Here is a 288,358-nt window from a genome sequence, read left to right as displayed (position 1 = left end):
ACACAAGTGTGAAAAGTGGTTTTTCAACACTAACACAAGTGCGAAAAGTGGTTTTTCAACACTAACACAAGTGCGAAAAGTGGTTTTTCCACACTAATACAAGTGCAAAAGTGGTTTCCTGCACCAACACAAGTGCGAAAAGTGGTTTTTCAACACTAACACAAGTGCGAAAAGTGGTTTTTCAACACTAACACAAGTGCGAAAAGTGTTTTTTCCACACTAATACAAGTGCAAAAGTGGTTTCCTGCACCAACACAAGTGCGAAAAGTGGTTTTTCAACACTAACACAAGTGCGAAAAGTGGTTTTTCAACACTAACACAAGTGCGAAAAGTGGTTTTTCCACACTAATACAAGTGCAAAAGTGGTTTCCTGCACCAAAACAAGTGCGAAAAGTGGTTTTTCAACACTAACACAAGTGCGAAAAGTCGTTTTTCAACAATAACACAAGTGCGAAAGTGGTTTTTCAACACTATCACAAGTGCAAAAAGTGTTTTTTCCACACTAATACAAGTGCAAAAGTGGTGTCCTGCACAAACACAAGTGCGAAAAGTGGTTTTTCAACACTAACACAAGTGCGAAAAGTGGTTTTTCAACACTAACACAAGTGCGAAAAGTGGTTTTTCCACACTAATACAAGTGCAAAAGTGGTTTCCTGCACCAACACAAGTGCAAAAAGTGGTTTTTCAACACTAACACAAGTGCGAAAAGTGGTTTTTCAACACTAACACAAGTGCGAAAAGTGGTTTTTCAACACTATCACTAATGCAAAAAGTGGTTTTTCCACACTAATACAAGTGCAAAAAGTATTTTTTCCACACTAATACAAGTGCAAAAATTGTTTTTTCCACACTAATACAAGTGCGAAAAGTGGTTTTTCAACACTAACACAAGTGCGAAAAGTGGTTTCCTGCACCAACACAAGTGCGAAAAGTGGTTTTTCAACACTAACACAAGTGCGAAAAGTGGTTTTTCAACACTAACACAAGTGCGAAAAGTGTTTTTCCACACTAATACAACTGCAAAAGTGGTTTCCTGCACCAACACAAGTGCGAAAAGTGGTTTTTCAACACTAACACAAGTGCGAAAAGTGGTTTTTCAACACTATCACTGATGCAAAAAGTGGTTTTTCCACACTAATAGAAGTGCAAAAAGTGTTTTTTCCACACTAATACAAGTGCAATAGTGGTTTCCTGCACCAACACAAGTGCAAAAAGTGGTTTTTCAACACTAACACAAGTGCGAAAAGTGGTTTTTCAACACTATCACAAGTGCAAAAAGTGTTTTTTCCACACTACTACAGGTGCAAAAGTGGTTTCCTGCACCAACACAAGTGCGAAAAGTGGTTTTTCAACACTAACACAAGTGCGAAAAGTGGTTTTTCAACACTAACACAAGTGCGAAAAGTGGTTTTTCCACACTAATACAAGTGCAAAAGTGGTTTCCTGCACCAACACAAGTGTGAAAAGTGGTTTTTCAACACTAACACAAGTGCGAAAAGTTGTTTTTCAACACTAACACAAGTGCGAAAAGTGGTTTTTCAACACTATCACAAGTGCAAAAAGTGTTTTTTCCACACTAATACAAGTGCAAAAGTGATTTCCTGCACCAACACAAGTGCGAAAAGTGGTTTTTCAACACTAACACAAGTGCGAAAAGTGGTTTTTCAACACTAACACAAGTGCGAAAAGTGGTTTTTCAACACTAACACAAGTGCGAAAAGTGGTTTTTCAACACTATCACAAGTGCAAAAAGTGTTTTTTCCACACTAATACAAGTGCAAAAGTGGTTTCCTGCACCAACACAAGTGCGAAAAGTGGTTTTTCAACACTAACACGAGTGCGAAAAGTGGTTTTTCAACACTATCACAAGCGCAAAAATTGTTTTTTGCACACTAATACAAATGCAAAAGTGGTTTCCTGCACCAACACAAGTGCGAAAAGTGGTTTTTCAACACTAACACAAGTGCGAAAAGTGGTTTTTCAACACTAACACAAGTGCGAAAAGTGGTTTTTCAACACTAACACAAGTGCGAAAAGTGTTTTTTCCACACTAATACAAGTGCAAAAGTGGTTTCCTGCACCAACACAAGTGCGAAAAGTGTTTTTCCACACTAATACAAATGCAAAAGTGGTTTCCTGCACCAACACAAGTGCGAAAAGTGGTTTTTCAACACTAACACAAGTGCGAAAAGTGGTTTTTCAACACTAACACAAGTGCGAAAAGTGGTTTTTCAACACTATCACTGATGCAAACAGTGGTTTTTCCACACTAATAGAAGTGCAAAAAGTGTTTTTTCCACACTAATACAACTGCAATAGTGGTTTCCTGCACCAACACAAGTGCGAAAAGTGGTTTTTCAACACTAACACAAGTGCGAAAAGTGGTTTTTCAACACTATCACAAGTGCAAAAAGTGTTTTTTCCACACTAATACAAGTGCAAAAGTGGTTTCCTGCACCAACACAAGTGCGAAAAGTGGTTTTTCAACACTAACACAAGTGCGAAAAGTGGTTTTTCCACACTAATACAAGTGCAAAAGTGGTTTCCTGCACCAACACAAGTGCAAAAAGTGGTTTTTCAACACTAACACAAGTGTGAAAAGTGGTTTTTCAACACTATCACAAGTGCAAAAAGTGTTTTTTCCACACTAATACAAGTGCAAAAGTGGTTTCCTGCACCAACACAAGTGCGAAAAGTGGTTTTTCAACACTAACACAAGTGCGAAAAGTGGTTTTTCCACACTAATACAAGTGCAAAAGTGGTTTCCTGCACCAACACAAGTGCAAAAAGTGGTTTTTCAACACTATCAGAAGTGCAAAAAGTGTTTTTTCCACACTAATACAAGAGCAAAAGTGCTTTCCTGCACCAACACAAGTGCGAAAAGTGGTTTTTCAACACTAACACAAGTGCGAAAAGTGGTTTTTCAACACTAACACAAGTGCGGAAATTGTTTTTTCCACACTAATACAAGTGCAAAAGTGGTTTCCTGCACCATCACAAGTGCGAAAAGTGGTTTTTCAACACTAACACAAGTGTGAAAAGTAGTTTTTCAACACTAACACAAGTGCGAAAAGTGGTTTTTCAACACTATCACAAGTGCAAAAAGTGTTTTTTCCACACTAATACAAGTGCAAAAGTGGTTTCCCGCACCAACACAAGTGCGAAAAGTGGTTTTTCAACACTAACACAAGTGCAAAAAGTGTTTTTTCCACACTAATACAAGTGCAAAAGTGGTTTCCTGCACCAACACAAGTGCGAAAAGTGGTTTTTCAACACTAACACAAGTGCGAAAAGTGGTTTTTCAATACTAACACAAGTGCGAAAAGTGGTTTTTCCACACTAATACAAGTGCAAAAGTGGTTTCCTGCACCAACACAAGTGCGAAAAGTGGTTTTTCAACACTAACACAAGTGCGAAAAGTGGTTTTTCAACACTATCACAAGTGCGAAAAGTGGTTTTTCCACACTAATACAAGTGCAAAAGTGGTTTCCTGCACCAACACAAGTGCGAAAAGTGGTTTTTCAACACTATCAGAAGTGCAAAAAGTGTTTTTTCCACACTAATACAAGTGCAAAAGTGGTTTCCTGCACCAACACAAGTGCGAAAAGTGGTTTTTCAACACTAACACAAGTGCGAAAAGTGGTTTTTCAACACTAACACAAGTGCAAAAAGTGTTTTTTCCACACTAATACAAGTGCAAAAGTGGTTTCATGCACCAACACAAGTGCAAAAAGTGGTTTTTCAACACTAACACAAGTGCGAAAAGTGGTTTTTCAACACTATCACAAGCGCAAAAATTGTTTTTTGCACACTAATACAAATGCAAAAGTGGTTTCCTGCACCAACACAAGTGCGAAAAGTGGTTTTTCAACACTAACACAAGTGCGAAAAGTGGTTTTTCAACACTAACACAAGTGCGAAAAGTGGTTTTTCAACACTAACACAAGTGCGAAAAGTGTTTTTTCCACACTAATACAAGTGCAAAAGTGGTTTCCTGCACCAACACAAGTGCGAAAAGTGTTTTTCCACACTAATACAACTGCAAAAGTGGTTTCCTGCACCAACACAAGTGCGAAAAGTGGTTTTTCAACACTAACACAAGTGCGAAAAGTGGTTTTTCCACACTAATACAAGTGCAAGAGTGGTTTCCTGCACCAACACAAGTGCGAAAAGTGGTTTTTCAACACTAACACAAGTGCGAAAAGTGGTTTTTCAACACCAACACAAGTGCGAAAAGTGGTTTTTCAACACTATCACTAATGCAAAAAGTGGTTTTTCCACACTAATACAAGTGCAAAAAGTGTTTTTTCCACACTAATACAAGTGCAATAGTGGTTTCCTGCACCAACACAAGTGCGAAAAGTGGTTTTTCAACACTAACACAAGTGCGAAAAGTGGTTTTTCAACACTATCACAAGTGCAAAAAGTGTTTTTTCCACACTAATACAAGTGCAAAAGTGGTTTCCTGCACCAACACAAATGCGAAAAGTGGTTTTTCAACACTAACACAAGTGCGAAAAGTGGTTTTTCAACACTAACAAGTGCGAAAAGTGGTTTTTCCACACTAATACAAGTGCAAGTGCAAAAGTGGTTTCCTGCACCAACACAAGTGCAAAAAGTGTTTTTTTTCAACACTAACACAAGTGTGAAAAGTGGTTTTTCAACACTATCACAAGTGCAAAAAGTGTTTTTTCCACACTAATACAAGTGCAAAAGTGGTTTCCTGCACCAACACAAGTGCGAAAAGTGGTTTTTCAACACTAACACAAGTGTGAAAAGTGGTTTTTCAACACTAACACAAGTGCGAAAAGTGGTTTTTCAACACTAACACAAGTGCGAAAAGTGTTTTTCCACACTAATACAACTGCAAAAGTGGTTTCCTGCACCAACACAAGTGCGAAAAGTGGTTTTTCAACACTAACACAAGTGCGAAAAGTGGTTTTTCAACACTAACACAAGTGCGAAAAGTGGTTTTTCAACACTATCACTGATGCAAAAAGTGGTTTTTCCACACTAATAGAAGTGCAAAAAGTGTTTTTTCCACACTAATACAAGTGCAATAGTGGTTTCCTGCACCAACACAAGTGCGAAAAGTGGTTTTTCAACACTAACACAAGTGCGAAAAGTGGTTTTTCAACACTATCACAAGTGCAAAAAGTGTTTTTTCCACACTAATACAAGTGCAAAAGTGGTTTCCTGCACCAACACAAGTGCGAAAAGTGGTTTTTCAACACTAACACAAGTGCGAAAAGTGGTTTTTCAACACTAACACAAGTGCGAAAAGTGGTTTTTCCACACTAATACAAGTGCAAAAGTGGTTTCCTGCACCAACACAAGTGCAAAAAGTGGTTTTTCAACACTAACACAAGTGTGAAAAGTGGTTTTTCAACACTATCACAAGTGCAAAAAGTGTTTTTTCCACACTAATACAAGTGCAAAAGTGGTTTCCTGCACCAACACAAGTGCGAAAAGTGGTTTTTCAACATTAACACAAGTGCGAAAAGTGGTTTTTCAACACTAACACAAGTGCAAAAAGTGTTTTTTCCACACTAATACAAGTGCAAAAGTGGTTTCCTGCACCAACACAAGTGTGAAAAGTGGTTTTTCAACACTAACACAAGTGCGAAAAGTGGTTTTTCAACACTAACACAAGTGCGAAAAGTGGTTTTTCCACACTAATACAAGTGCAAAAGTGGTTTCCTGCACCAACACAAGTGCGAAAAGTGGTTTTTCAACACTAACACAAGTGCGAAAAGTGGTTTTTCAACACTAACACAAGTGCGAAAAGTGTTTTTTCCACACTAATACAAGTGCAAAAGTGGTTTCCTGCACCAACACAAGTGCGAAAAGTGGTTTTTCAACACTAACACAAGTGCGAAAAGTGGTTTTTCAACACTAACACAAGTGCGAAAAGTGGTTTTTCCACACTAATACAAGTGCAAAAGTGGTTTCCTGCACCAACACAAGTGCGAAAAGTGGTTTTTCAACACTAACACAAGTGCGAAAAGTCGTTTTTCAACAATAACACAAGTGCGAAAGTGGTTTTTCAACACTATCACAAGTGCAAAAAGTGTTTTTTCCACACTAATACAAGTGCAAAAGTGGTGTCCTGCACAAACACAAGTGCGAAAAGTGGTTTTTCAACACTAACACAAGTGCGAAAAGTGGTTTTTCAACACTAACACAAGTGCGAAAAGTGGTTTTTCCACACTAATACAAGTGCAAAAGTGGTTTCCTGCACCAACACAAGTGCAAAAAGTGGTTTTTCAACACTAACACAAGTGCGAAAAGTGGTTTTTCAACACTAACACAAGTGCGAAAAGTGGTTTTTCAACACTATCACTAATGCAAAAAGTGGTTTTTCCACACTAATACAAGTGCAAAAAGTATTTTTTCCACACTAATACAAGTGCAAAAATTGTTTTTTCCACACTAATACAAGTGCGAAAAGTGGTTTTTCAACACTAACACAAGTGCGAAAAGTGGTTTCCTGCACCAACACAAGTGCGAAAAGTGGTTTTTCAACACTAACACAAGTGCGAAAAGTGGTTTTTCAACACTAACACAAGTGCGAAAAGTGTTTTTCCACACTAATACAACTGCAAAAGTGGTTTCCTGCACCAACACAAGTGCGAAAAGTGGTTTTTCAACACTAACACAAGTGCGAAAAGTGGTTTTTCAACACTATCACTGATGCAAAAAGTGGTTTTTCCACACTAATAGAAGTGCAAAAAGTGTTTTTTCCACACTAATACAAGTGCAATAGTGGTTTCCTGCACCAACACAAGTGCAAAAAGTGGTTTTTCAACACTAACACAAGTGCGAAAAGTGGTTTTTCAACACTATCACAAGTGCAAAAAGTGTTTTTTCCACACTACTACAGGTGCAAAAGTGGTTTCCTGCACCAACACAAGTGCGAAAAGTGGTTTTTCAACACTAACACAAGTGCGAAAAGTGGTTTTTCAACACTAACACAAGTGCGAAAAGTGGTTTTTCCACACTAATACAAGTGCAAAAGTGGTTTCCTGCACCAACACAAGTGTGAAAAGTGGTTTTTCAACACTAACACAAGTGCGAAAAGTTGTTTTTCAACACTAACACAAGTGCGAAAAGTGGTTTTTCAACACTATCACAAGTGCAAAAAGTGTTTTTTCCACACTAATACAAGTGCAAAAGTGATTTCCTGCACCAACACAAGTGCGAAAAGTGGTTTTTCAACACTAACACAAGTGCGAAAAGTGGTTTTTCAACACTAACACAAGTGCGAAAAGTGGTTTTTCAACACTAACACAAGTGCGAAAAGTGGTTTTTCAACACTATCACAAGTGCAAAAAGTGTTTTTTCCACACTAATACAAGTGCAAAAGTGGTTTCCTGCACCAACACAAGTGCGAAAAGTGGTTTTTCAACACTAACACGAGTGCGAAAAGTGGTTTTTCAACACTATCACAAGCGCAAAAATTGTTTTTTGCACACTAATACAAATGCAAAAGTGGTTTCCTGCACCAACACAAGTGCGAAAAGTGGTTTTTCAACACTAACACAAGTGCGAAAAGTGGTTTTTCAACACTAACACAAGTGCGAAAAGTGGTTTTTCAACACTAACACAAGTGCGAAAAGTGTTTTTTCCACACTAATACAAGTGCAAAAGTGGTTTCCTGCACCAACACAAGTGCGAAAAGTGTTTTTCCACACTAATACAAATGCAAAAGTGGTTTCCTGCACCAACACAAGTGCGAAAAGTGGTTTTTCAACACTAACACAAGTGCGAAAAGTGGTTTTTCAACACTAACACAAGTGCGAAAAGTGGTTTTTCAACACTATCACTGATGCAAACAGTGGTTTTTCCACACTAATAGAAGTGCAAAAAGTGTTTTTTCCACACTAATACAACTGCAATAGTGGTTTCCTGCACCAACACAAGTGCGAAAAGTGGTTTTTCAACACTAACACAAGTGCGAAAAGTGGTTTTTCAACACTATCACAAGTGCAAAAAGTGTTTTTTCCACACTAATACAAGTGCAAAAGTGGTTTCCTGCACCAACACAAGTGCGAAAAGTGGTTTTTCAACACTAACACAAGTGCGAAAAGTGGTTTTTCCACACTAATACAAGTGCAAAAGTGGTTTCCTGCACCAACACAAGTGCAAAAAGTGGTTTTTCAACACTAACACAAGTGTGAAAAGTGGTTTTTCAACACTATCACAAGTGCAAAAAGTGTTTTTTCCACACTAATACAAGTGCAAAAGTGGTTTCCTGCACCAACACAAGTGCGAAAAGTGGTTTTTCAACACTAACACAAGTGCGAAAAGTGGTTTTTCCACACTAATACAAGTGCAAAAGTGGTTTCCTGCACCAACACAAGTGCAAAAAGTGGTTTTTCAACACTATCAGAAGTGCAAAAAGTGTTTTTTCCACACTAATACAAGAGCAAAAGTGCTTTCCTGCACCAACACAAGTGCGAAAAGTGGTTTTTCAACACTAACACAAGTGCGAAAAGTGGTTTTTCAACACTAACACAAGTGCGGAAATTGTTTTTTCCACACTAATACAAGTGCAAAAGTGGTTTCCTGCACCATCACAAGTGCGAAAAGTGGTTTTTCAACACTAACACAAGTGTGAAAAGTAGTTTTTCAACACTATCACAAGTGCAAAAAGTGTTTTTTCCACACTAATACAAGTGCAAAAGTGGTTTCCTGCACCAACACAAGTGTGAAAAGTGGTTTTTCAACACTAACACAAGTGCGAAAAGTGGTTTTTCAACACTAACACAAGTGCGAAAAGTGGTTTTTCAACACTATCACAAGTGCGAAAAGTGTTTTTTCCTCACTAATACAAGTGCAAAAGTGGTTTCCTGCACCAACATAAGTGCGAAAAGTGGTTTTTCAACACTAAAACAAGTGCGAAAAGTGGTTTTTCAACACTAACACAAGTGCGAAAAGTGGTTTTTCAACACTATCACAAGTGCAAAAAGTGTTTTTTCCAAACTAATACAAGTGCAAAAGTGGTTTCCTGCACCAACACAAGTGCGAAAAGTGGTTTTTCAACACTAACACAAGTGCGAAAAGTGGTTTTTCAACACTAACACAAGTGCAAAAAGTGTTTTTTCCACACTAATACAAGTGCAAAAGTGGTTTCCTGCACCAACACAAGTGCGAAAAGTGGTTTTTCAACACTAACACAAGTGCGAAAAGTGGTTTTTCAATACTAACACAAGTGCGAAAAGTGGTTTTTCCACACTAATACAAGTGCAAAAGTGGTTTCCTGCACCAACACAAGTGCGAAAAGTGGTTTTTCAACACTAACACAAGTGCGAAAAGTGGTTTTTCAACACTATCACAAGTGCGAAAAGTGGTTTTTCCACACTAATACAACTGCAAAAGTGGTTTCCTGCACCAACACAAGTGCGAAAAGTGGTTTTTCAACACTATCACAAGTGCAAAAAGTGTTTTTTCCACACTAATACAAGTGCAAAAGTGGTTTCCTGCACCAACACAAGTGCGAAAAGTGGTTTTTCAACACTAACACAAGTGCGAAAAGTGGTTTTTCAACACTAACACAAGTGCGAAAAGTGGGTTTTTCAACACTATCACAAGTGCAAAAAGTGTTTTTTCCACACTAATACAAATGCAAAAGTGGTTTCCTTCACCAACACAAGTGCGAAAAGTGGTTTTTCAACACTAACACAAGTGCGAAAAGTGGTTTTTCCACACTAATACAAGTGCAAGAGTGGTTTCCTGCACCAACACAAGTGCGAAAAGTGGTTTTTCAACACTAACACAAGTGCGAAAAGTGGTTTTTCAACACCAACACAAGTGCGAAAAGTGGTTTTTCAACACTATCACTAATGCAAAAAGTGGTTTTTCCACACTAATACAAGTGCAAAAAGTGTTTTTTCCACACTAATACAAGTGCAATAGTGGTTTCCTGCACCAACACAAGTGCGAAAAGTGGTTTTTCAACACTAACACAAGTGCGAAAAGTGGTTTTTCAACACTATCACAAGTGCAAAAAGTGTTTTTTCCACACTAATACAAGTGCAAAAGTGGTTTCCTGCACCAACACAAGTGCGAAAAGTGGTTTTTCAACACTAACACAAGTGCGAAAAGTGGTTTTTCAACACTAACAAGTGCGAAAAGTGGTTTTTCCACACTAATACAAGTGCAAGTGCAAAAGTGGTTTCCTGCACCAACACAAGTGCAAAAAGTGTTTTTTTTTCAACACTAACACAAGTGTGAAAAGTGGTTTTTCAACACTATCACAAGTGCAAAAAGTGTTTTTTCCACACTAATACAAGTGCAAAAGTGGTTTCCTGCACCAACACAAGTGCGAAAAGTGGTTTTTCAACACTAACACAAGTGTGAAAAGTGGTTTTTCAACACTAACACAAGTGCGAAAAGTGGTTTTTCAACACTAACACAAGTGCGAAAAGTGTTTTTCCACACTAATACAACTGCAAAAGTGGTTTCCTGCACCAACACAAGTGCGAAAAGTGGTTTTTCAACACTAACACAAGTGCGAAAAGTGGTTTTTCAACACTAACACAAGTGCGAAAAGTGGTTTTTCAACACTATCACTGATGCAAAAAGTGGTTTTTCCACACTAATAGAAGTGCAAAAAGTGTTTTTTCCACACTAATACAAGTGCAATAGTGGTTTCCTGCACCAACACAAGTGCGAAAAGTGGTTTTTCAACACTAACACAAGTGCGAAAAGTGGTTTTTCAACACTATCACAAGTGCAAAAAGTGTTTTTTCCACACTAATACAAGTGCAAAAGTGGTTTCCTGCACCAACACCACAAGTGCGAAAAGTGGTTTTTCAACACTAACACAAGTGCGAAAAGTGGTTTTTCAACACTAACACAAGTGCGAAAAGTGGTTTTTCCACACTAATACAAGTGCAAAAGTGGTTTCCTGCACCAACACAAGTGCGAAAAGTGGATTTTCAACACTAACACTGGTGCGAAAAGTGGTTTTTCAACACTATCACAAGTGCAAAAAGTGTTTTTTCCACACTAATACAAGTGCAAAAGTGGTGTCCTGCACAAACACAAGTGCGAAAAGTGGTTTTTTCAACACTAACACAAGTGCGAAAAGTGGTTTTTCAACACTAACACAAGTGCGAAAAGTGGTTTTTCCACACTAATACAAGATGCAAAAGTGGTTTCCTGCACCAACACAAGTGCAAAAAGTGGTTTTTCAACACTAACACAAGTGCGAAAAGTGTTTTTCAACACTAACACAAGTGCGAAAAGTGGTTTTTCAACACTAACACAAGTGCGAAAAGTGGTTTTTCAACACTATCACTAATGCAAAAAGTGGTTTTTCCACACTAATACAAGTGCAAAAAGTATTTTTTCCACACTAATACAAGTGCAAAAATTGTTTTTTCCACACTAATACAAGTGCGAAAAGTGGTTTTTCAACACTAACACAAGTGCGAAAAGTGGTTTCCTGCACCAACACAAGTGCGAAAAGTGGTTTTTCAACACTAACACAAGTGCGAAAAGTGGTTTTTCAACACTAACACAAGTGCGAAAAGTGTTTTTCCACACTAATACAACTGCAAAAGTGGTTTCCTGCACCAACACAAGTGCGAAAAGTGGTTTTTCAACACTAACACAAGTGCGGAAAGTGTTTTTTCAACACTAACACAAGTGCGAAAAGTGGTTTTTCAACACTATCACTGATGCAAAAAGTGGTTTTTCCACACTAATAGAAGTGCAAAAAGTGTTTTTTCCACACTAATACAAGTGCAATAGTGGTTTCCTGCACCAACACAAGTGCGAAAAGTGGTTTTTCAACACTAACACAAGTGCGAAAAGTGGTTTTTCAACACTATCACAAGTGCAAAAAGTGTTTTTTCCACACTACTACAGGTGCAAAAGTGGTTTCCTGCACCAACACAAGTGCGAAAAGTGGTTTTTCAACACTAACACAAGTGCGAAAAGTGGTTTTTCAACACTAACACAAGTGCGAAAAGTGGTTTTTCCACACTAATACAAGTGCAAAAGTGGTTTCCTGCACCAACACAAGTGTGAAAAGTGGTTTTTCAACACTAACACAAGTGCGAAAAGTTGTTTTTCAACACTAACACAAGTGCGAAAAGTGGTTTTTCAACACTATCACAAGTGCAAAAAGTGTTTTTTCCACACTAATACAAGTGCAAAATTGGTTTCCTGCACCAACACAAGTGCGAAAAGTGGTTTTTCAACACTAACACAAGTGCGAAAAGTGGTTTTTCAACACTAACACAAGTGCGAAAAGTGGTTTTTCAACACTAACACAAGTGCGAAAAGTGGTTTTTCAACACTATCACAAGTGCAAAAAGTGTTTTTTCCACACTAATACAAGTGCAAAAGTGGTTTCCTGCACCAACACAAGTGCGAAAAGTGGTTTTTCAACACTAACACGAGTGCGAAAAGTGGTTTTTCAACACTAACACAAGTGCGAAAAGTGGTTTTTCCACACTAATACAAGTGCAAAAGTGGTTTCCTGCACCAACACAAGTGCGAAAAGTGGTTTTTCAACACTAACACAAGTGCGAAAAGTGGTTTTTCAACAATAACACAAGTGCGAAAAGTGGTTTTTCAACACTATCACAAGTGCAAAAAGTGTTTTTTCCACACTAATACAAGTGCAAAAGTGGTGTCCTGCACCAACACAAGTGCGAAAAGTGGTTTTTCAACACTAACACAAGTGCGAAAAGTGTTTTTCCAACACTAACACAAGTGCGAAAAGTGGTTTTTCAACACTATCACTAATGCAAAAAGTGGTTTTTCCACACTAATACAAGTGCAAAAAGTGTTTTTTCCACACTAATACAAGTGCAAAAATTGTTTTTTCCACACTAATACAAGTGCAAAAGTGGTTTCCTGCACCAACACAAGTGCGAAAAGTGGTTTTTCAACACTAACACAAGTGCGAAAAGTGGTTTTTCAACACTAACACAAGTGCGAAAAGTGGTTTTTCAACACTAACACAAGTGCGAAAAGTGTTTTTTCCACACTAATACAAGTGCAAAAGTGGTTTCCTGCACCAACACAAGTGCGAAAAGTGGTTTTTCAACACTAACACAAGTGCGAAAAGTGGTTTCCTGCACCAACACAAGTGCGAAAAGTGGTTTTTCAACACTAACACAAGTGCGAAAAGTGGTTTTTCAACACTAACACAAGTGCGAAAAGTGTTTTTCCACACTAATACAACTGCAAAAGTGGTTTCCTGCACCAACACAAGTGCGAAAAGTGGTTTTTCAACACTAACACAAGTGCGGAAAGTGGTTTTTCAACACTAACACAAGTGCGAAAAGTGGTTTTTCAACACTATCACTGATGCAAAAAGTGGTTTTTCCACACTAATAGAAGTGCAAAAAGTGTTTTTTCCACACTAATACAAGTGCAATAGTGGTTTCCTGCACCAACACAAGTGCAAAAAGTGGTTTTTCAACACTAACACAAGTGCGAAAAGTGGTTTTTCAACACTATCACAAGTGCAAAAAGTGTTTTTTCCACACTACTACAGGTGCAAAAGTGGTTTCCTGCACCAACACAAGTGCGAAAAGTGGTTTTTCAACACTAACACAAGTGCGAAAAGTGGTTTTTCAACACTAACACAAGTGCGAAAAGTGGTTTTTCCACACTAATACAAGTGCAAAAGTGGTTTCCTGCACCAACACAAGTGTGAAAAGTGGTTTTTCAACACTAACACAAGTGCGAAAAGTTGTTTTTCAACACTAACACAAGTGCGAAAAGTGGTTTTTCAACACTATCACAAGTGCAAAAAGTGTTTTTTCCACACTAATACAAGTGCAAAAGTGGTTTCCTGCACCAACACAAGTGCGAAAAGTGGTTTTTCAACACTAACACAAGTGCAAAAAGTGGTTTTTCAACACTAACACAAGTGCGAAAAGTGGTTTTTCAACACTAACACAAGTGCGAAAAGTGGTTTTTCCACACTAATACAAGTGCAAAAATTGTTTTTTCCACACTAATACAAGTGCAAAAGTGGTTTCCTGCACCAACACAAGTGCGAAAAGTGGTTTTTCAACACTAACACAAGTGCGAAAAGTGGTTTTTCAACACTAACAGAAGTGCGAAAAGTGGTTTTTCAACACTAACACAAGTGCGAAAAGTGTTTTTTCCACACTAATACAAGTGCAAAAGTGGTTTCCTGCACCAACACAAGTGCGAAAAGTGGTTTTTCAACACTAACACAAGTGCGAAAAGTGGTTTCCTGCACCAACACAAGTGCGAAAAGTGGTTTTTCAACACTAACACAAGTGCGAAAAGTGGTTTTCAACACTATCACTGATGCAAAAAGTGGTTTTTCCACACTAATAGAAGTGCAAAAAGTGTTTTTTCCACACTAATACAAGTGCAATAGTGGTTTCCTGCACCAACACAAGTGCGAAAAGTGGTTTTTCAACACTAACACAAGTGCGAAAAGTGGTTTTTCAACACTATCACAAGTGCAAAAAGTGTTTTTTCCACACTAATACAAGTGCAAAAGTGGTTTCCTGCACCAACACAAGTGCGAAAAGTGGTTTTTCAACACTAACACAAGTGCGAAAAGTGGTTTTTCAACACTAACACAAGTGCGAAAAGTGGTTTTTCAACACTAACACAAGTGCGAAAAGTGGTTTTTCAACACTAACACAAGTGCGAAAAGTGGTTTTTCCACACTAATACAAGTGCAAAAGTGGTTTCCTGCACCAACACAAGTGCAAAAAGTGGTTTTTCAACACTAACACAAGTGCGAAAAGTGGTTTTTCAACACTATCACAAGTGCGAAAAGTGGTTTTTCAACACTAACACAAGTGCGAAAAGTGTTTTTTCGACACTAATACAAGTGCAAAGGTAGTTTCCTGCACCAACACAAGTGCGAAAAGAGGTATTTCAACACTTACACAAGTGTGAAAAGTGGTTTTGCAACACCAACACAAGTGAGACAAGTGGTTATTCAACACCAACACAAGTGTAAAACGTGGTTTTCAACACCAGCACGAGTGCGGAAAGTGGTTTTGCAACACAAACACAAACGCGGAAAATGGTTTTCAACGTTGGCACAAGTGTGGAAAGTGGTTTTGAAACACCAACACAAGTGAGACAAGTGGTTATTCAACACCAACACAAGTGTAAAACGTGGTTGTCAACACCAGCACGAGTGTGTACAGTGGCTATTCAACACTGGCACAAGTGAAACAAGTGGTTTTGCAACACAAACACAAGTGCGGAAAGTGGTTTAAAACACTAGCGCAAGTGCGAAAAGTTGATTTTGAACACTGGCACAACTTAGACAAGTGGTTTTGCAACACTAACACAAGTGCGGAAAGTGGTTTTCAACACTAACACGTGGTTTTGAAACACTAACACAAGTGCGGAAAGTGGTTTAAAACACTAGCGCAAGTGCGAAAAGTTGATTTTGAACACTGGCACAACTTAGACAAGTGGTTTTGCAACACTAACACAAGTGCGGAAAGTGGTTTTCAACACTAACACGTGGTTTTGAAACACTAACACAAGTGCGGAAAGTGGTTTTCAACACTGGTTTTGAAACACCAACACAAGTGCGAAAAGTGGTTTTGAATGCCAGCATAAGTGCGGACAATGGTTTTCAACGCCAGTACAAGTGTGGAAAGTGGTTTTGAAACACTAACACAAGTGTGGAAAGTGGTTTTGAAACACTAACACAAGTGTGAAAAGTGGTTTTCAACACTAACACAAGTGCAAAAAGTGGATTTTCAACACTGGCACAAGTTAGAGAAGTGGTTTTGCAACACTAACACAAGTGCGGAAAGTGGTTTTCAACACTAACACAAGGTTTTGCAACACTAACACAAGTGTGGAAAGTGGTTTTGAAACACTTAACACAAGTGCAAAAGTGGTTTCCTGCACCAACACAAGTGCAAAAAGTGGTTTTTCAACACTAACACAAGTGCGAAAAGTGGTTTTTCAACACTAACACAAGTGCGAAAAGTGGTTTTTCAACACTATCACTAATGCAAAAAGTGGTTTTTCCACACTAATACAAGTGCAAAAAGTGTTTTTTCCACACTAATACAAGTGCAAAAATTGTTTTTTCCACACTAATACAAGTGCAAAAGTGGTTTCCTGCACCAACACAAGTGCGAAAAGTGGTTTTTCAACACTAACACAAGTGCGAAAAGTGGTTTTTCAACACTAACACAAGTGCGAAAAGTGGTTTTTCAACACTAACACAAGTGCGAAAAGTGTTTTTTCCACACTAATACAAGTGCAAAAGTGGTTTCCTGCACCAACACAAGTGCGAAAAGTGGTTTTTCAACACTAACACAAGTGCGAAAAGTGGTTTCCTGCACCAACACAAGTGCAAAAAGTGGTTTTTCAACACTAACACAAGTGCGAAAAGTGGTTTTTCAACACTATCACAAGTGCAAAAAGTGTTTTTTCCACACTACTACAGGTGCAAAAGTGGTTTCCTGCACCAACACAAGTGCGAAAAGTGGTTTTTCAACACTAACACAAGTGCGAAAAGTGGTTTTTCAACACTAACACAAGTGCGAAAAGTGGTTTTTCCACACTAATACAAGTGCAAAAGTGGTTTCCTGCACCAACACAAGTGTGAAAAGTGGTTTTTCAACACTAACACAAGTGCGAAAAGTTGTTTTTCAACACTAACACAAGTGCGAAAAGTGGTTTTTCAACACTATCACAAGTGCAAAAAGTGTTTTTTCCACACTAATACAAGTGCAAAAGTGGTTTCCTGCACCAACACAAGTGCGAAAAGTGGTTTTTCAACACTAACACGAGTGCGAAAAGTGGTTTTTCAACACTAACACAAGTGCGAAAAGTGGTTTTTCCACACTAATACAAGTGCAAAAGTGGTTTCCTGCACCATCACAAGTGCGAAAAGTGGTTTTTCAACACTAACACAAGTGCGAAAAGTGGTTTTTCAACAATAACACAAGTGCGAAAAGTGGTTTTTCAACACTAACACAAGTGTGAAAAGTGGTTTTTCAACACTATCAGAAGTGCAAAAAGTGTTTTTTCCACACTAATACAAGAGCAAAAGTGCTTTCCTGCACCAACACAAGTGCGAAAAGTGGTTTTTCAACACTAACACAAGTGCGGAAAGTGGTTTTTCAACACTAACACAAGTGCGGAAAGTGTTTTTTCCACACTAATACAAGTGCAAAAGTGGTTTCCTGCACCATCACAAGTGCGAAAAGTGGTTTTTCAACACTAACACAAGTGTGAAAAGTAGTTTTTCAACACTATCACAAGTGCAAAAAGTGTTTTTTCCACACTAATACAAGTGCAAAAGTGGTTTCCTGCACCAACACAAGTGTGAAAAGTGGTTTTTCAACACTAACACAAGTGCGAAAAGTGGTTTTTCAACACTATCACAAGTGCGAAAAGTGTTTTTTCCACACTAATACAAGTGCAAAAGTGGTTTCCTGCACCAACATAAGTGCGAAAAGTGGTTTTTCAACACTAAAACAAGTGCGAAAAGTGGTTTTTCAACACTAACACAAGTGCGAAAAGTGGTTTTTCAACACTATCACAAGTGCAAAAAGTGTTTTTTCCACACTAATACAAGTGCAAAAGTGGTTTCCTGCACCAACACAAGTGCGAAAAGTGGTTTTTCAACACTAACACAAGTGCGAAAAGTGGTTTTTCAACACTAACACAAGTGCGAAAAGTGGTTTTTCCACACTAATACAAGTGCAAAAGTGTTTTCCTGCTCCAACACAAGTGCGAAAAGTGGTTTTTCAACACTAACACAAGTGCGAAAAGTGGTTTTTCAACACTATCACAAGTGCAAAAAGTGTTTTTCCACACTAATACAAGTGCAAAAGTGGTTTCCTGCACCAACACAAGTGCGAAAAGTGGTTTTTCAACACTAACACAAGTGCGAAAAGTGGTTTTTCAATACTAACACAAGTGCGAAAAGTGATTTTTCCACACTAATACAAGTGCAAAAGTGGTTTCCTGCACCAACACAAGTGCGAAAAGTGGTTTTTCAACACTAACACAAGTGCGAAAAGTGGTTTTTCAACACTATCACAAGTGCGAAAAGTGGTTTTTCCACACTAATACAAGTGCAAAAGTGGTTTCCTGCACCAACACAAGTGCGAAAAGTGGTTTTTCAACACTATCACAAGTGCAAAAAGTGTTTTTTCCACACTAATACAAGTGCAAAAGTGGTTTCCTGCACCAACACAAGTGCGAAAAGTGGTTTTTCAACACTAACACAAGTGCAAAAAGTGTTTTTTCCACACTAATACAAGTGCAAAAGTGGTTTCCTGCACCAACACAAGTGCGAAAAGTGGTTTTTCAACACTAACACAAGTGCGAAAAGTGGTTTCCTGCACCAACACAAGTGCAAAAAGTGGTTTTTCAACACTAACACAAGTGCGAAAAGTGGTTTTTCAACACTATCACAAGTGCAAAAAGTGTTTTTTCCACACTACTACAGGTGCAAAAGTGGTTTCCTGCACCAACACAAGTGCGAAAAGTGGTTTTTCAACACTAACACAAGTGCGAAAAGTGGTTTTTCAACACTAACACAAGTGCGAAAAGTGGTTTTTCCACACTAATACAAGTGCAAAAGTGGTTTCCTGCACCAACACAAGTGTGAAAAGTGGTTTTTCAACACTAACACAAGTGCGAAAAGTTGTTTTTCAACACTAACACAAGTGCGAAAAGTGGTTTTTCAACACTATCACAAGTGCAAAAAGTGTTTTTTCCACACTAATACAAGTGCAAAAGTGGTTTCCTGCACCAACACAAGTGCGAAAAGTGGTTTTTCAACACTAACACAAGTGCAAAAAGTGGTTTTTCAACACTAACACAAGTGCGAAAAGTGATTTTTCAACACTAACACAAGTGCGAAAAGTGGTTTTTCAACACTATCACAAGTGCAAAAAGTGTTTTTTCCACACTAATACAAGTGCAAAAGTGGTTTCCTGCACCAACACAAGTGCGAAAAGTGGTTTTTCAACACTAACACGAGTGCGAAAAGTGGTTTTTCAACACTAACACAAGTGCGAAAAGTGGTTTTTCCACACTAATACAAGTGCAAAAGTGGTTTTCTGCACCATCACAAGTGCGAAAAGTGGTTTTTCAACACTAACACAAGTGCGAAAAGTGGTTTTTCAACAATAACACAAGTGCGAAAAGTGGTTTTTCAACACTAACACAAGTGTGAAAAGTGGTTTTTCAACACTATCAGAAGTGCAAAAAGTGTTTTTTCCACACTAATACAAGAGCAAAAGTGCTTTCCTGCACCAACACAAGTGCGAAAAGTGGTTTTTCAACACTAACACAAGTGCGAAAAGTGGTTTTTCAACACTAACACAAGTGCGGAAAGTGTTTTTTCCACACTAATACAAGTGCAAAAGTGGTTTCCTGCACCATCACAAGTGCGAAAAGTGGCTTTTCACCACTAACACAAGTGTGAAAAGTAGTTTTTCAACACTATCACAAGCGCAAAAAGTGTTTTTTCCACACTAATACAAGTGCAAAAGTGGTTTCCTGCACCAACACAAGTGTGAAAAGTGGTTTTTCAACACTAACACAAGTGCGAAAAGTGGTTTTTCAACACTATCACAAGTGCGAAAAGTGTTTTTTCCACACTAATACAAGTGCAAAAGTGGTTTCCTGCACCAACATAAGTGCGAAAAGTGGTTTTTCAACACTAAAACAAGTGCGAAAAGTGGTTTTTCAACACTAACACAAGTGCGAAAAGTGGTTTTTCAACACTATCACAAGTGCAAAAAGTGTTTTTTCCACACTAATACAAGTGCAAAAGTGGTTTCCTGCACCAACACAAGTGCGAAAAGTGGTTTTTCAACACTAACACAAGTGCGAAAAGTGGTTTTTCAACACTAACACAAGTGCGAAACGTGGTTTTTCCACACTAATACAAGTGCAAAAGTGTTTTCCTGCTCCAACACAAGTGCGAAAAGTGGTTTTTCAACACTAACACAAGTGCGAAAAGTGGTTTTTCAACACTATCACAAGTGCAAAAAGGGTTTTGCCACACTAATACAAGTGCAAAAGTGGTTTCCTGCACCAACACAAGTGCGAAAAGTGGTTTTTCAACACTAACACAAGTGCGAAAAGTGGTTTTTCAATACTAACACAAGTGCGAAAAGTGATTTTTCCACACTAATACAAGTGCAAAAGTGGTTTCCTGCACCAACACAAGTGCGAAAAGTGGTTTTTCAACACTAACACAAGTGCGAAAAGTGGTTTTTCAACACTATCACAAGTGCGAAAAGTGGTTTTTCCACACTAATACAAGTGCAAAAGTGGTTTCCTGCACCAACACAAGTGCGAAAAGTGGTTTTTCAACACTATCACAAGTGCAAAAAGTGTTTTTTCCACACTAATACAAGTGCAAAAGTGGTTTCCTGCACCAACACAAGTGCGAAAAGTGGTTTTTCAACACTAACACAAGTGCAAAAAGTGGTTTTTCAACACTAACACAAGTGCGAAAAGTGGGTTTTTCAACACTATCACAAGTGCAAAAAGTGTTTTTTCCACACTAATACAAATGCAAAAGTGGTTTCCTGCACCAACACAAGTGCGAAAAGTGGTTTTTCAACACTAACACAAGTGCGAAAAGTGGTTTTTCCACACTAATACAAGTGCAAGAGTGGTTTCCTGCACCAACACAAGTGCGAAAAGTGGTTTTTCAACACTAACACAAGTGCAAAAAGTGGTTTTTCAACACCAACACAAGTGCGAAAAGTGGTTTTTCAACACTATCACTAATGCAAAAAGTGGTTTTTCCACACTAATACAAGTGCAAAAAGTGTTTTTTCCACACTAATACAAGTGCAATAGTGGTTTCCTGCACCAACACAAGTGCGAAAAGTGGTTTTTCAACACTAACACAAATGCGAAAAGTGGTTTTTCAACACTATCACAAGTGCAAAAAGTGTTTTTTCCACACTAATACAAGTGCAAAAGTGGTTTCCTGCACCAACACAAGTGCGAAAAGTGGTTTTTCAACATTAACACAAGTGCGAAAAGTGGTTTTTCAACACTAACAAGTGCGAAAAGTGGTTTTTCCACACTAATACAAGTGCAAGTGCAAAAGTGGTTTCCTGCACCAACACAAGTGCGAAAAGTGGTTTTTCAACACTAACACAAGTGCGAAAAGTGGTTTTTCAACACTAACACAAGTGCGAAAAGTGGTTTTTCAACACTATCACTGATGCAAAAAGTGGTTTTTCCACACTAATAGAAGTGCAAAAAGTGTTTTTTCCACACTAATACAAGTGCAATAGTGGTTTCCTGCACCAACACAAGTGCGAAAAGTGGTTTTTCAACACTAACACAAGTGCGAAAAGTGGTTTTTCAACACTATCACAAGTGCAAAAAGTGTTTTTCCCACACTAATACAAGTGCAAAAGTGGTTTCCTGCACCAACACAAGTGCGAAAAGTGGTTTTTCAACACTAACACAAGTGCGAAAAGTGGTTTTTCAACACTAACACAAGTGCGAAAAGTGGTTTTTCCACACTAATACAAGTGCAAAAGTGGTTTCCTGCACCAACACAAGTGCAAAAAGTGGTTTTTCAACACTAACACAAGTGTGAAAAGTGGTTTTTCAACACTATCACAAGTGCAAAAAGTGTTTTTTCCACACTAATACAAGTGCAAAAGTGGTTTCCTGCACCAACACAAGTGCGAAAAGTGGTTTTTCAACATTAACACAAGTGCGAAAAGTGGTTTTTCAACACTAACACAAGTGCAAAAAGTGTTTTTTCCACACTAATACAAGTGCAAAAGTGGTTTCCTGCACCAACACAAGTGTGAAAAGTGGTTTTTCAACACTAACACAAGTGCGAAAAGTGGTTTTTCAACACTAACACAAGTGCGAAAAGTGGTTTTTCCACACTAATACAAGTGCAAAAAGTGTTTTTTTCCATACTAATACAAGTGCAAAAGTGGTTTCCTGCACCAACACAAGTGCGAAAAGTGGATTTTCAACACTAACACTGGTGCGAAAAGTGGTTTTTCAACACTATCACAAGTGCAAAAAGTGTTTTTTTCCATACTAATACAAGTGCAAAAGTGGTTTCCTGCACCAACACAAGTGCGAAAAGTGGTTTTTCAACACTAATACAAGTGCGAAAAGTGGTTTTTCAACACTAACACAAGTGCGAAAAGTGTTTTTTCCACACTAATACAAGTGCAAAAGTGGTTTCCTGCACCAACACAAGTGCGAAAAGTGGTTTTTCAACACTAACACAAGTGCGAAAAGTGGTTTTTCAACACTAACACAAGTGCGAAAAGTGGTTTTTCCACACTAATACAAGTGCAAAAGTGGTTTCCTGCACCAACACAAGTGCGAAAAGTGGTTTTTCAACACTAACACAAGTGCGAAAAGTCGTTTTTCAACAATAACACAAGTGCGAAAGTGGTTTTTCAACACTATCACAAGTGCAAAAAGTGTTTTTTCCACACTAATACAAGTGCAAAAGTGGTGTCCTGCACAAACACAAGTGCGAAAAGTGGTTTTTCAACACTAACACAAGTGCGAAAAGTGGTTTTTCAACACTAACACAAGTGCGAAAAGTGGTTTTTCCACACTAATACAAGTGCAAAAGTGGTTTCCTGCACCAACACAAGTGCAAAAAGTGGTTTTTCAACACTAACACAAGTGCGAAAAGTGGTTTTTCAACACTAACACAAGTGCGAAAAGTGGTTTTTCAACACTATCACTAATGCAAAAAGTGGTTTTTCCACACTAATACAAGTGCAAAAAGTGTTTTTTCCACACTAATACAAGTGCAAAAATTGTTTTTTCCACACTAATACAAGTGCGAAAAGTGGTTTTTCAACACTAACACAAGTGCGAAAAGTGGTTTCCTGCACCAACACAAGTGCGAAAAGTGGTTTTTCAACACTAACACAAGTGCGAAAAGTGGTTTTTCAACACTAACACAAGTGCGAAAAGTGTTTTTCCACACTAATACAACTGCAAAAGTGGTTTCCTGCACCAACACAAGTGCGAAAAGTGGTTTTTCAACACTAACACAAGTGCGGAAAGTGGTTTTTCAACACTAACACAAGTGCGAAAAGTGGTTTTTCAACACTATCACTGATGCAAAAAGTGGTTTATCCACACTAATAGAAGTGCAAAAAGTGTTTTTTCCACACTAATACAAGTGCAATAGTGGTTTCCTGCACCAACACAAGTGCGAAAAGTGGTTTTTCAACACTAACACAAGTGCGAAAAGTGGTTTTTCAACACTATCACAAGTGCAAAAAGTGTTTTTTCCACACTACTACAGGTGCAAAAGTGGTTTCCTGCACCAACACAAGTGCGAAAAGTGGTTTTTCAACACTAACACAAGTGCGAAAAGTGGTTTTTCAACACTAACACAAGTGCGAAAAGTGGTTTTTCCACACTAATACAAGTGCAAAAGTGGTTTCCTGCACCAACACAAGTGTGAAAAGTGGTTTTTCAACACTAACACAAGTGCGAAAAGTTGTTTTTCAACACTAACACAAGTGCGAAAAGTGGTTTTTCAACACTATCACAAGTGCAAAAAGTGTTTTTTCCACACTAATACAAGTGCAAAAGTGGTTTCCTGCACCAACACAAGTGCGAAAAGTGGTTTTTCAACACTAACACAAGTGCGAAAAGTGGTTTTTCAACACTAACACAAGTGCGAAAAGTGGTTTTTCAACACTAACACAAGTGCGAAAAGTGGTTTTTCAACACTATCACAAGTGCAAAAAGTGTTTTTTCCACACTAATACAAGTGCAAAAGTGGTTTCCTGCACCAACACAAGTGCGAAAAGTGGTTTTTCAACACTAACACGAGTGCGAAAAGTGGTTTTTCAACACTAACACAAGTGCGAAAAGTGGTTTTTCCACACTAATACAAGTGCAAAAGTGGTTTCCTGCACCAACACAAGTGCGAAAAGTGGTTTTTCAACACTAACACAAGTGCGAAAAGTGGTTTTTCAACAATAACACAGGTGCGAAAAGTGGTTTTTCAACACTATCACAAGTGCAAAAAGTGTTTTTTCCACACTAATACAAGTGCAAAAGTGGTGTCCTGCACCAACACAAGTGCGAAAAGTGGTTTTTCAACACTAACACAAGTGCGAAAAGTGTTTTTTCAACACTAACACAAGTGCGAAAAGTGGTTTTTCCACACTAATACAAGTGCAAAAGTGGTTTCCTGCACCAACACAAGTGCAAAAAGTGGTTTTTCAACACTAAAACAAGTGCGAAAGTGGTTTTTCAACACTAACACGTGCGAAAAGTGGTTTTTCAACACTATCACGAATGCAAAAAGTGGTTTTTCCACACTAATACAAGTGCAAAAAGTGTTTTTTCCACACTAATACAAGTGCAAAAATTGTTTTTTCCACACTAATACAAGTGCAAAAGTGGTTTCCTGCACCAACACAAGTGCGAAAAGTGGTTTTTCAACACTAACACAAGTGTGAAAAGTGGTTTTTCAACACTATCACAAGTGCAAAAAGTGTTTTTTCCACACTAATACAAGTGCAAAAGTGGTTTCCTGCACCAACACAAGTGCGAAAAGTGGTTTTTCAACACTAACACAAGTGCGAAAAGTGTTTTTTCCACACTAATACAAGTGCAAAAGTGGTTTCCTGCACCAACACAAGTGCGAAAAGTGTTTTTCCACACTAATACAACTGCAAAAGTGGTTTCCTGCACCAACACAAGTGCGAAAAGTGGTTTTCAACACTAACACAAGTGCGAAAAGTGGTTTTTCAACACTAACACAAGTGCGAAAAGTGGTTTTTCAACACTATCACTGATGCAAAAAGTGGTTTTTCCACACTAATAGAAGCGCAAAAAGTGTTTTTGCCACACTAATACAACTGCAATAGTGGTTTCCTGCACCAACACAAGTGCGAAAAGTGGTTTTTCAACACTAACACAAGTGCGAAAAGTGGTTTTTCAACACTATCACAAGTGCAAAAAGTGTTTTTTCCACACTAATACAAGTGCAAAAGTGGTTTCCTGCACCAACACAAGTGCGAAAAGTGGTTTTTCAACACTAACGCAAGTGCGAAAAGTGGTTTTTCCACACGAATACAAGTGCAAAAGTGGTTTCCTGCACCAACACAAGTGCAAAAAGTGGTTTTTCAACACTAACACAAGTGTGAAAAGTGGTTTTTCAACACTATCACAAGTGCAAAAAGTGTTTTTTCCACACTAATACAAGTGCAAAAGTGGTTTCCTGCACCAACACAAGTGCGAAAAGTGGTTTTTCAACACTAACAAAAGTGCGAAAAGTGGTTTTTCCACACTAATACAAGTGCAAAAGTGGTTTCCTGCACCAACACAAGTGCAAAAAGTGGTTTTTCAACACTAACACAAGTGTGAAAAGTGGTTTTTCAACACTATCAGAAGTGCAAAAAGTGTTTTTTCCACACTAATACAAGAGCAAAAGTGCTTTCCTGCACCAACACAAGTGCGAAAAGTGGTTTTTCAACACTAACACAAGTGCGAAAAGTGGTTTTTCAACACTAACACAAGTGCGGAAAGTGGTTTTTCAACACTATCACAAGTGCGAAAAGTGTTTTTTCCACACTAATACAAGTGCAAAAGTGGTTTCCTGCACCAACATAAGTGCGATAAGTGGTTTTTCAACACTAAAACAAGTGCAAAAAGTGGTTTTTCAACACTAACACAAGTGCGAAAAGTGGTTTTTCAACACTATCACAAGTGCAAAAAGTGTTTTTTCCACACTAATACAAGTGCAAAAGTGGTTTCCTGCACCAACACAACTGCGAAAAGTGGTTTTTCAACACTAACACAAGTGCGAAAAGTGGTTTTTCAACACTAACACAAGTGCGAAAAGTGGTTTTTCCACACGAATACAAGTGCAAAAGTGTTTTCCTGCTCCAACACAAGTGCGAAAAGTGGTTTTTCAACACTAACACAAGTGCGAAAAGTGGTTTTTCAACACTATCACAAGTGCAAAAAGTGTTTTTTCCACACTAATACAAATGCAAAAGTGGTTTCCTGCACCAACACAAGTGCGAAAAGTGGTTTTTCAACACTAACACAAGTGCGAAAAGTGGTTTTTCAATACTAACACAAGTGCGAAAAGTGGTTTTTCCACACTAATACAAGTGCAAAAGTGGTTTCCTGCACCAACACAAGTGCGAAAAGTGGTTGTTCAACACTAACACAAGTGCGAAAAGTGGTTTTTCAACACTATCACAAGTGCGAAAAGTGGTTTTTCCACACTAATACAAGTGCAAAAGTGGTTTCCTGCACCAACACAAGTGCGAAAAGTGGTTTTTCAACACTAACACAAGTGCAAAAAGTGGTTTTTCAACACTATCACAAGTGCAAAAAGTGTTTTTTCCACACTAATACAAGTGCAAAAGTGGTTTCCTGCACCAACACAAGTGCGAAAAGTGGTTTTTCAACACTAACACAAGTGCGAAAAGTGGTTTTTCAACACTAACACAAGTGCGAAAAGTGGTTTTTCAACACTATCACAAGTGCAAAAAGTGTTTTTTCCACACTAATACAAATGCAAAAGTGGTTTCCTGCACCAACACAAGTGCGAAAAGTGGTTTTTCAACATTAACACAAGTGCGAAAAGTGGTTTTTCAACACTAACACAAGTGTAAAAAGTGTTTTTTCCACACTAATACAAGTGCAAAAGTGGTTTCCTGCACCAACACAAGTGTGAAAAGTGGTTTTTCAACACTAACACAACTGCGAAAAGTGGTTTTTCAACACTAACACAAGTGCAAAAAGTGTTTTTTTCCATACTAATACAAGTGCAAAAGTGGTTTCCTGCACCAACACAAGTGCGAAAAGTGGTTTTTCAACAATAACACAAGTGCGAAAAGTGGTTTTTCAACACTAACACAAGTGCTAAAAGTGGTTTTTCAACACTAACACAAGTGCGAAAAGTGTTTTTTCCACACTAATACAAGTGCAAAAGTGGTTTCTTGCACCAACACAAGTGCGAAAAGTGGTTTTTCAACACTAACACAAGTGCGAAAAGTGGTTTTTCAACACTAACACAAGTGCAAAAAGTGGTTTTTCCACACTAATACAAGTGCAAAAGTGGTTTCCTGCACCAACACAAGTGCGAAAAGTGGTTTTTCAACACTAACACAAGTGCGAAAAGTCGTTTTTCAACAATAACACAAGTGCGAAAGTGGTTTTTCAACACTATCACAAGTGCAAAAAGTGTTTTTTCCACACTAATACAAGTGCAAAAGTGGTGTCCTGCACAAACACAAGTGCGAAAAGTGGTTTTTCAACACTAACACAAGTGCGAAAAGTGGTTTTTCAACACTAACACAAGTGCGAAAAGTGGTTTTTCCACACTAATACAAGTGCAAAAGTGGTTTCCTGCACCAACACAAGTGCAAAAAGTGGTTTTTCAACACTAACACAAGTGCGAAAAGTGGTTTTTCAACACTAACACAAGTGCGAAAAGTGGTTTTTCAACACTATCACTAATGCAAAAAGTGGTTTTTCCACACTAATACAAGTGCAAAAAGTGTTTTTTCCACACTAATACAAGTGCAAAAATTGTTTTTTCCACACTAATACAAGTGCAAAAGTGGTTTCCTGCACCAACACAAGTGCGAAAAGTGGTTTTTCAACACTAACACAAGTGCGAAAAGTGGTTTTTCAACACTAACACAAGTGCGAAAAGTGGTTTTTCAACACTAACACAAGTGCGAAAAGTGTTTTTTTCCACACTAATACAAGTGCAAAAGTGGTTTCCTGCACCAACACAAGTGCGAAAAGTGGTTTTTCAACACTAACACAAGTGCGAAAAGTGGTTTCCTGCACCAACACAAGTGCGAAAAGTGGTTTTTCAACACTAACACAAGTGCGAAAAGTGGTTTTTCAACACTAACACAAGTGCGAAAAGTGTTTTTCCACACTAATACAACTGCAAAAGTGGTTTCCTGCACCAACACAAGTGCGAAAAGTGGTTTTTCAACACTAACACAAGTGCAGAAAGTGGTTTTTCAACACTAACACAAGTGCGAAAAGTGGTTTTTCAACACTATCACTGATGCAAAAAGTGGTTTTTCCACACTAATAGAAGTGCAAAAAGTGTTTTTTCCACACTAATACAAGTGCAATAGTGGTTTCCTGCACCAACACAAGTGCAAAAAGTGGTTTTTCAACACTAACACAAGTGCGAAAAGTGGTTTTTCAACACTATCACAAGTGCAAAAAGTGTTTTTTCCACACTACTACAGGTGCAAAAGTGGTTTCCTGCACCAACACAAGTGCGAAAAGTGGTTTTTCAACACTAACACAAGTGCGAAAAGTGGTTTTTCAACACTAACACAAGTGCGAAAAGTGGTTTTTCCACACTAATACAAGTGCAAAAGTGGTTTCCTGCACCAACACAAGTGTGAAAAGTGGTTTTTCAACACTAACACAAGTGCGAAAAGTGGTTTTTCAACACTATCACAAGTGCAAAAAGTGTTTTTTCCACACTAATACAAGTGCAAAAGTGGTTTCCTGCACCAACACAAGTGCGAAAAGTGGTTTTTCAACACTAACACAAGTGCAAAAAGTGGTTTTTCAACACTAACACAAGTGCGAAAAGTGGTTTTTCAACACTAACACAAGTGCGAAAAGTGGTTTTTCCACACTAATACAAGTGCAAAAATTGTTTTTTCCACACTAATACAAGTGCAAAAGTGGTTTCCTGCACCAACACAAGTGCGAAAAGTGGTTTTTCAACACTAACACAAGTGCGAAAAGTGGTTTTTCAACACTAACAGAAGTGCGAAAAGTGGTTTTTCAACACTAACACAAGTGCGAAAAGTGTTTTTTCCACACTAATACAAGTGCAAAAGTGGTTTCCTGCACCAACACAAGTGCGAAAAGTGGTTTTTCAACACTAACACAAGTGCGAAAAGTGGTTTCCTGCACCAACACAAGTGCGAAAAGTGGTTTTTCAACACTAACACAAGTGCGAAAAGTGGTTTTTCAACACTATCACTGATGCAAAAAGTGGTTTTCCACACTAATAGAAGTGCAAAAAGTGTTTTTTCCACACTAATACAAGCGCAATAGTGGTTTCCTGCACCAACACAAGTGCGAAAAGTGGTTTTTCAACACTAACACAAGTGCGAAAAGTGGTTTTTCAACACTATCACAAGTGCAAAAAGTGTTTTTCCACACTAATACAAGTGCAAAAGTGGTTTCCTGCACCAACACAAGTGCGAAAAGTGGTTTTTCAACACTAACACAAGTGCGAAAAGTGGTTTTTCAACACTAACACAAGTGCGAAAAGTGGTTTTTCAACACTAACACAAGTGCGAAAAGTGGTTTTTCCACACTAATACAAGTGCAAAAGTGGTTTCCTGCACCAACACAAGTGCAAAAAGTGGTTTTTCAACACAAACACAAGTGCGAAAAGTGGTTTTTCAACACTATCACAAGTGCGAAAAGTGGTTTTTCAACACTAACACAAGTGCGAAAAGTGTTTTTTCCACACTAATACAAGTGCAAAAGTGGTTTCCTGCACCAACACAAGTGCGAAAAGTGTTTTTCCACACTAATACAACTGCAAAAGTGGTTTCCTGCACCAACACAAGTGCGAAAAGTGGTTTTTCAACACTAACACAAGTGCGAAAAGTGGTTTTTCAACACTAACACAAGTGCGAAAAGTGGTTTTTCAACACTATCACTGATGCAAAAAGTGGTTTTTCCACACTAATAGAAGTGCAAAAAGTGTTTTTTCCACACTAATACAACTGCAATAGTGGTTTCCTGCACCAACACAAGTGCGAAAAGTGGTTTTTCAACACTAACACAAGTGCGAAAAGTGGTTTTTCAACACTATCACAAGTGCAAAAAGTGTTTTTTCCACACTAATACAAGTGCAAAAGTGGTTTCCTGCACCAACACAAGTGCGAAAAGTGGTTTTTCAACACTAACACAAGTGCGAAAAGTGGTTTTTCCACACGAATACAAGTGCAAAAGTGGTTTCCTGCACCAACACAAGTGCAAAAAGTGGTTTTTCAACACTAACACAAGTGTGAAAAGTGGTTTTTCAACACTATCACAAGTGCAAAAAGTGTTTTTTCCACACTAATACAAGTGCAAAAGTGGTTTCCTGCACCAACACAAGTGCGAAAAGTGGTTTTTCAACACTAACAAAAGTGCGAAAAGTGGTTTTTCCACACTAATACAAGTGCAAAAGTGGTTTCCTGCACCAACACAAGTGCAAAAAGTGGTTTTTCAACACTAACACAAGTGTGAAAAGTGGTTTTTCAACACTATCAGAAGTGCAAAAAGTGTTTTTTCCACACTAATACAAGAGCAAAAGTGCTTTCCTGCACCAACACAAGTGCGAAAAGTGGTTTTTCAACACTAACACAAGTGCGAAAAGTGGTTTTTCAACACTAACACAAGTGCGGAAAGTGGTTTTTCAACACTATCACAAGTGCGAAAAGTGTTTTTTCCACACTAATACAAGTGCAAAAGTGGTTTCCTGCACCAACATAAGTGCGATAAGTGGTTTTTCAACACTAAAACAAGTGCGAAAAGTGGTTTTTCAACACTAACACAAGTGCGAAAAGTGGTTTTTCAACACTATCACAAGTGCAAAAAGTGTTTTTTCCACACTAATACAAGTGCAAAAGTGGTTTCCTGCACCAACACAACTGCGAAAAGTGGTTTTTCAACACTAACACAAGTGCGAAAAGTGGTTTTTCAACACTAACACAAGTGCGAAAAGTGGTTTTTCCACACGAATACAAGTGCAAAAGTGTTTTCCTGCTCCAACACAAGTGCGAAAAGTGGTTTTTCAACACTAACACAAGTGCGAAAAGTGGTTTTTCAACACTATCACAAGTGCAAAAAGTGTTTTTTCCACACTAATACAAGTGCAAAAGTGGTTTCCTGCACCAACACAAGTGCGAAAAGTGGTTTTTCAACACTAACACAAGTGCGAAAAGTGGTTTTTCAATACTAACACAAGTGCGAAAAGTGGTTTTTCCACACTAATACAAGTGCAAAAGTGGTTTCCTGCACCAACACAAGTGCGAAAAGTGGTTTTTCAAAACTAACACAAGTGCGAAAAGTGGTTTTTCAACACTATCACAAGTGCGAAAAGTGGTTTTTCCACACTAATACAAGTGCAAAAGTGGTTTCCTGCACCAACACAAGTGCGAAAAGTGGTTTTTCAACACTAACACAAGTGCAAAAAGTGGTTTTTCAACACTATCACAAGTGCAAAAAGTGTTTTTTCCACACTAATACAAGTGCAAAAGTGGTTTCCTGCACCAACACAAGTGCGAAAAGTGGTTTTTCAACACTAACACAAGTGCGAAAAGTGGTTTTTCAACACTAACACAAGTGCGAAAAGTGGTTTTTCAACACTATCACAAGTGCAAAAAGTGTTTTTTCCACACTAATACAAATGCAAAAGTGGTTTCCTGCACCAACACAAGTGCGAAAAGTGGTTTTTCAACATTAACACAAGTGCGAAAAGTGGTTTTTCAACACTAACACAAGTGTAAAAAGTGTTTTTTCCACACTAATACAAGTGCAAAAGTGGTTTCCTGCACCAACACAAGTGTGAAAAGTGGTTTTTCAACACTAACACAAGTGCGAAAAGTGGTTTTTCAACACTAACACAAGTGCAAAAAGTGTTTTTTTCCATACTAATACAAGTGCAAAAGTGGTTTCCTGCACCAACACAAGTGCGAAAAGTGGTTTTTCAACAATAACCCAAGTGCGAAAAGTGGTTTTTCAACACTAACACAAGTGCGAAAAGTGGTTTTTCAACACTAACACAAGTGCGAAAAGTGGTTTTTCAACACTAACACAAGTGCGAAAAGTGTTTTTTCCACACTAATACAAGTACAAAAGTGGTTTCCTGCACCAACACAAGTGCGAAAAGTGGTTTTTCAACACTAACACAAGTGCGAAAAGTGGTTTCCTGCACCAACACAAGTGCGAAAAGTGGTTTTTCAACACTAACACAAGTGCGAAAAGTGTTTTTCCACACTAATACAACTGCAAAAGTGGTTTCCTGCACTAACACAAGTGCGAAAAGTGGTTTTTCAACACTATCACTGATGCAAAAAGTGGTTTTTCCACACTAATAGAAGTGCAAAAAGTGTTTTTTTCCACACTAATACAAGTGCAATAGTGGTTTCCTGCACCAACACAAGTGCAAAAAGTGGTTTTTCAACACTAACACAAGTGCGAAAAGTGGTTTTTCAACACTATCACAAGTGCAAAAAGTGTTTTTTCCACACTACTACAGGTGCAAAAGTGGTTTCCTGCACCAACACAAGTGCGAAAAGTGGTTTTTCAACACTAACACAAGTGCGAAAAGTGGTTTTTCAACACTAACACAAGTGCGAAAAGTGGTTTTTCCACACTAATACAAGTGCAAAAGTGGTTTCCTGCACCAACACAAGTGTGAAAAGTGGTTTTTCAACACTAACACAAGTGCGAAAAGTTGTTTTTCAACACTAACACAAGTGCGAAAAGTGGTTTTTCAACACTATCACAAGTGCAAAAAGTGTTTTTTCCACACTAATACAAGTGCAAAAGTGGTTTCCTGCACCAACACAAGTGCGAAAAGTGGTTTTTCACCACTAACACAAGTGCAAAAAGTGGTTTTTCAACACTAACACAAGTGCGAAAAGTGGTTTTTCAACACTAACACAAGTGCGAAAAGTGGTTTTTCCACACTAATACAAGTGCAAAAATTGTTTTTTCCACACTAATACAAGTGCAAAAGTGGTTTCCTGCACCAACACAAGTGCGAAAAGTGGTTTTTCAACACTAACACAAGTGCGAAAAGTGGTTTTTCAACACTAACAGAAGTGCGAAAAGTGGTTTTTCAACACTAACACAAGGGCGAAAAGTGTTTTTTCCACATAATACAAGTGCAAAAGTGGTTTCCTGCACCAACACAAGTGCGAAAAGTGGTTTTTTCAACACTAACACAAGTGCGAAAAGTGGTTTCCTGCACCAACACAAGTGCGAAAAGTGGTTTTTCAACACTAACACAAGTGCGAAAAGTGGTTTTTCAACACTATCACTGATGCAAAAAGTGGTTTTTCCACACTAATAGAAGTGCAAAAAGTGTTTTTTCCACACTAATACAAGTGCAATCGTGGTTTCCTGCACCAACACAAGTGTGAAAAGTGGTTTTCAACACTAACACAGTGCGAAAAGTGGTTTTTTCAACACTATCACAAGTGCAAAAAGTGTTTTTTCCACACTAATACAAGTGCAAAAGTGGTTTCCTGCACCAACACAAGTGCGAAAAGTGGTTTTTCAACACTAACACAAGTGCGAAAAGTGGTTTTCAACACTAACACAAGTGCGAAAAGTGGTTTTTCAACACTAACACAAGTGCGAAAAGTGGTTTTTCAACACTAACACAAGTGCGAAAAGTGGTTTTTTCCACACTAATACAAGTGCAAAAGTGGTTTCCTGCACCAACACAAGTGCAAAAAGTGGTTTTTCAACACTAACACAAGTGCGAAAAGTGGTTTTTCAACACTATCACAAGTGCGAAAAGTGGTTTTCAACACTAACACAAGTGCGAAAAGTGTTTTTTCGACACTAATACAAGTGCAAAGGTAGTTTCCTGCACCAACACAAGTGCGAAAAGAGGTATTTCAACACTTACACAAGTGCGAAAAGTGGTTTTGCAACACCAACACAAGTGAGACAAGTGGTTATTCAACACCAACACAAGTGTAAAACGTGGTTTTCAACACCAGCACGAGTGCGGAAAGTGGTTTTGCAACACAAACACAAACGCGGAAAATGGTTTTCAACGTTGGCACAAGTGTGGAAAGTGGTTTTGAAACACCAACACAAGTGAGACAAGTGGTTATTCAACACCAACACAAGTGTAAAACGTGGTTGTCAACACCAGCACGAGTGTGTACAGTGGCTATTCAACACTGGCACAAGTGAAACAAGTGGTTTTGCAACACAAACACAAGTGCGGAAAGTGGTTTAAAACACTAGCGCAAGTGCGAAAAGTTGATTTTGAACACTGGCACAACTTAGACAAGTGGTTTTGCAACACTAACACAAGTGCGGAAAGTGGTTTTCAACACTAACACGTGGTTTTGAAACACTAACACAAGTGCGGAAAGTGGTTTAAAACACTAGCGCAAGTGCGAAAAGTTGATTTTGAACACTGGCACAACTTAGACAAGTGGTTTTGCAACACTAACACAAGTGCGGAAAGTGGTTTTCAACACTAACACGTGGTTTTGAAACACTAACACAAGTGCGGAAAGTGGTTTTCAACACTGGTTTTGAAACACCAACACAAGTGCGAAAAGCGGTTTTGAATGCCAGCATAAGTGCGGACAATGGTTTTCAACGCCAGTACAAGTGTGGAAAGTGGTTTTGAAACACTAACACAAGTGTGGAAAGTGGTTTTGAAACACTAACACAAGTGTGAAAAGTGGTTTTCAACACTAACACAAGTGCAAAAAGTGGATTTTCAACACTGGCACAAGTTAGAGAAGTGGTTTTGCAACACTAACACAAGTGCGGAAAGTGGTTTTCAACACTAACACAAGGTTTTGCAACACTAACACAAGTGTGGAAAGTGGTTTTGAAACACTTAACACAAGTGCAAAAGTGGTTTCCTGCACCAACACAAGTGCAAAAAGTGGTTTTTCAACACTAACACAAGTGCGAAAAGTGGTTTTTCAACACTAACACAAGTGCGAAAAGTGGTTTTTCAACACTATCACTAATGCAAAAAGTGGTTTTTCCACACTAATACAAGTGCAAAAAGTGTTTTTTCCACACTAATACAAGTGCAAAAATTGTTTTTTCCACACTAATACAAGTGCAAAAGTGGTTTCCTGCACCAACACAAGTGCCAAAAGTGGTTTTTCAACACTAACACAAGTGCGAAAAGTGGTTTTTAAACACTAACACAAGTGCGAAAAGTGGTTTTTCAACACTAACACAAGTGCGAAAAGTGTTTTTTCCACACTAATACAAGTGCAAAAGTGGTTTCCTGCACCAACACAAGTGCGAAAAGTGGTTTTTCAACACTAACACAAGTGCGAAAAGTGGTTTCCTGCACCAACACAAGTGCGAAAAGTGGTTTTTCAACACTAACACAAGTGCGAAAAGTGGTTTTTCAACACTAACACAAGTGCGAAAAGTGTTTTTCCACACTAATACAACTGCAAAAGTGGTTTCCTGCACCAACACAAGTGCGAAAAGTGGTTTTTCAACACTAACACAAGTGCGGAAAGTGGTTTTTCAACACTAACACAAGTGCGAAAAGTGGTTTTTCAACACTATCACTGATGCAAAAAGTGGTTTTTCCACACTAATAGAAGTGCAAAAAGTGTTTTTTCCACACTAATACAAGTGCAATAGTGGTTTCCTGCACCAACACAAGTGCGAAAAGTGGTTTTTCAACACTAACACAAGTGCGGAAAGTGGTTTTTCAACACTAACACAAGTGCGAAAAGTGGTTTTTCAACACTATCACTGATGCAAAAAGTGGTTTTTCCACACTAATAGAAGTGCAAAAAGTGGTTTTTCCACACTAATACAAGTGCAAAAGTGTTTTCCTGCTCCAACACAAGTGCGAAAAGTGGTTTTTCAACACTAACACAAGTGCGAAAAGTGGTTTTTCAACACTATCACAAGTGCAAAAAGGGTTTTGCCACACTAATACAAGTGCAAAAGTGGTTTCCTGCACCAACACAAGTGCGAAAAGTGGTTTTTCAACACTAACACAAGTGCGAAAAGTGGTTTTTCAATACTAACACAAGTGCGAAAAGTGATTTTTCCACACTAATACAAGTGCAAAAGTGGTTTCCTGCACCAACACAAGTGCGAAAAGTGGTTTTTCAACACTAACACAAGTGCGAAAAGTGGTTTTTCAACACTATCACAAGTGCGAAAAGTGGTTTTTCCACACTAATACAAGTGCAAAAGTGGTTTCCTGCACCAACACAAGTGCGAAAAGTGGTTTTTCAACACTATCACAAGTGCAAAAAGTGTTTTTTCCACACTAATACAAGTGCAAAAGTGGTTTCCTGCACCAACACAAGTGCGAAAAGTGGTTTTTCAACACTAACACAAGTGCAAAAAGTGGTTTTTCAACACTAACACAAGTGCGAAAAGTGGGTTTTTCAACACTATCACAAGTGCAAAAAGTGTTTTTTCCACACTAATACAAATGCAAAAGTGGTTTCCTGCACCAACACAAGTGCGAAAAGTGGTTTTTCAACACTAACACAAGTGCGAAAAGTGGTTTTTCCACACTAATACAAGTGCAAGAGTGGTTTCCTGCACCAACACAAGTGCGAAAAGTGGTTTTTCAACACTAACACAAGTGCAAAAAGTGGTTTTTCAACACCAACACAAGTGCGAAAAGTGGTTTTTCAACACTATCACTAATGCAAAAAGTGGTTTTTCCACACTAATACAAGTGCAAAAAGTGTTTTTTCCACACTAATACAAGTGCAATAGTGGTTTCCTGCACCAACACAAGTGCGAAAAGTGGTTTTTCAACACTAACACAAATGCGAAAAGTGGTTTTTCAACACTATCACAAGTGCAAAAAGTGTTTTTTCCACACTAATACAAGTGCAAAAGTGGTTTCCTGCACCAACACAAGTGCGAAAAGTGGTTTTTCAACATTAACACAAGTGCGAAAAGTGGTTTTTCAACACTAACAAGTGCGAAAAGTGGTTTTTCCACACTAATACAAGTGCAAGTGCAAAAGTGGTTTCCTGCACCAACACAAGTGCGAAAAGTGGTTTTTCAACACTAACACAAGTGCGAAAAGTGGTTTTTCAACACTAACACAAGTGCGAAAAGTGGTTTTTCAACACTATCACTGATGCAAAAAGTGGTTTTTCCACACTAATAGAAGTGCAAAAAGTGTTTTTTCCACACTAATACAAGTGCAATAGTGGTTTCCTGCACCAACACAAGTGCGAAAAGTGGTTTTTCAACACTAACACAAGTGCGAAAAGTGGTTTTTCAACACTATCACAAGTGCAAAAAGTGTTTTTCCCACACTAATACAAGTGCAAAAGTGGTTTCCTGCACCAACACAAGTGCGAAAAGTGGTTTTTCAACACTAACACAAGTGCGAAAAGTGGTTTTTCAACACTAACACAAGTGCGAAAAGTGGTTTTTCCACACTAATACAAGTGCAAAAGTGGTTTCCTGCACCAACACAAGTGCAAAAAGTGGTTTTTCAACACTAACACAAGTGTGAAAAGTGGTTTTTCAACACTATCACAAGTGCAAAAAGTGTTTTTTCCACACTAATACAAGTGCAAAAGTGGTTTCCTGCACCAACACAAGTGCGAAAAGTGGTTTTTCAACATTAACACAAGTGCGAAAAGTGGTTTTTCAACACTAACACAAGTGCAAAAAGTGTTTTTTCCACACTAATACAAGTGCAAAAGTGGTTTCCTGCACCAACACAAGTGTGAAAAGTGGTTTTTCAACACTAACACAAGTGCGAAAAGTGGTTTTTCAACACTAACACAAGTGCGAAAAGTGGTTTTTCCACACTAATACAAGTGCAAAAAGTGTTTTTTTCCATACTAATACAAGTGCAAAAGTGGTTTCCTGCACCAACACAAGTGCGAAAAGTGGATTTTCAACACTAACACTGGTGCGAAAAGTGGTTTTTCAACACTATCACAAGTGCAAAAAGTGTTTTTTTCCATACTAATACAAGTGCAAAAGTGGTTTCCTGCACCAACACAAGTGCGAAAAGTGGTTTTTCAACACTAATACAAGTGCGAAAAGTGGTTTTTCAACACTAACACAAGTGCGAAAAGTGTTTTTTCCACACTAATACAAGTGCAAAAGTGGTTTCCTGCACCAACACAAGTGCGAAAAGTGGTTTTTCAACACTAACACAAGTGCGAAAAGTGGTTTTTCAACACTAACACAAGTGCGAAAAGTGGTTTTTCCACACTAATACAAGTGCAAAAGTGGTTTCCTGCACCAACACAAGTGCGAAAAGTGGTTTTTCAACACTAACACAAGTGCGAAAAGTCGTTTTTCAACAATAACACAAGTGCGAAAGTGGTTTTTCAACACTATCACAAGTGCAAAAAGTGTTTTTTCCACACTAATACAAGTGCAAAAGTGGTGTCCTGCACAAACACAAGTGCGAAAAGTGGTTTTTCAACACTAACACAAGTGCGAAAAGTGGTTTTTCAACACTAACACAAGTGCGAAAAGTGGTTTTTCCACACTAATACAAGTGCAAAAGTGGTTTCCTGCACCAACACAAGTGCAAAAAGTGGTTTTTCAACACTAACACAAGTGCGAAAAGTGGTTTTTCAACACTAACACAAGTGCGAAAAGTGGTTTTTCAACACTATCACTAATGCAAAAAGTGGTTTTTCCACACTAATACAAGTGCAAAAAGTGTTTTTTCCACACTAATACAAGTGCAAAAATTGTTTTTTCCACACTAATACAAGTGCGAAAAGTGGTTTTTCAACACTAACACAAGTGCGAAAAGTGGTTTCCTGCACCAACACAAGTGCGAAAAGTGGTTTTTCAACACTAACACAAGTGCGAAAAGTGGTTTTTCAACACTAACACAAGTGCGAAAAGTGTTTTTCCACACTAATACAACTGCAAAAGTGGTTTCCTGCACCAACACAAGTGCGAAAAGTGGTTTTTCAACACTAACACAAGTGCGGAAAGTGGTTTTTCAACACTAACACAAGTGCGAAAAGTGGTTTTTCAACACTATCACTGATGCAAAAAGTGGTTTATCCACACTAATAGAAGTGCAAAAAGTGTTTTTTCCACACTAATACAAGTGCAATAGTGGTTTCCTGCACCAACACAAGTGCGAAAAGTGGTTTTTCAACACTAACACAAGTGCGAAAAGTGGTTTTTCAACACTATCACAAGTGCAAAAAGTGTTTTTTCCACACTACTACAGGTGCAAAAGTGGTTTCCTGCACCAACACAAGTGCGAAAAGTGGTTTTTCAACACTAACACAAGTGCGAAAAGTGGTTTTTCAACACTAACACAAGTGCGAAAAGTGGTTTTTCCACACTAATACAAGTGCAAAAGTGGTTTCCTGCACCAACACAAGTGTGAAAAGTGGTTTTTCAACACTAACACAAGTGCGAAAAGTTGTTTTTCAACACTAACACAAGTGCGAAAAGTGGTTTTTCAACACTATCACAAGTGCAAAAAGTGTTTTTTCCACACTAATACAAGTGCAAAAGTGGTTTCCTGCACCAACACAAGTGCGAAAAGTGGTTTTTCAACACTAACACAAGTGCGAAAAGTGGTTTTTCAACACTAACACAAGTGCGAAAAGTGGTTTTTCAACACTAACACAAGTGCGAAAAGTGGTTTTTCAACACTATCACAAGTGCAAAAAGTGTTTTTTCCACACTAATACAAGTGCAAAAGTGGTTTCCTGCACCAACACAAGTGCGAAAAGTGGTTTTTCAACACTAACACGAGTGCGAAAAGTGGTTTTTCAACACTAACACAAGTGCGAAAAGTGGTTTTTCCACACTAATACAAGTGCAAAAGTGGTTTCCTGCACCAACACAAGTGCGAAAAGTGGTTTTTCAACACTAACACAAGTGCGAAAAGTGGTTTTTCAACAATAACACAGGTGCGAAAAGTGGTTTTTCAACACTATCACAAGTGCAAAAAGTGTTTTTTCCACACTAATACAAGTGCAAAAGTGGTGTCCTGCACCAACACAAGTGCGAAAAGTGGTTTTTCAACACTAACACAAGTGCGAAAAGTGTTTTTTCAACACTAACACAAGTGCGAAAAGTGGTTTTTCCACACTAATACAAGTGCAAAAGTGGTTTCCTGCACCAACACAAGTGCAAAAAGTGGTTTTTCAACACTAAAACAAGTGCGAAAGTGGTTTTTCAACACTAACACGTGCGAAAAGTGGTTTTTCAACACTATCACGAATGCAAAAAGTGGTTTTTCCACACTAATACAAGTGCAAAAAGTGTTTTTTCCACACTAATACAAGTGCAAAAATTGTTTTTTCCACACTAATACAAGTGCAAAAGTGGTTTCCTGCACCAACACAAGTGCGAAAAGTGGTTTTTCAACACTAACACAAGTGTGAAAAGTGGTTTTTCAACACTATCACAAGTGCAAAAAGTGTTTTTTCCACACTAATACAAGTGCAAAAGTGGTTTCCTGCACCAACACAAGTGCGAAAAGTGGTTTTTCAACACTAACACAAGTGCGAAAAGTGTTTTTTCCACACTAATACAAGTGCAAAAGTGGTTTCCTGCACCAACACAAGTGCGAAAAGTGTTTTTCCACACTAATACAACTGCAAAAGTGGTTTCCTGCACCAACACAAGTGCGAAAAGTGGTTTTCAACACTAACACAAGTGCGAAAAGTGGTTTTTCAACACTAACACAAGTGCGAAAAGTGGTTTTTCAACACTATCACTGATGCAAAAAGTGGTTTTTCCACACTAATAGAAGCGCAAAAAGTGTTTTTGCCACACTAATACAACTGCAATAGTGGTTTCCTGCACCAACACAAGTGCGAAAAGTGGTTTTTCAACACTAACACAAGTGCGAAAAGTGGTTTTTCAACACTATCACAAGTGCAAAAAGTGTTTTTTCCACACTAATACAAGTGCAAAAGTGGTTTCCTGCACCAACACAAGTGCGAAAAGTGGTTTTTCAACACTAACACAAGTGCGAAAAGTGGTTTTTCCACACGAATACAAGTGCAAAAGTGGTTTCCTGCACCAACACAAGTGCAAAAAGTGGTTTTTCAACACTAACACAAGTGTGAAAAGTGGTTTTTCAACACTATCACAAGTGCAAAAAGTGTTTTTTCCACACTAATACAAGTGCAAAAGTGGTTTCCTGCACCAACACAAGTGCGAAAAGTGGTTTTTCAACACTAACAAAAGTGCGAAAAGTGGTTTTTCCACACTAATACAAGTGCAAAAGTGGTTTCCTGCACCAACACAAGTGCAAAAAGTGGTTTTTCAACACTAACACAAGTGTGAAAAGTGGTTTTTCAACACTATCAGAAGTGCAAAAAGTGTTTTTTCCACACTAATACAAGAGCAAAAGTGCTTTCCTGCACCAACACAAGTGCGAAAAGTGGTTTTTCAACACTAACACAAGTGCGAAAAGTGGTTTTTCAACACTAACACAAGTGCGGAAAGTGGTTTTTCAACACTATCACAAGTGCGAAAAGTGTTTTTTCCACACTAATACAAGTGCAAAAGTGGTTTCCTGCACCAACATAAGTGCGATAAGTGGTTTTTCAACACTAAAACAAGTGCAAAAAGTGGTTTTTCAACACTAACACAAGTGCGAAAAGTGGTTTTTCAACACTATCACAAGTGCAAAAAGTGTTTTTTCCACACTAATACAAGTGCAAAAGTGGTTTCCTGCACCAACACAACTGCGAAAAGTGGTTTTTCAACACTAACACAAGTGCGAAAAGTGGTTTTTCAACACTAACACAAGTGCGAAAAGTGGTTTTTCCACACGAATACAAGTGCAAAAGTGTTTTCCTGCTCCAACACAAGTGCGAAAAGTGGTTTTTCAACACTAACACAAGTGCGAAAAGTGGTTTTTCAACACTATCACAAGTGCAAAAAGTGTTTTTTCCACACTAATACAAATGCAAAAGTGGTTTCCTGCACCAACACAAGTGCGAAAAGTGGTTTTTCAACACTAACACAAGTGCGAAAAGTGGTTTTTCAATACTAACACAAGTGCGAAAAGTGGTTTTTCCACACTAATACAAGTGCAAAAGTGGTTTCCTGCACCAACACAAGTGCGAAAAGTGGTTTTTCAACACTAACACAAGTGCGAAAAGTGGTTTTTCAACACTATCACAAGTGCGAAAAGTGGTTTTTCCACACTAATACAAGTGCAAAAGTGGTTTCCTGCACCAACACAAGTGCGAAAAGTGGTTTTTCAACACTAACACAAGTGCAAAAAGTGGTTTTTCAACACTATCACAAGTGCAAAAAGTGTTTTTTCCACACTAATACAAGTGCAAAAGTGGTTTCCTGCACCAACACAAGTGCGAAAAGTGGTTTTTCAACACTAACACAAGTGCGAAAAGTGGTTTTTCAACACTAACACAAGTGCGAAAAGTGGTTTTTCAACACTATCACAAGTGCAAAAAGTGTTTTTTCCACACTAATACAAATGCAAAAGTGGTTTCCTGCACCAACACAAGTGCGAAAAGTGGTTTTTCAACATTAACACAAGTGCGAAAAGTGGTTTTTCAACACTAACACAAGTGTAAAAAGTGTTTTTTCCACACTAATACAAGTGCAAAAGTGGTTTCCTGCACCAACACAAGTGTGAAAAGTGGTTTTTCAACACTAACACAACTGCGAAAAGTGGTTTTTCAACACTAACACAAGTGCAAAAAGTGTTTTTTTCCATACTAATACAAGTGCAAAAGTGGTTTCCTGCACCAACACAAGTGCGAAAAGTGGTTTTTCAACAATAACACAAGTGCTAAAAGTGGTTTTTCAACACTAACACAAGTGCGAAAAGTGTTTTTTCCACACTAATACAAGTGCAAAAGTGGTTTCTTGCACCAACACAAGTGCGAAAAGTGGTTTTTCAACACTAACACAAGTGCGAAAAGTGGTTTTTCAACACTAACACAAGTGCAAAAAGTGGTTTTTCCACACTAATACAAGTGCAAAAGTGGTTTCCTGCACCAACACAAGTGCGAAAAGTGGTTTTTCAACACTAACACAAGTGCGAAAAGTCGTTTTTCAACAATAACACAAGTGCGAAAGTGGTTTTTCAACACTATCACAAGTGCAAAAAGTGTTTTTTCCACACTAATACAAGTGCAAAAGTGGTGTCCTGCACAAACACAAGTGCGAAAAGTGGTTTTTCAACACTAACACAAGTGCGAAAAGTGGTTTTTCAACACTAACACAAGTGCGAAAAGTGGTTTTTCCACACTAATACAAGTGCAAAAGTGGTTTCCTGCACCAACACAAGTGCAAAAAGTGGTTTTTCAACACTAACACAAGTGCGAAAAGTGGTTTTTCAACACTAACACAAGTGCGAAAAGTGGTTTTTCAACACTATCACTAATGCAAAAAGTGGTTTTTCCACACTAATACAAGTGCAAAAAGTGTTTTTTCCACACTAATACAAGTGCAAAAATTGTTTTTTCCACACTAATACAAGTGCAAAAGTGGTTTCCTGCACCAACACAAGTGCGAAAAGTGGTTTTTCAACACTAACACAAGTGCGAAAAGTGGTTTTTCAACACTAACACAAGTGCGAAAAGTGGTTTTTCAACACTAACACAAGTGCGAAAAGTGTTTTTTCCACACTAATACAAGTGCAAAAGTGGTTTCCTGCACCAACACAAGTGCGAAAAGTGGTTTTTCAACACTAACACAAGTGCGAAAAGTGGTTTCCTGCACCAACACAAGTGCGAAAAGTGGTTTTTCAACACTAACACAAGTGCGAAAAGTGGTTTTTCAACACTAACACAAGTGCGAAAAGTGTTTTTCCACACTAATACAACTGCAAAAGTGGTTTCCTGCACCAACACAAGTGCGAAAAGTGGTTTTTCAACACTAACACAAGTGCAGAAAGTGGTTTTTCAACACTAACACAAGTGCGAAAAGTGGTTTTTCAACACTATCACTGATGCAAAAAGTGGTTTTTCCACACTAATAGAAGTGCAAAAAGTGTTTTTTCCACACTAATACAAGTGCAATAGTGGTTTCCTGCACCAACACAAGTGCAAAAAGTGGTTTTTCAACACTAACACAAGTGCGAAAAGTGGTTTTTCAACACTATCACAAGTGCAAAAAGTGTTTTTTCCACACTACTACAGGTGCAAAAGTGGTTTCCTGCACCAACACAAGTGCGAAAAGTGGTTTTTCAACACTAACACAAGTGCGAAAAGTGGTTTTTCAACACTAACACAAGTGCGAAAAGTGGTTTTTCCACACTAATACAAGTGCAAAAGTGGTTTCCTGCACCAACACAAGTGTGAAAAGTGGTTTTTCAACACTAACACAAGTGCGAAAAGTGGTTTTTCAACACTATCAAAAGTGCAAAAAGTGTTTTTTCCACACTAATACAAGTGCAAAAGTGGTTTCCTGCACCAACACAAGTGCGAAAAGTGGTTTTTCAACACTAACACAAGTGCAAAAAGTGGTTTTTCAACACTAACACAAGTGCGAAAAGTGGTTTTTCAACACTAACACAAGTGCGAAAAGTGGTTTTTCCACACTAATACAAGTGCAAAAATTGTTTTTTCCACACTAATACAAGTGCAAAAGTGGTTTCCTGCACCAACACAAGTGCGAAAAGTGGTTTTTCAACACTAACACAAGTGCGAAAAGTGGTTTTTCAACACTAACAGAAGTGCGAAAAGTGGTTTTTCAACACTAACACAAGTGCGAAAAGTGTTTTTTCCACACTAATACAAGTGCAAAAGTGGTTTCCTGCACCAACACAAGTGCGAAAAGTGGTTTTTCAACACTAACACAAGTGCGAAAAGTGGTTTCCTGCACCAACACAAGTGCGAAAAGTGGTTTTTCAACACTAACACAAGTGCGAAAAGTGGTTTTTCAACACTATCACTGATGCAAAAAGTGGGTTTCCACACTAATAGAAGTGCAAAAAGTGTTTTTTCCACACTAATACAAGCGCAATAGTGGTTTCCTGCACCAACACAAGTGCGAAAAGTGGTTTTTCAACACTAACACAAGTGCGAAAAGTGGTTTTTCAACACTATCACAAGTGCAAAAAGTGTTTTTTCCACACTAATACAAGTGCAAAAGTGGTTTCCTGCACCAACACAAGTGCGAAAAGTGGTTTTTCAACACTAACACAAGTGCGAAAAGTGGTTTTTCAACACTAACACAAGTGCGAAAAGTGGTTTTTCAACACTAACACAAGTGCGAAAAGTGGTTTTTCCACACTAATACAAGTGCAAAAGTGGTTTCCTGCACCAACACAAGTGCAAAAAGTGGTTTTTCAACACAAACACAAGTGCGAAAAGTGGTTTTTCAACACTATCACAAGTGCGAAAAGTGGTTTTTCAACACTAACACAAGTGCGAAAAGTGTTTTTTCCACACTAATACAAGTGCAAAAGTGGTTTCCTGCACCAACACAAGTGCGAAAAGTGTTTTTCCACACTAATACAACTGCAAAAGTGGTTTCCTGCACCAACACAAGTGCGAAAAGTGGTTTTTCAACACTAACACAAGTGCGAAAAGTGGTTTTTCAACACTAACACAAGTGCGAAAAGTGGTTTTTCAACACTATCACTGATGCAAAAAGTGGTTTTTCCACACTAATAGAAGTGCAAAAAGTGTTTTTTCCACACTAATACAACTGCAATAGTGGTTTCCTGCACCAACACAAGTGCGAAAAGTGGTTTTTCAACACTAACACAAGTGCGAAAAGTGGTTTTTCAACACTATCACAAGTGCAAAAAGTGTTTTTTCCACACTAATACAAGTGCAAAAGTGGTTTCCTGCACCAACACAAGTGCGAAAAGTGGTTTTTCAACACTAACACAAGTGCGAAAAGTGGTTTTTCCACACGAATACAAGTGCAAAAGTGGTTTCCTGCACCAACACAAGTGCAAAAAGTGGTTTTTCAACACTAACACAAGTGTGAAAAGTGGTTTTTCAACACTATCACAAGTGCAAAAAGTGTTTTTTCCACACTAATACAAGTGCAAAAGTGGTTTCCTGCACCAACACAAGTGCGAAAAGTGGTTTTTCAACACTAACAAAAGTGCGAAAAGTGGTTTTTCCACACTAATACAAGTGCAAAAGTGGTTTCCTGCACCAACACAAGTGCAAAAAGTGGTTTTTCAACACTAACACAAGTGTGAAAAGTGGTTTTTCAACACTATCAGAAGTGCAAAAAGTGTTTTTTCCACACTAATACAAGAGCAAAAGTGCTTTCCTGCACCAACACAAGTGCGAAAAGTGGTTTTTCAACACTAACACAAGTGCGAAAAGTGGTTTTTCAACACTAACACAAGTGCGGAAAGTGGTTTTTCAACACTATCACAAGTGCGAAAAGTGTTTTTTCCACACTAATACAAGTGCAAAAGTGGTTTCCTGCACCAACATAAGTGCGATAAGTGGTTTTTCAACACTAAAACAAGTGCGAAAAGTGGTTTTTCAACACTAACACAAGTGCGAAAAGTGGTTTTTCAACACTATCACAAGTGCAAAAAGTGTTTTTTCCACACTAATACAAGTGCAAAAGTGGTTTCCTGCACCAACACAACTGCGAAAAGTGGTTTTTCAACACTAACACAAGTGCGAAAAGTGGTTTTTCAACACTAACACAAGTGCGAAAAGTGGTTTTTCCACACGAATACAAGTGCAAAAGTGTTTTCCTGCTCCAACACAAGTGCGAAAAGTGGTTTTTCAACACTAACACAAGTGCGAAAAGTGGTTTTTCAACACTATCACAAGTGCAAAAAGTGTTTTTTCCACACTAATACAAGTGCAAAAGTGGTTTCCTGCACCAACACAAGTGCGAAAAGTGGTTTTTCAACACTAACACAAGTGCGAAAAGTGGTTTTTCAATACTAACACAAGTGCGAAAAGTGGTTTTTCCACACTAATACAAGTGCAAAAGTGGTTTCCTGCACCAACACAAGTGCGAAAAGTGGTTTTTCAAAACTAACACAAGTGCGAAAAGTGGTTTTTCAACACTATCACAAGTGCGAAAAGTGGTTTTTCCACACTAATACAAGTGCAAAAGTGGTTTCCTGCACCAACACAAGTGCGAAAAGTGGTTTTTCAACACTAACACAAGTGCAAAAAGTGGTTTTTCAACACTATCACAAGTGCAAAAAGTGTTTTTTCCACACTAATACAAGTGCAAAAGTGGTTTCCTGCACCAACACAAGTGCGAAAAGTGGTTTTTCAACACTAACACAAGTGCGAAAAGTGGTTTTTCAACACTAACACAAGTGCGAAAAGTGGTTTTTCAACACTATCACAAGTGCAAAAAGTGTTTTTTCCACACTAATACAAATGCAAAAGTGGTTTCCTGCACCAACACAAGTGCGAAAAGTGGTTTTTCAACATTAACACAAGTGCGAAAAGTGGTTTTTCAACACTAACACAAGTGTAAAAAGTGTTTTTTCCACACTAATACAAGTGCAAAAGTGGTTTCCTGCACCAACACAAGTGTGAAAAGTGGTTTTTCAACACTAACACAAGTGCGAAAAGTGGTTTTTCAACACTAACACAAGTGCAAAAAGTGTTTTTTTCCATACTAATACAAGTGCAAAAGTGGTTTCCTGCACCAACACAAGTGCGAAAAGTGGTTTTTCAACAATAACCCAAGTGCGAAAAGTGGTTTTTCAACACTAACACAAGTGCGAAAAGTGGTTTTTCAACACTAACACAAGTGCGAAAAGTGGTTTTTCAACACTAACACAAGTGCGAAAAGTGTTTTTTCCACACTAATACAAGTGCAAAAGTGGTTTCCTGCACCAACACAAGTGCGAAAAGTGGTTTTTCAACACTAACACAAGTGCGAAAAGTGGTTTCCTGCACCAACACAAGTGCGAAAAGTGGTTTTTCAACACTAACACAAGTGCGAAAAGTGTTTTTCCACACTAATACAACTGCAAAAGTGGTTTCCTGCACTAACACAAGTGCGAAAAGTGGTTTTTCAACACTATCACTGATGCAAAAAGTGGTTTTTCCACACTAATAGAAGTGCAAAAAGTGTTTTTTCCACACTAATACAAGTGCAATAGTGGTTTCCTGCACCAACACAAGTGCAAAAAGTGGTTTTTCAACACTAACACAAGTGCGAAAAGTGGTTTTTCAACACTATCACAAGTGCAAAAAGTGTTTTTTCCACACTACTACAGGTGCAAAAGTGGTTTCCTGCACCAACACAAGTGCGAAAAGTGGTTTTTCAACACTAACACAAGTGCGAAAAGTGGTTTTTCAACACTAACACAAGTGCGAAAAGTGGTTTTTCCACACTAATACAAGTGCAAAAGTGGTTTCCTGCACCAACACAAGTGTGAAAAGTGGTTTTTCAACACTAACACAAGTGCGAAAAGTTGTTTTTCAACACTAACACAAGTGCGAAAAGTGGTTTTTCAACACTATCACAAGTGCAAAAAGTGTTTTTTCCACACTAATACAAGTGCAAAAGTGGTTTCCTGCACCAACACAAGTGCGAAAAGTGGTTTTTCACCACTAACACAAGTGCAAAAAGTGGTTTTTCAACACTAACACAAGTGCGAAAAGTGGTTTTTCAACACTAACACAAGTGCGAAAAGTGGTTTTTCCACACTAATACAAGTGCAAAAATTGTTTTTTCCACACTAATACAAGTGCAAAAGTGGTTTCCTGCACCAACACAAGTGCGAAAAGTGGTTTTTCAACACTAACACAAGTGCGAAAAGTGGTTTTTCAACACTAACAGAAGTGCGAAAAGTGGTTTTTCAACACTAACACAAGGGCGAAAAGTGTTTTTTCCACACTAATACAAGTGCAAAAGTGGTTTCCTGCACCAACACAAGTGCGAAAAGTGGTTTTTCAACACTAACACAAGTGCGAAAAGTGGTTTCCTGCACCAACACAAGTGCGAAAAGTGGTTTTTCAACACTAACACAAGTGCGAAAAGTGGTTTTTCAACACTATCACTGATGCAAAAAGTGGTTTTTCCACACTAATAGAAGTGCAAAAAGTGTTTTTTCCACACTAATACAAGTGCAATCGTGGTTTCCTGCACCAACACAAGTGTGAAAAGTGGTTTTTCAACACTAACACAAGTGCGAAAAGTGGTTTTTCAACACTATCACAAGTGCAAAAAGTGTTTTTTCCACACTAATACAAGTGCAAAAGTGGTTTCCTGCACCAACACAAGTGCGAAAAGTGGTTTTTCAACACTAACACAAGTGCGAAAAGTGGTTTTTCAACACTAACACAAGTGCGAAAAGTGGTTTTTCAACACTAACACAAGTGCGAAAAGTGGTTTTTCAACACTAACACAAGTGCGAAAAGTGGTTTTTCCACACTAATACAAGTGCAAAAGTGGTTTCCTGCACCAACACAAGTGCAAAAAGTGGTTTTTCAACACTAACACAAGTGCGAAAAGTGGTTTTTCAACACTATCACAAGTGCGAAAAGTGGTTTTTCAACACTAACACAAGTGCGAAAAGTGTTTTTTCGACACTAATACAAGTGCAAAGGTAGTTTCCTGCACCAACACAAGTGCGAAAAGAGGTATTTCAACACTTACACAAGTGCGAAAAGTGGTTTTGCAACACCAACACAAGTGAGACAAGTGGTTATTCAACACCAACACAAGTGTAAAACGTGGTTTTCAACACCAGCACGAGTGCGGAAAGTGGTTTTGCAACACAAACACAAACGCGGAAAATGGTTTTCAACGTTGGCACAAGTGTGGAAAGTGGTTTTGAAACACCAACACAAGTGAGACAAGTGGTTATTCAACACCAACACAAGTGTAAAACGTGGTTGTCAACACCAGCACGAGTGTGTACAGTGGCTATTCAACACTGGCACAAGTGAAACAAGTGGTTTTGCAACACAAACACAAGTGCGGAAAGTGGTTTAAAACACTAGCGCAAGTGCGAAAAGTTGATTTTGAACACTGGCACAACTTAGACAAGTGGTTTTGCAACACTAACACAAGTGCGGAAAGTGGTTTTCAACACTAACACGTGGTTTTGAAACACTAACACAAGTGCGGAAAGTGGTTTAAAACACTAGCGCAAGTGCGAAAAGTTGATTTTGAACACTGGCACAACTTAGACAAGTGGTTTTGCAACACTAACACAAGTGCGGAAAGTGGTTTTCAACACTAACACGTGGTTTTGAAACACTAACACAAGTGCGGAAAGTGGTTTTCAACACTGGTTTTGAAACACCAACACAAGTGCGAAAAGCGGTTTTGAATGCCAGCATAAGTGCGGACAATGGTTTTCAACGCCAGTACAAGTGTGGAAAGTGGTTTTGAAACACTAACACAAGTGTGGAAAGTGGTTTTGAAACACTAACACAAGTGTGAAAAGTGGTTTTCAACACTAACACAAGTGCAAAAAGTGGATTTTCAACACTGGCACAAGTTAGAGAAGTGGTTTTGCAACACTAACACAAGTGCGGAAAGTGGTTTTCAACACTAACACAAGGTTTTGCAACACTAACACAAGTGTGGAAAGTGGTTTTGAAACACTTAACACAAGTGCAAAAGTGGTTTCCTGCACCAACACAAGTGCAAAAAGTGGTTTTTCAACACTAACACAAGTGCGAAAAGTGGTTTTTCAACACTAACACAAGTGCGAAAAGTGGTTTTTCAACACTATCACTAATGCAAAAAGTGGTTTTTCCACACTAATACAAGTGCAAAAAGTGTTTTTTCCACACTAATACAAGTGCAAAAATTGTTTTTTCCACACTAATACAAGTGCAAAAGTGGTTTCCTGCACCAACACAAGTGCCAAAAGTGGTTTTTCAACACTAACACAAGTGCGAAAAGTGGTTTTTAAACACTAACACAAGTGCGAAAAGTGGTTTTTCAACACTAACACAAGTGCGAAAAGTGTTTTTTCCACACTAATACAAGTGCAAAAGTGGTTTCCTGCACCAACACAAGTGCGAAAAGTGGTTTTTCAACACTAACACAAGTGCGAAAAGTGGTTTCCTGCACCAACACAAGTGCGAAAAGTGGTTTTTCAACACTAACACAAGTGCGAAAAGTGGTTTTTCAACACTAACACAAGTGCGAAAAGTGTTTTTCCACACTAATACAACTGCAAAAGTGGTTTCCTGCACCAACACAAGTGCGAAAAGTGGTTTTTCAACACTAACACAAGTGCGGAAAGTGGTTTTTCAACACTAACACAAGTGCGAAAAGTGGTTTTTCAACACTATCACTGATGCAAAAAGTGGTTTTTCCACACTAATAGAAGTGCAAAAAGTGTTTTTTCCACACTAATACAAGTGCAATAGTGGTTTCCTGCACCAACACAAGTGCAAAAAGTGGTTTTTCAACACTAACACAAGTGCGAAAAGTGGTTTTTCAACACTATCACAAGTGCAAAAAGTGTTTTTTCCACACTACTACAGGTGCAAAAGTGGTTTCCTGCACCAACACAAGTGCGAAAAGTGGTTTTTCAACACTAACACAAGTGCGAAAAGTGGTTTTTCAACACTAACACAAGTGCGAAAAGTGGTTTTTCCACACTAATACAAGTGCAAAAGTGGTTTCCTGCACCAACACAAGTGTGAAAAGTGGTTTTTCAACACTAACACAAGTGCGAAAGGTTGTTTTTCAACACTAACACAAGTGCGAAAAGTGGTTTTTCAACACTATCACAAGTGCAAAAAGTGTTTTTTCCACACTAATACAAGTGCAAAAGTGGTTTCCTGCACCAACACAAGTGCGAAAAGTGGTTTTTCAACACTAACACAAGTGCAAAAAGTGGTTTTTCAACACTAACACAAGTGCGAAAAGTGGTTTTTCAACACTAACACAAGTGCGAAAAGTGGTTTTTCAACACTATCACAAGTGCAAAAAGTGTTTTTTCCACACTAATACAAGTGCAAAAGTGGTTTCCTGCACCAACACAAGTGCGAAAAGTGGTTTTTCAACACTAACACGAGTGCGAAAAGTGGTTTTTCAACACTAACACAAGTGCGAAAAGTGGTTTTTCCACACTAATACAAGTGCAAAAGTGGTTTCCTGCACCAACACAAGTGCGAAAAGTGGTTTTTCAACACTAACACAAGTGCGAAAAGTGGTTTTTCAACAATAACACAAGTGCGAAAAGTGGTTTTTCAACACTATCACAAGTGCAAAAAGTGTTTTTTCCACACTAATACAAGTGCAAAAGTGGTGTCCTGCACCAACACAAGTGCGAAAAGTGTTTTTTCAACACTAACACAAGTGCAAAAAGTGCACTAACACAAGTGCGAAAAGTGGTTTTTCCACACTAATACAAGTGCAAAAGTGGTTTCCTGCACCAACACAAGTGCAAAAAGTGGTTTTTCAACACTAAAACAAGTGCGAAAAGTGGTTTTTCAACACTAACACAAGTGCGAAAAGTGGTTTTTCAACACTATCACTAATGCAAAAAGTGGTTTTTCCACACTAATACAAGTGCAAAAAGTGTTTTTTCCACACTAATACAAGTGCAAAAATTGTTTTTTCCACACTAATACAAGTGCAAAAGTGGTTTCCTGCACCAACACAAGTGCGAAAAGTGGTTTTTCAACACTAACACAAGTGCGAAAAGTGGTTTTTCAACACTAACAGAAGTGCGAAAAGTGGTTTTTCAACACTAACACAAGTGCGAAAAGTGTTTTTTCCACACTAATACAAGTGCAAAAGTGGTTTCCTGCACCAACACAAGTGCGAAAAGTGGTTTTTCAACACTAACACAAGTGCGAAAAGTGGTTTCCTGCACCAACACAAGTGCGAAAAGTGGTTTTTCAACACTAACACAAGTGCGAAAAGTGGTTTTTCAACACTATCACTGATGCAAAAAGTGGTTTTTCCACACTAATAGAAGTGCAAAAAGTGTTTTTTCCACACTAATACAAGTGCAATAGTGGTTTCCTGCACCAACACAAGTGCGAAAAGTGGTTTTTCAACACTAACACAAGTGCGAAAAGTGGTTTTTCAACACTATCACAAGTGCAAAAAGTGTTTTTTCCACACTACTACAAGTGCAAAAGTGGTTTCCTGCACCAACACAAGTGCGAAAAGTGGTTTTTCAACACTAACACAAGTGCGAAAAGTGGTTTTTCAACACTAACACAAGTGCGAAAAGTGGTTTTTCCACACTAATACAAGTGCAAAAGTGGTTTCCTGCACCAACACAAGTGCAAAAAGTGGTTTTTCAACACTAACACAAGTGTGAAAAGTGGTTTTTCAACACTAACACAAGTGCGGAAAGTGTTTTTTCCACACTAATACAAGTGCAAAAGTGGTTTCCTGCACCATCACAAGTGCGAAAAGTGGTTTTTCAACACTAACACAAGTGCGAAATGTGGTTTTTCAACACTATCACAAGTGCAAAAAGTGTTTTTTCCACACTAATACAAGTGCAAAAGTGGTTTCCTGCACCAACACAAGTGTGAAAAGTGGTTTTTCAACACTAACACAAGTGCGAAAAGTGGTTTTTCAACACTAACACAAGTGCGAAAAGTGGTTTTTCAACACTATCACAAGTGCAAAAAGTGTTTTTTCCACACTAATACAAGTGCAAAAGTGGTTTCCTGCACCAACACAAGTGCGAAAAGTGGTTTTTCAACACTAACACAAGTGCGAAAAGTGGTTTTTCAACACTATCACAAGTGCAAAAAGTGTTTTTTCCACACTAATACAAGTGCAAAAGTGGTTTCCTGCACCAACACAAGTGCGAAAAGTGGTTTTTCAACACTAACACAAGTGCGAAAAGTGGTTTTTCAACACTAACACAAGTGCGAAAAGTGGTTTTTCAACACTAACACAAGTGCGAAAAGTGGTTTTTCAACACTAACACAAGTGCGAAAAGTGGTTTTTCCACACTAATACAAGTGCAAAAGTGGTTTCCTGCACCAACACAAGTGCAAAAAGTGGTTTTTCAACACTAACACAAGTGCGAAAAGTGGTTTTTCAACACTATCACAAGTGCGAAAAGTGGTTTTTCAACACTAACACAAGTGCGAAAAGTGTTTTTTCGACACTAATACAAGTGCAAAGGTAGTTTCCTGCACCAACACAAGTGCGAAAAGTGGTATTTCAACACTTACACAAGTGCGAAAAGTGGTTTTGCAACACCAACACAAGTGAGACAAGTGGTTATTCAACACCAACACAAGTGTAAAACGTGGTTTTCAACACCAGCACGAGTGCGGAAAGTGGTTTTGCAACACAAACACAAACGCGGAAAATGGTTTTCAACGTTGGCACAAGTGTGGAAAGTGGTTTTGAAACACCAACACAAGTGAGACAAGTGGTTATTCAACACCAACACAAGTGTAAAACGTGGTTGTCAACACCAGCACGAGTGTGTACAGTGGCTATTCAACACTGGCACAAGTGAAACAAGTGGTTTTGCAACACAAACACAAGTGCGGAAAGTGGTTTAAAACACTAGCGCAAGTGCGAAAAGTTGATTTTGAACACTGGCACAACTTAGACAAGTGGTTTTGCAACACTAACACAAGTGCGGAAAGTGGTTTTCAACACTAACACGTGGTTTTGAAACACTAACACAAGTGCGGAAAGTGGTTTAAAACACTAGCGCAAGTGCGAAAAGTTGATTTTGAACACTGGCACAACTTAGACAAGTGGTTTTGCAACACTAACACAAGTGCGGAAAGTGGTTTTCAACACTAACACGTGGTTTTGAAACACTAACACAAGTGCGAAAAGTGGTTTTCAACACTGGTTTTGAAACACCAACACAAGTGCGAAAAGTGGTTTTGAATGCCAGCATAAGTGCGGACAATGGTTTTCAACGCCAGTACAAGTGTGGAAAGTGGTTTTGAAACACTAACACAAGTGTGGAAAGTGGTTTTGAAACACTAACATAAGTGTGAAAAGTGGTTTTCAACACTAACACAAGTGCAAAAAGTGGATTTTCAACACTGGCACAAGTTAGAGAAGTGGTTTTGCAACACTAACACAAGTGTGGAAAGTGGTTTTCAACACTAACACAAGGTTTTGCAACACTAACACAAGTGTGGAAAGTGGTTTTGAAACACTTAACACAAGTGCGAAAAGTGGTTTTCAACACTAACACAAGTGCAAAAAGTGGATTTTCAACACTGGCACAAGTTAGGCAAGTGGTTTTCAACACCTACACAAGTGCGAAAAGTGGTTTTTCAACACTAACACAAGTGCGAAAAGTGGTTTTTCCACACTAATACAAGTGCAAAAGTGGTTTCCTGCACCAACACAAGTGCAAAAAGTGGTTTTTCAACACTAACACAAGTGTGAAAAGTGGTTTTTCAACACTATCACAAGTGCAAAAAGTGTTTTTTCCACACTAATACAAGTGCAAAAGTGGTTTCCTGCACCAACACAAGTGCGAAAAGTGGTTTTTCAACATTAACACAAGTGCGAAAAGTGGTTTTTCAACACTAACACAAGTGCAAAAAGTGTTTTTTCCACACTAATACAAGTGCAAAAGTGGTTTCCTGCACCAACACAAGTGTGAAAAGTGGTTTTTCAACACTAACACAAGTGCGAAAAGTGGTTTTTCAACACTAACACAAGTGCGAAAAGTGGTTTTTCCACACTAATACAAGTGCAAAAGTGGTTTCCTGCACCAACACAAGTGCGAAAAGTGGATTTTCAACACTAACACTGGTGCGAAAAGTGGTTTTTCAACACTAACACAAGTGCGAAAAGTGGTTTTTCCACACTAATACAAGTGCAAAAGTGGTTTCCTGCACCAACACAAGTGTGAAAAGTGGTTTTTCAACACTAACACAAGTGCGAAAAGTTGTTTTTCAACACTAACACAAGTGCGAAAAGTGGTTTTTCAACACTATCACAAGTGCAAAAAGTGTTTTTTCCACACTAATACAAGTGCAAAAGTGGTTTCCTGCACCAACACAAGTGCGAAAAGTGGTTTTTCAACACTAACACAAGTGCAAAAAGTGGTTTTTCAACACTAACACAAGTGCGAAAAGTGGTTTTTCAACACTAACACAAGTGCGAAAAGTGGTTTTTCCACACTAATACAAGTGCAAAAATTGTTTTTTCCACACTAATACAAGTGCAAAAGTGGTTTCCTGCACCAACACAAGTGCGAAAAGTGGTTTTTCAACACTAACACAAGTGCGAAAAGTGGTTTTTCAACACTAACAGAAGTGCGAAAAGTGGTTTTTCACCACTAACACAAGTGCGAAAAGTGTTTTTTCCACACTAATACAAGTGCAAAAGTGGTTTCCTGCACCAACACAAGTGCGAAAAGTGGTTTTTCAACACTAACACAAGTGCGAAAAGTGGTTTCCTGCACCAACACAAGTGCGAAAAGTGGTTTTTCAACACTAACACAAGTGCGAAAAGTGGTTTTTCAACACTATCACTGATGCAAAAAGTGGTTTTTCCACACTAATAGAAGTGCAAAAAGTGTTTTTTCCACACTAATACAAGTGCAATCGTGGTTTCCTGCACCAACACAAGTGTGAAAAGTGGTTTTTCAACACTAACACAAGTGCGAAAAGTGGTTTTTCAACACTATCACAAGTGCAAAAAGTGTTTTTTCCACACTAATACAAGTGCAAAAGTGGTTTCCTGCACCAACACAAGTGCGAAAAGTGGTTTTTCAACACTAACACAAGTGCGAAAAGTGGTTTTTCAACACTAACACAAGTGCGAAAAGTGGTTTTTCAACACTAACACAAGTGCGAAAAGTGGTTTTTCAACACTAACACAAGTGCGAAAAGTGGTTTTTCCACACTAATACAAGTGCAAAAGTGGTTTCCTGCACCAACACAAGTGCAAAAAGTGGTTTTTCAACACTAACACAAGTGCGAAAAGTGGTTTTTCAACACTATCACAAGTGCGAAAAGTGGTTTTTCAACACTAACACAAGTGCGAAAAGTGTTTTTTCGACACTAATACAAGTGCAAAGGTAGTTTCCTGCACCAACACAAGTGCGAAAAGAGGTATTTCAACACTTACACAAGTGCGAAAAGTGGTTTTGCAACACCAACACAAGTGAGACAAGTGGTTATTCAACACCAACACAAGTGTAAAACGTGGTTTTCAACACCAGCACGAGTGCGGAAAGTGGTTTTGCAACACAAACACAAACGCGGAAAATGGTTTTCAACGTTGGCACAAGTGTGGAAAGTGGTTTTGAAACACCAACACAAGTGAGACAAGTGGTTATTCAACACCAACACAAGTGTAAAACGTGGTTGTCAACACCAGCACGAGTGTGTACAGTGGCTATTCAACACTGGCACAAGTGAAACAAGTGGTTTTGCAACACAAACACAAGTGCGGAAAGTGGTTTAAAACACTAGCGCAAGTGCGAAAAGTTGATTTTGAACACTGGCACAACTTAGACAAGTGGTTTTGCAACACTAACACAAGTGCGGAAAGTGGTTTTCAACACTAACACGTGGTTTTGAAACACTAACACAAGTGCGGAAAGTGGTTTAAAACACTAGCGCAAGTGCGAAAAGTTGATTTTGAACACTGGCACAACTTAGACAAGTGGTTTTGCAACACTAACACAAGTGCGGAAAGTGGTTTTCAACACTAACACGTGGTTTTGAAACACTAACACAAGTGCGGAAAGTGGTTTTCAACACTGGTTTTGAAACACCAACACAAGTGCGAAAAGTGGTTTTGAATGCCAGCATAAGTGCGGACAATGGTTTTCAACGCCAGTACAAGTGTGGAAAGTGGTTTTGAAACACTAACACAAGTGTGGAAAGTGGTTTTGAAACACTAACACAAGTGTGAAAAGTGGTTTTCAACACTAACACAAGTGCAAAAAGTGGATTTTCAACACTGGCACAAGTTAGAGAAGTGGTTTTGCAACACTAACACAAGTGCGGAAAGTGGTTTTCAACACTAACACAAGGTTTTGCAACACTAACACAAGTGTGGAAAGTGGTTTTGAAACACTTAACACAAGTGCAAAAGTGGTTTCCTGCACCAACACAAGTGCAAAAAGTGGTTTTTCAACACTAACACAAGTGCGAAAAGTGGTTTTTCAACACTAACACAAGTGCGAAAAGTGGTTTTTCAACACTATCACTAATGCAAAAAGTGGTTTTTCCACACTAATACAAGTGCAAAAAGTGTTTTTTCCACACTAATACAAGTGCAAAAATTGTTTTTTCCACACTAATACAAGTGCAAAAGTGGTTTCCTGCACCAACACAAGTGCCAAAAGTGGTTTTTCAACACTAACACAAGTGCGAAAAGTGGTTTTTAAACACTAACACAAGTGCGAAAAGTGGTTTTTCAACACTAACACAAGTGCGAAAAGTGTTTTTTCCACACTAGTACAAGTGCAAAAGTGGTTTCCTGCACCAACACAAGTGCGAAAAGTGGTTTTTCAACACTAACACAAGTGCGAAAAGTGGTTTCCTGCACCAACACAAGTGCGAAAAGTGGTTTTTCAACACTAACACAAGTGCGAAAAGTGGTTTTTCAACACTAACACAAGTGCGAAAAGTGTTTTTCCACACTAATACAACTGCAAAAGTGGTTTCCTGCACCAACACAAGTGCGAAAAGTGGTTTTTCAACACTAACACAAGTGCGGAAAGTGGTTTTTCAACACTAACACAAGTGCGAAAAGTGGTTTTTCAACACTATCACTGATGCAAAAAGTGGTTTTTCCACACTAATAGAAGTGCAAAAAGTGTTTTTTCCACACTAATACAAGTGCAATAGTGGTTTCCTGCACCAACACAAGTGCAAAAAGTGGTTTTTCAACACTAACACAAGTGCGAAAAGTGGTTTTTCAACACTATCACAAGTGCAAAAAGTGTTTTTTCCACACTACTACAGGTGCAAAAGTGGTTTCCTGCACCAACACAAGTGCGAAAAGTGGTTTTTCAACACTAACACAAGTGCGAAAAGTGGTTTTTCAACACTAACACAAGTGCGAAAAGTGGTTTTTCCACACTAATACAAGTGCAAAAGTGGTTTCCTGCACCAACACAAGTGTGAAAAGTGGTTTTTCAACACTAACACAAGTGCGAAAGGTTGTTTTTCAACACTAACACAAGTGCGAAAAGTGGTTTTTCAACACTATCACAAGTGCAAAAAGTGTTTTTTCCACACTAATACAAGTGCAAAAGTGGTTTCCTGCACCAACACAAGTGCGAAAAGTGGTTTTTCAACACTAACACAAGTGCAAAAAGTGGTTTTTCAACACTAACACAAGTGCGAAAAGTGGTTTTTCAACACTAACACAAGTGCGAAAAGTGGTTTTTCAACACTATCACAAGTGCAAAAAGTGTTTTTTCCACACTAATACAAGTGCAAAAGTGGTTTCCTGCACCAACACAAGTGCGAAAAGTGGTTTTTCAACACTAACACGAGTGCGAAAAGTGGTTTTTCAACACTAACACAAGTGCGAAAAGTGGTTTTTCCACACTAATACAAGTGCAAAAGTGGTTTCCTGCACCAACACAAGTGCGAAAAGTGGTTTTTCAACACTAACACAAGTGCGAAAAGTGGTTTTTCAACAATAACACAAGTGCGAAAAGTGGTTTTTCAACACTATCACAAGTGCAAAAAGTGTTTTTTCCACACTAATACAAGTGCAAAAGTGGTGTCCTGCACCAACACAAGTGCGAAAAGTGGTTTTTCAACACTAACACAAGTGCGAAAAGTGTTTTTTCAACACTAACACAAGTGCGAAAAGTGGTTTTTCCACACTAATACAAGTGCAAAAGTGGTTTCCTGCACCAACACAAGTGCAAAAAGTGGTTTTTCAACACTAAAACAAGTGCGAAAAGTGGTTTTTCAACACTAACACAAGTGCGAAAAGTGGTTTTTCAACACTATCACTAATGCAAAAAGTGGTTTTTCCACACTAATACAAGTGCAAAAAGTGTTTTTTCCACACTAATACAAGTGCAAAAATTGTTTTTTCCACACTAATACAAGTGCAAAAGTGGTTTCCTGCACCAACACAAGTGCGAAAAGTGGTTTTTCAACACTAACACAAGTGCGAAAAGTGGTTTTTCAACACTAACAGAAGTGCGAAAAGTGGTTTTTCAACACTAACACAAGTGCGAAAAGTGTTTTTTCCACACTAATACAAGTGCAAAAGTGGTTTCCTGCACCAACACAAGTGCGAAAAGTGGTTTTTCAACACTAACACAAGTGCGAAAAGTGGTTTCCTGCACCAACACAAGTGCGAAAAGTGGTTTTTCAACACTAACACAAGTGCGAAAAGTGGTTTTTCAACACTATCACTGATGCAAAAAGTGGTTTTTCCACACTAATAGAAGTGCAAAAAGTGTTTTTTCCACACTAATACAAGTGCAATAGTGGTTTCCTGCACCAACACAAGTGCGAAAAGTGGTTTTTCAACACTAACACAAGTGCGAAAAGTGGTTTTTCAACACTATCACAAGTGCAAAAAGTGTTTTTTCCACACTACTACAAGTGCAAAAGTGGTTTCCTGCACCAACACAAGTGCGAAAAGTGGTTTTTCAACACTAACACAAGTGCGAAAAGTGGTTTTTCAACACTAACACAAGTGCGAAAAGTGGTTTTTCCACACTAATACAAGTGCAAAAGTGGTTTCCTGCACCAACACAAGTGCAAAAAGTGGTTTTTCAACACTAACACAAGTGTGAAAAGTGGTTTTTCAACACTAACACAAGTGCGGAAAGTGTTTTTTCCACACTAATACAAGTGCAAAAGTGGTTTCCTGCACCATCACAAGTGCGAAAAGTGGTTTTTCAACACTAACACAAGTGCGAAATGTGGTTTTTCAACACTATCACAAGTGCAAAAAGTGTTTTTTCCACACTAATACAAGTGCAAAAGTGGTTTCCTGCACCAACACAAGTGTGAAAAGTGGTTTTTCAACACTAACACAAGTGCGAAAAGTGGTTTTTCAACACTAACACAAGTGCGAAAAGTGGTTTTTCAACACTATCACAAGTGCAAAAAGTGTTTTTTCCACACTAATACAAGTGCAAAAGTGGTTTCCTGCACCAACACAAGTGCGAAAAGTGGTTTTTCAACACTAACACAAGTGCGAAAAGTGGTTTTTCAACACTATCACAAGTGCAAAAAGTGTTTTTTCCACACTAATACAAGTGCAAAAGTGGTTTCCTGCACCAACACAAGTGCGAAAAGTGGTTTTTCAACACTAACACAAGTGCGAAAAGTGGTTTTTCAACACTAACACAAGTGCGAAAAGTGGTTTTTCCACACTAATACAAGTGCAAAAGTGGTTTCCTGCACCAACACAAGTGCAAAAAGTGGTTTTTCAACACTAACACAAGTGCGAAAAGTGGTTTTTCAACACTATCACAAGTGCGAAAAGTGGTTTTTCAACACTAACACAAGTGCGAAAAGTGTTTTTTCGACACTAATACAAGTGCAAAGGTAGTTTCCTGCACCAACACAAGTGCGAAAAGTGGTATTTCAACACTTACACAAGTGCGAAAAGTGGTTTTGCAACACCAACACAAGTGAGACAAGTGGTTATTCAACACCAACACAAGTGTAAAACGTGGTTTTCAACACCAGCACGAGTGCGGAAAGTGGTTTTGCAACACAAACACAAACGCGGAAAATGGTTTTCAACGTTGGCACAAGTGTGGAAAGTGGTTTTGAAACACCAACACAAGTGAGACAAGTGGTTATTCAACACCAACACAAGTGTAAAACGTGGTTGTCAACACCAGCACGAGTGTGTACAGTGGCTATTCAACACTGGCACAAGTGAAACAAGTGGTTTTGCAACACAAACACAAGTGCGGAAAGTGGTTTAAAACACTAGCGCAAGTGCGAAAAGTTGATTTTGAACACTGGCACAACTTAGACAAGTGGTTTTGCAACACTAACACAAGTGCGGAAAGTGGTTTTCAACACTAACACGTGGTTTTGAAACACTAACACAAGTGCGGAAAGTGGTTTAAAACACTAGCGCAAGTGCGAAAAGTTGATTTTGAACACTGGCACAACTTAGACAAGTGGTTTTGCAACACTAACACAAGTGCGGAAAGTGGTTTTCAACACTAACACGTGGTTTTGAAACACTAACACAAGTGCGGAAAGTGGTTTTCAACACTGGTTTTGAAACACCAACACAAGTGCGAAAAGTGGTTTTGAATGCCAGCATAAGTGCGGACAATGGTTTTCAACGCCAGTACAAGTGTGGAAAGTGGTTTTGAAACACTAACACAAGTGTGGAAAGTGGTTTTGAAACACTAACATAAGTGTGAAAAGTGGTTTTCAACACTAACACAAGTGCAAAAAGTGGATTTTCAACACTGGCACAAGTTAGAGAAGTGGTTTTGCAACACTAACACAAGTGTGGAAAGTGGTTTTCAACACTAACACAAGGTTTTGCAACACTAACACAAGTGTGGAAAGTGGTTTTGAAACACTTAACACAAGTGCGAAAAGTGGTTTTCAACACTAACACAAGTGCAAAAAGTGGATTTTCAACACTGGCACAAGTTAGGCAAGTGGTTTTCAACACCTACACAAGTGCGAAAAGTGGTTTTTCAACACTAACACAAGTGCGAAAAGTGGTTTTTCCACACTAATACAAGTGCAAAAGTGGTTTCCTGCACCAACACAAGTGCAAAAAGTGGTTTTTCAACACTAACACAAGTGTGAAAAGTGGTTTTTCAACACTATCACAAGTGCAAAAAGTGTTTTTTCCACACTAATACAAGTGCAAAAGTGGTTTCCTGCACCAACACAAGTGCGAAAAGTGGTTTTTCAACATTAACACAAGTGCGAAAAGTGGTTTTTCAACACTAACACAAGTGCAAAAAGTGTTTTTTCCACACTAATACAAGTGCAAAAGTGGTTTCCTGCACCAACACAAGTGTGAAAAGTGGTTTTTCAACACTAACACAAGTGCGAAAAGTGGTTTTTCAACACTAACACAAGTGCGAAAAGTGGTTTTTCCACACTAATACAAGTGCAAAAGTGGTTTCCTGCACCAACACAAGTGCGAAAAGTGGATTTTCAACACTAACACTGGTGCGAAAAGTGGTTTTTCAACACTATCACAAGTGCAAAAAGTGTTTTTTTCCATACTAATACAAGTGCAAAAGTGGTTTCCTGCACCAACACAAGTGCGAAAAGTGGTTTTTCAACACTAACACAAGTGCGAAAAGTGGTTTTTCAACACTAACACAAGTGCGAAAAGTGTTTTTTCCACACTAATACAAGTGCAAAAGTGGTTTCCTGCACCAACACAAGTGCGAAAAGTGGTTTTTCAACACTAACACAAGTGCGAAAAGTGGTTTTTCAACACTAACACAAGTGCGAAAAGTGGTTTTTCCACACTAATACAAGTGCAAAAGTGGTTTCCTGCACCAACACAAGTGCGAAAAGTGGTTTTTCAACACTAACACAAGTGCGAAAAGTCGTTTTTCAACAATAACACAAGTGCGAAAGTGGTTTTTCAACACTATCACAAGTGCAAAAAGTGTTTTTTCCACACTAATACAAGTGCAAAAGTGGTGTCCTGCACAAACACAAGTGCGAAAAGTGGTTTTTCAACACTAACACAAGTGCGAAAAGTGGTTTTTCAACACTAACACAAGTGCGAAAAGTGGTTTTTCCACACTAATACAAGTGCAAAAGTGGTTTCCTGCACCAACACAAGTGCAAAAAGTGGTTTTTCAACACTAACACAAGTGCGAAAAGTGGTTTTTCAACACTAACACAAGTGCGAAAAGTGGTTTTTCAACACTATCACTAATGCAAAAAGTGGTTTTTCCACACTAATACAAGTGCAAAAAGTGTTTTTTCCACACTAATACAAGTGCAAAAATTGTTTTTTCCACACTAATACAAGTGCGAAAAGTGGTTTTTCAACACTAACACAAGTGCGAAAAGTGGTTTCCTGCACCAACACAAGTGCGAAAAGTGGTTTTTCAACACTAACACAAGTGCGAAAAGTGGTTTTTCAACACTAACACAAGTGCGAAAAGTGTTTTTCCACACTAATACAACTGCAAAAGTGGTTTCCTGCACCAACACAAGTGCGAAAAGTGGTTTTTCAACACTAACACAAGTGCGGAAAGTGGTTTTTCAACACTAACACAAGTGCGAAAAGTGGTTTTTCAACACTATCACTGATGCAAAAAGTGGTTTATCCACACTAATAGAAGTGCAAAAAGTGTTTTTTCCACACTAATACAAGTGCAACAGTGGTTTCCTGCACCAACACAAGTGCGAAAAGTGGTTTTTCAACACTAACACAAGTGCGAAAAGTGGTTTTTCAACACTATCACAAGTGCAAAAAGTGTTTTTTCCACACTACTACAGGTGCAAAAGTGGTTTCCTGCACCAACACAAGTGCGAAAAGTGGTTTTTCAACACTAACACAAGTGCGAAAAGTGGTTTTTCAACACTAACACATGTGCGAAAAGTGGTTTTTCCACACTAATACAAGTGCAAAAGTGGTTTCCTGCACCAACACAAGTGTGAAAAGTGGTTTTTCAACACTAACACAAGTGCGAAAAGTTGTTTTTCAACACTAACACAAGTGCGAAAAGTGGTTTTTCAACACTATCACAAGTGCAAAAAGTGTTTTTTCCACACTAATACAAGTGCAAAAGTGGTTTCCTGCACCAACACAAGTGCGAAAAGTGGTTTTTCAACACTAACACAAGTGCGAAAAGTGGTTTTTCAACACTATCACAAGTGCAAAAAGTGTTTTTTCCACACTAATACAAGTGCAAAAGTGGTTTCCTGCACCAACACAAGTGCGAAAAGTGGTTTTTCAACACTAACACGAGTGCGAAAAGTGGTTTTTCAACACTAACACAAGTGCGAAAAGTGGTTTTTCCACACTAATACAAGTGCAAAAGTGGTTTCCTGCACCAACACAAGTGCGAAAAGTGGTTTTTCAACACTAACACAAGTGCGAAAAGTGGTTTTTCAACAATAACACAAGTGCGAAAAGTGGTTTTTCAACACTATCACAAGTGCAAAAAGTGTTTTTTCCACACTAATACAAGTGCAAAAGTGGTGTCCTGCACCAACACAAGTGCGAAAAGTGGTTTTTCAACACTAACACAAGTGTGAAAAGTGTTTTTTCAACACTAACACAAGTGCGAAAAGTGGTTTTTCCACACTAATACAAGTGCAAAAGTGGTTTCCTGCACCAACACAAGTGCAAAAAGTGGTTTTTCAACACTAAAACAAGTGCGAAAGTGGTTTTTCAACACTAACACGTGCGAAAAGTGGTTTTTCAACACTATCACGAATGCAAAAAGTGGTTTTTCCACACTAATACAAGTGCAAAAAGTGTTTTTTCCACACTAATACAAGTGCAAAAATTGTTTTTTCCACACTAATACAAGTGCAAAAGTGGTTTCCTGCACCAACACAAGTGCGAAAAGTGGTTTTTCAACACTAACACAAGTGTGAAAAGTGGTTTTTCAACACTATCACAAGTGCAAAAAGTGTTTTTTCCACACTAATACAAGTGCAAAAGTGGTTTCCTGCACCAACACAAGTGCGAAAAGTGGTTTTTCAACACTAACACAAGTGCGAAAAGTGTTTTTTCCACACTAATACAAGTGCAAAAGTGGTTTCCTGCACCAACACAAGTGCGAAAAGTGTTTTTCCACACTAATACAACTGCAAAAGTGGTTTCCTGCACCAACACAAGTGCGAAAAGTGGTTTTTCAACACTAACACAAGTGCGAAAAGTGGTTTTTCAACACTAACACAAGTGCGAAAAGTGGTTTTTCAACACTATCACTGATGCAAAAAGTGGTTTTTCCACACTAATAGAAGTGCAAAAAGTGTTTTTTCCACACTAATACAACTGCAATAGTGGTTTCCTGCACCAACACAAGCGCGAAAAGTGGTTTTTCAACACTAACACAAGTGCGAAAAGTGGTTTTTCAACACTATCACAAGTGCAAAAAGTGTTTTTTCCACACTAATACAAGTGCAAAAGTGGTTTCCTGCACCAACACAAGTGCGAAAAGTGGTTTTTCAACACTAACACAAGTGCGAAAAGTGGTTTTTCCACACGAATACAAGTGCAAAAGTGGTTTCCTGCACCAACACAAGTGCAAAAAGTGGTTTTTCAACACTAACACAAGTGTGAAAAGTGGTTTTTCAACCCTATCACAAGTGCAAAAAGTGTTTTTTCCACACTAATACAAGTGCAAAAGTGGTTTCCTGCACCAACACAAGTGCGAAAAGTGGTTTTTCAACACTAACAAAAGTGCGAAAAGTGGTTTTTCCACACTAATACAAGTGCAAAAGTGGTTTCCTGCACCAACACAAGTGCAAAAAGTGGTTTTTCAACACTAACACAAGTGTGAAAAGTGGTTTTTCAACACTATCAGAAGTGCAAAAAGTGTTTTTTCCACACTAATACAAGAGCAAAAGTGCTTTCCTGCACCAACACAAGTGCGAAAAGTGGTTTTTCAACACTAACACAAGTGCGAAAAGTGGTTTTTCAACACTAACACAAGTGCGGAAAGTGGTTTTTCAACACTATCACAAGTGCGAAAAGTGTTTTTTCCACACTAATACAAGTGCAAAAGTGGTTTCCTGCACCAACATAAGTGCGATAAGTGGTTTTTCAACACTAAAACAAGTGCGAAAAGTGGTTTTTCAACACTAACACAAGTGCGAAAAGTGGTTTTTCAACACTATCACAAGTGCAAAAAGTGTTTTTTCCACACTAATACAAGTGCAAAAGTGGTTTCCTGCACCAACACAACTGCGAAAAGTGGTTTTTCAACACTAACACAAGTGCGAAAAGTGGTTTTTCAACACTAACACAAGTGCGAAAAGTGGTTTTTCCACACGAATACAAGTGCAAAAGTGTTTTCCTGCTCCAACACAAGTGCGAAAAGTGGTTTTTCAACACTAACACAAGTGCGAAAAGTGGTTTTTCAACACTATCACAAGTGCAAAAAATGTTTTTTCCACACTAATACAAGTGCAAAAGTGGTTTCCTGCACCAACACAAGTGCGAAAAGTGGTTTTTCAACACTAACACAAGTGCGAAAAGTGGTTTTTCAATACCAACACAAGTGCGAAAAGTGGTTTTTCCACACTAATACAAGTGCAAAAGTGGTTTCCTGCACCAACACAAGTGCGAAAAGTGGTTTTTCAACACTAACACAAGTGCGAAAAGTGGTTTTTCAACACTATCACAAGTGCGAAAAGTGGTTTTTCCACACTAATACAAGTGCAAAAGTGGTTTCCTGCACCAACACAAGTGCGAAAAGTGGTTTTTCAACACTAACACAAGTGCGAAAAGTGGTTTTTCAACACTAACACAAGTGCGAAAAGTGGTTTTTCAACACTATCACAAGTGCAAAAAGTGTTTTTTCCACACTAATACAAATGCAAAAGTGGTTTCCTGCACCAACACAAGTGCGAAAAGTGGTTTTTCAACATTAACACAAGTGCGAAAAGTGGTTTTTCAACACTAACACAAGTGTAAAAAGTGTTTTTTCCACACTAATACAAGTGCAAAAGTGGTTTCCTGCACCAACACAAGTGCAAAAGTGGTTTCCTGCACCAACACAAGTGTGAAAAGTGGTTTTTCAACACTAACACAAGTGCGAAAAATGGTTTTTCAACACTAACACAAGTGCAAAAAGTGTTTTTTTCCATACTAATACAAGTGCAAAAGTGGTTTCCTGCACCAACACAAGTGCGAAAAGTGGTTTTTCAACAATAACACAAGTGCGAAAAGTGGTTTTTCAACACTAACACAAGTGCGAAAAGTGGTTTTTCAACACTAACACAAGTGCGAAAAGTGTTTTTTCCACACTAATACAAGTGCAAAAGTGGTTTCTTGCACCAACACAAGTGCGAAAAGTGGTTTTTCAACACTAACACAAGTGCGAAAAGTGGTTTTTCAACACTAACACAAGTGCAAAAAGTGGTTTTTCCACACTAATACAAGTGCAAAAGTGGTTTCCTGCACCAACACAAGTGCGAAAAGTGGTTTTTCAACACTAACACAAGTGCGAAAAGTGGTTTTTCAACACTAACACAAGTGCGAAAAGTGGTTTTTCCACACTAATACAAGTGCAAAAGTGGTTTCCTGCACCAACACAAGTGCAAAAAGTGGTTTTTCAACACTAACACAAGTGCGAAAAGTGGTTTTTCAACACTAACACAAGTGCGAAAAGTGGTTTTTCAACACTATCACCAATACAAAAAGTGGTTTTTCCACACTAATACAAGTGCAAAAAGTGTTTTTTCCACACTAATACAAGTGCAAAAATTGTTTTTTCCACACTAATACAAGTGCAAAAGTGGTTTCCTGCACCAACACAAGTGCGAAAAGTGGTTTTTCAACACTAACACAAGTGCGAAAAGTGGTTTTTCAACACTAACACAAGTGCGAAAAGTGGTTTTTCAACACTAACACAAGTGCGAAAAGTGTTTTTTCCACACTAATGCAAGTGCAAAAGTGGTTTCCTGCACCAACACAAGTGCGAAAAGTGGTTTTTCAACACTAACACAAGTGCGAAAAGTGGTTTCCTGCACCAACACAAGTGTGAAAAGTGGTTTTTCAACACTAACACAAGTGCGAAAAGTGGTTTTTCAACACTAACACAAGTGCGAAAAGTGTTTTTCCACACTAATACAACTGCAAAAGTGGTTTCCTGCACCAACACAAGTGCGAAAAGTGGTTTTTCAACACTAACACAAGTGCGGAAAGTGGTTTTTCAACACTAACACAAGTGCGAAAAGTGGTTTTTCAACCCTATCACTGATGCAAAAAGTGGTTTTTCCACACTAATAGAAGTGCAAAAAGTGTTTTTTCCACACTAATACAAGTGCAATAGTGGTTTCCTGCACCAACACAAGTGCAAAAAGTGGTTTTTCAACACTAACACAAGTGCGAAAAGTGGTTTTTCAACACTATCACAAGTGCAAAAAGTGTTTTTTCCACACTACTACAGGTGCAAAAGTGGTTTCCTGCACCAACACAAGTGCGAAAAGTGGTTTTTCAACACTAACACAAGTGCGAAAAGTGGTTTTTCAACACTAACACAAGTGCGAAAAGTGGTTTTTCCACACTAATACAAGTGCAAAAGTGGTTTCCTGCACCAACACAAGTGTGAAAAGTGGTTTTTCAACACTAACACAAGTGCGAAAAGTTGTTTTTCAACACTAACACAAGTGCGAAAAGTGGTTTTTCAACACTATCACAAGTGCAAAAAGTGTTTTTTCCACACTAATACAAGTGCAAAAGTGGTTTCCTGCACCAACACAAGTGCGAAAAGTGGTTTTTCAACACTAACACAAGTGCAAAAAGTGGTTTTTCAACACTAACACAAGTGCGAAAAGTGGTTTTTCAACACTAACACAAGTGCGAAAAGTGGTTTTTCCACACTAATACAAGTGCAAAAATTGTTTTTTCCACACTAATACAAGTGCAAAAGTGGTTTCCTGCACCAACACAAGTGCGAAAAGTGGTTTTTCAACACTAACACAAGTGCGAAAAGTGGTTTTTCAACACTAACAGAAGTGCGAAAAGTGGTTTTTCAACACTAACACAAGTGCGAAAAGTGGTTTCCTGCACCAACACAAGTGCGAAAAGTGGTTTTTCAACACTAACACAAGTGCGAAAAGTGGTTTTTCAACACTATCACTGATGCAAAAAGTGGTTTTTCCACACTAATAGAAGTGCAAAAAGTGTTTTTTCCACACTAATACAAGTGCAATAGTGGTTTCCTGCACCAACACAAGTGCGAAAAGTGGTTTTTCAACACTAACACAAGTGCGAAAAGTGGTTTTTCAGCACTATCACTGATGCAAAAAGTGGTTTTTCCACACTAATAGAAGTGCAAAAAGTGTTTTTTCCACACTAATACAAGTGCAATAGTGGTTTCCTGCACCAACACAAGTGCGAAAAGTGGTTTTTCAACACTAACACAAGTGCGAAAAGTGGTTTTTCAACACTATCACAAGTGCAAAAAGTGTTTTTTCCACACTAATACAAGTGCAAAAGTGGTTTCCTGCACCAACACAAGTGCGAAAAGTGGTTTTTCAACACTAACACAAGTGCGAAAAGTGGTTTTTCAACACTAACACGTGCGAAAAGTGGTTTTTCAACACTAACACAAGTGCGAAAAGTGGTTTTTCAACACTAACACAAGTGCGAAAAGTGGTTTTTCCACACTAATACAAGTGCAAAAGTGGTTTCCTGCACCAACACAAGTGCAAAAAGTGGTTTTTCAACACTAACACAAGTGCGAAAAGTGGTTTTTCAACACTATCACAAGTGCGAAAAGTGGTTTTTCAACACTAACACAAGTGCGAAAAGTGGTATTTCAACACTTACACAAGTGCGAAAAGTGGTTATTCAACACCAACACAAGTGAGACAAGTGGTTATTCAACACCAACACAAGTGTAAAACGTGGTTTTCAACACCAGCACGAGTGCGGAAAGTGGTTTTGCAACACAAACACAAACGCGGAAAATGGTTTTCAACGTTGGCACAAGTGTGGAAAGTGGTTTTGAAACACCAACACAAGTGAGACAAGTGGTTATTCAACACCAACACAAGTGTAAAACGTGGTTGTCAACACCAGCACGAGTGTGTACAGTGGCTATTCAACACTGGCACAAGTGAAACAAGTGGTTTTGCAACACAAACACAAGTGCGGAAAGTGGTTTAAAACACTAGCGCAAGTGCGAAAAGTTGATTTTGAACACTGGCACAACTTAGACAAGTGGTTTTGCAACACTAACACAAGTGCGGAAAGTGGTTTTCAACACTAACACGTGGTTTTGAAACACTAACACAAGTGCGGAAAGTGGTTTAAAACACTAGCGCAAGTGCGAAAAGTTGATTTTGAACACTGGCACAACTTAGACAAGTGGTTTTGCAACACTAACACAAGTGCGGAAAGTGGTTTTCAACAATAACACGTGGTTTTGAAACACTAACACAAGTGCGGAAAGTGGTTTTCAACACTGGTTTTGAAACACCAACACAAGTGCGAAAAGTGCTTTTGAATGCCAGCATAAGTGCGGACAATGGTTTTCAACGCCAGTACAAGTGTGGAAAGTGGTTTTGAAACACTAACACAAGTGTGGAAAGTGGTTTTGAAACACTAACACAAGTGTGAAAAGTGGTTTTCAACACTAACACAAGTGCAAAAAGTGGATTTTCAACACTGGCACAAGTTAGAGAAGTGGTTTTGCAACACTAACACAAGTGCGGAAAGTGGTTTTCAACACTAACACAAGGTTTTGCAACACTAACACAAGTGTGGAAAGTGGTTTTGAAACACTTAACACAAGTGCAAAAGTGGTTTCCTGCACCAACACAAGTGCAAAAAGTGGTTTTTCAACACTAACACAAGTGCGAAAAGTGGTTTTTCAACACTAACACAAGTGCGAAAAGTGGTTTTTCAACACTATCACTAATGCAAAAAGTGGTTTTTCCACACTAATACAAGTGCAAAAAGTGTTTTTTCCACACTAATACAAGTGCAAAAATTGTTTTTTCCACACTAATACAAGTGCAAAAGTGGTTTCCTGCACCAACACAAGTGCCAAAAGTGGTTTTTCAACACTAACACAAGTGCGAAAAGTGGTTTTTAAACACTAACACAAGTGCGAAAAGTGGTTTTTCAACACTAACACAAGTGCGAAAAGTGTTTTTTCCACACTAATACAAGTGCAAAAGTGGTTTCCTGCACCAACACAAGTGCGAAAAGTGGTTTTTCAACACTAACACAAGTGCGAAAAGTGGTTTCCTGCACCAACACAAGTGCGAAAAGTGGTTTTTCAACACTAACACAAGTGCGAAAAGTGGTTTTTCAACACTAACACAAGTGCGAAAAGTGTTTTTCCACACTAATACAACTGCAAAAGTGGTTTCCTGCACCAACACAAGTGCGAAAAGTGGTTTTTCAACACTAACACAAGTGCGGAAAGTGGTTTTTCAACACTAACACAAGTGCGAAAAGTGGTTTTTCAACACTATCACTGATGCAAAAAGTGGTTTTTCCACACTAATAGAAGTGCAAAAAGTGTTTTTTCCACACTAATACAAGTGCAATAGTGGTTTCCTGCACCAACACAAGTGCAAAAAGTGGTTTTTCAACACTAACACAAGTGCGAAAAGTGGTTTTTCAACACTATCACAAGTGCAAAAAGTGTTTTTTCCACACTACTACAGGTGCAAAAGTGGTTTCCTGCACCAACACAAGTGCGAAAAGTGGTTTTTCAACACTAACACAAGTGCGAAAAGTGGTTTTTCAACACTAACACAAGTGCGAAAAGTGGTTTTTCCACACTAATACAAGTGCAAAAGTGGTTTCCTGCACCAACACAAGTGTGAAAAGTGGTTTTTCAACACTAACACAAGTGCGAAAAGTTGTTTTTCAACACTAACACAAGTGCGAAAAGTGGTTTTTCAACACTATCACAAGTGCAAAAAGTGTTTTTTCCACACTAATACAAGTGCAAAAGTGGTTTCCTGCACCAACACAAGTGCGAAAAGTGGTTTTTCAACACTAACACAAGTGCAAAAAGTGGTTTTTCAACACTAACACAAGTGCGAAAAGTGGTTTTTCAACACTAACACAAGTGCGAAAAGTGGTTTTTCAACACTATCACAAGTGCAAAAAGTGTTTTTTCCACACTAATACAAGTGCAAAAGTGGTTTCCTGCACCAACACAAGTGCGAAAAGTGGTTTTTCAACACTAACACCAGTGCGAAAAGTGGTTTTTCAACACTAACACAAGTGCGAAAAGTGGTTTTTCCACACTAATACAAGTGCAAAAGTGGTTTCCTGCACCAACACAAGTGCGAAAAGTGGTTTTTCAACACTAACACAAGTGCGAAAAGTGGTTTTTCAACAATAACACAAGTGCGAAAAGTGGTTTTTCAACACTATCACAAGTGCAAAAAGTGTTTTTTCCACACTAATACAAGTGCAAAAGTGGTGTCCTGCACCAACACAAGTGCGAAAAGTGGTTTTTCAACACTAACACAAGTGCGAAAAGTGTTTTTTCAACACTAACACAAGTGCGAAAAGTGGTTTTTCCACACTAATACAAGTGCAAAAGTGGTTTCCTGCACCAACACAAGTGCAAAAAGTGGTTTTTCAACACTAAAACAAGTGCGAAAAGTGGTTTTTCAACACTAACACAAGTGCGAAAAGTGGTTTTTCAACACTATCACTAATGCAAAAAGTGGTTTTTCCACACTAATACAAGTGCAAAAAGTGTTTTTTCCACACTAATACAAGTGCAAAAATTGTTTTTTCCACACTAATACAAGTGCAAAAGTGGTTTCCTGCACCAACACAAGTGCGAAAAGTGGTTTTTCAACACTAACACAAGTGCGAAAAGTGGTTTTTCAACACTAACAGAAGTGCGAAAAGTGGTTTTTCAACACTAACACAAGTGCGAAAAGTGTTTTTTCCACACTAATACAAGTGCAAAAGTGGTTTCCTGCACCAACACAAGTGCGAAAAGTGGTTTTTCAACACTAACACAAGTGCGAAAAGTGGTTTCCTGCACCAACACAAGTGCGAAAAGTGGTTTTTCAACACTAACACAAGTGCGAAAAGTGGTTTTTCAACACTATCACTGATGCAAAAAGTGGTTTTTCCACACTAATAGAAGTGCAAAAAGTGTTTTTTCCACACTAATACAAGTGCAATAGTGGTTTCCTGCACCAACACAAGTGCGAAAAGTGGTTTTTCAACACTAACACAAGTGCGAAAAGTGGTTTTTCAACACTATCACAAGTGCAAAAAGTGTTTTTTCCACACTACTACAAGTGCAAAAGTGGTTTCCTGCACCAACACAAGTGCGAAAAGTGGTTTTTCAACACTAACACAAGTGCGAAAAGTGGTTTTTCAACACTAACACAAGTGCGAAAAGTGGTTTTTCCACACTAATACAAGTGCAAAAGTGGTTTCCTGCACCAACACAAGTGCAAAAAGTGGTTTTTCAACACTAACACAAGTGTGAAAAGTGGTTTTTCAACACTAACACAAGTGCGGAAAGTGTTTTTTCCACACTAATACAAGTGCAAAAGTGGTTTCCTGCACCATCACAAGTGCGAAAAGTGGTTTTTCAACACTAACACAAGTGCGAAATGTGGTTTTTCAACACTATCACAAGTGCAAAAAGTGTTTTTTCCACACTAATACAAGTGCAAAAGTGGTTTCCTGCACCAACACAAGTGTGAAAAGTGGTTTTTCAACACTAACACAAGTGCGAAAAGTGGTTTTTCAACACTAACACAAGTGCTAAAAGTGGTTTTTCAACACTATCACAAGTGCAAAAAGTGTTTTTTCCACACTAATACAAGTGCAAAAGTGGTTTCCTGCACCAACACAAGTGCGAAAAGTGGTTTTTCAACACTAACACAAGTGCGAAAAGTGGTTTTTCAACACTAACACAAGTGCGAAAAGTGGTTTTTCAACACTAACACAAGTGCGAAAAGTGGTTTTTCAACACTAACACAAGTGCGAAAAGTGGTTTTTCCACACTAATACAAGTGCAAAAGTGGTTTCCTGCACCAACACAAGTGCAAAAAGTGGTTTTTCAACACTAACACAAGTGCGAAAAGTGGTTTTTCAACACTATCACAAGTGCGAAAAGTGGTTTTTCAACACTAACACAAGTGCGAAAAGTGTTTTTTCGACACTAATACAAGTGCAAAGGTAGTTTCCTGCACCAACACAAGTGCGAAAAGTGGTATTTCAACACTTACACAAGTGCGAAAAGTGGTTTTGCAACACCAACACAAGTGAGACAAGTGGTTATTCAACACCAACACAAGTGTAAAACGTGGTTTTCAACACCAGCACGAGTGCGGCAAGTGGTTTTGCAACACAAACACAAACGCGGAAAATGGTTTTCAACGTTGGCACAAGTGTGGAAAGTGGTTTTGAAACACCAACACAAGTGAGACAAGTGGTTATTCAACACCAACACAAGTGTAAAACGTGGTTGTCAACACCAGCACGAGTGTGTACAGTGGCTATTCAACACTGGCACAAGTGAAACAAGTGGTTTTGCAACACAAACACAAGTGCGGAAAGTGGTTTAAAACACTAGCGCAAGTGCGAAAAGTTGATTTTGAACACTGGCACAACTTAGACAAGTGGTTTTGCAACACTAACACAAGTGCGGAAAGTGGTTTTCAACACTAACACGTGGTTTTGAAACACTAACACAAGTGCGGAAAGTGGTTTAAAACACTAGCGCAAGTGCGAAAAGTTGATTTTGAACACTGGCACAACTTAGACAAGTGGTTTTGCAACACTAACACAAGTGCGGAAAGTGGTTTTCAACACTCACACGTGGTTTTGAAACACTAACACAAGTGCGGAAAGTGGTTTTCAACACTGGTTTTGAAACACCAACACAAGTGCGAAAAGTGGTTTTGAATGCCAGCATAAGTGCGGACAATGGTTTTCAACGCCAGTACAAGTGTGGAAAGTGGTTTTGAAACACTAACACAAGTGTGGAAAGTGGTTTTGAAACACTAACATAAGTGTGAAAAGTGGTTTTCAACACTAACACAAGTGCAAAAAGTGGATTTTCAACACTGGCACAAGTTAGAGAAGTGGTTTTGCAACACTAACACAAGTGCGGAAAGTGGTTTTCAACACTAACACAAGGTTTTGCAACACTAACACAAGTGTGGAAAGTGGTTTTGAAACACTTAACACAAGTGCGAAAAGTGGTTTTCAACACTAACACAAGTGCAAAAAGTGGATTTTCAACACTGGCACAAGTTAGGCAAGTGGTTTTCAACACCTACACAAGTGCGAAAAGTGGTTTTGCAACACCAACACAAGTGAGACACGTGGTTATTCAAGACTAACACAAGTGCAAAAAGTGGTTTTCAACACCAGCACGGGTGTGGAAAATGGTTTTGAAACACTAACCCAAGTGTGCAAAGTGGTTTTCAACACCAGCACGAGTGTGTACAGTGGCTAATCAACACTGGCACAAGTGAAACAAGTGGTTTTGCAACACTAACACAAGTGTGGAAATTAGTTTTCAACACCAACACAAGGTTTTGCAACACTAACACAAGTGCGGGAAGTGGTTATACAACAATAACACATGTGTGAAAAGTGGTTTTCGACACTATCACGAGTGCGAAAAGTGGTTTGCAATGCTAGCACGAGTCCAAAAAGTGGTTTTGCAGCACTAACACAAGTGTGGAAAGTGGTTTTGAAACACTAACACAAGTGCGAAAAGTGGTTTTCACTGCCAGCACAAGTGCGGACAGTGGTTTTCAACGCCAGTACAAGTGTGGAAAGTGGTTTTGAAGCACTAACACAAGTGTGGAAAGTGGTTTTGAAACACTAACACAAGTGTGAAAAGTGGTTTTCAACACGAACACAAGTGCAAAAAGTGGATTTTCAACACTGGCACAAGTTAGACAAGTGGTTTTGCAACACTAACGCAAGTGCGCAAAGTGCTTTTCAACACTAACACAAGCGCAAAAAGTGTTTGCAATGCTGGCTAAAGTGTTTGCAAAGCTCACCAAAGTGTTTGCAATGCTGGCTAAAGTGTTTGCAATGCTGGCTAAAGTGTGTGCAATGCTGGCTAAAGTGTTTGCAATGCTGGCTAAAGTGTTTGCAATGCTGGCCAAAGTGTTTGCAATGCTGGCCAAAGTTTTTGCAAAGTTGGCCAAAGTGTTTGCAATGCTGGCTAAAGTGTTTGCAATGCTGGCTAAAGTGTTTGCAATGCTGGCTAAAGTGTTTGCAATGCTGGCTAAAGTGTTTGCAATGCTGGCTAAAGTGTTTGCAATGCTGGCTAAAGTGTTTGCAATGCTGGCTAAAGTGTTTGCAATGCTGGCTAAAGTGTTTGCAATACTGGCTAAAGTGTTTGAAATGCTGGCTAAAGTGTTTGCAATGCTGGCTAAAGTGTTTGTAAAGCTGGCCCAAGTGTTTGCAATGCTGGCCGAAGTGTTTGCAATGCTGGCCAAAGTGTTTGCAATGCTGGCCAAAGTGTTTGCAATGCTGGCCAAAGTGTTTGCAAAGCTGTCCAAAGTGTTTGCAATGCTAGCCAAAGTGTTTGCAATGCTGGCCAAAGTGTTCGCAATGCTGGCCAAAGTGTTTGCAAAGCTGGCCAAAGTGTTTGCAAAGCTGGCCAAAGTGTTTGCAATGCTGGCCAAAGTGTTTGCAATGCTGGCCAAAGTGTTTGCAATGCTGGCTAAAGTGTTTGCAATGCTGGCTAAAGTGTTTGCAATGCTCGCCAAAGTGTTTGCAATGCTGGCCAAAGTGTTTGCAATGCTGGCCAAAGTGTTTCCAATGCTGGCCAAAGTGTTAGCAGTGCTGGCCAAAGTGTTTGCAAAGCTCACCAACATGTTTGCAATGCTGGCTAAAGTGTTTGCAATGCTGGCCAAAGTGTTTGCAATGCTGGCTAAAGTGTTTGCAATGCTGGCTAACGTGTTTGCAATGCTGGACAAAGTGTTTGCAATGCTGGCTAAAGTGTTTGCAATGCTGGCTAAAGTGTCTGCAATGCTGGCCAAAGTGTTTGCAATGCTGGCCAAAGTGTTTGCAAAGCTGGCCAAAGTGTTTGCAATGCTGGCCAAAGTGTTTGCAATGCTGGCTAAAGTGTTTGCAATGCTGGCTAAAGTGTTTGCAATGCTCGCCAAAGTGTTTGCAATGCTGGCCAAAGTGTTTGCAATGCTGGCCAAAGTGTTTCCAATGCTGGCCAAAGTGTTTCCAATGCTGGCCAAAGTGTTAGCAGTGCTGGCCAAAGTGTTAGCAGTGCTGGCCAAAGTGTTTGCAAAGCTCACCAACGTGTTTGCAATGCTGGCTAAAGTGTTTGCAATGCTGGCCAAAGTGTTTGCAATGCTGGCTAAAGTGTTTGCAATGCTGGCTAACATGTTTGCAATGCTGGACAAAGTGTTTGCAATGCTGGCTAAAGTGTTTGCAATGCTGGCTAAAGTGTCTGCAATGCTGGCCAAAGTGTTTGCAATGCTGGCCAAAGTGTTTGCAAACACTTTGCTGGCTAAAGCCAATGCTGGCTAAAGCAATGCTGGCTAAAGTGTTTGAAATTCTGGCTAAAGTGTTTGCAATGCTGGCTAAAGTGTTTGCAAAGCTGGCGAAAGTGTTTGCAATGCTGGCTAAAGTGTTTGCAATTCTGGCCAAAGTGTTTGCAATTCTGGCCAAAGTGTTTGCAATTCTGGCCAAAGTGTTTGCAATTCTGGCCAAAGTGTTTGCAATTCTGGCCAAAGTGTTTGCAATGCTGGCCAAAGTGTTTGCAATGCTGGCCAAAGTGTTTGCAATGCTGGCCAAAGTGTTTGCAATGCTGGCTGAAGTGTTTGCAATGCTGGCTAAAGTGTTTGCAATGCTGGCTAAAGTGTTTGAAATGCTGGCTAAAGTGTTGGCAAAGCTGGCGAAAGTGTTTGCAATGCTGGCCAAAGTGTTTGCAATGCTGGCCAAAGTGTTTGCAATGCTGGCCAAAGTGTTTGCAATGCTGGCCAAAGTGTTTGCAATGCTGGCCAAAGTGTTTGCAAAGCTGGCCAAAGTGTTTGCAAAGCTGGCCAAAGTGTTTGCAATGCTGGCCAAAGTGTTTGCAATGCTGGCTAAAGTGTTTGCAAAGCTGGCCAAAGTGTTTGCTTTGCTGGCCAAAGTGTTTGCAATGCTGGCTAAAGTGTTTGCAATGCTGGCCAAAGTCTTTGCAATGCTGGCCAAAGTGTTTGCAATGCTGGCCAAAGTGTTTGCAATGCTGGCTAAAGTGTTTGCAATGCTGGCCAAAGTGTTTGCAATGCTGACGAAAGTGTTTGCAATGCTGGCCAAAGTGTTTGTAATGCTGTCGAAAGTGTTTGCAATGCTGGCCAAAGTGTTTGTAATGCTGGCTAAAGTGTTTGCAATGCACGCCAAAGTGTTTGCAATGCTGGCTAAAGTGTTTGCAATGCTGGCCAAAGTGTTTGCAATGCTCGCCAAAGTGTTTGCAATGCACGCCAAAGTGTTTGCAATGCTGGCCAAAGTGTTTGCAATGCACGCCAAAGTGTTTGCAATGCTGGCCAAAGTGTTTGCAATGCTGGCCAAAGTGTTTGCAATGCTGGCCAAAGTGTTTGCAATGCTGGCTAAAGTGTTTGCAAAGCTCACCAAAGTGTTTGCAATGCTGGCTAAAGTGTTTGCAATGCTGGCTAAAGTGTTTGCAATGCTGGCCAAAGTGTTTGCAATGCTGGCCAAAGTTTTTGCAAAGCTGGCCAAAGTGTTTGCAATGCTGGCTAAAGTGCTTGCAATGCTGGCTAAAGTGTTTGCAATGCTGGCTAAGGTGTTTGGAATGCTGGCTAAAGTGTTTGCAATGCTGGCTAAGGTGTTTGCAATGCTGGCTAAAGTGTTTGCAATGCTGGCTAAAGTGTTTGCAATGCTGGCCAAAGTGTTTGCAATGCTGGCCAAAGTTTTTGCAAAGCTGGCCAAAGTGTTTGCAATGCTGGCCAAAGTGTTTGCAATGCTGGCCAAAGTTTTTGCAAAGCTGGCCAAAGTGTTTGCAATGCTGGCTAAAGTGTCTGCAATGCTGGCGAAGGTGTTTGCAATGCTGGCTAAAGTGTTTGCAATGCTGGCCAAAGTGTTTGCAATGCTGGCCAAAGTTTTTGCAAAGCTGGCCAAAGTGTTTGCAATGCTGGCCAAAGTGTTTGCAATGCTGGCCAAAGTTTTTGCAAAGCTGGCCAAAGTGTTTGCAATGCTGGCTAAAGTGTCTGCAATGCTGGCGAAGGTGTTTGCAATGCTGGCCAAAGTGTTTGCAATGCTGGCCAAAGTTTTTGCAAAGCTGGCCAAAGTGTTTGCACTGCTGGCCAAAGTGTTTGCAATGCTGGCCAAAGTTTTTGCAAAGCTGGCCAAAGTGTTTGCAATGCTGGCTAAAGTGTCTGCAATGCTGGCGAAGGTGTTTGCAATGCTGGCCAAAATGTTTGCAATGCTGGCTAAAGTGTTTGCAATGCTGGCTAAAGTGTTTGCAATGCTGGCCAAAGAGTTTGCAATGCTGGCCAAAGTGGGATGCTTTGATGATAAGAGAGACGATGTCGGTCTGAAGCAGGAGGTTGAGTCGGTTGGAAAGATTCAAGGCTGTCAAGTTCAACTGACAATTCACCCTGAGGTGAATCCAGTTGCTCAGCCGATCATAAGGATGCAATTTGGGTTGTGGAGTAATGTTGAAGATCCAAGAGCTTCTTGAACAGGACATAATTACCTCCGGCACCAAAGGTGGATGGAGGTTATGTTTTCACCCCTGTCTGTTTGTCTGTCCGTTCGTTTGTGAACAAAATATCTCAAAAAGTCGCGGACGGATTCGGACGAAATTTGGCAGAGATGTAGCGTATGTGACAAGGACGAAATGATTAGATTTTGGTGAAAATTCGGATCCGGCTACTAAAATTTTAAAGTGATTCTTCACCATTGTAAAATCGGGCCAAAAACGATACATAGCGGGATATCTCAAAAGGTTGTGGATGGATTTGGTTTAAACTTGTTGGACAGGTTGGGTGTGTAACAAGGAAGAATCGATTCAATTTTGGTGAAGATCTGAATATGGATTCGGATATGAGAATTATTTAATTTCTAAGTGGTTCTTCACCATTGGGAGATCGGGATAAAAACGATACTTAGCAGGATATCTCAAAAAGATATAGATGGCTTTGGACGAAACTGGGTGGACAGGTTGGGTGTGTAACAAGGAAGAATCGATTCAATTTTGGTGAAGATCTGAATATGGATTCGGATATGGGAATTATTTAATTTTTAAGTGATTCTTCCCCTTTGGGAGAAAGGGCCAAAAACGATACATAGCAGGATATCTCAAAAAGATATAGATGGCTTTGGACGAAACTGGGTGGACAGGTTGGGTGTGTGACAAGGAAGAATCGATTCAATTTTGGTGAAGATCTGAATCCGAATATGAGAATTCGTATTCCATGAGATGGGGTCTGGAGGAGTGCAAAGGAGATGGGGTCTGGAGGAGTGCAAAAGAGATGGGGTCTGGAGGAGTGCAAAGGAGATGGGGTCTGGAGGAGTGCAAAGGAGATGGGGTATGGAGGAGTGCAAAGGAGATGGGGTCTGGAGGAGTGCAAAGAAGATGGGGTCGAGGGGAGTGTAAAGGAGATGGGGCCAGAGGAGTGCAAAGGAGATGGGGTCTGCAGGAGTGCAAAGGAGATGGGGCCTAAAGGAGTGCAAAGGAGATGGGGTATGGAGGGGTGCAAAGGAGATGGGGTCTGGAGGAGTGCAAAAGAGATGGGGTCTGGAGGAGTGCAAAGGAGATGGGGTCTAGAAAAGTGCAAAGGAGATGGGGTCTCGAGGAGTGCAAAGGAGATGGGGTCTAGAGGAGTGCAAAGGAAATGGAGTGTAGAGGAGTGCAAAGGAGATGGGGGTCCAGAGCAGTGCAAAGGAGATGGGGGTCCAGAGCAGTGCAAAGGAGATGGGGGTCCAGAGCAGTGCAAAGGAGATGGGGGTCCAGAGCAGTGCAAAGGAGATGGGGGTCCAGAGCAGTGCAAAGGAGATGGGGTCTCGAGGAGTGCAGAGGAGATGGGGTCTAGAGGAGTGCAAAGGAGATGGGGCCTGCAGGAGAGCAAAGGAGATGGGGTCTGCAGGAGTGCAAAAGAGATGGGGTCTGGAGGAGTGCAAAAGAGATGGGGTCTGGAGGAGTGCAAAGGAGATGTGGTCTGGAGGAGTGCAAAGGAGATGGGGCCTAGAGGGTGCAAAAGAGATGGGGTCTGCAGAAGTGCAAAGGAGATGGGGTCTGGAGAAGTGAAAAAGAGATGGGGTCTGGAGGAGTGCAAAGGAGATGGGGTCTGGAGGACTGCAAAGGAGATGGGGCCGAGGGAAGTGCAAAGGAGATGGGGCCTAGAGGAGTGAAAAGGAGATGGGGTCTGCAGGAGTGCAAAGGAGATGGGGTCTGGAGGAGTGCAAAGGAGATGGGGTCTGGAGGAGTGCAAAGGAGATGGGGTCTAGAGGAGTGCAAAAGAGATGGGGTCTGGAGGAGTGCAAAGGAGATGGGGTCTGGATGAGTGCAAAGGAGGTGGGGTCTGGAGGAGTGCCAAGGAGATCGGGTCTGGAGGAATGCAAAATAGATGGGGTCTGGAGGAGTGCAAAGGAGATGGGGTCTAGAGGCGTGCAAAGGAGATGGGGGTCTAGAGGAGTGCAAAGGAGATGGGGTCTGGAGGAGTGCAAAGGCGATGGGGTCTGGAGGAGTGCAAAGGAGATGGGGGTCCAGAGGAGTGCAAAGAAGATGGGGTCTGGAGGAGTGCAAAGGAGATGGGGTCTGGAGGAGTGCAAAGGAGATGGGGTCTGGAAGAGTGCAAAGGAGATGGGGGTCTGGAGGAGTGCAAAAGAGATGGGGTGTGGAGGAGTGCGAAGGAGATGGGGTCTGGAGGAGTGCAGAAACTGATGAGGCAGCTGGATTAGCCATCAGAATTCCCCAGGTGGGCACGGCAGGGAAGCCTCGAGATCGAGAGGTGTCACCACATCAACTGTCCCATGTAAAATCAGAAGGATGCATCCATCGTACCTCATGCTCCGGGAAGACCACATCCAGAGAAGGGAATGCCAGGAATACGAAGTCTTTGTCAGATGAGAATTTGTCGATAAAAAATTCTGAGGTATAAAGCGCGATATCCCAAACATGTGGACAGATAATGACAAAACTTATGGACAGATTATGACAAACCTTGTGGACAGATTATGACAAAACTTGTGGACAAATTATGGCAAAACTTGTGGACAAATTATGACAAAACTTGTGGACAGATTATGACAAAACTTGTGGACAGATTATGACAAAACTTGTGGACAAATTATGGCAAAACTTGTGGACAAATTATGGCAAAACTTGTGGACAAATTATGGCAAAACTTGTGGACAGATTACGACAAAACTTGTGGACAGATTATGACAAAACTTGTGGACAGATTATAACAAAACTTGTGGATAGATTATAACAAAACGTGGGGACAGATTATGACAAAACGTGTGGACAGATTATGACAAAACTTGTGGACAGATTATGACAAAACGTGTGGACAGATTATGACAAAACGTGTGGACAGATTGTGACAAAACGTGTGGACAGATTATGACAAAACTTGTGGACAGATTATGACAAAACGTGTGGACAGATTATGACAAAACTTGTGGACAGATTATGACAAAACGTCTGGACAGATTATGACAAAACTTGTGGACAGATTGTGACAAAACTTGTGGACAGATTATGACAAAACTTGTGGACAGATTATGACAAAACGTCTTGACAGATTATGACAAAACGTGTGGACAGATTATGACAAAACGTGTGGACAGATTATGACAAAACGTGTGGACATATTATGACAAAACGTGTTGACAGATTGGGACAAAACTTGTGGACAGATTATGACAAAACTTGTGGACAGATTATGACAAAACTTGTGGACAGATTATGACAAAACGTGTGGACAGATTATAACAAAACTTGTGGACAGATTGTGACAAAACGTGTGGACAGATTATGACAAAACGTGTGGACAAATTATGACAAAACTTGTGGACAGATTGTGACCAAACTTGTGGACAGATTATAACAAAACTTGAGGACAGATTATGAAAAAATTTGTGGACAGATTGTGACAAAACTTGTGGACAGATTATGACAAAACTTGTGGACAGATTATGACAAAACGTGTGGACAGATTATGACAAAACGTGTGGACAGATTATGACAAAACGTGTGGACATATTATGACAAAACGTGTTGACAGATTGGGACAAAACTTGTGGACAGATTATGCCAAAACTTGTGGACCGATTATGACAAAACTTGTGGACAGATTATGACAAAACGTGTGGACAGATTATAACAAAACTTGTGGACAGATTGTGACAAAATGTGTGGACAGATTATGACAAAACGTGTGGACAAATTATGACAAAACTTGTGGACAGATTGTGACCAAACTTGTGGACAGATTATAACAAAACTTGAGGACAGATTATGAAAAAAATTTGTGGACAGATTATGACAAAACTTGTGGACAGATTATGACAAAACTTGTGGATAGATTATGACAAAACTTGTGGACAGATTATGACAAAACTTGTGGACAGATTATGACAAAACTTGTGGACAGATTATGACAAAACGTGTGGACAGATTAAGACAAACGTGTGGACAAATTATGACAAAACTTGTGGACAGATTGTGACCAAACTTGTGGACAGATTATAACAAAACTTGAGGACAGATTATGACAAAACTTGTGGACAGATTATGACAAAACTTGTGGACAGATTATGACAAAACGTGTGGACAGATTATGACAAAACTTGTGGACAGATTATGACAAAACTTGTGGACAGATTATGACAAAACTTGTGGACAGATTATGACAAAAGTTGTGGACAGATTGTGACAAAACGTGTGGACAGATTATGACAAAACTTGTGGACAGATTATGACAAAAACTGGTGGACAGATTGTGACTAAACGTGTGGACAGATTATGACAAAACTTGGTGGACAGATTATGACAAAACTTGTGGACAGATTATGACAAAACTTGGTGGACAGATTATGACAAAACGTGTGGACAGATTATAACAAAACGTGTGGACAGATTATGACAAAACGTGTGGACAGATTATAACAAAACGTGTGGACAGATTATGACAAAACTTGTGGACAGATTATAACAAAACTTGAGGACAGATTATGACAAAACTTGTGGACAGATTATGACAAAACTTGTGGACAGATTATGACAAAACGTGTGGACAGATTATGACAAAACTTGTGGACAGATTATGACAAAACTTGTGGACAGATTATGCCAAAACTTGTGGACAGATTATGACAAAACTTGTGGACAGATTATGACAAAACTTGTGGACAGATTATGACAAAACTTGTGGACAGATTATGACAAAACTTGTGGACAGATTATGACAAAACTTGTGGACAGATTATGACAAAACGTGTGGACAGATTATGACAAAACGTGTGGACAGATTATGACAAAACGTGTGGACAGATTATGACAAAACGTGTGGACAGATTATGACAAAACTTGTGGACAGATTATGACAAAACTTGTGGACAGATTATGACAAAACTTGTGGACAGATTATGACAAAACTTGTGGACAGATTATGACAAAACTTGTGGACAGATTATGACAAAACTTGTGGACAGATTATGACAAAACTTGTGGACAGATTATGACAAAACGTGTGGACAGATTATGACGAAACTTGTGGACAGATTATGACAAAACTTGTGGACAGATTATGACAATACTTGTGGACAGATTATGACAAAACGTGTGGACAGATTATGACAAAACTTGTGGACAGATTATGACGAAACTTGTGGACAGATTATGACAAAACATGTGGACAGATTATGACAAAACGTGTGGATAGATTATGACAAAACGTGTGGATAGATTATGACAAAACGTGTGGACAGATTATGACAAAACTTGTGGACAGATTATGACAAAACTTGGTGGATGAGTTTCCTTGACCACAAGATCAAGTCGATTAGATTATGCTTCAGGCAGATTCGGCCTATCAGTGGATACAAAAGGTAAACTGTTTATCCTGGCTCTGGAAGTAATTTCGTCTGGCATACTGGTACTTCATTCTGGTATACTAGTACTTCATTCTGATATACTGGTACTTCATTCTGGTATACTGGTACTTCATTCTGGTATACTAGTACTTCATTCTGGTATACTGGTACTTCATTCTGGTATACTAGTACTTCATTCTGGTATACTGGTACTTCATTCTGGTATACTGGTACTTCATTCTGGTATACTGGTACTTCATTCTGGTATACTGGTACTTCATTCTGGCATACTGGTACATCATTCTGGTATACTAGTACTTCATTCTCGTATACTGGTACTTCATTCTGGTATACTGGTACTTCATTCTGGCATACTGGTACTTCATTCTGGTATACTGGTACTTCATTCTGGCATACTGTTACTTCATTCTGGCATACTGGTACTTCATTCTGGTATACTGGTACTTCATTCTGGCATACTGGTACTTCATTCTGGTATACTGGTACTTCATTCTGGTATACTGGTACTTCATTCTGGCATACTGGTACTTCATTCTGGCATACTGGTACTTCATTCTGGTATACTGGTACTTCATTCTGGCATACTGGTACTTCATTCTGGTATACAGGTACTTCATTCTGGCATACTGGTACTTCATTCTGGTATACTGGTACTTCATTCTGGTATACTGGTACTTCATTCTGGTATACTGGTACTTCATTCTGGTATACTGGTACTTCATTCTGGCATACTGGTACTTCATTCTGGTATACTGGTACTTCATTCTGGCATACTGGTACTTCATTCTGGCATACTGGTACTTCATTCTGGCATACTGGTACTTCATTCTGGCATACTGGTACTTCATTCTGGTATACTGGTACTTCATTCTGGTATACTGGTACTTCATTCTGGTATACTGGTACTTCACTCTGGCACTTCACTCTGGCATACTGGTACTTCATTCTGGCATACTGGTACTTCATTCTGGCACTTCACTCTGGCATACTGGTACTTCATTCTGGCATACTGGTACTTCATTCTGGTATACTGGTACTTCATTCTGGTATACTGGTACTTCATTCTGGTATACTGGTACTTCATTCTGGTATACTGGTACTTCATTCTGGTATACTGGTACTTCATTCTGGTATACGGGTACTTCACTCTGGCATACTGGTACTTCACTCTGGCATACAGGTACTTCACTCTGGCATACTGGTACTTCACTCTGGCATACTGGTACTTCACTCTGGCACTTCATTCTGGTATACTGGTACTTCATTCTGGTATACTGGTACTTCATTCTGGTATACTGGGACTTCATTCTGGTATACTGGTACTTCATTCTGGTATACTGGTACTTCATTCTGGTATACTGGTACTTCATTCTGGTATACTGGTACTGCATTCTGGTATACTCTCGACCGAGTACCGTTCCAGTTATATTCTGATCTCCTCCCCCTCCCCCCTCTCCCCACCACTCACCTTTTTCTTCCCCTCCTCCTTCCTCTCTCTCCCCCTCCCCCCTCTCTCCACCACTCACCTCTCTCTTCTCCTCCCCCCTCTCTCCTGACCTCTTAGTATTCCCATCAGCGAAGCAACGGGTGGTATTTGCTCGTACTGTATTCAACAAGGGAAACGACTATCGGGGACGCCTCTTCGTGGTGGTTGTACCTCCCAGCGCAAGTCGGGGGCTCAATCTTCCCCATTCTTCCCTGCTGCCCGGATTCGTCAGGGCAGCGTGGTCACTGTCAGAGTCCCGATTGGTCCCCATGGACCGGCCCTTTGTCTCTCGTCTCTGCCCCTCTCTCTAACTCTGTCGTGGCCCTGACTTCGTGAAGGTGGGGGTACACCATCCTGGACATGGAGGATATCTGGGCCACTCCTGGGACATCGATCAGCTGTCTCCGTGCCGCGGGCTTGTTCGAGAGAACTGTCCAGGGCTATACAACAACAACAATAACAATAACAACAACAGAGACAAATTGTGGATTTCTATGATTTTAAATTCCGTTTTTTGCTGGTTTAAGTGCGGTGGGAGCTTTGACAGGTGGTATTTGAGCACTAGTAAAAACCCCAATGAAAGGAAAGCTCAACAACAACCTCAAAACAAAGATTGCTGTAATCGTACATTGTGCCCACATGCTTGAAAGTTTGCCAGATAAAGGAAGATTGCTAATTGAAGATATACTTTCTTCTATTGCTGAGACCGGTGTTCAATGAACTATAAAAGGCAATAAAATATATCTTTTTCATTAATAAACGAGGACTAGTAATCAATGGCTTCAGTAATTTGGAAAGAATAATCATTTCCTCTCCCTGTATACACTGGAGTACCACAAGGAAGTGTTCTGGGCCAAGCTCTATTCCTGATCACCAATGATCTCTCTGACTCGATGGAAAACCCTCTTTATCTATTTGCTGATGACTCCACCCTCTGCTGTGACATCCCTCATCCTTCAGACAGCTAAGATGCAGCCTCTTCCCTCTCTTCAGACCCCTTCTGGTGAAACTCCCTAAATCCAGAATCACTACTCACCCCCACTCATTTGTTCCTCTTTTTCCCCCACCTGTGGAATCGACTTCGACATCCTCTTCAATCTCATTCTTTCCTCCAGATCTTCAAGACAGCACTCACTATCCAGCATCTTCCCAAATCCAAAACCATGATCATTTCCACCTTTGATAACACCACCCAAATCCCTCCTCCTTCCAACATTCCAGTTTTCCCTCCTCGGAGATTCCATTATCCATCCTGCGCACTCCATGCATGTGTGTTTTGCATCCTGTTTTTGTCACGTCGTTTGGTGCACTCGCTCTTCCACGAGCCTCGACAATATATATATATATACATTCAGTCACGTGAAAAAGTAAGTACACCCCATATAAAGTTTTGACTTTTTCAACATATTTCAACATACAGCTATTTGATCTTCATTTCAACAATATTGATAGATAAAGGTGATATAATATAACAAATATCATGAAACATTTACATTTTGTAGTCCATTGTATAATTTAAATAAACATAAATGCAAATTTTGCATGTGGAAAAAGTAAGTACACCCCTACATTTATCACTACTTCAAATATCTAAAATTAGAATCAGGTGCACCAGCTCAGGTGCAAATGATTAGAACATCGTCAGAGAGGATCTTGGAGGAACCTGTCTTATTTAAACCTCAGACATTTCGTTTGGTTTGCTCTTTGTTGTTGAAGTGAGCGGCATCACCATGCCTAGATCAAAAGAGCTCTCTGAGGCCTTCAGAAAGAAGGTTATAGATGCCTACGAGTCTGGGAAGGGATTTAAAAAGCTCTCCAAACAATTTGAAATCAATCATTCGACTGTCCGGAAGATCATCCACAAGTGGAGAAGATTCCAAACAACTGCCAACTTGTTCAGGCCAGGCCTCCCCAGCAAGTTCAGCCCGAGAGCAGACCGCAAGATGCTGAAAGAAGTCTCTAAGAACCCCAGAATGTCATCACGGGATCTGCAGGTAGCTCTTGCCACTGTTGATGTCAAAGTGCACGAGTCTACCATTAGAAAGAGGCTGCACGAATTTGATCTACATGGGAGGTGTGCCAGGAGGAAACCTTTGCTGTCCAGAAAGAACATCAGGGCAAGACTAAAGTTTGCCAATGAACACCTCGGCAAAGACCAGCACTTCTGGAACAATGTGCTCTGGACAGATGAGTCAAAGGTGGAGCTATTTGGCCACAGTACGAGAAGACATGTTTGGCGAAAACCAAAGACAGCATTTGACCACAAGAACCTGATACCAACTGTAAAGCATGGTGGTGGAAATATGATGGTTTGGGGCAGCTTTGCTGCATCAGGGCCTGGGCAGCTGACCATCATATAATCCACGATGAATTCTTCATTGTACCAGAGGGTGCTTGAGGATAATGTGAGGCCATCTGTCGGAAAGTTGAAGCTCAACCGAAGGTGGACCTTGCAACATGACAATGACCCTAAACATACCAGTAAATCCACCAAGGAATGGCTGAAAAGAAAGAAATGGAGGGTTCTGGAATGGCCAAGTCAAAGCCCGGATCTAAATCCCATCGAGATGTTGTGGGGGGATTTGAAACGAGCTGTGCATGCAAGAAACCCCTCAAACATCGCACAGCTGAAAGAATTCTGCATGGAGGAGTGGGCAAAAATTTCTCCCAGTCGATGTCAGAGACTGGTAGACAGTTATAAGAAACGCCGACTTGAGGTTTTCTGCCAAAGGGGGCAATACCACCTATTAGAGCCAAGGGTGTACTTACTTTTTCCACATGCGAAATTTGCATTTATGTTTATTTTAATTATACAATGGACTACAAAATGTAAATGTTTCATGATATTTGTTATATTATATCACCATTATCTATCAATATTGTTGTAATGAAGATGAAATAGCTGTATGGTGAAATATGTTGAAAAAAGTCAAAACTTTACATGGGGTGTACTTACTTTCTCACGTGACTGTATATGTATATATACACAACAAGAAATACATATGATAAAACTAGAACGGCACTCAGTAGAGAGCATACCGCTGCCTGTTTGGCCTCATCACTCAATGGTGAAGAATCACTTTTAAAAATTGTACTGGCCGGATCCGGATCTTCACCAAAATTGAATCGATTCTTCCTTGTCACACACACACCTTGTCCAACAAGTTTTGTCCATATCCATCCATAACTTTTTGAGATATCCTGCTATGTATCGTTTTTCGCCCTATCTCCCAATGGTGAAAAATGACAAGAATTAAATAACTCTCATATCCGAATCCATATTCAGATCTTGACCAAAATCGAATCGATTAGTCCTTGAGTGAAGATGATGGAAGAAACTGCGAAGTGAAAAGCAGGGTTAGGCATTCATTTACGTACGTATGGCATGTGTGCGTACACGTCTGCATTTTAAAAATTCATTTTATTGGCAACCATTGGTCCGATTGACACCAAATTTTACCATAGGAGCACCTACGCCTGTATAATTTTTGATCCATAATTATGACGTCATAGGTCATGTGGTATGGATGCCATCTTGGAAAAACGTTACACCTCTATATCTCCGAAACCGCTCAATGGGAAAACATTGAAACAAGGCTCATTGTCAAGTATTCACCATGGGGAATAAGATATGTTGATGATGATATCATCGGTGCCTTCATAAATTGAGAAGTACAACGCTTGATCTGATCAGTATGAAAAAAAAAAAATCTTTCTCCACAACTGTTAGTCCAACTGACACGAACTTTTGACCACAGGAGTTGGCTAGTTTGACCTTAGGAGACAACCCCCTCCGGTAGAATGTTTTAATGATAAATTATGACATCATAGGTGACGTGGTACAGGCGTATACTTCTCCCACCCCCCCCCCCCCCCCACCTCCCCCCAAGCCCTCTCACTCCCACACATCTCCCGATGTCCCTACTCTCAAATGTTGTGTTTATGTGCTTCCCTTCTCTCCCATCTTGTCGACCGCTCCCCTTTTTATATACTTTGTTTGTTTGTCTGTTTGATTTGTTTGTGTGATAAATGTTAGCTCTTTCACAAGCCTCGATTCTGTATACTACCACCTTTAGACTACCACCTTTAGAGGCCATTTTTCCCCGTAAGCGGGGGTTGGCCTTTTTCGGGGACCGTGGTTGTTGTTGTTTTTTGGTCCCCTTTTTGAAGCAATGTTTTACGGCCGGATGCCCTTCCTGCCGCCAACCCTTTTTGTCGCCTTTTTACGACAAACAGGGAATTCTGTATACTGTATACCTCGATTCTGTATACAATAAAAAAATAAAAAGCGCACAGCCAAGAGGAAACACGCACACAAGTGTTCATTATTCAGATAACTTTTATCATGCCCGTAACATGCAACACAAGTACATTTTATCAACACTTATAATTCGACACAAGAAGATGAAAAGTTCAGAAAGCCCCAGTGTGGCAAAGAATTCCAAGACATTTCCACATCAGTGTCAAATATGTTGCACACCCTGTTACGCACACTCGTACAAGCTTTACAACCTAGTCTGGTCCTTCTGAATAGTTGAGAGTAAATACAATTAACATGTCCATGGCCCGGCAGCGAAGCCCAAAACAAGATTGGTCAATACACTGAACAAACAAATTCGCCAAATTGGTTTTGACAAATGCATTTTGGGGGACACAATGTCTCCCTTTATCTAGATTCTAAAGCTCACTTAAGGACGAATGTTGAATACCAATTACGACGCTGCGGAGATGCAATTCAATGTTAACCAAATTGAATAATCTTTGAAAAAGCAAATTGCAAACAAACATTTTAAAGGTCAATTTATTTTCCTTAGCGTCCTGTACTAAGAAAATGAGGACTCCTTTTTTGTCGGACAAGCTTTTTTGCATTTCTCCCATGTATTTGACTTGACCGCGAGACAGATACAACTGAGGAAGCGGCATGCACATAATAACAATGAAGCAAGCACAGAGACAGGAAAATGTAAACCAATTCGTATTCGATAATTGTGCCGTTTGTACATGCAATACTAAATAAACATCCTAGAGGAGCTTGATGTCCAAAACTTACCCAGCGTCATAAAATAACTGAAAGTCCAAGGTTCAGAAAGTCAGTTGCGCTTCTAAAGCAACAACATCACAGCCGAACGTAGTCCGTCGAACCTTTGAATTGCCACAAGGCCGAATCAGGATATCTCGGTGTGATGCTCAAGACGGCTTAACCACCCTCTTCGTATGGAAAATAGAACAAGACAGTGGTAGTTGCAACAGCACATCACACGGAGGAATGATTTTGGCATTTGCATCCATTTTAAAGATGGGAATTCCTTTGGAAGCTTGCAATACCTGGACGATACTACGACACGACACTTGGAACACAACGGCTGTGGGATTGCACCCACCTCGAGGACAGTTCTACATATGGCGGCTTTCTTTACAATCCCATGAGGTGTCCTGCCCGAGTTTTACCTACGCTTGCGCCATTACAGAACGTAGCATGTGGGATCAACGCACCGCAGCTCCGGCATTACTCCGGCACAATGGAAACTTTACATCTGTCAAACCTGTTTGTGCTTCGAGTTCATTCTTTTGACCTTATGAACCGAAGCATTTGGTATTGGAAGTGTTTATGGAGTATACAGGTATAATATTAGTGAAGCGAGATCAGTTGCAAACCATAGGATAAAAACCTTTCTGCAGATGTACACAAGGAATGCATTTTCAATGGACATGATTTTAGAAATGGAGAGGACAGAATGTACCCTCACTACGGACAGTGCAAACATCTGCAAACCACAGGAGTTAAACCTCAGACAGTTAAACAGACAGTTCCTCAGAGAACTCAGAGATACCTCAGAGAGAAATGGATGTATCATGGAGCGCAAGGTTTGCTAAAAAGATATACAAGTGAGTATTTGACAAAAATATAAAACAAAATAAAAACTTTGGCTCATACCCAGAAGGATCTTTTTGTGAAATTGATGTCTCAAGGTGTAATGGTTAGAACGTCTGCTCTGAGTCCGGAGGTCGGCGGTTCAAGTTGAAACCCCGGCCGAGTCATACCAAAGATTTAAAAAATGGTACATTCTGCTTCATTGCTTGACATTCAGCATTTAAAAGGATAGAGCACGGACAATCCCCATCGGTTGGCATTCGTGGGGAGGAGGAAAGTCCTGAGGAAATGCCCCACTGATTACGGTGAGAAAAACGATGCCATCGTTATGACGTCGCTGGTACCCAGAGTATCCCAAGAAGTGACAGCACTCCCCCCAAGCTCAGTAGCTGTGTTAAGTGGTTGTCTCGTCAGTATGTCCGTATGTGTGTGTGTGGGTGTCCCATTATGAACCTTAAACTTTGTATTAAAATAACAGATTTTTTTTTCTTCCTCCAAACGGCAGTAATATTGAATCTGACCTTCCCAATGACCTCAGCACTATCGGTTTACAGACCAGGAGAGGGCAACAGATTTACAGACCGGGAGAGGAGAAAATGGAAAAAGCAGAGAAATTGTACGGACACATCGCAAACGGGTAGCGGACTGGGAGGAATGGAAGAGGAGCAAGAAGAAAGGAGAGGGTGGAGAGGGTCACAGGGCTGAAGAGATGTGGACATGGGAGAATGATAATTGAGACTATGGATGGCCCTCGTGGTTATAAGCAGTAAACTATGGAATTTTGCAGGCAGGGCGTTACATCCAAACATGGGCTATCGGATGGGACCAAATACACCGGCATTGGATGCTGGTGGATGTATTTGTAAAGAAATGGTGATCGTCACCGGTACCCTGAACAAGATCTCCAAATTTGTGCCTCAGCACCACCTCACGCTCTACAGACCAATGGTCCATAGCCAAGCCCGAAACATGGCTGGGATCAGACGGTGAACAACTGACCAACAATTGCAATTCAAATGTAAATATTTCAGTGTTCTATAGTTTGGCAGAATTTTATGAATGAACCTTCAAATTAGAAAGTGCCCGTCTGTCTAAAACACATCCGGATAGTTGAGATCCTGTAAAAAATAAACTGTACAAATATTCTTTATAATTGTTTGGTACAACCACAGGCCATGCAATTGCAGCTTCAGAAACACCCAAAAGCCAGCGGAGGGTTGGGTACACAGCAGCAACGAGACCTGCTCTGGAGTGCAAATACCAACTACCAGGAACACAAGTCAAAGGACTGCTGTAACTATGGCATCGATCAATCACACACCAGGCCAAGCAACAAAATCCCAGTTCGTTGGCGTGAAAGAGGATCGTTTACGTAGAATGGCCCGGAAATGAGCTCGGAATCGGTGACACCACCACATGGCCATGTTATGCTAAGAAATGATCTACAAATTCCTGGTCCCCCTATGTGGAGGTTGAATACTTGCAAATGCGTAAACAAATCCCTTTGGACAGATTACGGCAATCGACGTCGGTACAAAACAATATTGCACCTCCACGTGTGCTGTCACGTGAGCCACACTTGAGAAACCGCTTTGGCTGCAACTTCCGGTAAACCGATCAAAAACTGGCGCTCTGGCACGGCGGGATAACAGGTATGGAAACGTTAGCACGTGGATATATTAAAAATGATGCATACTTTGACGTGACAAACACCACCTGTTAAAAAAGTAAACATGAGCGCAGACAACGTTAGACGTGAATCCAAAATATAAGCAAGAATACATTCTTTTCCATAAAAAAAAAAATCCAAGTGGTCAATAACTACATAATGAGGAATACTTTGTTTTATCATCCAGTGAAAATATGTGGTTATGTCAGTCATCCAGAATGAAAAACCTGGATAAAAAGGGTTTTTTTTAACAACATCCCTCCATCCAAATACGTATCTCATGTACAATCAATCAAATACAAATAGCTTCCAATCTTGGTTTAAAAAAAAATCCTATTTAAACCAAAATTATGGACAAAAGGTTGAGTATTTTCCCCTCACTGCTCATCCCAGTGCCCCAGAGATCACTCTGCATGGAACCTCCGTTGTTTCGCATGGACTTCCACCAGACCGACCCGTTAACACAACGGGCTCTCGTCCTCTTCCTCTTCTTTCATTCCATGCAGACGATGCCGTGCAAAGTCTTCGAACACGATGTCATCGCTGCAAGGGCGAGATGGAGTTTGACCAAATGGCTTTGGGTTTGTGTGCTTCATTTATCTAGCCCAGGTGAAAGTGGGGATTTTTTGGGGGTTTTTTTTATACAAAATCGAGGCTCGTTTAAGAGCTAGTACCACTAGCTTGTTTAAGAGCAAGAGGGTGAAAGACCGCTAAGAAATTGCTCACCAGGCATCCAGTTGAATGAGGTTGGTGTCCAGTGGAGCATTCGTTTCCTCTTCTCCTGTAGAATCCAAGAAAGGTTCATGGTTAAACGACCATAACAGATCTATAATTGTAACCACCCTCCAACCACCCACCTATGCCAAACAGCACTTCCCATCCAGTCATGGTCCATTACCACTACCCAGCAATTTAAAACTATGCCAAATGTGATTCAATGTGGACAAAAGTTTCAAGGATGATTGACCTTATGACAGAGATTAAAATGGCCACTTAGGCCATTGTAGAACCACCTTTAGAGGCCATTTTCCCCCGCAGAGCAGGGGTTGGCCTTTTTCGGGCACCTTCGTCCCCTTTTTGAAGCAATGTTTTATGGCCGGATGCCCTTCCTGCCACCAACTTTGTTAGTCCCCTCCTATGACACAACACAGGGAATTACCAGTGAACTGATACTCAATTTGCCGACCTCGGAAGGATGACAGGCTGAGTCAACCCCCCTGGCGTTAATTCAGCGATCGACCGGGATTCGAACCCAGGATCCTAGGATCCCAAGCCGGCACCCTAACCGCTAAGCCAACACCAGGCTACTTAGGCCATTGTAGGAACACCACAATAGGGAATTTGAATACAAAAGTTTTCAGTGCACACTCACCTTTGAGCTGTCTCATCTGTGTTTGAATCTCGACCGAGCTATAAACTGTAATGCTGATGTTTCGGATGCAGAGTGTGACATCAGTGTGCGCGCTGTGTATCAGAAGGACATTCAATTGGTGGACAGTGAATATCCCACACTATCTTTTGCCAAGTGTCGGCAAGTTACCACCGGCATAGCCTGGTGTTGGCTTAACGGTTAGGGTGCCGGCTTGGGATCCGAGGATCCTGAGTTTGAATCCTGGTCGATCATTGAATTAACGCCAGGGGGGTTGACTCAGCCTGTCATCCTTCTGAGGTCGGCAAATTGAGTAGCAGCTCACTGGTAATTGGGGCACTGCATCAGCGGCACAAACGCGCTTCCAGAGAAATGATGCAACCTGCAGCCACAGGCTGCATACGAAACAACAACAACCACCGGCATTCTGAGCAAATTAGGAATTCCTGCGTTCTGACCGACAGGGGGCACCAAAGCAGTGGCACAACCACAATCTGAGCTATTATGCAAACCAGCAGTCCCGTGGTGGCCAATCTGAGCCTCACAATGTGTGACAATGAAAGAATGCAATCAAATGTTTAAAGCATATCAGCAACAAGAAGCTCAAAGGCTCAAGCAAAGCACTTTTAATGAAAGAAAAGAACCCCATGGACAACAACAACAACAACAACAACATGCATTTTAAGGCCATTTTCCCTGCTAGAGCAGGGGTTAGCCTTGCGGTCCCCATGACAATCTTCTCCATTTTGCCCTATTTTCTGCATCTCTCCTTGTTAACCCCCTTGCCCACATTTCTTCTTCCAACATCTTTAGCCAAGTCTTTCTCGGTCTTCCCCATCCTCTACTTCCTTCTACATTAATTTCCATCACTCTTCTCAACCAGTCACTTTCATCCTTCCTCAACACATGACCAAACCATCTCAACCTGTTCCTCTTCACAGCATCAATCACAGGCAATATTCCCATCATCTTTCGCAATTCATCATTTGTCTTCCTCTCTCTCAACGATACTCCGCAAATCCATCGAACCATTCGCATTTCCACTCTTTCCAGCCTTCGTTGCTGCTCTACGTTCATTACCCATGTCTCGCTCCCATAAATCATAACACTTCTCACACATGCAGCATACACCTTTCCCTTCAGCTTCAGCGACACTCTCCTCCTCATCAGCACGCCACTCAGTTCCCGAAACTTCTTCCATGCACATCTCACTCGAGCAACCGTTGCCGAGTCTGATCCACCTTCTCCATTCAGCATGTCTCCGAGGTAGCAAAATGTTTTCACACCTTCCAGCTTCATGCCGTCTCCAAGATCCAACTCAACATTTCCTCCATCTGCAGCTCCCTCTGTGCACACCTTACATTTGAATGTAGCTGCCACACTGGTAAATGACCCTCTCAGACCACTACATTTTTGATGAACCCACTCAGCGCACATTGTACATTGAATGGAGTTCACTCCGACACCCTTCCTGCACACAGCACACGGCCACTTCCCAGTTCTTTCCACCTCACCACATGCTTTACCACTTGCCATCACCTTTGTCTTTCCGATATTCACCTTCAGACCTTTTGTCTCCATACATTCCTTCCACTTGTTCATCTTTTCCTTCAGTCCATCCATACTTTCCACAATCAACACCAGATCATCTGCATACAACAACTCCCATGGCAAACCCTCCTTTACGTTCTGAGCCAGCACCTCCATCACAGCTACAAATAGTAGTGGACTTAGTACCGACCCCTGATGCACTCCCACCTTCACCTCAAACTCACCACTGTTCCCATCCTTCGTCCTTACAGCTGTGCGCGCTCTTTTGTACATTGCCATCACTACTCTGATCAACCATTCCTCCACTCCTAACTTCCTCAATGCCCATGTCAATACTTTGCGTGGAACCCTATCGAATGCTTTCTCCAGATCAACAAACCCAAAAAACAACTTCTTCCTCTTCTCCATGTACTTCTCCTGCAACTGCCTCACAATGACAAGCGCATCTGTTGTTCCTCTTCCTGGCATAAATCCAAACTGCATTTCGTCGATCTTCACTTTCTTCCTTATCCTCCTCTCCAACACCCTTTCCAATACCTTCATTCCATGCTCCAATAACTTTATCGCTCGGTACGAGCCACACTCCAGAGGGTCACCTTTCCCCTTGTATAGAGGGACGAGGGTACTCAGTTCCCAATCCACTGGAATGCGGCCTTCTTTCACCACCAGATTACAGATCTCTGTCATTCTCTTCACACCCCAACTTCCTGCTGCCTTCAACATATCTCCCACAACTCCCGTCGGCCCTCCCGCTTTTCCACTCTTCATTGCTTTTATCGCTTCCTCAACTTCCTTCTCAGTTATCTTCTCTGCCGGTCCTAAAACTGGGTTACTCTCTATGTTGCCATCCCATTCATTCTCTGTATTCAACAGCATTTCCATATATCTTTTCCATCTTCCTTTAATTCCATCTGGGTCGACAACGATTTGTCCCACTTCATCCTTCAAGCAACTCACCCCCATCACATCACACCTCTCTTTCGCTATGTGCTTTGCAATCCTGAATACTGCTTTCTGACCCTCTTCCGAATCCAAGCGTTCTCCGAACATTTTCCTACATGCCTCCTGCGCCTTTGCTACCTCTTTCTTTGCAGCCTTCCTGGCTGCCTTATAACTTTCATGCTCTGCTGTTTCTGCTCCCGTACCCTTAGCCTTCTGCCACTCCTTGAACTCTGCCTCTTCTCGTCAATCCTCTTTCCAACTTCATCATCCCACCACCATGTTTCCGAGTGCCTCGGTGGTCCTTTTGTCCATCCACATACCTCACCAACGGCTCCCAACAGACTAGCTTTCATTGACATCCAACCACTTTCAAGCTCAACCACATCATCCTCTACCCTACTCAGCCTCTCTTTTAATGCCTCCCTTACTGTCACCTCTTTCAACCTCCACACCTTCATTCTTGGTTGGTACTTCACCCGCCGAGCTCTCCTCGCACCTTTCACCCTTATGTCGCAGACAACCAAGTGGTGCTGTGAAACAACCTCCTCCCCCGGGATCACCTTTGTGTCCCGGAGGTGCCCCCTATCTCGCCTACGCACCATCAGGTAGTCAACGGTTGTCGTCGACCCACCTGACGTGTATGTTACAAGCTTATTATCCTCTTTCTGGAACTGAGTATTACAAATCAACAAATCAACAAATCAGCTCCATCAGCAAACTCCAAAATCCTTTCACCTTCTCCATTTCTCACACCATATCCGTAACCCCCATGAACTCCTTCAAAACCATCCATACTCCTTCCCACATGTCCATTCAGGTCTCCTCCCACCACAACAACTTCCTCATCTTTCACGTTTTCCATCAGCTTCTCTATCGCACAACAGAACTTGTCCTTCTTTTCAATGCTTCGACCAACCTGCGGAGCATATCCCGAGATGACGTTCACCAAGATCTTTCCAATCATCATTTTCACCATCATCAACCTATCACTCACTCTAGTCACACTCACCACACTGTCTACAAACTCCTCTGAAAACAGGACACCAACACCATTCACGCCCTCCGGGCACCCTTGCCACACAAACTTGTATTTCTGTCCCTGCCTACCCTTCACCATTCTCACACCACTTCCCTTCCATCTCGTCTCTTGCACACAACATATGTCCACTCGACTCTTCTTCTGACCAATACTTCCACCACTTCTCCTGATCTCCCTGTCATTGTCCCTACATTCCATGTCCCAAACCTCAGAAACCGATCTCCACTTCGGGCTGCACCCTGCCCATATGCACTTGTAATTGTCATGGTTTTCTTTTCGAGGCAATGTTTTTATGGCCGGATGCCCTTCCTGACGCCAACCCTATTTGAAGATATATTGTGGGAACAATTTGTCACCGATATGTACAGTTTTGAACTTTACATAAATACACAAAGGAGCTCCCCTTTTCAAGCCACGATACAGATTCTGATAAAAATGCTTCTGGATAAAGGAAAGGAATTCTCGAATCTGCACAATGCCAACTACAATGGAATAAGAGTGTCTTTGAAGGTGAGTATTGGTCTGCGCTGGCGAACAAGATAAACAGATTTTATCAACCAAGGATTATAAGAAAGCATCAACTGCCAAGGGAAACGAGGTGCGGATGATACAGGATTTAATTTTGAGCGTTAGCCTTTTAAATTTCTGTCCCTGCCTACCCTTCATGGATAATGGATAATTTCACTTGATTCAAAAACTGTACAGTACCAACCTACAGGTGCACAGGTGTGTCAAGGTTGATTAATCTGAGTCAGTGACGAAGGTGCCAGTTCACTGGAAATTCCCTGTGTGTCGCAAAAGGCGACTAACCGGGTTGGCGGCAGGAAGGGCATCCGGCCATAAAACATCACCAAAAAGGGGACCACGATGCCTGAAAAAGGCCAACCCCTGCTATGCGGGCAAAAATGGCCTCGAAAGGTGGTTCAGTGACGAAGGTGCAATTCAAAGTCTGCTGTGAAAACTATCACTAGTTAGCATGCATTACTGATGGAACAGAATAAAACGCGGAACGGTACTCTGTAGAGCGCATACCTCCGCCAGGCTGAACAGTTTATGTTTTGTATCCCAATGATAGGCCGGATCTGGATTCGGACCTGAAACAAAATCTAATTGGCTTGTTCTTGTCACATACCCAACACATCTACCAAATTTTGTCAAAACTCGTCCACAACCTTTTGAAATATCGTGCTTTATATCGGTTTTGGCCCTATCTTTCAATGGTGAACAATCACTTTAAGAAATTTTTTAATCCCGAATCTGGATTCGGATCAGTACTAAAATCGAATAAATTTGTCCTTGTCAGTCATGCAACCTGCCCACCAAATTTCAGCCGAATCCATTTACAACTTTTTGAGATATCCTGCACACAAACAAATAAACAGACAAACGAACAGACAATAATGCGCCAGGCGGTAGCATGACAGGTATGATGAAAATCTAGATATACAATTAATTGATTGATCAATTGTGTAATTTTAAAAAATGATAATAATCGTAAACTAATTAATTTCTTTTCTTTTTTTCTTTTTTTGGGGGGGGGGGCATTCCCATGCCCCCCCCCCTCCCAAAGCCCTCGCCCTCTCTCAGATCTCTCGATGTCTCCATGTCTCTCGGTCCCTGCTCTCAAATGTTGTGTTTGTGTCCTTCCCCCTCTCTCCCCATCTTGTCTACCGCTCCCGATGTTATATGTTTTATGTGTCGGTTTGTCTTTCTGTGTGATTAATGTTCGCTCTTTCACGAGCCTCGATCTTGTATACAAAAAAAATAAAATAAAAATAAAAAAAATGAAACAACTCTCCCCTCTCCCTTCTATTTTTTCCGTGACGAAGGACTAATGCTCGAAACGTCAGTGACACTGCATTTCACACGGCGATGAACATACTCGTATGAGCTTTTACAAGTACAGTAGTTGAGAAAGTCCATTGATACATAAATTGATCGAGATTGTATTTTCATCATTCTCTTTCAGAGTGTTTTGGAACTGTCCTTTCACAAAACAAAGCCAATTCCCCAACGAAGAAAATGTCATAATACTGTGCTCGAAACATTCTTGTCCTGGACCCGAACCGTAAGAGCAACTTTCCGTTTTATAAGTTTCTGCACAGTAAAAAATTGAATGACGATGCGTAGGATGTTAATTACACGGGATGAATTTAGCCATTTAAAAGGTTTCAAAATAAAGTAAGTATGAAGATATAATTTAGAAATAAAACAATGAAATGGATAATTTCACTTGATTCAAAAACTGTACAGTACCAACCTACAGGTGCACAGGTGTGTCAAGGTTGATTAATCTGAGTCAGTGACGAAGGTGCCAGTTCACTGGAAATTCCCTGTGTGTCGCAAAAGGCGACTAACCGGGTTGGCGGCAGGAAGGGCATCCGGCCATAAAACATCACTTCAAAAAGGGGACCACGTTGCCTGAAAAAGGCCAACCCCTGCTATGCGGGCAAAAATGGCCTCGAAAGGTGGTTCAGTGACGAAGGTGCAATTCAAAGTCTGCTGTGAAAACTATCACTAGTTAGCATGCATTACTGATGGAACAGAATAAAACGCGGAACGGTACTCTGTAGAGCGCATACCTCCGCCAGGCTGAACAGTTTATGTTTTGTATCCCAATGATAGGCCGGATCTGGATTCGGACCTGAAACAAAATCTAATTGGCTTGTTCTTGTCACATACCCAACACATCTACCAAGTTTTGTCAAAACTCGTCCACAACCTTTTGAAATATCGTGCTTTATATCGGTTTTGGCCCTATCTTTCAATGGTGAACAATCACTTTAAGAAATTTTTAAATCCCGAATCTGGATTCGGATCAGTACTAAAATCGAATAAATTTGTCCTTGTCAGTCATGCAACCTGCCCACCAAATTTCAGCTGAATCCATTTACAACTTTTTGAGATATCCTGCACACAAACAAATAAACAGACAAACGAACAGACAATAATGCGCCAGGCGGTAGCATGACAGGTATGATGAAAATCTAGATATACAATTAATTGATTGATCAATTGTGTAATTAAAATAAATGATAATAATCGTAAACTAATTAATTTCTTAATCAAATGGCGAAATAGCACACTCAAACCACCACTGCTTCATCTGAATCTGTAACTTTTTGAAAATTATCTATGTAATTGATCGAAAAATTAAATAATTAATCGATTAATTGATTAATCAATAAATCAAAAATATCCTTTATAGCCACATCACTTGGTCACTGTCATGTCCAAATATCAGCTTCCTAGCTTAAAAGGTGCCTGAGATATTGCCCAGATGAGAAAGAAAATAAATAAGTACTTAATTAATCAATAATTAATTCATTCATTAAGTAATCAAAAATATATAAAATACTGTGTTTGCCAAAGCATGTGCTCACTATTGTGCCAAAATTTCAGCTCCCTAGCTCAAAGGACTGCTGAGATATAGCCCGGACAAACAAACGAGAGAATCTTGACCTTTGGCCTATTTAGTCAAAAAAATATTGAAAGCCTCACTTTTGTCCTTTGGAATCATCTGGTAAAGTTTGACGAAGATAGCTGAAAGCGTTCGTGAGTTATCGCACTCACAGACAAAGCAACAAATGAGATAGACTGACATATGACAAAAAATTTCAATTTTCGTCACAACAAACAAACAGACATTCAAACAAACATCGGGGGGTGAAAACATAACCTCTGTTCATCACAGATGGTGGAGATAATTTTAAAAAACGAGATGAGAACACACACACACACACACACACACACACACACACACACACACACACACACACACACACACACACACACACACACACACACACACACACACACACACACACACACACACACACACACACACACACACACCATAATAACTCACCTATGCTTTGCTTAGCTGCTGCCTCTTCTGTTGGTTTTGGGTGCATCAGGGTGAATGGAAGCTCCACGGCGACATCCCTGACATGAAATTAACATGAGTGTTTAAATACAACAGCTCATTATCTGCCACCATGATACGATAGCTTCACGATAGCAGGAAGAAACAATCGATTTAATGTACTGTGCTGTATAGTGTATATGCAAACATGATGGACCTGCGTCTCCCCACCCCCAAAATAATTCTCTTTGAAATAAAGTATAGTGTATATGCAAACATGATGGACCTGCATCTCCCCACCCCCAAAATAATTATCTTTGAAATAAAGTTTTTTTTTTTAAAATAAGAAAGGCTTTCTTGAAACAAGAAAACAAAAATATTGAAAGCAAAAACACCCCATAGTGTATATGCAAACATGATGGACCTGCGTCTCCCCATCCCCAAAATAATTCTCTTTGAAATAAAGTATAGTGTATATGCAAACATGATGGACCTGCGTCTCCCCACCCCCAAAATAATTCTCTTTGAAATAAAGTATAGTGTATATGCAAACATGATGGACCTGCGTCTCCCCACCCCCAAAATAATTATCTTTGAAATAAAGTTTGTTTTTTTTTAAATAAGAAAGGCTTTCTTGAAACAAGAAAACAAAAATATTGAAAGCAAAAACACCCCATAGTGTATATGCAAACATGATGGACCTGCGTCTCCCACCCCCAAAATAATTCTCTTTGAAATAAAGTACAGTGTATATGCAAACATGATGGACCTGCGTCTCCCCACCCCCAAAATAATTCTCTTTGAAATAAAGTATTTTTTTTTTAAATAAGAAAGGCTTTCTTGAAACAAGAAAACCATAAGAATTTGTTTTCTTGCCGCAAGAAAACCTTATCATGGTTTTTTTGTTTCACAAAAATTTTATTTCAAGAAAATTATTTTTGGCAGTGCACCCTTCCATGCAACCATATGTATGCATGACGACCGTTGCATGGCTGTTACCAAAGATGACATCTAATTTATCATAGTACCGGCTCATTTGTAGCACTACCCAACTTTTCCTGTTGTGGTCGTTCACTTGCTTGTGCCTCGCACACTTTTCAGGCCCTTGGATCAAAGCTGTGCTGAAATCTTTTCATCCCCCGAGCTTTGAATACCAGTTCAACCTGCATGTTCTCTTCTCCCCAAAGTGAAAACGACTCTTCTATTTCAGAAGAACGCCAAGGCGGGGGATTCGCTAGCATCCCCAATCTTGTCTTCCTCATTGTGACGGGGCTGGGAGTGTGATATCATTATTATTATTTTTTTGCATACGAAGTCGAGGCTCGTGTTATTTATTTATTTTTATGGGATATTGCCCACCACAAAGCCTACAGGGTCACTGGAGGTGGGGGCTAAGAGCTTTTCTTTGGAAGAAGGTATTTTCTTAAAATAAGAAAGGTTTTCTTGAAACTGCACCTTCGCCGCTTTCTTGAAACAAGAAAACCATGAAATTTATTTAAATATATTATGTATTAAAAGGGGATTTGTAGACCAATAGTGGGGCATCTATTGAAGGCATTCAGACATTTCCAAGGTAAATATGCAAATATATCCATTCGGTTTCTGGCCCTCACCAAACAGGAAATTATCACCATTCTTGATGATGCTTGGGCATGAAGTTGGCCATCCTACTCCCAGTCTTGATGCTTGTTTACAACTAACAAGGGAGGTGAAGCTAAAATGACCACGTGAACTTTTCAAAGAGGATTTAAATGAGCGTAAACTTAGAGTAAGACGACCAAGTTGTCATTGCATCATTTGGGAAATTGTCTATCGGGGAGAACACAGCGGCTTAGGCTGGGGTTCCGGCTGTTTTTGTTGACAGCACGCTACAAAGATAAAACTTCGACGTGCTGCTTGTCTCTATCAGCCAATGAGAACTGTGCATATAGCCAAGCAATTATTGAGGCGTATCCAACAACAAACTCAGAACAGCCTAATAACCACCACAAGAAGCTGACAAAGCAGCAAATGGAACACTTGAAACAATCATTGTGCATGAACCGAATGTCGCGCCGCCTGTGGACTTGTGATAAGCCTTGCTGAACCAAACAGGAAATTATTTTCTTGTAGATATTTGCCAGGAGTGGAGCTGCAGCTTTAACAGGTTAGTAATGTCACTGAAAAGTGAACAAACAGAACAAATAGGTCGATCATAAAAACAATCAAAACCCAATGTTTTTGTTGAAATGTTTGTTTTTTTGCCAAATATGCAAAGTTTTAGATTTTTCCAATATACAAGTACGAGTAAAAAATGGTGTGAGAAATGGTGTGAGCTATGGTGTGAGAAATGAAGAAGGTGAAAGGATTTTGGAGTTTGCTGATGGAGCTGATTTGCTGATTTGTAATACTCAGTTCCAGAAAGAGGATAATAAGCTTGTTACATACACGTAACCCGGGTGGGTCGACGACAACCGTTGACTACCTGATGGTGCGTAGGCGAGACAGGGTTCACCTCCGGGACACAAAGGTGATCCCGGGGGAGGAGGCTGTTTCACAGCCCCACTTGGTTGTCTGCGACATAAGGGTGAAAGGTGCGAGGAGAGCTCGGCGGGTGAAGTACCAACCGAGAATGAAAGTGTGGAGGTTGAAAGAGGCGACAATAAGGGAGGCATTAAAAGAGAGGCTGAGTAGGGTAGAGGATGATGTGGTTGAGCTTGAAAGTGGTTGGATGTCAATGAAAGCTAGTCTGTTGGGAGTCGCTGGTGAGGTATGTGGATGGACAAAAGGACCACCGAGGCACTCGGAAACATGGTGGTGGGATGATGAAGTTGGAAAGAGGATGGACGAGAAGAGGAAGAAGTTCAAGGAGTGGCAGAAGGCGAAGGGTACGGGAGCAGAAACAGCAGAGCATGAAAGTTATAAGGCAGCCAAGAAGGCTGCAAAGAAAGAGGTAGCAAAGGCGCAGGAGGCATGTAGGAAAATGTTCGGAGAACGCTTGGATTCAGAAGAGGGTCAGAGAGCAGTATTCAGGATTGCAAAGCAGATAGCGAAAGAGAGGTCTGATGTGATGGGGGTGAGTTGCTTGAAGGATGAAGTGGGACAAATCGTTGTGGACCCAGATGGAATTAAAGGAAGATGGAAAAGATATATGGAAATGCTGTTGAATACAGAGAATGAATGGGATGGCAACATAGAGAGTAACCCAGTTTTAGGACCGGCAGAGAAGATAACTGAGAAGGAAGTTGAGGAAGCGATAAAAGCAATGAAGAGTAGAAAAGCGGGAGGGCCGACAGGAGTTGTGGGAGATATGTTGAAGGCAGCAGGAAGTTGGGGTGTGAAGAGAATGACAGAGATCTGTAATCTGGCGGTGAAAGAAGGCCGCATTCCAGTGAATTGGGAACTGAGTACCCTCGTCCCTCTATACAAGGGGAAAGGTGACCCTCTAGAGTGTGGCTCGTATCAAGCGATAAAGTTATTGGAGCATGGAATGAAGGTATTGGAAAGTGTGTTGGATCGGAGGATAAGGAAGAAAGTGAAGATCGACGAAATGCAGTTTGGATTTATGCCAGGAATAGGAATGACAGACGCGCTTTTTATTGTGAGGCAGTTGCAGAAGTACATGGAGAAGAGGAAGAAGTTGTTTCTTGGGTTTGTTGATCTGGAGAAAGCATTGGATAGGGTTCCACGCAAAGTATTGACATGGGCAATGAGGAAGTTAGGAGTGGAGGAATGGTTGATCAGAGTAGTGATGGCAATGTACAAAAGAGCACACACAGCTGTAAGGACGAAGGACGGGAACAGTGGTGAGTTTGAGGTGAAGGTGGGAGTGCATCAGGGGTCGGTACTAAGTCCACTACTATTTGTAGCTGTGATGGAGGTGCTGGCTCAGAACGTAAAGGAAGGTTTACCGTGGGAGTTGTTGTATGCAGATGATCTGGTGTTGATTGCGGTAAGTATGGATGGACTGAAGGAAAAGATGAACAAGTGGAAGGAATGTATGGAGACAAAAGGTCTGAAGGTGAATATCGGAAAGACGAAGGTGATGGCAAGTGGTAAAGCATGTGGTGAGGTGGAAAGAACTGCGAAGTGGCCCTGTGCTGTGTGCAGGAAGGGTGCCGGAGTGAACTCCATTCAATGTACAATGTGCGCTGAGTGGGTTCATCAAAAATGTAGTGGTCTGAGAGGGTCAGTAACCAGTGTGGCACCTACATTCAAATGTAAGGTGTGCACAGAGGGAGCTGCAGATGGAGGAAATGTTGAGTTGGATCTTGGAGACGGCGTGAAGCTGGAAGGTGTGAAAACATTTTGCTACCTCGGAGACATGCTGAATGGAGAAGGTGGATCAGACTCGGCAACGGTTGCTAGAGTGAGATGTGCATGGAAGAAGTTTCGGGAACTGAGTGGCGTGCTGATGAGGAGGGGAGTGTCGTTGAAGCTGAAGGGAAAGGTGTATGCTGCATGTGTGAGAAGTGTTATGATTTATGGGAGCGAGACATGGGTAATGAACGTAGAGCAGCAACAAAGGTTGGAAAGGGTGGAAATGCGAATGGTTCGATGGATGTGCGGAGTATCGTTGAGAGAGAGGAAGGCAAATGATGAATTGCGAAAAATGATGGGAATAGAGCCTGTGATTGATGCTGTGAAGAGGAACAGGTTGAGATGGTTTGGTCATGTGTTGAGGAAGGATGAAAGTGACTGGTTGAGAAGAGTGATGGAAATGAATGTAGAAGGAAGTAGAGGACGGGGAAGACCGAGAAAGACTTGGCTAAAGATGGTGGAAGAAGAAATGCGGGCAAGGGGGTTAACAAGGAGAGATGCACAAAATAGGGCAAGATGGAGAAGATTGTCATGGGGCCCGCAAGGCTAACCCCCGCTCTAGCAGGGAAAATGGCCTTAAAATGCCTGTTGTTGTTGTTTGAGTAAGAAAACACATGCCCGGCAGGATGGCGAAAAGGTGCCCAAGCATCACCAGGAACAGGATTCACTCGAGTTTGCTGATGTGCTGTGGTCAGTAACCTTTGAGCTGTCGAGTCTGGGTTTGATCCTCGGCATGACTACAAACTGCGGATTGGTCTTTCGCAGGCAGGATATTGCATCACAGAGGGTGATGTCCCTGGGTGGGTGTTAAGCTGGATGGACATTGAGCTGAGGACGTCCTGTCTGCCAGCGTTAGTAGAGGTTAAGGATCCCACGGTGTCTTTCACAAAGAGTAGGTGAGTATCGCCGGCACCATGGCACAAAATTACAAATTCCTGCCCGAAACAACTCCAGTGAAATGTCAGGCCAGTTCATGAAAGATTAGTGCAATCTACCTTCTACATCCAATCCCAAATGAAGATGAGATTAATTGGAACCAGTAAAGTAGAGCAGTAGTAACGAAAATATATTGTTATGTGAAATGGGTGTGGGGAAGCCATAGCTAGACTGTGGTAAATGTAACATGGTCTGTGTGTTTCGAGTAGGTTAGATAACCATGTAACAGGGACCTGTTAGGCTAGATTATATTTAATATGTGCACCGTGGTTTTGGTGAGTGTTGACCTTTAATATAGCCAGGGTAAGGTCGTATATCATAAAACCTCCTGTTTGGAAGGTGAGGCCAGGTGAAGGTTTTGTGAAATAACGGCACAAAGAAAGCGCTTAGGACAATTACGAACTGTTGGCGTGTGTGTGTGGGGCATGGCGGCGAGATGTGCTACAGAAGCCCAAAAGGGATGAGACTTTTTATGGGCATGCAACATCGGGCGTAATGGCGAGAGAAAGGTGCCACACACACAGGCTGTCAGTCAATGACGGGACAGGCGGCTTCAAGAGGCTGGCACAAATGCTGGGAGGACGACGCGGATGTGAAATACAGGACCGGGAGGCAGTTGGCGCTGTGCAGGAGAGGAGATGCACTAGCCCCGACCTCTGGGGATCATCACTTTGGATCGCTTGCATCGCCGCTCCTCGTTTGCATTACCCCTCACCCTTGCCGCTTCTCGCTTTCTTGGACCGAGTTGCTCCAGTCTCTTCGCCGCCGTGAGACCACAACCAGCTCGTACCAATACAAGCCCTCGCCTGCCCCATTGTCAGTAAGTGTATTGTGAGGCGCCACGTGGTCTCACCGAGATTCATTAAATGTAGCAACTTGGCACCGATTGGAAACTCCCACAACCCTCGAGTCTTGCTGCACATACTTATATAGCTGCCAGCTATCTATCTATCTCTTTGATACAAAAGCTCGGAGCATAACAAGTTGAGTGAGTGTGATGGCGGATCCAGTCACTACATATCAGCAAACTCAAGTGAATCTTGTTCCTGATGATGCTTGGACATCAAGTTGGTCACCCTACTCCCAATCTTGATATTCACGATTACGAATAAGGGAGACCAAACTAAATGACAACATGGGCTTTTCAAAAACAAGACCGATAGTCCAACAACGGCATAGATTTGCTGAGTGGAGGATCTGCTGTCCCCTGTCATGTGACCAGATCTTCAGCTCTGATTGGTGGACGTTTGTGAGGGACATACATACACCGGATGGACAAACGCTTTTCCAGACAGCATTTTCCTACGGGCTGGTGTAGCCTGGTGTTGCCTGGTGTTGCCTGGTGAATAGCCTGGTGTTGGGCTAGCGGCTAGGGTGCCAGCTTAGGATCCTAGGATCCTGGGTTCGAATCCTGGTCGATCGCTGAATTAACGCCAGGGGGGTTGACTCAGCCTGTCATCCTTCCGAGGTCGGCAAATTGAGTACCAGCTTGCTGGTAATTCCCTGTTTGTCGTAAAAGGCGACAAACAGGGTTGGCGGCAGGAAGGGCATCCGGCCGTAAAACATTGCTTCAAAAAGGGGACCAACAAAAACAACAACAACCACGGTGCCCGAAAAAGGCCAACCCCCGCTTTGCGGGGAAAAATGGCCTCTAAAGGTGGTTTTTTATTTTCCTATGGGCTACTATTTTGCCCTATTTTTGCCCTACACGTCGAAGTGTTATCTTTGGAGTGTGCTGTCAACAAAAACAGCCGGAACCCCAGCCTTAAAATAGGGCAAAATGGAGAAGATTGTCATGGGGACCGCAAGGCTCACCCCCACTCTAGCAGGGAAAATGGCCTTAAAATGCCTGTTGTGTTGTTGTATTTTCCTACGGGCTATGTCGTAATAAAAATTTAAAAAAAATAAAAAATAAAAAAAATAACAAATATCAAACAATCCAAAACAAAGTTCATAGTGGATTTTAAATAAAAAAAACACCTTTAGATGCCATTTTTCCCCGCAAAGCGGGGGTTGGCCTTTTTCGGGGACCGTGGTTGTTGTTTTTTTTTTTTTTTGGTCCCCTTTTTGAAGCAATGTTTTACGGCCGGATGCCCTTCCTGCCGCCAACCCTTTTTGTCGCCTTTTACGACAAGCAGGGAATTACCAGTGAACTGGTACTCAATTAGCCGACCTCGGAAGGATGACAGGCTGAGTCAACCCCCCTGGCGTTAATTCAGCGATCGACCGGGATTCGAACCCAGGATCCTAGGATCCTAGGATCCTAAGCTGGCACCCTAGCCGCTAGCCCAACACCAGGGTTCATAATGGATCATTCATGTAATTCAATACTGAGACACGAAATAGGTGCGCAAATCAATAATGTCGGTAAACAAATGGACATGAATGCATTTTATGTCAGGTTCATGTTTAGAGATGAGAACATTAAGGAACTTGCAAGGTGTGTTGGCAATAGGTTATTCAATAATTATTCCTGCACCTGTCCCCGTACCCACCTCCAACCCCCTTTCTCTATTTGCTTTTGCACTTAAAGAAGGAAAGTGGAGATTTGTGTGCGGTGGCATTAAAGGTGCCTTGTCATGCGAGTAAACATGTTTCGAGACACAATTAGCCTAAAACATGACATGGTGACATATCACAGGTAAAAGCAAACACGCAGCTGTATTCCACAAATATTGAGTTGATGGGAATTGTGAGATGTCAAAAAAGCAGGAATTTAATCCGATGAATCAGTTATAAAAGAGAGGAATTGTAAATTAGTCGTGTCAAACAACATGAGGGAGGGGAGGAACATCGAAAGGTCGTGATTTCTTACCCTCCACGTGTAACCACCAGCTTGACCTTGACCCGGTAAGACACGATGATTCCCAGGATGTCTGTGCTCACTCCATCCCGCACTCTGGCACCAACCACGAGCAAACACGTGTGTGAAGGTGGAATAACTTGAGGGGTTCGTTCAACAATGAAAGCTCACGTTGTACAATTACAACAGAATAAAAGGAAGCGATGTTAACATCATGAATTATTTAAATACTGCATTGCAAATAGGTCGGTGATGCATCACCACTCTGCTGCACTCACTATACAGTGTATTGGGGAGCGGTTCACAGGGAAACATGGGTAGGCTGAGTACAAGTAAGCTTGTTATAAAGAGCTTCTCCATTCCTTACTGTCGAACCTCACAGACTGGGATCTAACACAGGCCAAAATTCGCATTACTACTCGTACCAATTAACAGGGCAGCTCTTTTGGGTCAGACAGGATATTAAGGTGTCGGGTGCTCTAGACCAGGGGTAGGCAACCTACGACCCGAGGGCCGGATCCAGCCCACATAGATATTCCGTCCGGCCCGCATAGACGCATTCGGTTCGGACTTCAGACCAGAGAAACGCTCGGCTTTGTCTTCCTATGTATTGTGCTTGCCGCACAACACGGTAAAATGCAGGCACAGAGCTCGCACTGACAGAACAACACGAAAACCATACCATTCCATGTTTAAACCATATACAGACCTCACTTTTGGCAATTCATCTAAAATTAAAAATAAACTCTTCTAACCTCTGACTACTCGGTTATCGTTCCGGCCCATGCTCGGACGGCCATATGACGATCTGGCCCACCACTAAAAAAAGGTTGCCGACCACTGATCTAGACCACCGATTGAAACTCGTACATGTGATTTGCCAAACGGATTCTTAATTAATCACTCGGACTGCCTGGCCATGATTACAGGACTCAAATTTGCAACTTGAAATATGTTGTCACTTACTAACGTGAGCCACACTGCTCATCAGGGAGGATATGCTAGTCTCAGGTCATGATGGCAGTCTAGCAAGGAGTTAATAGAGATTGCTCTTCATAAAGCTTATGCCCACGCAATCATCTCATGGGATGTTGTGCGTTGCTCGCGAGCACGGATCAAAGTCAGTGGCCAACAACTGATCACTCCGAGCAAAGCAGCACACGCGGGAAAGAGAAGATACATTTAAGTGAAAAATGAAAAGCACATCACAAGGTGTATAAAATAAAATTGGGGTCGGATCGATATTATTGCAATGACGAAGAGTGGAGTAGGATTGTACTCGTGACACATTTCCACACATCCCAAGGAAAAGAAAACACCAAACACTTGATATGTGCAGCTTTAGGCAATGGCATCCGTTCTTACATGGTGCTGGAGGCCAGGTTCGTGTCCTCGTGTTTAAGTTTTCCATCCAGCGCCAGGCCTCGCTTATCCCTGTTCCCAGCAAGTACAGGTATCAGCGTGTACACCTTACACAGGGTTGAACTTGGCCCGACCGTTGTGCTGTTTGGGAACAGCAATGACAGATTAGCAGGAGCAAGGTCAAGTGCCAAGACAGGGAATACATCCATCAAGATGGGACATTGCACAAATAATTAATCAATATTTTGTGGAAAGGCAGAAACTGCTATGGCTATAACTTGACTATTTTTACCTCCGCCACCGAAGGTGGACAGAGGTTATGTTTTTCAGCCCTGTCTGTTTGCCTGTCTGTGAGCAGGATATCTTAAAAGGTTATGGACGGATTCGGACGAAACTTGGAGGAGACGTTGGTCGTGTGACGAGGACCAATTGATTCGATTTTGGTGAACATCTGGATCTGGTTGCTCGAATTTTTAAAGTGATTCTTCACTATTGAGTGATGGGGCTAAAAACGATATACAGTACTGTCGGACCCTGACATTCGTGGGGGATGCGTTCCTGAAAAATGCCGCGAATATCGAATCCGCGAATGTCGGGGCAACGTTTCAATGGGAAAAAGGGGGATCCGTTCCCGGCGGTTCGTGATTCATAAGGGAAAATGTACCCGTTTGTTTTGCTTCGATCTTGCGCAATTCCCAAAGCACATCTTGATCCCGGAAGTAGTTGCTGTTTTAACTGCTTGGAGTCTCAGCGTGAAGAAAGTACCGTATTCTTATCTTACGAAGATAGATATTGAATTAAATTGCATAATTTTAAACATCCTGGCATTACAGTTCTTGTGTTGAAATTTCATTTTATTTTAGATTCTAACTAAAAGTTCCTTTTTACTTACCATACCATGAACCAGCCTCGCTAATCGGCACGCGATTTACACCATATATTATACGTTAAATATGTGCGGACTAAAGGAATCACGAGACTTAAAACTAAACAATAGATATATAATTAAATAATCACTCGTGGTTCTCGATCAAAAATGGGTGATAAATTAATTATGCAAGAAACCAAACAACCCCACTCCCCACATCATAACCCATCTATAATCTTCTTCCCCCTTCCCTCTCCTCCCTGTGCAAAGAGTTTGCATCATCTCTGTGAACAAGGAATTTTCCTCAAACAGAAAATGTCAAAAATGTTAACCTGAGATCCCTACCCATAGGTGTAAAAGGATAATCGACAAAGTACCAAGTAAGTCCTTGGGTGGATGGGTAATGTTTTTTTGCGCCCGTGAAAAGCTGCGGATACACAAAGCACAGGACCAGGAATGTAGGAATCATGAATGTCACAGTCCAATTGTATAACACGATATCTCAAAAGTCAAGGATGGATTCGGACGAAACTTGGACACAAACTTGGCGGACGAAACTTGGTGGGTGTGTGACAACGGTCGAATCGATTCGATTGTAGTGAAGACCTGAATCCGGATATAAGAATTTAAGGGATTATTCACCATTGAGCAACAGGGCTAAAAACTATATATACCAGGATATCTCAAAACGTTGTGGACTGATTCAGCCGAAACTTGTTGGACAGGTTGGGTGTGCGACAAGGACGAAGTGATTTGATTAGTGTGAAGATCCAGATCCAGATACTAGAGTTTTTAAAGTGGTTCTTTACCATCGGGCAAAAAAACCCAATATATGGCACGATATTTCAAAAAGCTATTTATGGATTTGGATGAAACTTGGTGGATTAGTTGGGTAGGTGGCAACAACAAGCCGATTCGATTTTGGTTCAGGTTCGCATGCAGATCCGACTATCAATGGGATACAAAATTTAAACTGGTCAGCCTGGCGGAGGTATGCTCTCCACCGAGTACTAGTTTTTATGTATGAGGCTCGTGGAAGATATCATCACCAGTATAACCTTCACATGAATTATAAGGATACGAGTATAAAGCCCGTCAAAAATGACGGGTTGGAACAGTTTATTTGACAGTGCAGGTGGTGGACAGAGGTGGACAGAGGGTAGGTAAAGTCTGAAGTGCCAAAAGTGAGCGTGCCAAAAGTGAGCGTGCCAAAGTCTGAAGCATGGGCCTAGTGCATCCGATGTATGTGTTTATGTGCTTTTATCTGTGTTTTATGTGTGTTTTAGCATCCGATGTGCTTTTATCTTCTTTAATTATTAGATATCTTACACATGTAAATGGAGACTGTTTACACTGCGCACTTTGCACGTCACAGTCAGCGAATGTCACCTTCCTGTGCCTTGTATTTATTGTGATTTTTTTTTTTTAACTGCTTCGGTACACCGACCTTGAGGCTCGGTTTGCAAGCCACCGTCTACAATTCCAATGTAAAAGACATAATTACTCTTCTTTTGGGTCTTCGGAGTCCTCAGAATATTTTGGGTTCTCTGGTTCATTTGGGACTATTGGGTGTCCAAGCTCTTTTGCATCCTTGGGATATTTTGGGTCTTTTGTGTCCTCTGGGTCATTTGGGTCCTCGGGGTGTTTTGGGTCATTTGAGTTTTTTGGGTCCTCTGGATCTTTGGGGTCCTTGGATCTGTTCGGTCATCTGGGTCTTTGAGGTATTTTGGGTCTTCAGGGTCTTTTTGGTGTTTTGGATTGACATCCTACAGACATAAATTAACACTCGGGTTACTCTGCGCACTTTGCACATCACGTTCAGATAATTTCATCTCCCTACACCGTGTATTTTAAACAAAACCGCTTCCAACCTTGAGGCTCGGTTTGCAAGCCACCGTCTACAATTCCAATGTAAGAGACATAATTACTCTTCTTTTGGGTCTTCAGAGTCCGAAGGGTCTTTTGTCTTTTGGGTCCTCTGGTTTATTTAGGTATTTTGGGTGATCAAGCTCTTTTGCATCCTTGGGATCTTCTGGTTCATTTTTGTCTTCAGGGTCTTTTCGGTCATTTGAGTCTTTTGGGTCCTCTGCATCTTTGGGGTCCTCGGGTCTGGGATAATTTGGCTGTTTGGGTTCCACTGGGTCCTCAGGGTCTTTAAGGGTCTTTGAAGTCTTTTTGGTGTTTTGGATTGTTTGGTTATGTGAGGTCGTTAAGGGTCTTCGGGGTATTTTGGGTTTTCAGGAACTTTTTGGTCTTCTGTGTCTTTTCGATTTTTTTTTGGTCTTTGGAGTGTTTTGGGTCTTTAAGGGTCTTTGGGATATTTTGGGTCTCTGGGGTCTTCGTGGTCTTTTGGGTCTTTGATGTATTTTTGAGTCTTTGTGGTATTTTCGGTCTTCTTGATCTTTAAGGGTCTTTGGGCTATTTTGGGTCCTTGAGGTATTTAAGGGTCTTTTGGGTCTTTGGGGTCTTTTCAGTGTTTTGGGTCTTCGGGGTCTAAAGGGTCTTGGGGTCTTTTCAGTGTTTTGGGTGTTCGGGGAATTTTGGGTCCTCGGGGCCTTTGGGTTTTTGTTGTCTTTTGGATCTTTAAGGGTCTTGCAGTCTTTGGGGTATTTTGGATATTTAAGGGTCTTCATGGTCTTTTGGGTATTTAGGGTCTTTAAGGGTCTTGGGGTCTTCAGGGTCATTTGGGTTTTTGGGGTATTTTTGGTGTTTGGGGTCCATTGGATCTTCAAGGACTTTTCCGTATTTTGAGTCCTTGGAGACTTCATGGTCTTTTGTGTCTAACAGTCTACAGAGTATTTTGGGTCTTCTGGGTATTTTGGGTCTTCAGAGTCCTTGGAGTCTTCTGGGTCTTCATGATATTTTCTGTCTTTAACAGTCTAAAGGGTATTTTGACACACACACACACACACACACACACACACACACACACACACACACACACACACACACACACACACACACACACACACACACACACACACACACACACACACACACACACACACACACACACACACACACACACACACACAGTGTTTTATATGGTAGATCGTTTGGGATCTGGAATGGTATTATGAGATAAACGATCAGGTGTGAACATCAAATAAACAGAAGCAAAGAGCTGTGCACTGCTCAAGCTGCCAATTAAACAGAGAACTTTTAATGAGGCAGACGTTTGAATTATTAACTTTGCCTTACTATCGGAATACAATCAGTGACATCGCAGATAAATTGACAAGAATTCTCCAGAACAAAACTCTTCAGACAAGGCTTTCATCCGCAGCTCAATGGAATACTGCTCTCCCCTCTGGGCTGGTGCTCCTTCCGCACACCTAGCTCGGCTTCACGCTGTTGAAACCAAAGCTTTCAGAAGCATTGGAATCTCCGGTGATAAAGCCGATTGTGAGGGCCTTTCACTCACTCACCGCAGGCAGGTTGGTGGTCTTTCTGTCTTCTACCGACTCCTCTCTGGCCGAGCACCCCCAGCCCTGTCTGTGCTCTGCCCCCCAAATATTCCTACAGGTCGCACAAGATCTGCCTGCATCCCTCTTATGGTTAAACTGCCAAAATCAAGACTCTCTGCTCACATTCACTCCTTCATTCCTCTTTTCGCCCGCCTCTGGAACAAACTCCCTCAATCCCTTCAATCCCTCTCCTCCCTCCAGGTCTTTAAAACAGGTGTTCACCACCATCTCTTGTCTTCCCCCATCCAAAACCTTGATCTTTTCTACCCCAATTAATTCACCCCAGATCCACTTTTTTGAAATTCTGACTTCTTTCCTGGAAGTCCTTGCAGTGTCCATGTGTTTTATACCTCTCCCACACCCCCCCCCCCCCTCCCCTTCCCGTGCCTCCTCCCCCAAAGCCCTCTCCCTCCCACAGATCTCCCGACGTCCCTGCTCTCAAAGCTGGTACAATGATCCTTCTCCAGCAAGTCAGGTGTCATCAGCAAAGCTCAAAACCAACGCGTTATAGGTACTTCAAAATGCATGGAGAACTTCCTCAAAACAATCAGTTTGGAACTGACGGCCATATGACAATGAACAACTGATCTCGTTTCGGCAATGTGCAAGGTGGCTTGTCCTCAGAGAGCTAATGTTGCATCATGTTACTCTCAACTCGAATGGCTCTGCCTTCAGTAAATACAAGAGGAGAGGCCAGCTGCTGTAAAACACACTTTACTTATAAAGCTCAGCTTCCTGATAAATAATGACAGATGTTGCAACTGCTGCCCATGGAGGATGGGGTTTCACAACAATGTTTCCAGCCTCGACTCTTCCACTGCCACAAACTCACGTATCATTAATGCCATGATCCTGTAATAGAACGACTCAATTGATTTTGCCTTTAAGTTCTTTTCCAAACGCCCACCCCCCCTCCCCTGAGATATTTTCAACGAGGTCAAAAACCTATTGTATCTCTGCAGTAATAAAATTAATGAAATTAAAAATCCGGAAAAATTTCATCAGTATTTTTTTTTTTTTTTATCCAAGCCTCTTCCTTTCTACATACATAGTTATTTTTCTTTTCATCAAGTTCAGGTCTGAGGTAAGGGGTAACGGTGTTTTACACCAGACACCTCTCATACATTTGACAACACCAATGTATTTCCCACTCATCTGCCACTGATGCCCATCTGCCCCCCTTAATCCGTGTGCGTGTGTGAGAGTGTGTGTGCGTGCGTGCATGCGTCCATTCAGGGCCGTAACTTTTTTCCCACTTGAGCTTTTGTCATAAAATTTTAAACAAACCTTTATTTTGAGAATATGGAGAACACTAATGGATAATTGAGTAAAAGGGCAAAGTCACAGTGAGTACAAATCGGCCTTATCAGTCCGTCCACCACTCAGCACGAGACAGCTGGGTTTTGTGTTTCTTTATTTACAATTTGAGCTTTTGTCATCAAGTTTTCAACAAAGCTATATTTTGAGAACATGGAGAACACGAATGGATAATTGGGTCAAAGGGCAAAGTCACAGTGAGTACAAATAGGCCTCATCAGCCTGTCCGCAACGCCTCAAGCATGAGACGGCTGTTTTTTTTTCTTTTTTAGACCTTTTGGCATACCCCTTTTTTTTGCATAACCAGAGCATAACCTTTTTGCATTTGAGCTTTTGATACCAAATTTCCACCAAACTTTTATTATGAGAATATGGAGAACAGTAATTATCATTTTTAGCTGTTATTTTCGTCAAGTTTAGATCGAGTACAAAGCGGATACAGATGTGCTTTGCATTTTGAGATGTGGATCCGGATCCAGCTAGTATAATTTTTGAAGTGATTCTTCACCATTGAGTGATATGGCCAACCAGGTGGAGGTATGCTCTCGACTGAGTGCCGTTCTAGTTGTTTTTTGCATTTTGATGAGCTCAAATTTCCATAACGAAAAATAGCTTCTTTTTTTTTTTTTTACCAATCTGCCTACGATTCAAGTGAATCTGCATCAAGCCACTTTCATGGATAATTAGACTTAGGTCTCTGGTCACCCTGTGTGTTGGTGATTGGATACACATTCTGTTAACATTCAGACTCTGCTCGTGTGTCACGGCTGTATTCCGAAGTATTTCCGCTTCTCATTAAATATAGCCTCCACCAACTTCACTTGAATTCATCACATTTACTTGTTTTCAATTGTTTGCACTCTTTGTAGAACCACTATAAATAACCACCTTTAGAGGCCATTTTTCCCCGCAAGCGGGGGTTGGCCTTTTTCGGGGACCGTGGTTGTTGTTGTTTTTGGGTCCCCTTTTTGAAGCAATGTTTTACGGCCGGATGCCCTTCCTGCTGCCAACCCTTTTTGTCGCCTTTTTATGACAAACAGGGAATTACCAGTGAACTGGTACTCAATTTGCCGACCTCGGAAGGATGACAGGCTGAGTCAACCCCCCTGGCGCTAATTCAGCGATCGACCGGGATTCAAACCCAGGATCCTAGGATCCTAAGCTGGCACCCTAGCCACTAGCCCAACACCAGGGCTTTGTAGAACCACTGAGCAAGCCTATCTTAAAAACCACGTGTAAATTGTATTACCAAATATATTAAGAAAGTAAGAAATTGTTCATTTGATTTCCAAATGCTGGTAGGAGTTTAACAAAGGAATGGGTTCATGGAAGAATGCATGTGGCCTGAAGGAGATCGAGAGAGCAGATGGGGCTATACCGGTGGAGAGGTGATTGAAACAAACAGGCCACCAAACTGACAGCAATGTGAAAGAAATATTGGCCTTGTGCTTCACCCTAATCACGTGACATGGAAATACTATTGAGACCTTTAGATTCCACAAGTTCGAAGAGAAGCAGATGTGATGCTGGGGTAAATGTAACGTATTCTTCAATTCCATATCTAAAGTCCTGGTCATCTTTTTTGATGGCCACAAATGAATGATGAATAATATAAATAATGAAAGATAGTTTCCTTACAAGGAACTTTGATGTAGGATGAGAACATTAGGCCCATCAAACCTACACAATGGTTGCCACCCCTATGGTTGTTGTCCATAATCGATACTTTTAAATGCCGAATGCCAAGCAAGGAAGCAGCAAGTACCATTTTTCCCAAGTCATTTCAACCAAGTCATTCAAGTCAAAGTTAATTTCAACATTTCAACCATTGGTACGACTGAGCTGGGGTTCAAACCGCCGACCTCCCAGAATCCGAGCGGATGCTTTAACCATTATGCCACCAAGTCTGGTATTTATTGGAATATTAATCTGGCTTGTAGCAAGTTTTAATGGGTGATCAAGAGTAAAAAGGAAATGGAGGATACTCACTCTCCTTCCTCCACTGCTACCGGACACTTGTACTGTGCTGTGTTGAAAAGGCAGATATTTGCAAACTGGCGCACTGCAAGAACACATGAAAAGGAAACCACATGGATTGTGCAGTTGGTTTTTAACCACAATGTGAACTGAAAAATGTAATTGCCATTGAGTAAAGCAATACATTTATATTGTTCCTCAAAATATAACGATAATTTACCCATCTTATTATAATAGAGCAAACATATGATTATGTCGTTATGTATGCGACAAAAACGTCTTCTTCAAATAAAATTAACACCCTCTTAATTACGTTTACACTGCTGAGACCCCCTCAGACCTTTGACGACCCTTTAATTCCCCCAAGACCCTTAAGACCACCAACACCCCTGAAGACCCAAAATACCCTTAAAGACCCTGAAGACCCAAAAGACCCTGAAGACCCAAAATACCCCAAAGACCCAAAATACCCCAAAAACCCAAAATACCCATGAAGGCCCTGAAGCTCAAAAAGACGCTGAAGACCCAAATGGCCCCAAAGACCCCAAAAGAAATTCGATTTTTTTTCCACGATGGCGTTTGTAACACGTGACCTACGACGTTATAATTATCATAAAGAAATTCTACAGAAGGAGCCGCACATATTCTGAAAATTTAGTCTCCATCGGACTAACAGTTGGAGGAATTTTTGTTTTATTCATACTGATCAGATCAAGCGTTGTACTTGTCGAATTATGACGTCATAATTAAGGCACCGATGACATCACCATCAACATATTATATTCCCCATGGTGAGTACTTGACAATGAGACATGTTGAAATTTTTTCCATTGAGCAGTTTGGGAGATATAGAGGTGTAACGTTTTTCCAAGATGGCGTCCGTACCACGTGACCTATGACGTCATAATTATGAATAATAAATTCTACAGGCTGAGGCGCTTCTATGGTAAAATGTCGTGTCAATCAACCAACGGTTGCCGGGAAAATGAATTTTTAATATTCAGACACGTACGCACCTGAATGCTTAACCCCGCTTCTCGAGCGCAGGGTAACTAGAACGGCTCAGTAGAGAGCATACCTCCACCTGGTTGGCCATATCACTCAATGGTGAAGAATCACTTTTAAAATTCTACTCGCTGGATCCGGATCTTCACCAAAATTGAATCGGTTCTTCCTCGTCACACACACAACCTGTCCAACAAGTTTCGGCCAAATCCGTCCATAACTTTTTGAGATATCCTGCTATGTATCGTTTTTGACACTGTCTCCCAATGGTGAAGAATCACTTTAAAAATTCTACTCGCCGGATCCGGATCTTCACCAAAATTGAATCATTTCGTCCATGTCACATACGCTACATCTCTGCCAAATTTTGTCCGAATCCGTCCAGAACTTTTTGAGATATCTTGTTCACAAACGGACAGACAGACAAACAGACAGACAGACATGAGTGAAATAATGTATGCACACAAATAGACAATTTAATGGTGCAGTTTGAGAGTGGCGGGACTACAGGGATGCTAATTTCTGTGCAGATGCTAATCGTCCAGAACCCAATCTGTCCTTTAAGGGACAATTGAAAACTAAAGCCATTTTTTGATCAGGGCAACTCAAATCACTCAAAGACCAAGTGACTTCATGTGGGTATTTAACAAGTAAATGTGGAGGGAGAACAAAGGACACAGTTAATTCACAACTATACGCACCCCGGGTATGAGACGAACGGAATTACACTGAATTGAATTATATCGTGACATATCGCGATTTAATTAGGAGCCTGGTGTTGGGCTAGTGGCTAGGGTGCCAGCTTAGGCTAGGGGTTTTTTTTGTTTGTTTTTTATATCGCGATTTAATTGACTATTGTTTCGTAATGTTACGACGTTTAAGCTTTGACTTCAATCTCTCCCCACAAATTTCTAGCATGAATAATTATGTCAAGTATAAACAAAACACAGGAAACCTGGCTGCATGTGCCACAAGCATGCCCCCTTTTAGGTGCAAACAGCGGGTAAGTGCAGCACACGTCAGAGATTCACATCAACCAAATGTAGGGATGCAAAACCAGGAAAAAAGAAACCAAAAGAAAACAACGTTTCTGTAGAGCACACAAGGAAATTGATTTTACCAGAGGTCACAAAGGTTCATGCTGAAGGGTCAGGAAAAACAGACTATGAAGAACAATGGCAAAAGGCTCCTGCATTATTTACCCATTCGTATCACTACAGGCGAGGGGTAAAAACCCACCAGAAATCTTGATTTTCTTGACAATTTTCGAAGAGTTGTTGGTGACATGCACGTTGACATTGATTGGTTCACCGTGATAGTAGATCTGCGAGGCAGGAAGTGGGTATAACAAAATAATTTTACATCAGAATATAATACCTACTAAATCACAGCTGCGCTGTGGGACCCACCTTTCCCCACATCCTTTTCCGTTCCACACCCAGTTCTTTTTTTTGTTATTCCATCATTAAACTTATTTCCCTTTTTCCACAGTTCTTCACTGAGCATTTGCCTCTGCCCACGCTCCGTCAGCCCACAAGCTTCGAAAGTTGTGTAGGTGAAACGAAAACATCAGAACGACAAATTTAAGGGTTATCTGCCGTGAAGGATCTCAAGGTGTTGATGTCAAGGGCTTTATCTTTCTTCGGAGCAAAAAGGTTAGAGGGACACTGATTTTTGCTCCGATGAAGGGTAAAGCCTGAAACCTCAGCACGTTGTAATCCTGCATGACAGGAAACTCAAAAACCATGTGATGTTTACCCTCGCCAGAGGAGAGGTTATTGCATTTGGTTCCGTTTGTTTCTTTTCTTCTTCTATTGGTTGGTCTTGTGTGTTATTCTGTTTGTTTGTCCGTATGTCAATCACCTACAGGTCACAATTTTCAACCGATCTTCACGAAACTTCACCAAATTGTAGAGGCCGTCACAATTGAGAAGCCTATTGATTTTGAGGTTAAAGGTCATCCGGAGGTCCAATTTCTAAAATCGCCATTTTAAATCCGATTGACTTGAAAATTGAACAGCATTTGCACATCGAGTCACTAAATAGGGAAACCAACTATTTTTGAGGTCAAAAGGTCAAAGGTCAACTCTAAGTAAAACTTCCAAAATGATCAATTTTAATCTGAAATATCAATTTGCATCCGATTGACTTGAAAATTTAACAGCATTTGCACATCGAGTCAATAAATTGGGAAACCAACTATTTTTGAGGTCAAAAGGTCAAAGGTCAACTCTATGTCAAACTTCTAAAATCATCAATTCTCATCTGAAAAATCGTCACTTTTCATCCTATTGACCTGAGTTTTGATCAAGATCGTCAATTTTGATCTTGATGAAATGGACAATTTGCTGGATCAATTGCAACCTTTTTTCGGGAAAGGGGGTGGATTCTGCAAGTATCGTGCTCTGCATGACATCTTCTTGTTTGTCTCTGTCAGTCACCTACAGGTCACAACATTCAACCGATGTTCACAAAACCTCACCAAATGGTAGAGTTGGTCATAAGAAAGAAGCCTATTGTTTTTGGGGTCAAAATATCAATGGGTCAACATAGGCTAAAGGTTACTAACTCTATCAAATTTCTAAAAAACCCAATTTTCATCCGATCGACTTGAAATTTGAAGAGGCTTTGCATATCTGGACACTAAATTCAACCACCAAGTATTTTGGAGGACAACATAGGCCAAATGGTCAACATAGTCCAGATTTCTAAAATCCTCAATTTTCATGCGATTGACTTGAAGTTTTAAGAGGATTTGCATATCAGGTCAACGAATTCAAGCACTAATTATTTTTGAGGTTTTATTTTAATTTTAGGGATTTTGCAAGTATCGTGTTTCTCGTTTGTCTATCTGTTAGTTTGTCCGCACATAACGAGTATGCTTTTCTCTGCAACCGTTGGTCCGATTGCCAAGAAATTGTCACCATAGGAGCCCCGCCTCCTGTGAAAAATTTTAATGATAATTATGACGTCATAGGTCATGTGGTGCGGGCGCCAGCTTTGGAAAAACGTTGCTCCTCTATATCTCCGATACTGCTCCATGGAAAAAATTGAAACATGCCTCATTGTCAAGTACTCCCCATGAGAAACAACACCAATATATTCATGATGATGTCATTGGTCTTCATTATGACATCTAATTAGACAATTAGAACACTTGATCCGATCAGTTTGAAATTTCTTGAGCATGATCTACACAAAAATGATATGGGATAATTGAATTGATGATGTAATCAGTCATGTGGTTTGGCAGCCATGTTGGATTGAACATAAATCTACAACGTCAATAAACCACACAAACACAGCAGCTAATAAACTACACAAAATACACCACACAAACACGTCCTGGTGAGGGTCTGCAATCTCTGATTGATCTTTCTTGTTACTCTTTTTATTCTCTTCCCCCACCAATGCAGACCACTATTTTTGTGCTGGAATTAACACTGCAATGAAATTATGCAACGTTTGCAACTGTTTTGCCAATTACTTTCACAAGTGAGCATGCATGCAAGCACACCTCTTTATCAAGTGAAGCTTCCAGATGAAGTGGCTTGTCAGACATAAGAAACTGCCTTGTCGTTTCAGCCATGGGCTGAGGACCTGGAGAGATCGGTGCGTACTGAACCTTGCGAATTATCAGCCGCACAGAATTCCTGCATTCAATGATAGTCAATAGATAAGACAAAGGTAGTCAATGATTTAACAAATTCAATGACCAATGTGCCAAGAATATATAATTACAATATAAATTTATCCGAGGTGACACAACAAATATGTCACAAAAACAATCCTTCATGCACCTCCTCGCGTTTTTGTAATCCTGACACTAATCTGTCTGTAACGTATGCACCATAAACACGATCATGATGAAATTTTCCCAAGAGTATTTGGAAATAAAGCACAAGTTAGAAATAAAGAAGTTTTGAGATCATTCCCAGAGTAATTTGAAAACAAGAGGCCCCTTTTAGGAATCACGCAACTATATGCTGCGGGAATAAATGTTGGAATAAAAATCAGCATTCACATGTTTTATTCTTTGTTTCAGATCATACGCTTCAGATTTCACTTCCTACAAACACTTGCTCCCTACAGGAGTGGCAATTTTGTGTTGTACAACTTCCGGGAGTTTTATTGATACTTGTGATAACATCAATTTGTCAGGTTATTCTGTCCAGCAGTGCAATGGGAGCATTAGCAGGTATGATAATTCACCCACGTCTTAAGATAATTCCCCCACTTTAATATAAAAGTAAAAACCGAAGTGGGAGGGGGCGCACACGAGCACACACACACACACACACACACACACACACACACACACACACACACACACACACACACACACACACACACACACACACACACACACACACACTGGTGCAAATATGATATATAGCAATGTTTGAAGGCCCGAGATTGAAAAAGAGCAGTGAAAAGAGCCTCACCGAGGGATATCTCAGGGGTATTTGTTTGACATTCTGCTCTGTTAATTTTTTTTATTTTTTTTGGATACAAGATCGAGGCTCGTGTAAGAGCTAGCACATTAAACACACATTAGCATATAAAACACAAACAAAAAACAAACAGACACATAAAACAATAAAGGGAGAGGGAGACTATATGGGGAGAGAGAGGGAAGCACACAAGCACAACAGTAGAGAGCAGGGACATCGGGAGATCTGTGGAAGGGAGAGGGCTAGGGGGTGGCGAGGGAGAGGGAGGGGAAGGAGAGGAAGGGAAGGGGTACACGGTATAAAACAAAATGACACGACTAGGAATTTCAGGAATGAAGTCGGAGATTGAAAGAGGTGGATTTGGGGTGTATTAACGGGGGTAGAAAAGATCAAGGTTTTGGATGGGGGAAGGGAGGAGTGTGATCGAAGAGAGTGTGGGAGTTTGTCCCAGAGGCAGGAAAAAAAGAGGAATAAAAGAGTGAAGGTGAGCAGAGAGTCTTGATTTTGGCAGTTTCACTAATGATTCACCTTCTGTGAATCTTTTCTTCCGAGTTTTCAGCACAAAAGACTTTCAGTTCAAAATCGACCCCACAGGCCTGTGTGGAAAAGCACATTCCACAAGGTACACATGTGAGATATCATCAGCAGGATTATTAGCACATAATAGCTCACATACCAGTCAATATGAACTGCAAAGCACGATGTTGTGACTCCTACAAATGTTTGCAAGTCAAACAAGAAAATAAATTCTCAGTTTTTGTATGAATGCCAGAATGAAAGGGTGACCGCAGGGTGGGGGAAACATTCTGTGGATGTTGCCATGGAGGTAGCTCGGACAACAAAACAACATGGATGTAAATAAATACAAGGAGAGAGAAAGAATTAACATGAATGCATCAATGCTTCCACCCACGTTGGATGTCAACCCATTGTTACGCTTGATCTCAATTATAGGTCACGTGAAAAATTAAAGGGCACATGAGAGAGAGTGTACGAGAGAGAAAGGAGAGATAAGTAGAAGAGAGAAAACATCAGATGCTTCAAACTCGAGTTATGATCCGCAAACCGACTTTGAATGGGCACATGACCTTTGACCCAAAATTGAATCAGTTCATTCTTGTATCGCAGTCTATACCTAATGCTGGATTTGGTTAAAATCCCTTCTGTGGTTCACAAGTCATTTTCAATTAAAGGTCACATGTCCATAGACCTTTGGCCATTTGAACCTAAAATCGAATCACTTCATCTTTGTATTACACTTCACTAGCAACGCTACCCGCCCTATGGGCGGGGCTTCAATTGGGAGGCCCAAATGAAAAGGCTAAATATCAGAAATTGAAGGCTTTTTTATTTTAAACGATTTATATAAACATCCGTTAAATCATATCACACACAAATCATCAAAATCTAAACAGTATCTTACTATAATTCACCAAATGTCCCACAGTGATCGATACACTATGATCGTGATGATCGTGGTCGTGAATCGTGATCGATAATCGTGTTCACAATCGCTATGTCATATGTACTCCCAATACGCGTTTCCTTCAGTTGAAATGGGTTGGAATTCTCTCAAGTAGGTATTCAACCCGTGTCCTGATCGTGGCAGGTGCAGCTGTGCAGTGATTGGTGCAGCCGTTTGTGCGCACACCCAGGAAAACAACATCGTCACAATGACAACGATGAACGTCATGCGAACGCGAATGTTATGCGGGAGTCCAAACCTGAGAATGCTGGAGACCAAAAGCTGAAATTGGGAAAACTAAATAGCCTATTTTACTCCTGGAGATCCCAAGATTATCCACCCAAAATATCTTTGCGATCGGTTCAGCAGTTTTTACGGTACCTTCGAACAGACAGACAGACAGACAAACAGACAGACAGACAGACAGACGGACGGACATTTGGTGAATTATAGTAAGATACATATGCCAAGTTTGTTTGGAATCCCTTCGGAGAGAATAGTTCACAAGTTATTGCGGTGATGAAAATCTTCGATGCTCGCAGAGATGCACAGCCAGACACACAGCCTGATGGACATTCCAACTCAAAAACATAATGCCTCTGGCGCCTTCGCATGTGGAGGCACAAAAAAGCCTTCTTTTTTTGTATACAAGCTCGAGGCTCATGTAAAAGCTAACATTAATGACAAAAAACAAACGGACACATAAGACAAAATGAGGGGAGTGGGAGACAAGATGGGGAGAGAGGGGAAAACACACAAGTACAACATTTAAGAGCAGGGACATTGGGAGATCTGTGGGAGGGAGAGGGCTTGGGGGGAAGAGGCGTGGGAAGGGGGGTGGGGGTGGGAGAGGTAAAAAAAACAACACATGGACACAGCTAGAAATTCCAGGAAAGAAGTCAGTATTTCAGAAAAGTGGATCTGTGGTGAATTAACGGGGGTAGAAAAGATCAAGGTTTTGGATGGGGGAAGACAAGAGATGGTGTTGAACAGCCGTTTTAAAGACCTGGAGGGAGGAGTGGGATTGAAGCGAGTGAGGGAGTTTGATCCAGAGGCGGGAGAAAAGAGGAATTGAAAGAGTGAAGGTGAGCAGAGAGTCTTGATTTTGGCAGTTTCACCAGAAGAGGGTTGCTGGCAGATCTTGTATGAGTATTAGGGGGACAGAGCACAGACAGGGCTGGGGGTGGGGGGGCTAGGCCAGAGAGGAGTCGGTAGAAGACAGAAAGACCACCAACCTGCCTGTGGTGAGTGAGTGAAAAGCCCTCAGAGATTCATCAGAGCCCTTCATCGCGGGAGATTCCAATGATTCTGAAAGCTTTGGTTTCAACAGCGTGAAGCTGAGCTGGGTGTGAGGCAGGAGCACCAGCCCAGAGGGGAGAGCAGTATTGCATTGAGCTGTGGATGAAAGCCTTGTATGTGGTGAGGAGCTCAGGTGTGCCAAGGAAGGACTTCGCATGACGGAGGATGCCCAGTCGGCAACTGGCATTGGAGGCCAGCTTGTAAATGTGGTTTTCCCAGGAAAGATCATGGCAGATAGTGAGACCCAAAAGCTTGAGTGACAGAACTTCTTCAAGAGGATTGTTGAGAAAGTAGATGGGAGGGTTGTCCAGATGGTCTTTTCGGAGAGACATAGTAAGAGTGTGAGATTTGTCAGGATTGAAAGACATGTTCCACTTGTTTGACCAGTCTGTGATTTTGTCCAGGTCTGCAGAGAGTGAGGAGGCTGCAGAATGCCGATCTTAGGGATGAGGTATGGAGTGGCAGAGAGTGGAGTCATCAGCAAAGAGATAGACAGGATTTTCCAGAGAGTCGGAGAGATCATTGATGAAGACCAGAAAAAGCAAAGGGCCCCGAACACTGCCTTGGGGAACTCCACCCTGAACAGAAAGGGAAGATGAGAGAAATCCATTCAGAGCCACACGTTGACTACGACCAGAGAGGAAGTCCACAAACCATGCGTGGAGATTTCCATGGATACCATAGGAGGAGAGTTTGGTGAGCAGAGCTGGGTGCCAGACCGTATCGAAGGCACGTGATATGTCAAGGGAGACAGCTCTGATTTCCTGTTTGACATTGAGGACCTCGATCCATTGTTGAGACAGCAGAAGCAGCATGTCCAGAGTAGAGTGACCTGGTCTGAATCCAAATTGGTGATCAGAGATAAAGCCATTGGATAAGAGGAAGGATTTGATATCTGAAGCAATGATGTATTCCATGACTTTGCTGATAATTGGGAGCAGGCTGATTGGTCTGCAGTTGCAAGAATGTGTTTTGCACATTTTTTGTGTAAAGCAGTAATGTTGGCCGATTTCCAAGCTGATGGCAGATGACATTGAGCAAAGGAGAGGGTGAAGAGAACAGAGAGAGGGTGTGAAAGAGCAGCAGAACAGGATTTTAGGACCCGTGGGCTGATGCCGTCTGGTCCAGTTGCAGAATCAGAGTCGAGGATTGACAGAAACTTCTCCACCTTGTCAGGAGAGCAGGACACAGAGTCCGGGAGCAGCTGGGTACCACTGGGTACAGAGAATGACGGGTTTGGGACACAAGATTTTGAGGCAAACACAGGGTTGAGGCATTCAGCTTTTTCACGTGCGGAGTCAGCTGTGTAGCCGTTTGAGGTAAGGGAGGGGATGGAGGGGGAACAAACACCAGAAACAGATTTGACAAGACGCCACCAGGATTTGGAAGAGGGAGACAGGTTTGAGAGTTCAGTCATGGGAGTGGAGAGATATTGTTTCCTGACTCTCCTGAGGGTGGACACACACTTGTTCCGGGCTTTGTGAAAGGAAATGAGATTGCCTTCCATTGGATTTGCCTTCCAGGAGGCGAAGGAAAGTTGTTTCAGGGCAACTGCCTCACCACAAGATTCAGTGTACCATGGATGGGAGGAAGGGTATAACAACTGAAGACGTTATGGGATAAATCTGTGCATGAGAGGGAGCAGTTTATTTTGGAAGAATTCCCAGGATGAGTTGATGTCAGAGACAGTAGAGATGGGAGATCAGTCCAGATGATGTATGGCTGCCTGAAAACCGTGCCAGTTGGCCTGAGTGAAATGCCAGACTCGTTGACGCTGAGGAGGCTCTCTGAGAATGGTCAGAGAGATGGCCACTTTAACAAGCATATGGTCAGATGAACCGATTGGAGCAGAAGAAGAGCAGCAGACATTTGCAGGGAAGTTTGTAATAACCAAGTCTAGAAGAGAAGATGCTCCGTTGACCGAGATCCGGGTCGGGAAATTGACAGATTGTGTAAGTCCCAATGAGTCACAGAAGTCCTTTGCTGAGGTGCCATGGCTGGTGAGAGGTACCCACACCCAGCCAGCTGACATGATGACAGTTGAAATCGCCACATATGAGGAAGAGAGAGTTGGCATGAGTAGATAGAAATTGGTCCATGTTATCAGACAGCGAGATGTAGATGGAGTCATCACTGTTTGGTGGACGGTACAACACACATATGAACAAAAAGTGGGAGCGAAGGGGAAGCCATAGCCAGATGTACTCCTGGGGGTGAGGTGGAGAGAGGGCACTGCAGGGAGAGTGAGGAAGAGAGTTTTTAATAAAGATAGCAACCTCAACACCAGGACGAGGCTCAGGTCTATCATACCGGAGGAGGGAGTAACCTGGGAGAGATACCAAGGAATCAGAGACATCATGAAGGAGGAAAGTCTCTGTTTAGCAGATTAAGTCTTGTTTGTCAGAAGCAACCTGTATGGAGAGGTCAAAATAGGCATACTTGAAATAAATACTTGAAAATAGAGGCATACTTGAAATTGGAAAATACAAATGAGATAAGAAGGTGAACATCATGTTGGTGGCCCAATATAAATTTGATTTTCTTTTCTACAAAATGTGATTTTTACACAAAGTTCTTTTGCAGCAATTTGGACTGTTAAAGTGACGAATCTCCCCAATTATTTTTTTATCTTCTGGTCATATAACTAATGACTTTCTGATAAACATTGGAGTTAGTCATTCAACGGATGAGAAAACTGTAGGATAATTTCTTTTTTAAGGGAAGCCACAGCATGGCTGAGATGGTGAGCACGTAAAATGAGCTTGCTGTTAAGGTATTCGAGCCAGCCTGTGGCTTCTGGCCAAAATGCACTCATATTTTTACTACTTTTAAAATGCTATAAGTACTTTCAATAACAACAAATTCAGAGGAACCAAAACCATACAATTGGAAGAAATGCCACACACTGTAAGAATACAAATAAATGTTTCACAGTTCTGCAATACAAGAATGGTACTCAGTAGAGTGTATACATACACCAGGCTGAACAGTTTACATTTTGTATTCCACGTATGGGCCAGATCTGGCATCCGGATCTTCACCAAAATCGAATCAATTCGTCCTTGTCACACACACAACCTGTCCACCAAATTTCGTCCATAACTTTTTGAGATATCATGCTATACCTGAATATCATTTTTGGCCCTATCTCTCATTGGTGAAAAATCGCTTAAATTTTTTTTTTAATTCTAGTATCAGGATGTATCTGAAACGTCAACAATTTCATCAATTGGTCCTTGTCACACACCCAACCTGTCCACCAAATTTCGTCCAAATCCGTCCTTAACGTTTTGAGATATCGTGCTTTTCCTCTATATTGTTTTTGGTCTTATCTATCATTGGTAAAGAATCTCTTTAAAAAAAAAATTCTAGTATCAGGATCTGGAATTTCACCAAAATCTAATCAATTGATCCTTGTCACATACCAATTTATCAACAGGATGATCGACATTGCACGTGCAAACCAAATGCAGATGCTTGTGTAACTCGATAACATAGATGCTTACTCCAAAAATTGTGAATTTTTTTTTTTGCCATGTCAGCTACACCAAGTCCGATTTCTCACCAAAATTGGCCGCATCAGTCATTGGTGAATCATATCCATATTCGGCAAATTTTTCATTTTTGCTGCTTCATGACACATTTTACTATGGATAGAAAAGCATCCATCCAGTATGTGTGCACAATTTAATAGTTTGTGTTTGTTTGGAAAACTTCGGTAATCAGAGCGCCACGTCACGGGTAGAAAGTAGGGAACGAGGGGGTGGAGTCAATACCACACAGTAGAGATGTCCGCATCACACTTACGATGTGTTCTGGCTAAATATCTGCTGCGTAATCTCCTTTTGCAGACACTTACTGCACATTCAATATGCCACCCTTGTCTTATGGATCTCGTGCTCTCTCTCATGTGACCTTTACTTTTTCATGAAACCTTAAATTTGAGATCAAACGTATAAACCCAGGCAGTGTATAATCAGACAGTGTATGCATTGATCAATCAGTCACACCCCTCTCACCTTTCCTGTATCCTCAGGACCGGGCTGCAGTGTTACAGAACAGGGAAGATTTTGTGGGACCTGTTCAAAACATCAACACCATGATATTAAATCCTGTGAAAATCTCGATAAGTTAGATACAACTTTGTGAAAGCAGAAACTAAAGGTTCCTTGACAGCCACACCATTCAGGTGACTGTACGAGAGACAATTATATCGTATCTGCCATTTGGGGCATTACATAGATGCCTACTCCAAAATCTGTGAATTATTGAGGTATATATTTTTTGGCATGTCAGCACCAACAAGCCCTATTTCACACCGAAATTGGCTGCATTCATTTTGATTGTGATGTCATAACAAGGGGTGAATGGAATATCATATGACTCACACAATGTGGCCTTCAAAGCTTCAGATATGACCACATAGTACTTACTCTATTTTACATCATACCATCTTGAGTACCTGGTGTTTCCAAGGGAATTTCAATGAAATATGTATTTAAATATTTCCTACAAGACAAATTGGGGAATGTTGGCCTTATGGTTTCGTATGAATTACCAATCTTGGGCATTGTAAAGTGCAGTTAGACCGCTTTCCCTTCTTTTAACTTATTTTTATTAATTTTATTTTTAAAATATTGTTATTCAAGGCGTTGAAAAAAAAAATTCACTGCAAGCTACTGTCGTCAACGTGTGGCTCCAAATGGAATTATCTCACATCCCCTTCCTGTCCAGGCTTGAGTTCCCCAAGGAAGTGTTCTGGGCCCTGTGCTTTTTCTGGTCTGCATTAATGATTGATCTCTCCGACTCTCTGGAAAATCCTCTCTATCTCTTTCTCTCCTCTCTATCTCTTTGCTGAAAATCCTCTCTATCTCTTTGCTGACGACTCCACTCTCTGCCGCTCCATATCTCAACCCTCAGATCGGCAGACATCAGCCTCTTCACTCTCTGCAGACCTGGACAATATCACAAACTGGTCAAACAAGTGGAACATGTCTTTCAATCCTGACAAATCTCACACCCTCACTGGGTCTCTCCGAAAAGACCATCTGGACAACCCTCCCATCTACTTTATCAACAATCCTCTCAAAGAAGTTCTGTCACTCAAGCTTTTGGGTCTCACTGTCTGCCATGATCTTTCCTGGGAATACCACATTTCCAAGCTGGCCTAAAAAGCCAGTCGCTGACTGGGCATCCTCAGTCGTGCATAGTCCTTTCTTGGCACTACTGAGCTTCTCACCACCTACAAAGCTTTCATCCGCAGTTTGATGGAGTACTGCTCTCCCCTCTGGGTTGGTGATCCTGCCTCACACTTAGCTCAGATTCACGCTGCAGAAACTAAAGCTTTCAGAATCATTGGTATCTCCCACGATGAAGATGATTCCGAGTGCCTTTCACTCGCTCACCGCAGGCAGGTTGGTGGTCTTTCTGTCTTCTACTGACTCCTCTCCGACCTAGCTCCCCCTGTTCCCACTGTGCTTTGCCCCCCAAATATTCCTGCAGGACACACAAGATCTGCCAGCAACCCTCTTCTGGTGAAACTGCCAAAATCAAGACTCTCTCCTGACCTTCACCCATTCATTCCTCTTTTTTCCTGCATCTGGAACAAACTCCCACACTCCCTTCAATCCCACTCCTTCTCCAGGTCTTCAAAACAGCTGTTCACCACCATCTCTTATCTTCCTCCATCCAAAAGCTTGATCTTTTCTACCCCCGTTAATACACCCCAAATCCACCTCCTTCAAATTCTGTTTGCTTTCCTGAAAGTGCGAGTAGTGCCCATTTGTTTTATACCATGTACCCCACCCCAGCCAGCCCTCTCCCTTCCACATATCTGCCAATATCCCTGTTCTTGACTCGTGTTGTACTTCCCTCTCTCTCCCCCTCTTGTCTCCCGCTTCCCTTATTGTATGTTTAACGTGTGTTCCTGTTTATGTTTTTATGTGCTTTATCTGTTAGCTCTAACATGAGCCTCGACTTTGCATACAAAATAAATTTAAAAAAATAATAAAACTACAGTCACGTGAAAAAGTAAGTACACCCCATGTAAAGTTTTGACTTATTCAACATAATATTTCAACATACAGCTATTTGATCTTCATTTCAACAATATTGATAGATAAAGGTGATATAATGTAACAAATATCATGAAACATTTACATTTTGTAGTCCATTATATAATTTAAATAAACCCATATGCAAATTTCACATGTGGAAAAAGTAAGTACACCCCTACATTTATCACTACTTCAAGTACCTAGAATTAGAATCAGGTGCACCAGCTCAGGTGCAAATGATTAGAACATCATTAGAGAGGATCTTGGAGGAACCTGTCTTATTTAAACCTCAGACATTTCGTTTGGTTTGCTCTTTGCTGTTGAAGTGTGCGGCGTCACCATGCCTAGATCAAAAGAGCTCTCTGAGGCCTTCAGAAAGAAGGTTATAGATGCCTACGAGTCTGGGAAGGAATTTAAAAAGATCTCCAAACAATTTGAAATCAATCATTCGACTGTCCGGAAGATCATCTACAAGTGGAGAAGATTCCAAACAACTGCCAACTTGTTCAGGCCAGGCCGCCCCAGCAAGTTCAGCCTGAGAGCAGACCGCAAGATGCTGAAAGAAGTCTCTAAGAACCCCAGAATGTCATCACGGGACCTACAGGTAGCTCTTGCCACTGTTGATGTCAAAGTGCACGAGTCTAACATTAGAAAGAGGCTGCACAAATTTGATCTACATGGGAGGTGTGCCAGGAGGAAACCTTTGCTGTCCAGAAAGAACATCAGGGCAAGACTAAAGTTTGCCAATGAACACCTAGGCAAAGACCAGCACTTCTGGAGCAATGTGCTCTGGACAGATGAGTCAAAGGTAGAGCTATTTGGCCACATTACCAGAAGACATGTTTGGTGAAAACCAAAGACAACATTTGACCACAAGAACCTGATACCAACTGCAAAGCATGGTGGTCGAAATATTATGGTTTGGGGCAGCTTTGCTGCATCAGGGCCTGGGCAGCTCACCATCATATAATCCACTATGAATTCTTCATTGTACCAGAGGGTGCTTGAGGATAATGTGAGGCCATCTGTCGGAAAGCTACCCGGTGTGTACCCCGGTTTAGAATAGGTACACCGTATCCCTGCGTGTTGTAAGAGGCGACTAAAAGGGTTGGCGTCAGGAAGGGCATCCGGCCATAAAAACAATGCCTCAAAAAGAGAACCATGACAATTACGACAACATTTGGGCAGGGTACAGCCCCAAGTACCCCGTGGGGGACCCCACTCCCTCTCGTCAAAACTCGAGGTGGGGAACCCGATCGAAGCAAGGGTGGAAATCATTCCATTTATGACGACGAAACGTCTGATGCCCGACGTGGAGATAGGTTTCTGAGATTTGGGACATGGAATGTAGGGACAATGACAGGGAGATCAGGAGAAGTGATGGAAGTATTGGTCAGAAGAAGAGTGGACATATGTTGTGTGCAGGAGACGAGATGGAAGGGAAGTGGTGTGAGAATGGTGAAGGGTGGGCAGGGACAGAAATACAAGTTTGTGTGGCAAGGGTGCCCGGAGGGCGTGAATGGTGTTGGTGTCATGTTTTCTGAGGAGTTTGTTGACAGTGTGGTGAGTGTGACGAGAGTGAGTGAAAGGTTGATGATGGTGAAAATGATGATTGGAAAGCTCTTGGTGAACATCATCTCGGGATATGCTCCGCAGGTTGGTCGGAGCGATGAAGAGAAGGACAAGTTCTGGTGTGCTATAGAGAAGCTGGTGGAAAACGTGAAAGATGAGGAAGTTGTTGTGGGAGGAGGAGACCTAAATGGACGTGTGGGAAGGAGTATGGACGGTTTTGAGGGAGTTCATGGGGGTTACGGATATGGTGTGAGAAATGGAGAAGGTGAAAGGATTTTGGAGTTTGCTGATGGAGCTGATTTGTTGATTTGTAATACTCAGTTCCAGAAAGAGGATAATAAGCTTGTTACATACACGTCAGGTGGGTCGACGACAACCGTTTACTACCTGCTGGTGCGTAGGCGAGATAGGGGGCACCTCCAGGACACAAAGGTGATCCCGGGGGAGGAGGCTGTTTCACAGCACCACTTGGTTGTCTGCGACATAAGGGTGAAAGGTGCGAGGAGAGCTCGGCGGGTGAAGTACCAACCGAGAATGAAGGTGTCGAGGTTGAAAGAGGTGACAGTGAGGGAGGCATTAAAAGAGAGGCTGACTATGGTGGAGGATGATGTGGTTGAGCTTGAAAGTGGTTGGATGTCAATGAAAGATAGTCTGTTGGGAGCCGTTGGTGAGGTATGTGGATGGACAAAAGGCCACCGAGGCACTCGGAAACATGGTGGTGGGATGATGAAGTTGGAAAGAAGATTGACGAGAAGAGGAAGAAGTTCAAGGAGTGGCAGAAGGCGAAGGGTATGGGGGCAGAAAAGGCAGAGCATGAAAGTTATAAGGCAGCCAAGAAGGCTGCAAAGAAAGAGGTAGCAAAGGCACAGGAGGCATGTAGGAAAATGTTCGGAGAACGCTTGGATTCGGAAGAGGGTCAGAGAGTGGTATTCAGGATTGCAAAGCAGATAGCGAAAGAGAGGTGTGATGTGATGGGGGTGAGTTGCTTGAAGGATGAAGTGGGACAAATCGTTGTGGGCACAGATGGAATTAAAGGAAGATGGAAGAGATGTATGGAAATACTGTTGAATGCAGAGAATGAATGGGATGGCAACATAGAGAGTAACCCAGTTTTAGGACCGGCAGAGAAGATAACCGAAAAGGAAGTTGAGGAAGCGATAAAAGCAATGAAGAGCAGAAAAGCGGGAGGGCCGACGGGAGTTGTGGGAGATATGTTGAAGGCAGCGGAAAATTGGGGTGTGAAGAGAATGACAGAGATCTGTAATCTGGTGGTGAAAGAAGGCCACATTCCAGTGGATTGGGAACTGTGTACCCTCGTCCCTCTATACAAGGGGAAAGGTGACCCTCTGGACTGTGGCTCGTATTGAGCGATAAAGTTATTGGAGCATGGAATGAAGGTATTGGAAAGGGTGTTGTAGAGGAGGATAAGGAAGAAAGTGAAGATTGACAAAATGCAGTTTGGATTTATGCCAGGAAGAGGAACGACAGACGCGCTTTTTATTGTGAGGCAGTTGCAGGAGAAGTAAATGGAGAAGAGGAAGAAGTTGTTTCTTGGGTTTGTTGATCTGGAGAAAGCATCCAATAGGGTTCCACGTGAAGTAGTGACATGGGCATTGAGGAAGTTAGGAGTGGAGGAATGGTTGATCAGAGTAGTTATGGCAATGTACAAAAGAGCGTGCACAGCTATAAGGATGAAGGACGGGAACAGTGGTGAGTTTGAGGTGAAGGTGGGAGTGCATCAGGGGTCGGTACTAAGTCCACTACTATTTGTAGTTGTGATGGAGGTGCTGGCTCAGAACGTAAAGGAGGGTTTACCATGGGAGTTGTTGTATGCAGATGATCTGGTGTTGATTGCAGAAAGTATGGATGGACTGAAAGAGAAGATGCACAAGTGGAAGGAATGTATGGAGACAAAAAGTCTGAAGGTGAATATCGGAAAAACGAAGGTGATGGCAAGTGGTAAAGCATGTGGTGAGGTGGAAAGAACTGGGAAGTGGCCGTGTGCTGTGTGCAGGAAGGGTGTCGGAGTGAATTCCATTCAATATAGAATGTGCGCTGAGTGGGTTCATCAAAAATGTCGTGGATTGAGAGGGTCATTAACCAGTGTGGCAGCTACATTCAAGTGTAAGGTGTGCACAGAGGGAGCTGCAGATGGAGGAAATGTTGAGTTGGATCTTGGAGATGGCGTGAAGCTGGAAGGTGTGAAAACATTTTGTTGCCTTGGAGACATGCTGAATGGAGAAGGTGGATCAGACTCGGCAACAGTTGCTCGAGTGAGATGTGCATGGAAGAAGTTTCGGGAACTGAGTGGTGTGCTGACGAGGAGGGGAGTGTCATTGAAGCTGAAGGGAAAGGTGTATGCTGCATGTGTGAGAAGTGTTATGATTTATGGGAGTGAGACATGGGTAATGAACGTAGAGCAGCAACAAAGGCTGGAAAGGGTGGAAACGCGAATGGTTCGGTGGATGTGTGGAGTATCGTTGAGAGAGAGGAAGACAAATGATGAATTGCGAAAGATCATGGGAATAGAGCCTGTGATGGATGCTGTGAAGAGAAACAGGTTGAGATGGTTTGGTCATGTGTTGAGGAAGGCTAAAAGTGACTGGTTGAAAAGAGTGATGGGAATGAATGTAGAAGGAAGTAGAGGACGGGGAAGACCGAGAAAGACTTGGCTAAAGATGGTCGAAGAAGAAATGTGGGCAAGGGGGTTAACAAGGAGAGATGCAGAAAATAGGGCAAAATGGAGAAGATTGTCATGGGGACAGCAAGGCTAACCCCCGCTCTTGCAGGGAAAATGGCCTTAAAATGCCTGTTGTTGTTGTTGTTGTATCTGTCGGAAAGTTGAAGCTCAACCGAAGGTGGACCTTGCAACATGACAATGACCCTAAACATACCAGTAAATCCACCAAGGAATGGCTGAAAAGAAAGAAATGGAGGGTTCTGGAATGGCCAAGTCAAAGCCCGGATCTAAATCCCATCGAGATGTTGTGGGGGGATTTGAAACATGCTGTGCATGCAAGAAACCCCTCAAACATCGCACAGCTGAAAGAATTCTGCATGGAGGAGTGGGCAAAAATTTCTCCCAGTCGATGTCAGAGACTGGTAGACAGTTATAAGAAACACCTACTTGAGGTTGTTTCTGCCAAAGGGGGCTATACCACCTCTTAGAGCCAAGGGTGTACTTACTTTTTCCACATGCGAAATTTGCATTTATGTTTATTTAAATTATACAATGGACTACAACATGTAAATGTTTCATGATATTTGTTATATTATATCACATTTATCTATCAATATTGTTGAAATGAAGATCAAATAGCTGTATGTTGAAATATGTTGAAAAAGTCAAAACTTTACATGGGGTGTACTTACTTTTTCACGTGACTGTATGTCTTTTTAATAACAGGCACACGTGTAAACACCATAATAATTAAATTTGTGTTGTTGACAACAAATCACGACAACCACAACATGCTATCTTCACAATACATATTACACGACATCTTCACACACACAGCCTCTTCAAGTCATGCCACAGATTTTTGATTGGATTTATGTTGGGGCTCTGACTGGGCCACTCAAGGACATTTATCTTTTTGTTCATTAGCCACTCCAGTGTAGCTTTGCCTGTATGCTTTGGGTCGTTGTCATGCTGAAAGGTGAACTTCCGTCTTTCTTGCACAGGGCAGCAGATTTTACTCTAGGATTTTACTGTATTTTCCTTTCTATCCTGACAGCCCCAGTCCCTGCTGATGAGAAACATCTCCATAACATGCTTCTGCCACCACCATGCTTCACAGTAGGGATGGTATGCTTGGGTGATGTGCTGTGTTGTGTTTGCACCAAACATAACGTTTTGCATTTCGGCCAAAAAGTTCCATCTTGGTTTTGTCAGTCCACAAAACGATTTGCCACATGGCTTCAGAATCTCTGGAGTGGTTTTTTGCATACTGCAAACAGGACTCAAGGTGGACTTTTTTGAATAATGGCTTCCTTCTTGCCACCCTAACATACAGGCCAGACTTGTGGAGTGTTTTGTTTGGGATATTGTGGTCACATGCACACAATGACCAGTCTTCGCCATAAATAAAGGCCTGTAGCTCTTTCAAAGTTGCCATTGGCCTCTGGGTGGCCACTATGATCAGTCTTCTCCTTGCTTGGTCATATAGTTTGGAGGAACGGCCTGATCGAGGCAGATTCTTGGTGGTACCATACGCCTTCTACTTCTTAATGATTGTCTTGACTGTGCTCCAAGGGATATTCAAGGCCGTTGGAATATTTTTATATCCATCCCCTGATCTGTGCATTCCACAACTTTATCCCGGAGGTCTTTTGAAAGCTCCATGATGCTCATGGTTGAGTCTTTGCTGTGAATACACACACACACACACACACACACACACACACACACACACACACACACACACACACACACACACACACACACACACACACACACACACCAAGATGGCAGCGAGGGTGTGGTGGCGTGCCTCCCTCTCGCCTGGGATGGAAAGGACCGAAGCCCGTGTCAAATGCAATGGTTTTGAAGGCAGCGAAGACCGAGCTGAAAACGGCAGCTTTGATGGGAATGAGGACTGCTCCCGAGAGGCCCGTTATCACACCATTTGACAGGCATTTATGGCACAGCCTGGTCCTGAAGCTTGGCAGGACTTGTTGACCCCATGATGCCGGGAGCAAAGGCCTAGGTTTTCGCAACTACTTTTGCCAAGTTCCACCCACTGAGGACAAGAGACCGATTTTTGTGGGATCGAGGACTGTGCCAAATACGACTTCAATGGGAGTGAGACCCAAGCCGAGGACATTAGGTTTTGTGAGGCCCAGGGCCATGAAATGGCACCCGTAATTGTGCCAATCAACATGCGTTTGGGATGGGGCATGGCATCCGGGCCTTGCCTTGTGGCTTGTTGGGTTTTACTGACTCCATCCCGTCGAGGAAGGATGAGACCGAGAAGGAAGAGACCAAGAAGGAAGAGACTGAGACCAGAAGGGAGGTCACGCGGATCTACATCGTCGCCACTTTGGGGACAGAGGGGGAACCGGAGCACGGAGAAGGAGAGGGCTTGAGTCGTGGTTCCTTGCTGGAATGAAGAGGGATGCTTCAGGACCAGGAAAGGCTACGTTCAGTCTTAGAGACTCACGAGTGGAGATGACGACCGGTGGTGGTGACGTATACACATGCACACAAAAATCGTGATTATACATACACATGCACATGCACAGTTGTGATTGTAAGACATGCACATGAATCACGATTATGCACATTTTATATATACACATATTGATGTGTGATTACACAAATATTGCACGTGACATATTATATACATTACACACACACACACACACACACACACACACACAAACACACACACACACACACACACACACATACACACACACACACACACACACACACACACACACACACACACACACACAAAACCCTGTCTTCCACTGCACAGGCACAAGCTAATAATAATATCCCTCACGCCGACTGTGCCAACAACGGACTTATTTATTTATGCCTCACTCACTCAGGTGACAGGACAGATAGGAGAAAACACAAGACACAATAAACCTGCGGCTTGAGTGTCCCGGCTTGTGTCAGAACTTCCTGCCAAAATGCTCTGAGGGGTGCGCGACTTGAAGAGCTTCTCCGCTTGCTCGGCACCAGAGGGCACCACAAACAGCAGGAACGCAAGCCAAGAAAGCATCAGTAACAGAACGCTCGCTGGTGGAGCTGAACAAGGAACCGAGCCACAGGGTCCAAGGAGCCGAGAGCCGAATAGAGAGAAAGTTCAGGGTGCAGAGAGCGAGACCGAGTTCAGGGAGCAGAGAGCGAGACCGAGTCCAGGGTGCAGAAAGCGAGACCGAGTCCAGGGTGCAGAGAGCAAGACCACGTCCAGGGCACAGAGAACGAGAACGAGAACGAGTCCAGGGCGCAGAGAGCGAGACTGCGTCCAGGGTGCAGAGAGCGAGACCAAGTCCAGGACGCAGAGAGCGAGACCGAGTCCAGGGCACAGAGAGCGAGACTGAGTCCAGGGCACAGAGAGCGAGACCGAGTCCAGGGCACAGAGAGTGAGACCGAGTTCAGGGCACAGAGAGCGAGACCGAGTCCAGGGCACAGAGAGCGAGACCGAGTCCAGGGCACAGAGAGCGAGACCGAGTCCAGGGCACACAGAGCGAGACGAAGTCCAGGGCGCAGAGAGAGAGACCGAGTCCAGGGCGCACAGAGCGAGACCGAGTCCATGGCGCAGAGAGCGAGACCGAGTCCAGGGCGCAGAGAGCGATACCGAGTCCAGGGCGCAGACAGCGAGACCGAGTCCAGGCCGCAGAGACCGAGACCGAGTCCAGGGCGCAGAGAGCGAGACCGAGTCCAGGGCACACAGAGCGAGACGAAGTCCAGGGCGCAGAGAGAGAGACCGAGTCCAGGGCGCACAGAGCGAGACCGAGTCCATGGCGCAGAGAGCGAGACCGAGTCCAGGGCGCAGAGAGCGATACTGAGTCCAGGGCGCAGACAGCGAGACCGAGTCCAGGCCGCAGAGAGCGAGACCGAGTCCAGGGCACAGAGAACGAGACCCAAGTCCAGGGCGCAGAGAGCGAGACCGAGTCCAGGGTGCAGAGAGCGAGACCGAGTCCAGGGCACAGAGAGCGAGACCGAGTCCTGGGCGCAGAGAGCGAGACCGAGTCCTGGGTGCAGAGAGCGAGACCGGGGTGGCGCTACGTTCACACGGTGTGTGCTGATTGGCTGCTCGCCGGGGTACTGTCCTTCTCCCTTATGTGGGCGTACCTAGTTCTGGAGGCTTCCATCCCACATGACTGGCTGGCACCGCGAGTGCCCTCCAGCCATTCATGGTCTCGGGTCCACATGGGTGCCATTTATTATAAAAGGAAAAAACAAAATGACATATTACAATGGAGAAACCACATTGAACACCAAGGTGGGAATATGGGTGCATAGACACAAACAGGATGGGAGGGAAGAGGCAAGGGAGCTTCCCAGATCAACCTTAACACTGCCTCATTAATTACAGTAATTACACGTGAAATAAGAAGTAAAATATATACTATATTTGTGTGCCCACTCTTAAGTGTAACCATGCAACATGTCAAGTACAAATTGAAAAGATAAATCATAGTTGGTGCAGATGGCATAATCGGAAGCAAGCTCTTTCGTTATGGTCCTTATACACGTTTCAATAACCTGGTTACAAACATAGTGAAAGGCACAAACAGGTGTGTTGGGATGCCATTTCAAGACTCCAGATAGCAAACAAGATGAACACACCTCAAAAACGAATGGGTGAGCATGCTGACCAAGCTTTTTAATGAGGCGTTCCTGCAGTCGGCTGAGGCTGGGGTTGGAAACATATCGTTCGGGCTCGGAGAACACTTGCACAGTGTGCACGTACAAGTCCTTCCGGAACGTCAAACCCAGAACATCCAGATCCTCACGTCCATAACGAAATGCACATGTAAGCTTCACATACACTACCAAAGAGATGGAGAGAAGGCTGTCTCAGGCCAAATCCACGTTTAATTGATATACCCTTTAAAGACCCCAGCAAGTCATTCACAATATCATTTCAATCTATGTAGATGAGAACTTGGCCAAGACAGCAAAATGACAAGCAAGACAATCAGGTGATGAAGCCATAAAAGCAAACAACAAAGCTAAGCAGCAAACATGGAAAATATCTTGTTATAAATTTCAATCAGCACAACTGTTATCGGAACAAAAATCCTGTGAAGGACTCTTGACGACTTGACCAGCCTATTTAGTCTACCGCAGGATGAAGCCCTCCCGAATATGCTTCATTCTGTTCTATTCAATGCAACTTGAGGCCATTGTACTCCAGTAATTTTTTCAAATTTGTCTCTCCATTGGATCGTTGGCCTACATCTACTTCTACTTCTACTTCTTCCAGGGCTTTTTTCTAGGTTGCCAGTTTGCAATTATTGTCGTCCGTTGGTTTCCGTTAGTTTTGCTACATGTCCAGCTCATGTCAATTTCATTTTTACCTCTGCCACCGAGGGTGGACGGAGGTTGTGTTTTCGCCCCTGTTTGTCTGTGAGCAGGATATCTCAAAAACGTTTTGGAAGAAACATTCGGATGAAACTTGTTGTGCAGGGTGGGTGTGTGACAAGGACGAATTGATTAGAGTTTAGTGAAGATCCAGATTCACCATTGAGAGATGGGGCCAAAAACAATATAGGTGGGTAGGTGACAAGAAAAAGCAGACTCGATTTTAGTTCAGATCCAGATGCAGATCTGGCCCATCAGTAGGATACATAACGTGAACTGTTCAGCCTAGCGGAAGTTCAGCCTATGTGCTCTGCCGAGCTCCGTTCTAGTTTTCATTATCACCAAAATTGTAAGGTATCTCGACAGACTACGATCGATTGTTGCACATGTACGGTATATTGACTCTGCAGATACAGGCCCGATTCACCCCAGCGCCGTCTGAGCTGAGCCGTAACTCCCGGAAACGGAAATAAACACGCGGTCACGGTGTCCGGATAAAACGGGGAATATTTGCACCTTCATACAGGACATCCTCCCCTTTAAGTCCAAAATTACCAAGAGCAATACGTGCTAAATTTCCAAAATTGACATTCCAAAAGCAACATTTCCAAAAACATGTGAAAATATGTGTGCAAACGATTATGAAAATAATGAAAATACATGAAAATAGAACATGTGTCAACGTGAAAATAGAACATGTGTCACCGTGAAAAAACATCTTCAAAGATTCAAACTGTCGGATGCTTTTCTCTCGTGCATTGAGCATCGCGGTGGATCAGTGGATACAGAGTACGAGGTGATTCCTTTGGTCTCCACGAAGGGTGTAACGTTCGGAGAAATTTCCGAGGCCTCCGAGCCGGCTGGAGCGGCCACGCCAATCTCCGGCGGTGGCGGGTCGAACTGTTGTTCTGACTGTGACAATGCTGCAGGCTCTATCGACTGACGGTGACGGTAGGTTATGTGGTCCTGATGTCAACGAATTTCACGGCCGTCCTGCAGGCGAATCATGCAGGACAGTGGACCTGGCTCCTCGATGATGTCCCCCGGTAGCCACGTCGCACCTGCACCAAAATTTCGAGCAAACACTGGATCTCCGATGTTGATACAGCGGCTGTTGGACGACTTATCGTGGACCAACTTTTGATTAAGCTGGCTCTGATAAACATTTGATGATATGTCCTGTTTGAGATTGTCAAGTGTCGATCCCAGGTGTCGTTTCATCAATAACTCAGACGGAGCTGCACAGGTTGTTGATTGTGGTGTGATGTGATATTTGAACAGGAGACGAGACAGCTTTGTTTCCAGGTTTCCCTCCTGAAGTTTCTGCAATCCGGATTTGACGATTCCCACGGATCGTTCGGCCAAGCCATTTTAAGCCTGGTGATGTGGGCTGACAAACGTATGTTTGATGCCATTCCGACGTGTGAACTCGGCAAACTCGGAACTGGAAAAACACGAACCGTTATCACTCACGATCATCCTGGGCAGACCATGAGTGGCGAAACAGCGTCTGAGTTTTTCGATGACAATGGCTGACGTAGTACCACGCGTCACAGAGGCATAGATCCATTTTATGTGCGTGTCCGTGATGATTAGAATCATGCTGACGTTAATAGGCCCGGCATAATCGAGATGTAGGCGATGCCAATGTTCGCTGGGCCATTCCCAGGGATGCAGTGGCGCTTTCGCAGGTGTATTCCGGGTGCTCTGGCAGGGGTAACAATGTCGAACATGATGTTCGATATCAGCATCAAGATTCGGCCACCACACATAGTTTCTAGCGAGTAACTTCATCTTCACAATCCCGGGGTGACAGTCATGGATTTCATCCATGACCCTGGAACGCAGATTTTCCAGGATCACGACACGACATCCCCAGAGTAGGCAACCATTTTCCACGCTGAGTTCGTTTTTACGTGCTTTAAAAGCTGCAAAAGCTGGGTCACCCTCAGGTAGCAAATGCCATCTAAGCTGTACAGCCTGGACAGAATGGGATCTCGTCGAGAATGGGTGCGGATCTGGCTGGCGTCGACAGCACAATCTCCAGATGATCCATCAGTGCGATAATGGATCCCGGTGCAGGCGAATCATCAACGGATTCTGGAAGGGGTAACTGACTCATGGCATCTGCATTTGTGATAGACGAACCAGGCTTATAACACATGGTGTAGTCAGAAGCAGCGAGAAACAGGGACCATCGGATGATCCTGGGCGGTAGTGTGTCAGACGTCGCCTTATTTGGACCAACCAGACTGATCAGCGGTTTGTGATCAGTGCGAATCGTGAAATGATGTCCATGAAGGTACTGGCGAAATTTGCTGACGCTGAAAACGATTCCCAATCCTTCCCTGTCAAGTTGGGAATAGTTCTTCTCTGCTGGGGACAACGTTCGGCCTCCTCCCCCCAAGCCCTCTCCCTTCCACACATCTCCCTGCTCTCAAATGTTGTGTTTGTGTGCTTCCCCTTCTCTCCCCATCTTGTTTTCCACTCCCACTTTTTGTGTGTTTTGTTTGTCTGGTTGATTTGTTTGTGAAGTAAATGTTAGCTCTTTCACGAGCCTCGATTCAGTATACAAAAAAAAAAAAAAAAAAAAAAAAGGTCTTTCCATACCATCAGGCATCACGTGTGATAATACTGTTACAGACGCGGTTTTGGTTGTTAGTTTACCGAGCGGTTTGGTATGACCGCGTCTGCACAGTTTACCCGATTACACTCGAAAGTTGGCCAAATCGCGCTATGCTAAATCAATTAAGGAAAGGACACAACAGCTGGGTTAAATGACACGACACCAGGGGTACAGTTCTCAAGACCTCCGGAGGAGGTTATAATATGGGATATGCGGAACGTTTAGATTACAAGGACAAGAGGGACAGCATAGGAAGGTGGGCACTTAAATACGGTCTTATAGTAGCCCCGACAGACGACAGATAAACGGGACAAGACTGACTCACACCGGGATTGATGGCAAGGAAGGGCAGGTAGTCGAGGCTCAAGGTGCACCTTGGCTCAGGGGCAGAATCGACCCGGTCCGGTCCAGAGATGCGGGAGGTCTCTCAGCGCTCGGAGGTGGCGACTTCTCTTTTCAAGCTGGGGGCGCATCTGACGTCACGTCCGGTAAGTGGCTGCGTATATCCAGCGGGGAGTGACACACCCTCGGCTCGTTAGCTCCGCCCCAGATGGAATCGGCCCGTTGCTTCTTATTGGGTGCGGGGGGTTACCGGGCTCCGCCCTTGACGAGGGGCCGACAGCCAGCCCCTTCGTGGTAACCCCGTAACCTGGAGGTAACCTGGAGCACATGGGCAATGGCGGCTAACCGAGCCGGAGTGAGGACGCACACTCCCCGCGCGCTGTTGTTGTTGTTGTTGTTGTTGTTGTTGTTGTTGTTTCATGAGGAAGATGGGAGGAGGTATGGGGAGGTCCTAAACTCACTACTGGTGCCATACAATCACATTCTGGTGCAACGAAGAGTCAGAATTAATGGAAACGAGTCCTTAACTGACATAGACTAAGAATAACTAGCAAGATGTCCGAAAGTTGTCTACGTGAGATGCGGTGGACCTGGGCACGACATTTAATGGGGGAAAAAGGGGAAGGTCGGTTCTACAGAGTGTTGTTTACAGACAATGGGACTAGGGAATGGGGGATTGGGGATAGTTGGGGAGTGTTGGGGAAATAGGGGAATATTTACAAGCGGATATGGATGGAGGCCAAATCCCATATCCGCAACATTGCACCCTTCTCTACCCTCGGGGCGTCCCGACCCGATAAATTTTTACCTACTTTAGTGTGGCACTCAGATGTAGTTCCCTCTGCTATTAACTCTACCCTGAGTGCGACAGTTTTACAGATGTTCACAAATGAGTAAATATGTCCCCCTGCGACGTTGCACCCTTCTCCTCACAGAAACACACCCACAGGATAACCGAATCGCGGAAAGAATTCTCAAACTAAACATACAGCCGGTAGGGAGCATTATTTACATAAGACTACACTGATATTTACACTACGATCCAGGACCTGTTTTTGGAGGAACACATGCAGATGTTATGCATAGAGAGAGCACGCATGCCAGCATCGATACACCAACCCACGAGTGCTCTGTGGCCTTACGGCCTTTAATAATGTGCAGAGCACCCCTTCCAAGCACCAAAAGCACCACCCCATCATGTACAGTCAGCACCATCCGGTGCACCAATAAAGTGTTCAACAATCACCGGTGGTGTCGCAGCCGGCCGATGTTCTGCCGCTGGTCTTGCCTTCATGTGGTGCACTTGGCCTTCTTGCTTCTTTCAAAAATAAAGAAAGGCGCCAACCGCGTCCATTTCTGTATTGTGGCCGTCAGGGGGCCAACTAAAAGTGGTTCACCTGTATGGCATAGGTGCCACGTTGACCCATAGGTCCATCAACGGGTGGTGCTTGCCCGCTAAAGAACTGCGGTCCATGGTGGGCGGCCACAAACATTGCGGTCCATATGGTGTATCGATCCCGGCAGCAAGCAGCGAAAGTGCAGGCCCACAACTGCGGAGCCAGCACCTCTCTCTCCTCTCTCTCTGCCCCAAAGCCAGATCCTCGGAGGTGGGAGACAAAAGAAGAAAACAAGTGAGTAAGGTGGTAAGGGCGCAAAAGTGCACGCAATACAAGGTGATGCACACTGGGGGCACATGGGAACCAGGTGAGACAGGTACGTTCCTACCGTACGCCCCCCCCCCCCCCCACCCGGTAACCTACATTGCCCCTCCCTTACCCCTTACTGTATCCACAAAACACAACACTACCCATAAACATCTATTTTACAAATCAACAAACGTCCCTACTGTCTTCCCTGTTCCTCCCATAAACCAAATTCGTCTTCTCTCCCTCCTAACCAATCAAATTTGCCATTTTCAACTCTCATCAAAATTTGCCATCTCCAACTGAACATCAAAATTTGCCATTACCAATTCATCATCAGTCCCTCCTAAGGAGGGAGAGATGGAATCACCCCAATGTCTCATCCACGTCGTGATGCGTCTCACCAATCCACACAGCAATTCTCATTTCCTGCACACAGAACAAAGAAAACACAGGCGTGGAGTCATCATCATCACCACAGGTAAGTGGCTGCGTATGGTGCGACAGGTTCATCAATCCTAACTATTTCCTAAATGACTTTTACAACTTTACATTACCCGGGGTCTTTCCCTGCCAATCCATTGGCCAACTTACACTATGGGTTCTAAAAAACCAATTCCCATTGACCAAACTGTGGTGCTTTTCAATTTGGGGTCTCACTCCCCCGATTCATCTCCCGGTGCCCTCGCACAATTTCTGGGCTGTGGCGTGTACCTCTCCCAGCGGGTCTACCCACCTGCACACCTCCACCACTGCAGTTGCCTCCGAGCTTACCTGCTCCTTACCCTAACCTAACTACCTGGGGAAGGCCCTCTGGCGCTCTCCCCACTCGGTGCCCTCTCTGGCACTGGGCTACCCGGGTCCGTCCTCCGGATCCTCGGGCCCCACTGACACTAACTGCTCCCAGAGCCCACCTGCGGCCTCACCTGGCCGACATCCTCACAGTGGTGGAGTGCCCAACCAACTACACACACTAACAGGCTACACGCCCAGCCATTTCCACAACACTAATGCACCCATCCACAATACCATTCTGCAACCGCACCACAAATGCCAATATCCAACCACAATTTACCTATACCCTCTACCTAACACTTACACTACCCGCCCCGGGTATCCGTGATGGGGGTCCACTCTTCCCCCATTCACACCTTCGCACCATGCACACCACTCCGTACCACTTACTCCAACTCTCTCCACACCACTCATTCTCTGCTCCATATATTCCACACACCTGCACTTGCACACCTGTGCTCTCACACCTGGTGCCACCTGCACCCTTCTCTCCCCAAGCGCATTCGCGCTGATCCACACACTCACTACTCATCCACTGCTCCACACACCTGTCCAGTTCTCACACAGCATCATCTCATCTAACTACTCCCCTCTGAAACTTGCGCTTCCCAGTCGTCCCTTTAAACTATTGCGCTCCCTCGTCATTATAATCCACACTAATCTACCTGCGTCCCCACTACAGGTATCAGTCACTAACTAACCTTAACGTCACCTAATGTCATCTTCGCTAGATCCCTATCAATATAACCTAACCCACCCGGGCTAGTTTTCACTGCCATACACCCCATAAGCTATTGCTCCTTTGCCCCACCATAGGAAGGGTGGCAGGGATGCCACCCTTACCCACCGGGCCCATCACTCATCAATCCCCCAGTCCTCTGGCACTAATAAGCCCCCCTTATTCAGAGGTACTGGGTCCCGCCTCGGCATCTAAAGCCGAGGCAATCCACGGGGGCGCCTGCTCGCCGGTGTAAGGCCTTATCCGGTCGGCGTGGACGATCCGAGGGAGGGCTCGTGGCCCCATTTTGATCTTAATGACCACGTCACAGATTTGCGACAGGACGACTCCTGGGCCTTGCCAGGGGGAGGTGAGTTTTGGGCACCTTCCCTTCCGCCTCCGGGGATTAAAGAACCAAATCTTCATCCCCGGAGCGTATTGACTCCCCTGGCTCCGGTCGTCGTACCTGCGCTTCATCTTTTCCCCCGCCAGATGGAGTTGGCGGCGGGCGAAGGCATGGACTAGCTCCATGCCTTCCTCTAGGTGACGTGCGTACCCCTCCCTCGGCGGGTTAACCACTGTGTCTGGCACGGGACCGCATAGCAAGTCGGCGGGAGCCCGTAACTCCCGCCCATACATAAGCAACGCTGGACTGCATGCGGTGGCCCCCGTGCTGGCTGGTTCGGTAGGCCATGAGCAAATAAGGGAGATGTTCGTCCCAGTCATCCTGACGGGTGGCGGTGAACAGTGCCAGTTGTTGGATTAGAGTTCGGTTGAATCTTTCCACCATCCCGTCAGATTGAGGTCTTAAAGGCGTTGTTCTGGTTTTCCGAATTGACAGGAGACTGCACACATCTTTTAGCAATTTGCTCTCAAAATTTCGTCCCTGGTCGGTGTGCAACTCCTGTGGAATCCCATGCCGGCACACAAATCCTTCCACGAAGGCCTGCGCTACCACCCCTGCTTCTTGGTTGGGGAGGGCGTAGGCCTCCGGCCACTTGGTGAAGTAGTCCATCACAACGAGGATGTACTTATTACCTAGGCGGGTGCGGGGTAGTGGGCCTAGGATATCCATGGCCACCCGCTCTAGGGGGGCCCCCACCTGGTGTAATTGAAGGGGGGCCCTCATCCTCCGTGCTGGTCCCTTTTTGGCAGTACAGGCGTCGCATCTCCGACACCAGTCCTGTATGTCGCGCCCCATATTCACCCAATAAAACCTCCGGCGTACCTGCGATGTCGTCTTTGTCCTGCCCAAATGGCCGCCGGGGTGGGTACCATGCACCTGTTGCAATATATCGGTCTTAAATTTATTTGGGACTACCACCAGCCAGGAAGTTTTATCAGAGGGAACCTCCACCCACTTGCGATACAAGATGTTATCCTTCAATTCCAGGGTTTTCCACTGAGCCCAATACGCCTTGGTCTGTGCCCCGAGGGGGGTGACCTCTTCCCCATTAGGTCTTTGCCCCAATTTGACCCAATTGAACACTGGCCCCAGGACAGGATCCTCCTGCTGGGCCGTGCTCCATGCCAAAGTTCCGAATTCCTCATCTGCGGTTAGTGGCAAAATTGGCCCTCTCACCCGGGTTGCCCGGACAACGAGGGTCGGGTCCGAATCGCCCAATTGTTCCCTCTCCTCGTGTCTCGCACAAAATTTGCAGTTTTCCCCCAGACAAGGACGCCGAGAGAGTGCGTCCGCATTACCATGGGCCTTCCCGGCCCTATGGGCCACATCAAAATCGTACTGCTGCAACTTTTCCAACCACCTTGCAATTTGGCCCTCTGGTTCCTTGAACCGAAGGAGCCATTGCAAGGAGGAATGGTCAGTTCTAACCAAAAATTTCCGCCCATACAAGTACGTGTGGAAATTGTTCATGGCAGCCAGCATAGCCAATAACTCTTTGCGAGTGACGCAATAATTTCTCTCGGGCCTACTTAAGGCCCGACTATCATAACCAATCACTCTCTCCACGCCCTCCTGTGTCTGAGACAAAACTGCGCCCAATCCTTCCTGGCTCGCATCCGTGTCCAGGGTAAATGCCCCGTTGCTAGTGGGGTAAGCTAGAAGGGGTGCGGATGTTAGACACCCCTTCAATTTTTGGAAGGCCTCGTGGCACTCCCGTGTCCAATTAAATCGCGTCCCCTTCTCCGTAAGCCGGTGGAGGGGACGGGCCAACTCCGCAAATTTCGCCACAAAGCGCCGGTAGTAGGAGCAGAGTCCCAAAAATCCCCGCACCTCTTTGATGGTACGTGGTGCGGGCCACTCCTCTAACGCTTTAATTTTGTCTGGGTCCGTTTTTACCCCCTCGCAACCGATGACGTGGCCTAAATAGGCCACCTCCTTGGCAAACAAGGTGCACTTACTCGGGTTCAGCTTCAACCCTGCCTGTCTGAGGCACCCGAACACCTGGTCCAAATTAGCTACTGCCTGGGGGAACGTTTGGGCATGTACCAGGACGTCATCCAGGTACACCAGGCATGATTGCCATGGCATGCCGCCTAGTACATGCTCCATCAATCTTTCAAAGGTGGCGGGGGCGTTACACAAACCAAACGGCATCACAGTAAACTGATACAGTCCCTTACCTGTGGAAAATGCCGTTTTCTCCTTCCCTGCCCTATCCATCTCCACCTGCCAATACCCACTCTTGAGGTCCAAAGTCGAGAACCAATTTGAGCCCGCAACGGCATCGAGGGTGTCATCAATCCTTGGCAGGGGATACGAGTCCTTGAGTGTCACGTTGTTTAGCTGGCGATAGTCCACGCAGAACCGCGTGGTCCCATCCTTCTTTTTGACCAGCACAACAGGTGACATCCAAGGACTTCCCGAGGGCTCGATCACGCCTGCGTCGAGCATTTTTTCAACCTGCTCGTCAGCTTCCGCCCTCTTGCTCCAAGGGAGCCGTCGGGCGGCCTGACGAATAGGCCGGGCCTCACCGGTGTGGATCTGATGTTTCACCAGGCCCGTACGTCCAATATCCTCGGTGGACAGGGAGAAGAGGTCCAAATGGGACCCAACCAGTTTGTGTAAGGCCTCCCTCTGGGTACCTCCCAACTCTACGCTACTACGATTTACCATCTCGCAAATGGGATCGGGCCAATTCCTACTTCTTATTGAAGGCTCCCCCCGGGGTCGGCTCGGCTGGACGTTCTCGCCCCTCACTGTCGCGACTTCCTCAACTGGGGTGCAGCCAGCTACCCTCGTGCCCCTTACTATAGTGCGTGGTTCTGTACTCATATTTATTACTCGGACGGCCACTACCGGTCCGTCCGTTTTTACAAGGGTGCGGCCCACGATTAAACCCGGTATGGACTGCGCTGCCACCGGTTCGACCAGGCCGCAGGACTCCTGCCACGTTGGGCGAGCTGCCCACCGGGCCGGCACTATCGCCTCGGCCCTTGGGGGGATGGTCACGGCCTCGGAAGCCTCCAGCTCCGCTCTCTCGGCCGTGCTCACTCCCCCTAACGGCAGCTCTTCTACTCCCACCTGCAGGATCCCCCGGCACAAGTCGATTTTACAACCGCTGGCAGTCAACAAATCCAACCCTATTAAACATGGGTCGCACACCTCCGCCACCCAAACATCTATCTCCCTCCTTACCGACCCTAACTTGAGGGTCACAGAACCACGCCCTATGATCGGGGCCGTTACCCCGGTAGCAAGTTGCAAACTATAATTTTGCAGGCGCTGGATCTTATCCCAGCCACCTGCGCTCGAATCAAGGACCACAGGGCTGATGATCGTGGCGCTAGCTCCTGTGTCCACTACGGCGTCTACCCCCACGCCGGCAATTTTGCATCTAATTGTCAGGCTACCGGTTCCAATTTGGCCACAATAAATGACCTGTCGCGTCAATGAGGGCTCTCCTCCATCCTCTTCTGCCGAACACCGCCCTACGTGCCCGACACCTTCTAGTTTCCCGGGGTCTGGCGGGGGGGTGTCTGGGGTCGGCTAACCCGCTCCCCCCTGGGCGGAGTTGAGGACCTCAACCGCCGGGGATCATCCCGGCGCGTGGCTCGACAGTGCCGCGCCAGGTGACCCAGACGGTTGCAGGTATAGCACCTCACCTGATAAGGTGCTTGTCTCCGGAATTCCAAATTTCCCCCCCTGTAGGTCCGAATTGGATTACCCGCTCGTGGTCCACCGCGGGCCACCTCCGGGGCCGCCTGCCATGGTCCAGGTCCCGCCAGGCGCTGGTCCACCAGCCTCCGGACCATGCCCACCAGGTCAGGACTCACGTCGGGGGCGGGCCCCCTAGGGGGTCTGCCCTCCATCGGGGGTCCCACCTGGCGGACCGCCATTGCGAGACGCTCGCCCCCCCGGGCCAGGGGCCTCGCTGCTTCCCAACGGGCCGCAGCGTCAGCCGCCTGGCTCAGAGTCTGCGGGCGCCACATGGCGAGCTGTTGCCGGAGCTCAATATCCGGGAGGGCCTGGATAAAATGGTCCAGCGCCAGGCTTTCCCGGGAATCCGCTGCCATGCTAGCATGTGCGATCCCCACTGCGCGGCGAATGTCGTGGGCAAGTTCCCCGATGGCTTCCTGGGGCTTGCGTTTTCGCAGCGCGAGCTGAGCTTTAACAAGCTCGCTCTACTGTTCAATGCCGAATCGATTAATTAGGGCGTCGCGGAGGGCTGGCAGGGTGAGAGCACCCGCTGGTAATGCCGTCAGCACCTCCGCCGCCGCGCCACGCAATGCGGCCACCAGGTGTACTCCACCTTCGTCCTCACCCCAACCGTTGCCCTTACACACACAGTCAAACTGCGCCAGGTACGCGTGTAGATCACTCTTGCCGTCATACGGCGCGAGTGGGACCTTGTGGGACCACCTCGTATGCGAGTCGTTGCCCGCCTGCCGGACCCCGTGCGTCGCCCCTTGCGGGGTCAGCGCGGGGCCGAACCGGCCGGGCCCCCACAGTACATTACCCCCAAGGGGCTCTCGTGCCTCCCCGGTCCCTCCAACAACTACCCCTGTTGGTGTCGATGCATGGGTCACACCTCCGCAACCCGCTACCCATTCCATACCACCACAACCTTGCTCACCCACACCTCGCACCTCTCGTTCCATACCCTCCGGACCAGCCATACACCTCACTCTTGGCCTCTCACGAACATCCGGGTCTATCTCGACCCCCAAGCTTATTAAATCACCTGGTGCATCATACGCACGACCATATTGGTCACCACTTACACCGGGTCCTCTTTCTCTTCGCTTCTCCTCCATCACCTGCGAATCCCTCATCCGGTTAATGAGCACATCATCACGATCCGAACACAGAATTTGGACCAATTCTTTTACTTCCTCTTTTATCTCTTTCTTATCCTCTCTCCGTCGCTTCTTAATTTTGCTCACCCCTTCTTCCACTTCTTCTAATTTCTGTTTCACCTCCTTCATCTCCTCGTGCGCCCCTTTAAGTTCTTCCTCTAACTCCACTTTATTTTTTTCTATGTGCTCCCGCACCTCCCGCTCTTTAACCTCCATCACCTCTACCACTTTGTTCATTTTCCTCGTCAGGTCCTCATGTACCATCTGACACTCTTTTTTAATTACCCCTACGTCCTTTTTCATCTCCTTCTGTGTCGATTTTAAACCCTCTATTACCGCTGTGTTCTTCTTTACCTGGCCCCCAACTCCTTTTGTCCCACTGTCAGTTGTTCTACTCCCAGCGTCAACTCCTCTATACCCCCTTGCAATTTTACAGTCCCCTTTCTCACCTCCTTCTCCATGCGCTCCTTACAGTGCCTCACCTCCTCGCGCACTCCTCCGACCTCCTCACTCACCCCTCTTCTGATCTCCTCTCCCATCACTTGCATCTCCTGCCCAGATGCCACCCTCATCTGTTCCATTTCCTCCCTGTGAGCATCCAGTTTGGTTTCTACCCCCATTCTGACCCCCTCTATCTGCTGCCCCATTTGTTTAACTTCCCTTTCCGCTTGGTCCCTCATGTCCCTCAATTTGCCTTCCATCCTGTTTTCTAACCCCTCTAACCCCTTTTGCATCCCTTCCATTTGATTCTCCTGAACGGCCATTCTGTTTTCTACCCCCATTAACCCCTCCTGTATTTCCCCTAATCTATTGTCTAATTTCCCAAATTTCTTGTCTAATCCCTTAAAATTATTGTCTAACCCCTCACCGGTACCCCTCGCTTCGTCCCTCATTACCCCCATTTGGCCCTCCAATCGCTCACCCTGAGCATCCATCCGCTTCCCCATTACCCCCATTTGGTTTCCCAAGTCATTCCTCAGGTCTTCACTTGTCTGGACCATGAGCGCCTTTATTTGTTCCATAAATAGGCCCCAATCCATCGGCGGCGCTGCTACGGTCACGGGCGCGGCTAAATTTGGCGCCACAATAACCATGTGTGCGAGGCCGCCATTTTGTGCGTCTGCTACCCTCACTGCTTCGCTCTCCTCATGTCCCTCAATTTGGTCCTGGATCGACCCTGCCTCACTCTCTTCTACCGGAACCCAGCCGTCTTGGTCTGCCATAGCGCGACTTTCAAAATTCGGGTTTTTATTTTTTTTTGTAAAACACAATTAAATTTCGCTGTTATAATTTTGAGCGCGTGAAACGCGCTCCGGATCGAATCCCACTTCCCGACACCAAATGTTACAGACGCGGTTTTGGATGTTAGTTTACCGAGCGGTTTGGTATGAGCGCGTCTGCACAGTTTACCCGATTACACTCGAACGTTGGCCAAATCGCGCTATGCTAAATCAATTAAGGAAAGGACACAACAGCTGGGTTAAATGACACGACACCAGGGGTACAGTTCTCAAGACCTCCGGAGGAGGTTATAATATGGGATATGCGGAACGTTTAGATTACAAGGACAAGAGGGACAGCATAGGAAGGTGGGCACTTAAATACGGTCTTATAGTAGCCCCGACAGACGACAGATAAACGGGACAAGACTGACTCACACCGGGATTGATGGCAAGGAAGGGCAGGTAGTCGAGGCTCAAGGTGCACCTTGGCTCAGGGGCAGAATCGACCCGGTCCGGTCCAGAGATGCGGGAGGTCTCTCAGCGCTCGGAGGTGGCGACTTCTCTTTTCAAGCTGGGGGCGCATCTGACGTCACGTCCGGTAAGTGGCTGCGTATATCCAGCGGGGAGTGACACACCCTCGGCTCGTTAGCTCCGCCCCAGATGGAATCGGCCCGTTGCTTCTTATTGGGTGCGGGGGGTTACCGGGCTCCGCCCTTGACGAGGGGCCGACAGCCAGCCCCTTCGTGGTAACCCCGTAACCTGGAGGTAACCTGGAGCACATGGGCAATGGCGGCTAACCGAGCCGGAGTGAGGACGCACACTCCCCGCGCGCTGTTGTTGTAGTTGTTGTTGTTGTTGTTGTTTCATGAGGAAGATGGGAGGAGGTATGGGGAGGTCCTAAACTCACTACTGGTGCCATACAATCACATTCTGGTGCAACGAAGAGTCAGAATTAATGGAAACGAGTCCTTAACTGACATAGACTAAGAATAACTAGCAAGATGTCCGAAAGTTGTCTACGTGAGATGCGGTGGACCTGGGCACGACATTTAATGGGGGAAAAAGGGGAAGGTCGGTTCTACAGAGTGTTGTTTACAGACAATGGGACTAGGGAATGGGGGATTGGAGATAGTTGGGGAGTGTTGGGGAAATAGGGGAATATTTACAAGCGGATATGGATGGAGGCCAAATCCCATATCCGCAACATATCCCATATCCCATATCCGCAAAAAAAAAAAAAAAAAAAAAAAGGTCTTTCCATACCATCAGGCATCACGTGTGATAATACACTCCCCACTCCATACCGTTTGTTCTTTGACCACGTTGTTCATGATCACGTGTTCACGTCATTAAAAAATGTTTCATCTGTCCCCTGAAGAATGGTATTCTGTCATATACTATAACACCTTTTTCTTCTTGTTCTATAAAAGGATGCTTTCGACTTGCTCACCAAATCTATTCATTCCAAAAAAAAATTCCATCTCTTACAGCTACAGTGCCTCTTTCATTCATTCCCTAAACTCTCCAGAACTCCACCCATCCTTCAGCGTCCTCAAACGTATTTTTGACTCGAAGGTCGCAAGAAACTCATTTTGCAAGAAATGTTCGTTTCCCATTAATCGTACATTTTTCAAAATCCAATCTCACCCCTCCCCTCCAAATCTTCCCCATCACCCATCCCTTTCAAATCTTCCCCCTTGCCCCTCCGCTCCAAATCTTCCCCATCACCCATCCCTTTCAGATCTCCCCCCTTGCCCCTTCCCTCCTAAACTCCCCCCTACCCCTCCCCTCTGAGACCCTCCCTCACTCCTCCCCTCCTAGACTCCCCTCTCACCCCTCCTCCTCAAAGCGTCCTCCCTGCTTCTTCCCCCTTCCAACTCTCACCTTCATCTCCCTCAACCTTCTGCCTCACTCTTCCCCCTCCTCAAACAACACCTCACTGCGCCTCACCCAATCACCATCAAACCTTTTGTCCGCCCCATTCTTCCCTTTCTCCAAGCTGTTCTGAAATCTCTGACACACCTTCAACAGCTCTCCCTACCTCTTCCTCCTCTTCCACATCATACCCTACCGCTCCCCCCCCCCCCCCCCTGTTCTGTATCCGATGCTCCCCCTTCCTCTTCTTTAACAGTATGGACCTCAAACATCCGGAGCCTTCGCTCAAACTTGACTGATCTCTCCATACAGGTTGCTTCTGACAAACCAGACGTGATCTGCTTAACAGAAACTTTCCTCCTTCATGATGTCTCCGATTCCTTGGTATCTCTCCCAGGTTACTCCCTCCTCCGGTATGATAGACCTGAGCCTCGTCCTGGAGGGGGGGTTGCTATCTTTATAAAAAAACTCTTCCTCACTGGCCCTGCACTGCCCTCTCTCCACCTCACCCCCAGGAATACCTTTGGCTACGGCTTCCCCTTCGCTCCCACCTTTTGTTCATATGTGTGTTGTACCGTCCACCAAACAGTGATGACTCCATCTACATTTCGCTGTCTGATAACATGGACCAACTTCTATCTACCCATCCCAACTCTGTCTTCCTCATATGTGGTGATTTCAATTGTCACCATGCCAGTTGGCTGGGTGTGGGTACCTCTCTCACCAGCCATGGCTCTTCAGCAAAGGACTTTTGTGACTCACTGGGACTGACACAATCTGTCAATTTCCCGACCCGGATCTCAATCAACGGAGCATCTTCTCTTCTGGACTTGGTTATGACGAACTTCCCTGAAAATGTCTGCTGCTCTTCTTCTGCTCCAATCGGCTCATCTGATCATGTGCTTGTTAAAGTGGACATCTCTCTGAGCATTCTCAGAGAGCCTCCTCAACGTCGACGAGTCTGGCATTTCACTCAGGCCAACTGGCATGGTCTTCAAGCAGCCATCAATCATCTGGACTGGTCTCCCATCTCTACCGCCTCTGACATCAACTCATCCTGGGAATTCTTCCAAAGTAAACTGCTCTCTCTCTCTCATGCACAGATTTATCACATCTCGTCTTCAGTTGTCATACCCTTCCTCCCGTCCATGGTACATGGAATCTTGTGGTGAGGCTGTTGCCCAGAAACAACTTGCTTTCGTCTCCTGGAAAGCAAATCCAATGGAAGGAAATCTCATTTCCTTTCACAAAGCCCGAAACAAGTGTGTGTCCACCCTCAGGAGAGCCAGGAAACAATATCTCTCCGTTCTCAGGACAGAACTCTCTTATCTGTCTCCCTCTTCCAAATCCTGGTGGCGTCTGGTCAAATCTGTTTCTGGTGTTTGTTCCCCCTCCATCCCCTCCCTCACCTCAAACGGCCACACGGCTGACTCCGTGCGTGAAAAAGCTGAATGCCTCAACTCTGTGTTTGCCTCTAAATCTTGTGTCCCAAACCCATCCCTCTCTGTACCCACCATACCCAGTCGTACCCAGCTGCTCCTGGACTCTGTGTCCTTTCCTCCTGACAAGGTGGAAAAGTTTCTGTCAACCCTCGACTCTGATTCTGCAACTGGACCTGACAGCATCAGCCCACGGGTCCTAAAATCTTGTTCTTCCGCTCTTTCACTCCCTCTCTCTGTTCTCTTCACACTCTCTTTTGCTCAAGGTCATCTGCCATCTGCTTGGAAATCTGCCAACATCACCGCTTTGCACAAAAAGGTGCAAAAACAGATCCCAGCAACTACAGACCAATCAGCCTTCTCTCAATTATCAGTAAAGTCATGGAATCCATCATTGCTTCAGATATGAAATCTTTCCTCTTCTCCAATGGCTTGATCTCTGATCATCAATTTGGTTTCAGACCTGGTCACTCTACTCTGGACATGCTGCTACTGCTTTCTCAGCAATGGATGGAGGTCCTCAATGCCAAACAGGAAATTAGAGCTGTCTCCCTTGACATATCACGTGCCTTCGATACAGTCTGGCACCCCACTCTGCTCACCAAACTCTCCTCTGTTGGTATCCATGGAAATCTCCACGCATGGCTGGCGGACTTCCTCTCTAGTCGTAGTCAACGTGTGGCCCTGAATGGGTTTCTCTCATCTCCTCTTCCTGTTCAGGCTGGAGTTCCCCAAGGCAGTGTTCTGGGCCCTGTGCTTTTTCTGGTCTTCATCAATGATCACTCCGACTCTCTTGAAAATCCACTATCTCTTTGCTGATGACTCTACTCTCTGTCGCTCCATTCTTCATCCCTCAGATCGGCAGTCTGCAGCCTCCTCACTCTCTGCAGACCTGGACAAAATCACAGACTGGGCAAACAAGTGGAACATGTCTTTCAATCCTGACAAATCTCACACTCTTACGATGTCTCTCCGAAAAGACCGACTGGACAACCCTCCCATCTATTTTCTGAATAATCCTCTCCAAGAAGTTCTGTCACTCAAACTTTTGGGTCTCACTATCTGCCATGATCTTTCCTGGGAAAACCACATTTCAAATCTGGCCTCCAAAGCCAGTCGCCGACTGGGCATCCTCCGTCATGCGAAGTCCTTCCTTGGCACACCTGAACTCCTCACCACGTACAAGGCTTTCATCCGCAGCTCAATGGAATACTGCTCTCCCCTCTGGGCTGGTGCTCCTGCCTCACACCTAGCTCGTCTTCACGCTGTTGAAAGCAAAGCATTCAGAATCATTGGAATCTCCCACGATGAAGCTAACTCCAAGGGCCTCTCACTCACTCACCGCAGGCAGGTTGGTGGTCTTTCCGTCTTCTACCGACTCCTCTCTGGCCTTGCCCCCCCAGCTCTCTCTGGGCTCTGTCCCGCAAATATTCCTATAGGTCGCACAAGATCTGCCTGCAGCCCTCTTATGGTTAAACTGCCAAAATCAAGACTCTCTGCTCACCTTCACTCCTTCATTCCTCTTTTCTCCCGCCTCTGGAACAAACTCCCTCACTCTCTTCAATCCCACTCCACCCTCCAGGTCTTTAAAACAGCTGTTCACCACCATCTCTTATCTTCCCCCATCCAAAACCTTGATCTTTTCTATCCCCGATAATTTCACCCCAATTCCACTTTTTGAAATAACAACTTCTGTCCTGGAAGTCCTTGGTGTCCTTGTGTTTTATACTTCTCCCACCCCCCCACCCCCCTTCCCACACCCGCCCTCCCCAAGCCCTCTCCCCCCCACATGTCTCCCAATGTCCCTGCTCTCAAATGTTGTGTTTGTGTGCTTCCCCTTCTCTCCCCATCTTGCCTTCCGCTCCCTCTTTTTATATATTTTGTTTGTCTGGTTGATTTATGTGTGAAGTAAATGTCAGCTCTTTCACGAGCCTCGATTCAGTATACAAAAAAAACCAAAAAAAAAACCGACAGGCATCGCATGTCAGCACAAGATCCTTCTCTGGATCAAAATGAACGAGAACATTGGACGATTTGAGCAGATCCTTAGAGGTCTGGAATGCTGATTGTTCAGTGGACCCCCAGCTCCAGGAGACTCTTTTCCTCAAAAGACAATAAAGGGGACCCAAAACGTCGGTCACATTCGGGATGTAACGACCATAGAACTGAAGCAAACCGAGGTATGACTTCAATTCGGTTACGTCTCATGGAGCAGGAGCATCCTTGATAGCTCGGACTTTCTCATCTGTCGGGTGTAGACCCTCGGCATCAATCGTATGACCCAGGTATGTGACAGATGGCACCATAAACTTGCACTTGTCTCGACGCAAACGTAGGAAGGAGTCTGAAATCTTCTTCAAAACTCTATCCAGGTTTTGTAGATGTTCAGCATCCGTACGACCAGTAACCAGAATAGCATTCTGGTAATAAACGACGTTGCGTTCGGCGACAAACAAACTGTCCATGACACGTTGATGAATGCTAAGTGCAGATTTCACTCCAAAACTGAGTCGGTGGTACCTGTACAACCCACGATGTGTGTTGATGGTAAGATACTGTTTCGAATTCTCGTCCAAGCGGAGCTGGAGATAGGCGGATTTCAGATTGAGTTTAGTAAAAGTCTTGCCTCCCGTGAGATGAGCGTAGAGGTCTTCACTCCTCGGAATTGGATATTTATCCAATGAAGAACACTTGTTCACGGTCATTTTATAATCTCCACATATGCGGATGGACTGGTCCGATTTTATGACCGGAACGATGGGCGCCGCCCATTCGGCGTACTGAATTTGCTCGATGATCCCAAGATTTTCAAGATGATCCAGTTCCTTGTCAATCCGATCCCGCAGGGCAAAAGGGACTGGGCGAGCTCTGCAAAATATAGGATTGGCATCCTGGTCAACACTGAGTTTAGCCGTATGTCCTTTCAAGGTTCCAAGCTCATCCTTGAAGACATCCGGGTACGTATCCAGCACATTTTTGAGTGTGTATGCTGCGGTATCAGAAACGTTGGCTGCCTGGAGTTGATGAATGCTTTTCCACTTCAGTTGAATTATGCTCAACCAGTACCTGCCTAGTAAGGAAGGGCCCTTTCCAGGAATGACGATCAGGGGTAGGTGAAACTCACGGTTATCGTAGCCCACCATGACATCACATGTACCGCAAGGAACAATCTTCTTACCTGTATAGGTGGAGAGTCCATAGGTTGTCGGTTTCATGTGGGGTCGGCCAGCATCACTCAACAGGTTTGTGAAAACAGCATGGCTGATGAGCGAGACAGCCGCACCAGTGTCGACCTCCATTAGCAATGGTCGATTATTGACGACAAGAGTGGCAAGAAAAGGGTCCCGCTTATTGCGAGAATCAATATGAAACAGGTCATATGATTCTGAGTTGTCGGAAACAGAGCTCACCTGGTCAAGCTCAGGTTCCTCCGAACCGATAAATTGATGAATCTTCTTGTCAGCAGCTTTCTCTTTTCCTGATTTGCGAGTGATGCAAGCTGGAGGAATATGGCCAGTTTTCGAACAGAAATGGCAGGTCGCATCTTTGACCCGACACCTCTCCGGAGGGTGCTTTCCGTTGCACTGAAAACATTTGTTATGGGTTTGAGACTGCACTGGCTTCTGACGAGGAGCCTTGTTCCAACGTTTTGGCTGATCATGATCCCACCGATTCACAGCAGGGCTGGTACCAGATGAGCGAGTGGCACAAATGCTTGTAGCATTGCGTTCAGCGCTTTCCATGGAAATGGCGGTGTCTCTGGCATTTTGTAAAGTCAGTCCTCTCTAAGCACGCAGGTGTCTATGAGTGCGGTCATCGGACATGCCAACTACCAGCAAATCACGGAGCATGGCATCAATCGTGTCCCCAAACTCACACAGATGTGACAGTTTTTTGAGGTGTGCAATGAAGTCTGCGATCGACTGACCTTGCTGCTGTCTGCACATGTAAAAATTCAACCGACACAGGATGACTGAAGGAGATGGATTACAATGTTCCTTCAAAGCGGCCTTGAGCTCTGCATACGTGAGCTCCTGGATTGTCCGAGGACGAATCAGGTTTTTAACGAGTGTGAACGTCTCTCCCCCACAAACGGACAGGAAGACGGCCTTCATCCGGGCTTCCGTCGCGATGCCGTTCGCCTCAAAGTAGAAAGACAACCGCTCAGAGTACGTGTCAAAATCTCCCTCATGAGGGTCGAATTCATCTATATGGCCGAAAGAAGTCATGTTCTAGATGTTTATCCTCGTCGCCATGTAAGGTATCTCGACAGACTACGATCGATTGTTGCACACGTTTATTGACTGTAGATACAGGCCCGATTCACCCCAGCACCGTCTGAGCTGAGCCGTAACTCCCGGAAAAGGAAATAAACCCAGGGTCACGGTGTCCGGATAAAACGGGGAATATTTGCACCTTCATAAAGGACAAGAATGTTAAGGAATTTTATTTTCTGTCTGATCCAATTGCTCTGTAGATTCATCCATTTGATTTCAAAAGCTTCATGTTGTTTTATCTCCAGAGTATATTTTACTGGATATCGCTCATGGTAATTTTAAACATAGGTGAGAACACGTATCATTTGAATCACTAAGTCTGGTGTTTGCTTAATGGTTAAGGTAGCTGGCATAAGATGTTAGGTTCTTGGGTTTGAGCCGTTGTCGTGCCGTTAAATAATACCAGGTGGGTTGACTCAGCCTGTCATCCTTCCGAGGTTGGAAAATGAGTACCAGCTTACTGGAACTAGGGGCACTGCATCAGTGGCACTGTGCTCCCAGTAAAGACGCAACCAGCAGCCACAGACTGCATAGGAAATGGTGATGATTCAAATTACTCAACAGAGAAAGCAAAATTGAAAGGTTAGTTATGTTGCTGAAATCCCATAATCATCAATATCAGAGTTGAAAATCTGGGAAAATCCTAGTAAGTTCCGATTTGAATCATCAACGCTATCTTAGACGCTGACTTTCCTTACTTGTCCTTGCCAAACCATTTAATCCTGTGCAGGCCTGACTCAACAACATGATCCATTATTGTCTACAGTCTACACAATGCAAATTTAAAGCCGAAGTACTCTAGTAAAATATTCGACATCCTCTCTCCATCTTTGATCCACCTCTTATTCTTCCAGAGCATTCTCGAGGGCACCAGTTTGTAATTCTTGTTGTCCATCGGTTGACTGCTCTTGTTGCTGAAATATCCGGCCCAGGTCCATTTTGGTTCTTTCATTGTGACCAGAATGTCAAGGAATTTTGTTTACTATCTGATCCATTATTTTGTCTTCGTGTCCCTTTTGCTTATGCCAAGACAGAATATTTCCCTGGTTCTTTGCGTGGCGAGTAATGTTTGTGCCATCCTTTGTTAAAGATGGTATTTCACTGCCATATACCACTGCAGGAAGAACACACCGATTGTAAACTTTCATTTGACACAAAGCCAGTCTACTTTTCATGTCATTAAAAAAAATCCAAATGCTGCCAATATTGCTCTAGTATGCCTCTTCACTTCTTCAAAGTCATCCATATACATTTGTATGAATTGTCCCCAGTAAGTGTAATTGCTGGTTTCTCCAGTCTTGCATTGTTCAATTTGAATCTCTTCCACTTGGGTGGAAACAGATGGAGACACGTAAATCTCTTCCTGTGATGGACAACCCAACTTTTATTTTGGCAAAAATACACAAAAGGAGACATAAAACATTCGACATTATTGAACATTAAGTTTTAAACTAGAATGACACTCTTCGACGTCACGATGTGCCAAGTCATTATTATAATACTTGTACCAAGTTTTACCTAAATCGATTCAGCTTTTCTCAAGTTATCATATTTTTACCTGGCATGACCTCTGACCTTTGACCTCTTGACCCCAAAATGTTATCAGTTCATGTTTACGTCATTATACATACCTTTGTATACTGAATCGAGGCTCGTGAAAGAGCTAACATTTATTTCACAAACAAATCAACCAGACAAACAAAATATACAAAAAGAGGGAGCGGAAGACAAGATGGGGAGAGAAGGGGAAGCACACAACCACAACATTTGAGAGCAGGGAGAAGTGTGGGAGGGAGAGGGCTTGGGGGCAGGAGGCATGGGAAGGGGAGGGGGGAGGGTGGGGGGAGAGGTATAAAACACAAGGATACCTGGACCAAGTTTTAATTTAAATCCCTTCAGCTGTTCAGAAGTTATCACAGTTTTACCTGACATGACCTCTGACGTTTGGCCTTTGACCTCATGACCCCAAAATCTAATCAATTAATCGTCACTGGAAGCGAGTTGGGTCACCTACATTCAAAACCATTAACTTCAACGAAGCCACACCTGCAGTTACATTGAAATATCACTGCACCTCAAAAGTCGATTCTTAAAAACATACCTTTGCGTTCCTTCAGGTACTCTGGATTGACCAACACAATCCCATCTGCACAAAGGGAAATGCAGCAATCATATTGCATTTATCAGCTGCAGGGTGGCACTGCTAAATGACCAGAAATGCAGATGCAGCAAGTTTAAAACAGCAGAAACATCTTAGTCGAGATATTTTATAATAAGAATAAATTGGACACAACACGTCACTGTTTACTACCCAGTTTATGGCCCCGTGTTTTAGCTTACCTACTGGGTCAACACGATCGGAATGATCGACGAAATCTCGTTTGCCAAGATACACCGTCACCTGCGGCATGGCGGTTTCCTCAAAATTATAATTAACCTTTTCAACTTCGGCCATTCATTGCACAGCATGCCGTTTGCGAGATACAAAACCAATCATAAATTGTTATAACAAAAGTTATGAGGAACATAACAATGAAGATTAGAAAAGAAATATTTGAAATAAATGAGAGGGAGAAATCAAACAGAATACTAAAATCTTTTTTTTTTAAACAACTCGTGTTTACCTTGCTATTTGGGCTTGTTTTCTTGAAAACCCTAGTCATGACATGGGTAAAGAAATGGAGGAAAACACACAAAAGCAAATATTAACAACAATCGGCAAAGAATTACTGGCACTCATTTATTTCCTACAGTCCAACATCAAATATCAAAAATAAAGGTTGTTTTCATCTTACTAGTACACCAGCTCCCTATGGGAGCAGCAGGAAGCGTCATCTTATTATCCTCTCTGGGATATATAGATTACAGAAGATCGAGGCACGGGTCTGTGCGGGACACGATAAGCATATAATGCCTCAAGAACGTCAGGATTCCTCCATTTCAGTTTCATGTGATACAACAGTAGCGACTGTTTCAAAAGGTAATCACACGTGTTTGTGGTTCATCAAAAAAAATTATTACTCCCGTAGAGATTTTCTTCCTTCCTGGGAAGAGTTTGTCCAAAGAGGAAAAATCCCTTAGGGAGAAGGGATATTATTAGTATTAATATTTTTTTGAAATAAAATTAATATTATGTTATCATTAGTGTTGTTATTCTCATCTCTTGCAAGTTTCACCAGAGGGGAGTATAGGTTTGCTCTCCTTCTGTTTGCCCGTCCACCTGTCAGTCCGTCCGGCTCACCTGTGTGTTTTTCCACACCTTAAACATATTAAACTGAAACTTGGTGCAAGGCTTTATTATGATAAGATAGTTTACAAAACAAGTTTGACTTTCAGGGAGTCTCATCAATCTTTTGTTTCGACAAGTTATGCCCTTTTTGGAATAAGAAAATATCAAATCGGTAGGGGACAAGTATTGCAAAGCAATTCTCGCTCTTGTTACTTTTGTTATTAGAAGCAGCCTTGGAAAACACCATTATTAGCTATCTTAACATGGATATACACCCTAACACGGATCTCGCCCAAGGTGGAAGCCCCCTTGGGGAGGAGTGGGATGGGGGGTATTAAGTCACGAAAACATATATTGTGTGATCCTGAGTCCTCCTGTCAAGTTTGGTTGATATTGGATAAGTAACGACCGAATGTGATGCAGTCAGACACACACCAAATTGCATATTTCAGTAATATATATATATATATTGTTACGGATACGGAGTACGGCTCTTCCCTCTTAGCAAGGGGTGGTTAGTCCCTTGTCTTGTTAAGCTGACCGTCTCCGCTCCTGGCACTTGTAACGCTATCCCGCGGGATGGAACGGATCAGGGTTATGGGTCCAGGGTTTATCCCGAATACCTTTATCCGTCCCTCCGCGGACTAGGGAGACAAGTACCGCTCGAACCCCGGTTTGGATGGTCTAGTTAGTTGCCGAGCGGTTTTTAGCAACCCGAAGTTCGAGTCATTAGCCTTCACTAAACCCGATCCTGAACGTTGGCCGAATCGCGCCACGTACACTCAATATGGAAACCTCTAAAGCGACCGAAAGAGCATGAAGAAGTAAAGACAAAGTAGGGAATAACAAGATTTATTACTATTTATACACACTAAGCAGAAAGGAAAAGAAAGATGATTTATAAGGCAATGGAAGGAGCAGGAGACATAGTGCAATGATTAGCTTATATATATGGCAGTCTTAATTAATACCCCAAGACAACATGAAAGACGGACGAACAATCACACTTACACAGGGAAATGATGGCAGGAATCACTGGAGGGAGGAGAAGGTCCAAGCCGATGGCAGGGCAGGAAGGTCCGGGCAATTCCACACCGTCGAGGTCCACGTTCCGTGCTCGAAGCGAACAGCAGCTGGCAGCTCCGCGTCTCCACGACCGGCAATAGGGCCTAGAGGGTCTCGACGTATTGCTGCAGTATCAGCACCCCCTCACGTCTCGTTCTCTCTTGGCTGCTTTAGCTGGATCGCGCATCTGCCGCACCTCTCTCTCAATCTTCTCAGGACTCTGTGACTTCTCCAGGACCTCAATCTTCTCCAAAAGGCCCTATAGAAACCCGCGCGTGTCCTTTTATAACGTGCTTTTGGGTTTCTTACCCGCGTGCGTTGTAAACGCCCCTCGTTCAGCTCGCCTCGGCCTTGATTGGTTGCGAGGGCTACCGATCCCGCCCCTCTTGACGCGTTGGCAAAGCCACGCCTTGTTCCTAGCGCTTGGCTGACTCCTCCCCCCGATGATGAGGTGGAGACACGCCTTTCTTCTCCGTTGGTTACCTCGTGCGTAATGGAGTCAAATGCAGCAAACAGTGGACAGGGGATGAAATTGCAGCAAAGTGGCTAAAGAGTCAATTGCAGCAAAGTGGCTAAAGAGTCAATTGCAGCAAACCTGGCAAACCTGGCACTTGGAAGCTGCCATGGGGCGTCGGAGGGGCCTACTCTTATTTAATTCGGTGCAATGAAGAGTCAAACTATTGGGAAACACATCCTTAACCTACATAGAATAAGGGACTAACTATTTAAAAGGATATATGGTGTCCTGTGTGTAGGTTTATGGAATTAACTAAGAGGACGAGCTTCGACCTTTCTTTACATTACGGAGGGTGCCATTTACACACAACAAAACAATAATTCTCACATTCTTTACATTTTCTCAAATTCGTTACACTTCTCAAATTCGTTACAATATATACAGGGTGATTGAAAAGTAACTCCCTATTTTAAAATACTTATAATTTATTTCTTAACTATAATTTTTACAAGAAATGGATATAAGAAGAAAGCGTATAGCATGAAGTTTTATTTAAAATTCGATATGGGCACCAGAATTCGCCACCAGCTTCTCAAGCCGCCCAGGAACCGCGTCAACTGATTTCACCAGGAACTCTTGTGGGATGGAAGACATAACTTCTCGTATTCACCATTCAAGTTCTTCCAAAGTCGTTGGTTTGGTACAGTAGACTTGCTCTTTTACCCAACCCCAAAGAAAAAAGTCACATGGTGTTAAGTCAGGGCTCCTGGCTGGCCACTCATATGGACCACGACGACCCATCCATCTCCCAGGGAAGTGGGCATTCAGCCATTCACGAACAACAATAGCAAAATGTGGAGGAGCGCCATCTTGCATGAAAATCAAATCTTCAACATTCTCCGAAGCACTGATAATTGGCCAGATTTCGTCTTCAGCATGGTGAGGTACCTTTTGGCATTCATGGTATCTCGAAGAATGAAGGGACCTACAATCCTTTCCGAAGTCATTCCACACCACACCGCTACCTTGGGCCGATATTGCGTTTTTTCAGAAATAACACGAGGATCTTCTCCTGCCCAGTAATAGCAGTTGTGACGGTTCACAAACCCACCGATGTGAAATACCGCTTCATCAGACCAGAGGATATTTTTAAAGAGATCAGACCAATCTTCATACCAAGCCAGCATCCAAACTTCGTAACGTGCCGCTAGCTGGGCACGCTCCTGCAGGGTAAGACGTCCAGCCATGTTTGTAGGGCTTGGCATTTAATATGGAATATTTTTTTTTCTTGACTTGGGTTTACGCTCCTATGTAGTGGAGGGTATACTTTTGTATACGCCGTATACTTTTTTTTAAAAGGACATTTTTGCGTATACGCACGTATACCTAAAAAAAAAAAATTAGGCTATAAATAAAAAAAGAAAAGAAATGTAGTACGAATTGTATTATTATTAAAATCGTCTACATTCATACGCTGCGCGTCACACCAGTCACACCAATGGGTTGCCAGGAAGCTGACAGTGATGCCATGCCACCAGTCACACCAATGGGTTGCCAGGAAGCTGACAGTGATGCCATGCCACCAGTCACACCAATGGGTTGCCAGGAAGCTGACAGTGATGCCATGCCACCAGTCACACCAATGGGTTGCCAGGAAGCTGACAGTGATGCCATGCCACCAGTCACATCAATGGGTTGCCAGGAAGCTGACAGTGATGCCATGCCACCAGTCACACCAATGGGTTGCCAGGAAGCTGACAGTGATGCCATGACACCAGTCACACCAATGGGTTGCCAGGAAGCTGACAGTGATGCCATGACACCTGTAGATCACAAGGAGTTGGACACTACTCCAGAGCAACCGTCAGAATATCAAGAGTTGAATCCCAATTGTCACTTACCTGCATGCTGGAATGATGCGAAATATGAAGAATTTCGTGCCAAATATCCATGGTTGGTGGCACATAGTGTAGCAGCATAGCAAACCTGTTGTGCATTTTGTGATACAAGCACCAAATTTGGCACAAATGTACATTAATATGTTGCGAACATTTTCAGATATTGGGCCACTTGAAATTCCGTAATTTTTTTTTTCAAATTTTTTCAAATTTCGTAATTTCAAATTTTTCGGGTGACACCGTCACAATTTCGGTCTTCGAGGCCGGCCGATATAGTGGGGCGGCTTAGCCCAAATATTCAAAAGAATTGTGCATTTTGTGATACAAGCACCAAATTTGGCACAAATGTACATTAATATGTTGCGAACATTGTGTGGTCAGCAATGAAGACGAGAGTCTGAATTACATGTATGCAAAAGACCTTGTGAACCAGTGAAGCAAATACACGGGTAAGCATGAATTAAATCTAGGGCATGATATAATTTCCATGATGTTTACCTCTACACTCAATGGTGGAAGGAGGTAATGTTTTGATCCCAGCTTGTCTGTATGTCTGTTTGTCTGTTAGTTCACAAAATTCCAGACAAAGCTTGTAGTAGTTGTAGTGGTAGTGGTGATAACAGAAATTGTTATATAGAACTGAACTTATATTATTATTATATGCAGAAAATAACTTCATTTCTATATGCCCTGCAGTGGACAGGTTAATTGGTTTATGCACTGAAGGGGTCACCCTGGTGTGCACTGCTGTGTTCTGCCTCACTGAGTTGTTCAGGTATGATGTACTCAGCACAAGCTTCCGGTCGGCCCGGAGGTGGGGGTGCGGGGCCTGTCACGGAACGTCAAAACAAACGGCCTGCCGGGGCCGCCCAAAAGTCGGGCGTGAGGGGCGCGTCCACTAATGGAACGCCTCTCGCTTCCCAGATCGAGGGCCACGTGGTCAGGAGAACCTCGTCCCTTCCGGTCACACTTTGCCTATCGGCCGGCCTCGAAGACCGAAATTGTGACGGTGTCACCCGAAAAATTTGAAATTACGAAATTTGAAAAAATTTGAAAAAAAAAATTACGGAATTTCAAGTGGCCCAATATCTGAAAATGTTCGCAACATATTAATGTACATTTGTGCCAAATTTGGTGCTTGTATCACAAAATGCACAATTCTTTTGAATATTTGGGCTAAGCCGCCCCACTAACATGAAGGGGGGCTATTATGTAATATTTGCTCAAAGGTTAAAAAACTACATTGTGGAGTTGTCATGACCCAAGGTGTCTATCTTAGACCGGAATGGTTATCTGTAGCAGTGTTTCCCAATGGCGATACTAAAAAAGCACAGTTGGCTTCATTACGAAACAAAATAAAAAGACATAAGACGTCTGTAAGCCATCAAAAAGCAGAAACATGTCTGGAAAAAAACCAACAAACATGAAATAGCTTCTGCTTTCACGATAAGTGAATCGCACCATTCAAGTGTCACTGAAAAAGTTTTTAGAACTGTGTACTACTTAGTGAAACAAAATAGACCTTTTGCAGATCATGTCAACTTGTGTGAGTTACAAATGCTAAATGGTGTTGACTTAGGATTTGGACTACATTCACGATACTCAGCAACAGAGATCTTGTCTTCCATCGCGTCCAACATGCGGAGTGAACTGTGTTCAGCAATTATCAGTGATAATTGTAAGATTTCACTAATGATTTATGAATCAACCACAGTAAGCCACAAATCGGCATTAATATTATATATACGAACATTCATGTATTCAGAAACCAAATCTACTGATGCATTTGCATTTCCATTAGAATTAATTGAACTAGAGAGCTTATCAGCAGAATCCATAACCAACAATGTTCTCTCCACGTTAGATAAGCATACATTTACAGAAGCCTACTTGAAGAAAAACCTTGTTGGAGTTTGTGCAGATGGTGCCTCAACAATGGTGGGGAAAAAGTCTGGAGTGATGACCAGATTGCAAGAAAAGTTTCCAAATATTATTATATGGCACTGTATGTGTCACAGACTTGAGCTTGCTGTCGGAGATGCGGTGGATTCTGTTACTGCAGTGAACCATATAAAGATATTTAAAGACAAATTGTACAGCTTGTACAATACCTCGCCCAAAGCCCGGCGCAAATTAGAAGAGTGTGCGAAAGAACTTGAAACACAAGTTTTGCAGATGAAGCGGGTTCTTGACACAAGATGGACCCCTTCCAGTTTTCGTGCTCTCAGAGCCTTGTGGAACAATTACAAGGTTCTACACAAGCACTTTACTGATGAATCTAATACGGGAAAGTCTAATACTGAAACTGCTACATACAGTGGATTGAAGGCCACTCTTGAGACTGATGCATTCATTCATAGTTTGGCAGTTATGCTGGATGCCATATCAGAGATATCCGAACTGTCTTTGATCCTACAATCAGAGAGTACCACAATTGTAAAAGCTTACCAAGCTGTGAAAAGGACCATCAGGGCATTGGCTCAACAAAAGGACCAAGATAGAGAGAATGAGCTCAGTGAAAGAACAGATTATCCATATTACACACAGTATGTAAAGGCTATGCAGGAGGATAGTTTCAAAGGAGTAATGATTCAAGAGGGCAGGCGATGACAACCTAAGTTAAACAAAAATGCTTTCTTGCAATCATTGATAGACAATCTGTCAAGCCGTTTGGAGTGCAATGTAGCATCGCAGAGGAGCGGCATGGATAGTGGAGCATCATCTAGGGAATATAAATTGTTGATTCGGCAGATTGACACTATCAATCCTGCAAAATGGCCCTCAGATGTTGAAAGCCCATGGATTGCAGGAGAACAACTTAAACCACTGTGTGAACGTCTGCAAGTTCCCTTTGAGGACACCAAACGTGCTTTCAGAGATTACGTCGATGATCCATGTGTTGTTCCCCATCACATAAAAATGCTGAAAGGAACAATTGATACGCTTCCTGTCACGAGTGCTGATTGTGAGAGGGGATTCTCTCAAATGAATTTGATTGATTATAAACTGCGAAATAAGCTGACGGTGCAGCATGTTTCTGACTTAATTTTTGTTTCTCTTGTGGGACCACCATTAAGCAAGTTTAGGCCAGAAAAGTATGTTAAGAAATGGGTAAGAAACCATCGCAGTGCTCAAGATAACAGAACCCGTGTTGCCACCGTGAAAAATAACACCAGATACCAAGCCATTTGGAATTTGTTTTAGCCTTACAGCCCTTACTACACTTCCATCCGAAAGTATTTTGATACTTTATAATGGAGTCAAGTCATACTCATTACATTTTACCATCAACAGGTGATCAAATATCATCCCTATGCATATATTTTTGTTGCATAAGCACTTTGAATTGATACCTTAATGTCTGGAGACATATTTACCCATTTATTTAGAAGAACAATTCTCAACAAATATATTGTGTTCCTATGTTGTTTCTCTACAATTTTCCTCAGTAAAGTATCCAAATACTTTTGAATGTGCGTGTATAATCAGGGCAATGTGAATGTTACGTTGTATGAACTGCAAACTTACTACTTGTATTTTCACTTCTACAACTAATTCAGGCTTAAAAAAGCACAACTCAATCGTAGTTAATTGTTGAACAGTTTGTTGTGTTTAATAATCAAAATTACACGTACAAAAGTAAAAAGTGAATGTTATTAACACTGGGTATGTATCTTCATGAATATTTTGTTCAAGCTATACAACAAAATGTATGAAATGAGTAGGGATATGGTCTACTTGTACATTGCCTCTTTACCAAACAAGACATTTGGAGGTCTATGACAGTGTGTCTTGTAAAAATCTGTATAAACAATTAAATTACCTCAGACACTTTATGATATTACATGTGATGAGTATTGCAAACTAGAAAATCAATATTATGACAACGGCTTGATCATTTTTGGATTATTTTGTGTCTTGGTAATTTAGACATATAGTTAGGCCTTATGCAAGGATTGGTCTGAAGATATGACTCACCAATGCTTCAAATTTTGATGCCTTTTGCAAAACCTTACATTAAAATTTTGAGGTGATATTTATTGTGAAAGATGATTTGTTTGTGTTTGTTTCTTTGTAATTTTGATCTGGTCAGGGTCGGGTCACTTGGGGGGCACTGTGTTTGTGAATCACCACCACGGCGCAGCGCCTCGTCATTGGCTTCGTGATTTGAGGATTGAGTTATCAGTATAAGGGAGTATACCCAAAAAATAATTTACCACTACAAGACTGGGTTTACGTTCTTAACTCAGTATATCAATCTGGTGAGTTTCTTTTACACTTTGGTGATTTATTTGTGAAAAGAACCATGTCACTGATTGTCTGTCGCAGCAAGAAGTCAACAACAGGATTATATCACAGGTGGCGTGGCAAAATGTACGGACAGGTGCATTTGATGATTGGCTTCACAGTCGGGTATACAAGGGTTGTTGCGTTCTGTATTAGTGGAAAACAACTGCTGCACGTCTCCAAAAGTTATTGCCGCTTCCTCTGGAGATGGTCCGTCAACTCGACAATGCTGTTTGTCATGGAGTGGTGGCTTTACGAAATTACGGCATGAAACAGCGTGCTATTGCTCGGCAGTATGGCATCACTCAAGATCAGGTGTCAAAGATCCTGAAACGAAATACTCAGAGGGGTGTCCCTACTCCAATACCAAGGCCAGGACATCCCCGCAGAACCACAAGGAGGGATGATCGCCAGCTGCACCGGTTAGTCCGCAATGGCCATACCAAGTCAGCTAATCGGCTTAGGGCTGAGTGGCAGCAACTAACAAATGTGCCTGTATCCAGAAGGCTAGTCAAGCAACGACTGGTTCAAGCAGACTATCGTGCCAGGCATCCCCTGAGAAAGCCACGCCTGACCAGACAACACCGCCAGCGCCGATTGCAGTGGGCCAGAGAGCACCGTCAATGGCAGCCAGGACACTGGAATCACGTGATCTTCAGTGACGAGTCTAGATTTCTGGTCTATCGTCAAGATGGCCGCGTCCAAGTGCGCAGACAAGTGCATGAAGCCTACAACAAAGATTGTATAGTGCCAAGAGTCCAAGCTGGAGGTGGTGGGGTGACCGTTTGGGCTGCTTTTCATGCAGGCGGCAAAACTGACCTGGTTGTTCTGAATGGAAACCTGAACCAGTTCAAGTACAGGGCCATTCTGGAAGAAACATTGCTTCCATTTGCTCGTGCAGCCTTTCGAGGAAACTTTGTCTTCCAAGATGACAATGCACGGCCTCATCGTGCTCGCATGATCCAACACTTTCTTGCTGACCGTGGTGTAGAACATATGAAGTGGCCTGCCATGTCCCCGGATATTAATCCGATAGAGAACTTGTGGGCAGAATTAACACGTCAAATCGACCACTTAGACCAGCAGCCGACCTCTGTGCGTGAATTGCAGCAGGCTATTGTCACTGCATGGCAAGCGATTCCTGTCCAAACCTTGGCAAATCTCGTGAACAGCATGCCTCAACGTGTATGTGCTCTCCTGAATGCTCGTGGGGGTTACATGAAGTACTGAACTGTAATTTTACTGTCCGTAATCCCAGTCGTAATTTAACTTTTGTTTTTGTTTAAAAAAAAATTGGCTAATGTGCAAAATAAAGAGATACTTCTGGAAAATGTACAGAAGTTTAACACAGTACTGTCCATGAATTGAGTTCGATATCAGTTTACATCACTTTCAAGGATCAATTTATTTGTTTCGAAATGTCAAATGTGGTTTTTGTTTCTTTTAAAGGTCACATTAACAAAATCTAGAATAATTTCAACATAATTCCAATGAACTTTTGGTTCTAAGACATCTTGAAAAGTAAGTTCACCCCCACAAAAAACAATATTCCATATTAAATGCCAAGTCTGTGTGTGTGTGTATATATATATATATATATATATATATATATATATATATATATATATATATATATATATATATATATATATATATATATATATATATATATATATATATATATAGTGTGTGTGTGCGCGTGTGTGTGCGTGTGTGTGTCAAAATGAATTAAGTCTGCGATGCTCACTCAAGTCATAAATAAGGAAATAAATAAGAGTACCTTAATCTGAAAATGTGGGAACTCTCAAAATATTAATAAAAAACAATATTAAACATATAAAACACCATAATGGCCCCAATTTCCTGAATCAACCTGTTTTGGCTCGACATAACATCATCATCACCATCTACAAACATTATTCGCGTGAATGGGTTTCAACTTATTTCAGAACTAGAACAGAACTCTTCGATGTTGTGACGTCGACCGATATTCCTCCGAGTAGACCAGCTATTTATGAAAAAGTGCTCTAAAAAAAACTTTGGATGGCATTTTCTGTTAAAAGCAGGCATCCATGCTGGATCACTTGGTTGGGGTGTGTGGAAAATTATGTGGGTGGATGCCACCCTGGATTTTGACCTTGAAGGTCATTTTCAAGGTCAAATGGACCTAAAACATGCAAAAATGGGTATATCGTTAGCCTATTTTTCATAACAGTTTCTGTTGCACTTAGAAATTTATAACCTTATTAGATCAATTGCCCGTAGGATGTAGAAGAATATGTGAGTCGAATCCACCCTCAATGTTGACCTCGAAGGTACTTTTCAAGGTCAAATCGACCAAAAAGTGCTAAAAATGGGTATTTTCGAGCCTATATTTTATATTACAATAACTTTCTGTTGAATGTAGAAACAGGCATCTGCATTGCATCAATTGCCTGTAGGTTGGGAACAAATAAGTGGTTGGATGCAACCCTGGTTTTTGACCTTCAAGGTCAATTTCTAGGTCAATTGACCCCCTAAAATAGAAAAAAAATGGATATTTTCTCGCCTATGTTTTGACAGCATTTTCTGTTGTGTGTAGTAACAGGCATCCATGTTGAATGCTTGGGGTGTGGAAAGCTTGTGAAAAAGTGGTGTTCTTTGTCAGACCTGAAGATAAACACAGTGATATCATTATAAATAAATAATTATACATAAATAATCGTGAATTTATACTTTAATTGTACAAAGGTATCACATAATTTTGTATGAAAAAATGTGAAAGAAAATATTGTCTCAAAATGTTTGTCAAATGTGTTGTGTAAAGTAATTAATATTTGCTTTGCTTCCTTTTTTCAGCATCCTGCCTTTGCAGTTGAGCCCTGGTTGACGCGATGGAGCAAGTGGCCATACTCAAGTGGAAAAGTGGACAGAGAGTCACAGAATCTGCATCATGCTTTTTCCGTGAGAACACTACGCCAGTTGCTGACCTTCGCACAGGGTCATCTCAAGGGAAAAAGAGAGCCAAGGTGGTTGCAGCGGAGCGGAGAAAACTGTGTGATAGAAGCACCGTGGACATCATAGAAAGACTCGAGGCACTATCTGAATCAGACTTTGAAGGATTAGAAGTCAAGTGGCACAAGACATGCTACAGTGTATTTACATCGGACTCCAAGCTCTCCAGACTGAGAAAACAATGTCTGCCATCTAGAACCAGTACTGATGTTCAGGCAGGCCCTTCCAGCAGTACTGCATTACAAATGCCAACACGACGCAGCTCCTTACCTGCTGTTGACTGGAAGAAATGCATCTTTTGCCAGCAGCAAAGCAAGGTACCACTTCACAGAGTAACCACGCTGGGGAAGTCAACAGAAATAACTGAATATGCCAAATCGGATCTGGTAATGAGGACACGACTGGCAGGGGTTAGTGACTTGATTGCAGCCGAGGGATGCTACCTTCTACCTTGCTGGGTTGCTTTTGAGCAAAGATGCAAAAGGCAGAAAGCAACATCAACATCACAAAGAGCAGACAGAGACTGGTGCATGGGCAGGCTATGTATGGACTTAACCAGAGGATTGTCCCAGGGTCATGTATACGACATGGGGAAAGTATGGGTCCGGTATGAGAGCATCTGCAGGGAAGAGGGTGCACAGGTGCCTCTGAGGTACAAGAGACGATCAACGTTCTATGAAGAAGTCCAACAGTCAGTCGGATCGAAAGCCAGCTACGTCCGACCCCTCTCTCAAGGGCACTTGCTGATGTATCCTGGTGAGCAATCAGATGTCATCATTTCGAAACATCTCACAAAGTCATCTCAACATTCCATGTTCTTATCTGATTCGGAGTCTACAGGAGATGAAGGAGAATACAGCGAAAGAATAGGCTTCCAAGAGAACAACATCTTCCAAGACATGGTGCACGTTGCACTCCAAATAAAGCAAGACCTTCTTGACACCCCAGGACATCCCAGCATGTGGCGAGGAATTGATGAGGAGCATGTGGCACAGGTGATCCCAGATAGCCTCTACTTGTTCCTCCGGCTCCTGTTTGGAGGCACCGATGTCCTGAATGAGGGTCTGGTGGATGATGGCGACATCAGGCGGAAAGCCTGTAGCATAGCTCAGGACATTGTGTATGCAGTGTCCAACAGTCGGAAACTGACACCAAAGCACATTGGGCTGGGGATGGTGCCATCTGTTCTGCCATCTGTTCCAGGTGCCTGCATCCAACTTGTCACCTGTGGATGCAAATCAAAGTGCAGAACTGCTCGTTGCAGCTGTTACAGACAGGACCTCAAGTGCACCACTGCCTGTGGCTGTGACGCCATTGACTGCTGCAATCCTGCAGGCCAGTGAACACTTAAACATTTGCAGGATATCAAGCACATCAAATCATGCCCAAAGACACTTGTGTATTCACCTATTAGTATAGTTAGTGAGAAAATGCCTATTTTAAACATTATTCTTTGTTCAATTTGACCTTGAAAATGACCTTCAAGGTCAAAATCCAGGGCGACATCCACCCTCATATTTTTAGCCATCCCACAGGCAATTGATTTCGTATGGATGCTTGCTGTGATATGCAACAAAAAATGCTGGAAAAAAATAACAGCGAAAATACCTGTTTTTACCCTTTTTTGGTACATTTGACCTTGAAAATGACCTTCAAGGTCAAAATCCAGGGTGGCATCCACCCACATTTCTTTCCACATCCCCCAAGCAATTGATCCAGCATGGATGCCTGCTTTTAACAGGAAATGCCACCCAAAGATTTTTTGTGTGACTTGGCTGGTCCAATATACATCGTTATACATACCTGCACTAAGTTTGATTTAAATTCCTTCAGCTGTTCTCAAGTATAACATTTTTAGCTACCATGACCTCTCACCTGTGACCCTTGATGCTGAAATTGAATCAGTTCATCTTTGCATCATAATATATACTCATACCAAGTTTGGTCAAAACCCCATCACTGGTTCACAAGTTAGCGCAATAACAGAATTTTTACCTAACGGGACCTGTAACCTTTGACCTCTTGACCCCAAAATATAATCCGCTTATCTTTACATCATTATACATACCTGTACCAAGTTTGACTTGGATCCCTTTAGCCATTCCTAAGTTATAGCGGTAACAAAAACCTATCACGGCCGCATGGACAGATGGAAGTACCGATGCACACACAGACAGACGGAAGCACGGACAGATGGATGCACAGTTGGACAGACAATCAGAAAAAACATAATTTTGTCAGCAGAGGCATAAACATAGGGGCAATACCCCTGCCGCTCACCTGGTAGAATAAACAGTATACTGCACTGACTAAGGGTATTTTAAACCAATTTCAATGGTTGCTAGAAGACAGGGCAGCATGTAGAATCATACTAATATAATCATAAGACTTTAAACAAACAAAGAAAAAAAAAACTATTTTGGGGGGCAACCCCCCCCCAAAACCCCAAACCCCATTGACCCCCAAAGGGGCAGATTTTTTTAATGCAGTGAACAAACTTTGGTACAGCATGGGTGGTGAAGGTTGTGGTCAAGTTTCCTCAAAATTGTGTACATCACGGGTGATGAAGGTTGTGGTCAAGTTTCATCGAAATAGTGTGTGTAGTAGTTTCAGAGGAAAAAGTAAAATGCTATTTTGGAGAGTGGGGAGGGGGGTCAAACCTGGATCCACTTTGACCCCGGTACACCCACTTAGACCTCGATTTTTTTTTTTATGCCGTGAACAAACTTTAGTCACATCACAACAAATATCATCTTTGCTAAATTTGACGCAAAACCTTCAGCGGTTTCGGAGAAGAAGCTTCAAGTGTTTACGGACTGACGGACTGACAGTTTACGGACCGATGGCCTGACAAGGCACCAGCCAATAAGCTCCCCTGAACTTCGTTCCATGCGAGTTAAAATAAGGTCATTTTCTCTTTTGGAGAAGTGTATTTGAAAAGCTGAGTAGTCGTCTCACTTTGAATCGAAAATCAATGGAGCAATATTTTTTAATAAGGCTGAACTGTTCACGGGTTAGCAGAATGGCCTAGAGGTATGCACACTTGCCTTGAAGATGCCTAGCCTAGGTTTGAACCTCGACACAGTTATAAACGGCCATCCCAGTGTTTCACAGGCAAGGTCATTCATCATCGCGAGTGCCGTCACTCGGATGGACGTTAAACAGGCGTCCCTAGACATTAAAGACCACATGGTGTCCTTCACGATGAGTATCGGTGAGCCTTGACCTAAGCCTAAGTTCTTGCCCTACACTACTGCTGGGAAGGCAATGGCAAACCACCCAAGTACAACCTTTGCTCAGGAAGCTGCTTTGGCCACACAGACGCTCTGTGAAGAGTACGGTACATCAGAGAAAGAGAGAGAAACTGTTCACAAGAATCAGATGAAGTGGAAGAGTTGGGGAAGTTTGACATTGCTGTTCTCCAAGACGCTTCACAACGTATGGGGTGTGGCGATTATGCCACAGAAAGTGCCTGCGAATCAAGTGCAAAATCTTAGGTTGCAGGTAAAAGATTTAATCGTTCCAACAGAACTTCCTCTTAAACCACACAACGCAAACGGCTAGCGACGATAGAGCAACAAACTTATCACCACCAATGAGCTCAAAGATAAACGACCCCTTTACTTCTAACCACACCCGCTGATGTATACGCGATAGCGAAGGCAGCCGTTGAAAATGGGTATGACATTTAGCTGAAGTGCAGGAAGAAAAAAGACCAAATTTGACAACACAAAAAATCATCTGAAAAGTCCAACAAATGCCTTTCACTTGGACTGCAAAACTGACCAAAAACTTGAAAAGATGAACCTCGACTCACCTCGTTCCCGTCTTGTCCCCCATGGTAATGGAGCCGCAGAATACAACTCTGTGGGAAGAGCAAATATCAAACCGTTTAGTTATTGAAAAGGAAAGGATTCGGGATTAAAGACAACACAGCCAGTAGAAGAAGAAAAACAAGAGAAAGAGACCGAGGACCCAAGTGGGAGGGAAAGGGTGAAATACAGAAGCCAGACAGATCGGTTTTATTTCCACGCAAAGCATTTTTACATTTCACAACAATGGGCAGAATGACGCAGAGGGAAGAAAGCAACTGGAAATCCCACAAAGAAAAATTGTTGAAACGGCAACAGTAAAACCGGCGCTTATCAATGAGGACATTTTCTCCCGAGGGTCCACACAAACCCATTGGAACATTTCGCTTCGATAAAGGAAGCCCGAAAATAAAAGCGTTTCTAACGATGCACAACTCATACTTTTCATTAACAAACTTTTCACAAGTTCACAAGCACAAATTGAATTTTTACCGAAGGTGGATGGAGGTTATGTTTTCACCCTGTCGGTCTGTCTGTCTGTCTGTCTGTCTGTCTGTGAACAGGATATCTCAAACGATATGTGGCATGATATTTCAAAAAGTTGTGGACAGATTACGACAAAACTTGTTGGATGAGTTGGTATGGCGACAAGAACAAGCCGATTCGATTTTGGCTCAGGTCTGAATCCAGATCCGGCCTATCAATCAATGGGATACAAAACGTAAACTGTTCAGCCTGGCGGAGGTATGTGCTCCACAGAGTGCTGTTCTAGTTTTTAAATGTCATGTTTTTTTTATACGTCATGTTTTCATTTCATTTTTTTCCATTTTTTCAAATCTATGGAGATTGCATAGCTGTGTGCTTGATTATATATACCTGTCAGCAATAGGTGTGGTTGAAACAGCCAAATCCACTAATTAGAAGGGGTGTCCGCATACTTTTGGTCATGCAGTGTACATCAGAGAGAGAGAGAGAGAGAGAGAGAGAGAGATGCAGGTATGACAAGAAAACAGACTACTACAACTACTACTACTACTTCCTCTTTAACACCCCCAATTCTTCCCACCTTGTGGGATCGGCTGGAGAAGGTTTTTGGCCCAAGTCTTTCAAGAACTGGTTGGTCCAGACCGACATTTAACTTTGAGCAGAGATTTGTCGATTTGAGCAGGAATGTCATTTGTTCACAGTGCTGGTGACAACATGCCTACTCTTCGCAAAAGACACCGTGGGATCATCAACATCCACAAATGATACCTGTTGAGAGGTCTCCAGCTTGCCCATCCAAGTGACAGTGTAATTGGCATGTCTCATCTCCATTCCACATGTATGCTGTTTGTCAGCTTTAAAGAATTGGAGAGATCAGCCTGGTGTTGGCTTAGCGGTTAGGGTGCCGGTTTGGGATCCGAGGAGTTCTCAATGGTAAAGAACCACTTCAAAAAATAATAGTATCCAGATCTGGATCTTCACAATAATAATTGAATCCATTCTTCCTTATCGCACGCCCAACCTGTCCAACAACTTTTGTCTGAATCCTTCCACAACTTTTTTAACATATCCTGTTAACAGACAAACAGACAGACAGGGGTGAAAACATAAAACGTCCGCCTTCTTTCCGTGACAGAGGCAACAAAGTGAGAAAAACTATTTCTTTCCCCTTGGTTTGTTTGTCAGGCACATAAAGCACACAGATCGATTAACTTTTATTTTATTACAATCAATTAATCGGTCCCAAACAGCAGATGCTTGAACAATTTTTCGGAACCAGTTTGTACAACTCAGAAACATGTCAACATGTCTGCCAAGAACAACAAAAAAACATCAAAAAAACAACAAAAAACAAAACAACAACAACAACAAAAAAAACAGCTGCCAACTTTCAGGATTTCTATTTCATTTCTACTTTGTTTTAAAACTGCATTACGATTCCAAAGTTGTGTTCCTTTTGCTGCAAGAACCATCCAATCCCCTACGAGTATAAGTCAGTCGTTGTGGCCTACTTGTGCAAACGAAATTGCAGGAATGTCATTATTCTTACATAAATGGTGCGATTCGCCTTCCAGGGAGCTTGACACAGCGGACACAGCGAAACACAAGCAGATTTGTAAACGATTGACCGATTTTCCAGATCGTAAACGAGTTATTCCACACGATGTACATCGATGTGTGAGCTTGGGTTGGATTTGTCGGAACAGGAAACTGCATTTCGAATGAGCCCGACATTTGACCAGCATTTGGTCCGTTGGCTTTGAAAAGCACATTCTTCCCTCCATGCACATGCTTTATCGATTTTCTGACTCTCGTGTTCCTCTCGTACTTATTTCTGTCAGGACAACAAGCATCTGCAAGGTAAAACTAACCAATCTCACGACCGTCGAGCAAGCTTCCCGATTAAACATTCAACTCAAAGTGTTATATGCTTAACTTGGTTACCACTATTACTGAGACAGGCATGTGTAAGAGGGTTATCGTAAATAGTTGCATCATCCGTGGATGCAATGAGACCGGTGACTGAACTTTTGAGATTAGAAGTTTGTCAACTTCAGTTTGCTGACTTCCTCAATGTAAGAGTAAACAAATGTTTAAAAGAACATTATTTATGCTTTCTTTCTGGTTTAAAAGAACATTTTCGTACCGAGTGATAAAGTTATTGGAGCATGGAATGAAGGTATTGGAAAGGGTGTTGGAGAGGAGGATAAGGAAGAAAGTGAAGATCGACGAAATGCAGTTTGGATTCATGCCAGGAAGAGGAACGACAGACGCGCTTTTCATTGTGAGGCAGTTGCAGGAGAAGTACATGGAGAAGAGGAAGAAGTTGTTTCTTGGGTTTGTTGATCTGGAGAAAGCATTCGATCGGGTTCCACGCAAAGTATTGACATGGGCAATGAGGAAGTTATGAGTGGAGGAATGGTTGATCAGAGTAGTGATGGCAATGTACAAAAGAGCGCGCACAGCTGTAAGGACGAAGGACGGGAACAGTGGTGAGTTTGAGGTGAAGGTGGGAGTGCATCAGGGGTCGGTACTAAGTCCACTACTATTTGTAGCTGTGATGGAGGTGCTGGCTCAGAACGTAAAGGAGGGTTTACCGTGGGAGTTGTTGTATGCAGATGATCTGGTGTTGATTGCGGAAAGTATGGATGGACTGAAGGAAAAGATAAACACGTGGAAGGAATGTATGGAGACAAAAGGTCTGAAGGTGAATATTGGAACGACGAAGGTCATGGCAAGTGGTAAAGCATGTGGTGAGGTGGAAAGAACTGGGAAGTGGCCCTGTGCTGTGTGTAGGAAGGGTGTCGGAGTGAACTCCATTCAGTGTACAATGTGCGCTGAGTGGGTTCATCAAAAATGTAGTGGTCTGAGGGTCATTAACCAGTGTGGCAGCTACATTCAAATGTAAGGTGTGCACAGAGGGAGCTGCAGATGGAGGAAATGTTGAGTTGGATCTTGGAGACGGCGTGAAGCTGGAAGGTGTGAAAACATTTTGCTACCTCGGAGACATGCTGAATGGAGAAGGTGGATCAGACTCGGCAACGGTTGCTCGAGTGAGATGTGCATGGAAGAAGTTTCGGGAATTGAGTGGCATGCTGATGATGAGGGGAGTGTCGTTGAAGCTGAAGGGAAAGGTGTATGCTGCATGTGTGAGAAGTGTTATGATTTATGGGAGCGAGACATGGGTAATGAACGTAGAGCAGCAACGAAGGCTGGAAAGGGTGGAAATGCGAATGGTTCGACGGATGTGCAGAATATCGTTGAGAGAGAGGAAGACAAATGATGAATTGCGAAAGATGATGGGAATAGAGCCTGTGATTGATGCTGTGAAGAGGAACAGGTTGAGATGGTTTGGTCATGTGTTGAGGAAGGATGAAAGTGACTGGTTGAGAAGAGTGACGGAAATGAATGTAGAAGGAAGTAGAAGACGGGGAAGACCGAGAAAGACTTGGCTAAAGATGGTGGAAGAAGAAATGCGGGCAAGGGGGTTAACAAGGAGAGATGCAGAAAATAGGGCAAAATGGAGAAGATTGTCATGGGGACCGCAAGGCTAACCCCCGCTCTATCAGGGAAAATGGCCTTTAAAATGCATGTTGTTGTTGTTGTTTCTGGGCTAAATTTCAACTTTTGAGCAAAATCAGTCATTTTTAGTGTGTGTTCTTTCCTCTGGTTGACAGAGACCTTTTATTGTAGAACGAGTAAAAACTAGAACAGGTACTTCGTAGAGCACATACTTCAGCCAGGCTGAACAGTTTACGTTTTGTGTCCTACTGATAGGCTGTAACTGGATCCGGACACTATCCAGATCGAATCGGCTTGTTCTTGTCACCTAATCAACTCATTCACCAAGTTTTGTCCATAAAACATCCACAACTTCTATGAGATATCGTACTATATATCATGTTTGGCCCCATCGCTCATCAGTGAAGAATCACTTTAAAATTCTCGTATCCGTGTCTGGATCTTCACCAACATCTAATCAATTCGGCCTTGGCAAACACCCAAACGGTCAACCAAATTTTGTCCAAATCCAGACAGACAGACAGACAGGGGTGAAAATTTAACCTATGCCCACCTTCGGTGGCATAGGTAATGAGAACAGTCCTCAATCCTGAAATTCTGTGAAATGATATTCTATCCGGAGCAAGTTAAACAATCAATGTTGGTCAAAGGATTCTGGGTAAAACCAGGATGATGGCCCACATAGTGCAGGTGCTGTGCATCAGAGTTATATCCTCAAGTTACTTGTGAAGAAGAATATCAATACGAGCTGAAATTAACAGGAGACTGTCTGCACAATTTAGTGATGTATGTGTTGCATATAGTTGGGTTCAAATGGTGAAGCAAGTTCAAGAATAGGCACATCTGGTAAGTCATCTTGAGCATTCTCAAATGCCACAAAAAAATATAAAAATAACTCGCAGAAGCAATCAGACCTGGTGACGAAACGGTGAATGTCCACCCAGGGTCTGGGAGGTCGGCGGATAAAACCCAACCCTGGGTGAGTCATACCAAAGACTTGAAAAATGGTACCTGTTTATCCCTTGCTGGACGTTCAGCATTTAAAAAGGACAGAGCACAAACAAGTTGGCAATTATAGCGCAGGCTTTGGTGGGCTAATGGCCTCCTCCTATGTTGAAGTCCAATGTGAGGGACGTATCATAGCAAAGCTTGTGGATCACAAGTTATACTCGTGTTATAGTTATACACAAGTTATGTACTATATACCAAGCACTCAGCTTCCCATTCTTCTCGACCACTTTGAAACCAGAAATTTTGTCTTTAGTTCTGCCGCAAATTTACTCTTTCGTTTTGGCGTTGTAAAGAAGAAAATCAAACAAATTTATAAAGTATAACGGTACAAACTCAGAAAAGACTCACTATGAGGTTGGACAGGAACAGGAAATGCACACGTGTGTGTCGATGTTCAAACACGTCCACTACGCCATGACGGAGTAGTATACACTTGTACCAAGCTGGCCTGGTCCAAACATTACTTAACCATATTTTATCACCATAACAAAATGTACAAAAACGGTTTAACCATTTAAGGAAGGTAAAAAAAAAAAGTCAAATCTTAAAAATCATCTGTTTGAAAATGCAAAAGCAAAAAAATACCAAAACGCAGTCATATTTAGATATTTGAAAAACCCGGCCGGACGGATATTGAAGGAGCGGAAAAGCGGACATGTCCGTGGAAAAGCGGACGTATGGTACCCCTGCATTAACACCATTAAAGATAGACGTTAAAGAACCCATGGAGTCCTTCACAAGGAGTTGGCGAGTTATCGCTTGAGTTCTGGAACTCTTGCCCAAATAGGCTCCTGTCAAACTGGGCAGGCCTAGCAAGACTTGGGCCAAAAATCCTCCCCCTGACAACCTCACAAGAAGGTGGGAATCAATGGGTTGGAAAAGAAAAAGTTGTAGTAGTGGTGGTGGGTAGTTGCAGTTGTTGTAGTAATAGTACCAAACAGAGCCAGGGGGTCACAAGCTTGTGACAGCACCACAAGTTCTACAATCTAGCACGTTTATGTCGTTATTATGACTTACTGCAACGGAAGGTTAAAATTGTTCATAACCTTGTGGCTGTGGGTTGCATCATTCTCTGGTGGCATGGCTGCCGTTGATGCAATGCCCTCTATTACCAGTAAGCTGGTATAGTGCAGCGGCATAGCAAAAATTTAAGAAGAATTGTGCATTTTGTGATGGAAGCACCAAATTTGGCACAATGATAGAATGTTATATTTAGAACATTTTCAGATATGGAACCACTTTGAAATTCACCCAAGGTCGCCGCCATATTGGATTTCAAAATGGCGGCTTTAAAAATCTGTAACCCTTAGGGGGGGTGGCGGAAACAAATCCTACAGGCACAATTATTGCCCCATTCACCCTATATCTTTTCTAACATCAGTAGACACATTACAGCGGCGATTCTGAGCTCAAGGGAACATCTAGGGGTCTGGGGAGTGAAAAATTTGAAAATTTCGGCCAAAAATACCCCTAAAAGAGGTCATTTGGTGTCAAATTTCAGGGGGGGTCGTGTATTGTCCTGTAGATAAAACATGCTGGTCCGTTGATTAACCCCTAATTAAACGACTTTTTTGTTTGTTTGCTCCATCCAGGTTTCAATCATGTCGAAGCAGTTCAAGTTAGTTCATGTTACCAAGCATGTAACTTCAACGCCAAAGACGCAACTGGACTGGGAACTCTGTGTTCTGTGTCAAGTTGATATAGGAGAGTCCCTACAGTGTCCTGCTGTCACGAAAAGAACTGATGCAGGTGCTGGATACAAGACACTTGAAGACAATCTATCAGCATTCAATAAACTAGGCAAGCTGCCACAAGACGTGGACTTGCAACGACTGGATGAAGGCCAAGGGATAGCTGCCACTCTAGCTGCCCACCAAGCCAAGTGGCACAAGTCATGCAGGGTGAAATATAACACTACCAAGCTACAGCGGGTGCAGAAGAGAAGTCATTCAGAGGGAAGCCCTATCCCCAGTACAATCACAGATAAGTACAAGCTTACTAGGTCTCAGGCAGCTTGTGTTGATAGCATATGCGACAATTTGTGCTTCTTCTGCCAGCAAGAGCTTGGTTTGGAGTTTCATCAAGCAGCGACATTGGAACTAGATAAACACGTTCGCAAGGCTGCAGAGTTTCTTCAGGATACCACTTTGTTAGCCCAACTGAGTGCTGGGGACATGGTCGCAAGAGAGGCCAAGTACCATAAGAAATGTTTGACATCCCTATACAACCGCGTGAGGGCAGCAAAAAAGCTTGCTGAACAAAGCCAGAGCACGGTAGATGTCATTTCAGCAATAGTCCTTGCTGAACTGGTAACGTACATAGAGGAAACTGCTAAAGAAGAAGACACTGCTCCTGTATTCAAAATGGCAGACCTCACCAAGCTCTACACAATGAGAATGGAACAGTTCGGAGTTGTGCTGGAAACACGAGTCCATACAACCAGACTCAAGGAGCGTATCCTGGCACACTTCCCTGATCTGCAGGAGCACAGGCAGGGAAGAGATGTCCTGCTGGTGTTTCAGGAAGACATTGGCAGTGCATTAGCCAAGGCATGTCAACATGATATTGACAGTGATGTTGTGCACCTGGCACGAGCTGCAGGGATTATAAGGAAGGATATGTTCCAGTCATCTCAGCCTTTCAATGGGTCCTTCTCAAACAAATGTCAAGAAGAGTCTGTGCCACAACTGCTGCTGACAATGGTCTCCATGATTTTAGAGGGCGCAGGCATCAAAGATCAGGCATGTCAGTCATCGGCATCGGCGTCTGTGACAATAGCTCAACTTCTCAAATACAACAGTGTGAAGCATGAGAGGAGAGGTGCAGGCACAGACGTACGACACAGCATTAGTCAAGAGACTCCTTTGCCAATATATCTTGGCTTGATGCTTCATGCCCATACGAGAAAGAGGGAACTGGTTGACACATTATCTGGACTAGGGATCAGCATTGCCTATGATAGAGTGCTACGGATCTCTGCAGAGCTGGGGAACGGGGTCTGTCAGCGCTTTCGGGCGGAGAAGGTGGTCTGTCCCCCAAAGCTCCGCGGTGGAGTGTTCACCACATCAGCTGTGGATAATATAGACCACAATCCCAGTTCCACGACAGCACACGACTCCTTCCACGGAACTGGTATTTCATTGATACAACATCCAGACTATGACAATCAAGGCACAGACCGAGGTATTGTCATCATCGGGGGTGTCTCAAATGTCAAGACTGTGGAGGACCTTCCACGGTATTACACAGATGTACAACCAGTTAGTTCACTTGCCAAAAGCCACCCTGTACCAGCTGGAACCCAGGCGTCGCTGCAGAGGAATCTGCACAAGCTGAACTGGATAAAGAGAAGAGGTGGCTCCAGACTGTGAAGGATGCATGTGACAGTGGTGACACACAGAATCCAGGAAACATTTCTTGGGCTGCACATCACACAGAGAACCAATCGGCCAAGGATACTAGTATCACAGTCACACCCACTGCCTTGCTTCCCCTCTTCCATGACCAAGCCCACTCAGTGGCAATGATCCGCCATGCCATGGATGTCATGAAAGCAGCGATCAATGAGCTAAACCCTGGACAGATACCCGTCGTCACACTGGACCAACCACTTTATGCGATCGCCAAGCAGGTGCAATGGAACTGGCCAGACACACATGGTGAAGATCTCTTTGTGGTCATGCTGGGTGGTCTACACACAGAGATGGCAGCTTTGAAGACAGCAGGAGACTGGCTGCAAGACAGCGGTTGGACACAGGCATTGGTTCAGGCAGAGATAGCAACAGCTGGCACAGCAGACTCCTTCTTGCGTGCAGCTCACGTCAGCCGTACAAGACACGCCCACCAAGTAACTGTTGCTGCCCTACACATACTGCAGCATCGTGCATATGACATATACAACGAAAGAGCAACTGCAAGAGATGAGGAACCATTGGAGTTCGAGGCATGGTGTGACCAGAGAGCAGCGGCATGTCCACAGTTTCAGTACTGGGCCACTGTACTTAACCTGTAGCTCTGTATACTCCTCTACATACGTTCACTGAGAGAGAGTCCAACTTCACGCTGTACATGGACACCCTACCAGAGCTAGCTGCATGGTTCGCTGCATTGGGCCATATCCACTATGCTCGCTGGTTACCAGTCCACATCAGGGACATGGTTGGCATTGCAGAGAAACACCCAGATGTTGCTGCCAAGTTCCATGCGGGGCACTTCACATCCAAGAAGACTAGGCATGCTTTCTCCGCCATCTCCCTAGACCAGGCTCATGAACAAAACAATGCCACGGTCAAAGGCGATGGCGGGGCAGTGGGCCTAACTGAAAATCCAAGTGCCCTTCGACGGTGGATGGTGGCTGGCCCCGAAGTTGCTCGGGTCATCACAGAATTTGAGACCTCACAGCAACTGCGCCAAAGGGGAGAGCACACCCACCACCATGAGCAAACCGACAGTGTGCAGAAGAAGTTCGTCCAAGATGTCCGTGCACTGACAACAGTCATCGAAGAGATGGGCAGCCCCTTTGAAGAAGAAAGTTCTAAGTTCTTTGAATCCAATATGGCGTCAGTAAATCAACTTCTAAGTAGAACCATTCAATTCCTTGACCTCAAGTTTGTACATCCAGACACTAAAATCAAGGCTGTAGCTGGTATAGAACCAGAAATATTTGTAATTAAAGATTTTTAAGCCGCCATTTTGAAATCCAATATGGCGGCCACATTGGGGTGAATTCCAAAGTGGTTCCATATCTGAAAATGTTCTCCATATAATATTCTATCATTCTGCCAAATTTGGTGCTTCCATCACAAAATGCACAATTGGTTTGCTATGCCGCTGCACTAGTACTCATTTTGCTGAATTCGGAAGGATATCAGGCTGGCTGAGTCAACCGACGTGGTGTTAATTGAACGGCTCGAACTTCGGACCGCAGGCTTGGCCTTGTTTACTTGCTAACCAATATGGCGTCCGCGCACTGCACCATGGGTACTGAAACCCCTCTATTGGTAATGCAACAACACCCCCCCCCCCCCCCCCCCCCGTGTCAAACTGAGAACCTCATAAGAGGTCACTTACCAAGCAGCTTCCTAGCGCTTGCCAAGCAGGCCGTTCCTTAGCAACCGTTTCGAATGGAATGCTTACTTGAGCCACTTGGCGAGCGCTCTCCAAGAAACTCGGTACTGGAACAGACAAGTCAACCAAGAAGGAACGTGGTGAAAAAAATAAAATAACATTTCAACTGAAACACGTGAAACGTGCTCCATAAATTAAATAATATCTTTGACAGGCGCGAAAAAATACATTCCACATAACGTCGCGTATTTTCGAACAAAATAATCCGAATTACCTTCGAATTTTATTCCAACGTATATAATTTCCCACAACCGTTAAAGAACACATGACGTCATTGTCCAAAATGACGTTTAACCTTTGAAACATTGCATTATTATGAATGGCTTCAAATGAGGTAAACTGAAATCATTTAAATGAGAAAAGGTAAAACCATTCCCAAGAAAATCTGCTCCTTACCCCCCCTGAGATCTTCCGCGAAGTGTCGCCAACCAAATCGTTTCTGAAATAAATTAAATCGCGAAACTGTTGCAGTTTGAGCCCCAGCGGCCACTGTAAAACATGACAATGTTTATTATATTTCTACAACATTAATCTTTGCTGAAATTCAACGGGAATTATATAATTCATTGTTAATCTTTATCAGCTTCATTATTACTGAATAACAATAACTTCAAACAAGGCAGTAACAAAAGTGCTGTACACCGCCGATGAGAGTTTATCCCGCTACACCGCTAGGATATACTGTGATGCACTGTACTTTATTGTCATGACTCCGCCCCCTACAGAGGGGAAACGGAAATAAAGACAGTGCGTGCTGAGACCTCAAACAAAAGAATCCGTGTATTTTATGCTCATCAAAATAGAGCAGGAGCGTATTATATTAAGCCTTTTGAAGGCATTACATTGTGTCAGAAGTGGGATTGTTCACACGTTTTATGACTCCCAGAAGTTTCCATGCATTCAACTCAAGTTCGGCTTTTACTTTGTCTCGTAGCATGTATGGGATTCTGCGGGAGCATGTATGGGATTCTGCGGGGTAGGTTTTGCTTGGGTTAAAGTCCCTCACAAAGTGAAATATCATACTCATGCTTCTCTAAGCGACCCAACCCTTGAAAAAGATTGTGATGCTGCATCGTCATTTCTGACTCAGACCCGACACATTCACCTCTTCAACAATCATCTCTCTCCTCAACAGGTCCACCTCTCACAAGTTTGCTTACCTAGGATCGGTTTCACTTCACTTTGCACAATTTCAAGCTTAACTGTGTGTTTCCTTACCAAATGTAACACGAGCCCTTGTTTGTCCTATAGGTCTCATTTGATGCCCTGAGTACGATTTCAACATCACATTACTATCATCCCAAATCAAATCAGTGTTATTAGTCCCCTACCGGTGTACACCGGAGGGGACTATAGGTTTGCACGCCGTCCCTCCGTCCGTCAGTCTGTCAGTCCGTCAGTCCGTCACGCAAAGAACAGTTTTCCGGACTTTTTTTCTAAACTCTTAATGCTAATGATTTCAAACTTGGCACCTGGTTTCCTCATGATAAGTTACAGATCAAGTTCGAACTTCACGACGTTTCGATCATTTTTGACAAAGTTATGGCACTTTGAACTTTGGGAATTCTGATAATTCTGATGATCCTTAACTTAACTCAGTGCCATTTTAAGTTTTAATTTCCTTTAAAAAAGATTTTCTCTGCAATAATTGGACCGATTGAGATCAAATTTTCACCATAAGAGGGACTCGGTCTGTAGAATATTTTAATGGTAATTATGACGTCACAGGTCACGTGGTTCTGGCGCCATATTGTTTTTCGTGAAAACACAAAAAACCCTTTTTCTCTGCAACGGCTGAACAGATCGAGGCCAAACTTTGCAGGCAAAATCGCATACCCATGACGAACAAAAAAGTCAGCGAGGATGACGTCATGCGTCACATGGTTTCAGAGTTATGACGTTTTTAAGCATGAACCTTTAAAACCGAGCCCTCCCTCATTTTTGTTCCAATCGAGGGGAAACTTCACAGATCTGTTCAGCACTAAAATGTCCTTTTGGAATTTGCGATAGGGCACGTGGTTTGGCAGATATCGTTAATTAAACGAAAATATTTAATTAAAAAATGGATATCTCTTGAATCGCTGGTACCTCAGACCGTGAGTTGGTAATTATATAATTCACACAGTGCAATACGTGCAGGCTGCTCCACGGAGCGACCTTGCGGGCTTATCAACGAGGCAAGGCGTGACACACATGTGTCTCAGCATACCTCAGATCAAGTTTGAAAACCAGCATCAAACGTGCATAAATTTGCATATTCGATCATTTTTGACAAAGTTATGGCACTTTGAACTTTGGTAGAGGACATGTATTGCAGCGCAATACTCAGAATGCTTGTTAGTCCCCTACCGGTGTACACCGGAGGGAACTATAGGTTTGCACGCCGTCCCTCCGTCCGTCAGTCCGTCAGTCCGTCAGTCCGTCACGCAAAGAACAGTTTTCCGGACTTTTTTTCTAAACACTTAAAGCTAATGATTTCAAACTTGGCACATCGTTTCCTCATGATACGTTACAGATCAATTTCGAACTTCACGACGTTTCGATCATTCTTGACAAAGTTATGGCACTTTGAACTTTGGGAATTCTGATGATCCTTAATAACTCAGTGCCATTTTAAGTTTTAATTTCCTTTTAAAAGATTTTCTCTGCAATAATAGGACCGATTGAGATCAAATTTTCACCATAGGAGGGACTCGGTCTGTAGAATATTTTAATGGTAATTATGACGTCACAGGTCACGTGGTTCGGGCGCCATATTGTTTTTCGTGAAAACACGAAAACCCCTTTTTCTCTGCAACGGCTGAACAGATCGAGGCCAAACTTTGCCGGCAGAATCACATACCCATGATGAACAAAAAAGTCAGCGAGCATGACGTCATGCGTCACATGGTTTCAGAGTGATGACGTTTTTACGCATGAACCTTTAAAACCGAGACCCTCCCTCATTTTTGATCCAATCGAGGGAAAACGTCACAGATCTGTTCCGCATGTCAGTCTACTAAAATGTCCTTTTGGAATTTGCGATAGCTCACATGGTTTGGCAGATATCGTTAATTAAACGAAAATATTTTTTTTAAATGGATATCTCTTGAATCGCTTTATTGATCGATGTGAAACTTCATAGTATAGTAGAAGTCATGAAGAGTAACAAGTGTGCAAAATTTCAAGATGATTGGATGTACAGTCTGGAAGCTATAAGTTGTTATTGCGTGAAGAAGAAGAGGCGTCAAGTGTGCGGATTTAATTATTTATCACATGTACAGACTGAAAGCATCGTTGGACACGACCTGTCGCGGTAATTTTAACCTCAAATAAAATTCTAATTTAAGATTTGTCAATAGCTGAGGTATATTAACAAACGAATGAAACAGATTTGGTCAAATTCTGACTTTTTTAACCCGATCGCATTTGACAGAGTTGTGACAAGCTGAGGAAGAAGAAACCTCGCATTGGCTTCTCCAATGTGCCATAAAAAAAAGGATATCTCTTGAATCGCCAGTACCTCAGACCGTGAGTTGGTAATAAATTATATAATTCACACAGTGCAATACGTGCAGGCCGCTCCACGGAGCTTATCCAGGCTTATCAACGAGGCGAGGCGTGACACACACGTGTCTCAGCATACCTCAGATCAAGTTTGAAAACCAGCATCAACCGTGCATAAATTTGCATATTCGATCATTTTTGACAAAGTTATGGCACTTTGAACTTTGGTAGGGGACATGTATTGCAGCGCAATACTCAGAATGCTTGTTAAATATGCATTCTGGTATAATATCCACTTGGGACCCAGTGTCCAACTTAAATGTCACCAGGATCTCACTGATGAATCCAGTCTGCGTCCAATCAAGGTCACCGTCCTTGCCGTCGGTGAGGACATCCATGAAGAGGTCCTCAAAATCAAACCCTGCTTCCTCTTCATCGTCGAGGCTGACCGCACCGATGTGGTGTAGTGGTGACTCGCACTGTGCGTGGATCTCTTGCACATTCTTTGTGGCGGTGCACCTACTCGACCTCATGAAATGCCCTGTCTTGCCACATGCCCGACATTTTTCAAAACTCGGCGGGGCATCTGCCAGGATGGTGTTCATAGGTGCAATTCTCGCATCCATGGGTGTTTGTTTACCTGTGGTCTTGGCGTAGTCAGTGATCACCAAATGATGTACGTGGGTTGCCTCTGGTGCGGAAGTCTCTGGCTCTACCAGCATTCGGAGGTGGTCGTGCCGCTGGACGACATGGACGTCAGAAGCCGTGGCAGGAGTGATGGTTTTCATTTGCTCAGCACTGAGTTCTCTTATTTTGCAAACCTCGACACAGTTTTCCAACGTGAGCTTGTCCACTTGAAGCAGCTTTTCACGGACTGCGTCGTCCACGATACCACACACAAATCTGTCCGTGATTAATGACTCCTCCAGCATGTCACATTCACAGTCTTTTGCTAAACTGTGTTAGTCCGTTAAGAAACTATCAAAGTTCTCACCCTTCCTCTGGGTGCGGGAGTTGAACAGGTACCGGGACACGTCACGTTCTTTCTTGTCTCACAGAAGGCCTGAATTTTCTCAATGAGCGGGCCGAGCATGTCTTGTTCTTCTGAGGAAAACGTCATCGTCGCGTGTATCTCCTGGGCGGCTGGATTCTCACTGTTCCACTAATGTTAAACGGGCAGGATGGGGTCCATCATGATCATGTCGTCGATCATGTGACCCAGAAATTTGAGTTAGTTCTTCCAAAATTCACACTTTTTCTGGTTCAGTTTGAGACCAGATTTATTGAGAGTTTCGAGCACTCGATCAAGATTTTCATCATGTTCTTTGAGAGTCCTTCCAAAGACCAGCATATCATCAACATATGACACGACTCCATTGTGACCCTCCAGTAATTGCGTCATCTTCTGTTGAAAGATTTCCAGCACCAATGTGATGCCAAAAGGTATCCTATCAAAGGCATACCTGCCAAAGGGAGTGATGAACGTCGTGTAGTTGCATGAATCAGGATGGAGTGAGACCGACCAAAACCCACTCGAAGGGTCTAGTTTTGAAAAAATAGTCGCACCAGCCGGTTTGGGAAGTATCTCATCCATTGTAGGCATTTGAAACTTCGCACAAATTCGGATTTGAAACTTCACTTTCTTCAGGTGTTTCAGGTCAACACAAATTTGGATATCACCACTCTTCTTGAGAACCGGCACCATAGGCACCACGGAGTTGGCTCCGTCACTCGATGGATGACACCCTTGCTTTCCATTCGTTTAAGCTCAGTCTCTATCTTGGGCAATAGAGGAGCCGATATACACCTGGGTTTAGAAACGCTGTAAGGTACAGCATTTTCTTGAAGCTGATTCTTACTGGGCTGCACCGCAGACAACCCATGTCCGCAAAAATGCTAGCATGTACCTCACCCGTGTACAAAACTAGTCCCATGGCACTTGCTGTTGGTCCACTCAGAAAATTATTGGTACAGTTCTTGACCACGTCCATTTTCACATGATAAGATCGCTGCTAAGTTTGTCAAACGTCCTTTTATTGAGAATATTCAAGTGCCACATGCAAGTGCCACACCGAACAGTTGCTCAAGTCAACCGTCACACACCACGGATGATCTCGGGAACCCGGCACACTCACACCTCCCAGAAATATGGTATCCTCCTCATGACCAATCACGACATCAACTGCCCTTACTTTCTGTAGTGCCCCCATTTCATGCACCTGTAGCACTTTGCCTTGGCAGCTGGACACGTCTGACTGTCCTTATGTGCAAAACTTCCGCCACGTGTACACTTGGTCATGGGACGAGGTATATCTCTTTGCTGATGACTCCACTCTCTGCCGCTCCATATCTCATCCCTCAGATCGACAGTCTGCAGCCTCTTCACTCTCTGCACACCTGGACAAAATCACAGACTGGTCAAACAAGTGGAACATGTCTTTCAATCCTGACAAATCTCACACTCTCACTTTGTCTCTCCGAAAAGACCGTCTGGACAACCCTCCCATCTACTTTCTGAACAATCTTCTTGAAGAAGTTCTGTCACTCAAGCTTTTGGGTCTCACTATCTGCCATGATATTTCCTGGGAAAACCACCTTTACAAGCTGGCCTCCAAACCCCTCTCCAGCCTTGCTCCCCCAGGTCTCTCTGTGCTCTGTCCCCCTAATATTCCTACAGGTTGCACAAGATCTGCCAGCAACCCTCTCATGGTTAAACTGCCAAAATCAAGGCTCTCTGCTCACCCTCACTCTTTCATTCCTCTTTTCTCCCGCCTCTGGAACAAACTCCCTCACTCTCTTCAATCCCAATCCTCCCTCCAGGTCTTCAAAACAGCTGTTCACCACCATCTCTTATCTTCCCCCATCCAAAACCAAAACCGTAAATATCGACTGATTCATTACTTGATGCAAGTTTCCCCGTTTTCCCCTCCCCCAATCCCGTCGTCGAATTCCCTGTCGGGGTAAAACCTGGTCGTTATTTGTTCGGGAATAAACCCGTTTGGTTATAAAAGCGAATAAGTTCTCGTGATTATCCTCAGCCACGCACACGCGAGCATTTAATCACCATCATTCGGAACGTCTCCACAGGAATTAAAACTGGTCGGTACATCGTAGGATTTTAACCTCCCGCCGCAACGTGCTCGACGTTCGTTGAGCCGATGATGCTACAATATCAATGTGCTTGTCCAGAAAGCACACCAGAAAATTGGAATGTGTAAAATATGTTTTAGTGGTTTTTCCAAGCACAAACTTACTGTTCTGAACACTTCTGCGTGACGTACTGTGTTGGAATATGCTTCTACGGTATGGAGTCCTCGGTTAGTAAAAGTCATCACGAAGTTACAGAAAGTCCAAAGGAAGTGCTTGAAACTTACTCCAGGTGAAGTAGTGGAGCGGCTAAGCTCATGAATTGTGTACTTTGGGGTCCAATCACCAAACGTTCCAGATATGTTTAAGGATATATTATAAATTATTTTAGATATAGAGGCATCGCAATTTTTTTTCGTGGGCGGCCATTTTGTAAAATTGTTTTTTACAACTACTGTATAACTAAAAGTAACCTGGAGAGTTACAGTAGACCTAGTGAGGGAACTACACCCTTATTTAAATGTCCTCCAGAAAACTCACGTGCCGAGTCTGATTCCTTTAGGCCTGCCGACCAGAAGGTAAATTTTCCTGGAGTTCAAAAACCGACCAGAGTTTTATCCAGGTTTACTTGTTCTTATTGGAAGAGGAAGGGACACCTCATGTCTCAGTACTGTTGTTGTTTAGCTCCTGACTTGTGCCAAGTTTCAATTTTTGGCGTACAACTGTTTGCAAGAAGACCAAAGTTTTCCATTTTTCCAACGTGGATATCATACCACATGATCTATGATGTCATAGTTATCATTATAACATTATCCATGGGTGCGCGCTCCTATGTTGAGGGTTTCGTGTCAATCATTTAAGCGGCTGCAGAGAAAACAAATTAAAACTTCTAGCGGAGGAATCACAATATATAACAATCCTTACAAAAACCCTTCGGTACCCTAATCAAGAGGTTAAATGAAGTTTTAAATTAAACTTTCACAATCCCTCGATATGATGGAATCTCGTGATATGTGAGGGACATACAAACAGATTACATTTCGAATTAATTAGCTAATTACCTTACTACCTGGATATAAATTTTAAAAAGGGCCCATTAGTTTTTGCACATTGACGTCATGAATCATCATGCCAAGTTTCAAATTGATCCGTTGAGCTGCCTCAGAGGAGTAGGGAATAAAAATAACTATTGTTAATGGACCCACTGACTGCCTGACTGACTGAAAGACATCATTATGGCTTTAACAGCTAACCTCAAGACAAGGTAACAACTTGGAACGAGAGGAAAAGGAGAAGAGGAGAAAGGAGACGATCGAGCCTAAAGGATGCTCCCATCTGTGGCTCACCTTCAGCTTTTACGCTTTGTTTCCATCGTGCATTCCATTCGTTTCCAACATTATCAGTGAAGCGATCGGCGGGTTTTCTTGGTGGAAATCTGTGATGGTTCTTCGACCCACCGAGCCTTTTGCCAGTAAAGCTCAACCCTAATCTGCTGAGCACTGCTCCGTGGAGATCAGCTTCTCTTTTTAACTCAACTGGACTGCCGTCAAGTTGAGTTCATCACATACTGAGCCCTCCGGCGTCTGTATTTCGACGTTAACACTCCAGCGTCCACAAATATCAACCAATTCTGATCAAACTTGACATGCAGCATCCTTACCCCAAGGACCAGGTTGGTATTACATTTCAGCCCGATCCGTTGAAAATATGGCGGACGTAGGCGACCATTTTGTTTTTGGTCATGAAAATGACATTAACACTCTAGCGTCCACAAATATTAACAGATTTTGATCAAACTTAGGATGCTTAACCCTTACCACACAAGGTAGGTTGCTATTGCATTCCAACCCGATCCGTCATAAAATGGCCGCCATAGGCCGTTGTCCAATCAGTTCAGTTGAGTTCTGCTTCCCTGGAAGCTCTAGTTATATCTACCCTTGGAGGTATTCCTCTCCGTTGAACCTCCTCGGCCGTTCATTGGGCTTCTCTTCTTTGATTGCATTTCTCTTGTTATCTCGGCGATGGCATCATCATTGCCCTTGTTGTGTTACCTCAGCATACTGGCCAGTGCCAGCTTTTGGAGATAATTTTGGTGGAATCTCTCCTCTCCTTCAATCAAATCATCCTTTAATTTGGATAAATTCCCATCTTGATTATTTGTGATATCGCTGTATCGGCTGAATGGGGTTTTCCTTCGTCTTTCAGTGACTTGGGAATTCATCTTTTGAGGACTATTGATGGATTTCCAGCATTTCAGCCATTTCTGACCTGGTTTAATTGTAACCTGTTGGGGTTTGTCAGGTCAGACCAGATTTGTCACTTGCTACAGACACCATGTAAACCTGTACTAACCTGTTTCATGACCAGGTTGTCGGCGACTAAGCCATCTTCCCCACCAGGTTTCCTGGTGAGCAGGACGTATGGATATGGACACCCAGCAGGATTAAAAACAAAACCTGTCAAATGGCAGAGAAGCTCTTTGTGAGCCAACGACCATCCATATCTGGTGCCCAACTGTGTGTGTGGATGTCCTCCTGCAGTTGGGTACCTCTTTCTAGTATGTTGGAGACAAAATTTGCACTCTGGTCACTGTAAAACACTTCATTCCGCAACACTCACAAGAAACACAAATATAACTAAGAAAAGCCCACTCTGTGGGAATGCCTCTTGTGCAGCTGCCCTTCGCAGGGCAGCTCACCGGATGACGGGATTGGGGAAAAGCCTTCGAGGCCGCTATTCTTTGATGATAGGAGGAAACCTTGCTGGGTCGGGTTGTGCTGGTGCGTGGCAGGGTGGTGCTGAGGTGTCATCCACCAGACGGCAGTTTCCTCGGGCTAACCTGAAGCGGTCCCTTCGGGTGGGTGCCTGGAATATCCTCTCTAAGAAAGGATGATCACCTGTCTCTGCTGTCATCTGAGCTCCAGCGCTTGGACATCACTATCTGTGTGGTCGCTCTGATGATTACCATGCCCAAGGAGTTGCTGTAGCTGTGTCCAATAAGCATGCTCCATGCTGTGTTCTAACCCTTCACCATGCCTCTTTTTGTATCCAAAGTTGTTTTTATTTGTGAAATTTCACAAAATTAAATTATGAAACAATTGCAAAAATCTCCCTTGTTGTCCAAAAGACTCGCTTTGAGGGACCAAAAGCAGTCACCACATATTATGACACAAAAATATATTGTAATTACAACAGTATTGATGATGTAACATTATGATTGTGGTGGAAACATCAACAATGTAACATAATATTGACAGACGTCAGTACTGCCACACCAGTCTCTTGGCTCGGGTGGTACTGGGTGGGGTGGGATTGCTTCCCAGCAGTCAGTTAGGGTAGGAATTTGGAATTTTTTTCAGGATGTCGGAGATAACGCACGACTCTTCACTAATGTCACCATGGGATCGTGAAAATACAATGATAAGTACTGGCAAAAGGGTCCTGCAGCTTAACGTCCCTTAGGGATGGCACGCATTCACGTCTCGTCCTGTATGCCAAACACCAGGATGCCAATTTCTACCTAGATCAACATTTGAACCCCTCCGTGAGAGAGTAAAGGTGATGAATTTAAAATTTTAGGCCAAAAAAAACAAAAAACAAATCAAAGACCCTCAGCTTACCAAGAATATAGTCCAAGGTAACAATTCCCACCAAAAGTAATTCTGATTCTGATGTACCATACTCAGTTACAGAGCTCAAGTGCTGCCAAAGTAGTTTATTGGCAAGGATTACACTGGGTGGTTTGCCAATGGCCTTCTGACAGTAGTTGGGGCAGGAATTTGGAACTTAGCCATGGTGCCACCAACTAATGCCAGCACATGAAACACCCAGTTTAACGTCCATCCAAAGGAATTTCAAATCACCATGCCTGTGAAACACCAGTGACAGTTTATAGCTGGGCTGAGATTCAAACCGAGTCTAGACCGCCTAGAGGTGAGTGTGCGTACCTCCAGGCCATCCTGCCGGCCCACCAAAAGCAATAGATGAACTAAATAATAACCCTTGTTCCCCTCTACGCACTCAGCATATATTATGACGACTCGGTAATTGAGTCTCTGCAAACATATTCCCACTCCCAGCTCGCATTAGAACAGCAACAACAACAACAACTGTAATTCAACAACGTTTGGAAAATGTCACTTTGGCGATGTTGAGGGTTTCGTCCTAGCGTACTCTAGAAGCAAGTTGCATCATATGACTCCAGATGAACCACATCTGTAAAAAGAAAAGATAGGAAAGGGAATAGGATATCACTGAGATTCACTGAGATATCACTGAGAAATTCACCAAAGTTGCTTTTCCTCAGTAAATGAGCATTTTCTCTGTAGGAAATAAAGAAAGGAACAGCCGTAAGCAAATAAAAGCGGTGGAAGCAGCCTGCCCAACATCCCGTTTAAGGCATGCTCCGGTAACTTACTTCCACAGCAGCACAGAGCAGACGACCGCCACTCAAAACAGTGCACACCGACCACAGCAAGAAGTCTGGCAGGCCGGTGGAGAACAAAAGCCCAGTCTCAAGTCCGTACAGCCAGAGGGGGAGCAGATGAAGACCGGCGATGGCCAACACGCCTGGTGGCCGCCGAAATCCTGTGCCAATGGAAGCATGGCTCAAAGTCACCGTAGTGGGTTAAATCCAGACCTACACGGCCACAAGATGGTGCTACAGGCCTGATGCATGGCACAGACCACCATCGTTTTCACACGTGTAATAAATAAATGGCCTTTTATTTGATGCATTTATAAACTGATTGTAGCCAACCTATTGTCTCATTTCCAACGAGGGAGACCACCTCCTCCCAAAACAGTTGTTAAATTTATTTTGCCAGCCTAGTTCGTAAAAAGAAAGATGGCACCTCAAGAATATGGGATTAATTGGGGGCATTGAGACTACAACTGCTACTACTACGACTCGTAGTAGCTTGCCTCTTAACAAAATGACAACTGAGGCTACCAACACACTGCGCACACCAAGCGGTGCAATTTTGACCGTGGACATTATGGCAGTGCTTCAAACGACATTAGCAGCCTCCTACTTACCGTCATCCATGACCATCCGCACCCAATATGGGGCATCACCATGCTCATGTTTCCAGTTATCTAAGAATGCACCATGCGTGCACACAAAGGTGGTCCATTCGAGCACCGAGACGAAGTAACCCCACTGCAAAACAAAACTCACATGATTAACGACCTCTCTGACTTTTAAGATCCTTATGGATATTTCCACTATGTACTTATCCCTCCCCTCACTTCAAATGGCACCACAACCAACTCCGTGTGTGAGAAGGCCAATTGCCTCAATTCTGTGTTTGCTTCCAAATCTTGTGTCCTCAACACCTTGCTCTCTGTATTCAACCTATCCAGTCATCCGTACCCAACTGCTGTTGGACTCTGCCTTTTGCATCTGAGAAGGTGGAGAAGTTTCTGGCAACCCTCGACTTTGATTCTGCAACTGGGCCGGACGGCATCAGCTCACGTCCTAAAATCCTGCTCTTCTTCTCCTTCACATCCTCCATCTGCCCTTTTCACCCTGCCATTTGCCCTAGGTAGTCTTGCATCTGCTTGAAAATCCACCAACATCACTGCATTACATAAAAGGTGCAAATACAGATCCCTTTAACTACAGACCTATCAGTTTACTTTCAATCATCAGCAAGGTCATATAATTCATCATCACAGTTAACATAAAATCATCCTTTTCTCAAATGGCCTCATTTCAAATTATCTATGAGGATTCAGACCAAGTCACTCCACCCTGGTCATGCTGCTTCTTCTCTCCCAAAAATGGATGGAGAACCTCAATGTCACACATTAGATCAGGGTCATCTATTGAGCTTTCAATTCAGTCTGCCATCCCGCATTGCTATCCAAACTTTCTGCCTATGGCATCCAAGGCCAACTCCACACATGGCTTCCTGACTTCCTCGACTCTCGTAATCAACGTGTGGCTCTCAACATAATTCTTTCATCTCCTCTCCCTGTCAAGGCTGGAGTGCCTCAAGGAAGTGTTCTCGGGCCAGTCCTATTCCTGATCTTCATCAATGATCTCTCTGACTCTCTAGAAAATTATCTTTATCTCTTTTCTGACTCCACCCTCTGCCGTGACATCCTTCATCATTCAGATAGGCAGGCTGCAGTCTCTTCCCTCTCTGCAGACCTTGACAAAATCACAAGATGGTCAAACACTGGGAATATGTCTTTCAATCTTGACAAATCTCACTCTCCATACCTCTCTCCAGTGGACGAGCGAAGGGAAAAACGGGCACACCCAATTGGTCAGTGCCACGACCAATAGACGAGTAGATATTGTTGACACAGCTACAGCCACACAACCTCTATTTATTATAGTAGATAGATATCCAAATAGACACTGAAATCCAAATGTTATTTCGATACCCTAAACCTCATACTTGGGCCATAAAACACTTAGATTCTCAGGCTCCTGTGCAGAACTAATCAACCGCGTGCATTTAAAGCTGCATTCTCACCTGGAACAGACTGGTCCACAGGAGGCCACGTCCAAGATTGTCCAAAAAGATGTCGAAGAAAGCCCCAAATGCTGACGTCTGTGAAAGGCTCCTTGCCACAGCTCCATCCACAGCTGTAAATAAGTAATTTTGGAAAGAATATAATATTTCACCATCAGAGCAGTCGCAATAGGAACATACATTAAAAACTCGGGTAATTGATGACGAGGGAGTAACACATTTGCATGGGGTTCGCCAGCTTTACAAGAATATGCTGGTGTGCATCCCAGATGGGGCCAGCAGGATAACCTAGACCTAGAGGTATGCACACTCACCCCTGAGCAGTCTTGCCTGGGTTTGAATCCTGACCCAGCTGCAAACAGTCATAATGGTGTTTCGCATTAAGGGCACGGCATCAATGTGTGTGCCGTCCCTCGGAAGGATGTTATACTGGCTGTCCTATATTCCAGCATTAGTCGGTGGACGTTAAACATCCCACGGTGCCCTTCTTAAAGAGCAGGCAAGTTATTGCTGCCACCTTCAGTCGAATATCAGGCCTGGCCAGGGAGTTCACGATAGTCTTGGACCCCCGCTGACCCCACGAGAAAGAGGAAATAATTTAGCCCGTTGATGAAGAAGTAGAAGCAGCAATAATAGTAGTAGCAATAGTAATAGTAGCAATAGTAATAGTAGCAATAGTAATAGTAGCAATAGTAACAGTAGCAGTAGCAGTAGCAGTAGTAGTAGTAGTAGTAGTAGTAGCAATAATAATAATAGTAGTAGTAGTAGTAGTAGTAGCAATAATAATAATAGTAGTAGTAGTAGTATGTAAGCGAACGGAAGTAAGCTAATTTAGTAAGCCAACGGAAGTTTTTAGTCAAATTTTACTACATAAGAATTCAAATTCAGAACTCGACTGTAATAAGCACACTATCAGCAGCAGTTGTCTTGCAATCCTGCCGTCAATTCATATTTTTGATAATCAGGATTCACATGGCTGGGTTTTCAACACAAGCAATCGTATACAAATCAAAACCATGGGAGCTGGTCCAAGTAATCATGTTCACGTATGCCTCATGCCTCATGCAGGTAATGATGGATTCTGAAAAACTATTCTTTCAGCTGCAAGGATTCCGATGGCGAAATAGTTTTTAATTATAAAACAGCCATCAGGGTGTAGTTCTGGCTCTCCAATCAAGTAACAGGAGAGAATGGATGGCTCTGCTTCGCATAAACCACAATGAACTTGAATTCTCTTTTGTGAGAGCAAATGTTTTTTTTACGTTTTTTTTTTTTAAATAAAAAAAAAATATTTTAATGTTTAAAAAAAAAAAAAATTTTTTACGGGGTAGCTGGGATGCTGCGGCAAGAGAAGGATTGCCCATTTCAGACAGTTTTACAAAACCATGATCGCAGAATACCGACGAAATTGTTGCAACTTGCATTGTACTAATTTTAACCACTTTGAACAGTTTGTGTTTTTCAAAGTGATGGGTTTCTGGTAGACATAATGAATGTATCAAGATAAGCTCGAATAACTGGAAAAGATAATAATAACTAGAGTGGCACTAAGAAGAGCGCAAATCTCCACCAGGCTGAACAATTTACGTTTTGCATCCCACCCATAGGCCGGATCTGGATCTGGACCTCCAAAATCTAATTGCCTTGTTCTTGTCACCTACCCTACCCATCCACAACAAACAAACAACAACATGCATTTTAAGGCCATTTTCCCTGCTAGAGCGGGGGATGGCCTTGTGGGCCCCATGACAATCTTCTCCATTTTGCCCTATTTTCTGCATCTCTCCTTGTTAACCCCCTTGCCCGCATTTCTTCTTCCACCATCTTTAGCCAAGTCTTTCTCGGTCTTCCCCGTCCTCTACTTCCTTCTACATTCATTTCCATCACTCTTCTCAACCAGTCACTTTCATCCTTCCTCAACACATGACCAAACCATCTCAACCTGTTCCTCTTCACAGCATCAATCACAGCATCAATCACATCAATCACAATCATCAATACCCTACCCATCCACAACGTTTTAAAATAGCATGCTATATATCATTCTTGACCTTGAAATTGTGAAAAAAAATCGTGAAATGTGAAAAAAATCCTGAAAATTTGGGGAAAAATCCTGAAATTGGGGAAAAAATCCTGAAATAATGGAGAAAAAAAATCACTAAAAGGTCTTGTATCCAGATTCTCATTTAAAAAAAACTGAATCAGTTGTGCCCGTCGCACAGCCAACCTGTCCACTAACTTTCGTCCGAATCCATCCATAACGTTTTGAGATATCGTGCTCATAGACAGACAGACAAACAAACAGACATGAAAACACAACCTCCATCCACCTTCGCTGGCAGAGGCAACTAATACTTTACTGACCATGTTATACAAACTTTCAAAGCTTAATCTTGTGATGTGCTGGTATTGCAGTTTTACCATCCAGAATTGCAAAGATGGAGTAGAATGCGACAAAAACAATAGGAGACTCGAAGGAGAACCAGGCAAGCAAGAGGCAAACAAGCCTGACGTAACCTGGAAAGCAAACAGGATGAATGATTATTGCAAACTCTGGAGAAGGAGATCAAACCAAAGTTATATTTTTGCATTTTGCATTTTTGACTAAAATAAGTCAAAAATACTTGGAAAGTATGAGAGATAAAGGGCTGTGCATTACCCAAAATGGCTCACAAAGTTCTAAAATAAGTCAAAAATACTTGGAAAGTATGAGAGATAAAGGGCTGTGCATTACCCAAAATGGCTCACAAAGTTCTAAAATAAGTCAAAAATACTTGGAAATGTACGAGAGATAAATGTGCTTCTGCACAACAAAAGACTTGGAAAACTTCACCAGCTCACTGAATGGGCAGTTGCTCATCGCACAAACTCCCGACCATGTGGGTCAGTGCAAGGCCTGAGTGAATTGGCGTGTGATACACAAACCCACGACGGATCGCTACCGGTATCTGGAACAGCTTCTTCTGAACACCGATGGGACGGACATATCTGGGGCCTTTGAATGTATTGGGCAAGTTAAAAATGATTACATTTACGAAATCATATTGTGAGGGGGTGGAGGAATCTACGGGATCTGTGCAGGCTGTTATAAATATAGTTTGTTTCGTTCCGGGGTCACAAGGGGAATTACTCTCGCCTCTAAGCTGTCTGGCCTGGGTTATCATGACCCAACTACAAATTGTCATCCCAGTATTTCACAGGCAGTCAATGACAGCGATTCATCAATGTTTGTGCCATCCCTCGGATGGACTTTAAACGGGCATCCCGTCTATCGGCATTAGTTGGTGGATGTTAGATATCCCACGGTGTCCTTATCGCCGGCACCCTGGCCAAATTCCTGCTGGGAAGGCAATAGCAAACCACCCAGTATAATTATTGCACCGACACTCTGTGAAGAGCATGGAACATCAGAGAGAGAGAATTTACATTTCAAGTTTGATAAACTCCTTAGTCTTTCCAATTGGGCAAACGATTGCTATGGCAAAGGTAGCAGGGTGGTGTTAAAGTAATGCCCTTAATTTCTGCTGAAGTTTCTAACTCAGTTCATTTATTCATGCAATCGCATCTGACAAGTGCTATTGCTTTAACAGCCACAATTATTCCCACATTTTTGTGGGGTCTGCCAGGAAGGTTTTTGGCCCAGGTCTTTCACGAACCGGCTGCCCAGGCCTGACATTTGACTGAAGGCGATTTGGGACATTTGACTGAAGGCGATTTGGGCAGCAATTTGCGCAGGGTGCTGGCGATAACTCGCCTACTCTTTATTAAACACACCATGGGATATTTAATTTCTACCAACACCCAGTGCTGGCAGGTGGATCCTCTGGCCTAAACTAAAGTCATTCCGATTGACAGTGACCAACACCCAGTGCCAGCGGATACTCCAGCCTAAACTAAGGTCATTCTGATTGATGGTGACCAACACCCAGTGCTGACAAGTGGATCCTCTGGTCTAAACTAAGGTCATTCTGATTGATGGTAACCAACTCCCAGTGCTGACATGTGGATCCTCTGGCCTAAACTAAGGTCATTCCGATTGACGGTGATCAACACCCAGTGCTCACACGCGGATCCTCCGGCCTAAACTAAGGTCATTCTGATTGATGGTGACCACCACCCAGTGCTCACACGCGGATCCTCTGGCCTAAACTAAAGTCATTCTGATTGATGGTGACCACCACCCAGTGCTCACACGCGGATCCTCCGGCCTAAACTAAGGTCATTCTGATTGATGGTGACCACCACCCAGTGCTCACACGCGGATCCTCCGGCCTAAACTAAGGTCATTCTGATTGATGGTGACCACCACCCAGTGCTCACACGCGGATCCTCCGGCCTAAACTAATGTCATTCTGATTGATGGTGACCACCACCCAGTGCTCACACGCGGATCCTCCGGCCTAAACTAAGGTCATTCTGATTGATGGCACACACATAGATACATTGCACTGCATGTGAAACACCAGGGTGACCGTTTATGGCTGGGTAAAGATTCAAACCCATGCCAGACAGCTCACAGGTGAGTCGGCATACCTCCAGGATATCCCTCCCACAAGCCACAATAAAATGACTAAAGTCAGTTAAAATAAATAATGTTTTTTTAAGGAGTTTCTATCTAAACTATATACTGTACCAGCCATTGCAACACATTATTACAACAATATGCCGGTTTAAATACAATTCCCAGCAGATCAACCCTCATCTTTTCTTGCTTTGTACCTTTTACTACAATTGCTCAAACGGTGTGAAAAAATAGAAATCACAAGCACAAAGCTCAACCTGCGGCTGCAGGTGGAGAATGGGGTTTGTCATTTGGCGAAGTTGTAAAGTGGTGAGGAGGAAGAACAAGATCTTCCCAAACACTTACCTATTACATTGGGAACAAACAGGAACACGCTTTCCACCATTTTCATGTCACGGAAACCACATGACCCTCGGCACACCAGGAAATCCAAGGGTCCTCCAGGGATATCAGGGCAACTCCAACAGGCCCCTTGTGTAACCAACGCTTTACCACGAGCTAAGGGGAAAGGGACAGAACAGATGAAATGCTTCCTACTTGGCAACGAGCAAACCCGAAAAGCAGTCGACTATGGCAATTAACACTGTCCTAACTCGTATATATATATATATATATACTGATGATATGAAGGTCGCATCGTGACTGATATAAAAACCGAAAGGTTCACAGAGTTACATGTGTATGGAAGCCTCACTGCGTTGCCCTGATGAAGCCCCAACAAGGGTGAAACCAGGTCGGTAACTGTGAGTTTTGCACGCACTTGTGACAGTATCTGAATTTAACATCCATAATGACGCACTGCTAGATGGTTCCTCTGGAGCTTTGCAGGCAATGCGGACATGCATGGCGATGACGTCATGATGTTCGCTCATTAGGTTGGAGAACCAGATTACAGATACCATTATTAGTAACTCCCAACCGCATCCAGGTCGACTCCATATGATGAGTGGATACCAGAGATAACGTCACCGCGTGGCAGGCGGTGCGTATCGCTCCCAGCAAGGTGCAGCAGCAGCTGTATGGGACACCTTGCTGGCGGTTCTCCACTGATGATATGAAGGTCGCATAGTGACTGATATATATATATATATATATATAATATATATATATATATATATATATATATATATATATATATATATATATATATATATATATATATATATATATATATATATATATATATATATATATATATACACCATCAAGCTATGACCTCTAGTCCTAACAATGACCACTCTGCTGAAAAACTCCACTTCACCTATCTTGTCACCTATCTTGTCCACTAAAAACTCCTTCAAACGTTCCTCAAAGCTTAGTCTGACCTGCCCTGGAACCAATCTAGGACCTCAACGCTGAACCATCTCTATGGCAGCCACACTTGGTGACATCAGATGTGGTGACCAAAACTGAACATGATATTCTAGATGAGGCCTCACTGAATTCCTATACTGTGTTAACTCTACCTCTTTTACTAGCTTTACCAAAAACACTTTTTACCTATTCCTGCACTTGGCTGCACCTGGATAGGTTTGAGGGTAGAGGAGTAGCAGCTGAAACCCGAATCCTATCCAGGTTCTTCCTGGTGGCTCCATATTTGCTCTTTACTTATTCGGATTCCTTCTGATGACTCCATTGCAGTACTGTATTTGGTCTTCCTTTTGACTATAGCTACCTGGCACTGTGCTGTCTGCTTACCGCAATATCTATTACCACCCCAGACCCTTTTATTGTATGACATGCTCCCAGACAATACCTTGTATTATATAATTCCTATTTTTGGCTCACCTGGACTTTAGTCCGGTGAATTTATGCAATTGAGCAGTGTCCGTAGGTAAGTCAGTCAGTGAGTGCGTCCATAAACACTTCAATCATTATTGTTTGAACCAAACACACGATTTTGACGCAACTTAGCCACAAGCTTCATACCTTATACCGAACGAAGGTGTATTGACCGCATCAATATCTGCATTCATTAACGGGTTGAAATCACGCATAAAACACTAAAATTCCTGCCGTAGCCCAGAGTGTTGCATCAGCAGCGAAATTTTATGACATCATCGAATGTTGCTCCTGATCCAGGTGAGATTCAGGACCCGTGATCTTATTTTTAGCTCACTTGGACCGAAGTTCAGGGGAGCTTATGCGATGGCGCGTCGTCCGTCCATCAGTCCGTCCGTCAGTCAGTCAGTCCATCCATAAACACTTGCAACTTCTTCTCCGAAACCGCTAAAGGGACTGTGACCAAATTTAGCACAAATCATATTTGTTGTGTTGTCACTAAAGTTTGTTCACGGCATTAAAAAAAAAAAAATCCGGGTATAAGGGGGCCTACCGGGGGTCAAAGTGGATCCAGGTGTGACACCCCCCCCCCCCCCCCACCTCCCCCAAAATAGGAATTTGCTTTTTCCTCTGAAACTACACACACTATTTCGATGAAACTTGACCACAACCTTCATCACCCATGATGTACCGAAGTTTGATCATGGCACGAATAAAATCGAAGTCTGAGGGGGTCTACTGGGGGGTCAAAGTGGATCCAGGTTTGAACCCCCAAAATAGATATTTGTGTTATTTTCTGAAACTGCACACACATATTCGATGAAACTAGACCACAACCTTCACCATCCATGCTGTACCAAAGTTTTTTCACGACATTAAAAACAAAAATCTGCTCCTTTGGGCGTCTACGGGCGGGGTTGCCCCCAAAATAGGTATTTGCTTTCTTCTCAGAAACCACACACACACGCAATTTCGATGAAACTGCACCACAACTTTCATCATGCGTGATGTACCAATGTTTGTTCAAGGCATTAGAAAAGCTGGGGTCTGAGGAGGTATACGCAGTTGGAGGGGGGCCGGAGGGTACAAATACATTCAAAGTACACCGCTCCCATGCCAAATAACTAAATAACATCCTCCAGTACGGCATTGCTGGGGCGCCCGGCGATACCGCCATGCAGCACATAGAGATGGGATTTGGAGGGAGAGGTGTACAATAATTGATTGATTAATTGCGTAATTAAAATCAATAAACAATATAATCGTAAAATAATTTCTTAAGCAATTGGATAATAGCATACCAAAACCACCAGTGTTTCATCCGAAGTTGTAACTTTTCGATAATCAATTAAACAAGTCATTAATCGAATAAATAAATAAATAATTGATTAATCAATAAATAATAAATCGATTAATTGATTAATCAATAAATCAAAAATATTCTTTATAGCCACATCACTTGGCCACTGTTGTGTCCGAATATAAGCTTCCAAACTCAAAAGGTGCCTGAGATATTGCACAGATGAGAAAGAAAATAAATAAGTGATTAATAATGAAAGTAAATAAATAATAATGGTAAAATAATTAAAATATTAATCAATTCGCTATTAGAATACCTAAACCACCACTGTTTCATCCGAATCTGGAACATAAAAAATTAATTAAGCCATTAATCGAATAATCAATAAATCAAAAATAGCCTTCACAGCCAAATCACTTGGTCATTTTCATGTCCAAATTTCAGATTCCTAGCTCAAAAAGTGCCTGAGATATTGCCCAGATGAGAAAGGAAATAAACAAGTACTTAATTAATCGATAATAATTAAGTAACTAGTCAATTAACTGGTGAATCAAAAAATAAAAACACGGTTTTTGCCAAAGCACTTGCTCACTATTGTGGCCAAATTTCAGCTTCCGAGCTCAAAGGATGGCTGAGATATCGCCCGGACAAACAAACAAACAAGTACAGATACATTGAAAGTACACCACCCCCATGCCAAATAAATAAATAACATCCCCTAGCGTGGCATTGCCGGCTAGCAGGGTCTGCAGTGCTTCATCCGAAGCGGCAACCTTTTGAAAATTAATTAAACAAGTCATTAATTGAAAAAAACAAAAGCGAATTGATTAATCAATAAATAATTAATCGATTACTCAATAAATAATCAATCAATTAATTGATTAATCAATAAATCAAAAATATCCTTTATAGCCACATCACTTGGTCACTGTTGTGTCCAAATATTAGCTTCCTAGCTCAAAATAAATCTTGCTCGCGAGATCTCCAAGCTCGCAAGATCTTGGAGACGGTGGCAGGGGTTTTCGACGGTCCACACGGTCTCCACGTTTTTCAAAGTTAAGTCTGTTCACAATTGTATTTTGTCGAAACTGTATTTATCGTTCGGTGTGTGAACTTGTAGTGTCCCCCTTGGAAGTTTCTCGGTGTTTATCTTTCATAAATCAATCGTTTGTTTGCCGCGTCGCGAGCAAGGCCTTGCAGCCTCAGGCTTCCCCCGTCGAAGGTTGTTCCTTCCTTCGCTGTTTTGCGAGCTTTTTTGATTTCCCCTTCTCCACCAAGCTTCACCAAACATCTACTATTTGTCTAACGTTGTAACCCCCACACACCCCCCCCCCCCCCCCAAAACAAACAAAAAAACAAACAAAAAAAAACTTTTATTTCCCTTTCTCCTCGTGTGCTTTTGCCTCTGCCCACGTGTGCTGTCTCGCCCCACCCCCATTTTCCCCTTGCCTTCCACCTTTTGCCCTGTTCAAGTGACTCGTGGTCGTCGCTCTAGGCTTCCTCTCCCCATTGGTATTTTTGTGAATATAAGATTGTTCTTCACAGTTCTGTTTAAATATGTTTCAACTATCCCCTTCAGTGTTTTATTCAGTGGTTTATTACAACACGCTGTTTTTCTTCTTATTTAAAAGGCTCCTTTCAATTTCCTCTTCAACTCATTCCATTTCAAAAAAATATTCAATCTCTTATGATTCCAAATCACTCCATGCCCTAAATTCTCATTCATTCCATCCCTCCTCCATCGTTCTTAAACGAATCGCTAACTTGAAAATCACAACAAACCCAATTTGTTATATATGTTCATCTTTCATTAATCATCCACTTTCTAAACTCCCCCCTTGCCCCTCCCCTTCAAATCTCTCCCCCAACCATCCCTTCCAAATTCTCCCTCCTCCCACCTCCTTCTCAAAGCTGCCTCCTCCCCACTTCCTCTCCCTCCTATGTCATACCTCCACCTCCCCAAACCTTCTACTTTCCTCTGCCCCCCCTCAAACAAACTCTCACTGTGCCTCATTCCATCACCATCAAACCTTTCGTCCTCCTCATCCTTCCCTTTCTTGTAACTCTTCTGTAATCTCTGACACACTATCAACTGCTCTTCCTACATCCCCCTCTCACCCTTCATCTGACCCTACCCCTCCCCTCCCCTGTCCTGCACCCGATGCTCCCCCTCTCTCCTCACTAACGGTATGGACCTCAAACATCCGGGGCCTTCGCTCAAACCTGATTGATCTCTCCATTCAGGTTGCTTCTGAAAATCCAGACTTGATCTGCTTAACAGAAACTTTCCTCCTTCAAGATGTCTCCGATTCCTTAATATCTCTTCCTGGTTACTCACTCCTCCGGTATGATAGACCTGATCCTCGTCCTGGTGGTGGGGTGGCTATCTTTATCAAAAACTCTCTTCCTCACTCTCCCTGCACTGCCCTCTCTCCACCCCACCCACAGGAGTACCTCTGGCTACGGCTTCCTCTCCGCTCCCACCTTTTGTTCATATGTGTTCTGTACCGTCCTCCAAACAGTGATGACTCCATTTACATTTCTCTGTCGGACAACATGGACCAACTTCTATCAACACATCCAAACTCTCTCTTCCTCATATGTGGCGACTTCAACTGTCATCATGCCAGCTGGCTGGGTGTGGGTTCATCTCTCACCAGCCATGGCACCTCAGCAAAGGACTTCTGCGACTCATTGGGAATGACACAATCTGTCAATTTCCCGACGCGGATCTCGGTCAATGGAGTATCTTCTCTTCTGGACTTGGTTATGACTAACTTCCCTGCAAATGTCTGCTGCTCTTCTTCTGCTCCAATCGGTTCTTCTGATCATGTGCTTGTTAAAGTGGACATCTCACTGGCCATTCTCAGAGAGCCTCCTCAGCGCCGACGAATCTGGCATTTCACTCAGGCCGACTGGCACGGTCTGCAAGCAGCCATCAATCAACTGGACTGGTCTCCCATCTCTAATGCCTCTGACATCAATTCTTCCTGGGAATTCTTCCAAAGCAAACTGCTCTCTCTCTCATGCACAGATTTATCCCATCTCGTCTTCAGTTGTCCTACCCTTCCTCCCGTCCATGGTACACTGAATCTTGTGGTGAGGCAGTTGCCCTCAAACAACTTGCCTTTGCGTCTTGGAAGGCAAATCCAACTGAAGGCAATCTCAGTTCCTTCCACCAAGCTCAAAACAAGTGTGTTTCTACTCTCAGGAGTGCCAGGAAGCACTATCTCTCCACACTCAAGATTGAACTCTCAAACCTGTCTCCTTCCTCCAAATCCTGGTGGCGTCTGGTCAAATCCGTTTCTGGTGTTTGTTCCCCCTCCATCCCCTCCCTTACCTCAAATGGCTACACAGTTGACACCGCACATGACAAAGCCGAATGCCTCAACTCTGTGTTTGCCTCAAAATCTTGTGTCCCGAACCCATCTCTCTCTGTTCCCACCTTTCCCAGTCGAACCCAATTGCCCCTGGACTCTGTGTCCTTCTCTCCTGACAAGGTGGAGAAGTTTTTATCAAACCTCGACTCTGATTCTGCAACTGGACCAGATGGCATCAGCCCTCGGGTCCTAAAATCCTGCTCTGCCGCTCTATCTCACCCTCTCTCTGTTCTTTTCACCCTCTCTTTTGCTCAAGGTCATCTGCCAGCATCTTGGAAATCAGCAAACATTACCGCTTTACACAAAAAAGGTGCAAAAACATATCCTTGCAACTACAGACCAATCAGCCTGCTCCCAATTATCAGCAAAGTCATGGAATCCATCATTGCTTCAGATATCAAATCCTTCCTCTTCTCCAATGGCTTGATCTCTGATCATCAATTTGGATTCAGACCAGGTCATTCTACTCTGGACATGTTGCTTCTGCTGTCTCAACAATGGATGGAGGTCCTCAATGCCAAACAGGAAATCAGAGCTGTCTCACTTGACATATCACGTGCCTTCGACACGGTCTGGCACCCAGCTCTGCTCACCAAACTCACCTCCTATGGTATTCAGGGAAATCTCCACTCATGGCTTGCGGATTTCCTCTCTGGTCGTAGGCAACGTGTGGCCCTGAATGGATTTCTCTCATCTTCCCTTCCTGTTCTGGCTGGAGTTCCCCAAGGTAGTGTTCTGGGCCCTGTGCTATTTCTGGTCTTCATCAATGACCTCTCCGACTCTCTGGAAAATCCTCTCTATCTCTTTGCTGATGACTCCACTATCTGCTGCTCCATTCCTCATCCCTCAGATCGGCAGTCTGCAGCCTCCTCACTCTCTGCAGACCTGGACAAAATCACAGACTGGTCAAACAAGTGGAACATGTCTTTCAATCCTGACAAATCTCACACTCTTACAATGTCTCTCCGAAAGGACCGACGGGACAACCCTCCCATCTACTTTCTCAACAATCCTCTCCAAGAAGTTCTGTCGCTCAAGCTTTTGGGTCTCACTATCTGCCATGATCTTTCTTGGGAAAACCACATTTCCAAGCTGGCCTCCAAAGCCAGTCGCCGACTGGGCATCCTCCGTCGTGCGAAGTCCTTCCTTGGCACACCTGAGCTCCTCACCACATACAAGGCTTTCATCCGCAGCTCAATTGAATACTGTTCCCCCCTCTGGGCTGGTGCTCCTGCCTCACACCTTGCTCGGCTTCACGCTGTTGAGGCCAAAGCTTTCAGAATCATTGGAATCTCCTGCGATGAAGTCAACTCCGAGGGCCTTTCACTCACTCACCGCAGGCAGGTTGGTGGTCTTTCTGTCTTCTACCGACTCCTCTCCGGCCTTGCTCCCCCAGCTCTCTCTGTGCTCTGTCCCCCCAATATTCCTTCAGGTCGCACAAGATCTGCCTGCAACCCTCTTATGGTTAAACTGCCAACGTCTAGGCTCTCTGCTCCCCTTCACTCTTTCATTCCCCTTTTCTCCCACCTCTGGAACAAACTCCCCCACTCCCTTCAATCCCACTCCTCCCTCCAGGTCTTGAAAACAGCTGTTCACCACCATCTCTTATCTTCCCCCATCGAAAACCTTGATCTTTTCTACCCCCGGTAATTCACCCCAGAGTCCTTGCAGTGTTCATATGTTTTATTCCTCTCCCACCTCCCACCTCCCCCCAAGTCCTCCCGATGTCCCTGCTCTCAAATGTTGTGTTTGTGTCCTTCCCCCTCTCTCCCCATCTTGTCTGCCGCTCCCCTTGTTTTTTGTGTTTTGTGTCGGTTTGTCTTTTTGTGTGATTAATGTTAGCGCTTTCACGAGCCTCGATCTTGTATACAAAAAAAAAAAAAAAAAAAAAAAAGGTGTCTGAGATATTGCCCAGATGAGAAAGAAATGAAATAAATGATTAATAAAAAATAAAAAATAAAAATCATTAAATAATTAAATAATTATTTAATTGGCTAATAGAATACTGTTACGTGCTCCTCCCCAAACCCCGGTCACAGTGTACCTCCGAGCCCCGAGAGGAGTCACGGCAGAAAGATGTGTTATTCTGTGTGTCAAAGATCAATGGTGAAACCACACCAATTGTTACCAACAAACAAGTATTGTATTAAGGTCACACAATAATAACAGCACAAAAACAATAGTAATCAATTGTACAACCAATATATCATTCCTGTGATGGTACCATCAGTTTCGTACAATGTAACTCACTGTGCTCCAAGTGAGCGAAAAGAACATTCCCAATGTCTCTATTCCAGCTTCAAACCAAAGTCGATCCACGCTCCAGTGATCGTCAGAACGATGTTGTATCGAGACCAGAATCCCATTCAGTTGACAGTCACACTGCCAAAGATAGGCAAAAGTGTCCTCAAGAGGCGGCTGGGAAATCACACCTTCGCGTATGGACGTTCAACGGCTCCCAATCGACGAACCGCAAATTCCCACTCAAAATCCACGTTACACACACACACCAGGTTACGTCTGGATGCGGTGAAATGGTTGAAGCGAGGTGAAAAACCTGGAGCGATGCGAAATCAGGCGCGAGGTAAAATGGCCAACGGTCCATTCTCGAGAAGGAACGGCAGTCCAATGATTCTCTTCGGAATCAACCGCAAAACCTGTCACACAGGTTTATCTGTCACAGCGATAACAACTCTGTCGCAGGAATCCCTTTCCCAGGAAACCCAAAGTTCACTCGTGACCCCCGTTCGCCAGCGTTTGTTCAAAATCTCAACGCAGCTCGGCTCCTTGTCCACCTCACTCGCTAGTAGGTGATAAATGTTGCTTCTGGGACACCTCCGTTTAACATGGGAAATCCCTATCTAATGTCATTTACCCCTTGTCTTTAAAAAAAATCATAAACACCTCTCTTTCTCCCTCTATGAACCTATAATCCTTCTCACCTTATGAACCTATGATCCTTCTCGCCTTATGAACCTATGATTTTCTTCCTTTATGAACCTATAATCCTTCTAGCCTTATGAACCTATGATCATTCTCACTTCCATGTAATTTTCCCTCTCACCATCACTTTTCTTCATTTCCCCTTAACACCTCTATTCCTGACCCCCTTGGTCTTATGGGCCTTTTTCTCTTACTATCAATGATCATTGTTGTTCATTGATGATTGATTATGTTCGGGTCCTGTGCCACACACTTTTTGTTAAGCTCCGCGCCACTTTTTGTTAAGCTCCGCGCCACTTTTTGCTAAGCTCCGCCCACTTTTTGTTAAGCTCCGCCCACTTTTTGTTAATCCCCGCCCCGTTTTGGTAGGCCCCGCCCACGTTTTACTAAAGCCCACCCACTTTATAAACTCTCCAGCATTACATTATTTTTAGTTAAGACATTACATCATTTTCTGTTGAAACATTACATCATTTTCTGTTGAAACATTACATCATTTTCTGTTGAAACATTACATCATTTTCTGTTGAAACATTACATCATTTTCTGTTGAAACATTACATCATTTTCTGTTGAGACATTACATCATTTCCAGTTAAGACATGCCCAGACTTGCCCAGACTTGCCCACACTTGCCCAAGGGAATTTCCACAGGAAATGACACACCCAGTCTTTCTTATAAAAGGCACTAACCACACAGGCCTTTTCAAACACACTTTCTGCTTCACTTGAGAATGGACTACTATGCTGAAAAGGAGTTGGATAACTTTGACATTCCTTGGAGTCCTACTACCTGTGTGGAGCTCAACCTTCAGATTGATGAACTGGACTCGAACCTCTTATCAATGGAGGTAAGTTTATTTATTTATTTATTTATTTATTTTTTTTGTATTTTTTTTTTTGTATTTTTTTTTTTTTTTTTGTATTTTTTTTTTTTTTTTTTGTATATTTTATTTTGTATTTATTTATTTTTTTTTTTGTATTTTTTTTTTTGTATTTATTTTTTTTTGTATATATATATTTTTTTTTGTATTTTTTTTTTTTTTTTTTTGGAATTTTTTTTTTTTTGTTTTGTATATTTTTTTTTTTGTATTTTTTTTTTTTTTTTTTGTATTTTTTTTTTTTTTTTTTTGTATTTTTTTTTGTATTTTTTTTTTTGGGATTTTTTTTTTTTTTTTTTTGGGATTTTTTTTTTTTGTATTTTTTTTTTTTTTTTTTTAGATAAGACTCGTGCAAGAGTCAGCAAAGTTTCTTTTAATATTCATAGAGCTTGATTTATATAAATAATAATATTGTATTAAATTAATACGTTGTTATTTTCTCTCACAGGAAATTGTATCTGAGATACAAAATGAAAATACCACTTTTGCCACAACCTGGGGTGAAATGATGATTGATTTGTTTGAAGACCTTTTGAACAACCAAGACCCACAGAACGAGTTCTACCTTGATGACCCAGCCAAAGAGTTATACCGTGGAGACTCACTAAATTTGGGAAAAACAAATTATGAGGTCTGCCTAGATGGTTCTAACTGTGGAGCCTACCTTGGAGACTCACTAAATTTGGGAAAAACAAATTATGAGGTCTGCCTAGATGGTTCTAACTGTGGAGCCTACCTTGGAGACTCACTAAATTTCATAAAATTAGGAAAAGAGTTTTACCTTGGAGACTTTGAAAACTGGTTTCGTTTTGGAGACTCTAGCTGTGTGGAGCTAAACCTTCACCTTGATAAACTCGATTCAAATTTCTCATCAATGAAGGTAATATTTTATTTTAATATACATATAATAATTGTGTATTAAATGTAAAAAATAATTAATTAATACGTTGTTATTTTCTCTCACAGGAAATTGTATCTGAGATTCAAAATGAAAATACCACTTTTGCCACAACCTGGGGTGAAATGATCGATTTGTTTAAAGACCATGACCAAGAGAACGAGTTTTACCTTGATAATCCAACGAAAGAGTTTTACCTTGGAGGCTCTTTGGATTCTAAAGCAATGAACAATGTTCTTTCTTTAATGACGTTTGATTTAAGGTAAGTTCAGTTGATTAATAATCAATTAAAGTATATGTTATTTCATTCAATATTAGATAAGTAATATATTTCTTTTTTACATGTATTTCAGCAATATCAAGAAAGTTCGGGGAAGAAGATGCTGGAAAATACTTTCTTCCCATTTCTACTTTTTCCAACTTGAAAGCCTTGAAAGACAGAATTGGAGGAAGAGGAAAAATATATATATTGAAATACGTATTAAAAAACATTTAAAAAAAATATTGAAATACGTATTAAAAAAAGAAAAGGAAAAAAAGATTATGCTAGGGTTAGGGTTGGGATTTTGAATGTGAGGGTTAGGGATGGGGTTGGGTTAATGGGTTAGGGATGGGTTGGGTTAGGGTTGGGATTTTGAATGTGAGGGTTAGGGATGGGTTGGGTAAGGGATGGGGATGGGTTAGGGATTGGGTTGGGTTAGCGTTCTGGATGTGAGGTGAATTTTTGAATGAATGTCAAACCTCACAGACTCATTTATCTTATATTATCATTGAATTGTTTTAAAAAAGTTGGGAAAAGATAAATAGAATTGGAAGGTCATACAAAGAGATGGAGTTAAGAACTTTTTTTAATGGTTGATGTAATGGATTCAGTTGTTTTGACTAACAAATATGGTGTTTTAATGTGGGGGTTGGGTTAGGGTTTGTACATTATTATGACCCACTCACACACACACAAAAGTTAAGCCCCAACTAAAAAGTTGTGGGATTCTGTGTTTGGGGTTCACAGATTTAAAAACGTATCCCCATGATACACACAAAAGTTAAGCCCCAACTAAAAAGTTGTGGGATTCTGTGTTTGGGGTTCACAGATTTAAAAACGTATCCCCGTTATACACACAAAAGTTAAGCCCCAACTAAAAAGTTGTGGGATTTTGTGTTTGGGGTTCACAGATTTAAAAACGTATCCCCATTACATTTTTTTATTTATTTATTATTTTCAAGGGTTATCAGCTTTGTTTTTTGTAATTCCTGTGAATAAAATGACCCTAAGATTTCTTCTCCATTTAAATCATATAATTTGTAGGTCCAAGGGACTGTATCCATTACATCAACGATTTTAAATAATTCATTAGTCCATTTTTTTGTATAACCTTTCTCAAAATGGCTTTTCCATCTGTATATTCTTACAATATCACCAACTTTGAACTTTGGTTTTCTCAAATTAATCTCCTTTTCATATTCTAATTTTGTAAATGATTCTGATGGTTTTGATTTTGTTGATGAATGAACGGTATTATTGTAATTATCTACAATACCCTGAATTAAATACACCCATTTTTGAGAACCGAGTTGTGTGAATTTTTTATATAGCCTCTCTTTCAAAGTACGATTAAAACGCTCAATAACAACTGCTTTTCCTTCATTAAAGGTGCTGTATAATTTAATACCCTCCCCCTTAAGAAATTTCATAAATATTTTGTTATAGAACTCTGTTCCCTCATCGGTCCACAGTTTCTTTGGTTTTCTTTTACTTTTATTAAATATCTGTTGGAAGGCTAACATCAGAGTATAACCTCTCTTGTTTTTCAAAGGAACAACCCAAGCAAATCTACTCCTCAAATCAATAACGGTTAAAGCATACTTGTATCCCTTATCATTTTTTAGTTCAATTAAATCAGCGGACCATATGTGGTCGGTGTATTTAGAATAAACTTTCCTTCTTTTAAACTTTGTGATTATAGGTTTATGTAATTCATCAGCCAAAAGCTCCTCAGTCTTGATGACATCATGAGAGCCTAATAGTTTTTTGAGGGTGAATAACCAAGGCCAAGTTTCAATTTAGCATTTATCAAATTTCTCACAATAAACCTATCAACTTTCTCTCTCAACGTTGGATTTTGTATCAAAGACAAATTATACAACATTTCTCTGTCGGCTTTATGTTTTTCAGTCAACGTAGTGGTTTTCCCATAAGCAATATCATGCTTCATACACACTTCATCAACCCTATTTGTAGGTTTAGACCAAGGTTTAGGATTGTCAGCCTCATCTAATCTTTTATCCAAGTTTGTTCCTGGGCCACAGAAAGAATACCCTGGAAGGTGTAATTCCCCTGGAATTCCAGTTGTTGTAAATTTGCTACCTGACAAAAACTTTTGTATGTCTCCTCCACTTTTAGGAGAGATGAATTGACACTTTTTAGAGCCACACACTTGACATATTCCTTTTTGATAAACTCTATTATTTTTAGCTTTAACATAAGAGATATTTTTAGATTTAGTTTTCTTTTTACATTTGAGACAATAACTCATATTTATTTATGAGAAAAAGTCCTACATAGTGCCAAAACCTTTTTGGTTTTCAACATATACATTTCTATCTTGATTTTTAAAACATAAAGAATCCTTAGAAATGGCTTCACTCTCTCCTCCATTTATTTACAAATAAAACTAACTAAAGTCAATAACACCAACATCATCAACTATATGTTGTATATCTGCGCTCTGAATTCATTATAGCAAATTTAAAAACCAATATGTTCGTAAGAGTCATTAATTCTTTATTTTCCTCTTCAGTGCGTTGAGATTTATTTATTTGCCGTAATACCTTCAATCTTTCATTAATCTCAGGAATGGTCATATTTTTATATTTTTCCACCCTCTCTCTTTCCTCCCTCTCCTCCTTCTCCTTCTCCTCCTCCTTTTTCTCCCTTTCATCCTTCTCCTTTTTCTCCCTCTCCTCCTTCTCCTTTTTCTCCCTTTCCTCTGTCTCCTTTTTCTCCCTTTCCTCCTTCTCCTTTTTCTCTCTTTCCTCCTTCTCTTCTTCAACTCCTTCCTCATCCCTTGCTACCCTTGAGTTTGAACCCCAAAGAATATTATACATATACTCATCTGGATTTTGAGATATTCTTGTATCTATAATTATTTTTCTCATAATAGGATACCAATAAGATTTGTTGACGATTTCTAAAAGAGTTTTATATTTCATAACTTTGAGAAGTTCATTTTTATTTAATATTTTAAACAAGTCTCTATTTGTGGGTTTAACAATATCAGTATAAGGCCAGTTTTTAATGACAAAATTCCCATGTATATGCTCCAAATCATAAGGTATGTAATACCGAGCACCCTTTTCTTGTAGGTATCCTTGAATACAAAAATTATAATTCTCTTGTAGTCTTCTTCCTGCCATTTATGTATCAGAAATATATGTGAGATTAATATTATGACAGGTAATACCACCCCATCTTCCCACTACCAAATCGGTTTGTATTCCTCGGCTTTCTATCCTTATCTCATTACCTTCCTTCTTTGTCATGCGAACCATCGCTATACTATCATATATTTTTCTTTTCTTAAAATCACGTATTTGTTGTTTACTAATTGTACTTCCACATAAATCCTTATCTTCACCAAGTGGATAATATTCTTCTTTACGAGACTGATTTAAATCATGTAGGTCTTCTATGTTTATTGAAAAAGACCAATTATACCCTAAATCAGGCATATCATACCCCCATTTATTAATTCGCATATTAACTAAATGTCCTTCTTTATAAAATTCAATTGTAAGCAGGTAGTTAAATTCAATGAGGAAAGGTGTATGGTCAGTATAACCAGGTGTTGTGGTTGTAAATTTTACTTGTTTAACAAAACGTGCTGTTTTCTTTAAAAATATATATTGTGATAAATCACTTAATCTAATTAAGTCATTCGCATCTGTAGGGTTTGGATAATTGATTAATTTATAAGTATTCTTCATATTAATATTTTTACTTACACTATATTTTTGTCGTTCAGCCTGTGCCTTTGTATAATAATTTGATAAATCAATATCCTGAGAGGATTTTCCAAAGATAGAACCATCTTTTCCAACATAAGTCATTTATATTAGATTAAAAATGATATCATAAAAATTTTCATTATTGTTGAGTTGAAATAATACATATAAACATAATTGACCACAACATTTAGAATTAATTTCTTGAACTTGAAATGTTTGATAAACACCATTCTGTAAGAATTGTATTACTTCAACAGGTGGTGGCATACCATAACTATCAAAATAATATTTATCCTGACTATTATGAATACAAACCCAATGAGAACCATTCTGTGTGTCTAAATTCATAATAATATTCTTTGTATTCTTATTTATATGTATTAATTCATCTCTCATACAAATAACCACATTATCAATTTTTAGTGTTTTACAATACTTAGCTAGTTCTATATTTGACGTTGTATTCTTTCCAAATTGTTTAAACCATTTATCCATTTATTTATGAGAAAGATACAATCCATTACCCCGTTTAGTTAGTTTAACACCCGCTTGAGCGATAGAGGAAAGCATATCTCCAACTAACAATCTAGCTTTATCAGGTAGACTTTCAAGTTTTTGAGCAAAATCTACAATTACACCACTTCCACTAATTTGTTTCTCCAACTCCTTGTTATGTCTTTCCAATTCTTTTTGAGCTTTTAGTTGTGCCTTCCTTTCGTTAGCAGTTTTTATCGCTGCTGAAATACCACCAGTCAATGCTCCCGCCGCACTTAAACCAGCAAATAAAGGAATTAGAAATGGGAGAAATCCTCCTCTTGACTCGTCTATTGAATATTTCTTTAACATAGGTTTTGTCATTTTAATTTTAAGTGATCCAGCATCATTTAGTGTTTTCACCTGCTCTCTTGTGAGTAAAACATCAATTCTTACTGCTCCTTTTCTTTGAAATGTATTAACATTAATAATACAAGGCTTTTGATTTTGAATACAAGATGTTAATTTATCAAGATTGATTTGATTAACATATACCCCTACCATTTATTTATGAGAAAAAACCTATGTGATATTAATCATAACACCATTATCTGTATTAATCTGTAATTCTGTTTCCTCCAAAAGCAAACAATAAGCATCAACTTCTTCATTCTCTCCTCTTTCAATGTATAGAGAAGTATCCACTCTATTAGACTTTATAGTTTCCTTTTGAGAACTCAGGTCAATTGCGTAGATTGTATAAAGTTTTTGAAACGCAACCATATCCAAAATAGGTTCATTATTACCATTACTTTCACACACCTTTTGGTAGGACTTGTAGGCTTCCGCATAATCATTTTTTTCCCAATCAATTTCCAATCTATCTCGCGGATAAAATGTTCCATCAAGAGAAACCCGAAGTTGTTTCACCTTAGCATTATCACTCAGCGCATTATTCTTATTAGTACCCTCCTCTCCATCTGGTTTTTTAAAAATGAGCCAGAGGTATCGTGGCTTTCCTTCAAGAACACCCAAATTCCAAGTGTAGGTAGTGTGTTCCAGTTTAACGTGTTGACATCTTCTTTTAAGGTATGATACATTTAGCGGTTTCTTTGAGTTAAGTCTTCTATTTAACATCTCTTCCGTTTTAAGATTAGGAGTATATTCACTGATATACCAACACAAATCATTAATAACAAATTTATTATTTTCTCCAAAAGCATTTTCATCCCCAAAAAGCAACCTATTTACATTATCATTCCTTTGTAGTTGAAATCTAATTTTAAGGCCATACAAAACTTTATCATAATCACAAAATCCAAATATACCTTTCAGAGGTACTGCTACCGTAAAACTATTCTCTGCTTTTGTATCATCATTATACATTGACTTCCTTTGACTATAACCAGGGTCAGCATTTGTTCCCGTTGACATATCAGGAATAAAACCTTCAACAGCTCCCTTACCCATTCTATCACTAAACGAATATAGTGTAAATTTCATCATTTCAGATATAGCAGAGACATAATCAACCGCTTCAACCTCTTGTGTTCCAATATACAGGCGGACACTATCAAACATTTTCCAGAAGAAATCATTTACGAGTGTAGCATTAGTATTATTCGCAGCCTTAGTGAATTTAAATTTACACAGCAAGAAACTATCAGCTATATTCAAGTAAGTTTGTTGATTATTTATTTCAAAACTTTTTGTTCCGTTTGAATTCCAGTCTGTTCCTGTTATAGCATTTACCTTAAAATAGTCTTCCTTTTTAGTAGAGTTTGAAATGATAATCGTATCATCCAAATCATAGATACTATCAATCGCTTCCATACTTGTATTTATATAGCATTAAAATCGTTGAAACCCTGACCCAAGTATTTTAATGATTTTTTGTCGTTCTTGTGAAGATAGTTGAGTTTTACCTTTTTTAATTTCTTTGATTGCTTGTAATTTATGAGACTCCTTTTGAGCATCTTTTATACTCTTTATAGCACCCGCAACTGAGCCCACGGCTGAAGCAGTTGAACCAATTAGGTCTTTATGTTTAAGGATGGTTGAACCAATACCCATTAGAGTATCAATTATCCCATCTCCTTTATTTCTAAATTGATGTCCCACACCCCGTTGTCTCTTTGGTTTATAGTATCCTCTCCCAAGAAACATACCTTCACCCTTATAGTATGGTGAAAGGAACATCCCATCCCCTGTAATTATTTTATATTTTCCCAACTCGTGTTTTCTCACAATAACCATTATTTATTTATTGAAAAACTTCACGTAGGTGAATTCTGATGGATATAATTTCATCATTAAAGGATATCATACGATTATCTTGGTCGGTTATCCTAAAATTTACTCTGTATATGGTTTTTCCTGACACAGGTAAATAGACAAGATTTTTTGGTTCCATATTAAATTTATAACCAATCGGGGTTGAGTATGCGCTGAATGAAAATATTGTATTTGTTCTTATTCCATCGTTATAAGCACCATCAATCAAATCACAATGAATTAATACTGAATTTATACCGGAGGATATTTGAATGACATTATCACTGTAAAACGTCCCGTTAGTTTCAATCTTTTTAAAAGAGAACCCCAATAGCTCTCTGAACGAATTTTCAATCGTGAAATCAACTTTATAATTATTTTTAAGTTTAATAGTTGATTTTGAAGTGTGTTTTTGAATATCTATTACAATATTTTTTGGTTCATCACCTTTTTCTTTCATAAGGCGAGAGACTTCTGAAGATATTTGAGAAATCTCGTAAGCACCGGGTGAAACGGTTATAGTTTTATATCCACTTCCTGGATTATAACTAAACTTGTTGTTTTTCTCTGTGATATTAAAAAGGGTATTGTAAGTCTCCATTGACAACAAAGAAGCCTCATATTCTTTTTTGGGGTCAAGTTGTAGTGGGTAAGGGAATGAAGCTGTGTAATCACTCGTTGTGAAATTAAAACTAAGAATTGTGCTTCTCATCTTATTTAATATCTAATAAAATATCTTTGTATTGACATTTATTAATTATTTTCATATTCATCAACTGATCTAAAATGGCGGATGCTTCATTAAAACAATTGTTGTTTCCAGCCTTCTTACTACCTAACAACAATAATAACCTATTAACTAATTGTGATGGGTCATTTGGAAGAAAACTAACACCCGAACCAAGCTTACTTAAAGCATCAATAATATGTTTCTCCTTCTCATTCTTCTTACTTTTACCAGCAACAGAAACTCCATAATCAAGTGCGTTTAGCAACTCAATATACTCTCTATCTTCCTCTCTTTCCATATCAAGCGGTTTATCAAAATAAGGTGAATTAGAATGTCCATCTTTTGTTAGAAGAAACATTAATCTTGGGGTTAATTCAACATTTGGTTGGTCAGAACTTAAGAACACCAATTTATCATTAAATATCAATAACTTTTCTTTCACAAGATGGAACTGTGCTGGTTCTTCTGTTGGAATGAGACCTGCTCTGGTTTTTGAACCCTTCAAATATTCATTGTTTTGAAGAGCTTCTACAATATAATTGGAAAGTTTATTTACCTTCTCAAGATGCCGAAATAATCCTTCATCATCATATTCTAATTCTCCAAGTTCTTGCTCTGTCATTTGACTAAAATCTTTGAGCATTTGAAATTTTTTTGGAGTAAATTCTACCGTGGGAACTGTAGGTGAAATCGTTTGTTGAGTTTTTAAAAGTGGTTTAAAAAATTTCTCTTGTTTTCTTTCAAAGGCTTCTTCACCAGTTAGTTTCTGTCTCCTTTTCTTCTTTATGTCTTCCTGTTGCTTTACAACTTTTGAAACCAACTCTTGATGTTCTTTAAACTTTCTTAGTCTTTCTTCGGTATTCATTTTCTGTATTTATTTATTGAAAAATATCATTTAGTATCTCATCTTGTTTCACAACAATATATTTATATTTTCCGATTGTGTGTTTCATATTATTTTCAAATTCCTTCTTACTACGTAATGTAGAACAATTATCTCTCCAAAAATTATTTGTATCTATTGAATTTAACTTAAATAAAATAAAAGTATTAGCATTGTTTCTTATTGAGCGCCGAGGGAGTTGAAAATATGACTGACTAAGATAAATACAATTACAAGAAGAATGTCTCCCTCTTGTATAGTAGCTATCCATTACTGTTTGGTTTCTCTCATTAACACAATCATCAAAGATAACGAGGTTCTTTTTTGATTTATCTAAATCTTGAGGTGAAGGTATATCATCCGTATTATCACTGAGAATACAAGTTATGGGTTTTAGTTTTGATTTTGATTTCTGTGTATCACAAAATAATTGTATTATATCATCAATATTATAATCATTTAGTTTGTTTTGAAGTTTAAATAAACCGATAATGTCTTCCTTTTTAAGACCCGCATTAAAACCCTGTGAGAGTAGTTGATACTCAGGTTGAAAACTTGACTTTGTAAAAATTATTAAATTATCATAATCTAAAAAATTAGGACTAAGGAGCATCTTTAAAAGTAAACAGGTTTTTCCACATCCGCTTGAACCGACTATTAGACATCTCAATGAATTTGGAAGATTTTTATGGTTATTAAATTTTATCTTATTTTCCCAAACGGGTAAAAAATCATTCATTTATATATTTGGAAAACAAGTCATCCAACTTTTTTTGAGTTTTTTGAGAAACTCTATATTTTATCCTGAGTTCAGGTTTAATTTCAAAATAATCCATTATTTTGTTTATATAGTATCTTGTATTAACATTTCCATTAAAATTATTTTGAATAATAAATATCATTAAACCCTTATACATTTCCTCAATACAAATAGTCTCTTCCCTTGTAAGAAATGGTGTATTATCACCATAATACTTAACATTCATCTCTCTTATTAATCTTGTAAAGTAATTCATTTTTGGTTCTAATTTAAAAGAGTTATATATTTTTCTATATTTTTTGTTATTATTAATTAGAAGATAATCACAGAAAATACATTGTTTATATGCTTCTGATTCTGTATTAAGCCCCACTCTACCACAAGCCAGACAATTCTCTAATTTATCATATGGAGAGTCTGGAAATTCTAAATATCCTTCAGAATTTATCATATTTATAAAGTAAAATTATACTTAAAACAAAGTGCCTTTTTTAGAGGCTTTTTTAAAGATGAAACTGTGCTTAAAGTAAAACACCTTTGAGCTTTTCAACTCGTTTTATGTATATAACTTTACTTAAACTAAACGCAAATTTATTAGCTAATAAATACAATGTTTCAAAACACAAAAGACAAATTTCAATCAATCTCTACTTCGGTGGAAGATATAGAAAAATATGTCAAAGATGTTAAATTGAACAAAGATAAATATGGAAATTTTTGGATTAAACCCATAATGGAGAATAACATGTGTCCTTTTATTAAATTTACGGGACAAGCTATGTTAATTAATAACTCTATTAAAGTAAATTTGACAAAAGTTTCTCCACTACTACTAACAATTTACTCAAAGCTTGAAAAGGTCATTGATAAAGAAGCTTTGAAAATGAATGATAAGACCATCAACGATTCTAGAGGAAACATTTGTATATTCTTTAATAGACCCAAAGATGTGGGTGAAATTAATAATATGAATATTAGTGGTGAACTATCATTCCGTACTCTGATTATTAGAGATTATTTGAAAATAACATTTAATGTAGAAAATATTGTGGTTATTAGTTCTAATGAAAGAAAACATATAGATATTGATGGAAGTTTAATGGTATGTAAATGAGTGATATTAACAGTCAATACTCTGAGAGTTATTATACTGAGAGTCTAGGATCTGAAGATAGTTATGATACTAATAGTTTGTGTTCAAATGATAGTTATGAGAGTAGCTTTATTGATGACTCAGATAGTGAAATTGAAATTGATGAACTAGAGTATCTAAACTTTCTGGCTAATACATAGACGCTTTACTTTAAGTAAAGTTATATACATAAAACGAGTTGAAAAGCTCAAAGGTGTTTTACTTTAAGTAAAGCTATATACATAAAACGAGTTGAAAAGCTCAAAGGTGTTTTACTTTAAGTAAAGTTATATACATAAAACGAGTTGAAAAGCTCAAAGGTGTTTTACTTTAAGTAAAGTTATATACATAAAACGAGTTGAAAAGCTCAAAGGTGTTTTACTTTAAGCACAGTTTCATCTTTAAAAAAGCCTCTAAAAAAGGCACTTTGTTTTAAGTATAATTTTACTATATAAATAAATATGATCAAAGCAACGTATTGTGATGTTTGTGAACAAGAATATAAACACTACAAAAGACACCTTAAAACTAACAAACACACATTTAATCTACTTCACCTACTATCTCCTATTCAGAAGGAAACAAAACACTGTTCTGCATGTAATAAAAATATCCTCAAGAAAGGCTTCGAAATACATCTTAAAACAATTCTACATTTATCAAATTTTATCACAACTAAAAACTCTGATGGCGCATTCAAAGAACATATTAAAATAAGAGTCTTTAACTTCAAACCTCCTGAACCAGAGTCTATAGTTGATGCTGTAGAAATAGTTAAACCTGCTGTTCAAACGTTGATTGAAAAAACACTAAAAGAAATGAAACCACTTAAATTTTATATGGGAGTAAAATTAGAAATGACAAAGGACGAAGGAGTTATAGATACACCATACATGAGAACTGAGCCACACTTTATATCTTCATATCAAGATTTTAAAACATCAGGAGTCTATGATGAACTTATTAAACAAGAGCAAGATGTGGATAATTCAATCGTAGGAAGTGGATTCAATATAGGAAAAATTATTTACATAGACATTCATATTCTTAAATCAGATCCTCTAAAAGCTTCTTCCTACATTGATTTACCCAGTGTTATCAAAAATAGAAAAGCAGTTATCAATATCAAAAATAAAGACAATAAATGTTTTCTCTGGTCTATTCTAGCACACTTACATCCTCCACATTTTCATGATGAAAGAGTATCTCATTATAAAAAATATGAGAATACATTAAATACGAAAGATCTAAAGTTTCCGATGGCTTTAAATGATATTCCTAAATTTGAAAAGATAAATAATTTATCAGTTAATGTTTATGGTCTAACAGAAACAAACAGCATTCAGGTTTTAAAGCTTTCTGACAATTGTAAACAAACTCATATTAATCTTCTATATTTTAATTCAGAGGAAAATTCACATTATACATACATTAAAGATATTGCTAAATTAATAAAACCACAAGTATGTAAAAGAACAAATAAAATATATATTTGTTTGCGTTGTCTTAACTTCTTCCATACACAAGAAAGATTAGATAAACATTCAAATTATTGTGGTGAACATAAATCAACGGTAATCAATATGCCTAAAGAAGGCTCAAATATCACATTCAAAGATGAAAAGAAAAAGATCAAACATCCATTTGTTATATATGCTGATTTTGAAAGTATTCTAGAAAAAATAGATACTGCTTCTCCAGATCCAAAAGATTCATACACAAATAAATATCAAAAACATACTCCTTGCGGTTTTTGTTATTATATCAAATCATCCGTTGGTGATAAATATAACAAGTTAGAGGAGTATAGAGGCTCAAATACCCCAGATGAGTTTGTGAAACGACTAGAAAAAGACTGTGTCCGATTAACCAAGATAATGAGAGAAACTAATAAACCAATGTCCTTGACGAGTGAACAGAAAAGGGAATTTAGAAAAAACAATGTTTGTCATATTTGTGAGGAAAAAATTGGTGAAGGTCTAAAGGTTAGAGATCATTGTCATCTCACTGGTAAATATAGAGGTCCAGCTCATCAAAGTTGTAATATTAATTATCAACTCCCCTCTTTCATTCCTGTCTTTCTTCATAACAATGCTCATTATGATACGCATCTATTTATTAATGAACTTTCAAAGACATCTGGACACATTTCAGCAATTCCTAACACAGATCAGAAATACATTTCATTCACAAAAACAATTCACACATCTCCTATTACTCATATCAGATTTCTTGATACATTTAAATTCATGGCAAGTCCATTGGCTAACTTGGTTCAAAATCTAAAAGAGTTTCCATGTCTTTCAGAGTATTTTTCAGATAAAGATTTTCTAACACAAAAGGGAATTTACCCCTATGACTATATGGACTCATTTGAGAGATTCAATGAAACACAACTTCCTTTAAAAGAAAATTTCGATAACAAATTAAACAACAGTCATATATCTGATAAAGATTATGTACACGCACAAAATGTTGGGGAAAAATATAACATCAAGAATCTTGGTGAGTATCACGATTTGTATCTCAAAACTGATGTGCTTTTATTGGCCGATGTATTTGAAGCCTTTAGATCTGTTTGTCGCACTGGATATGGATTGGATCCTGCTCACTACTACACAGCACCTGGATTGGCTTGGAGCGCGATGTTGAAAATGACAAAACAAGATTTGGATTTGATAACCGATGTCGATATGCTTTTGATGATTGAAAAGGCAAAAAGAGGTGGAATTTCACAAGTATGCTCGAGCAGATACGCAAAAGCAAATAACAAATATCTTCCAAATTATGATTCAACGAAAGAGAGTTCTTACTTGATGTACTATGACGCAAACAACTTGTATGGCTGGGCAATGTCTCAAGCTCTTCCTTATGGGAAACTAAGATGGGTAAAGGAAAAAGACTACACAAAGGTTTTACAAGATGTATGTATCTCTACACAAAAACAATTGGATGATTCAAAGGTTGGTTATTATTTTGAGGTCGATTTAAAATATCCTGAAGAACTTCATATCAAACATAAAGATCTTCCATTTGCTTGTGAGAAAGAAAGTCCAAAGAAAGAATGGTTGAGTGATTATCAACGATCGTTTGATATAGGTGAATCAACAGAAAAATTACTTACTACATTATATAACAAGAAAAATTATGTACTACACCAAAGAAATTTGCGACAATATTTATCAAAAGGTCTAAGAGTAGAGAAGATCCACAGGGTTCTAAAGTTCAATCAAAGTCATTGGTTAAAGGGGTACATTGATTTTAATACACAAAGAAGAACAGAGTCAAAAACAGATTTTGAGAAAGACTTTTATAAATTGATGAATAATGCGGTCTTTGGTAAGACCATGGAGAATGTGAGGAAAAGACAAAATATCAGACTAGCAACATCTTGGGAACAAGCATCAAAATTAATTAATAGACCGAGTTTTACTAGAGCTGAGGTCTTTACTGAGAACTTTTGTGCGATCCATTTGGTTAAAGAGAGTATTGAAATGGACAAACCTATTTACATTGGAACATCAATTCTTGACTTGTCAAAGTCATTAATGTATGATTACTTTTATATTAATCTAAAATCAAAGTATAAGGATAATGTGTCATTGTTGTATATGGATACTGATAGTTTTATTTTGAAAATTAATACTGATGATGTTTATTCAGACATGAAAAAGGACATTAATATCTATGATACAAGTAATTACAGTCCAGAGAGTGAGTTGTTCTCTTCTAAAAATAAAAAGGTGATTGGAAAGTTCAAGGATGAATTGGGAGGAAATGTTATGAGTGAATTTGTGGGATTGAGGTCGAAGGCTTATGCTTATAAATACATTGTGAATAACGTTGAAAAGACTGATAAGAAGTTAAAAGGTATAAAGAAAAATGTCATTAAAGAAACAATAAACTTTAAGGATTATTATAACTGTTTAACAACAAAGAAAGAAGAGTTTAGAAAGATTAATGGAATAAGAAGTTATAAACATCAATTATATTCAGAAGAGGTGAATAAGAAAGCATTGGGGGCTTTTGATGATAAGAGGTTTATTTTAGAAAATGGAATTGATAGTCTCCCTTATGGTTATATAAGTATATAAGTGATAAGATATATAAGTGATAAGATATATAAGTGATAAGATATAAGTGATAAGATATATGTGATAAGATATATAAGTGATAAGATATATTTATAAGTGATAAGATATATATATATAAGTGATAAGTTAAAAAGGGGGGTTAGGGATTTTAACGGGCTACCGCCACCTTTTTTACTATTATATAAATGATAGAACCAAGTATCAACCAGACTAAAGAGTGGAGGTGTAATCAACCTTGGTATATAAATGGAAAACATAACGAATGTGAAAAATATCAGATTCAAGAGGTTGAGAGAATCACTGGTCAGAAGGTTCTCAAGACGGATAAACGTATTCATTTGTTAAGTGGGGTAATGGAGGGCGGGAAGAAAAATATATTAGAGTGGAGTGAGAACTTTAATGGTTATCAATCGGATAATAAATATTATAATTTTAAAATGGTATGTGGGAGAGGAGGAGGTCAAACAAGAACCCTCCGTGAAACATACCACTTTATACTTTCACAACAAAAGGTTAAGGAACCTGTATACTTTATAAATATACTTGATGGGGATGAGTTATATAGGAGAATGGAACTCTTAAAAAAGTTAGAAAGAGATAATATATTTATAGGCTCATTAGTAGAGTGGTCTAAGGAACTACATTAAGGGGCTAGTGGGGGGAATAGGGTAAAAATTACATGGAAGTGAGAATGATCATAGGTTCATAAGGCTAGAAGGATTATAGGTTCATAAAGGAAGAAAATCATAGGTTCATAAGGCGAGAAGGATCATAGGTTCATAAGGTGAGAAGGATTATAGGTTCATAGAGGGAGAAAGAGAGGTGTTTATGATTTTTTTTAAAGACAAGGGGTAAATGACATTAGATAGGGATTTCCCATGTTAAACGGAGGTGTCCCAGAAGCAACATTTATCACCTACTCTCGCTCCACCTCTTCTTCCTCTTCTTCCTCCTCTTCCTTCTCTTCCTTCTCTTCCTTTTCGTCCGGTTCCCGATCCGGTTTCCGGTTTCTTTTTAAAACACTAACTTTTTTTACCTTTTGAAAACAGTTATTTCTATCTCACTTAAACGATAACAATAATAGTACATGCAACCAAAAATGTTTACAGTGGATGAGAACCACAACAACGGAAGTGACGAATCCGTAACAATACCTAAGCCACCACTGTTTCATCCGAATCTGTAACTTTAAAAAAAATTGATCAAGTCATTAATCGAATAATTAAAGAAATAATCAATTAATTGATTAATCAATAAATCAAGAATAGCCTTTACAGCCAAATCACTTGGTCATAGTCATGTCCAAATATCAGCTTCCTAGCTCAAAAGGTGCCTGAGATATTGCCCAGATGAGAAAGGAAATAAATAAGTACTTAATTAATCGATAATAATTAAATAACAAATCAATTAATTGATTAATCAAAAAACAAAAAATACATTTTTTGCCAAAGCACTTGCTCACGATTGTGCCGAAACTTCAGCTTCCTAGCTCAAAGGATGGCTGAGATATCGTCCGCACAAACAAACAACCGGAGTGAAAACTGAGTACTCCCTTTCAGTGTGCGTCATTGCCGGGCTCCCTTTGGTGCCCAGCAATGACGTCATGCAGCGCCTGGAGATGGAATATGAAAGGAGCGCTGTACAAAAACTTAAACTCAAAATTTTATACTGGGTCATTCCTGGTGGAAACTTTTGCAATCTTTCAACTTTGCTTTCGGTGGGGAGCGTGGGGATCTGCGATGGCGTGTCATCGCCTTTGCTCTAATTTATGTTAACTGCATCTGCTAATCTTATACCCAATTTATGGAAATATCTAGAATTTCCAAAATACAACAACCATATCTCTCCCTTCATGTCACTAATTTCACTAATTTCACAAAGCCGCTTTCCAATCCAATTTTCCACCTGACCAGTCACTCCACACACCCTCACCTTAGCTAACAACCTCCAATGTGGTACCTTATGAAAAGCTTTCTGAAAGTCAAGATATACTCCATCCACTGCTATTCCCTCATCCACCCAATCAGAAACTACTTTGTAGAACTCCAATGAATTTGATAAACAAGACCTTCCTTTGGTAAATCCATGCTGACTGCCTTTAATTCGTTTGAAACAAATCAAATGGTTCCCTGGCCTTTCCGTTAATAAATGTCTCAAACACCTTTCCCACAACTGAAGTCAACCTAACAGGTCTATAGTTCCAAAACTCACTCTATACTCACCCACCGCAGGCAGGTAGGTGGACTTTCTGTCTTCTACAGACTCCTCTACGGCCTTGCTCCCCCAGCTCTCTCTGTGCTTTGTCCCCCTAATATTCCTACAGGTCGCACAAGATCTGCTAGCAACCCTCTGATGGTTAAACTGCCGAAATCTAGGCTCTCTGCTCACCTTCACTCCTTCATTCCTCTTTTCTCCCGCTTCTGGAACAAACTCCCACACTCCCTTCAATCCCACTCCTCCCTCCAAGTCTTTTAAACAGCTGTTCACCACCATCTCTTATCTTCCCCCATGCAAAACCTTGATCTTTTCTACCCCCGCTAATTCACCCCAGATCCACTTTTTTTTAAATTCCAACTTCTTTCCTGGAAGTCCTTGCAGTGTCCATATGTTTTATACCTCTCCCACCCCCCTCCCCCTTCCCATGCCTCTCTCCACCCCCAAAGCCCTCTCCCCCCCACAGATCTCTCGATATCCCTGCTCTCAAATGTTACGTTTGTGTCCTTCCCCCTCTCTCCCCATCTTGTCTTCCGCTCCCCTTGTTATATGTTTTATGTGTCGGTTTGTCTTTCTGTGTGATTAATGTTCGCTCTTTCACGAGCCTCGATCTTGTATACAAAAAAAAAAAAAATCGGGACCGTTTGTTGTATAAAGGTGTTACATTTGCTACTCTCCAATCCCCTGGTACCTGCTCTGACTCCAACAAGCTGTTAAAAAAGATATCTGCTAACACCTCGCTCATCTGCTACACCACCTCCCATCTTTGGCGCGAAGCAGTTCTATACTGACTTGCACGATCTTTTTCTTGCTTTCTCTAAGAACCCCTAATCCGTCGACTTGAGAAGTACAGAGTTATCAATGATACAAAAGAGCTATTGATGATTACCTTTTCCACCTTACACCTTTTCCTCTAAGCTTACGCCGCATATGCTGCAACTCTCCTGTATGTCACAACCACACAGCACCGCATTCACTTCTCTCCACTTTGGGATCAATGCAAGCCCGCCTGCTTGTGTGGGTAGAGTGAGAGGCCACACCTAAACAAGCCTCAAACTGCGTCTATCATTTATTAATTTATTTATTTCAATACAGAATCGAGGCTCGTGTAAGAGCTGACACATTGAACATGAAAACATGCACAGACACATAAAACATACAATGAAGGGAGCGGGAGACAAGAGGGGGGAGAGAGAGGGAAGCACAACAACAGTAGAGAACAGGGACATCGGTAGATCTGTGGAAGGGGTGGGCTGGGGGAGGAGGGAGGGGTGCATGGCATAAAGCAAATGAACACGACTAGGAATTTCAGGAAAGAAGTTGGGGATTGAAAGAGGCGGGGGTAGAAAAGATCAAGGTTTTGGATAGCGGAAGATAAGAGATGGTGGTGAACAGCTGTTTTAAAGACCTGGAGGGAGGAGAGGGATTGAAGAGAGTGAGGGAGTTTGTTCCAGAGACGGGAGAAAAGAGGAATGAAAGAGTGAAGGTGAGTGGGGAGTCTTGATTTTGGCAGTTTCACCAGAAGAGGGTTGCTGGCAGATCTTGTGTGTCCCGCAGGAATATTTGGGGGACAGAGCACAGACAGAGCAGGGGGAGCAAGGCCAGAGAGGAGTCGGTAGAAGACAGAAAGCCCACCAACCTGCCTGCAGTGAGAGAGAAAGGCCCTCGGAATCAGGTTCATCGCGGGAGATTCCAATGATCCTGAATGCTTTGGTTTCAACTACGTGAAGCCGAGCTAAGTGTGAGGCAGGAGCACCAGCCCAGAGGGGAGAGCAGTATTCCATTGAGCTGTGGATGAAAGCTTTGTATGTGGTGAGGAGCTCAGAAGTGTCAAAGAAAGACTGCACGACGGAGGATGCCCAGACGGCGACTGGCTTTGGAGGCCAGCTTGGATACGTGGTTTTCCTAGGAAATATCATGGCAGATAGTGAGACCCAAAAGCTTGAGTGACAGAACTTCTTCAAGAGGATTGTTCAGAAAGTAGATGGGAGGGTTGTCCAGATGGTCGTTCAGAGAGACAAAGTGAAAGTGTGAGATTTGTCAGGATTGAAAGACATGTTCCACTTGTTTGACCAGTTTATGATGTTATCCAGGTCTGCAGAGAGTGAAGAGGCTGATGTCTGCCGATCTGAGGGTTGAGATATGGAGCGGCAGAGAGTGGAGTTATCAGCAAAGAGATAGAGAGGATTTTGCAGAAAGTCGGAGAAATCATTGATGAAGACCAGAAAGACATATTTGTACTCTTCCTCTCTACTTTTCCTGGATGATTATGGCGTGCATGTCTTGTGGCATAGTTTCAGTGAGACAGTGTAATGGGATATTTTACATGCCAAGGGATCATTGCTTTCTTTGTGACACTGCATTCTGTAAATAGTTGATGGTTGCTGTAAATAACTTGCGTGCCTTCTCGTTTGCTAAACGGTTTCTAACCTGCTCGGTTGTGTTACGTGCTCCTCCCCGACCCCCTGGCCACGGTGTACCTCCGAGCCTGAAAGGAGTCACGGCAGAAAAATATGTTATCCTGTGTCAAAAATCAATGGTGAAACCACACCAATTGCAAATAATACAAACACCAATAATACAAACAAATATTGTATTAAAAATCACACAAGAATAACAGTACAACAATAATAGGAATCAAGAGTACAATCAATATATCTCCTATGATGGTACCATCAGCTAGTACAAGGTAACTCACTGTGCTCCAAGTGAGTGGAAAAAGAACATTCCCCAATGTCTCTATATTCCCGACTTCGAGCTCAGAGCCGATCCCCTCCAGTGATCATCGGAACAATGTCGAATCGAAACCAGAATCTCGTTCAGATGACAGGCACAGTCACACTGCCCAAAACGGCACAAAGGCGCACGCGGCCAAAGCAGAGAAAAGGGTCACGCGGTTAAAGCGGCACAAAGGCGCACTCACGGCGACTGGGAAATCCAAAGGCGCCTTCCAGGTATGAACTTTCACTGTTCACAGTCGGCGAGCCGCAAAGTAATCGTCAAAAGCTTCGGTGCACACACACACCACAGATACGTCTGAAAGCGGTGGAAACGGCTGACGAAGCAAGGAAAGTTTGCTCGAAGCGCGCGAGTCAAAATGGCCGACGGCTCGCCCTCGAGTCGCAATGACCAGGCGATGATTCTTCAGAATCTAACGCCAAACCTGACACGCAGGATGATCAGTCACAGCGATAACAACTTTATCGCAGGAATCCCTTTTCCCAGGAAACCCAAAGTACGTGAATCTTGCTCGACAACGTTCGATCCCGACCGCCAAGCAACCAGCTTCTTCCCCGACTCTCTCGCTCCGCCCTCTTTTTCCTCCTTCCGCTTCGTCGTCCTCCGGTTCCGGTTTCATTTCAAACATTAACCTTTTTACCTTTTGACAACAATAACCGTCATTTCCCTCAAACCACAATCTATCTATAATTCCAGTAATCTCTGTGTGTTTGTTTGTTTGTACGTTTGTACGTTTGTTTGTCTGTGACCGCTGTTTCTCGACAACCACGGGTCCGATATACTTGCAACTTGCCAGGTATATTGCTGGGGACCCGAGGATGTGCCTTTTCAAGGTTTGAAATTAATCGGACAAGTACTTACCGAGCTATGGCGATTTAGCCGTTCGCCGTTCGCTTTGGCGTTGCGAATGGACCAAACCATTGCATGTAAATAGAGGGGGGGGTTCTGTGGTCGTTGCGAATGGACCAAACCATTCATGTAAATAGAGGGGGGGGGTTCTGTGGTCGTTACTGCCACGTGGTTTCAAAGTTTTTTTTTGTTGTTGTTTGCACGCATGTTTTTTTGCACCCACGTACGGGCACGCCCTAGGATGTTTACACACACACACCCCTACACAAATTTTTTTTTTTTTTTTTTTTTGGCAAGGAACGGGCACCCACGTACGGGCACGTCCTAGCTTATATATAGTACGGGCATGCCCTAGTAATAATAATACATGGAACCAGAAATGTTTCAAGTGGATGAAAACCACAACAACGGAAGTGATGAATCCATAACAGTTATTAATCATTGGTTCGATATCGCGTACATACAAAATCGATGGGAAGTTGGGACCCATTAATTTGCTCCATCAGATAGCTGACTCCCACCCACGGTTTCGCTTGGCTGTACTTAATAAATGGATACAGTGTGGGATACAGTTGAGAGTACAGTTCCCCAGTTGGGACAGGTAGCTCTCCAGATAAGGTGAACGCAACGTTGGGCACGAGGACCCTGCTAGAGCTAGTTGCCCCAATCGGCGTCCATCGTTGCTTGGCAATCCGTTGGGCTGCGGATTTATCCGTGGATTGCAGGTTCAGGATTGGAGGTTGAGTGGCGACTGGCGGGTCCGAGCAACCCTAAACCCGTAACAATATATAGGAACCAGTTCCATCATTGAAGTGAGGATTGCCCAGCAATTAGCAAGGGTGTGTTCCATTAACAACTAGAACAGCACTCAGTAGAGAGCATACCTCCGCCAGGTGGACAATTTACGTTTTGTATTGCAGAGTAGACCAGAAAATCACAATACAGAATCAAATGTAATCAAAATCATCCGTCCACAACTTTTTGAGATATCCTGCTGTGTATCGTTTTTGGCCCCATCTCCCAATGGTGAAGAATCACTTTTAAAATTTTAGTAGCCGGATCCTAATCCAGATCTTCACCAAAATCGAATCATTTCCTCCTTTTCACATACGCTACATCTCTGATAAATTTCGTCCGAATCTGTCCACCACTTTTTGAGATATCTTGTTCACAAATAGACAGACAGACACACAGACAGGGCAGGGGTGTAACCATAACCTCCATCCACCTTTGGTGCCGGAGGCAACGAGAATGGCACTCTGTAGGTGCATACCTCCATCAGGTTGAACATGTTACCTTTTTCTATCCAATTAATAGGCCGAATCTGGATCTTCACCAAAATCGAATCATTTCGTCCTTGTCACGCACCCAACCTCTCCACAAAATGTCGTCCGAATCCGTCTGAACTCTAAAGGATTCCAAACTAAACGTTTTGAGATATCCTGTTCACAGACAGAAAGACAAACAGAACAGCTTATATTACACACTCCATTCGAAACGGTTGCCAGGGAGCGGTTGGCATGGCAACCTGATCGGTAACGGACACACCCCCTGAACAATCATTTGGAGATAGTAACGAGTAGCTGGACCTCAGCTTTGCGATGGAGTTTATCATTTTACTTTCGCAATATCTTCTCCTTTCCTTCAAGTGTTCATAAATTTCCGTCTCGGTCTTTATCGTAGAACAACTATGAACGCGGTGTAGTTGGTAGGAGTACTTTAGGTGGTGTATAATTATATTCAATCGTCGTTTGCTACGTTGGCCTTTTTCACACTTACTTATACTGTATATACTGTATATAAGAAATAAAAAGATACAAACGACAGGAATTGAACTATTTTTAGACCAAAAATAAAGTCGGATTAAACGGCAGTGAGACAAGCCCAAGATTACAATTACAACTGTACTGTACTGTAAGTTACAGTGTAACTCGGCGTTCGTGGAGGAACTGTCCGCACAGCAACCTGGCGCAGACATGGAAGACAGCCTGGAGGGATTCCGTACGCGATGGAAGCGCGAGTTGAAGCGCAAGCATGACGTGAGGAGCGTGTTGGGAACGGGACAAGAGCGCACGGCGACACAAACGGATGCACGGGTAGGTGCCTACTGTACGAGACGGTTCATCTTCTTCTTCTTTACACATTCCACTGAACGACTTGCGTTTTTTTTAAGCGGTAAAGCTGGTTCAATATTTGGCTACATCCGTTCGTCATAAATGAAGAAGAACCTTTCTAACCCACAGTGTAATTATAAAGGTTAATTCTAATGGGTTCTAAAGAGTAATTATAATGCGTTTCGAAAGGGTAACGAATGGGTTCTAAAGGGTAATTCTAATGGGTTCTAAAGAGTAATTATAATGCGTTTCGAAAGGGTAACGAATGGGTTCTAAAGGGTAATTCTAATGGGTTCTAAAGGGTAATTCTAAAGGATTCTCGTGTAATTCTAAAGGATTCTCGTGTAATTCTAACGGATTCTCAAGTGAAATTCTAAAGGATTCTCAAGTGAAATTCTAAAGGATTCTCAAGTGTAATTCTAACGGATTTTCAAGTGAAATTCTAAAGGATTCTCAAGTGAAATTCTAAAGGATTCTCAAGTGAAATTCTAAAGGATTCTCAAGTGTAATTCTAACGGATTTTCAAGTGAAATTCTAAAGGATTCTCAAGTGAAATTCTAAAGGATTCTCAAGTGAAATTCTAAAGGATTCTCAAGTGAAATTCTAAAGGATTCTCAAGTGTAATTCTAAAGGATTCTCAAGTGAAATTCTAAAGGATTCTCAAGTGAAATTCTAAAGGATTCTCAAGTGTAATTCTAACGGATTTTCAAGTGAAATTCTAAAGGATTCTCAAGTGAAATTCTAAAGGATTCTCAAGTGAAATTCTAAAGGATTCTCAAGTGAAATTCTAAAGGATTCTCAAGTGTAATTCTAAAGGATTCTCAAGTGAAATTCTAAAGGATTCTCAAGTGTAATTCTAAAGGATTCTCAAGTGAAATTCTAAAGGATTCTCAAGTGTAATTCTAAAGGATTCTCAAGTGTAATTCTAAAGGATTCTCAAGTGTAATTCTAAAGGATTCTCAAGTGTAATTCTAACGGATTCTCAAGTGTAATTCTAAAGGATTCTCAAGTGTAATTCTAACTGATACTCAAGTGTAATTCTAACGGATTCTCAAGTGTAATTCTAACGGATTCTCAAGTGTAATTCTAAAGGATTCTCAAGTGTAATTCTAAAGGATTCTCAAGTGTAATTCTAACTGATACTCAAGTGTAATTCTAACGGATTCTCAAGTGTAATTCTAAAGGATTCTCAAGTGTAATTCTAAAGGATTCTCAAGTGTAATTCTAAAGGATTCTCAAGTGTAATTCTAACTGATACTCAAGTGTAATTCTAAAGGATTCTCAAGTGTAATTCTAAAGGATTCTCAAGTGTAATTCTAAAGGATTCTCAAGTGAAATTCTAAAGGATTCTCAAGTGTAATTCTAACTGATACTCAAGTGTAATTCTAAAGGATTCTCAAGTGTAATTCTAAAGGATTCTCAAGTGTAATTCTAAAGGATTCTCAAGTGTAATTCTAAAGGATTCTCAAGTGTAATTCTAAAGGATTCTCAAGTGAAATTCTAAAGGATTCTCAAGTGTAATTCTAACTGATACTCAAGTGTAATTCTAAAGGATTCTCAAGTGTAATTCTAAAGGATTCTCAAGTGTAATTCTAACTGATACTCAAGTGTAATTCTAACGGATTCTCAAGTGTAATTCTAAAGGATTCTCAAGTGTAATTCTAACTGATACTCAAGTGTAATTCTAACGGATTCTCAAGTGTAATTCTAACGGATTCTCAAGTGTAATTCTAACTGATACTCAAGTGTAATTCTAAAGGATTCTCAAGTAATTCTAACGGATTCTCAAGTGTAATTCCAACAGATTCTCAAGTGTAATTCTAAAGGATTCTCAAGTGTAATTCTAACGGATTCTCAAGTGTAATTCTAAAGGATTCTCAAGTGTAATTCTAAAGGATTCTCAAGTGTAATTCTAAAGGATTCTCAAGTGAAATTCGAAAGGATTCTCAAGTGAAATTCGAAAGGATTCTCAAGTGTAATTCTAAAGGATTCTCAAGTGTAATTCTAAAGGATTCTCAAGTGTAATTCTAACGGATTCTCAAGTGTAATTCTAAAGGATTCTCAAGTGTAATTCTAAAGGATTCTCAAGTGTAATTCTAAAGGATTCTCAAGTGAAATTCGAAAGGATTCTCAAGTGTAATTCTAAAGGATTCTCAAGTGAAATTCGAAAGGATTCTCAAGTGTAATTCTAAAGGATTCTCAAGTGTAATTCTAAAGGATTCTCAAGTGTAATTCTAAAGGATTCTCAAGTGCAATTCTAAAGGATTCTCAAGTGTAATTCTAAAGGATTCTCAAGTGTAATTCTAAAGGATTCTCAAGGGTAATTCTAAAGGATTCTCAAGGGTAATTCTAAAGGATTCTCAAGGGTAATTCTAAAGGATTCTCAAGTGTAATTCTAAAGGATTCTCAAGTGTAATTCTAAAGGATTCTCAAGTGTAATTCTAAAGGATTCTCAAGTGTAATTCTAAAGGATTCTCAAGTGTAATTCTAAAGGATTCTCAAGTGTAATTCTAAAGGATTCTCAAGGGTAATTCTAAAGGATTCTCAAGGGTAATTCTAAAGAATTCTCAAGTGTAATTCTAAAGGATTCTCAAGTGTAATTCTAAAGGATTCTCAAGGGTAATTCTAAAGGATTCTCAAGGGTAATTCTAAAGGATTCTCAAGTGTAATTCTAAAGGATTCTCAAGTGAAATTCTAAAGGATTCTCAAGTGTAATTCTAAAGGATTCTCAAGTGTAATTCTAAAGGATTCTCAAGTGTAATTCTAAAGGATTCTCAAGTGTAATTCTAAAGGATTCTCAAGTGTAATTCTAAAGGATTCTCAAGTGTAATTCTAAAGGATTCTCAAGTGTAATTCTAAAGGATTCTCAAGTGTAATTCTAAAGGATTCTCAAGTGTAATTCTAAATGATTCTCAAGTGAAATTCTAAAGGATTCTCAAGTGTAATTCTAAAGGATTCTCAAGTGTAATTCTAACGGATTCTCAAGTGTAATTCTAAAGGATTCTCAAGTGTAATTCTAAAGGATTCTCAAGTGTAATTCTAAAGGATTCTCAAGTGTAATTCTAAAGGGTTTCATTTGTTTCTAGGCTTTGCCTATTTCATATTAAAAATGCCAAACGGAACCCCTTCCTTGGTACACGGGTGTGATTTATGATTTTCCATATTGCCTCGGTAAACCGAAGCAATCTATTCACTCTCTGCTGTTCGAGTTCAGTTTCCTAAGCGCATTTGTGTTTGTTATCGAGAAGGTCGATGACCTTCTTGATTTCCACGTGGGCGTGATTAAAGGGGCACCGTCTCCTATGTTAAAACATTTCATCTGCTTGTATACGAATAACGAAGCGAGTTATCCGAGACGTCACCCTCTGGTCACCTTCAAGACCCCCTCCCCCTTTCCAAGATGGCATTTCCAATTACAGCATTTTCCACGTTTTAAAAACAAACTTTTAAAAATAGATGGATTTAATCAAAACACAACATGTTGTATTTAACAAACATTCTGCTCTATTCACTCTATCATTTGCCAGAGGTCGTCTTCCATCTGCTTGGAAGTCGGCTAAGATCACCTTCTGGGCCGGTGCAAGGGCATTAGGTGCACCAGGTGAACCATCAGCTTTGAGCCCCCACCCCTGAAAAGAAGAAGAAGAGAAAGCACTTTTATCACAGATTTCCCCCCTACTTCATTCCGATTGAGAGCAACTAAAGCCACGGTCCCATAGAGCCTGCGTTGGTATACGATGGGCTACGATGGCCCAAACCTACGATGGCTCACGATCACCCTGAACAAGTCGGCATGAACTGATGATGATGAAGTGATGGCTGATGGCTGGGGTTTATATACCCCCAAAGTAGCTACGAGGACGCAGGATCATCCTGCGTCCTCGCAGGATTGTCGTACGATATCGCACAACGTCGTACGATGGTCTACGATTGTAGGATGGTGGACCATCGTAGACCATCTTTTGAACATTTCAAAAGATGATTTTCCAACCTACGATGGCCACAAAATCGTACGTCGACGCAGGATGGACTCCACGATCCTACCATCGTTGACCATCGTATACCAACGCAGGCTCTATGGGACCATGGCTTTACTGATGTAAAAAAAAAAAAAAAAACAATGCCAAAAGTGAGAGCAACTTACTGATGTAAAAAAAAATAAAAGAATATTCCATTGTGTTGCACCTCAACAAATGCCCGATTTCTGCCATAATTTATGGGGGAAATCCATGTTTGTGGAACCGTCTTTAAGAGACTGGTCAATAATTAATCGCTCTTACCTCCTGGGTTTCAAGCAAGTTGGGCACCGCCACATCTCATGCCATCCCCATCCCTACCCACGATATTTTCGAAAACAATCATTGACCCTTCCTGTATATCCCAACCCTCTTACTTGCAAGGTTGCTGTGTTCCCTCCCCCACTCTCCCCTTTCGTAAGCTCATTCCTTTGCTTGTTGTACACAACTGACCCTACTGCCCCTACATTGCCTTTTTAACACCTTTGACAACTTGATCTTCCACGAGCCTAGTTCATGGATTAAAATTTGTTTTACGTGGAAATAAGATTGTGCTTTTGCATTTACACTGAACGTTTCTGCAGGAGGAACCTTCACCTTCGGCTGTTGGAGATTTAGGCCAGTCTGAGGAGAACGAAGGCTTCCGGCCAGGAACTTCGGCTTCACACTTATATTATCAGGGAATACAGCAAACGCTGCCCAATTCCAAACGGCTCTTGGATTCTGGACCAGCTAAAGGACTGTGGTTGGAAACTAGTTTGAATGCAGGGTTTGATATTGGATTGAAGAAGGGTCGTCGTTCAACATTAGCACCAAGGACCTTAGGGAAGCATAATTATGTTGCCAAGCAACATTTCCAAGAGCAAGATTTGGTATCTCAGTTGATTCGAGACATCGACGAGCTCACTCCGGTGCCTTTTTTCGACGTACAGCTACCTTACGAACTAGCCCTGCGCATCTTCTCGCATCTTGATGTTCTCGGACTTGGGCGCTGTGCACAGGTGAGTTGGACAACCACTTTGTTTTCAAAACCATAAAGTCGAAAACAGGCCATGGGTGGCGCGTTGTTAATTTAGGGTGGCAGGAAGCCGTGGCAGCATGGGTGTCCGATAGATGGGCATTTTTCAACCAATAGCGTGGACGTGTTTTAGCGGGCAATTACTTTGCTTTGCTGCATTGCCGTCACTGGTGTGTTCCAATTGGTGTGTTCCAATGGCTCCTTAGAGCAAGGGTCTCAGGAGAACATCAGGAATGGCCAGCCAGTTTGTGAAACTAATTGAGCCAATCATAAATGTTGTCGGATCCTCAAAACGAATGCGACTTGGTATATGATGACGATGCCAGTGAAACAATGAGGATGAGGAAATGATAATTATTTTATACCTATATAGGATTAAACGAAAATGTTTGGGGGGAGGTAGAACCTTCCAGTCATGTGATCGAGACTCCCTTGAGGGGCAGTGCTTAACAACATGGGAAAGGTCTCTAAGCCATCCTGGTGGCCGTATGACGAATGCTAGTTTTACGCTTGCACCGCATGTGTATCGTTGTACAATAGGCACATGGAAACCGTAATTCAAACTTTCCGATTACTTGAGTGCCGCCCGCGTTACAGCAGATGCTCTGCTTTCCACAGCAGATGTTTGTGATTCGTTAAAATGAATTTTCTTGCTTTGTCTAGGTGAGCAGGAGTTGGAAGCTTCTTGCCGAGGACAACCTGCTTTGGTTTCGGCTGTGCCTGCTTGAGGGGTACTTGAAGGACTGCACACTTGAGGATTGGAGCTGCTGGAAGAGGGCATTGTGCGAAGAGCGCCAGCGCGCCCACCAGCTCAAGGTGAACTGGAGGACTCGCACGGGTATCGCAACAAAGCTCACATACGACACCGGTGGGGTGCTTTGTGCCGCACACGCCTCAAATGGAATGGTGACTGCAGGCTATTCCACTGGGGATGTAGCGGTATGGGACACCGGTTCGAATCTTGGTGCTCCCCACATTTTCGATGCCAATATGGAGCAGAATAGTATTGTCAATCAAGTTTCTGTCGGGTCCACGGTGATAGCAGCAGCATACGAGAATGGCACAGTGCTTGTTTGGGATTCACACAAGATGGGTCAGCCTGTGCACAAAATAGAACTGTCAAATCCACCAAGCAGTGTGCTTGTGGATGGTGGAGTAATAGCTGTGGCAAGTGGGTGCCAGATTAGAGCTGAGGTAATGACTAATGAAGACCAATGGTGTGGCACGCTAAACAGGAGCCTACCACAACCTGTGAGCTTTGTACGCTCATTGGGAAGCACAGCAGACACTACGGGTCCAATATTGGCCGCAGCAGCAGGTGACTCGGTCTTCCTGTGCTGTTGCAGCACAACGGACAACAGTGGGACAGAGCTGCCATTACATTGTGTATATGGAAAACCTGTGTCGTGTTTGGAAGTTTCTGGCGGGCGGGTGGCTTGTGGAATTCGCTCTTCGGGCTGGGCGGAGGGCTCTGCCGTGATGCTGTACTGCGCGGACAGCAGGCGGCAACTTGTGCGGTTTGGTGGCGCAGCAACAACAGAGTACACAAGCCTAGGTTTTGTGGCCTCCACGCCACAATGGATCGTGGCTGGAAGCAGAGAAGGACTCGTACGGGGGCTGGATCTCCGGGCACACCAACCCGCATTCTCCTTGCGTGGTCACCAGCTTGCTGTGACAGCAGTCTATGCAGATGACGACAAGGCGGTGAGCGGTGGAGAGGAAGGTCTGCTGGTAGTGTGGGACCTTCGTGTCCGTGCCAAACTATGGGAGAGTCGCAGCTGGCACCCAATCCGTCTGCTTCAGTGCACCGACACGTCGATACTAGTGGCACACGTGCCTCAGGACAAAAGGCCCCATGGTGCAGGCTTAAGCGATGATGACTTGACTGTCCACCGGCGCTTGCGGGGTACCATTGACCGTTTTGATTTTTCAGAGACTCATGGCCAATCAGATAGGGTGTTGCCTATTTGTTGTTCAACCTACGAAGACCCCTGTGGTTACAACTACAATGTTAACCTCGTAACACCTTTTGACGAGCTTCAACAATCTTTAATTTTCTTTTAAACTTCCCCATCTGGCCACCAATCTCCCTGTGATTGACGAATGATTCAACTCCAAAATGTTGTTTTTTTTTACTTAATTTTAAGTTGTAAATTATGAGTGTAGCTTAAATTCTATCTAGGCCTCTGTAAACGTTTGCAACGAAGTTGGCACGTGCATCACCAAAACGATAGCCATCATCATTCGTATGCAACACGTATCTGTGGGTCAGCATCAGTTCTCTTTGGGTGATGATGCAGTGCCCCCTGGAGGTTAGAACAGGAAGTTGTAATTTATTAATGGTCCCAGCGACAGCTCACCTACTCTTTGCGAAGGATCTTTAACGTCCACCAACTAATGCTGGCAGACGGGACACCCAATTTAACATCCATCACACATATTGATGAATCACCAGGGTGACCATGTTTAGCTGGGTCGAGACCCAAACCCATGCTAAGCAGGCCAGAGGGGAGTGCGCATACCTCAAGGCCAACCATCTCACATCCCTGTCTCTGTTTAGGATGTGCATGTGTCACTGGATGTTTTCTCCATGTGCAGGTTTCTGAAGGTGGAACAGAGCCCTCCCAGGTCTCAAAGTATTTACTTTCATGTGCACGCACATATATGAAAATGTGCGTGTAAGTTGCTGTTCTTGGCTTCTATCTCCATATGTGGGTGGCTTTCAGGTGATAGAACGCAGACCTGCCAGGCCTCAAAGTATCCGTGTGTGTATCTCATACCCATCACAGCCAACCAATAAATTAAAGATTAAAAGGAGACTTTTATGACTATTACATTAACATTGTACTCAAGGTTGCAAGTAACATTTGGACACAAGTCATGTGATAACGATGCTTCAACTCAAAATGGAGTTCTTTATCTGTTGGATCACAGACTTTGATCAAGCGGTTTCTCCAAGGCAGCGATTCGGACAAACTAACGGGAATCAAAACGGTTGTGTTTTTGATACACAATTCCCATTCACAAGTAGATGGCCAACTCCAGCCATCTGGAATGGTTTAAAATCATCCATCCCTAGAACGTGATAAATAAAGTTAGCTCTGCAAATTCCGAGTCGACTGTTCTGCTCTACCAGACTACCAGCCACAAGAGCTTTGTGGACCAATTTAAGAACCAAACTAAAAGATCTTCGCCACAGAAAGGGCAACAATCTACACCATCTGTCAAATAAATCCTAGCCGGATACGAGTAACAATACATGAGCAGCTCCGAATCGTGATACCATGTCAGGAAACCTGTGCGAGAGGCCATGTTGGGAAAGCAAAGGTGATTCGTTGAAAGCCCTCGTAAGTTTTGGGAAAAACTGCGCTGGTGGCTCGCCGGATGCTTTTAGCACCTTCGAGTGCATCATGGTCGGCAGATACCTTTACAGATGGAAAATGGGTGTTTCCTTTATTCCTATGGATCACGGTGTTTGCGTGCAGTGCCCAGCGTCCAAAAACAGCCTTCTCTGTGATGAACCGATGAGCACCACGCGATGCGACCTCGTGCAGCCGGTATGTGGCACACTCGGTCACTCCGGCTGGCTCGAAGTAGTGGTAAGGTACCTTGGAGGTAGGGGTGCGACTGCAGAAAGAGGGGATACAGGAGAGTTGATATCAATCGTCGGATTTTGAGGTTTACGTTGTTGTCGTTGTCACATACGCTACATCTCTGCCAAATTTCGTCAGAATCTGTCCACAACTTTTTGAGATATTTTGTTCACAAACAAACAAACAGACAAAGGTGAAAACAACCTCCATCCACCTTTGGTGGCGGAGGTAATTAGCACAAAACCACCTTCCTTATGGCGACATGCAAATGCTCTTACCCGGACAGACGGCCTACTTATGTACATTGAGATGGGGTCTTCGCGGCATACGGAGCATTCTAATCTACACGATTCTAACTTTCCTATGAGGCATTTCATTGTTTACCCCCACAAACGTAACAATATCGTTTTTTTCCCACTATCTCTCAATGGTGAAGAATCGCTTAAAAAATTCTACTAGCCGGATCCGAATCCGGATCTTCACCAAAATCGAATCATTTTGTCCTTGTCACATACTCTACCTCTCTGCCAAATTTCGTCCGAATCCGTCAACAACCTTTTGAGATATCTTGTTCACAGAGAAACAGACAGACAGGGGCGAAGACATAACCTCCATCCACCCTCGGTGGTGGAGGTAAAAAGGCACGAGATGAATGCAGATTGTAAACTCTTCTTGTACTCGGCCCATAAATAATATGGAAGCTGTACTCGTGGAAATGAGATTCCACACACACTGCGGAGTGTGTGCTTTTGGGCCCATTTCTATTTCCAAGTTTTCTTAAACGTCTGTGCACACCTCCACACAGTGACACACCATAACATTGCGGTACATTGTGTAATGTTTGATGAATAACGTCCACGACCTACAGGTCACACAAGATCTGCCTGCAACCCTCTTATGGTCAAACTGCCAAAATCAAGACTCTCTGCTCACCTTCACTCCTTCATTCCTCTTTTCTCCCACCTCTGGAACAAACTCCCTCACTCTCTTCAATCCCACTCCACCCTCCAGGTCTTTAAAACAGCTGTTCACCACCATCTCTTATCTTCCCCCATCCAAAACCTTGATCTTTTCTACCCTCGCTAATTTCACCCCAATTCCACTTTTTTGAAATACCAACTTCTGTCCTGGAAGTCCTTGGTGTCCTTGTGTTTTATACTTCTCCCTCCCCCCTTCCCACGCCTCCTCCCCCCAAGCCCTCTCCCTGCTCTCAAATGTTGTGTTTGTGTGCTTCCCCTTCTCTCCCCATCTTGTTTTCCGCTCCCTCTTTTTATATATTTTGTTTGTCTGGTTGATTTGTTTGTGAAGTAAATGTTAGCTCTTTCACGAGCCTCGATTCAGTATACAAAAAAGGAAAAAAAGTGATGCCAAAAATAACTTTTCAAAATATACAGCCTGAAAGAAACACGCAACCTTTTATTGTTAACATGTTCAAAGGCTCGTGGTTGGAGCTGCAACATGAATAAATCACAAACGCATGGACAAATACATGGGACAAACAGTCGTTGAGCTTTGGGGGAAGTGATCATGGGGTTTGTGGGTTTGTGGGGCAAACCATGGGGTTTGTTCATGCTCTATCCTTGAAATGCTGAGCATAAAACCAGGAAGCAGCACATACCATATAGTAAAGACTTTGCTACGACTCGACCAGGGTCGGTGATCGAATCTCCAACGTCCAAGACTCAGAGCAGTCGACCTACAATGGGCAGAGTTGTGTTACATAACACGAAAAAGTCCGCACAAGGCCGTATACTGCAGGACAAATCTATATTCATGGCTTGAGGGAGGTGGTGTGAAACCTCAGCCAATCGAAAGGGTGCTGTCCATCCCCGGTGATTCTTCTTCTTCTCTCCCTTGAGCTGTGATTATTTATAGGGTCATCCTGTAGTATTTGGGCAGAGGTCTGGCCTTCTTTCGTGGGCTGGTAGGGAAATTCAGAGGAATGTAGCTGTGCACACTCGCTTCTGAGCTATCTAGCTCGATTTTGAACCTAAACCCAGCCATAAACTTTCACCTTGGTGTCTCACCATCCATCGGAAGGACATTAAGCTGGAAGATCTGTGTACCAGCATCGGGGGCATTCGTGAAGGACTGAAGGTGAAAGTCGTTTGTTGTGGTTCGCAACAAGTAGGTGAGTTATCGCTGGCACCCTGAACAAATCACGAATTCCTGCCCTTACCAACTCTAGTCGAGCATCGGGCCTGGCCAGCCGACAGGAGAAAGTGGAGCAACATATGAAACGAAACATATTCATCTAAGCAATTGAAGTCGATGACTAACAGGTGTGTGTTTGTGTTTATGTGTCACAAAGAGAGACGAGCACAACTTTCTCTCCAAATTACCTGCAGTATTCGGGATCCACCATGCCGTACACGACGATATGGTCACACATGCGCAGGGCAAGGATCAACGTGAACCAGCCGGTGCTGAGGTATGAACCCGATTTCAGGCTGAAACATACATGACAACACAAACGAGACCATCATAACATAACCACCAAACATGTTCTCATCTTAAACTATGTTAAAACTAGAAACGGCGTTCTTCGATGTTACCCACATTGTTACATCATTAGTCATTACACATACTTGTACCAAGTTTGATTTAAATCCCCTCAGCTGTCCTCAAGTATCACATTTTACCTGACTTGACCTTTGATGCTGAAATCGAATCCGTTTATCTTTGCATCATTATATATACTTCTACTAAGTCTGACTTGGATCCCTTCAGCCGTTCTTAAGTCATGGTGGTAATGAAAACCTATTACGGACGGACAAGCTGAACACATAATCACGGAGGCATAGATATAAACTAGAGAGAGCGATCAGAGATTGCAAACCCTCACCAGGATGTATTTTCAGTGGTTTTTAAGGCTTTTGTGTTAAAACAAGTATGGCGGCCGAACCACGTGACCAATGACATCATTTTTTCCAAACTAATTTATTCCTAGATTATGCTCAAGAAATTTCATCTTGATCGATGAAGTTTTGTACTTGTCGAATTATGACGTCATAATGGAGGCACCTATGACATCATCATTAACACATTTTATTCCCCATGGAGTTCTTTACAATGAGCCATGTCTCAATTTTTCCTATTCAGTGCTTTCAGAGATATGGAGGTGCAAAGTTTTTCGTTTTTTCCAAGATGGCGGCCGAACCACGTGACCTATGACGTCATAATTATCAAAAAATTCTGCAGGTGGAGTCGCACCATTGGTGAAAATTTCCTGTTAATTGGACCAACGGTTGCAGAGAAAATCATATTTATTCTGTGCGGACAAACAGACAAACGGACTCAAATGCAATACCCTCTCCTCTGGTGAGGGTAATAAACAACAACAACGGCATTTTAAGGCCATTTTCCCTGCAAGAGCGGGGGTTAGCCTTGCGGTCCCCATGACAATCTTCTCCAAATTTGAGGGTAATAAACAGCAAAATAAAATAAAAAAGATAGAATTAATCAGAAAAAAAGATGTATTGGCTACCCTGTCCACCATGTGATCAGATAAACTTGTTACAGTTGTGTGACAAAGCAATGCAGCTAGATTTGTGGGCAAAGTCTTTCACAAACCGGCTGGCATGGTCTAATGTTCGACATTTACCTTTGAGCCAGGTAGAGTGTATAGACAATGATTACTGAGCCAGGTAGAGTGTATAGATTAGTGTGCTCCGACTGTCATGAAGAAGAAGAAACCTCGATGTATCATAAGTAGGAAATTTGTGTAGACAGTATGTCGGTTAAGCTTGGATCTTCATCCCCATGAGAGGGGTGGGGTTTGTTAATTAGCGAGGGATTGTGGGTAAATTAATCCCCTGTATGTAATTGCCTCTGTAATCTTTTCCTGCGTTTCCTTATAACACCGCACAACACACCATAGCCAAGCCAACCATCGACACCATAATTAATAATGCTAAATAAAAACCAACCGGAAACCAGGCATCGAACACTACCGCTGCTGCCGCAGCCACTACATGACCACCTCAATCAGGCAGGGTTGTGGAGCCACGCCTAGAAGAGCAGTGATTGGTCCGGGATTTGATTGGCACAAGGACCGGTAAGATGGGACTCGCTGATAGGAGCGGACACGGAGACGTCGTGGGATGAATTCAGAGCCTCAAGTACAAAACAATTAGAGCGGCGGACATTTTCTTTTTCAGGGTCTGGATCTGGTGGTGAACGGTCATGTGCCAACATTTTCTTATTTTCGCTCTGGATCCCATAGTGAACAGTTGCTATTGCTCTTGCGCAAGGAAGATTCATCATGAATTGTCGTGTTCCAACATTTTCATCGTGATCATGAGGAGGAAGAACTGCGGTTTCCCGTGCATGGATGACGAAGACTAGCGTGGCTGGGTGAACACGGGTGCACGAGGCCTGGTGCGCGCCCACGGCAGTGCAGCCTTCAGTTTTCCCACCAAGGACGTGAGAGGGTTTTGACGATTCCTGATGCGATTCAAGGGCCGATTTTAGCTAAGTGCCACAAACAACATGTATTTCTTTTCAGTTATATTTCCCTTTGTATTCGGGTCTGTGTGGGAGCGCTCCAATTAGGAATTTAGTTTATCGTGAATTTCTTTGTTACAGGCATTTTGGTTAATAAAGCCAGCATTTTCTTGTACATTGTAAATCCTGTGTCAGTTGAATTTATTATTGCATGTTTGAGGACTGCCGGTGGGATCGGTGAAGGTAAGCGCTTACTGTTTCTCCCCCACTTGCTTCCCTCGTGTGTAACGAAGGTCCGCCATTGAATTAAACGCCTCGGAGTTAAAGCTCGTTTGGTCCTCCGTGTCACCCTGCGGTGTTAACCACAGGGCAGGCACGTGACAATATTGTCATAATAAAACTTTGTTGAAAATTTTATGACAAAAGCTCAAATGGTATATTGAAATTTCAGGTTAATTGGATGAAAATTGATGATTTTAGGTGATGCTGACATTTGACCTTATGACAAAATTATTAGTTTGTCTTCTCCATATTCTAATAATAAAACTTTGTTTAAATTTGATAACAAAAGGTCAAATGGTAAGAGTTACAGCCCAGACAGACACACACATAAGTGATTGCAAAACCACACCGGGAGATGAGCTAATTATTATTATAATTTTTTTTTTTTTTTGTATACCGAATCGAGGCTCGTGAAAGAGCTAACATTTATTTCACAAACAAACAAAACAAACCAGACAAACAAAATATACAAAAAGAGAGAGTGGAAGACAAGATGGGAAGAGAAGGGGAAGCACACAACCACAACATTTGAGAGCAGGGAGAAGTGTGGGAGGGAGAGGGCTTGGGGGCAGGAGGTGTGGGAGGGGGAGGGGGGGGGGAGGAGGTATAAAACACAAGGGGACCGAAATTAGCGGGGGTATAAAAGTAATGTAAAGACGTCATGTCTAATAAGTAAAACAACAGAGCTAATAAGTAAAACAAGAAGACGTCATGCAGAACACAATACTTGCAAAATCTACCCCTACCCAAAATAAAACGTTGCCATGGATACATCAAATTGTCCATTTCATTAAGATTAAAATTGACGATCTTAATAAAAGCTCGGGCCAATCGGATTAAAATTTATGATTTTTTCAGATGAAAATTAATATTAGAAGTTTGACCTTCAGTTGACCTCGCATGTTTGGTTTCCCAATTCAGTAATGCACTATGAAATTGCTGTTTAATGTTCAGGTTAACAGGATGAAAATGAACATTTTTACAGATTAAAATTGATGATTTTAGAAGTTTGACCCAAGTTGACCTTTTGACCCCAAAAATAGTTGGTTTTCCAATTCCGTGATGTAAAATGCAATTGCTCTTTAATTTTCAGGTTAATCGGATGAAAACTGACGATTGTTCAGATGAAAATTGATAATTTTAGAAGCTTGACCTTGATTTGACCTTTAAAATATTCGGTTTCCCTATTCCATGAGGCACTATGCAATTGCTGTTTGATTTTCAAGTCAATCGGATGAAAATTGACGATTTTTCAGATGAAAAATGACAATTTTTAAAATTCAACCTCAAGATGACCTTTGACCTCACAATCTTCTTGATTTCTCACAATCACACAAACTTCTTCCTCATGGCCTACTCTACCGTCTGGTGAAGTTTCGTGAAGGTCGGTTGAAAATTGTGACCTGTAGTCGATTGACAAAGAGACAAACAGACAGGCACAGAATAACGCACAAGACCAGTCAATATACTTCAAAAATCTTCGATTTTGAAAGTAACAATTGCAATCAAGTTCCTGCATTCAGAAGTCCATGTGATTTGAAACGTACATTGTTAACGTGGGTTTTAAGAGAACCCAGCACATACAGATAAGATCCCTTTTGTCTTCATCACCTCCCCTTGTTTCTCTCCTCTATCACCGTATTCCACTTTTTCCCTCAACTTATGCCCCGTCTCTCCACATATACGACAAAACAATTTGACTTCATTGCTGCCCACCGGTCTTTGCCAGTTTCCACCAGGAAGGTACGGTTGCTTTCCTTCATTTCCTGTTCCGTCAGGGTGTACACGGACAGGCCAGGGTGCCTTCCCACCAGTTCTTTCAACGCCTGATATGTGACCCCCGCAGGCTCCCCAGAGCCCCCTTTGTTCCGACGCAAGTGTTGCACTGGACCCCACACCACATACGTCACATTGATGCCTAAGGGATTCAGGGTGATGGTGCGACGGAGGCAAAAACGGCAACGATACTTTGGTCACACAGCAGAATAAAATGAAACAAGTACAGATACATTCAAAGTACACCGCCCCCATGCCAAATAATTAAATATCCTCCAGCGCGGCATTGCCGGGGCGCCACTGCTCCGTGCAGCTCAGAGACTGTATTGGGAGGGAGAGGTGCACAATAATTGATTGATTAATTGCATAATTAAAATCAATAAAAGACCATGAAAAAAATATGTTTTCTTAATCAATTGGCTAATAGCATACCAAAACCACCGGTGTTTCACCCAAAGCTGTAACTTTTTGAAAATTAATAAAATAAGTCATTAATCAGAAAAAATAAATAATTAATTGATTAATCAATAAATAATTACTTGATTAATCAAAAATAGCCTTTACAGCCAAATCACTTGGTCATTGGCATGTCCAAATATCAGCTTCCTAGCTCAAAAGGTGCCTGAGATAATGGCCTGAAGAGAAAGGAAATAAATAAGTACTTAATTAATTAATCAATTGACACTGAAAGAATGAAACAAACAAACAAGAAAACAAACAGAGTGACATTTGAGTACTCCCTTTCAGTGCGCGTCATTGCCGGGCCCCCTTCGGTGCCCGGCAATCACGTTATGCAGCGCCTGGAGATGGCACAGGAAAGGAGCGGTGTACAAAATGTCCTAATTAACGAAAGTGTACAAAATGTACGTTGAGAAAAGTACAATTTGCAATGGCCTAATTAATGCTGCACATAGGCTACTAGACCAATGTGCTCTCTTCATTTCTGCGATACGCCCACCATTGGAGAAGAATTCCCACTCTTGGCGCATGAGGATGGGGATGCTGGTATGCAAGATCACGCGCACGTGCGTGCAACTTCCCACATCACGTTCGTAGCCTTTGGTAGGAGCAGCATTCATGCGAAATACGCAGCTCGCTTGGTCAATCTTCTGGCCACCACCGGCACCCAGCAGGTGCCCAGAGCTGGACACCACGGCACATGCCGGACAGTGCATCTGCATGGGCTGAAGAACGGATATGCATCGTAACTTGAGTCGCGTGAATTCAACGACAATAGCAGGACATGTGGATGTCGAAGCTCAGTGTTTGCAACCTCCTCATGAATACATAGGATGACTCACCTCCCCTCCAGGTACACTGATGTAACCATTGAGAAGCACTTGGTCTGTATGATGGACAGCAAACGGTTGAATCGATATAAACAGACCGTATGCCTGCCATAGATGTAAAACATAGAGCAGGAGCAAGAGCAGGAAACACACGAAGGAGAAGAAACCCTGAGAATGTCATGTGGGAAGAAGGGAAAGGATAGTTCTGGATGAAAAAAAAAAAAATTGGTTTCACATCATTCATTCATTGCTCCTGCACTGGATGAAATGCAAAAATATATGAATCAACCTCCCCAAGTAAACCTCTTCCTTTCCAGGTTATTGTGTTTTCTTTCCTCTCCAACCATCTACCTTTCCCGTTTCATTCCCAGTTTTTCCCTTCCTCTTGCTGTCTTGTTACCGACATCACCGAAGATAGAAGGAGGTTATGTTTTCACCCCTGTCTGTTTGTCTGTCAGCAAGATATCTGAAAAGATTGTGGACAGATTCGGATGAAATTTTGTGGAGAGGCTGGGTGTGACAAGGACGAAATGGTTAGATTTCGGTGAAATTCCAAATCCTAGAATGTTTTTAGTGATTCTTCACCATTGAGAGATGGGGCCCAAAAGAGATATTTCAAAAGGTTATGGACGAGTTATGACAACACTTGGGGAACGAGTTGGTTAGGTGAGAAGAACAAGCCGATTCGATTTTGGTTCAGATCCGAATCCAGATCCGGCCCATCAGTGGATACAAAACGTAAACTGTTCAGCCTGGTGGGGGTATGCACTCTACCGAGTGATGTCCTCCAAATCACCCTCACCAACAGTCGAATGACAGCCCTGGCTAAATAAATCTGGACTAGAACGGTAGTCGTTAAAAAGTTAACGAAACAAAAAAACCCATATTTATAAAACCGAAAAACACAGTCCGTCCATGAAGCCGTGTGACTATGTCTTTTAGTTACGTACAAATGGGGATGATGATGTCACTGGTGTCAAAATGAGTGACCATATGTCAGTTTGAACGTCAGTTGCACCCCGATTACATGTCCAGCTATTAATTACATATTATTGGAATGTACCTTTTAAACCTTTTGACCCCTTAGGGCTTAGACCATTGAAGACCCTTCAGACTCCATTAGACATTTACATCCTTAACACCGCTGTATATCTCTAGAACCCCCCCCCCCCCCCCCATGCAACCCCCCACCCCTCCCCCAGATTTTTGCTTAACCATACCCGGATTTGGACACCGGTGACGTCATCATTTGGGCACCGGCGACGTCATCATTTGGGCACCGGCGGCGTCATCATTTGGGCACCGGCGGCGTCATCATTTGGGCACCGGCGGCGTCATCATCTGGGCACCGGTGGCGTCATCATCTGGGCACCGGTGGTCATCATCTGGGCAGCGGTGGTCATCATCTGGGCAGCGGTGACATCATCATCATCATCATCATTTGGACACCAGTGGCATCATCATCATTTGGACACCAGTGACATCATCATCCTCATCATCATTTGGACACGTGACATCAACCAGTGGACTTTCTTCTCAGCCAGACCTCTTGAAAACGATGTTGTGCATTTACCAAAAAATTGGACAAGGAAAACTAACAAATCCCATGAATTTCTCGTTAATTCACCCCGTACGTAATAATTCACCACGCACAGATTTAAACAACCATACGTCATCACACACGTGTTCCAGATTTCCTAGATTACGTTTGCGCTAAACCAAGTTCTACCTCCAATCCGCGGTCCCAAAGCAACTTATACCACGAGCACCCACAATCCCCTCGTTCGTGCCTACGTCATACCGCTCGATGACGCCACGCCATGGTCATGCTCACGCCGACCGGGCACGAATCGCGGGATTCAGGAGACTTCCGTCCCTGAAAGGTTTGTGTTTATATATCCATCGGTTGTCGTGAAACGATGCACAGTGTCAACACAATACGGTAACAATAAACGTAACACCCGCAGAAAAAACGGACCGACATTTTCCATTCCCTCCGTCTTGGAGGTCAACGAGATCGAAAATGTATATCACGTTTACGTCCGCAGTAAAACTTGGATCGAAGCAAAAAAAAACAAACAAATAAGCGGAGGGAGCGAGCCTCCCTGCACAGAATTGTGACGATACACCACCGACTAGAACAGTTTACCTTTTATATCCCATTGCACTGAAAGTGATAGGCCGGATCTGCATCCTCACCTTAAAGGTCCACAGACAGAAAAAAAACAAATCTAGAAATATAAAAACAGAAAGAACGTGGTCTTCTATTTTCAGAATTTTTTTCGCTTTTAGTCAAAAAAGCAAAACCGTGAGGGGGGGGGGGGGTATCACCCATAAATGGCGATGGTCATGACGTCATCTACGTGACGTATTCAAAGGCACGGTTGCCTCAGCACGCAACGGATTATGGCTGAACAACTCGCTTCAAACTCGTCAAAGTGAATTTGACGAAGATCTTTCCGATCATGAATCCTTTGATAGTCAAAATCATTATAAAAACTACCCACAGCTTTAAAAAAAAAAAAAAAAAAAAAAAAAATTTGCACCGGTGTCTGAAGGAAGCGGTTCAGTTTGCCATTTTTAATACCAGTGTGACTCGGCGTGCTATGCACACCTCACCACACGTCGTTTCAGAGGGATAGGCATCTTTGACCATTTCGGTGTCTTTTGGGTCTTAAGGGTCTTTTGGTTCCTCTGGGTCTTTGGGGTCTTCAGTGTGTTTTGGGTCTTCAGGGTGTTTTGGGTCTTCAGGGTGTTTTGGGTCTTATTGTTCCTCTGGGTATTTAAGGGTCTTTAAGGGTCTCAAGGGACTTAAAGAGTTGTCAAAGTTCTGAAGGGTCTCAGCAGTCTAAACGTAAATTAAGAGGGTTTTAATATTATTTGAAGAAGAAGAAGACGTTGTGGTCGCATATAAACATACATACAAACAAAGAGACATACATACAAACCGATATAACCATATACGTTTACTCTATTATAATAAAGATTAAGCCATTGCCCCCCCCCCAAATAGAGAAGCCAAACTACACCTATGGTTGCAAATCTGGATGTGATCGACCCAGAACTGCAGGAGTAGCAGCGTGACAAACACATATACACACACACACAAACACTAACGACACGCACAAACAAACACACACACAAACACTAACGACACACACACACACACAAACACAAAAGACACAAACACACAAACAAACACTAAAGACATATGCACACACACACATACACACACACACAAACATACGTACACACATACACACACACATAAACACAATGCACAAACACACACATATATATACACTCGCCAGTCCGTGAATTATAGCAAGATTGAATTACGCTGAGGTAATGTGAAGGCGTTTCGTGGATATGAATAAGGTTTACGATATAGTGTCAGTGTACCCAGAGGTAAAATGTCAAGTGTACCCTGAAGTGATGTGAACGGAGTCGGCAAGCACGATATGTTCCTGGGTGTCATGAGTTATCCATCGATTGCGTTTCACATCACAACCAGTAAGGTCAAAAGAAAACGAAGCATATCCAGAGGTGTGGGAAAATAACTTTAGGCTGGAGACCAAAGCTGAAATTGGAAGATTTGCATATTGCCTATTTTACTGCAGGGGTTCCAGGAATACACACAAAAAAAAATTGCGATCGGTGCAGCCGTTTTTGCGGTACCCGGAAAAATAACGTTATACGGGAGTCCAAACCTGAAAATGCTGGAGACCAAACCTGAAATTGGAAGAACAATATGGCGTATTATACTCCAAGGGGTCCCAGGATTACCCACCCAAAATTTCGTTGCGATCGGTTCAGCCATTTTTGCGGTACCTGGGAACAGACGGATGGACGGAAAGACGGACAGACATTTGGTGAATTATAATAAGATGAAGTTGACAAAGCCTAGAAACGAACGAAACCTTTAGAACTCTATAGAATTACCCTTTAAAATCCTCTGGAAGTACCCTTTCAAATCCTCTGGAAGAACTCTTTAAAACCCTCTTCAACGCTTTAGAATACCCTGTAGAACTCTATAGAATTACCCTTTAGAACCCTCTAGAATTACCCTTTAGAACCTTCTAGAATTACTCTTTAGAACCCTCGATAACGCTTTAGAATACCCTGTAGAAATCTCTAGACTTACCCTTTAGAACTCCATATAATTACTCTTTAGAACCCTCTAGAATTACCCTTTAGAACCCTCGAGAAGTACCCTTTAGAACGCTTTAGAATACCCTGTAGAAATGTCTAGAATTACCCTTCGGAACCCTCCAGAATTACCCTTCAGAACCCTCTAGAATTACCCTTTGATTATATTTTAACTTGATTCCCAGCTGGTGCACACATGTTTCCAAATTAAGTTTACCCTTGTCTTGATCTTTTCTGTGACCCATGTTGGGTGTTCGCAGAACGTGAGGCTGCGGATCAAGGGTGACTCCATGGTATTTGGGGAACGTTTTGACTGGTTTGCCGCAAAAAGAGACCTGGGGTTTGCTGTTGCAATAAATTTACTTGGCATATTCCCAGGATCCTCCACAGCTCCTCTCGAGAGCTCCTCTCCAGACTCCGTACCCTTACCGTGAACAAGAGGTTCAAATTTACATTCAACACAGCAATTGGTCACCAATTCTCTTATAACATTCGTTGACAGACGACGCAAGATGAAAACAAAAGTGTTTGGCCTATTCATGCCAAAGCCATGAAGTATCACTCTGATCCTCGTCATAGCGAATAAATAAATATATCTTTGCCAGAACTCCTCGTGATAAAACATAAAGGTCAGTGGGAATTTTGACTAATGCGTGCAGAACAGCCACGACAGTTGCGGTTCACACAGCCCAAGTTGTTCCGAAAAACTGGCCGAGAGGAACAGGTACCTCCGAGTTGTCGAGCTGGGGTTCGGATCTCAACCCAGCTATAAACTGTCACCCTGGTGTTTCAGTGTGCGTGCCGTCCATTAAAAGGATGTTAAGCCAGAAGATCCTTCCGCGAGTCCTGGTCGTTGGTGGACGTTAAAGATCCCTCAATGTCTTTTGTTACAACAAATTACAAATTCCTACGACGGTCAACTATCATGTCTGGCCAGGCATTTGCAGAAAGATTTGGGCCAGAATCGTTCAGGTTCAGCCCGGCAGACAACATGGATCAATATTAGAGCCATTAAGGAAGAGGAAGCCGCCAGAGTGGGAACTTCAACGAGACAGGAAGAACACAAGACAACTTGGTAATGACAAAAGTGCCTAAGACAACGTGTGTGTGTGTTACGGCTTCTCTGATGCATTTATAGTTGCAAAAGCAAATAAAAACATTTACAATAACATCTATCCGATATAAAGACCCCCAACAACACTCAATATCTGCAAATACAACCACCTTAAGGGGAATGACTAGATCTCTGGCTCCCACCTAGTTATGAGGATGTGCTGCGTTGTAATCTGAAAGACATATAAACTGTGGTTCCGTTTAATCCATCAGGACGCCTCTTATATAATTTATAACATTCACATTTTAAACAGACAAAACAGTCGGACCAACCGTGATAAAATTGGAGAAAAGGATCGCCGGTAGGTCATGATTGAAAAGGTCTTCAGGTTTTTAACGCAAGCTTCAATGGCTCTCAGGCCACAACTTTGCTCCTTCTGAATATAAAAATCTTCCCGGGGGAGGTAATTTTGGTCGTCGGTTCATCGAATCGTTCCATAAAACCGTATCAAGTTCAACCTTCAGGGCAAACATCAGGGCAACGTTCAAGACACGGGGATAAAAACCTGTCATAACTCACAATCTAGAGCAGGGAGGGCCACAGGAAGAACTCATTGTTATTTGTTATTTGCGGAAGATAAAGGGAAACGCCATAATCACATACATGTGTAACGATTATAAAGACTATGATGCGGCCATGAAGAGACTTTTGGTTAAGTTAACACGAGCTTTGTGAACGCAACGCTGCTGCTTGTATATGATAAATATATCTATGTGTACGCTCGGCTCTGTCACTGTCTGTTGCAGGTCCAGTTCTGTGGTTGCATCTGGAGTTCAACCTCAACCACCAAGCAACACAGCTGCCCATCCTGGCGGCAGCATTCGAGCTGAGATCGCTAGCTAAGGAAATGACGTTGAACGGTTCGAGCTGTTTGGATACGATACGACGTGGCACCAGGTGGTGGTTGCGGCCAATCCATCACAATGTGCGGTGGCAGGTAGCACTGGGCTTGGGCGGAAGGTTACGCCAGGAAATCAGTCTCTGGACGACGCGGTGCGCCTGCTGCAGAAGGCGATGAGGCAGAGAACAGGGCCGCAAGGAGGCCAGTGCGGCTCCCACGTACTGCACGTAGTCCGTGCGATGCGGTCAAGGTGCACACAACAGCTTCAAACGGATCGGCACGAGTCCTAAAGGTACAAGGTGGCCCATAAAATGATAACCGTTTTCCTTTGGTTGCTAGTTGGTAAGCAGCGATTGTTAGCGCCTTACGTCGCATTGTACATCAAGAGAAGCTTGTCGGAATTACTTTTTAATCGCATATATGGAATAAAGAGATCAGACAGATACGCACAGTGGTTCACACAGGGTGGTGCATCTCCCCATGCTGCGAAAGTTGTCCTCGATCTTTCGTCAAATCTTTTGAAGATTCTATCATGTTTCTCAGGTTGCAGATACGCATCAATGTGGAATGACATGGGCACTCATCGCCGCCCTCCTCCACTTTCCCTCTCCCGACTGAAATCCATGTCGATATTTTCTCAAGGGGTATTTGATGAGCGAAGCCTTTAGGAAAAGTCCACAAACTAACATGGAGAAGACAAAGCTGTGGAATTGTCCGGCTTGACCGAGGACACGTGTTGTGAGGTTGCGCAATGATTTCACCCATCGGTTGGAGTAAATTGCAAAACTGCGGTCACAATGAACGTATTTTCCGCAACAAAATAAATCTCCAAGGAAGACGGTCCAAGTTGTTCTTACAAACACATCGTTGCTTTGTACACATTAAAACCTTGCAATCGAAACTTTTAACGCGTCATCATTTGGTGGGCCACCCTGTATACATCTTGCATCTCGAGCAAGCTTAGTCTCCACCAAAGCGTGCTCAACTAGTTGAGGCCTCGGACTCAAACATGTACTCACCGAGGTCGAAGCAAAAGTAAAATAAAACAAAACGCTCCACCAAACGTATTTAGAAATGTCGAACAATTTCCAAGACATCGTTCTGGATCTTATGCTCGCTGGACCTAGACCATCTCCCCTTCCGCGTGCACTCGGAACATAAGGATATATAAACGTCCAGGGTGCGTGCCCTCCGTTTAGGTACAGCACGTAGGTGAAGCCGTCCTGCAACACACCGCGGATGGAATAGTAATACGGCAGGTAGTGGTGCTGCCGGAAATGGCGGTTCTCGTAGAAGCGGATCGCGTTGGTATTTGTGGTGAGCACGTGCAGGTAAAGAGCTTTGCAGCGCTCCTGGTTTTGGTTTGTAATGTGTGTCATCAGGCTGTCCAGTAAGAGGGAGCCTGTAAAAACAGCAAACCATAGGATGACGGCAGCAATTACCCATCTAATGAACACCGCGACAATCAGAGATTTCTGAAAATGTGGCATACCTACGCCGAGGTTCCTGAACTCCTTCACCACACCCAAACTCAGGATGTATGCCACATACGTGTCCAAAGGAAAGCTAGATGCCAGGATATCTGCATCCTAGGAACAGTAACAGAGCTGGAAGTCAGTGCTGCAGCTACCAACAGACATTGGTCAAAATACTTATCCTTCAGCTCCTATAATCGCAACTCGACTCTGGGTTGTGTTGCTCGGATTTGAATTTCAGTCCAGCTCTAAACCGTCCTCCTGGTGACTCGCAGGCAGAGATAAATGTGTGTGCCGTCCCTCGGATGGACGTTCAAGTGGGCGTTCCGTCTGCAAGCATTAGTTGGTGGACGTTAAAGATCCCGCAGTGTCCTTCACAAAGAGTAGCTTCACAGCGCACCTCGTGTCAAGGCCAATCTCCCCATCAAGTTTACATGCACGCCAATCTCCTCTCAGTTCATCCATCCTCCTTCTATTCACCCTCTTCACTCCCACAATAATCCTGACCCAGTTGTTCTCGTAAACTTGCAGCTTCTGTTGATGCTGTCCGTCAGTGCCACCATCTCCAAATCGTAAAGGTAGGTCGGCATTACACATGACATAAGAAACTTCCCTTTCAATTTCCTCTATTTTTCTGTCTGCAATCAATTCCTGAACCCTCCTCCATGCATTTGAACCCATTTGTATCCTCTTCCTCATCTCTGCCTCTGACTTACCATCCCCGGTCACTGTCCCCCCCCCCCCCCCCCCCCCCCCATATACTCAAACCTATCTCACTGCCTTCTCCATACTCATCTTCAATCCAAGTTTCCAGAATGCCTCCTTCACCTTCCCCAGTATCTCCTGCATCTCCTGCCTACTCTGCGCCGCTACAGTCAGATCGTCTGCATTCAACATCCTCCCCAGAATTGCTTTCATTTTAACATAACTGCTTACCAAATTCATCACCATGATAAATAGGAGTGGGCTGAGAGAGCTTCCCTGTCTTAACCCGATGTTCACGCTGAACTCCCCCAACATCCGAGGGCTGCCCACTACATCCTAGGGCAACATCCCACTCCACCAATATCTTTGGGCTGCCCACTACATCCTAGGGCAACATCCCACTCCACCAGCATCCTCAGGCTACCCACTACATCCTAGGGCAACATCCCACTCCACCAACATCCTAGGGCTGCCCACTACATCCTAGGGCAAAATCCCACTCCACCAGCATCCTCGAGCAACATCCCACTCCACCAACATCCTAGGGCTGCCCACTACATCCTAGGGCAACATCCCACTCCACCAACATCCTAGGGCTGCCCACTACATCCTACGGCAACGTCCCACTCCACCAACATCCTAGGTTCCAGACTGCTTTATATAAAGAGTGCAGGCAATCTATTTAAGCAAACAAGGGAGGCGGCAAATGAGAAAATGATGGAGGGTGAAGAAGAGAGGCATCATATTGAAATACGCAATTTGGTGTCTGTCTGCGATACATTTGGTCGTTACTTATCCAATCCCAACCAAACCTGCCAGGGGACTAAGGGCCACACACGGAGGTTGTAGCGACTTCATCCTTCACCCTCCCCAAGTCACTTTTCTGCCTTGGTCGAACTCCATATCAAGGTTTGTAAATAGCTTATCGTGACGTTTCATGGGGCACATGTACCGAAAGTAAAAATAAACTATTCAGTCAATTCTGTCCAACATATGATTAACTTTTTAAACAGTTGCTGCTGTTGTTTAACACTAAACAAAGACATTTGGAGGAAAGCCGATGTCCTTGAGGCATTCTATGTTTATCGTGTCCCCCAAAGACCAACGGACCAAAGCCGTCTCGAATAGCTAGGCCTCTAGATAGGCTGCATTGATCTCTAACTAATAAAGGTGCTTAAATGAGTTCACGCATGAACGATGTATCCCATTTCCTGTCTGATTTTTCTAGCAATCAGAATATATGTGCATTGTTTGCAACTTGCATCTTAAGGCCTCAATTTCTCCCGGCCATGGTTTCAAATGTGATGTGCGATATTACCCAAGACACCCTTACGGCCCATTTGTGACCTTTATTTGACGTATAACCGCATTCCTTACAGTCGGTGGTATTAATACTCGCCTGAGGGATATTTGGGGAAAATTGGACGTATACATGTATATTTACACATTGGCGGTGTATAGGCTAAGCGTTGCTTGTCCGCACACCTACCAGAAGTAAAACAAAATTTATAACCACAAATTAAGCGTTTCTAGTCTCATGACATTACCAAAGGCCCATAAGCGCAAGGATGCAAGTCAACGTATTAAACTTCAACCTTGGAACAGTGTTTTGTCCTTGAGGCTCCACAAGGTAGAGAAGGAAGGGGTTTGTGGGGGCTTTTGAACAATTGCACAATTTTGTTTGTGCACTATACGTAAACAGCCACGAACCGTCCAGATTATTCCAATCTGTTTGTTTGGCATAATAACCCTCAACATACCTCTCGATGGACCTTTGTGCGAAGCTTAATTTCCGACACAATCAGGCCCACAATGTTGCCGTTGTACGTTGCAGCCAGAGAGAAAAAGCGTGGGCTCGTTGTGATGTCCTGGTACCAAGAATCGGGATACCTGTCACATGTCAAATACAATGAATGTTACATTTCGGATAGGTTAACAAAAGTTTTCATTTGAAACTGTTTTGCTCCCCATCCCACCTCCTACCCCTCCCCGCATTCAAAAACATGGACACTGCCACGGAAATTATACTGGCGGGGCCTCGAATGACAATAAAGAGAGGAATGTGAATGCATTTCAGCGAGAAAAATCTGCCACAGCCTTTGTTACTTGATGTTCAGCATTTAAAAAGGAGAAGAGCACAGATAATCCCGAAGGTTAACATCCATGGGGAAGGAGGAAATGCCCCACCATTGATGTGACGTCACTGGTACCCAGAGTGCCCCGGGAATTGACGGCACTACCTCCAATCTCAGTGGTTGCATTTGTATCCACTTATAGTTCTGTTTTGTCTCATGTATTTGACTGCATGTCTGAGCGAGTGAGCGAGCGAGTGTGCGTGTGTGTGCGTGTGTGTGTGTGTGTGTGTGTGTGTGTGTGTGTGTGTGTGTGTGTGTGTGTGTGTGTGTGTGTGTGTGTGTGTGTTCCACAACGAGCCTTAGCTTTTTTTTTTTTTTTCTTCTTTTTTAAGTCACAACACACAGCTCTTGTAACCTTAGACATTTTAGAGCTGGGCCAAGATTCAAACCCAGGCTAGAAAAGCAAAAGCAGCACCGAAAGCGGTCGCACGGACAGACACAAACTTCAACTTATATATATGAATGAATATATGAATGATCGTTTTAAGGCCATTTTCCCCGCTAGAGCAGGGGTTAGCCTTGCGGGGCCCCATGACAATCATGGTTCCCTGTTTGAGGCAATGTTTTTATGGCCGGATGCCCTTCCTGACGCCAACCCTTGGTCACGCTCTTACGATGCGCAGGGATACGGTGTACCTATTCTAAATCGGGGTACACACCGTGATCATTCATCCCAGCAAGCTGGTACTCAATTTGCCAACCTCGGAAGGATGACAGGCAGAGTCAACCCCCCTGGCATTAATTCAGCGATCGACCGGGATTCTAACCCAGGATCCTAGGATCCCAAGCCAGCACCCTAACCGCTAAGCCAACACCAGGCTTCAAACAAACTTCAACTTATATGAAATATTTAATACTTTATTTATTTACTTTTCGACACATGCTGTTCTGTAGGTTACTTACTCGATAGGGAACCAGTCCACACAGAGATGTTTGACAACCTCAATGTCCTCAGGGGTCAGGTAGCGGAGCTGGATTTCTCCCACTCCCTCCGTGGTTACCGTCGTCTCAGACATTCAGCCGTCCGACGAGCTGCGGTCATCACAATAATTGCTGACGGGCTGCCAGACATGCCCTTTACACCACGACACCTACAAAGAGTGTAACAACTTGTATCAAAACAGCATCACAAACAAGTTGAAGTGACATTGGGAAGGAGGATGTCAGGTGAGGAGGATTTCTGGATAGGGCTCCCAAGTTATCCAGAGAAAACAAGGGCCAAGTACCCCCATCCCTCTTCATTTTTCAAAATCAATTCTGCTCTTCCTATTCTCTCATGCATGAGTAATACGTACATGAAAACCTCTAAAGAAACAAAATAACTCTGTTTGATTTGGTGTACATTCATTGCAATGTGAATTTTTTTTTGTATACGTGGTTGAGGCTCATGGAAGAGCTAGAGCAGAATGGGAATGGAAAGGGGAAACACCAACAGTGGAGTCGAGGTGACAGTGAAATCAAGGGGGAGGGGGGTGGGGAGAATGACACATGGGGTGAATAGGCCTATACAAGCTGAATGGAACACACATCAAGAAGAGGAAGGGGAATGTGAGGGTGAAAGAAAAAGAACAAAGCAACCAAACTAACATAAGGAAAAGAGGTGAGGGAGAGATGGGGGTGGGGGGAAGGAGGGGAACACAATAATCTGGAAAAGTTTGAATAACCTGGAGTGTTTGGGAATGGAGTCATTTGAGGCAGAAGAGATCATGAGTATGGATGGGGTGACCTGAGTTAGTGGTGAACAGCCATTTTGAAGTCCTGGAGGGAATAATGGGACTGAACAGACTGGGGAAGTCAGTTCCACAGGTGAGAGAAAAGAGGTACAAATGAGTTCAGCAGCCCAAATTATTCCCACCTTCTTGTGGAGTCTTTCATTAACCGGCTGGCCAGGCCTGAAGGTAACAGGATTTCACACCTTGTTTAGCGCCCGGCAACAACTCACCTCCTCTTCGTGAAAGACACCGCAGGATCGTTAATGCCCACCAACTACCAGTGCTGGCAGGTCCTCCGGCTTAACGACCTTCCGAGGGACGGTACACGCATCGATGCCTCACCCTGCATGCGAAACACCAGGATGACAGTTTATAGCAGCGTCTGGATTCAAACCCACGCTTGATGGCTCAGAGGTGGGTCCAGGCCATTCCTCCAGTCCAGGCATTTAACAAAAGCACGATGATATTCGGTGTGATGATATACGTTGTTGGTGATATCGCAAGTGTGACGGCTTTAGCGACACATGCTTTCAATGTAGGGTCTTCAGGGCTAACCCATAATGCCGTGCGCACCACTATGTTGGTCGTCTTAACTTCCCTGGCAAAGATAGCATCACCAGCTCTATAATCTAGCATGTTTATCTCGTTATTCTGACTTACTGTAATGGAAGGTTACGTTAATTATTTGGCCCTGTTAGATCTTGTTTACCTTTTCTCTCTTGTTGAGCTTGCCAACCAATATGGTTCCGCGCACTGCATCATGGGTACTGAATCCCCTCAAGCAAATGATAGCATATGCCATTTTGAAATACCTAAACCACACGAGCTTACTCATGAATGATATTTTTTAATTACAGTTATAATAATTAGTTATAATAATAATAAAAATACAGTTCATAGAACTTTTAAGCAATGCCAAAAATATCAAGAAACGTTTCGTATTTCCACAATTTGTTTCTCGTTTCTCGAGTCCTCAATCAAAGTTTGCAAAAAGGCTGCATTTAAAGAAGATAAACACCAACAGTTATCTGGCAAGCTAACTCAAAGCAAAGCTCTGCTGGGTTTACTAAAAAGGAGCAGATCTTGACGGTTAGCACTTGGCTTCCATCTTCATCATCCCGATTCTCCCTCAAGATACTTTCGGGGATGGGAGGAGCATCCTCAGATGTATATCAACAATGAGTGCATCTTGTACCTGTTTTAAAATAAATGTGATCAAACTGCCAACTAAATATTTTGTCAATTTCCAGAAAGGTAGGTCTATAGGCAAAAATAGAGCTGACCTACAGGGTGAGTCATAAGTCCCAGGACACTGTTTTCGCTGCTTATACAAGATTTGTTTTTACAATATATTGATACTTTATTTTTGTCAGATAATACAAATAATATATTAAAGCAAGATGGCAGACAGCAGTCCATTTACAGTGGAAGAGAGGCTGGTATCATTGGTGTGGTACCACGAGAGGAGAAACACAAACAAGTCGATGAAACCGGTGCAAGAAGACTTCGAGGAGCGTTTTGAAAGCCAGAACCATCAAGATCAAATCTTCATCTTTGGGAAAAAAAGGAATTTCAGACTGGAAGTGTACTCGACAGCAAGTGCAGCGGACGACCAAAAATTCGTGATTTGGGAATTCAAAACATTAAAACATCCGTGATCAGATTTCCGGGAAAAAAATCATTACGGAAGCGTTCTGCAGAGTTGGGTGTTTCGTATTCATCGTTACGTCGCACAATGGCAGAAGATCTTCACATGAAACCATATGAACCAAATGTCAATTGTGAATTGTCAGGTGCAGATCATGAATACAGGTTGACAACTTGTGATGTGAATTCTCAATCTTGCTTGTGAAATGACAACGGCGGACGTCATACGGATGCACTCGATACCTAAGAAGGTATTGTACGGTAATTGTTCTTTTAGTTACTTTAATATGTTATTATTACTCCTGTTATTATGTATTACTGTTATTACTGTAATATGACATGACTCACCCGTATAAATTCCCCTTCACTATTTTAAAATATGAGAAGAGGCAGCGATCATTATCGTAGGGACCGCAACGGTACCACTGCGCATCCACTTTCTTGCACTAAAATCTTTCGTTTCTATCGACGGAGCGAAGTCGCGTTGGATTGTATCCATTTTCGGCGTTTTTCCATTGCATTGTGGGAGGTAGGGGTGTATATATATATCGGATCCCGGAACTATCCGCAATCACGTTGTCACAATCGGCTTGAAAATCGTCCAATTTTTGCAGAATTACGACCATTTTAGAGGCAAGTACAACTTTGAACTTCGATTTTTCCCGTAAATTAAGGAAGAATGTTAATTAATTTGGCATCAGTCGGTAACAAATTGTGTTTTCTACGTCAAAATTACGATGATTTTGTGTGGTAGTTTAGTGCATCGTCGCGCAGAGTTGTTAGGGTTAGGGTTAGGGTTAGGGTTAGGATTGTTAGGGTTGTTAGGGACCGTGTGGTTGTGAGAATGCGACTGCGATGTTGACATGTTCTTTTCTCTTAAACTTTTACTAAACTTTTCATTCAAAAATGCCATTGAAAAATTACCGGTGCATAAACATTTCAAACAATCATAAAAAAGCAGCCCCTTGGCCAATTTTGATGAATTTTGCATCAATCAACTGGGAATTACAAGACAAAATCATTGATACATTTCACAGAACTTAGTGCAATATTTAAATACCCCATTTCTGTCCCTAATTATAGGCGGTGTATAAGCTGAGTAGTGTTTGGTAAGGCCCATTGAGGATTTGAGGTAGCCGTTTATCAACAACGTTTCAGAGTAAACGCAAGGTCACAGTGTAGTCTGAAAAACACCATTGACATAAAAGGAAGGTGAGGTTTAGTAAAGACTATTACGGCCTAGAAGTCTGAACTTACCTGCGCAGTAGCCAAGATCTCGCAGACGGGAGCCGGAGCTCGGTCGGACCAGTGCTGGGAAAGCCAGGACAGAGGCGGTGAAGCCGTGCTATCACGGGAGTGACATAGAATTCGTGCATCGCGGTGTCATCGCGTTCGATCCGCCTTTAGCTTCTTCTGGCGTTTCGTTCTATTTCATAATCCTTTACACACTTATTCAATCTCAGACAACGCAACGTTTTCCTCTGCTTACTTTCACTTTGAGCCTCCCCACTTTTCCTCGTCTACTTCCTTCCTTCTCTTCAGATAGAAAATAATTTCGAGAACACATAGAGGAAAATAATTGTAATGCCAAACATCGACACAAATATGAAGGATACCGTGTGGATTTATTGAAGTTAAAACGCCCTAATACGTTTTTTAAAAAACGCCGCAAGCATCACTGCTCGTTATACTGACATGGCCGCCATGCACTGAATAAGAACAAAAACGCTTGTAAGTGGATTAGGCTATGTTGCTGTGTCACTTCATTAAAGTGGAATATAGATTTTTCCAATGTATTTATATCGATCTATATAGGTCATTTTGAATAATAAAAAATATGGTTGGCGTATTTTGGACACCGCATTATTACATGACCGCCATCTTGAATATTTGTTGTTATACTCACCAGATGAGAGGGTATTGCATTTGATTCCGTTTGTCTGTTTGTTTGTCCGCACAGAATAAATATGGTTTTCTCTGAAACCATTGGTCCAATTGACAAGAAACTTTCACCATAGGTGCACCTGCTCCTGTAGAAATTTTAAATAATTATGACGTCATAGGGCACGTGGTACGGGCGCCATCTTAGAAAAACTTGCAACTCCATATCATCGAAAGGGCTGCATCTCACTATAATTCACCAAATGTCTGTCAGTCTGTCCATCTGTTCCCAGGTACCGCAAAAACGGCTAAACTGATCGCAACGAAATTTTGGGTGGGTAATCCTACCCCTGGAGTAAAATAGGCTATACTGTTTTCCCAATTTCCCAATTTTCCAGTTTTCCAAACACTATGGAATAATATTTACCGATATGAACAGTGATGTGGCTTCTATTGAAATTCTACAAATACTGTTTAGATTTTGATGATTTGCGTGTGATATTCAACGGATGTTTACATAAATCGTTTAAAATAAAAAAAGCCTTAGATTTCTGATATTTTGCCTTTTCATTTGGGCCTCCCAATCGAAGCCCCGCCCGTAGGGCTGGTACTGTTGCGTGTCTTCTTACTATAATTCACAAAATGTCTGTCCGTCTTTCCGTCCATCTGTTCCCAGGAACCGCAAAAACGGCTGAACCGATCACAACGATATTTTGGGTGGGTAATCCTGGGACCCCCCTGGAGTAAAATAGGCTATATTGTTTTTCCAATTTCAGGTTTGGTCTGCAGCATTTTCAGGTTTGGTCTCCAGCATTTTCAGGTTTGGACTGCAGCATTTTCAGGTTTGGTCTCCAGCATTTTCAGGTTTGGACTGCAGCATTTTCAGGTTTGGTCTCCAGCATTTTCAGGTTTGGTCTGCAGCATTTTCAGGTTTTGTCTCCAACATTTTCAGGTTTGGTCTCCAGCATTTTCAGGTTTGGACTGCAGCATTTTCAGGTTTGGTCTCCAGCATTTTCAGGTTTGGACTGCAGCATTTTCAGGTTTGGTCTCCAGCATTTTCAGGTTTGGACTGCAGCATTTTCAGGTTTGGTCTCCAGCATTTTCAGGTTTGGTCTGCAGCATTTTCAGGTTTTGTCTCCAACATTTTCAGGTTTGGTCTCCAGCATTTTCAGGTTTGGACTGCAGCATTTTCAGGTTTGGTCTCCAGCATTTTCAGGTTTGGTCTCCAGCATTTTCAGGTTTGGTCTCCAGCATTTTCAGGTTTGGTCTCCAGCATTTTCAGGTTTGGTCTGCAGCATTTTCAGGTTTGGTCTCCAGCATTTTCAGGTTTGGACTGCAGCATTTTCAGGTTTGGTCTCCAGCATTTTCAGGTTTTGTCTCCAGCATTTTCAGGTTTGGTCTCCAGCATTTTCAGGTTTGGTCTCCAGCATTTTCAGGTTTGGACTGCAGCATTTTCAGGTTTGGTCTGCAGCATTTTCAGGTTTGGACTGCAGCATTTTCAGGTTTGGTCTCCAGCATTTTCAGGTTTGGACTGCAGCATTTTCAGGTTTGGTCTCCAGCATTTTCAGGTTTGGTCTCCAGCATTTTCAGGTTTGGTCTCCAGCATTTTCAGGTTTGGACTGCAGCATTTTCAGGTTTGGTCTCCAGCATTTTCAGGTTTGGTCTCCAGCATTTTCAGGTTTGGTCTCCAGCATTTTCAGGTTTGGTCTCCAGCATTTTCAGGTTTGGTCTCCAGCATTTTCAGGTTTGGACTGCAGCATTTTCAGGTTTGGTCTCCAGCATTTTCAGGTTTGGTCTCCAGCATTTTCAGGTTTGGTCTCCAGCATTTTCAGGTTTGGTCTCCAGCATTTTCAGGTTTTGTCTCCAGCATTTTCAGGTTTGGTCTCCAGCATTTTCAGGTTTGGTCTCCAGCATTTTCAGGTTTGGTCTCCAGCATTTTCAGGTTTGGTCTCCAGCATTTTCAGGTTTGGACTGCCGTATAACGTTATTTTTCCGGGTACCGCAAAAACGGCTGCACCGATCGCAATGATTTTTTGTGTGTATTCCTGGAACCCCTGCAGTAAAATAGGCAATATGCAAATCTTCCAATTTCAGCTTTGGTCTCCAGCCTAACGTTATTTTCCCACACCTCTGGATATGCTTCGTTTTCTTTCGACCTTACTGGTTGTGACGTGAAACACAATCGATGGATAACTCATGACACCCAGGAACATATCGTGCTTGCCGACTCCGTTCACATCACTTCAGGGTACACTTGACATTTTACCTCTGGGTACACTGACACTATATCGTAAACCTTATTCATATCCACGAAACGCCTTCACATTACCTCAGCGAAATTCAATCTTGCTATAATTCACGGACTGGCGTGTGCATGTTTGCGTGTGTCTGTGTGTACGTGTGTTCATGTGTATGTGCATTGTGTATGTGTTTGTACGTTTGTGTATATGTGTATGTGTGTGTTTGTGTGTACGTGTGTTTGTATGTACGTGTGTTTGTATGTATGCTTGTGTATGTGTGTTTGTGTGTACGTGTGTTTGTATGTGTGTTTGTATGTGTGCATGTACATATGTTTGTATGTTTGTGTATGTGTGTTTGTGTATGTGTGTACACGTGTTGGTGTGTATGTTTGTATATAGTGTTTGTGTCGTTTGTGTGTATGTGTGTGTGTGTGGTTGTGAGTGTATATGTGTTTGTCACGCTACTCCTCCTGAAGTTATGGGTCGATCACATCCAGACTTGCAACCATAGGTGTAGTTTGGCTCATCTATTTGGGGGGGCAATGGCTTAATCTTTATTACTAGGGCATGCCCGTACTATATATATATATATCTAAAATTATATCCCCCCCCCCTCTATTTACATGAAATGGTTTGGTCCAAAGCGAACGGCTTGCGAGTACGGTGACAATCCCCCCCCTCTATTTACATGAAATGGTTTGGTCCAAAGCGAACGGCTTGCGAGTACGGTGACAATCCCCCCCCCCCTCTATTTACATGAAATGGTTTGGTCCAAAGCGAACGGCTTGCGGAGTTTGGTAAAGAAATCGCCATAGCGTGCACAAACGCGCAGGAAAGCGAAAGAATCGCAAATTAGTTTTAATTAGTTTTAAAACATAGTTTAACGCCAACATAGCGGCAACATAGTTTGCCAACGTGAAATAAATGAATACGCTCTCAAATGTGCCGTCCGAGGCAGAGTCTGTTCGGCACGTTCGGCACACGTGATAGCTCGCTGCTCTCTGATTGGTTGAATCGTTTTTTGGACATAGCTCGGTAACTACTTGTCCGATTAATATGAAACCTTGAAAAGGCACATCCTCGGGTCCCCAGCAATATACCTGGCAAGTTTAAAGTATATCGGACCCGTGGTTGTCGAGAAACAGCGGTCACAAACAAACAAACATACACACAGAGATTACTGGAATTATAGATAGACTAGGGCATGCCCGTACTATATCTATATCTAAAATTATATCCCCCCCCCTCTATTTACATGAAATGGTTTGGTCCAAAGCGAACGGCTTGCGAGTACGGTGACAATCCCCCCCCCCTCTATTTACATGAAATGGTTTGGTCCAAAGCGAACGGCTTGCGGAGTTTGGTAAAGAAAAGAAATCGCCATAGCGTGCCCAAACGCGCAGGAAAGCGAAAGAATCGCAAATTTAAGGAAATGCCCGTACTTCCGTAAGGAAGAGAAAAAAAATGAAAAGGAAAAACATTCCAAACCGCGAGGGAAAACAACACGGCACGTCGACACAACAACGTGTCCTGTGATTGGCCGTACGTGGCTGCCAGTAGCTGCCCCCAAAAAAAAGCTTTCACCGTCCGGCGACTGAATTTAAGGGGAAAAATAAAACGCTCTTCGCTCTGACTGAATTGGGACAATGTTTTTATGTTTTTAATTGAATTACTATCCGTAATGGCGCACGCTCTCACTGGAGCTCCGGAAGGTCGTATATCGCAGTTACGATGAATCGCAAATTAGTTTTTATTAGTTTTATATTAGTTTTAAAACATAGTTTAACGCCAACATAGCGCCAACATAGTTTGCAAACGTGAAATAAATGAATACGCTCTCAAATGTGCCATCCGAGGCAGAGTGTGTTCGCCACGTTCGGCACACGCGATAGCTCGCTGCTCTCTGATTGGTTGAATCGTTTTTTGGACATAGCTCGGTAAGTAATTGTCCGATTAATATGAAACCTTGAAAAGGCACATCCTCGGGTCCCCAGCAATATACCTGGCAAGTTTCAAGTATATCGGACCCGTGGTTGTCGAGAAACAGCGGTCACAGACAAACAAACAAACGTACAAACAAACAAACACACAGAGATTACTGGAATTATAGATAGATAATAGAGTAAACGTATGTGGTTATGTCGGTTTGTATGTATGTTTGTTTATATGCGACCAAAACGTCTTCTTCTTCTTCAAATATTATTAACACCCTCTTCCTTTACGTTTGGACTGCTGAGACCCTTCAGAACTTTGACGACCCTTTAAATTCCCCAAGACCCTTGAGACCCACAGGAACCAAAAGACCCAAAATACACTGAAATGGTCAAAGATTGGTTGTTGCTAGTAGTCATTCTAGGAGAAAAAAAAGAGACATAGCTCATTGTAAAGAACTCTCCATGGGGAATAACATATGTTAATGATGTCATAGGTACCTCCATTATGACGTCATAATTCGACAAGCACAAAACTTCATCCGATCAAGATGAAATTTCTTGAGCATCTGTGCATAAATTGGTGGAGAAAAAAAAATGATGTCATCGGTCATGTGTTTCGGCCGCCATATTTGTTTTTACACAAAAGTCTTCTTTTTTTTTAAACCCACGAAAAACATGTCCTCGCGAGGTTCTGCAATGTCCGATTGCTCTTTCTTGTGTCAACGATGTTTTCAAAATGTCTGAAAGTCCGTCCATCAGGCTGTCATCACCTCCCACCATTTCTCTATCACATTTTAAAATAATTTACATCAATGAAGATCCTAATTTAGAACAGCAACAAGCTCATACACAAAGCAAAAGCACAGCAGTAGCCTTTTTAGCTCACAGTATGTGTCGAAACGTAAATAAATAAAGTATTAACTAATTAATTATACAAGTTGATGTTTGTGTCTGCCGTGCGTTGGCGGCCGCTTTCTTTACCTAACAGGACCTGACATCTTGACCCCATAATTTAATCCGTTTATCTTTACATCATTATACATACTTGTACCAAGTTTGACCTAGTTCCCTTCAGCCGTTAAGTTATCGGGGTAACAAAACCTATTACAGACTCTGACCTTTGACCTCTTGACCCCAAAATCAAATCCGTTAATCTTTGCATTATAATATACTAGGGCATGCCCGTACTATATATATGCCCGTACTATATATATATATCTAAAATTATATCCCCCCCTCTATTTACATGAAATGGTTTGGTCCATTCGCAACGCCAAAGCGAACGGCTTGCGAGTACGGTGACAATCCCCCCCCTCTATTTACATGAAATGGTTTGGTCCATTCGCAACGACCACAGAACCCCCCCCCCTCTATTTACATGAAATGGTTTGGTCCATTCGCAACGCCAAAGCGAACGGCGAACGGCTAAATCGCCATAGCTCGGTAACTACTTGTCCGATTAATTTCAAACCTTGAAAAGGCACATCCTCAGGTCCCCAGCAATATACCTGGCAAGTTTCAAGTATATCGGACCGGTAGTTGTCGAGAAACAGCGGTCACAGACAAACATACATACATACATACAAACATACAAACATACAAACATACACACAGAGATTACTGGAATTATAGATAGATTGTGTGACTACCTTGTAGTCGCAGGGCGACACGGATGACCAAATGAGCTTTAACTCCGAGGCGTTCAATTCAATGTTGGAACTTCGTTATAGGTGCGGGGAGCAAGTGGGGGAGAAGCCATGAGCGCTTACCTGCACGGGTCCACCCGACGTCTTTGACCCTGCAATAATCAACTCAACCCGGACACAGAATTAAAATGTACAAAAATACCGGATTTATTGAAGAATGCCGGTAACAAAATAATGCACGATAAAAACTATGATTCCTAAACGGGATGTCCCCATTAAGACTTGATTACAACACAAGGAAAAAAATAACTGGAAAATTAATGCGTTAATTTGTGGGCACTTAGCTCCGAGTTGCTCTTGAATCTCGTCAGGAATCATCAAAGATCGTCACAGGCCTCTACGTCCTTGCGCGCGAAAACCACAGGCTGCACTCCGGTAGGCGAAAACTAGGCCTCGCCACGCGGACCGCTCATGCGCGAAGCGAACAGGCCTTAGTGCGCAGCTCGCTCTTCCAGCCACGCTTGTCCTCACGATCTCGTTCACAAACACCACCAAAGCCAGACAATGCAAGGAAGTCCAGAGCCTCAATCGTTCGTTGTCAATAGCCAGAACTCGAGAATGAGAGAAGAGCCAAAAGAGCAGAAGAGTTTACTATGGAATCCCATAGCAGAGAGATTTTCGGCGACCGTTTACCAACAAAGCCAGGACTCAAGAGAGTGAGGGAAAGCCAAGAGAATGAATGAAGCCAAGAGAGTGAGAAAAAGGAATGTCCCTCGCTCAAGCGGAGGAAATGTCCGCCAGAGCGTTCTTTTATACCCAAGGCTCTGACGTCATCTCATGACGTCTCCATGTCCGCTCCTATCAGCTAGTGCCATCTTCGCAGTCCTTACCTGAACCAAATGCCGGACCAATCACTGCTCTTTGGGGCGTGGCCTCCCGGCCCTCCTGTGCCTGCGTGCTTACCAGGTCGATGTTATCCGCGGTAGTGCTCAATGTCCTGCTTCCAGTTGGTTTTTAATTTAGTGTCATAAATGGGCGATTTCTTACTATGTGTGTGTGCTGCGTGTGTCATAAGGAACAGAGGAATGATAACAGAGGCCATTACATACACGGGATCAATTACCCATAATCCCTAGCTAATTAACAAACCCCACCCCTCATGGGGACAAAGATACGCTCTTCCACGACATACGGTCTACCCGATCCCCACTTATAATACATGGGGGTTTCTTCTTCACGAGTCGGAGCACACTACCTATGCAATTCTACCTGGACTAAAGTATTGCCTACACTCTCTCAAACATAACAATATGCTTGTACCAAGTTTGATCAAAATCCCATCACTGGTTCACAGGTTATCACGTTAACACGATTTTAACCTAACATGACCTTTGACCTTGTGACCCCAAAATCTAATCAGTTCTTCTTTACATCATTAATTATACATACCTGTACCAAGTTCGACTTGGATCCCTTCAGCCGCTCCCAAGTTATCGCGATAACGAAAACCTATGACAGACGGGCAGCCGGACAACCTGTCGGCGGAGGCATAAAAATTCAAAATCCATCTTGCATTTCACAACAACCTGCAAATAAAAGTACCTAGATTAAAAACAAACCAAAAAAAAACAATTATTCCATTTTGCCATTTATTACGCATCTCATCACGGCACCATGTACAAAAAGAATAAATGCTGCGTCGAAACACTCAGTAGCACGAAGTAAACAGAACTTGCATCTAAAAAACGACAAACACGCATTATGCAATCAACACAAAATCGCCCAAGACAAGACCATTGAGCTTCACCGTGAAACAGGACAACAAGAGGGGGTGACGGCACATGTACATCACATAGAAGAACAAATCCTCGAAGTGGAAATCCTTTCCTCAGTGCACCAAAATAGTTTGCCCCTTTGTCCAGTGGACACCAAAAAAAAAAGTTTACTTTTATGTGTTGCACAGTGTTCTTTTGATCGATTTACATAATATATATATATATTTATATAAATATCTAATATATAAAGCTCTTTCTAACTACTCACTGATATAAATGTTTAGGACTTTCTCGGTTCGAACATTGAAATTTGGCATACTGATGTCACTGAAAGCCAGAATCCAGGGGAAAAAAATTAATAAATAAAAAATAAATTGCAAAACTGTCTTCAAACAAAAATACTGTCTCCATCAAAACAAAAAATAAAAATCTCCCAAAACTGTGCCAGTGTCAAGTTGTTCAATCGACAGGGGCATGATGCTGAGCTCGGACTGCGCATAAATAAATAACTCGTACTCCTCACTCACTATGTCTGCGGAGGTTATATTTTTTTCAACCGTCTGTTTGTACGATATCTGAAAAAGTTGTGGACAGATTCAGACAAAACTCGGTGGATGAGTTGGTTAGGTGACAAGAACAAGCCGATTCGATTTTGGTGCAGGTCCGGCCTATCAGTGGGATACAAAGCGGAAACATTTAAGCCTGGCAGATAGTCAGGTTCACTATGTTAAATATAATTTCGTTCAAAATTTTGGGAGATTAGCAAACCTGTACATTTTTGGAATCATCAGAGCATGGAGAATCCGAAAATCGATGTTGGCATTTGCACAGACAGATTTTGGATTTTCAAAATGGCCGCCATAAAATACATATTTTGCGCTATCTCGGCTTCTAGTCAACCGAGAGACTTAATTAAATATGCCAATCCTATGTTTTCTGGGTCAAGGAATCCAATAAAGGCCTCAAAATAGTGCTCAGGATTACAGAAAAGCAACAAACAAAGGTAATTGAAAACCATTGTCTTTATATTTGTGATATAACTGTATTACATAATACATGATATTGCAAGTCCTTTGAAGTTATCGGTATGGGTTTATAAAGCAAGAAAGCAGCCTTGTTAGTATCAGATTGAACTACAAGTCCTACACACAGGATCTACGAGGTCTATACCGTTCAGGAATATGCTTTTACAGATCTTCATCACTGTCCTGAGTGTCATTTTCGCAAAGGTGTCTACGCAAATGTAAACATTAATTTTTGGATTCCTCATGCTCTGAGTATTCCAAAAATGTATAGTTTTGCTAATCTCCAAAAATTTTGAACAAAAAAAAAAACATAGTGAACCTGACCAAGAGGTACGCGCTCCACCGAGTGCCGTTCTAGTTCATGGATTTATCTGCTGCAGACATCCAGCAAAAATCCAAAATCCCCCCCCCCCCCCTTCCCATGCCTCCTCCCCCCAAGCCCTCTCCCTGCTCTCAAATGTTATGTTTGTGTGCTTCCCCTTCTCTCCCCATCTTGTCTTCCGCTCCCTCTTTTTATATATTTTGTTTGTCTGGTTGATTTGTTTGTGAAATTAATGTTAGCTCTTTCACGAGCCTCGATTCAGTATACAAAAAAAAAATAATAATAATAAAAAGTCAGATACCAAATTAGGGAAGGTGGGCATCTCTGTGCAGATAAATTAAAACATCCCAATAAAAAGTAATTAACGCAGGGTTTGCACAAGCATTACCCGATCATGACGTACGTGCTCAGGTTTTCCAACATTACAATGAACTTTTCCATCTGGACCGTGATTCCATAAACAGCGGACCGAGGGCACGTCGTGCCGAGGCATCCGATTTTATTTTGCTTCAATGCACACCGAACACTCACCATCCATGTGAAGCAGTACAACGCGATGCCATGAGGCCAAAGGTCTAATAAATAACAAAAATAATAACAATAATAATATATAAGTTACTGCACAACTTCTCAGTTATCGCAAATGCCAGGCAAAAGACCAAGTGCGCCGACAAGCTTGCTTTAGCAATCCGGCCGCAGAAAGTCCGCGACGCCCTGCACGTAATATTGTGGCACCATATCGAGGTGGCCGGCGCGCCGGTTCGCGAAGGCCTCGTCGAGGGTCGAGACGCCACTCAGAGAGAGGACGCTGCGCAGGCCGCACGTCTGCCCAAAATAGATGTCCGTGTCGAGGCGGTCGCCCACGATGGCCGTTCGTCGAGGTTCCAGAGGTCCCTCGGGACTCACCGATGCGATGCAGCGCAGGATGAAAGGGCTCGGTTTGCCGAGGACGATCGCCTGCCGCGCCGCACCGGTCTCCACAGCCGCCAAGAGGCTGCCCGTCACTGGCTCGCACAGCCAAAGGAGCACGTGGTTAGTTCCACCATCATCATTTATCAAATCGCAAAGACTGTGCCCGCTGTGACAAACGAACACCACCAGGACAATGAGTGACAAGGTCACAAACACCTCGGGGGTTGGAAGGGTTGCTCACCAGGAATGACCCTGCCCGGCGCTACCATCTCGGCATTGTCACGATTCGTGGCGAGGAAGAGGCACTCGGGGTCTGCCAGGTAGGAGCACGCTTTGGTGAGTTTAATATAGCTGAAGTGCTGGTCGAAAGCCACCAGGACTGCACACACGTCCGGCTCCAAAGGCAAGCTGCTCCACTGCTCAATGTCGCCAAAAACAGGCTCAGGAACCGGGCGCACATAGCTGCACACAGAGAGGAAGGAAAGGAGTGGGACGTCAGGAGCGGGGGAAGAGTGGGGTAAGAAGGGAGGGAAAGGAGAGATGGAAGCGGCAGAAGAGGGGGAGAATGGCAGCGGAAGGGAGAATAGGAGAGGAGCTGTGGTGGAAGGACCACACTTAATTGAGAGAAAGGATGATAGGTGCGTCTGGGGAGAGATGAGAAATGCTTGCAAGAAGATTGGAACATGGGAGTGAAAGGACAATAATCTGTTACATACTATAAGCTCCATACATAATTCAAACGTGTAATTTACAACACGTCACTGCACTGGGAAACGTGGAGACCAGGAATACTGTCTGTGCAGGGTTGGACTTGCAATACCCTTTCCCACCTGTATGCGGCGCTGCACGATACACATTTACATAGAGAATGGGCCTCCCCCTTCCCCCCACCCAACCCAACCACTACCACAATCACCCCTCCCCCCACCCACTACCACAATCACCCCTCCCCCCACCCAACCACTACCACAATCACCCCTCCCCCCACCCAACCACTACCACAATCACCCCTCCCCCCACCCAACCACTACCACAATCACCCCTCCCCCCACCCAACCACTACCACAATCACCCCTCCCCCCACCCAACCACAATCACCCCTCCCCCCACCCAACCACAATCACCCCTCCCCCCACCCAACCACTACCACAATCACCCCTCCCCCCACCCAACCACTACCACAATCACCCCTCCCCCCCACCCAACCACTACCACAATCACCCCTCTCCCACCCAACCACTACCACGATCACCCCTCCTCCCACCCAACCACTACCACGATCACCCCTCCCCCCACCCAACCACTACCACGATCACCCCTCCCCCCACCCAACCACTACCACAATCACCCCTCCCCCCACCCAACCACTACCACAATCACCCCTCCCCCCACCCAACCACTACCACCCCTCCCCCCACTCAACCACTATCACAATCACCCCTCCCCCCACTCAACCACTACCACCCCTACCCCCACCCAACCACTACCACCCCTCTCCCCACCCAACCACTACCACAATCACCCCTCCCCCCACCCAACCACAATCACCCCTCCCCCCACCCAACCACTACCACAATCACCTCTCCCCCCACCCAACCACTACCACCCCTCCCCCCACTCAACCACTACCACAATCACCCCTCCCCCCACTCAACCACTACCACCCCTCCCCCCACCCAACCACTACCACCCCTCTCCCCACCCAACCACTACCACAATCACCCCACCCAACCACTACCACAATCACCCCTCACCCCACCCAACCACTACCACCCCTCTCCCCACCCAACCACTACCACCCCTCTCCCCACCCAACCACTACCACCCTCTCCTCTCCTCACCCAAGCACTACCACAATCACCCCTCACCCCACCCAACCACTACCACGATCACCTCTCTCGCCCACCCCCACTACCACTATTATTATCCTCCCTCTCCCAGTCACCACCTTCCTCCACCACTTCCTCCTACACCGTCCCATCACCTCCTCCATCCGCCGCCTCCACCCTCCCTCCCTTCTCACGTAACCTCCCCCCACATCACCTCCTCCAACCTCCCCTCCCCACATCACCTCCTCCAACCTCCCCTCCCCACATCACCTCCTCCAACCTCCCCTCCCCACATCACCTCCTCCAACCTCCCCTCCCCACATCACCTCCTCCAACCTCCCCCGCCTCCGCCCCCGCGCCCCCCCCTCACGTCATCTCCTCCACACCCCTCCGCCCTCCCCCCAATTCCAACCTGATTCCCGCCTCATCGAGCTCCTCGCACACAGCTGCGTCGCCGATCACGAAGACCTTCCCATTAGCGGGTAAACTCGCTTCCTGCCGCAAGAACTGCGCCGCCAGGAATGCCGAGCCGAACACTTGTTCCCGCCCCGCGTCGAACCCGAGACGCCGCAGTTTCTGCTCGTACATATCGCGGGTCCGGCGGCTGTTGTTCGTCACGAAGTAGACGCGCTTCCCGCGGCGCCGCAATGCGTTCACCGCCTCGGGAGCACCGTCGATGGCGCGGTTCCCTCTCCACAACACACCGTCACAGTCGAACAGGAAACTGTCCGTGCTTTCCAAGAAGGCGTCCATGGCGGCGCCTTCCAATGGAAGGCACTGCGGCTCCGGTCCGTCGACGGCCATGGCAGACGCAGGGAAAAGGAGGAAGGATAATTTATGGTGGTGGGGAGTGAAGGAGGGATCATCACAGACCAATCGGGGCATGCCCTGCGCAGCCGGACACCTGGGGGAGGATCTTTAATCGTTAACGCCAACGGGTTGCATTGTAATTACATTCTTCGTGTGATGAAGGATCCATGATCGACTTTAAATGCACCTGATGGGTGATCGAGGATTCCGAGCTTTTGATGGATGGATGGATGAAGGATTGCAGAAGGGAACGTGGCGAGGGCGAGGAACGTGGCGAGGGAAGGGTCAAACTATTCCGCCATAGGTGCTACGTAATAAATAAATGTTCCCAAAAAGATGGTAATTCAGCGTTTTTGTACGACCATTGCTCAGAATTACGGTCCACGATCGAACATACACGTTCGATGACAAAAGAAACTGAAAAGCATCTGAAAATGCAAAGCCTGTCCAACATCCGTTTGTATTTAGACGTCTTCTTCTTCTGGATACTCAAAATAACGACAACAGTTTGAGCGTACCTCCACCTGGTTGGCCATATCACCCAATGCTGAAGATTCACTTTAAAAATTATACTAGCCGGATCCGGATTTTCACCAAAATTGAATCGAATCGTCCTTGTCAGACACCGAACATGACCAACAAGTTTTGTCCAAATCCATCCATAACTGTTTGAGATATCCCACAATGTG

The 288,358-nt window shown here is 42.3% G+C and overlaps 6 protein-coding genes across 12 annotated transcripts; 2 read left to right on the top strand and 4 right to left on the bottom strand.

The window, feature by feature from the left end:
• Positions 1–91,061: 91,061 nt before the first annotated feature.
• On the bottom strand, positions 91,062–192,555 carry LOC137427705 (beta-arrestin-1). Of its 2 annotated transcripts, none has more exons than XM_068117387.2 (17): positions 192,459–192,555; positions 192,006–192,109; positions 181,922–181,969; positions 166,799–166,829; positions 166,515–166,575; positions 166,276–166,320; positions 143,237–143,439; positions 132,319–132,378; positions 126,064–126,131; positions 124,599–124,734; positions 122,321–122,405; positions 120,089–120,161; positions 112,451–112,588; positions 111,098–111,181; positions 103,051–103,127; positions 95,008–95,062; positions 91,062–94,824 (listed from the first exon to the last, which is right to left on the bottom strand). In XM_068117387.2, the coding sequence occupies exons 3-17, from the start codon at positions 181,942–181,944 to the stop codon at positions 94,740–94,742; spliced, it is 1,224 nt and encodes a 407-aa protein (XP_067973488.1). In that variant the 5' UTR covers positions 181,945–181,969; positions 192,006–192,109; positions 192,459–192,555; the 3' UTR covers positions 91,062–94,739. The 2 variants fall into 2 exon arrangements, with proteins under 2 accessions (XP_067973488.1, XP_067973489.1); XM_068117388.2 differs by having other exon boundaries at positions 192,072–192,109; positions 192,459–192,512.
• Positions 192,556–201,674: 9,119 nt separating this feature from the next.
• Positions 201,675–261,445, bottom strand: LOC137427712 (alpha-N-acetyl-neuraminyl-2,3-beta-galactosyl-1,3-N-acetyl-galactosaminide alpha-2,6-sialyltransferase). 4 transcript variants are annotated; one of them, XM_078777867.1, is made up of 13 exons: positions 260,738–260,923; positions 259,530–259,685; positions 259,187–259,412; positions 258,169–258,370; positions 254,067–254,174; positions 253,343–253,420; positions 251,557–251,758; positions 209,991–210,143; positions 207,545–207,640; positions 205,124–205,236; positions 203,673–203,796; positions 203,053–203,222; positions 201,675–202,850 (listed from the first exon to the last, which is right to left on the bottom strand). In XM_078777867.1, exons 3-8 carry the CDS (start codon positions 259,407–259,409, stop codon positions 210,033–210,035), a joined length of 924 nt encoding a protein of 307 aa, XP_078633993.1. In that variant the 5' UTR covers positions 259,410–259,412; positions 259,530–259,685; positions 260,738–260,923; the 3' UTR covers positions 201,675–202,850; positions 203,053–203,222; positions 203,673–203,796; positions 205,124–205,236; positions 207,545–207,640; positions 209,991–210,032. The 4 variants fall into 4 exon arrangements, with proteins under 4 accessions (XP_078633993.1, XP_078633995.1, XP_078633994.1 ...); XM_078777869.1 differs by lacking the exons at positions 251,557–251,758; positions 253,343–253,420; positions 254,067–254,174; ... (2 more) ...; positions 259,530–259,685; positions 260,738–260,923 and adding an exon at positions 242,907–243,137; XM_078777868.1 differs by lacking the exons at positions 201,675–202,850; positions 203,053–203,222; positions 203,673–203,796; ... (2 more) ...; positions 209,991–210,143; positions 253,343–253,420 and adding an exon at positions 261,319–261,445 and having other exon boundaries at positions 250,935–251,758.
• LOC144891943 (uncharacterized) lies at positions 219,736–221,399 on the top strand. The gene is made up of 4 exons (XM_078777052.1): positions 219,736–219,901; positions 220,380–220,811; positions 220,898–221,091; positions 221,183–221,399. The coding sequence occupies exons 1-4, from the start codon at positions 219,785–219,787 to the stop codon at positions 221,397–221,399; spliced, it is 960 nt and encodes a 319-aa protein (XP_078633178.1). The 5' UTR covers positions 219,736–219,784.
• FBXW8 (F-box and WD repeat domain containing 8) lies at positions 242,949–250,948 on the top strand. The gene is made up of 3 exons (XM_068117394.2): positions 242,949–243,079; positions 247,698–248,114; positions 248,795–250,948. The coding sequence occupies exons 1-3, from the start codon at positions 242,960–242,962 to the stop codon at positions 250,193–250,195; spliced, it is 1,938 nt and encodes a 645-aa protein (XP_067973495.2). The 5' UTR covers positions 242,949–242,959; the 3' UTR covers positions 250,196–250,948.
• Positions 261,446–264,772: 3,327 nt separating the features above from the next.
• On the bottom strand, positions 264,773–274,941 carry NAA60 (N-alpha-acetyltransferase 60, NatF catalytic subunit). 3 transcript variants are annotated; one of them, XM_068117399.2, is made up of 8 exons: positions 274,553–274,941; positions 271,879–271,991; positions 271,601–271,721; positions 270,840–271,027; positions 269,562–269,691; positions 267,114–267,210; positions 266,789–267,023; positions 264,773–265,855 (listed from the first exon to the last, which is right to left on the bottom strand). In XM_068117399.2, exons 4-8 carry the CDS (start codon positions 270,950–270,952, stop codon positions 265,699–265,701), a joined length of 732 nt encoding a protein of 243 aa, XP_067973500.1. In that variant the 5' UTR covers positions 270,953–271,027; positions 271,601–271,721; positions 271,879–271,991; positions 274,553–274,941; the 3' UTR covers positions 264,773–265,698. The 3 variants fall into 3 exon arrangements, with proteins under 3 accessions (XP_067973500.1, XP_067973501.1, XP_067973502.1); XM_068117400.2 differs by having other exon boundaries at positions 270,840–270,968; positions 274,553–274,839; XM_068117401.2 differs by lacking the exon at positions 271,601–271,721 and having other exon boundaries at positions 274,553–274,902.
• Positions 274,942–284,570: 9,629 nt separating this feature from the next.
• Positions 284,571–287,715, bottom strand: LOC137427706 (glycerol-3-phosphate phosphatase). The gene is made up of 3 exons (XM_068117389.2): positions 287,272–287,715; positions 285,272–285,492; positions 284,571–285,122 (listed from the first exon to the last, which is right to left on the bottom strand). The coding sequence occupies exons 1-3, from the start codon at positions 287,661–287,663 to the stop codon at positions 284,800–284,802; spliced, it is 936 nt and encodes a 311-aa protein (XP_067973490.1). The 5' UTR covers positions 287,664–287,715; the 3' UTR covers positions 284,571–284,799.
• Between the last annotated feature and the right edge of the window lie 643 nt (positions 287,716–288,358).

Source organism: Myxine glutinosa, chromosome 5, assembly GCF_964187855.1.
Source record: "Myxine glutinosa chromosome 5, kmMyxGlut1.1, whole genome shotgun sequence".
In the NCBI taxonomy this organism is placed as follows: domain Eukaryota; kingdom Metazoa; phylum Chordata; class Myxini; order Myxiniformes; family Myxinidae; genus Myxine; species Myxine glutinosa.
Note: the sequence above shows the minus strand (reverse complement) of the source record. Positions and strands in the feature narration are given on the sequence as shown.

Coding starts and splice junctions, on each gene's coding strand:
- FBXW8 (XM_068117394.2), top strand. CDS start 242,960: ATGGAAGACAGCCTGGAGGGATTCCGTACGCGATGGAAGCGCGAGTTG. Junction 243,080..247,697: donor CGACACAAACGGATGCACGG/GTAGGTGCCTAC, acceptor ACGTTTCTGCAG/GAGGAACCTTCACCTTCGGC. Junction 248,115..248,794: donor GACTTGGGCGCTGTGCACAG/GTGAGTTGGACA, acceptor TGCTTTGTCTAG/GTGAGCAGGAGTTGGAAGCT.
- NAA60 (XM_068117399.2), bottom strand. CDS start 270,952: ATGTCTGAGACGACGGTAACCACGGAGGGAGTGGGAGAAATCCAGCTC. Junction 267,211..269,561: donor GCACAAAGGTCCATCGAGAG/GTATGTTGAGGG, acceptor TACTGTTCCTAG/GATGCAGATATCCTGGCATC. Junction 267,024..267,113: donor GTTCAGGAACCTCGGCGTAG/GTATGCCACATT, acceptor CTGTTTTTACAG/GCTCCCTCTTACTGGACAGC.
- LOC144891943 (XM_078777052.1), top strand. CDS start 219,785: ATGGACTACTATGCTGAAAAGGAGTTGGATAACTTTGACATTCCTTGG. Junction 220,812..220,897: donor CAAATTTCTCATCAATGAAG/GTAATATTTTAT, acceptor TTTCTCTCACAG/GAAATTGTATCTGAGATTCA. Junction 221,092..221,182: donor TTAATGACGTTTGATTTAAG/GTAAGTTCAGTT, acceptor CATGTATTTCAG/CAATATCAAGAAAGTTCGGG.
- LOC137427712 (XM_078777866.1), bottom strand. CDS start 259,409: ATGCAGATGCACTGTCCGGCATGTGCCGTGGTGTCCAGCTCTGGGCAC. Junction 258,371..259,186: donor GTGGGAATTCTTCTCCAATG/GTGGGCGTATCG, acceptor TGAATCCCTTAG/GCATCAATGTGACGTATGTG. Junction 251,759..253,342: donor AGCAAAGTCTTTACTATATG/GTATGTGCTGCT, acceptor CTCTTTCTGCAG/TCGCACCCCTACCTCCAAGG.
- LOC137427705 (XM_068117387.2), bottom strand. CDS start 181,944: ATGGGGGACAAGACGGGAACGAG. Junction 132,379..143,236: donor CTCACCCATTCGTTTTTGAG/GTGTGTTCATCT, acceptor TGTTTTGAACAG/GTCCCACAAAATCTTCCCTG. Junction 112,589..120,088: donor GTAGCAGTGGAGGAAGGAGA/GTGAGTATCCTC, acceptor GTTCCCAAACAG/CACAACGGTCGGGCCAAGTT.
- LOC137427706 (XM_068117389.2), bottom strand. CDS start 287,663: ATGGCCGTCGACGGACCGGAGCCGCAGTGCCTTCCATTGGAAGGCGCC. Junction 285,493..287,271: donor CTCGATGAGGCGGGAATCAG/GTTGGAATTGGG, acceptor CTCTGTGTGCAG/CTATGTGCGCCCGGTTCCTG. Junction 285,123..285,271: donor GCCGGGCAGGGTCATTCCTG/GTGAGCAACCCT, acceptor TGTGCGAGCCAG/TGACGGGCAGCCTCTTGGCG.